This window comes from Ornithorhynchus anatinus, chromosome 5 (assembly GCF_004115215.2).
Source record: "Ornithorhynchus anatinus isolate Pmale09 chromosome 5, mOrnAna1.pri.v4, whole genome shotgun sequence".
In the NCBI taxonomy this organism is placed as follows: Eukaryota; Metazoa; Chordata; class Mammalia; order Monotremata; family Ornithorhynchidae; genus Ornithorhynchus; species Ornithorhynchus anatinus.
Window position 1 is genome coordinate 86,541,248 of NC_041732.1, and position 288,358 is coordinate 86,829,605.

General features: G+C 42.0%; 3 long non-coding RNA genes and 2 other non-coding genes across 5 annotated transcripts in view; 3 read left to right on the forward strand and 2 right to left on the reverse strand.

Annotated features, from left to right (window-relative positions):
- Positions 1 to 10,659, forward strand: part of LOC103170634 — a 158,441-nt gene extending 147,782 nt beyond the window's left edge. The window contains exon 3 of the long non-coding RNA XR_003759847.1: positions 10,177 to 10,659. This is a non-coding gene — a long non-coding RNA (uncharacterized LOC103170634). The remainder of the gene's footprint in view (positions 1 to 10,176) is intronic.
- Positions 10,660 to 34,955: 24,296 nt separating this feature from the next.
- LOC114812561 lies at positions 34,956 to 35,093 on the reverse strand. The gene has a single exon (XR_003760212.1). It is a non-coding gene; the product is annotated as a small nucleolar RNA SNORA7 (small nucleolar RNA).
- A 3,386-nt stretch (positions 35,094 to 38,479) lies between these two features.
- LOC103170633 lies at positions 38,480 to 127,538 on the forward strand. The gene is made up of 4 exons (XR_003759925.2): positions 38,480 to 38,646; positions 112,164 to 112,292; positions 112,398 to 112,496; positions 126,991 to 127,538. It is a non-coding gene; the product is annotated as an uncharacterized LOC103170633 (long non-coding RNA).
- A 23,809-nt stretch (positions 127,539 to 151,347) lies between these two features.
- LOC114812730 lies at positions 151,348 to 151,485 on the reverse strand. The gene has a single exon (XR_003760381.1). It is a non-coding gene; the product is annotated as a small nucleolar RNA SNORA7 (small nucleolar RNA).
- A 30,886-nt stretch (positions 151,486 to 182,371) lies between these two features.
- On the forward strand, positions 182,372 to 187,111 carry LOC114812230. Its single transcript, XR_003759879.2, has 3 exons — positions 182,372 to 182,466; positions 184,570 to 184,693; positions 186,723 to 187,111. It is a non-coding gene; the product is annotated as an uncharacterized LOC114812230 (long non-coding RNA).
- Positions 187,112 to 288,358: the final 101,247 nt, after the last annotated feature.

Consider the following 288,358-nt stretch of genomic DNA (forward strand, 5'->3'; position numbering starts at 1 on the left):
GGAACCTAGAGACGAATTAGACAAGATGAGGGACAAGATATTGGCAATTCAGTGGATTCTAATCTTGTCTCCACCTTTGTTTTATTGTGTGAATTTGGAAAAGTTACTAACTTCTCTTGGCCTCTAGAATATGGGGGTACTGGAATGATGAGTTCAGCCATATTTGTTCCTTTCCAAATCCAAAGACTTCCTTGCTTATCCACTTTAAAAGTTGATTATGTTTTCTTTTGTGAGATAAAACCTTCATCCTCAGCTTTGTTCAGACCTTTATGTATTGCGGGGAATTCTACTCCTTTGCATCAAAGACAGGTAAGGACAGTTTCACAGGGAAGCCACAATACACATTCCAGTGTTGGAAACTAGGACCTATATATCCTACTCAATCCTCTATCTATAGAAGCAGCGTGGCTCAGTGGAAAGAGCACGGGTTTTGGAGTCAGAGGTCATGGGTTCAAATTCCAGCTCTGCCACTTGTCAGCTGTGTGACTGTGAGCAAGTCACTTAACTTCTCTGTGCCTCAGTTCCCTCATCTGTAAAATGGGGATTAAGACTGTGAGCCCCACGTGGGACAACCTGATTCCCCTGTGTCTACCCCAGCGCTTAGAACAGTGCTCTGCACATAGTAAGCGCTGAACAAATACCAACATTATTATTATTATTATTCTAATTTTCTACCTCGCAGCTGCTTTTGACACTGTGGACCATCCCCTTCTCCTCAACATGTTGTCCCACCTTGGCTCCACTGACTCCATCCTCTCCTGGTTCTCCTCTTATCAATCTGGCTATTCATTCTCAAGTCTCCTTTGTGGGTTCCTCCTCTCCCTCCCAACCCCTAACTGTAGGGGTCCCTCAAGGGTCAGTTCTTGGGCTGTTTCTATTCTCCATCTACACTCACTCCCTTGGTGAACTCATTCGCTCCCACTTCTTCAACTATCATCTCTATGCAGATGACACCCAAATCTACATCTCCTCCCTGTTCTCTCTTCCTCCAGGCTTGCATTTCCTCCTGCCTTCAGGACATCTTTACTTGAATATCCTCCCACCACCCCAAACTCAACATGTCCAAGACAGAGCTCCTTATCGTCCCTCCCATACCCTGTCCACTCCCTGACTTTCTGGTCACTGTGGACAGCACCACCATCCTTCCCGTCTCACAAGGTCACAACCTTGGTGTTATCCTTGACTCTCTCTCTCATTCACCCCGCATATACAATCTGTCACCAAATCTTGCTGGTCTCACCTTCACAACATTGCCAAGATCTGTCCTCTCCTCTCCATCCTATCCTCTCCATCCACACTAGTACAACCACTAATCCTATCCCAATTGGATTACTGTATCAGCCTCCTTTCTGACCTCCCAAACTCCTTTCTCTCCCCACTTCAGTCCATACTTCACTCTGCTTCCAGAATATCTTTCTACAGAAACTTTCTGGGCATATCAACCCCCTCCTCAAAAATCTCCAGTGGTTGCCTATCCACCTCCATAACAAACAAAATCTCCTTACTATTGGCTTCAAAGTTCTCCATCACCTCACCCCTTCCTACCTCATCTCCCTTCTCTCCATCTCCAACCAGCCCGCACACTCGACTTTTCTGGTGCTAACCTTCTCACTGTGCCTCATTCTCACCCATCCTGCAATTGACTTCTGGCCTACATCTTACCTTTGGCCTGGAATGCCCTCCCTCCTCAGTTCCACCAAATCATCACATTTCTGCCCTTCAAAGCCCTAATGAAGGCTCATCTTCTCCAGATATCTTCATCTTCTGACATACCCAGACTAAGCTCCCCTTTACCTCAGCTCTCCATTCCATCCATGTAGTCCCAAATCTCTCCCTTTGCTTTACCACCTCTTCCCAACCCATAACACTTGTATATATATATATATGTCTTTTGCTGTCGAGTTGTCTCCAACCCATAGTGACGCCAAGTTCACATCTCTCCCAGAACACCCCACATCCATCTCAAGTCATTCTGGTAGTGGATCCATAGAGTATTCTTGGTAAAAATATGGAAGTGGTTTACCACTGCCTTCTTCCACACAGTAAACTGAGTCTCCACCCTTGACTCTCTCCCATACCACTGCTGCCCAGCAGAGGTGAGTTTTGACTTGTGGTAGATTGCTTTCCACTCACCAGCCACTGCCCAAGCTAGGAATGGAATGTGTATGCGTCTGCTTGATTCTTCCTCCTGAAATTGAGACTGGTAGAGTACTGAAAAATCTCCAGGTGTGACCCTGAGAGAGGGTGTATATATGTACATATCTATAATTTTATTTATTTATATGGATGTCAGTTTACTTGTTTTGATGTGTATATATCTATAATTATATTCATTTATATTGATGCCTGTTTATTTGTTTTAATGTCTGTCTCCCCCCTTTTAGACTGTAAGCCCAGTGTGGACAAGGATTGTCTCTTTCTATTGCTGAATTGTGCTTTCCAAAAACTTAGTACAGTGCTCTGCACACAGTAAGTGCTCAATATATATGATTGAATGAATGAATGAGACAATTTAAAAATGGAAGGAGCATGACCTAGTGGAAAGAGCCCAGGCCTGTGACTGAGAGAACCGGTGTTCTAATAATAATGCTGGTATTTGTTAAGCGCTTACTGTGTGTCAGGCACTGTTCTAAGCACTGGGGAAGATACAAGGTAATTAGGTTGTCCCACATGGGGCTCATAGTCTTAATTCCCATTTTACATACATCAGAGGTAACTGATGCACAGAGAAGTTAAGTGACTTGCCCAAAGTCATACAGCTGACAAGTGGCGGAGCTGGGATTAGAACCCATGACCTCTGACTCTCAAGGCAGCTCTGCTGATTTCTTGCTGTGTGCCTTTGGGCAAGTCACTAAAATTCTCTGTGACTCAGTTTCCTCAACTGTAAAATGAGGATTAAATACTTGTTCTCCTTCCTAGTTAGACCATGAGCCCCATGTGGATCAGGGACTGTGTCCGACCTGATTAACCTGTACCTACTCCGGTGCTTAGAACAGTGCTTGGCACATAGTAAGCACTTAAGCAGTACCATAAAAAAAATGGGGATCCTTTAACAGGAGAAATAAAGGATCAAGGGATGTTTCTGAGTTGACCTTGAGCAAGTAAATAGGTTGTATGTTGAGGTTGATAACAGTTTGGTCCTTTTTACAATAAAGACAGAATGAAGAGAATCGGTCTTAAATTCAGCTATTTAATTTCAAGATGAGAAAGATTTTCCTCTGTCCCAACTTTTATATGTTGGAGCAGAATAAAGGGCTACAGAATCATCTCTGTGCTCCTTATCTTCCCTCCCAAGGTCTGTCCTCTTCCTGACTTCCCTATCACTGTGGATGGTACAACCATCCTTCCCGTCTCTCAAGCCTGCGACCTCAGTGTCATCTTTGACTCGGCTCTCTCATTTACCCCACACGTCCAATCCGTCACGAAGACCAGCCGGTCTCACCTTTACAATATCGCCAAGATCCGCCCTTTCCTTTCCACCCAAATGGCTATCTTACTCTTACAGGCTCTCATAATATCCCAGCTGGATTATTGTGTCAGCCTTCTCTCTGATCTCCCTTCCTCCTGTCTCTCCCTGCTCCAGTCTATTCTTCATTCCGCTGCCCGGCTCATCATCCTGCAGAAACGCTCTGGACATGTCACTCCCCTCCCTAAAAACCTCCAGTAGTTGCCTATCAACCACCGCACGAAACAAAAACTTTTCACTCTAGGCTTCGAGGCTGTCCATCACCTTGTCCCCTCCTACCTCTCCTCCCTTCTCTCTTTCTTCGCCCAACCCCGCACACTCTGCTCCTCTGCCACCCACCTCCTCACCGTACCCCGTTCTCGCCTATCCCGCCGTCGACCCCTGGGCCACATCCTCCCGCTGTCCTGGAATGCCCTCCCTTCTCACCTCCGCCAAACTAATTCTCTTCTCCTCTTCAAAGCCCTACTGAGAGCTCACCTCCTCCACGAGGCCTTCCCAGACTGAGCTTCTCCTTTTCCCTCTGCTCCCTCTGCTGACCCTCTAGCCCCCCTTCACCTCCCCTCAGCTAAGCCCTCTTTTCCCCTCCCCTTTTCCCTCTGCTCCTCCCCCTCTCCCTTCCCCTCCTCTCAGCACTGTGCTCGTCCGCTCAATTGTATATATTTTTTATTACTCTATTCTGTTAATGAGATGTACATCACCTTGATTCTATTTATTGCTATTGTTTTAATGAGATGTACATCCCCTTGATTCTATTTATTGCTATTGTTTTTGTTCACCTGTCTCCCCCGATTAGACTGTAAGCGCATCAGTGGGCAGGGACTGTCTCTATCTGTTGCTGATTTGTACATTCCAAACACTTAGTACAGTGCTCTGCACACAGTAAGCACTCAATAAATACTATTGAATGAATTAATGAATGAATCAATCAGGTTGTTCCATGTGGGGAATCACAGTCTTAATTCCCATTTTACAGATGAGGGAACTGAGGCACCCAAAAGTTAAGTGACTTGCCCAAAGTCACACAGCTATAGATATGAATGGAAGTGCTGAGGGGCAGAGCATGGGGTGAATACCAAATAGTCATTGGAACAATTGTTTAACAAGGCATGATAATAATAATAACGATAATGGTATTTTTTAAGCACTTACTACATGCTGTGCACTCTACTGAGTGCTGGGGTAGATACAAGAAAATAGGGTTGGACACATTCCCTGTCCCATGTGGGGCTCATAGTTCCAATCTCCATTTTACAGATGAGGTAACTGAGGCACAGAGAAGAAAAATGACTTGCCCAAGGTCATATAGCAGACAAGTGGCAGATCCGGGTTTAGAACCTAAGACCTTCTGACTCCCAGGCCCTTGCTCTATCCACTATGACATGCTGCTTCTCAACACAATGATAAGCAGTGTGGCCTAATAGATAAAGCACGAGCCTGGGAGACAGAGGACCCAGGACCTAATCCCGTCTTCACCATTTACCTGCTGCGTAATCTTGTGCAAGTCACAACTCCCCTGGTCCTCAGTTTCCTCAACTGCAAATGGGAATTCAATACTTGTTCTCCCTCCTATTTAGACTGTAAGTTCCATGTGGGACAGAGACTGTGTCTGATCTGATTAAGTTATATCTACCACAACACTTAAAACAGTACTTGACACATAATAAGTGCTTAACAAACGCCATAAAAAAAACCAAGCAAACAAAAGAACACCACCATGTCTGTATTGTACTTCCTAATTAGGAAGAACATTTTAGAAAGGTGTCCTCTTCCATTAAACTTTTATTTTGCTTGCAGCTGCTGATGCACAAGCATGCACACACATTAAAAAAGAGATGGAACGTTAGTCTCAAATTGCCATCATTTCTAATTACTAGAAGAGTTCAATTCCGAATGGTATTGACAACTGGAGCAAACAGTTGTTCTCTTCTATCTGGACAGAGAGAAACATTCAATTTGCCACCCTTTCTATCATTTATTCTCATCTGTGTTGTCCCAGAGAGTCAGCTCCACACTGTTTAGAATTGTCTCTGCTTTTATTCTACAGATCTCTATTATTTTTACCCCAAACCTATCAGTCAATGACAGTCTCAATCCCAGTACATAAGACTCCCCCATAGCTCGCCAACTCAAAACTTCATTTATTCCACTGGTACATTTATAAATGTCAAGCAGATGTGATGTATTTCCTGTTGATCCTGATTCTCTATAGCAGATGGGGGAAAATGTCACTGATTATTTCTTAATTAGTATTTATTCTTCTCAGCAAGCTGTAAAACCATCAAAGGTTGCTAAATTTATTTAAAACACAAAGTGTGTATTTACTTTCGATACACAGACAGAGGCCCTTTAAATATTTTTAAATATGGGGGAAGATTGCTTTGGAAGGCTTACTCACATGTAAGATAAGATTTGATTAAAACTATAATACAATTGTTTATCAAAGATAATTAAAGTGGTCAAGTTTATAGAGAAATCTAATGGACTGGAAAATGAAAAATAGGTCTGAACTCCAGCAAAGACTCTTTTAAATGCACAATGCCTTCTTGTGATTATGTAAATTAAGTCAGGGTTTTGGTGCATAGCTGGGCTGATGGATCGGCAGTAAAACCGAGGAACCCCAGTCTGTGCTATATGAAGAATCCACACATACAATTTGATCTGTAGCATTTTACATATGATGCACAGCACAGGGTTTTGTGCTCAAGAAATAGTTTTTGGTTGGTGATTTTCTATTCTTCCCAGGTAATCTAGTCATGGAAACTAATGGGTATCTTACTTACAGGGTTACAGAGGAATTGAGTCGTTTCTGGTCAATTTCAGACCAGAATATTAACAGTTGGTGATCTGGGACCCAGTAAAACTCTGCATCATGAATGCAACTGAATGACTGATATCATGCTCAGGGGACTGTTGCTGCCTGTGTCCAGAAGCAGTATGGTGTGGTGAATAGATCATGGGCTCGAAAGTCCACAGGTCCTGGGTTCTAATTCTCTCTCTGCCACTTGTCTGCTATGTGACCTTGGGCTAGTCACTTCACATCTCTGGGCCTCAGTTTTCTCATTTGTAAAATAGGGATTGAGACTGTGAGCCCCATGTGGGACAGGAAATGAGTCCAACCTGATAAACTTGTATCTACCCTTGTGCTTAGAACAGTACCTGGCACATAGTAAGTGCTTAACAAATACCACTGTTATTATTATTATTGTTATTATTATTATGCTATGTCATAGATTGATTCTTGATTCTATTTATTGCCATTGTTCTTGTCTGTCTCCCCCGATTAGACTGTAAGCCCGTCAAAGGGCAGGAACTGTCTCTATCTGTTACCGATTTTACATTCCAAGCGCTTAATACAGTGCTCTGCACATAGTAAGCGCTCAATAAATACTATTGAATGAATGAATGAATTGAAGGGGACATAAGATCAGAAATATTTGTGGGTGATGGATTCTGGGAGCAAATGTCCCATCAAACCCATTGGGACCTCATTTTATGTATACACTTTGATTAGATTGCAAGTTCCTTGGAGACAGAAAGTGTAATTTAATATATTCGGCCCTTTGCCCATTTTTCTTCCCATAATGACTCTGACTTTCACTTAGGAGTCTCCAAGAGCTGTCTCAGGAGTACCAGAAGAGAAAACAAGATGTGTCCTCACCCTTCCCTTTTCTCCATTTGAGGCCAGGAGGGGCCAGGGGAAAATAAGGCAGGGGAAGACAAAGGGGTGTATGAGGGTGAGAAATTCTCATTCAGCTGCCCAGGCAAGATGGGGACACCAGTGTGAGATGGCATGCCATCCTAGATTAGACTCTAAAGTTCACCATCCAGCTTGGAATGGTGGCATGCCCATTGCTGATTCATGAGAGAAGGAAAGGAGCATCAGAGGAAGAAAATGGGTTGAACCGAGAGGTGCAGTAGGGTAGAGGATAAATAATAATAATAATAATAATGTTGGTATTTGTTAAGCGCTTACTATGTGCCGAGCACTGTTCTAAGCGCTGGGGTAGACACAGGGGAATCAGGTTGTCCCACGTGGGGCTCACAGTCTTAATCCCCATTTTACAGATGAGGTAACTGAGGCACCGAGAAGTTAAGTGACTTGCCCAAAGTCACACAGCTGACAAGTGGTAGAGCCGGGGTTCGAACCCATGACCTCTGACTCCAAAGCCCGTGCTCTTTCCAGTGAGCCACTCTGCTTCCCTAAATAAATATCCTCAGGTCTCTTAACTGTAAATCTTCAAGGGTAATAAAACTTTCCATACCAGATTCTCCTGTAAGCTCCTTGTAAACAGCATATATATCTGCCAAAGCTATTATATTGTTCTCTTCCAAGTGCTCAGTACAGTGTTCTGCACACAGTAACCACTCAATAAATATGATTCATTGATAAAAGCTTGGTTGGTAAAATATGTAAGTATCTTTAAAATATTCCTTCTAAGCTTGAGTAGCTGCACATTCCACGTCCTTGGTATTCACTTATAAAATATTTCAAATATTTACTTAATTGACAATACAGGCTGCGACTTCATCTTAGTATAATCAATCAATCATATTTATTGAGCACTTACTCTGCGCAGAGCACTATACTAAGTGCTTGGGGCAGTACAGCATAATAACAGATATGTTTCCTGCTCACAAGCAGCTTAAATTATAGAGGGGGAGATTGACAATATAAATAAATTATTGATACATACATAAGTTCTGTGGAGCTGCCAGGAGGGGTGAATAAAGGGACCAAGTCAGGGTGATGCAGAAGGGTTTGGATAACAGCAAAAGAGGGGTTAGTCAGGAAAAGCCTCTTGGATGAGAAGTGCCTTCAATAAGCCTTTGCATGCGTTGAGAGTAATTGTTTGTTGGATAGGAAGTGGGAGGGCATTCCAGGCCAGAGGCAGGACCTGGGCAAGAGGTCAGCAGCGAGCTAGAGGAGACGGAGGTACTGTGAGAAGGTTTGTGTTAGACGAGTACAGTGCATGGACTGAGTTGTAGTAGGACAGTAGTGAGGTGAGGTAGGAGAGGGCAAGGTGATAGAGTACTTTAAAGCCGACGATAAAGAGTTTCGGTTTGATGTGGAGGTGGATGGGCAACCACTGGAGGTTCTTGAGGACTGGGGAAACATGGACTGAACATATATCAACATCTGTAGCATATCATTGCTGCAGTGATGAGTGGCACATGTAAATATATGTGATATCCATGAAGCACCGTTTTCTATTTGTCAGTATTTTTCATTACTCCCCATAACATAGATACCCTGGTATTCCATGAGTACTCAAGTATTCCCCAACCCATTCTCCAGACCAGCTTCTCCCTTCAAATCCCACAAGATCCTAAAGAACTATATGAGTGCATTTGCTTGAAGGAAATTGATGTTGCTTCTAATTTATAGAGTTCTCTTTCTACTCTCCCTAATGGTCAAAGATACCTTCAGTAAAGACAAGTTGCAAACCTGAAAGGAAGAAATAGAGGGAGACAGAGAGAACCAGTGGTATTTATTGAGTGCTTACTGTGATCAGAGCACTGAACTAAGTACTTGAGAGAAAGTTCAAAGCAGAAAAGTTGGTAGACACTACCCAACTCACAAAAAGTTTACAGTATACAGAAGGAGACAGACAGGTATTTGCTGTTAATCTCCTGAAAGAATCAACCACCTTGGACCCTGGGAAACACAGAAACCTTACTTCCAAACCAAAGGAAAGGCTCCTTTCTATAACTACCTGTTGCCAGGGGACAAAAAACAAATTCTCAATCTTAGTATAGAAGAAAGAGCTTGAGGAAGCTCCAGTTAGAACAAGCTACTGATTTCTGCTGGGAAATCATTTCAAAGTAATAGGCTACAAACATCTTCAAACATTTCTGAGCCTGTCATTCAGAATTGCTTTAGATCGATGACCAAACTCTTGAGGAACACACACAAGGAGATCTGCCACTGTTCTTGAATCCCTTCACCAAGTCAGCACAAAACTGTGGATGGATGATAAACCTGAGAGTACTGATGTTTTGTGCTATCCTACACCCAGGTAGGCTTAAAGATAACCAAGGACGTTCATCAGCAGCACGGAACTTCAAGTTTCATACCAAGTTGGAGTAATATGAGGTTGTAGTTCTTTTTTAATGGTATTTGTAATGGTAGTAATAATCATCATAATAGTACTTGTTGAGCACTTACTATGTACCTAGCACTGGGGCAGATACAAGGTAATCAGGCCCCTCATGGGGATCAGAGACTTAGTAGGAAGAAGAACAGGTATTAAATCCCCATTTTACAGAAAAAGCAACTGAGGCACAGAGAAGTGAAGTGATTTGCCCAAGGTCACACAGCAGGGAAGTGGCAGAGGCAGGATAGGAAGGCAGGTCCTCTGACTCCAAGGTCTGCACAGTTTTCACTAAGCCACCCTGCTTCTGAGAAGCAGCATGGCATAGTGGATAGAGTATGGGCCTGGGAGTAGGAAGGTCATGGGTTCTAATCCTGCCTTTACCACTTGTCTGTTGTGTGATCTTGGGCAAATCATTTCACTTCTCTGTGCCTCAGTTACTTCATCTGTAAAATGGGGATTGAGACTGTGAGCCCCACGTGAGACAGGGACTGAGTCCAGCCAGATCTGCTGGTGTCCACCCCAGCACTTAGTAAATGCCTGGCACATAGTAAGCACTTAGCAAATGCCACAGTTGTTATAGTTCTGATATTGTGTCCTACCTTTTCTTTATGGCAGAGACCTGGACCTATCACAGAAGACACCTCCAACTTCTCTATCAAATTCATCAGCACACCTACAAGTTCTACTTAAGCATCCAATAGGAGGACAAGATTACCACATTGAGGTCCTGGATGTACCTGCTTGAAAACAATCATGCCAAGACATAGAAGAAAACTGGACACCAACAGGAATCCAGAGCAGCTGCTGAATGTGGAAATAAAAGAGGACCTATGCAAACAGGGAGAGAAGAATAAGTACACATGCCAAGACACTGTGAAGAACAGTTGTGAAAAATAGGACAATAGACATTTGAAAAATCTGTGTTTAAGACAGCCAGCCTGGGTGCAGTGTATGTACAGGAGGTAAGATTACTTTTGTTGAATGGAGGCTTCTCGAAGATGAAGATTCCACAGGACGGCATCAAAACCCAACTGAAGAACTGCAAGTGTCAAATGCATCTGTGCAATAAAGAGCCAACTCACTTTCTCACCGTGTGGAGATCATGACTCCCTCAGTCAATTCATCCACTTCCACACATTGTTAGTATTGTAATTATCACTTTTATTATTATTATGATTTTTGTTAAGTGCTTAATTATATTAAGCACTGGGTTAGATATGAGATAAGACATAGTCTCTGCCACACACTGGGCTCATTGTCTAAGTGTTAACTAGTAGACTTTAAATCCCATTTAACTGCTGTTCAAACCGAGGCACAGAGAAGTGAAGTGACTTGCACAAGGTCACACAGTGGACAAGTGATAGAGCCAGAATTAGGACCCAGATTCTCTGACTCCTAGCCTGTGTTCTTTCGACTAGGCCACACTGCTTTCCTCGTGGATCAGAGGCTCCCAGCAGCAACAACAGCAGCGTGACTAGTGTATAGAGCCTGGACCAGGAAGTCAGAGCCACCTGGGTTCTAATTCTAGCTCTGCCACTTGTCTGCCATGTGACCTGGATCAAGTCACTTCCCTTCTCTGTGCTGCAGTTGTTTCTTCTGCAAAACATGGACTAAACATGAGATGTGGACTGTGTCTAACCTGATTAGCTTGTATCTAACCCAGAACACAGTGCCTTACACATAGTAAGAGCTTAACAAATACCATAAAAAAACCAAAACAAAATTAAAACAAATGAATGACAGCTGTGTCCTCAGTAGGAGGATTACTTTCTGACTCCTGTTTGCCTTATTCCTGTAGCTCTATTCCAAATTTCAGTTAAACCTCAAAATAATGACTTTGCAATGCTGAAATATACCCTATTTACTTGCATAAATGCCCAATTTTTGGAGCGATTTTTGCCCAACAAAAACAGGGGAGGGGATATTAGGTAGGGTTAGATAAGAATTAAATTCAGCAAAAAGGGAGCAAGACAGGCACTTGAGACTACACATCTCATGTGCAGCATACAATAGGTTCACAATGAATGAACATCTGTGGCTCCTCTTCCAGTTTTGGAGTTCCCTGGCTCAGTGAAGAAGCTACCCTCCCCCAGCTCTATGGCATTATCCTATTCTGACCCTTCTCCTCTTCCTACCCTGGTCCAATGCCCTTTCACTGCTTACATTTATCAGGCATAAAACCTAATATGTTATTACCTCCTCAAAATTTGGGTTGGAAAAATTAAATGAGAGGGAAGCAGCATGTCCTAGTGGAATGATCATGTGCTGAGAGTCAGAGGACGTGGGTTCTAATCCCAGCTCCACTATTTGTATGCTGCATGACCTTGAGCAAGTCACTTAACTTCTCTCTGCCTCAGTTTCCTCATCTGCAAAATGTGGACTAAATTCCTGTTCTCCATCCCCATTAGAGTGTGAGGTCCATGAGACAGGAGCTATATCTAATGTGACGATGATGATGATGAAGTTAATTTGGGGCATAAATACAGTAGTCAGCTTGTGGTACATTCTGACTCCAGACCTTATTCTATTCTACATGTGCCTATTTGTTCACTCCCCATTTACTGTATTGCTGTGGTTTGATAGATTCATCCTAGCTGATCTCCAGACATTGGTGAATACTGATTTTTATTTTTATTTTATGTATTTGTCTTTGTCTTTTATGTTGTTTTATTCTCTTATTGCTTCATTTCTCCTTATAAATCTGTCTCCAGTTCCCTCTCCTATTTTATATTCTTAGATTATGAGCCTCCTGAGTGCCAGGGACCATATCTAATTTTCACTTTTATTATTTCCCAGGGCTTAGTAAGGTGCTTTGCATTAAGTGCATATGGTATACCATTACTGCTGATTCCCTTTTAATTAATTCATTCATTCAATAGTATTTATTGAGCGCTTACTATGTGCAGAGCACTGTACAATTCGGCAACAGACAGAGACAATCCCTGCCCACTGATGGGCTTACAGTCCAATTGGGGGAGTCAGAAAAACAAAAACAATAGCAATAAATAGAATCAAGGCAATGTACATCTCATTAACAAAATAAATAGGGTAATAAAAATATACACAAATGAGCAAATGAGCACAGTACTGAGGGGAGGGGAAAGGGGAGGGAGGAGCAGAGGGAAAAGGGGGAAAGAGGGCTTAGTTGCAGGAAGGTGAAGCAGGGGGCTGAGGGGCAGCAGAGGGAGCAGAGGGAAAAGGAGAAGCTCAGTCTGGAAAGGCCTCTTGGAGGAGGTGAGCTCTAAGTAGGGCTTTGAAGAGGAGAAGAGAGTTAGTTTGGTGGTGAGGAGGGAGGGCATTCCAGGTCAGTGGGAGGACGTGGGCCGGGGGTCGACGGCGGGATAGGCGAGAACAGGAGACGGTGAAGAGGTGGGAGGCAGAGGAGTGGAACCTATGGGGTGGGCAGTAGAAAGAGAGAAGGGAGGAGAGGTAGGAGGGGACAGGGTGATGGAGATCCTTGAAGCCTAGAGTGAGATGTTTCTGTCTCGTGCGGAGGTTGATAGGCAACCACTGGAGGTTTTTAAGGAGGGGAGTGACATGTCCAGAGCGTTTCTGCAGGAAGATGATCCAGGCAGCAGAATGAAGAATAGACTGGAGCAGGGAGAGACAGGAGGAAGGGAGATCAGAGAGAAGGTTGACACAATAATCCATCCAGGATATTATGAGAGCAAGTGTGGCCTTTTTAGTTGTACAGCCACCTATCATAAATAATAATAATAATGATAAATAATAACTGTGGTATTTTTAAGCATCGGCTATGTGCCATGCATTGTCCTAAGTGCTGGCGTTGCTACAAGATAATCAGGTTGGACACAGTCCCTGTCCCACATAGGTCTCACAGTCTTAATCTTTTTTTATAAGTGAGGGAACTGAGGCCCAGAGAAGTGAGGTGAATTGTCCAAGGTCACACAGCAGACAAGTGGTGGAGTCAGGATTAGAACCCAGGTCCTTCTGACTCCCAGGCCTGTGCTCTACCCACTAGCCCATGCTGTTTTTTTCCCCAGATTGTTCGTAAAGAGGCCAGATGTGACAGATTAAAGTATTTTACCTTTGAGCAGATGGAGTATATCGACTGCCACTCCCTTGACTAATACGCTTCACCTGCTCAGGTTACAGGGCTACCATGCTAAGTAAAAAAATACCAACAGAACTACACACACCTGGGTTGTGGTTTACAAAGGATCCTCTTTATTAAGGCTGCCCACTGGCCCTATATGCAAGGGGCATCACCTCAGCAACATCTGGTGAGGCAGGGAATGGCTCTTTTATGCTGTTATCTTATAATGTCCCAAGCTATTAGTGCAGTACTCTGCACTCAGTAAGGGTCCAATGAATATGATTAACTGATGCACACTTTTGCTGCAAATTCCTGTGCTTTTCATAGCCAAAGATTTCCAAACTCCCACATACTTCCCAGAGTCTTCCCTCAGTTCCCAGTCTATCAAAGGTCCTGCACAATGAGCACACAGACCTGGCAGTAAGGAGGTCAAGGGTTCATTCATTCAATAGTATTTATTGAGCATTTACTATGTGCAGAGCACTATACTAAGTGCTTTGAATGTATGGTTCAGCAACAGATAGAGACAATCCCTGCCCAATAATGGGCTCACACTCTAAACGGGGGAAACAAACAGTAAAGCAAAACAGAACCAAACAAAACAAGTAGTCTGGCGCAGACATCATCAAGATAAATAGAATCATAGATATATACACATGATTAATAGAATAGAGTGATAAATAATATGTACAAATATGTACAGTGTTGAGGGGAGGGGAAGGGAGAAGAGCAGAGGGCGGGAGAAGGGGAATGGGGAAGGGTGGAGGAGCAGAGGGGAAGAGAGGGCTCAGTCTGGGAAGGCCTCCTGGAGGAGGTGAGTTCTCAGTAGGGTTTTGAAGAGGGGAAGAGAGTTGGTTTGGTGGATGTGAGGAGGGAGAGCATTCCAGGACAGCAGTAGGACGTGCGCCGGGGTCAACGGCAAGATAGGCACTAACGGGCGACCGTGAGGAGGTGAGCGGCAGAGGAGAGGAGTGTATGGTGTGGGCAGTAGAAAAAGAGAAGAGAGGTGATGTAGGAGGGGGCAAGGTGATGGTTCTAATCCTAGCTTCACCACTTGTCTGCTGTGTGACCTTGGGCAAATCATTTCACTTCTCTAGGCCTCAATTACCTCATCCATAATATGGGGATCAAGTCTGTGAGTCCCATACAGGACAGGGACTGTGTCCAACCCAACTTTCTTGTGTCTACTCCAGTGCTTAGTACAGTGCCTGGCACATAGTAAGCACTTAACAAATACCACAATTATTTTTTCTTTTTACTTTCTGATAATATACAGGAACACACATTCACTTCTGATTCCTCCCATTTTATTGATAGCATGTGGGAACAATTTTCTGGAAAGAACTTTGTTTTGATGCTAGTGTGCAGTTGAGCAGCTTCAGAGGTGATAAGCTTATCTGCCCTAGACTGAGGTAGGTTCAATTTGGGTATCTTGCTGTTATTCTTCAACGAGAATATCATGTACCCTGTGGCACACTGGAACACTGTTTGACAGTCTCTCCCTGCCATGCTCTTTCTCACAGCTTTCCTCTGTCTGGATCTCCCTTCCCCACACCATATAAGAAGCAGAGTGGCTTAGTGGCAAGAGAATGAGCTTGGAAGTCAGAGGTTGTGGGTTCTAATCCCAACTCTGCCACTTGTCAGCTGTGTGACTTTGGGTAAGTCACTTAACCTCTCTGTGCCTCAGTTGCCTCATCTGTAAAATGGGGATTAAGACTGTGAGCCCCATGTAAAACAGCCTGATTATCTTGTATTTATCCCAGTGCTTAGAACATTGCTTGGCACATAATAAGCACATAACAAATACCATCATTACTATTAATTTTATTATCTGACAGAGCATGGCTCTCTCCATCCTCAACCCCCCCATACCTTTTAATGGTATTCATTAAGCACTTACTATGTGCCAGGCTCTGTACTAGACTGCAGTAGACTGTACTAAACTAAACTCTAGACTGTGAGCTCATTGTGGGCAGGGATTGGCTCTCTTTATTATTTTACTGTACTTTCCCAAGTGCACACAGTAAGCGCTCAATAAATATGATTGAATGAATAAATGAATGAAGTACTGAGTGCTGGGGTAGTTACAAGTTAATTGGGTTGGACACAGCCCATCTCCCTCATGGGGCTCACAGTCTTAATCCCCATTTTACCAATGAGGGAACTGAGGCATAAAGAAATGAAGTGACTGGCCCAAGGTCACTCAACAGACAGGTGGCGGAGCCGGGATTAGAACCCAGGTTCTTCTGACTCCCAGGCCCGTGCTCTATCCACTAGGCCATGCTACTTTTGATATCAAATTTTCTCCAAGAGGCCATCCCCCAGGTAATCATTAATCTCCCTACTTTATACTCCTAAGTAGCCAATTCAGCCCTTCTCAGCCAACTAAGCACTTAGGCACTTACCATCTGTCTGCTGTAGCCTTTAGGGATATATCTTATGTACTCTATTCCTTTCTTCTATCTGTAATTTATTTGTCTGACTTCCCCTCCAGAATGTAAGCTCCTATAGGACAGGGATAATGTACACTAATACTATTATACTCTCTCAATTGCTGGGTCTGTCATTCTAACTTAGAAATACATTAAACTTTTCTGGTAAGCTTTACTTATAAAACCATAAACTCTAAACTACTCCTATTTCTATTCCCTGGAAAGACATTTCCCCTCGGTATGCAACTTACACAATGTTTGATTTCAATTTGTCCTTTGGTCAATGCTATTCAATGTAATCAATGTACTCGTAATACTCAGAACAGTTGGCAGCTATTCTGCATAGCTTTTACTTGAAATCTGATGTTCCCAGAACTGTTTCTAACAATGCTCTTAACTGGGAAAATCTGTGTTTTTGAAATAGAGTGACTTGGTGCTGACTTTTATAACTGTTTTTATTAGGAACCTTAATGTCATTAGGGCATAGTATCCATTGAAACATTTGCTTTTCACTGTGCCGTCATGTCTTCTCAGCTAATTCTCCCATGCTGGTAGGAGCAGATGGGCAAAAGCCTACTCTCCATTTAATGTTCAGAAGACTTGACACACATGGAAATTCTTCCATGACTTAGTGGCGGAAAATTCGGGAGTCAGGTTTTCTGTGAAAAAGTGATATCTTACACAATGCTAGATTTGGAAGACAATGAGAAGGTGTGGGTGGGTAGTCAAGTGGCCCTTTATGAGGGACCTGGATCAAGTTCCCTGCCTCAGTGGAAAAGTCCCAGAATGTTGGCAAGATGCAGTCTGAAGACCATTTGACTATAAAGATATCTCTGTCTACCGTCCTCTGTGTTCACCTGTTCAGATCCTTGGTGAGTTTCATCAGAAGCAGCATGGCTTAGTGGACAGAACATGGGCCTGGGGGTCATAAAGTCATAGGCTCTAATCCCAGATTCACTACTTGTTTGCTGTGTGGTCTTGGGCAAGTCACTTCATTTCTCAGTGACTAAGTTACCTCATCTGTAAAATAGGGATTGAGACTGGGAGCCCCATGGGAAGCTGGGACTTTGTCCGGCCTGACTTGAATGTATCCACCCCAGTGGCTTAGTATAGTGCCTGACACATAGAAAGAACTTAGCAAATACCATTATTATTATTATATGGGTCTTTCTGTTCTGTCTCACTTGTCTTCTGTTCTGAACTCTGTGGTTGATGATCCTCCTTTGCCTACAGCTCGACAGGTTTTATGTTGGAGTTGGTTGCATATTTGCCCCCAAGGAATGAACTACATCAATTTTTCTATCCCTGGGTATGCCATGATTCTGCCAGTGGGATAATTTCCCCAGGCTCCCATTGATTTGCCCAAAATATGAGTTGACACTATTCAGGATCTCTCCGTTCTCCATATCCTTATAAGAGTGGGAGGGGAGAGCCTCTCCTCTGTGTGGAACTGTTTTCTTTAGGATAAACTACCACAAGTGCCTCTTGTTGATTATTCTGCCAGTTCAAGTTACACAGATGAGAGAGGTTGCTCTCTCCTTAAGCTATTACCTGAGGTAAAAAAAAAGGCTGGGGTGAGCTCACCTGGGGTGATTTCAGTCAGTCTAAAACCATTTTGATCCCCTTGATCTCCTTCTCCATCTGAGTGAAAACATTAGGGCATCCATAGGGCCAAACACATGGTGTTTAAAAAAAAAAGGCATGTATAGTTTTAAGCCTCAGTGACTTTTAATATAATTCTGTAAAACTTATATACTTCTTATATTCTTCTCTTTCCCACTTGAAATACTGATTAAATCTTGACTTCAGCAGTTCTCTGTGAACATGTTTCCGCCATGATTTGGGTTTTTTTGCAAAGTTAAGTGTTGGATTTTGGTCAACATCTATGCTTGTCTTCCTCTGTAATGGTCTTATTATAGAGCAGTCATTCCTAAATGATGGAACTTAGCCCGTGTATGTCACACAGATAAATTTAAAGCACTAGGGTAGATACAAGATAAAAAGATCAGACATAGTCTTCCCAGCAGAGAGAACAGTCTAAAAGGAAGAGAAAGCAGATATTTTATTTCAGTTTTTATAGGTGGGACACCTGAGGCATAGATGTTAAGGGACTTGCCCTAGGTCAAGCAGAAGAACTGTGATGGAGTTGGCAGTAGAATCTAATTCTCCTGACTCTTGAGACTTCTGCTCTTCATACTAGGACAATAGTCTGTGATGCATAACAAGTCAGTCACAGAATAAAATGAAAGAGGGACAAAGTATTGAAGAATGAATGGATACCAAGAATCAATGAACAGCCAATTGACAATGTTGCAATGTTCCCATTCTAGGACCTGAACCAGTCTGGAACATAACAACAATTTTCTATGTGAAACAGATGATGATGATTATGATACCTGTTAAGCACCTACTATGCGCCAAGCACTGTTCCAAGAGCTAAGGTAGATACAAGCTAATCAGGTTAGACAGTCCCTGTCCCACATGGGGCTCATGGTCTAAGTAGGAGGGAGTAAGATTTAATCCCCATTTGACAGGTGAGAAAGCTGAGGCCAGGAGAAGAGAAGTGACTTGCCCATTGTCATATAGCAGACATGCAGCAGAGCTGGGATTAGAACTGAAATCCTCTGGCTCTCAAGACCGTGTTCTTTCCACTAGGCCATCCTACTTCTCTGGTTTTGTGGTGGTCTGTAGTGGTTGCCCCATGCAGAAGACTGCACTATAAAGATTGTAGTTTATACTGAATCATTGTCCTTTACATTTACATTTTCTCTAAACTGAAAGGCCTCTCTAAACAAATCATATTAGCCTACGTACCTTTCCTTTAGTAATTAAATCTGGCCATCAGAAGAGACAGGTAGATGGATAATTCAGTATAACCATTCATCCTTCTGATGCCTTTATTTTTTGCACTCCAACTTTTGTTTTTGATAGAGGGTTCCCATTTATACTGCAAATCGACTTTGACAAATCCATCCCCGGAAGACAGTTGGAGAGACAGGAGAATGCAGTTTTTGGGACACGCCAGTTGAGCTTGAAATGAAGCATGTTGCTATGTTACAAGCCTGGTTCCTGTTCCTGTTCCTCTAAGTTTGGTCTTAGAGATTTACTGGGAGACCGTTGTTTCACCACACTGAGAATCTAGGAGGGAAATAAACTAGATCAACTATCATTTTGGGAATTAAAAAAATTGATTTGTGTATCCCTTTAAAAAGCATAACCAGGGTTTGTCTCTTGATAGATAGCAAATTTATATGTCACTGTCAGATATAGATTTTCAGAGACCTTTTCAAGAAGAGTCAGTGAAAATGAGGAGATGTATAACAAAGGCCTTGCATTTGCATTGTATTATTGTACTGAAACCATCAGATGTGAGCTCCCTAAAATCTTCCCTGCTCCTCTCCAATCCTGCTCCTTCTCTTCCACCCTATTCCACTCCCCTGATATTCCCAAGATTATCTGAATAAGAGATGTCTCATCTCTCTAAATCTACTCTTCCTCCTGTGATTCTGATTCCATCCCTTTGTACTTTATTAAAACACCTGTGCCCTCTCTTCTTCCCTCCTTGACTGTCATCTTCAACCCTTCACTTTCCAATGACTTCTTATCCACTTTTTTCAAACATGCTTATGTATCACCTATTATGCCCCCATAAAATCCATCCTTTGACCCCATGGTTCCCTCCAGTTACTGCCCCATCTCCCTCCACTATTCATTCATTCATTCACTCATTCATTCATTCATATTTTTTGAGCAACTTACTGTGTGTGGAGCACTGTACTAAGCACTTGGTAAGTACAATTCAAAACAGATAGAGACAATCCCTACCCAACAATGGGCTACTCCTCTGGTACCAGCTTATTTGCTGTGCCCAAATCTCAACTATCTCCCTGTCAACCCCTTTCCAACTTTCTCCCTCTAGCCTGGAACTCCCTCCCCTCTATATGTACCAGACCAACACTTTCCCCACTTTCAAAGCCTTATTAAAGACACATATTCTCAAAGACTCCTTCCCTGATTGTCCTCTTTCTTCTGGTTCCTTCTCCCTTTTGCATCATCATAATTTTGGTATTTGTTAAGCGCTTACTATGTGCCAAGCACTGTCCTAAGAGCTGGGTAGATACAAGGTAATTAGGTTGTCCCACGTGGGGCTCACAGTCTTAATCCCCATTTTACAGATGAGGTAACTGAGGCACAGAGAAGTTGTGACTTGCCTAAAGTCACACAACTGATAAGTGGTAGAGCCAGGATTAGAACCCATGACCTTTGACTCCCAAGTCCATGCTCTTTCCACTGAGCCACACTGCTTCTCATCATCTGTGCCCTTGGTTCCACTACCTTTGGGCATTTCATATTTTCCCTCCAATCAGTCCCTCAGCACTTATGGACATATTTATCAATTATACATGATAAATAATTTATATCAATGCTCATCTTCCCCTCTAGACTGTAAGCTAACTGTGGACAGAGAATATTTCTTCTATCTCTGTTGTACTCCTCCAAGTGCTTAGTAAAATATTCTGCACATAGCAAACAATAAATACCAATGATGATTATTTTTGTTCATATGTGACCTGAAAATATTTTCTTCATATTAATCATTGGGAACAAATGTAAATAGTGTGTAGACCCCATTTTAAGATTGCACTATTTGTACAGAACCTTTTTCTGAAGAACTCAAAGCACTATGCCAAGCAATTCAATTATGAACATCTAAGGTCATTCATTTGGAAACACGGGACAAAGTTCTGGGCAATTAGAGGATAACAACAGGTGAAGAGGGAAGGAGAGGAGAACAGGTAATGGAGAAAAACAGCTTTTTCCCCATAACACACCGGGCATGGCAAATTCAAGCAAGGGGAAAATGGAATCTCAAGGAGCTAAATCATTTTCAACCACCCTGATGGGAAAAATAGCAGAACACTCCACTCTGAGTAGGTCTCATTTTACTGAAAAGGATAGTGCTTTCTTCAATACATGAGGAATTCCTGATCAGATTCTTATACTAGTTTTCTAAATTGTCACAGGGACAGAGGGCTTTTGGGTCTCCTTGGATCTAAGCTTACCTGTGCCCACTGCTCCCACCACTCATCCTTGAATAGTTTCTTCTGCCTCTAAATTGTAATTCACCTGTAGATGCATGGTCAACAGTCAGCAATACCCATAGAGTATCTGACTGGAAATACTCACAGATTCTTAGACACAGGGACAAAGATGGCTCCACCCCCCAAAAAAAATTTCCAAATTGTTCTTGACACATTAGCTGGGCTATATAGAACATTCTGAAAATGTTTTACTGACTGAAGCAACAAGAAGAGTTTGAGTTGGCATGTATTGTTCTGGATCATCATTGAGCTGTTGCATTGAAATTAAAGATAAAATGTCTAATTAAAGATCATTTGAATTTTTAGGGCCTATAATTTAAATGGCAAACTAATCCAAATGAGCAATTTTACCATTAAGATGCTTCCGGAAGAAGTTGTTTCACTTTGCAGCTCTTTTTTTCTCTGTTTATTTTTAACCTAACTTGGGGACTATTTAAGTAAAACAGTTATATTGGAGTTGTTTGATAATAACAGATGGTTAAGTATTTAAACCCCCAAGAGCAAAATGCAAGATGATATAATTTTCCAATACAAAGGAAAAATTATGGAATTACAATTCAGCACTGAGAAAATGCAAAGTGTACTGTGTGAGGGTTCTTTATTGCTTTTATTTTTGGAGAAGATATTCCTTTATATTATGTTGTTTTCTTGTGCTCTTCAACCCATTAGGCTTCTTGAATGAAAAGACTGGATGTCTGTTCTGAGAGTTGATTCTTCTTATTGGATTTCTCCCATTCATCTGTGGGTACAGTGCCTCAACTATCAAATTGATAGCCACTGTACACGTGTGTGAGCCACTGCATTGGATCGGCATCCACGAAAAATTGATGATAATAAGAATAGTATTTGTTAAATGCTTACTATGTACCAGGAACTTTACTAAGCTCTGGAGTGGATACAATAAAATTGGGTTGCTCATAGTCTCTGTCCCACTTGGCTTACAGTCCTAATCCCTCTTTTACAGATGAGGCAACTGAGGCTCAGAGAAGTAAAGTGATTTGCCATGGGTCACAGCAGGAGACAAGTGACAGCTGGAAATAGAACTCAGGTCCTTCTGACTCCAGGACCCGTGGTCTATCAATTAGGCCATGCTGATTCCCATCAAGAATTCTAAAAGAAGATGTAGTCCCTGCCCCTGAGAGGTCATTGGATGGGTCAGTGGCACAGTCTGGTCTACTCAGCCCAGTCCACACAGCCCTAGAATTGTGTTGACCTAATTCTGTTGACTCTGGTATGTGCCCAGAGGTGGAGGAGTAGGCGGAGGGATGGAATATCTGGTGTCTGTCAATCAGCCAGTGAACTGTATTTATTGAGCACTTACTGAATGCAGAGAACCATACTAAGTGCTTGGGAGAGTACAATATAACAAGAAACAGACACACTCCCTGCCCACAATGATCTTACAGTTATCTAGCAGCCTGACACGACACTCTCCACTCCCCTTTAAGTCTGACAACAAAGACTGCAGTCTGTTGGGTTTGTACTTTCTCTCTTCCAGGGATAGAATTCCCTCCTGTAGCACAGAAGAGAGTAGAGAAATACAGTTTTCAAGCAAGACAATCGATTTGGTTTATTGAGTTCCTGCTCCAACTGCTTGGGAGAGTAGAAGTGTTACATGATCTTTGTACTCAAGGAGGTTATAATAAAGCAGATAACAGCAGCATGATATAACAGATAGAGTACAGGGCTGGGAGTCAGATGATCATGGGTTCTAATCCTGGCTCGGCCACTTGTCTGCTGTGTGAACCTGGACAAGGCATTTCATTTCTCTGGGCCTCAGCTCCCTCATCTGTAAAAAATGGGGAAGAGAGTGTGCCTGGTACATAGTAAGTGCATACAAATACCACAATTATTATCATCTGTATAATTAGAGAACCCAATACTCCCCTACCCCTTCTTCCCAGGGTTAAATAAATAGTAAAAGCAGAAGAGGCTGTCTGCCTCACTCTTTCCATTCTCTAGTGTAATACCCCATGAACATTAGCATCCATATCTACTATACATAATCAATCAATTAATCGTATTTATTGAGTGTTTACTGTGTGCAGAGTATTTGTACTAAGCAATTAGGAGTATACAAAATAACAGAGTTGGTAGACCCATTTCCTGCCCACAGTGAGTATGTACTGAGTTCTGGTGTGCTGTGTGACCTTGGGAAACATGCTAACTTTCTTTGTGCCTCAGTTTTTTCATCTGAAAAAATGGGCTTGTTTTCCTCCCCTCTTAGGACACCCTATATGGGACAGGGACTTGGTCTGATCTGCGTATGTTGAATCTAACCCAGGACTTCATACATTGCTCGGCACAAAGTTAAATGCTTATATGCCACAGATATTACTGTTATTATTGTTATCATTATTACTGTTTGGGTAAAATGCTGTTTTCTTTTACAGAACTAGAGGAAGAATGCATCATTGCTCTTATTACATCTAAAATGCTTACAAGAAGCATCCTTATAGTCAGGGTATGTTATTGTTACATAATGTAAAACAAACAGCCCTGTGGGGATGTAACTCCACCAGAAACACATTCAATTAAAATAAAATCTTTAGTTTTAATCTAATCTTGATAAAAACTTCTACTTAATTTCTGATCTATCATTTTTTCCATGGTTAACTTTATTTTTTCCTCTAAATTTTTACAAGCTTCTTTCCCTTGTGTATTTTGCTTTGCCTCATAAATGTTGCATTGCTGAAAAAATGTTCCAACTGGTATAATTAGCACCCAGCATAATGCAATAGAGTGTGACTCTCAATTAGTCATCAGGGTCACACACTGTCCTCCGGAGTGTTCGGAATACAAATTCAACACTTTAATCTCTTTATTAAAAGATTCTCTGGAGTGCAGGAGCAGATTAAAAATTATGCTATCATTGTTTTTAGTCCTGCAAATATACTCTGCCACCCTAAATGGATGGGACTACCTGAAATCTATTTGGGTGGAGTATAAAGGAATAAATTCCAGTGTTGCTACAAACTGAAATAATGGACAGTGGTCTTGTGGGAGGGTCTGTTTGTAAAACAGATCTACTTCCTGTGTTTCCTCACACTCCTGTAAGAACAGCTGTAGTGGATAGAGGAGGGGCCTGAGAGTCAGAAGGTCATGGCTTCTAATCCCAGCTCTGCCACTTGCCTGTTGTATGGTCTTGGACAAGTCACTTCACTTCTCCGGGTGGGCCTCAGTTACCTCATCTGTAAAATGGGGATTGAGACTGTGAGCCCCACATAGGACAACAGTGTCCAACACAATTTCTGTGTATATACCCCAGCGCTTAGTATAGTGCTTGGTACATAGTGAATGCTTAACAAATACTACAATTATTATTATTATTATTATTACCCACATATTGTAGCTGACACAGATATTCTTGAGAAGTTTTCTGAGTGAAGAGTAAAAGTACCAGGACTGAAACACGTGTGACCCAACACCAAAATTCAAGTCTACAGAAATAATAATTGTGGTATTTTTCAAGCACTTACAATGCAGCAGGTAGTAGCATTACCTAGTGGATAGAGCATGGGCCTGGGAGTCAGAAGGACCTGGGTTCTAATCCTGCCTTCACCACTTGTCTGCTGCGTGACCTCATGTAAGTCACTTCACTTCTCTGCCTCGATTACCTCATCTGTAAAATGGGCATCATGACAGTGAGCCCCATGTGGGGTAAGGACTGTGTCCAACTTGATGAGCTTGTACCTATGCCAGCTGTTAGAACAAGTCCCTGACACATAGTAAGCGCATAACAAATACCTTCATTATTACTGTACAAAGCACCGGTGTGAATTCAAGCAAACCATTACTAGTAATGTCTGTCTACTTGTTCTGTTTTGTTGTCTGTCTCCCCTTCTAGACTGTGAGCCCGTTGTTAGGTAGGGATTGTCCATATCTGTTGCCAAATTGTACTTTCCAAGCTCTTAGTACAGTGCTCTGCACACAGTAAGTGCTCAATAAATACAATTGATTGAATGAATGAATGAATGAATAAATGAATAGTAATAACAGTATTTGTTGAGAACCAACTGTACTACAAATAGTATTAGTAGTAATGTTTATTGAAAACCAATTCTTCATGTATTCATTCATTCAATTGTATTTATTGAGTGCTTACTGTGTGCAGGGCACTGTACTAAGCACTTGGAAAGTACAATTCAGCAATTGAGAGAGACAATCCCCACCCACACCAAGCTTACAGTCTTTGTACCAGTAGTAATAGTAGTGTCTGCTCTGTGACCTTGGACAAGTCACTTAACTTCTCTGTGCCTCAATTCCCGCATCTGTAAAAAGGAGATTAAGGCTCTGAACCCCATTTGGGATGGGGATTGTGTCCAATCTGATTATCTTGTATCTACTCCAGCACTTAGAACAGTGGCTGGCACAGAGTAAGTGCTTAACAAATACCATTATCATTGTTATTATTATTAATAGAAGTGGTAATTACATTTATAGAGTTCCCAATGGGTTCATTGCACTATACTAAGCATCTGGGAAGTATAAAACAAGCAAATGTCCCCTACTCTATCTACGAGGAGATGAGAAATTTAATTAAGAATACAGACATACAAGTATTTAAAAAGTAATCAAAATGAATAATTCAATTTACAATTGAATAAACACAAATGCATAAGTACTGAGATTGAATATAATAATAAAGAGTAATAACTGATGGGTTCATGAGACTGGGTGTACAACATAGTAATAATGCTTGGGAATTACAAAGCAGAAACATGTCTCACTCAGTGGTATTTACTGAGCACTTACTGAGTGCAAAACATTACTAAGCACTTGGGAAAGTACAATACAGTGGAGTTGGTAGAAACAAATTATTTGTCTATCTATCTATCTATCTATCTATATCTATCTATCTATCTATCTCTATCTATCATCTATCCATCCATCTATCTATATCTATCTATCATCTATCCATCCATCTATCTATATCTATCTATCTATCCATCTATCTATCATCTATCTATTTATTTATATTAATATCTGTCTCCCCCTCTAGAATGTTAGCTTGTTATGGGCAGGAGTGTGTCTGTTTGTTTTTACACTGTACTCTCCCAAGAGCTTAGTACAGTGTTTTGCACAGAGTAAATGCTCGATAAATACAATTGAATGAATGATCCCTGCCCACAAGGAGTTTACATTCCACATGAGGAGACAGACATTAAAATAGATTAGAGATAGGAGAAATAGTACGGGATAAGAATAGTAGAGTGCTCTGCACACAGTAAGTGTTCAATAAATACCATTGAATGAACGAATGCAGGAATGAATATCTATATAAATATTCTGGGAGCAGGGGTGAGTATCACATTATTTAAGGGTCACACTGCCAAGTACAGAGCTGAAAGGAATCAGTGGATAGGGTAAATCAAGAGCTTAATCATGGCTTAATCACTTTTATTGGAGGAGATGTGATTTTAGGACGGTTTTGAAGGATGGGGAGAGTGGTGGAGGGTGGGATATGAAGGAGGAGGAGTTTCCAGGTAGGAGGGAGGACATGAACAAGGGATTTGTGGCAAGATAGATGAGATCAGGAACAGAGAAAAGGTCGGAGTTAGAGAAATGGACTAGGCAAGTGGGGTTGTAGTAAGAGATCATCAAGGCTAGGTAGGAGGTTCCCTGCTCAAAATGGAGTTTATTAACTTCCATATTAACTGTCATATTAAGTTTGTAGCATCAAACTCAAAGAGCAAATAAACTACATGACAATCTCTGTTTCCTCAACAAATGAAGGTATTTTTCTATGGATTTCATGAGGAAGTGGTAGTTAATAGTGATACAAAATATCTGGTTTAGTGTGAAGGAAAAAAGAAATATTCCATGGCATTAATCATTGTTATCTTCCATGAAATTGTGTATTTCTAGTTTATTATGTTTGAGTCTGACTTCAGATTTAGCACCCTAATTGCAACTAAGATGGTTAGTAACATCATTGGGTTGTTTCCACCATTACTGTTTCAGGATCGTGTCTCTCAAGAATTTTGAAAAGAGTCGACTCAAAAAGATGAAAATTGCATGAAACAAAATTCAAACAGTACTCAGGAGCAATGGTGGCATTTGGGGAAAACAATGGCACTCTGAATCCCTTGGTATATGCCTCTCTATCAGTCAAAAACACTTATGGAGAACCTCGTGGGTCCAGAGCACTTTACAAGAGCTTGAGAGTAAAGCAAATTTAGGAAACTTGAACCCTCCCTTCAAGGCCTATGGGCTTATGAGCTCCCAGACATTTAGTGGTGCAGAGGGATGAAATGGCAATAAGTGGGATATAAAGTGAGAAGATTAAGATGGGTTCGAATCCCAGTTATGCTTCATGCCTACTGTGTAATCTTGGGCAGGTTACTTCACTTCTCTGTGTCTCAATTTCCTCTTTAGCAAAATGGAGATTAAGTATCTGTTCTCCCTCCTTCATAGTATGTGGGCTCCCTGTGGTGCAGAGACTCTTCCCGGCCTGATAATCTTATATCCATCCCAACACTGAGTACTGCTTAGCAAAAACACTTTGGTGATTATGATGATGATGGAAAATGGATTGAGTGCCCTAAAGTTGATGGTCAAGAGATTCTTCTTAGTATGTTGAGGACTGGAAAACACTAGACAGTTTTGAGGAGTGGGGGGGCAAGTGCAGTCCTCTTGAGACTTTGATGCCATTTATTTGATTAGGTCCTTTTTCTAGGGTGTCCATTATGGTAAAGAGCATTTGGACAAATCAGTTGTATTTATTGAGTACTTACTGTATGTCTCAGTTCCCTCATCTGTAAAATGGGGATTAAGACAGTGAGCCTTGTGTGGGACAGGGACTGCAGTCCACCCATTTTCCTTAGATCTACCCCAGTGATTAGTACAGTGCCTGGCACCTAGTTAGTGCTTAACAAATACTACAGACTGAGAAGGAGTGGCCAGAGAGATAGAGGATAAATAGGAGAGGATGATGTCAGTGAAGGTTGGATAATGTTTCAAGGAGAAGAGGGTGGTCACAGGGTAAAAGGCAGCTGAGACTGTATCCATCAACTCTGTCATATTGTACTCTCACAAGTGGTTAGTACAGTGCTCTGCACAGGAAGGGAGCGTGGCCTAATGGAAAGAGCATTGGCCTTAGTTCTAATTCTGACTCCACCGCTTATCTGCTGTGTGACTTTGGGCAAATCTTTTCACTTCTCTCACTTCAGTTACTTCATCTGTAAAATGGGAAATAAATCTTCCTCCCCCTAATTTATGCTATGAGCGCCATGTGGGATGAGGAGTCTGCCCAACATGATGATCATGTATCTACCCCACTGCTTAGTACAGTACTTGTCATGTAGTAAGCACCTAACAAGCATATTAATAATAATCAATGCCATTGATTGATTCTGTCTAGTAGACTGGGGTTAAGTAGAATTAGAGGATGATTTATTGTGAAGGGGTGAATGAAGAGTTGAAGGCAGAAGAAAGGAGCACAAGAAGCACACTAAATGGAGAATATCTATGTTTGGGGCTTTTCCTGCCTTTGCTTCTGAGATTGGGGGTGCCAGGTTGTCATTATGGGTTTGGGGGTGAACTTGTGGGCCAAGCCTTAATGGGGCAGGTCATTGGCATGGGAGAAAGGGAGAAGAGGAGGAATGCAATGGAAGATGGAGAAGCTGGAAGAAGAAGCAAAAGGGTGAAAGGAGATAAGCACCACCTCTTTCCCACTCCCTCCCACTCAGACTGGCACAAGTCGGGCCACTGCCTGAGTGGCTGGCCTTGTGGAGCGAAGCAGAATGGAGCGGAGCAGGCAGCTCCCTCACGCCATCCGGTCCAACGAGGCCACCCATGGGGGACAGATTGGGCAGCAGCGGAGGCATTATCAGAGCCATGTCAGGCGTGGTGGGGTTGGCATTGGTAGCAGCAGTCACCTCAAGGTGGGGTGGATCGGGCAGCAGCTGGCGCAGTATCAGAGCCACGTCGGAGGCAGTGGCAATGGTAGTGGGGACAGCAGTGGTGCCATCGGCAATTAACCACGGCACCTCATGAGCACCATCCCTGCCGAACGGGAGCTTCTGGCCTGGAACTCCCAACCAGGCCTGGGGCTGCTGCCTCCAGAGGACAAATAAATTCACTTTTGCTGCCAGCACTGCGGTTCCTGTTCCAGTTGTGGCAGCACTGGCATCGTACCCCCAACCTCCACGCCGAGGCCACTGTGTCTTTGAAACTTTAACCCAGTCCTCTATCCAGTGACCCCCCCAAGCCAGAGGAAGGCAACTACAGCATCCTCCTCCTCCTTCCTTTCTTCTTCTCCCCCTCCTCCTTTTCTTCCTCTCTGCTTCCTCCTCCTTCTTTCTTCTTCCTTCTCTTCTTCTTCACCCCTTCCTCTTCCTTTTCTTTTTCTTCTCTTCCTCCTCCTTTCTTCTCCTCCTCTCCTTTTTCTTCTCCTCCTTCTCCTTTTCTTCTTCTCCTTCTCCTCCTCCTCCAACTCCTCTTCCTTCTCTCCATCTTCCTCCACTAGTCAGCAGGGAACAGTAGGTTTAACCAGTCCCCTTTTGCCAATCTTCAAGGGGTGGTGCAGGCAAACTAAAAATGTCCACCATGCCAACAGGAGGGAAGAAGTTGTGAAGGTAATGGCTTCACATTTTGATGATAACCTCTTCACCCCCAGTGGAGTTGGCACCCATGTTTGATGCTCAGTGCCAACACAGAGAGCCTTTCAAAATGGAGTCAAATAAAAATGAAAGGAACCTTGATTGCCATCCCCTTGTGCAGCAGTTAAACCAAAGCAAAAACAAACCAGAACAGAAAAGCTAAGCAAAGCAATCTTCAAATGCTGTCCCAGTGCAGTTGGGAGACAAGCAACTGAAGAGAGGTCAGCTTGGTACATAGCAATCAGAAATGAAGTAACTTTTCTTAGAGCTGTGTGCCCTTGGTCAACTCACTTACCTTCTCTATCCCTCAGTTTTCTCATTTGTAAAATGGGGATTAAATATTTGTTCTCTTTTTCACTTAGACTGTGGGTCCCCTGTGAGACAGGGACTGTGCCTGACGGATTATGTTCTATATGCCTCAACACTTAGAACAGTGTTTGGCACACAGTCACACTTCACAAATCTTATTATTTTGTTGTCATTATTATTATTATTAATTATTATTATAACAAAGATTTCGGGAAGACTGAGGGGGGGATACTGGGCCGGGGAAATGAAAACAGCACAGGCACAGTGATTTATAAGTGCAACAAGGTCGATCTTCTCATGCATTGTGGAAGAGTTTATTAGTCATGCATTGCTCTTATCAGTCACACTCACACAAATTGAAAGTCTCAGCATCTCTGTAGTGACATTTGTTTTCCAAGTGGACTCTTCTGTGAGGTAATTTATTTTCCAAATGTGCAGATAGGGTTTAATAGTTATGCTCAATCAACCCCTTTCATACCTGCACATGGGAAGTTCTTTCTTTGCTGTCTTGGGCTTTTTCACAATTTGCACTTACCAAGCCTGATTGTGATTAATAACAAATGATAATCATGGTATTTGTTATGTACTTACTATGATAATGTAATAAGCACTGGGGTAAAAAAAAAAAATCAGGTCAGACAAATTATTTGTCCCACAGGGGACCCACAGTTTAATTAAGAGGGAGAAGAAATATTGAATCCCCATTTTACAGAAGAGGAAACTGAGGCACAGATAAGTGAAATGACTGGTCCAAGGTCATGCATCAGGTAAGTGGCGGAGCTGGGATTAGAACCCAGTATTGCTGATTGGCAGGCCCAAGCTCTTTCCACTGACTACACTGCTCCTCATGACTCTTGCTCTCATGATGTCCCCTAAAGAAACCTCTAAGCCTAACTGCTGTAGGCTCTCTTTGCCACAGCTGTGCTGGGACATTAGGGTTTATGTTGCTCTGAGATCAAGAAATTTTCTCAATGTACCACTTTGATTTAATCAATTGTATTTGCTGGGTGCTTACTGTGTTCAGAGCACTCTACTAAGCAACCCATAATAATGTCATGGACACATCTCTCCCAGAACACCCCACCTCCACCTGCAATCATCCTGGTAGTGGATCCTTAGAGTTTTCTTGGTAAAAATAAGGAAGAGGTTTACCGTTGCCTCCTTCCATGCAGTAAACCTGGGTCTCCGCCCTCTACTCTCTCCCATGCCGCTGCTGCCCATCACAGGTGAGTTTTGACTTGTAGCAGATTGCTTTCTATTTGCTAGCCACTGCTCAAGCTAGGAATGAAATGGATATGTCTCTACTTGACACTCCCTCTCATAGTCGGGAGGGGCCCTAGAGTACAGGAAACTCACCAGGTGCAACCCTGAGAGGTAATAATAATGTTGGTATTTGTTAAGCGCTTACTATGTGCCGAGCACTGTTCTAAGCGCTGAGGTAGACATAGGGGAATCAGGTTGTCCCACGTGGGGCTCACAGTCTTAATCCCCATTTTATAGATGAGGGAACTGAGGCACAGAGAAGTTAAGTGACTTGCCCACAGTCACACAGCCGACAAGTGGCAGAGCTGGGATTCGAACTCATGATCCCTGACTCCAAAGCCCATGCTCCTTCCACTGAGCCACGCTCTGGAGAGTACAACACAGTAATGTGACAGACACTTTCCCTGCCCGCAACAAGTTTACGTCTCCTCACCTCTGTTATAATGTAGTATGTACTGGAGGATATGATCCCATGGATATTTTTCCCTAAGGGAATAACTTCATTATAGATCTCAGGCGGCAAGTTCATAGGGAAATAATAATCTTTTAAAGATACCCATGAATGTCAAGTAATTGTTAGTTTCCATTCAAGAAATAAGCAGAGTCAAGTGGCTTACTCAAGCAGTAAAACCATATTTTGATACCATTTTGCTTGCTCGTTCTAGCTTATCAAAGCTTAATTCTCTATCAGTCATTCAGACTTAGGGCATGTTTAAGCAAAATTGTTTCTCAGTGTTAAGGTAAATGTCTCTGTTATTTATCTTTCTTGAAGTTTTTTGGGCTCATCTGACACTTCACCCAAGAAAATACCTTTCAGGTGGTAACCTTGGAAGGCTCTGAACTTTGTCCCTCTGATTCTCCTGTCTTTTGTTCTTAATGACATTTTTATCTGTATTATCAATTCAAATTAAAACCATCAGACATGATCTCTTTAAACTCTACCCTCTCACCCTCCTTCTTCCTCTTCTTCAATTTTTCAAACTTTTCCATGATTATCTCCTGAGGAGATCTCTGGCCTTCTTTCAAAATTTACCCCCTCCATTTTTGAGTCCCACCCCATCATTTACACCTTATCAAACTCTTCTCCTTTCCTTTCCTCCCTCCCTGGAATCTTGAACTTTCCACTGCCTTTTTCCTCACTGCTTTCAGGTATGCTCAGGTAACCCCTAACCCACATGACTCTCTCTCATAGCCTATATAAGGTGGAGGAAGGGGATATATTGAATTCCCACTTTACAGGTGAGAAAATTGGGGACAGAGTTGTGACTTGCCCTAGCTCTCATAGCAGACTCTAGACTCATAGCTCACTTCTAGAAAGTGAGCTCATTATGGGCAAGGAATGTGTCTGTTTAGTGTAATACAGTACTATCTCCAGCACTTAGTAGAATGATTTGCACATAGTAAGCACTCAATAAATACAACTGAATGAATGAATTAACTTGTGGTCTTTTCACTGGACCATGCTACTCCCATTTGTGTCCCTCTATTTACACTGTGGCACTAAGAGAACCCAAGAGGCTAGATGAGGAGACAAGAGGGGGAAGAGTCAGGAAAATATGTGGAGGAACATAAAGAAGGAAAGACAGGGAATGGGGAAAGGAAATAAGAAGACTAGTAAGAGACAGAGAAATAAAGGGAAAAATGGGATCTAGGAGGAAGAGGAGAGGCAGTATGAGAGAAGAGAACAAAAAAGAGGTGGAGAGGAAGAGAGGGAGAAGGAGGGACAAGATAGCAGTTGGAGGGAGGAAAAAATAGAGAAACTGGGCAAAGTTGTTTTGTTTTTCTAATTCTTTGGGATGAATTGCAATGAAGATAAATGCAGGCTAGTTTATCTGGCAGCAAAAGATGTAGTGCTCCTAGAGGGCCAAACAAAACCAGAAATCTTTCATTTAGTTTGGTTGTCAAAATTACAGCTATTCAGAACACTAGGAAGAGTTGGCCCAGCCATAGCTAAGGCTGTCTAAGCAGAGTGGACTGGAGTTTCTTACAAAGTGGGGAAACACGGTCTGAACGTTTTTATCAAAAAAACGATCCGGGCAGCAGAGTGAAGTATGGACTGAAGTGGGGAGAGACAGGAGGCAGGGAGGTCAGCAAGGCTGTTGATTCAAGAGTCAAGGTGGGATAGGATAAGTGCTTGGTTCAACATAGTAGCAGTTTGGTTGGAGAGGAAAGGATGATTTGAGTGATGTTATGAAGGTTGAACCAACGGTATCTGGTTACAGATTAAATATGTCGTTGAATGAGAAGGATGAATTAGGGATAGTGCCAAGACGACATGCTTGTGCCAAGGTTACAGAGAGAATGGTGGTGCTGTCTACATTGATGGGGCAGTCATGGGGAGGATAGGGTTTGGATGGGAAGATGAGGAGTTCAGTTTTGGACAAGTAAGGTTTCTGGTGTTGGCAGAACATCCAAGTAGAAATATCCTGAAGGCAGGAGGAAATATGAGACTGCAGAGGAGAAAGATGAGGACTGCAGGTGTAGATATACATCATCCACTCAGAGATGGTAGTTGCCCCTCTGCCTCACACTTCCCTCCTCTAACATCAATCTACTATTGTGCCTCAGTCTCCTCTACTTCACCATGGACCCCTTTCTCATTCTCTCCCTCCTGCCTCAAACTCCTTCCAGCTTCTTATACCGCAGACTGCCACTTCCTCACCTGTGAAGACCTACCAAAATCTTATTGGCCTCCAGGAAGCCTTCCATGAGTAACCTCTCACATCCTCACCTTATATTGTGTCAACTATGCTTTTAAGTGCATATTGCATAAGCCCTTTGATACTCATCCCATCCTTGTCCTCAGAGTATTTATGTATATATCCTTGCACTCTACCCTTCCCTTCCCTGTCAATGATTTTAATGTCTGCCTCTCCCTGCAGATTGCAATCAACTGGAGGGTAGGGTTTGGGTGAGCCTACCTTATTATATGCTTCCAAGAATTAATTTAGTGCTCTATATACAGTAAGAGCTCAATATATACACCAGTGAGGAAAGCCTAGAGAAACAAGAAGGCATTAGCTTAGTGAAAAAGGATAAGAGACTAGTAAATTTTCCATCCAAGTTGTTTAATTTGGACCCGATAGGACCTGTCTGTCAAGTTATAGTTATAAAGACTATGGCTACAGAAGGAAGTAGGTTTGAGCTAATGGATAATGCACAGGTCTGGGAGTCAGAAGGACCTCGGTTCTAATTCCAGCTCCGTTACTTGACTGCTGTGTGACCTTGGACATTCACTTCACTTCTCTGTGCCTCAGTTACCTCATCCGTAAAATTGGGATTAAGAGTGGGAGTCCCATGTGGAACAGGGGCTGTATCCAATATGATTAACATGTGTCTACCCCAGCACTTAGAATAGTGCTTCCCACATATGAAGCACTTAACAAGTACCATAATTATAATAATAATTACCTGTCTTATGCTGTCGAGCCATCTCCGACCCATAGTGACGCCGTGAACACATCTCTCCCAGAACGCCCCACCTCCAATCATTCTTTTAGTGGATCCATAGAGTTTTCTTGGTCAAAATACCAAAGTGGCTGACCATTTTCTCCTTCCGTACAGTAAACTGGAGTCTCTGCCCTCGACTCTCTCCCATGCCGCTGCTGCCCAGCACAAGTGAGTTTTGACTTATAGCAGATTGTCTTCCACTCGCTAGCCACTGCCCAAGCTAGGAATGGAATGGATATGCCTCTAATTGAATCTCCTTCCTATAGCAGAGACTGGTAGAGTACTGGAAACTCTCCAGGTGCAACCCTGAGAGGGAAATAATTACTGTTAATATTGTTATTATCATCATCATCATTTTCCAGATAAGGAAATTGAGACATAAGCATAACTCAGCAACTCTGTCAGAATTAGAATCTTTGCATTCATCCATTTAACTCTTCTGAGCCAGCTGTATCCCCATAGAGAAGCAGCATGGCTTAGTGGAAACGACACTGGCTTGGGAGTCAGAGGTCATGGGTTCTAATCCCGGCTCTGCCACTTGTCAGCTGTGTGATTTTGGGCAAGTTACTTAACTTCTCAGTTACCTCATCTGTAAAATGGGGATGCAGACTGTGAGCCCCATGTGGGACAATCTGATTACTTCGTGTCTACCCCAGTGCTTAGAACAGTGCTTGGCACATAGTAAGCACTAAACAAATATCGTTATTATTATTATTATTATTATATGGGGTTTCAGGGAAATTATCCTTTTCTGAGCTAAAACCTTGTTTGAGTGACTCACATTACAATCAGACTGCACCTCCTGGCCTCTAAGAATTTTCCAGTAGGTTGTACAAATATCCAGGAATACAGGATAGAAATCCATCATGAGGCACTTAACTCCATAGATTTTTCTTGAGTCTAGACACTGATGTGAAAATGGAAATAGAAATACACAAATAGAGGATCTGTCTGTCTGCTGCAACCTCAGATCTAATTTTAATTGACATCAGACCCATTACTTACCCAACTATTGCATAATGTCTACGTTGGAAGGAAAGTTACTGTTCATTTAATTTTTTCAACTGGAAATTCCATGACTTTTCTTCCTGCTACTGATAAGAGAGAACTAAGCCCTACAGTTACGCCATCAGTCTGTACCCACAGTAATAGTTTCCTGTAATTTTGATATTATGCTACAGAGTCATTCCCTTCAAGATTTGAAGGAAACATTCCATCTGTAATTGGCATATTTTCAGAGATTTAAAATTCAACACGTTTCCTTCAACGACATTTTTTTTTCCCTTCATCAGAAAATATAACTGCAGAAAATGATAGCAAAGCCATACTTTTTGTCATCTTCAATGATATCAAAAGAGCTAGCATTATTATCTTTCAAGTGCATTGTTTGTAGTCAAATCTGTCTCTACAAAGCTAAGCCTTGGAACAGAAAAATATAGGTCATACTCACTTGCATCACTGTAGTCATAATCAGCGTTACCTGGAAAAGGAAAAGGCTTTTAGAAGGACATTTTGAGGAGTTCAGTACCTGTAAAGGTTACAGACTAAACTTTTGTCATAACCTGGAACTTTTTTCCACCCGTTTCCCAGTGGAAAAGCTGGAAAGTAAACCTTCCTTTCCTTTTCTCCCACTCCCTCTGCATCACCCTGTCTCCCTTTATTCATCCCGCCACACCCCCATCCCCACAGAACCTATATAAATATATATATATATATACGTATATATATATATTATATAGACTCTGTAATTTATTCATTTATATATGTTCATTTCTGTCTTCCCCTTTAGACTGTTTTCTTGTAGGGAGGGAATGTGTCTGTTAATTGTTGTATTGTGCTCTCTCAAGTGCTTTGTACAGTGCTCTGCACACAGTAAGTGTTCAACTCCACCCCACCCCCACCCCCCTTAGACTATAACCTCTGTGTGGTCAGGGAATGTCTCTGTTTATTGAATGAATACAATATAATTGAATAAATGAAATATGACTGACTGATGGACTGAATACTTTTGAATTATGAATGTTGGGGAAGTGTTGCAGTGAGAGAGATAGGAAGAGAATATCTGTCAAATATTCCTAGTGAGGAGACAATGCTTTTCCAAAGTTCTTGGGGAAAAAAAAAGCCTAGGAAACTATTATCAATCACTCAATCAATGATATCTGTTGAGAGTTTTCTGTTGCAGAGCACTGTATTAAACAGTTGGCAACATACAATGCAATAGAGTTGGTAGACACATTTCCTGGTCATAAGGAGTTTAGAGAACAGGGGTACATGCAGTCCCAAGTCATCCCCTAAGCAATTTGATTTCACCTCCTATTCACTCTAACCACCCTTCTTGTGCACATAGTCTTACACTAGGTTGCTTCCTCAACTGTAATTTATTTTAATGTTTGCCTTCCCTATTAGACTATAAACTCCTCAAGGGCAGGAGTTATGTCTGCCCACTGTATTTTTTCTCGCAGTGTTCTGCACACAATAAGCACTCACTTGATACCATTAATTAATTGATTGATTGACCAATATAGAACAGAGTCTTGTTCCTCATTGTATCATGGCAGGACAGAAATCATTGGGTGACTGGTGAACCACATGCATACTCATTTACAGAACATTTATACCAGGGCTTTTGGTGCATAAACTTAATGAAAATGCATAGTCCCCATCTTGGAGGAACTTAGAGTCAAACAGAAGTAGCTTACTCTTCTCCATAGTATGTTGCCAGGAAATGTTTATAGTTTGCTTACTGAGAAGTAGTGTAGCCTTACGGATTGAGCAGGGGCCTGGGAGTTGGCAAGATCTGGGTTCTAATCCTGACTCCCCCACTTGTCTGTTGGGTGACCATGGAAAGTCACTTAAATTTTCTGTGCCTCAGCTGTAAAATGGGGAATAAGACTATGAACCCATGTGGGACATGGACTGTGTCTGATCTGATTAGCTCATACCTACACCAGTGCTTGGTACCTGGTATATAGTAAGTGTTTAATAAACATCATTTAAAAAATGATGTCCTGGGAAGTAATGCAGGCCATAAGTGTCAGTAATAATAATAATAGTATTTAAGTGCTATGTGCCAATCACTGTTCTAAACATAGGGGTAGATACAAGGTAATCAGGTTGTCCTATATAGGGCTCACAGTCTTAATCCCCATTTAACAGATGAGGTAACTGAGGCTCAGAGAAGTTGTGACTTGCCCAAGGTCACACCAGAGACAAGGCAGAGCCGAGATTAGAACCCAAGTCCTCTGACTCCCAAGCCTGTGCTCTTGCCACTTGGCCATGCTGCTTCAGTAGATTCCAAAGAGTTTAGCTGAAACAGAATTCAGCAGTGCCATACTGAGATTTCCTGATAGGTCTACAGTTCTTTTTATTAAGGCAAAACAGGCTACCAAGTGATGGGAATGAGGGGAGTGAAGAACTTGTGGAAAGCCCACAATAAGCTGCCTTTCCAGTGACTGTTTGTGATCCCACTCATAACTACAATGAGGAATAGGCTTTGTGAAGGCCCTGATGGCCTCTACTTGAGGTAGATGATTGCTGGCCTGTGGGGGTGGAGCATGGAGTAAAGTGGGGTTTTCTCTCCCTGTTCTACCCGGTAATGGGCCTGGACCAATCAGTGACTGCAACATGGAGCCACAGCTGTAACACCTTAAGGCAGATAGAAGGCCAGTTGAGGCACATAGAGGGCACCTGGAAGCAGCATGGGCGTATGCAGACAGACTTATGCAGAGAAGCAGCACAGAGGCTGCTGAGATACAGAGACAAGTAAGCAGTGGAGCAGCAGGGGAATAGCACTCAAAAGCAGCAGAAGGGAGCAGCACTTGGAAGTAGAAAGAAGAAGTACTGGCAGAATGGGACCCTTTGATGGTGGAGTAAGTTAGGGTGTAACTCCCTTGCACATTGATTGGTAAAGCTACGTAAAAATATTTTCACTGTAACCTTGGTGATCAGAGGTGTGGTTTGACTTCTACTATGTGTAATTGAGGTTCTCCAAGTCCAGGAAGGTCCTGGTTGGTATGAACCAGGGGTTTGTGACAGAACTGTCATTGGGGATTCAGAACTATGATGACTTTTTAGGGTGCAACTACTTGGGAGGTTATTGTGCTAGCTCTGACTTTGTCTGCCCTCACTGTTCTGAGCCACCCACCAGAATTTCCATCTGTGAGAAGCACTGTATTTACCCTTTCCTCCTCTTCCTTCTCCTTTTATCTTTCCTCTCCTCCTCCTTTAGCTCTTGCTCCTCCTCTCCAGCCACTGACAAATAACTTCTTCCCCTTACCCCATAGCCATTCCTCCCATCTCTCTCTACCTCTCTTCCTTATCTCTGTATCTCCATTTCTCTGTCTCTCTCTTTTATGTTAGATATCTCTTTCTTGCCATCACAGAGAAGGGATTGAGGAGGGTCTTGCTGAGCTGGAAAGGATACTTGTGCTTCAGTAAGACTGTTCAGCAGCAATGTGATCTAATGGCTATGAGCATGGGCCTGGGAGTCAGAGGACCTGGGTTCTAATTCCAGCTCTCCCACAGGTCTGCTATGTGATCTTAGGCAAGTCACTTAACTTCTCTGTGCCTCAGTTATTTAATCTGGAAAATGGGGATTGAGTGGGAACCCCATATGTGACAGGGACTGTGTCCAACCTGATTAGCTTCTATCTACCCCAGTGCTTAGAACAGTGCTTGGCATATAGTAAACACTTAAGTTCCATAATCATTATCATTATTTTTATTATTATTAAAAATAAATTTCAGAGAAGACAGCTCCATACTGTTGTTTAGATTTCTGTTTGCCTCAGGAATTCATTCATTCAATCCCGTCATTTATTGAGCACTTACTGTGTGCAGAGCACTGTACTAAGCACTTAGTACAATTCAGCAACATATTTATTCATAGCATTATCCCAGTGAAAATTGGTGTGCTTCAGCATGATTCCCCCTTCTACATAGGAATACTCCCCCATTCATTCACGTTCTTTTCCCTTCACACGTCAGCTCAAACACTTCATTTTTCGCAAGCTTGCCTACTCACTCTGCCTCATTCTCATTTTGTCTTCTGCCGATCTCTTTCTCAATACTTCCTTCTGCTAACTCTCTTGTATTGTACTCTCCTAAGTGCTCAGTGTGGTATTCTGCACATAGTAAACACTCAAATACCATTGATTGTTTCTGTTTTTAACTCCCTCCCCCTTCATATCTGGGTAACCACTGCTCTCCTGATCATCAAAATCCTTCTGAAATGACATCTCATCCCAGGAGATCTTCCCTAATTAATCTCCCATCTCCCTACCCAATCTCTAAAGAGAAGCAGCATGGCCTAGTAGAGCACAGGCCTGTAAGTCATAAGGACCTGGGTTCTAATCTTGGCTCTTCCACTTATCTGCTGTATGACCTTGGACAAGTCCCTTCAGTGCTAAGTGCTTCAGTGACCTCATCTGTGAAATGGGGATTTAAAGCTTTAAGTCCCATGTGGGATAGGGACTGCATCCAATATGATTAGCTTGTATCTACACCAGCACTTAACACAGTGCCTGGAACATGGTAAGCACCTAATACCAAAGAAAAAAAACAAAAAAACTTCAGTGTTAGAATTTATGCTATCATAATATTTCATTGCTTTTTCTTACCTATTAGTAGTTATAGAGTCTGTTTCACCCTCTGATTGTGGTACTATAGTATTGTTAACTACTTACAATTTGTCAAACACCCATACAGATTCCTAGGGCAGATATAAGATAGATCAAACACAGTCCCTGACCCCCATGAGGCTCACAGTAGGAGGGAGAATAGGAAAAGCAGTATTGCCTAGTGAAAAGAGCACGATCTTGAGAGCCAGAGGGCCTGGGTTCTAATCTCAGCTTTGCCTTTGGCTTGCTATGTGATCTTGGGCAAGCCACTTAACTTCTCTGCACCTCAGTTTCCTCAACTGTAAAATGGAGTTTCAATACCTGTTCTCCCTCCTACTTAGACTGTTAGCCTCCTGTGGCACAGGAACTGTGTCCAACCTAATTAACTTGTACCTACTCAAGAGTTTAGAACAGTTTGACACACAGTAAGTGCTTAATAAATGCTAATGACTACCCATTTTACAGATGAAGAAACTGAGGCACGGGGAATTTAAGTGACTTTTTAAAGGTATTTGTTAAACTCTTACTATGTGTAGAGTCGAGGGAGATACCAGATAATCGGGTGGGACACAATCCCTGTCCCAAATAGGGCTTACGGTCTTAAACCCCATTTAAACAGATGGGGTGACTGAGGCACAGACAAGTGAAGTCACTTGCCTAAGAGCTCAGTGGAGACAGCACAGGTCTGGGAGTCAGAAGGTCCTGGGTTGTAATGTCACCTCTGCCACTTGTCTGCTGTGTGATCTTGGGCAAGTCACTTCACTTCTCTGGGCCTCAGTTACTTCATCAGTAAAATGGGGATTAAGACTGTGAGCCTCATGTGGGACAGGAACTGTGTCCAAACGGATTGCTTGAATCTACCCCAGCACTTAGTACAGTTCCTAACACATAGAGTAAGCACTTCACAACTACCACAAATATCGTTATTATTAAACTGCAACCCAGGGTGTCAGAGAGCAAAGACATAACTGCATCGCAGGAGAATCAGATTCATTCTTCATTTAATAAAGTGTTTTCTCTTTGAAAACCTTTAAATGAGCAGAAATAGCTGATTGAACTCTGACAACACCTGTGCCATTTAAAGACTTATTTTGTGAGAGAGAAACAGACTTTCACCATCTTTAGAGGAACAAGACTTGGAGCCAATGACTTGCCTCTGACAAGGCAGTGCACTGCCTTTGCTCTCTTCTGTGTATTTTGTAAGTTCTCCTTCTTCTGTTTGAGAAGCTTTAGAGCAAAGCCTCTAGTAGCCTGATGTGACACAGAGACTGCTTGGCCTAAACAGAAAACACCGTGAAATTCTGCCTTCTGGATCGCCTTCTGCACTCAGGTCTGAAATGCTGATGCAGAAATTGAAGCAGATCTAATGCACACCTCTGATCATGGAGGACTGAAAGGCGGCCATATTTCATACACACATTGTTTATGAGCCATTTCATGATACCCAGCCTGTATGTCACGGCAAAACTCAAACTAATTTACAGATGGATCAGGGGTCTGGCTTAACTATACAAACCTTTGGAATTGGAATTATCTGCTTTTCCTTCATAATGGGTTTCTCTTTTCTCATGTGATTAACATGGACAGGTAGTTCATAAGTAACCCAGTGAGGAAACAAACCGTTTGTCTTCTGCCATATGATTGTGTTTGTGTGAGGTGATTAGATCTAGAAGATAGCAGCAAAGAAGCATCCAACATAAGGAAGCGAGGGCAGCTTGAACTATACAAACAACATCAAAAATTGGAATGGCTTTTCCTTAGAATGTGTTCTTAGATCTACTTCCAATGTTGTGAAAAATAAAGCTTGCAATGTTCCCCAGTGAGCTATGTTAGTACATGGGAGATGTGACTGTAAGCATTTTATTGCATTTTACTGGTTGTCTGTAGTGTAAATATGCTTTCAGTTTTTGAGCTGGCAATCAACACAGTTTGATTAAACTTGTTTGAGTAGGTTCATATCCAGGAGCTAGAAAGGAGGCTGACTATATTTCGATTGTGTAAGTGCTCCCCAAAACTTAATTATGGTATTTGTTAAGCGATTACTATGTGCCAAGCACTGTTCTAAAAGTGCTTAAGTCCCAAAGCACTTTCTCCTAGCAGAAATGGAACCACAGTGACGATACCAAGAACCATATGAGGAAGACAAAGGAATAGACATGGGGCTCATTTTACAAATTTATTTGTATATATATTCATGTCTGTTTCCCCCTCTAGACTGTGAACTTGTTGTGGGCTGGGGATGTGTCTGTTTATGGTTCTATTGTACTCTCCCAAGCGCTTAATACAATGCTCTGCACACGTGAAATGCTGAATAAATACAATTGAATGAATGAGAGACAGGTGTAGTTGGGGCCTACTGAACATGACCAATCCAAATAATAGAATTTGAGAGGCTACTCTGAGCAGAGCACAGTGCTGAGAGTTGGCAGGAGTACAATCCAATCTGAACTAAAATCATTCAAATCATGCCATGTACTAAGCCCTTATTATACACTAAGCCCTGACACAATCTCTGGCATTAAGGAGCTTTCAGTTTAGCAAAGAAGGCAGACATTAAAATAAACTATTATTCGAAGTAATAGGGAATAAGACTGTGAGCCCATCACTGGGCAAGGATTGTCTCTATCCTTTGCTGAATTATACATTCCAAGATCTTAGTACAGTGCTCTGCACATAGTAAGCACTCAATAAATACTACTGAATGAATGACTGTGCTTAGGAGCAACTGAGTTTGAGGGTATTTAAGTACTTAGGTGTCAGAGAAGAGCTGAAAAAATAGAGGTAGCAGTAAAGAAGTGACCTTTCTTGCATGGAGATGTGCCCAAGCCCACGGGAGTAAATGGCATCACCACTGATTTTCTCATGTCATTGTCCTTTTCTATCCACAATAATAACTGTGGTATTTGTGTTTGCTATGTACCAGGCACTGTACTAAGCACTGGGGTAGATACAAGATAATGGGGTTGGACAGAGTCCCTGTCCTACACAGGGCTCATAGTCTTTATTCCTATTATATAGCTGAGGAACTGAGGCACAGAGAAGTGAAGTGACTTACCCAAGGTGAAACAGCAATCAAGTGGCAGAGCTGGAATTAGAATCCAAGTCCCTCTGACTCTCATGCCTATCCTCTAACCACCAGGCTATGCTGCCCTCTCAAATGTAAGCTTGTTGTAAACAGGAAATGTCTGTTTTTGTACTCTCCCAAGCACTTAGTACAGTGCTCTATACAAAGTAGGTGCTCAATAAATACAATTGACAGACTGAATGGAAATGGTGGCAGAATTACATGTTGGAAGCAATGTCAGAGCCCAGTCTCCTATTCTGTTTAAAAGAGGACTGCCTCCAAACTCATTCTAGAAATAGTTGCCACAACTCAACAATAATTAATAATTGTGATATTTAAGTGTTTAATGTGTGCCAAGCCCTCTACTAAATGCTGCAGTAAATACAAGATAATTAAATCAGATCAAATCTCTGTCCCAAAAGGAGCTAACAGTCTAACGTGGAGGGAGAACATAATTTAATCTCTATTCTACAGATGAGGAAACTGAGGGACAGTGAAAGTGATTTATCACAGGTTACATAGGCACGTGGTAGAGCCAGAATTAGAACCCAGGTCCTCTTACTCCCAGCCAGTGCTCTTTCTACTAGATCACGCTGCTATGGCTGATTTCTACCTCACCCACTACCACTCCCACTGTTCTCTTCTCTCTATCTGCTTCTACACCTTTCCCCATGACTAAGGAAAGAGGACAAATGCACACTGAATTCAGTGCCACTCCTTTCTTCCGCACAATGCAGAACAAATGAAAACAAAAGGAAAATGGAATAGAAAGAAGAGGGGGGAGTTTGGCAAAGCTTCTTATTAAAGTCCCAACTGGCTTCTCTTTATCCAGGTGTGCATGTGCTGAGATCATGAGGGACAGGGCAGGGATCTTTTCTTGGCTGGCCTAAATTAGATTCCTGACTAATGAGAACACTTCCCGAAAGGAAGGAAGCCTGAAACTTTCCTTGTGAACTTCTCTTTCCTTGTGAACCTCTCTCAATCCCTAATCATCCTATCAATCCATTCTTCCTTTGGCTTACCCTGAATCCTTCAGGCTGCTGTTGAAAACACTACCTTATTCAGGGGCCTAGCATGGGCTAGTGAAAACAGAACACGCCTGGGAATCAGGAGACCTGGATTCCAATCCTGGTTCTATCTCTTACCTGCTCTGAGACCTAGGGCAAATCACTTCACCACTCTGTGCTACAGTTTCCTTATTTATAAAATCAATCAAACATATTTATTGAGCACTTACTATGTGCAGAGCACATAGGAGATTAGATGTCCATTCTCCCTCCTTAGATTATGAGCTCAGTGTGGGACAAGGACTGTGTCTATTTGATTATATGGCACTTGGTAAAGTGCTTACCACATAGTAAGTGCTTAATAAACACTACCGTTATCATTTATAATTATGATTATCATCATCACAATCATCAGTGGGAATGGAGAAGTGTTGGTCTGACTATGAGAATAAACAAGGTTATCTTTTCAAGCCCCACAGTTCTAGGAAAAGCTTGGTGAATAGTCTTCTATGAGAGAATATATTGATTCCATTGTCCGTGGGTCTGAGAATGCTTTTCATTGCACAGGCATCGAGACAAATTTTTAGGATATATGATGCTCATTCCTCAAAGATCTTCAAATCATTTACAATTTATGTAAATGTGCCCGGAGATGTCTGTGTTAAGACAAAGGGAAGATGACTTCACCCTTTTTACAAAAATAGGATTTTATTTAAATCTTGCTTTGAAGAATAATGAAATAAGTGACTTAGCAATTAGTCACTTTGGGACTGAACAAGTTTTACTTGCAAGAGTATTCTTATTGTTTAAAAAAAAATGAATGCAAAAAAAAGGACAGACTTTTGTGAGTGTATTTTGGTTTCCTGTGTCCTCCAAGCTATTCAACTGATAATAGATCCTGAGGCTCCTTCTCTTTTTCCCTTCATAATAATCAATCATACTGATTGAACTACTGCATGCAGAGCACTGTACTAAGCATTTAGGAACATACAATATAACCGTGTTGGTTGAAATGTTCCCTGCCCACAGAAAGATTACAATCTAGAAGGGGATACAACTATTAATATAAAGAAAATTATAGACATGTACATACGTGCTGTGGGGCTGAGGGAGGGGTGACTAAAGCATGCAAATCCAAATGCAAGAGTGATGCAGAAGGAAGTGGGACAAGAGGAAACGAGGGCTTAGTTAGAGAGGGCCTTTTGATGGAGATGTGTTTTTAATAAGGCACTGAGGGTGAGGAGAGTGATCGTCTGTCTGACGTGAAGAGGGAGGGCATTCCAGGCCAAAGGCAAGATGTGGGCAAGAGGTCTGTGGGAGAGAGAGAGGAGATTAAAGTATAGAGAGTAGGTTGAAATTAGAGGAGCAAAGTGTTTGAGCTGGGTTGTAGTAAGGAAGCAGCAGAGTAAAGTAAGTACTTTAAAGCTGATGGTAAAGAGTTTCAGCTTGATACAGAGATGGATAAGCAACCACTGGAGTTTCTTTAAGAGTGGGGATATATGGATTGAATGCCCTTGAAGAAAAATGATGCAGGCAGCAGTGTAAAGTATGGACTGAAGTGGGGAGAGACAGGAGGCAGGGAAACAGAGCACAGGCCTTGGAAGTAAGAAGTTCATGGGCTCTAATCCCTGCTCTTCCACATGTCTGCTGTGTGACCTTGGGCAAGTTACTTCATTTTTCTGGCCTCAGTTACCTCATCTGTAATGGGGATTGAAACTATGAGCCCTATGTGGGACAGGGACTGTTTCCAAACCAATTTGCTTGTATCCATCCCAGTGCTTAGTACAGTGTGTGACATATAGCAAGTGCTTAACAAATACTATTATTGAGAAGCAGCATGACATAATGAATAGAGCACAGGTCTGGGAGTAAGAAGGTCATGGGATCTAATCCCACCTCTGCTACTTGTCTGTTGAATGACCTTGGGCAAGTAACTTCTCTTCTCTGTACCTGTTACCTCATCTGTATAATGGAGATTGAGACTGTGAGTTCCATGTGGAATAGGGACTGTGTCCCACCTGATTTGCTTGTAGTTCTCCTCCCCATCTTCACCTCATACCCCAGCACTTAGTACAGTGCCTGGCACTCAGTGAGTTCTTAATAAATACCACAATTATAGTAATAATTATTATTACCATTTTTAGATCAGCAAGGAGACTTATATGGTAATCAAAGTGAGATAGGATGCGTGCTTGGATTAAGCAGTTTGGAAGAAGAAAAAAGGGCGGATTTTAGCAAAATTGAGAAGATTGAACCAACACGATTTGGTGACAGATTGAATAGTTGGGTTGAAATGAGAGTGATGAGTTGAGGGTAACATCAGGGTTTTGGGCTTGAGAGACAGGGAAGATGATGGTTCTGTCTACAGTGATGGAAAAGTCAGGGGAAGATAGGGTTTGAATGGGAAAATAAAGAGTTCTGTTTTATGACTAATAATAATAATAATACAACCATGGTACCCATTAAGTGATGATAAGCAACAGAGGCTTCCCCTAAGCACTTACTGTGTGCCAAACACTGCCCTGAGCACTGAGGTAGATATAAGATAACCAGGTCAAAAATCAATTCCTGTTCCACTTGGGGCTCACATTCTAAAGCAAAGGCATAGCAGGTATTTAATCCCCATTATATAGAAGAGGAAACTGAGGCACAGGGAAGTTCCATGACTCATCCAAGGTCACATAGCAGGCAAGTAGCAGAGGAAGAATTAATATCCTGATGTTTTGACTCCCAGGCTCATGCCCTTTCTACTAGGCTTACCCCGTTCTACTTTCTTCCTCTGTTACAATTAACTGGGGCTTGTCTTTCAGATATCGTGACCCTGCAGCTGCGGAGGGTTCCATGTAATATATTGGCATTTGCTCTGCCCTGCGAGACAGTAAAGAACCAGTAGAATGTACTGCCCATAGCTAAATGGTTTTCATTTCGCTGTTTCTAGATGTCCAGAAAGGAATTTAAAGAGCGGGTCTGGCTTGAGGTACTGAAATGTTGAGTTAATGGAAAATGGTGTTTGAAACCACATCTGCCACAAGCCAACTGTGAAGCAATAACGTCATTTTTATTGCAAGATAATGAAGTGCTTTCTCTTACATTGAGTGTCTCACCCCAGCTCCTGGGAATTTACTGCAGAAGGGCAGCACCATGCTAAAACACTGCATGGGGAAACAGTCTCTGTCTCCTCTGTCTTCTCTCCCACCCATTACCTACCTTCCCCAAGGGGACAGAATATGTGTGCAGATTTGATTTGCTTCTTTAGGATGAGGGGAGACATCGAGGTCTGGAGGGCCCTTCTTGCTGAAATCCTCTTTTTTATGGTATTTGAGTGCTTAGAAAATGCTAAGGACTAGGGTAGAGCCAATCTAATCAGGTTGGACACAGTCTGTGTCCCACATGGGGCTCACAGTCTTAATCCTCATTTTGCAGATGAGGTAACTGAGGCACAGAGAAGTTGATCGATCAATTAATAGTATTTCTTGAGGAGGAATGTGTCTACCACCTCTGTTGCACTGTACTCTCCAAAGGTCTGGCTACTATAGTAAGCACTAGGGAGAGTACTACAGGGTTAGCAGACATGATCTGTGACTTTGCGGAGATAACAATCTAGCAGGGGAGACAGCGAAAGAAATTATACCTAGGAGTTTGTAACAAAATTTAAAAATAGAATGATACTTGTAATGTGTCTAGTGCTTACTCTGCACCAAGCACTATGCTGAGTGTTGAATATATCCAATGTTTTCAGGTTGGACACAGTCCTGTCCCTCATGGGGCTCACAATCTAAGTAATTAATCAAACAGTGGTATTTATTGAGCGCTTGATATGTGTAGAGCACTGTACGAAGATTTTGGGAGAGTAAAATTCAACAAAATTAGCAGACATGTACACTGCCCATAATGGGCTTACAGTTCAGAAGGGGAGACAGATATAAATATGAATGAGTAAAGTATAATATAGAATTTAAAGACATGTACATAAGTGCTGTAGGGTTGAGGGTGTGGTGAATATCAAAAATCCAAAGATCACAGATCCAAGTGCATAGATGATGCAAGAGGGAGAGCCAGTTGGGGGAAAAGAGGGCTTAATCGAGGAAGGCTTCTTGGAGGAGATGGACCTTAATAATGCTTTGAGGTGGAGAGAGAGTTGTGGTCTGGCATGTGGAGAGGGAGGGAATTCCAGGCTAGGGGGAGGATGTGGGAAAGGCGTCGAGGGTGAGATAGATGAGATCAGGGAATAGTGATTAAGCTGGCGCTAGAGGAGGAGAGAGTGTGGGCTGGGCTGCAGTAGGAGATCGGTGAGATGAGGTAGGATGGGGTGAGTTGACTGAGTGCTTTAAAGCTGATGGTAGAGATGCAGAGATGCAGAGGTGGACAGGAAGCCATTGGAGGTTCTTGAGGAGTGGGGAAACAGGGACTGAATATTTTGGTTAAAAGATGATCCAGGGAGCAGAGTGGATTATGGATTGGAGTGTGGAGAGCAAGAGGCAAGGAGGCCGGGAGGTCAGCGGTTAGAAGGAAGGAGAAAAGGTGTTTAATCCCCATTTTTCAGATGAAGGAAGCTGAGACTAAGAGAAGTTGTTGCCCAAGGTCACCCAGCAGGCAAATGGCAGAGCCAGGATTAGAACCCATGTCCTCTGGCTCCCAGGCTCATGCTGTTCCCATTAGTCACACTGCTTTTCTATGCACGTATATGCTACCAAGGGGAATACCTAGGTGCTGAGCAGGTAAGCACCCTAATGTGTAGATGATGAAAAAATGCTGAAGTGCCAGTAGAGGGTGGAGTAATAAAAGTTGATCAGGGAAGGCCTCTTAGAGGAGATGCAATTTCAAAAGTGGTGATATTTTTTTCCTGGCCCTTTCTCTGCATACCATGCTTATTTACAATTTTAAAGCTGAACATTTTCAGCCATTAAGTTTTTCAGTTTTTGAAATCTATTTTACATCACTTAGTTCTTTGGAATCGGTGTAAAAACATGGAAATTGGGATGTTTTGCGAACTATAAACACGGTAGGATCTCAGCATAAGCAGTCCAACATAAAAGACAATAAAACAAATCAAATAAAATGCTTTATTAGCTTTCTGTAAAGTGAAGATAAAAATGATTTTGTTCAGTCAACAAAGGGATGAGGTAAGTGCCCCTGCCATACTCCTAATTCTCAGAAACAATCTGTCACATTAAAGATGGCTTCACAATTGGGATTTTTTTCATCTTTGATATAAAATTGCAAAAAATTTCCCTAGCTGAAAAATTACACATTATCACCTCAGAAAACAGATCACCTGCACAGTTTTGTTTTCATTACACATACACAAACTTGTTTTTCACTCCCACACACACATACAAACATACTCTCTCACACACACATATACATAAACAAATGCGTCCAAATTATTCGGACTCCAATAAGTGGAGTACTAGGAATTATTGTAAATTAAATGCAGTTAGATTTGATAACTTCATGTAAAATTGGAGATATGCTTAATACAATATCATAATAAAGATCACTTTAAAAGTAACAATACTGAAGAGAAAATGAATGTGGGTATAAAACAGGTGCAAGGATTAATAGTCTCATTCATCAAGATGTCTGTTGGTTTCATTCAATCTTTGGTCCAATAACCTGGGAAACCCTTCATATTTCAAACTAAACAAGTATTCAAAGGAATAGAGGGTAATATTAAAAATCCTTATTTCATAACAAATTTATTGATTCATTCTCTTTCACATCATTCACCTTCAAAATACTCTAATGTTGGTCATGACATTTGTTCAATGTCCAGTTGCGTTGAACTAATAGCTATCCTCAATATAGATAATATATTGAATATAGGAATAAGTGTGGTTTGGTTGAAAGGCCACAGACCAGGGAGTCAGAGGACCTGGGTTCTAATTCCGGCTCTGCCATGCACCTACTATGTGACCTTACATAAGTCACTTAACTTCTCCATGTTTCAGTTTTCTCAAGTGTACAATGGGGATTAAATACCTGTTCTCCCTCCCACTTAAACTGCGAGCCCCATGTGTGAAACAAGGACTGTGTCCAACGTGATTATCCTGAATTTACTCCAGTGCTTAGAACAGTGCTTGACACATAGTAAGCACATAATAAACACCATAAAAAATGGATAGGTGGGCCGGGGATGAGAAGCAGCATGGCCTAGTGAAGAGTGCCCAGGTCTTGGAGTCATGAGGACTTGGTTTTCATCTTGGCTCTGCCATTCTGCTGCTGTCTGACTTTGGGTAAGTCTCTCCACTTCTTTGCGGTCTCACTTTCCTCCTCTGTTAAATAGGTGATTATCTCTACTCCCTTAGAGAGCTCCATGGGGGGTGTGGATGGTAGTTACCCCAGCACTGACTATGGTACTTGGCACATAGTGCTTGACAGATATAACAAGAATGACAGTGATTGTGATGGTGAGCTTATTATGAGCAGGGAATGAGTCTACCAACTCTGTTATATTGCATAGTTCAGTGCTCTGCACACAGTAAGCTCTCAATAAATGCAATTGGTTGAATCATCACTATGTGCACAAATCATTCCGAAGGATTGATCAGGACTATGTTCTGATGGAAATTTGCTTGTGATGCAAAATGCCATACAATGTAAATATAAAAATCAGTATAGCTTGGACTCTTAAGCAATTCCAGAAATGGCTGAAAGCAGTTATTTATAAAGAAGGAAAGCAGAGTTACTTATGAACAGGCTAAATTCAGTCATAACCCAGAGGAAAAGGAAGCAGCTCAAGGACAGAGTGTTTGGGCAAACTTTCTTCTGGAGAATGGGCTCCTCTTAGAGAAATGACCTATGGTTATTAGTTGCAAGCTAACAAAGTTAGGTTTTAGGACTCTGCAATTTGTCTGGAAACATAAGCAAATAACTAATTGCTTTGGAGAAAAATTACTTTCCCATCTTGATCCTGTCTATATGCTACTGAATTCTAACCCTCATCTTCCCTCTGGCCCACAACTCTTTTTTTGTCCTTCCCCTTTCCCCAGCAGATCACCTCTCTCCCTACTTTCAAAGCTTTATGAAGATCACATCTCCTCCAAGAGGCCTTCCCAGATTAAACCCCCTTTTCCCCAACTCCCTCTCTCTACATATATATCATCAGCACACTTGCTAGTTGTAAAGTCTTGACATACACTAAGTACTTAATAAATACCATTAATTGACTGATAGATCCCTATGGCTTCATATGGCATGAAGTGATATACTCCACACTCTGGCTCAACATTTTGGAAAGACAATTCTACAAAATCACAAAACCTAGAAAGGGAATCCAATATGGTGACATGCCTAAAAAGATCTCCAAGCACTACCATGTGGGATTATCCTCATTGATTCAGTTTTGCTAGAAACTGGCTTACATGTTTACCACTAACCGTAGTAAAGTATTTCTTGCATGCCCATTGGGTATATGCACTTTATTAAGTTCTCCCTCTCTCCTGCATCACCTCTGCATTTGTGTCCATAACCTCTGAGCACTTTACATGAGAAGCAGCGTGGCTCAGTGGAAAGAGCACGGGCTTTGGAGTCAAGGCTCATGAGTTCGAATCCCAGCTCTGCCACTTGTCGGCTGTGTGACTGTGGGCAGGTCACTTAACTTCTCTGTGCCTCAGTTCCCTCATCTGTAAAATGGGGATTAAGACTGTGAGCCCCACGTGGGACAACCTGATTCCCCTATGTCTACCCCAGCGCTTAGAACAGTGCTCAGCACATAGTAAGCGCTTAACAAATACCAACATTATTATTATTATTATTACTATTCTCCACATCACAGCACTTAGGGTGACATCCTTATATTCGGTTACTTCCACCAGCTGTAATTACAATGTCTAGACTGACAACTCTTTGAGGATAGGGATCATCTAATGTACAGCTAATGTGCTGTACCATTCTAAACGAGTGCTCAATAAATGCTACTACTACCTCACCTCAAAAATAAGTGCTTAGTACAGTGCTCTGCACCCAGTAAGTGCTCAATAAATACTATTGAATGAATCTCCTCCTAAAGCCCAGCTCACACACACCACTCTAGCTCCAGCTAACTCCCTGGTCCCCAATCTCATCCATCTCGCCGCCGACCCCTTTCCCACTTCTTCCCCCTAGCCTGGAATTCCCTCCCACTCCATATACTCTAGGCCACTAACCTCTCCACCTTCAAAGCATTATTAAGGTCACATCTCCAAGAGGTCTTCCCTGATTACACTTTTTTTTCCTGGTACTCTCTCCCTTCTGTGTTGTCTATGTACCTCAGTGTGTGACCTCTGAATGCTTGTTATTCTCCCCACCCCCAACTACACAGCAATTATTTACATATATTTAAATTATATATTATAATGACTCATTTATTCTTATTAATATCTGTCCCCTGATTCAGACTGTAAGCTCATTATGGGCAGGAAACGTGTCTGCCTTATTATACTTTCCCAAATGCTTAGTATAGTGCTCTGCTCATTCATTCTATCATTTACTGAGCACTTATTGTGTGCAGAGCACTGTACTAAATGCCTGGGGAGTAGAATTCAGCAACAAATAGAGACAATCTCTGACCACAATGGCTCACAGTCTAGAAGGAGGGAGAAAGACATCAAAACAAGTAAACTGACATCAGTAGCATTATTATACATAAAAGAATTATAGATATAGATATATATAGATAGATATATATATATACATCATTAATAAAAATAAATATAATTATAAATATGTACATATATACACAAGTGCTTTGGGGCAGGGAGGGGGGTAGACCAAAGGGAGCGAGTTGGGGTGATGAGGAGGGGGAGCAGAGGAAAAGGGGGGCTTAGTCTGGGAAGGCCTCCTGGAGGAGGTGAGCTTTCAGTAGGTCATAGTATTCTTTCAGTTGCTCATAGTAAACTATCTATAATTGCAACTGATTGATATACTTATTAGTACTATTCCATAAAGGGTTGGGTTTCACCAAGTCTAGGGTGGGTGTTAGAGTAGAGCAGAGAGATTTTTGTCTCCAGCAGCAGAGCATCAAACCCAGATGTAACAAGGTCAGTCCAAATGAAATGAACTTCCCTGTGCATTTTTAATTTAAAATAAAAAAAATAGGTTGGAAAGCATTGAGGTGCTTTATGTGTAGGCATGTTTTAGAAATAAAGATTTTTTTCTTTATTAATGCCCTCAATTAAATATATTTAGGATTAGCAATTTGTCACTCATGCAAGGATTTAATCGTTTTACGTGGAACGATTTAGGGAACTGCTAGTTTTCCCATTTTTTTAAAAGCATGAGGCAACTAATGTTCGTGTAATTGTTGCCAATTAAAAAGATAATATAGCATACACTGAAGCTAGTCAATCTGCTTATTGTTCCGCTAAAAATAAATGTACCTTCTTCAAACCCAGCCAGCCCACATATGGAAAGATCAATGGCAGAACAAACCACCCATAAGAGAAGGAAAGTAATGGAGGAAGAGGGAGAGAGAGAACACACTAGAGAGAGAGAAATAGAGGGAGAGAGAGAGAGAAAGCCACAGAGACAGACTCCCATCAATGCAGGGAGAACAAGGTCATTCATTGGACTACAACTGTTCCCCTAAGAGAGGTCTTTAATATGATATAGTGTCTTGGGTTTGCCACAGAATGTCCATGTCTGCATAGGACCAAACACATTTTCCAAATGTATTTTTCCAGTAAAATAGTCCTGATGTAGCTTGAATCTGCCACATACTAGAACAGGGTTGGAGAGTGTTGGCATCTTTGAGAGCCCCACCAGCCTCTTCCCTGTCACCTGGAAGACCTTGAAGAGCAAGGGTGGTGGTCAATGGGGTGTACTGAAAAGCCCAGTAACCCCCTTCACTGTCCAACTGCCCCACATCAGCCCAGATGGAGCGACATTGGAGCAGAACCCAGGCCAGTTTGGAGGCCCCCTCCAGAGGGCAATTGCAGAAAAATTCCATGTCTCCTTGCACTGACCAGTGGATTTCAGGTTTTCTCTTCAACCACAGGAGAAAAATCAGGTGGGGAAATTTTCCCATTTCAGCTCCTGCCCTTGGATCTGTGATCTTTGTCAGTCAGCCGGATAGTCAGTCATATTTATTGGGTGCTTACTCTGGGATGAGCACTGTTCTAAGTGCTTGAGAGACTACCATGTAATCATAGAACAGACACATTCCCTGTCCACAGTGAGATTACTCTTTGGACTTTTAATATTTCACCCCACCCCAACCCAGGAGCTCTTATGTACATATCTGTAAATTCTTCATTATAAATTATTTCATTCAATCAATCATATTTAAAGAGAATTTACTGTATGCAGAGCACTCTAAGAGCTTCAGAGAGTACATCATCAAAATAAACAGTCATATTCCCTACCCACAATGAGCTTACAGTCTAGAGGCAGGGAGACAGACATCAATAAAAATAAAAAAAATAAAATTACAGATATGTTCATGACTGTTGTGGGGCTGGGAGGGGAGAAGGGAAAAGGGAGCAAGTCAGGGCAATGCTGACACGAGTGGGAGATGAGGAAAAGTAGGGCTTAGCCTGGGAAGGCCTTTTGGAAGAGATGTGCTTTCAATAAGTTATTGAAAAGGGGGAGAGTAATTGTCAGTTTTGAAGAGGGAGGACATTCCAGTCCAGAGGCAGGAAGTGGTGTAGGGGTCAGCAGCAAGACAGGTGAGAATGAGGCACATCACACTGAGAAGGTTAGCACTACAGGCGTGAAGGGTAAGGGCTGGGTTGTAGAAAGAGAGAAGTGGGGTGAAGTAGGAGGGGCAAGGTGGTAGAGTGCTTTAAAGACAAGGGTGAGGAGTTTTTGTTTGATAAGGAGGTACATAGGCAATCACTGGAGGGTTTTTTTTTTTTTGAGCGGAGGGGTGATATGTCCTGAAAGTTTTTGTAGAAGAATGATCCACTCAACAGAGTGAAGATTAGACTGGATTGGGGAGAGACAGGATGCTGGGAGGACAGCAAGGAAACTGATGCAGTAATCCAAGTGGGATAGGATAAGTGATTGTATTAACGTGGTAGCAGTTTGGATAGAGAGGAAAGGGTGGATTTTAGAGATGTTTAATGCCTGTCTCCCCCTATAGACAGCAAATTCTTTATGAGCAGGTATCATGTCTCCCAATTCTGTTGTATTGTTCTGTCCCAAGAGTTTAGTACAGGGCTCTGCATATAGTAAGTGCTCAAGTCTGGCAACTTGCTCATTTTTTCAATTTCCATCCAGCATACTTTTTAGTGTAGTGTAGTAGAGTGGATGTAGTGTAATGGATCCTCCAAGTTCTCTTAAAGACACCACTGCCTAGGCACTGGGCCCTAATCCTCTACCTCCTTCTCCTTGCTCAGGTTAAACTGGAAGAGACTATAAAATCCTTGAGGACTGGGATCATGTCAGTTGTCAATGCCATTGATTGATTGATGGATTAACTAACCTGAATAGATCAATGGGAACAGGGTTCAGGGAATGAGAGGAAATATCTGACGATGTCAGTCCAGAGGGAACTGGGCTATCAGAGCTAACAAGCTCTATATATTTGAATAACAACTCATAATGAATAAGTATGACACCTGACTTCTCTGTTCCCTCTGAGCACTTGATATTCAACCCATCTGCAGCCCCACAGTACGTATGTACATATCCTTGCACTCCAACATTTCCCCTGTAATTTTTTAAAAATGTATGCCTCCCCTCTAGGCTGTAAACTCCTCGTGGGTTTGTGTCTACCCACTCAATCGGATTGTATTTGCCTAAGTCCTTCATACAGTGTTCAGTATGAGATAAACAACTTAATGAATCATTAATTTTTAATCAGTTCTCCATGGAGAAATGCTTGTTTTCAAAATTTCTATTCATTTTCAATGACCACCACTGTGTTTCATTCAAATGCCAGGTTAAATGAACTGCCCCAATGTAGACCAAAACTCGTTTACCTCCATCATTTATCTGGAAATAGTTGATTGGATTAACTAATATTAAACTATTTGCTTTTCAAATGAACAAACCGTATGAGAAAATTGAATATCATTATAGCACAATTTTTCCGCTGTCTGCACAACTGAGTAGTAAAAGCATATGCAATATTGAACACATTTCAATATTTTTGATTTCAGATTTGTATAGGACCAACTAATTGTTATTTAGATTTTGAATTTAGATACTTTAGCTGGATAGCTGGGAAATTTAAGAACATTACTTTCTTTCCAAGTTGGACATGCTTTTCACTTGAATTAGGTCTCAACCAACTATATTTTCCACAGCTACCTAAAATGCAGTTTATTCTGTCAACCTTAGCTAGTCCTGATTCAGTGGCACGTGGCACATGATTAAACCGCTATCTGGGAAACAAAATTTGGGTTGAGAATTGCTGTCTGAAGTTTACTAAAATACCATTACTGAATGCTATTCCACTTTCGTCTGTCAACACAGAATATTACTCTCAGTCCTCTCCTTTTGTTCATATCACATTAATTTTGCTCCTCTTAAACTCATTCAACAGATTAAAAATGATGAACAAAAACAGTTTTAGTCACTTGCCTGTTGTGTAACCTTTGGCAAGTCAGTTAATTTCCACGTGACTCATTTTCCTCATCTGAAAAACTGAGATTAAATATCTGTTCTCCCTCCTCCTAAGATTCTAGACCCAATTGTAGACAGGGACTCTTTCTACTCTGATCAGGACTCCTCTTCTTCCCACCTGAATCCTGTCCTCCCCCAACCTTCCTATTACTGTAGACATCACCATTCTCCCTGTATCACAAGCCCATCACCTTGGAATTAACTCTGACTCATCTTTCTCATTCAACCTGTACATTCAGTCTCTCACAAACTCCTGTTGGTTCTACCTTTACAACATCTCTAGATTCTACCTTTTCCTCTCCATCTAAATTGCTACCATGTTGATCCAAGCACTCTTTTCCCATCCTTGACTACTGCATCAACCTCCTAGCTGATGACTCTGCCTCCTATCTCTTGTCTCTCCAATCCATAATTCACTCTGTAAATCATGTTTCTGGAAAAAAAGTCACATCCATGTCTCTCCACTGCTCAAAAAACCTCCAAAGGTTGCCCATCCATTTCTTAGCTGATGACTCTGCCTCCTATCTCTTCTCTCTCCAATCCATAATTCACTCTGTAAATGATGTTTCTGGAAAACAAAAAGTTACATCCCTGTCTCCCCACTCCTCAAAAAACCTCCAATGGTTGCCCATCCATTTCTTAAAGAAGCAGAAACTCCTTACCATCAGCTTTCTCCCTCCTCTTCAACCGCCCTTATCTCCTATTACAACCCAAACTGAACACTCCTCTTGTCAAACACCATCCTACTTTCTGCTTCGTCTCTGTCATCTATCCCACTGCCTCAACCTTTGTCCAAGAGCTCCTTTGATTCTGGAGCTCCCTTCCACTTCAAAGCTGAGAGTCCACCCTTCTCACCACCTTCAAAACCCTTCTAAAGTCAGATCTCCCCAAAGAGGTCTTCCCAGACTAAGCCCTTTATGTCCTCTCCCCACCCTCCCCTCTGGATTGACTATGTCCTTGGCTGTGTAACCCTTAAGCAAATTGGTATTCACCCCAACTCCACAGTACGTGTGTAAATCTTCTCGTACTCTACTATTTCTCCTCTGCCTAATCTTGAGACTATTCCTAATCTAGATTAATGTTTGCTTCCCCCTGTAGACTGTAAACTCTTTAGGAGCTGGGATTGTGCCTATTGATTCTGTGCTATTGTGCCTTCCAAAAATCTTTGTACAATGCTCTGCAGACAGTAAGCACTCAAATACCATTTACTGATTGACAGAACATTTTCTATCTACTGCAGAACATGCAGCAATATTTGTCACATATTGAGCATTTAATAAAACAGAATTTAACAAATACAGCATTTACCAAATGCATTTAACAAAGCAGCTTGACTTTGTAAGAAGAGCAAGACTTAGTGGATAGGGCATGGGCCTGGGAGTCAGAAGGATCTAGTTTCTAAACCTGGCTTTGCCACTTGTTTGCTGTGTGACCTTAGGCAAGTCATTTCACTTCTATGGGTCTCAGTTACCTCATCTGGAAAATGTGGATTAAGACTGTGAGCCTTATGTGGGACAGGGACTGTGTGCAACCTCGTATCTACCCCAGCACTTTATACAGCACCCGACTCATAGTAAGTGCTTAACAAATACCACAGTTATTATTATTGAATACCTCTATCACTATTATTATTATGACTATTCATTTTATAAGAATTTCTTCAAATATCTATAATCTACTTCAGTTACAATTTCTTATTCCTTGCAAGAAATAGTCATCTAGATCTTTATGCACGATTAGGTTTGGATGCCTTTGTTTAACCCTTAGGTTATACTCCAAGAGCCTATTTATAAGGTCATTGTAAGGAAACCAAAGGATGTTCAGAGATGGGAGATAGAGAAATAAATCTGCTATTGATCCAGTGTCAGAGTTGTGCTTCAGCCCATCATCCTTAAAGCCTGCTGCCTCTCAGTAATTCCAGCTCATTATTTACAGCATTTGTTTTTTCAAGGGCTTTTCTCAGCTGGACATGCTGATAAATACAAATATTAATGCCATGTCATTCACAGCAATGGAGTCACCAGATGTGAAACTTGGATTTGGACATTTCTAATCCTCTTTGATGTGGTTTACTGAGTTTTATTGACATGCTGTTACATCTAGATGTTAAATTTTTAAGGCCCATTCACAGGGTTAGTCATTTTTGTTGCTGTAGCAAATGGAGAGGAGAGCGTCACTAGTGCCTTGGGGAATTTGTCATGCCTTTTATTATCATTTTACTGTAATCAACATTTACCTTATTCTAAGAATCTAACAGAAAATTATATAATCAATTCTCTCTAGTTGTTTCAAGGGCAAAAATTGAACTTAAAAACATTCTGAACTTTCAAGTGTTCTTTACAGGGAGCTTTAAGCAATCAACTGTGAACTTATAGCTCATATTTTCCAAAATGTCTTACACTTCACCCATTCATACAGTCTGGAAGTAATGACAGATATTAAGTGTAGACTGAGAAGATATCTAGAAATTACATATTATAAATGATTTATATTAATGTCTGTCTCCTGCTTTAGAGTGTAAGCTCACTGTGGGCAGGGAGTGTATCTACCAATCTGTTGTATTGTACTGTCTGAAGCACTTAGTACAGCACTCTGGACATGGTAAGTGCTTAATAAGCACCTTTAATTGATTGATAGAAAAATACCTTTCTAGTCAACATTAAGTAAAATAAGCAATAGTCATTGATCATTTTTGCTGGTCCTTTACTCTGACCATCACAGGTATCAAATTTCTAAAGACTTGTCCTTCATTATATGTTTGATTGAGAACCTTGCTTTGTTTGAAATATTTGGTCAGTTTCCAATACTGATTTTTTTTCCTCATGTTAACCTCATTTTCTCCATGGTGGGAGACTTTCAGGAGCTCAGATCTTCATTGATTCTCTATTTAATACCCAGTTGATTGGTGTAACTGCTCTTTTTTGGTGATTTGATTATTCCTTGGATTCCTGTCTTTATCTAATCTTTAGTTAGGGTTGAGGATAAATATGTCCCTGAATGAACACCCTTTATGAACATTCTAGGGGAGGTGTTGTTTTGGAAAAACACTCACTTTTAAGGTACCCAAATTGGTTTCACAACAGAATTAATAGAGCTGATCTTGGAAATCAGCATGGCCTAGTGGATAGAGCCCTGGCCTGAGAGTCAGAAGGACCTAGGTTCTAATCCTGGCTCTGCCACTTGCCTGCTGTGTGGCCTTGAGCAAGTCACTTAACTTCTCTGTGTGTCAGTTGCCTCACCTGTCAAATGGGGATTAAGACAGAGTCCTATATGGGATAGGGACTGTGTTCAACCTAATTAGCTTGTATCTAGCCCAGGGCTTAGAATAGTGACTGGCACAAAGTAAGTGCTAACAAATACCATAAAAAAAAGGAACTGTGTCTCCTCCTCCTCCTTCTTTCAGCTAAACTGGCATGATATTCCTCCTACTCCTTCTTCTCCATTTGCCCTAGTTTACAAGAGGACTGAACTTTCTGCCTTTCTCCCTGACTAGACTGTAAGCCCCTTGTAGGCAGGGATTGTGTCTACTAACCCTAGTGTATTGTTCTTTCCCAAGGGCTTAGTACAGTGCTCTGAACACAGTAAGCACTCAACAAATACCATGGATAGATTGATTAATTTACTGGGCCATCCAGACCTAAGGGGAGTAGAGTGGGAGACAGCAGTTTGCTTTAAGTTTTGGCATTGAAGTTGCCAAAGACAATTTTCAGTGAAGGTTTGGTCTCCCTGCCTGCCTACCTGCCCTCCTGCAATAGTAAGTGTAAGTAGCCTAGGTGAACCCCTGCAACTCATTGTAGGCAGGGAATGTGTCTGTTTATTGTTATATTGTATTCTCCCAAGCACTTAATACAATGCTCTGCACACAGTAAGCACTCAGTAAATGTGATTGAATGAATGAACATGCAGGCTAGGAGACAGAGAGACCCTGAGAAGAAACAGCATGGCCTAGTGGATAAAGCATGGGCCTGGGAGTCAGAAAGACCTGGGTTCTAATCCCTGCTCCTCGCTCAGCCTCTCTTCTTCTGTGTGGCCTTGGGCAACTCACTTCACTTCTCCGTGACTCAGTTCTATAAAATGGGATGAAGATTATGAGCCCCATGTGGAACAGGGATGTGTCCAAGCTGATTTGCTTGTATCCGCCCCAGTGCTTAGTACAGTACCTGGAACATTAGTGCTTAACAAAGACCACAGTGGTTATTATTATGAAGAGGGTCAGAAGTCTTGAATGAGAGGAAGTAGCAACAGCATATGTACTTAGTGCACAGAGCATCTCTTTGAGATGTTTTCTTCTTCCCTAGATTGTAAGTTCCTTGATGGGAGAGAGCTTGTCGACTAACTCTACTGCACTCTTCCAAGTGCCTAGTACAAATGGTCTGTCTTCAGTAAACACTCAACAAATGCCACTGATTCATATCACAACCTTCCTGTCTACCTGGATAGCAGCAGCATGGTAGGGTTATCACTAACATGTTTATTAAATCATTCAATCATATTTATTGAGTACTTACTGCGCAAAAAGCATTGTACTAAGCGCTTGGGAGAAGACACATTCCCTGCCCATTTGAATATGAACACATATTAATAATAATGTTGGTATTTGTTAAGCGCTTACTATGTGCCGAGCACTGTTCTAAGCGCTGGGGTAGACATAGGGGAATCAGGTTGTCCCACGTGGGGCTCACAGTCTTAATCCCCATTTTACAGATGAGGGAACTGAGGCACGGAGAAGTTAAGTGACTTGCCCACAGTCACACAGCCGACAAGTGGCAGAGCTGGGATTCGAACTCATGAGCCCTGACTCCAAAGCCCGTGCTCTTTCCACTGAGCCACGCTGCTTCTCCATATATTCAACAAATGTGAATTCAACATTCAATATTCAATATTTTCAACAAATATTCAACAAATATGTGTTCAACAAACACATATTGTTTGCAAGGAGATTACTGAGGACAAAGGTGGCAGGTATGCTGCCTTGAAGAATGAAAATCCTGGGTAAAACAATCTTTTGGGCAGTCCAATTAACTTTATATATAAGAGGGTAGTTCTCTATTTGATTAGGAAAATGTTCCCATGAGGCATTTTCAGATTTTTCTCCAGCTTGCTCAAAGTGGCGACCCCACAGGGCAGTGTGAAATTTCAAATGAAACTGCATTGCCTTCAATTAGTTGCAATCTTAGACAAAAATGCAATAGGAAAACAGTGTCTGCTTCTACCCCCTAAGAGGAAGAGGATATTTCTCTCCACGGGTCATGGCCACTGGCATTCACATCTATTCTAATTATATTTTGGACATTGATATGTTTAGTGAGTCGTTATATATGATTAAATCAGCATTTTCTTCATTGAGTCATGTGAATCGTCAGCTAACCGCACTACTAAAGAATATAAAAGCACATTCGATTAAGGGAAATGTTTTTATAGATTTTTGCTGATAAATCTTTCTACATTTAAAATGTAAAATCCTAATCTATTCTCCATACAGAAACAAGAGTTTTCTGTTCATGGGAGTACAATGTCTTGGGGACAAGAAAAGAAAAGATGGCTTTATAAATGAATTTGCTGTCCTGGTCCGTCTACCCGAGATTAGATTAAGTGGCTCCAGCAGAAACAGTAGTGATGGAAAAATGGCCATAAATAGGCCTTGGGGTGGGTGGTAAATGGGGATGCTTTGAAGAGCTCAGAGACACAGTTATTTTCACCAAATTATTAATGTTTGTTTAACTACTGTTATCAGATTATAAAAATGATATCAAGGCAGAGAGCATCAGACTGGATCATACCAAGAAGTGGAAAAAAAAATTCAAAGCGAGAGGGAAAGAATGAAACACCTGGGCCTAGTGATCAGTGCTGAGCCTGGAGCACTGGACTCCTGCAATTGGCGCCTGTGATCTGCAACGGGGTTTCTGTGAGTGACCAAGATGGTTACTGCCTGATCTGAGAATGGTTGACACATAGTGTACCCCGGAGACAAAAGTGCTCATACACCGTTCCATCGGGTTTTTGGGAAGTGAAGGGGGTTCTTTAGCTGCAAATCTACCTTTCCTGCTCCAGTCTGCAAGCTGTTTGTGAGAAAACAGTGTGACTACCAACTCGACTGTATTTTTCTCTCCTAAGTGCTTAGTACTAACTCTATTGTATTATTCTCTCTCAAGCACTTAGTACAGGAGCGTGAACTAGGGGGAAGAGCATGGACTTGGGAGTCAGAGGCAGTGGGTTCTAATCCCGGCTCTTCCACTTGTCTTCTGTGTGACCTGGGGCAAGTCACTTCACTACTCTGTGCCTCAGTTACCTCATTAAGAGAATCAGCATGGCATAGTGGAGAGAGTATGGACCTGGGAGTTAGAAACTCATTCATTTATTCATTCATTCATTCAACCAATCATATTTATTGAGAGCTTACTGTGTGCAGAGCACTGTACTAAGCACTTGGCAAGTCAATAACAGTAAATATCTAGTATAAGTTTCTGGGGCCACAGTAGCACCTATTGGCCTCTGAGCCTGAGGAACATGAAATTCTGCTCCTATAATTGATACATTCTACATGTCTTTGCTTTTTGCCTTTATGTTTTGTTTCATGTTTTGATTCATGTCTCCTTATGTGTCTGTCACCGGTCTCCTCTCCTCCATACTATTTTCAAATATATATAATCAAATTATTATTTTTTTGGATATTATATTGTGTTACATTATTATAACAGGAGTAATAATAATCAGTAGAGTAAGAAAGCTCAAAATGTTTCACCTTCACTTACAGGGACATGGGGGTGGAATACACAACTCAACAACACCTAAATATCTGCTCCATGATGAGGTGAAATAGGGTAACTTCAAACTGGTTGGACACTTCAAAGATAAAATTCCAATTTAATGCCTTTTCTCCCTCCCTCTAAGACTGTAAACCCCATGGGGAAAAGGGACTATATCTGCCCTAATCATCTCAGTACAATACTTAGTACACTGCTTGCCACATAGCAAGCCCTTTAAAGCCCTACTGAAGACTCACCTCCTCCAAGAGTCCTTCTGAGACTAAGCCCCTCTTTTCCTCAGCTCCCCTGCTCCCCATCACCCCAATTCACTCCCCTTGGTCTACGCCCCTCCCTGCCCCACAGCACTTGTATAGATATGTACATATCTATAATTCTATTTATTTTTGTTAATGCTAGTTTACTTGTTTTGTTATGTATATATATCTATAATTCTATTTATATTGATGCCTGTTTACTTGTTTTGATGTCTAGATGTGGGGAGAAAGACATCAAAACAAGTAAAGAGGCATCAATATAAATAGAGCTATAGAATTATAGATATATAATAGATATATATATAGAATAATTTATATTATATATAAATTATATATAGAATTAAATATATAATTCTTTTTCCCCACATCTAGACTGTAAGACTGGTGTGGGCAGAGATTGTCTCTTAGTTGCTGAAGTATACTTTCCAAGTGCTTTGTACAGTGCTCTGCACACAGTAAGCGCTCAATAAAAATGAATGAATGAATGAATGAAGCCCTTTACCAAATATTATTATCGTTATTATTTTTTGTCATCATTACTCTTATAAATTGGAGCAATCTTTGAATGCTGGGTCATTCAAGTGGTCAACTGGGAGGCATTCAGAGAAAACAGATTATTCTGGTTAATGGAGATAATCTATGAATGATTTTCTAAAATAGACACTTTGGAAAATTGGAATTCCAAGAATGAAATGATAAGACAAATGCAATTAGACTTTAAGTTCGTTGTGGGCAGGGAATATGTCTGTTATATTGTACCCTCCCAAGTGCTTAGTACAGTGCTCTGTAGCTTGATAAATGTGACTGATAGCCAGGGTAATGTTTACTTGGGCATGATGATGAAGGTATTGTTGGCCTATTGTCTTTATCAGCCAGACCAACTTTGACATTGAGCTGTCGGGTGAGATGGAAATGTGACATAGGCTTCCCTGTGAGAGTTAGGGGTTGTTCTTCTCATCTCTCTTCCTGTCTCTTCTAATCGACAGGCAGAGTCTTGTAGGCTAACAAGTTGTACTAGGGGGAGATGATGTGCAGATTTTCCAAGAGAAAAGCTTGGTCTACTGCTTTCCCCAAACTGTTTCAGCTGCATTGGCTGAATGTCCACTGATACTTTGTGCTGGACACAGCAAGAGGTAACAAAGGAGAAAATGAGGCAAAGTTCTTGGCCTAAAGGAGTTTACAAGGGAGAAAGAATCACACAAATGTTCACTGAAAACAGACGTGAAAATTGCAAGTGCCTGAGATCCAGAAAAGTCCAACTTTCCAGACACTTGGAGAACTAATGCCCAAGGCAAGCCATACTGGAGGGAAACTGGAGTGATCATAGTCCTTACGGGCATTTGGGGTGAATCTGGTTAGGGTGGGAGAGGGCTTCATTGGGGAGGTGGATCTTTTCTAGAGATTGGAAAGTGAGGTGAGGTCTGCTTTGATGAAGAGAAAGTAGAAGAACATTCCAGGCTGAGGAAACAGTTTGAGCATCTCTGGAGGCAAAGATGAGTTCATGGAAGAATGACTAAGGGAGGGGAGGGAAGATGATTATCATCATAAGCAGAGGCAGCAGGAGCATTAAATGAGCTCCTACTAAGTGCAGAGCACTCAAGAACATGAGTGCAGAACTGTTCTGAGTGCTTAGTGTGCAAAGAGGTACATGCTCAAAGTCCACACTAAGGTCAGTTTGATTGGAAGATGGCCCCCCTTGGTGCCCATAACTGATCACCCTCCACAATTAAAGGAGTTGATTTACAGCACTCTCAAGAACCACATCATCTGATTGTTACTCTAGACAGGTTCTGTTTGATTGGAATGCCTGCCAATTTTATTCAGTGAAACCATAGTGGGTCACAGACACTGAGAGAGACAGAATGTTTCCAAAATATCAAAATCAGTACCCCACCCAGTCCCTAGCCCCTTTGCTCTGCTGCCCTAGGAGTGGGAGAAGATCTTCTGGAATGTGCTAGCTGAAGGGAATGAATGGAATGCTGGGACTTGCTTGGATTCTGCAGTCTTCACTTGCTACTGTCCTCACAGGGGCTTAAGGGATTCTATTTTCTTCTATTCTCCCTCTAGACTGGAAGTTTACTGTGGGCAGAGAACGTGTTTGCCAACTCCATTCTACTGTACTCTCCAAAGCACTTAGTACCATGCTCTACCACAGTAAGCACTCAGTAAATATGATTGATGATTGGTTTCAAAATCTCTGGCACCTGTATAGGGAGCTTTTCATCTGACTGGATTTTTTTTCCATGGTGTCTTTTAATAATAATAATAATAATAATAATAATGTTGGTATTTGTTAAGCACTTACTATGTACCAAGCACTATTCTAGGTTCTGGTGTAGACACAGGGGAATCAGGTTGTCCCACGTGGGGCTCACAGTCTTAATCCCCATTTTACAGATGAGGTAACTGAGGCACCGAGAAGTTAAGTGACTTGCCCAAAGTCACACAGCTGACAAGTGGCCAAGCCGGGATTCGAACCCATGACCTCTGACTCCAAAGCCCATGCTCTTTCCACTGAGCCACGCTGCTTCTCTTTTAAACACTTATTGTGTGCCAAGCACTGTTCTAAGCACTGAAATAGATATGAAGTAATCAGGTTGAACACAGTCCACATCCCACATGGTGCTCACCATCTTACTCTGCACTTGCTAAGAATGCCATTGTCTTATTAGACTGTAAGCCCATCAAATGGCAGGGACTGTCTCTATCTGTTGCCGACTTGTTCATCCCAAGCGCTTAGTACAGTGCTCAGCACATAGTAAGCACTCAATAAATACTATTCATTCAATAGTATTCATTCAATTCAATTATTGAATGAATAATCCCCATTTTCCAGATGAGGTAACTGAGGCACAGAGAAGTGAAGTGACTTGCTCGGAGTCACAGAGCAGGGATTAGAATACAGGTCCTACTGGTTCCCAGGTCCATGCTCTATCCATTAAGCCAAGGTGCTTCTCTGTTTGCTCCGAGTAGCCAGGCTTTGCCTTCCTCACACAAAAAGGGCAGGATATGACCCCGACTGTGGACCTGTAGTGATGATGCTGTCTGCCTTCCATTTCCATCACCTGCATTCTCCTTCCCGAACCCACAGCTTCTTTCCTCTAGTGGACAAGCAAGTAGAGGGCATCTTGCTACACAGCCAGGGGCGTTTAACCCCACTGGTCAGTTTGACTCAGAGACATGTCAGCATTAATTGCACCATCACCCCTGCCTTGGGACTCTGATTAGAAAGCCTTTCCCTTCATAGGCATGGCAGCAGTCATTTGAATATTGCACTCATCACCCTTTTCTGTCAGAAATAATTATCCATGAGGGTCTCACAATTGGGAAAAAGGCTATCAAAACCATTGAAACCAATTTTTACATCAAGAATTTCCTAGTTTCTTTTTTTGTCATCAAAGTAACAGTCAAGGTCATAGTTCCTGCAATTTAAATGAGTCCCACAGGTGGGTTTCAAAGATGTTGGATTAAGTGCTGAGGGTAGATAAAAGAGAATCAGGTTGGATATAGTCTCTGTCTCATTGAAGGTTCACAGCTAAGGGCTAAAGATAGCATGTATTGAATCCTCATTTGACAGATGAGGAAACCGTGCCCTAAAGAAGTTAAGTGATTTGCCCAAGGTCACATTGCAGGCATGTGGCAGAATCAGGAATACAACCCAGGTCCTCTGGACTCCCAGGACCGTGCTCTTTCTACTAGGCTGCACTACTTCTAGGACACCCTCTCCCTGCATCCTCAAATTGAGGAGAGGCAAGTCTCAGCTTGCATCAAGTGCCTTGTGCACTTTCCTACAAATATAAATGATCATGGAAATAATTGGGTGGGGAGGAGTGATGAAATAGGAAAGAAGAAAAGTAGATTAATTTTCTATTAGGCTGTTCACTTACTCTTCCTGAGACTCATTATGTGATATCTTTTAGACACTGAAAATGGTCTGCTAATTTCTAGTCCCAATTTTAGTGAATAGATAACTTTTAGCACTAGGTCGCTGTTTGAATTCACCGAGTTAAAAATTGAGGTTTTTTTCTTTTCTTCAGTATTCACAGACCTATAATGATTGCCATCTGAGAGAAGAATTAATCGGCAAATTATGCATAATTTATAGAGAGATGGTGTTTGAGAGGATGAAAAGCCACATTGTGCAGGCAGCAGAGATTCTGGAAGGGGACAGATGCACTTTTGGTTCATATCCTAAAGGGTGTTGATGAATCACATTTTTCTTCTTAGATTTCAATCTGGGCTAAATTATCAACAATAGCCTTACCAGCACTTGTGAAGGAGGCTTCACCTGAGTGGTGACCAGTGCTGGCAAAAGGACAAAACCTGAGACCCAAGATGTTGAGAAGAGACCCAATACCTTTGAGCCAGAAAGAATGAACATCGTAATTCCAATTTCAAGTGTAACTGAAACAAGTGTAAGGCATATTCTGGTGCAACTGTAACTAAGGTCAGAGGTGATTGCACCTTTCTTTACCATCTGGAAGGAAGAGCCTGAGGATCTTGGTGTGAAACTCAAGAAAGTCAGTCAGTGTGTCAATCATATTTATTGAGCACTTACTGTGTGCAGGGCACTGTACTAAGCACTTGGGAGAGTACAGTTTAACGGATGCATTCCCTCCCCACAACAAGTTTACAGTCTAGAGTCTAATAATAATAACTGTGGTACTCAAGTGCTCACTATGTGTCAGTCCGTGCACTAAACCCTGGGGTGGTTAAAAGCAAACCTGGTTGGACACAGCCCCTATCCCACAGTCTCAGTCCCCATTTTACAGGTGAGGTCACTGAGGCCCAGAAAAGTGAAGTGACTTGCCCAAGATCACACTGCAGGCAAGTAGCAGAGAGGGATGAGAACCTGTGACCTTCTGACTCCCAGGCTCATTCTCTGTCCACTAGGCCGTGCTTCTTCACTTGTAATAACTCAAACTAAAGTCTAATACTAACTGTGTTAGAGGATCACAGAGCCAGGAGCATTAAAATCTGAAATGGAAATTGCAGTATGGGTTGTGGCTGGTCGGTCATGCACACCATTTCATAAGCAAATGTTTGTTCACAAAGCAGCATACTTTGTTCTTATCTCCATTTTCAGGGCTTGATGTCATTACTGGAACCAGGATAGTTTTCAGTGAGTTTTCAGGTATTCTACAGGCTTGAACTATTATGCTCTATCTTGATGGCAGTGTATCGACAGCTAATAGTTGGTAAAAAATTTTTAACTTTTATCTCAGTGTTATAGTTCAAGAATGGACATGTACTATTTCTTTCAGAATAAAATAAAAATCTTAGCAAAAAAGCTCTGTGTCAGCAGACTTCTTCATCCTTACTCCCAACATACTTGGTCTTTAATTCTGCAGTTTATTTCTCATTGAATTTTGGATAAACTTTGCATTTATAAAATCCATCATGAGGTCAGTCATGTAGCAACTCCAAAATGAACTTCAAAACTTTCCACCAAATCTTCCCTTCTTCCATATGTGGTGAGCAGCACGAGCAGATAGAGCATAGACCTAGGCGACAGAAGGCCATTCATTCATTCATTCATTCGTTAGTATTCATTGAGTGCTTACTATGTGTAGAGTACTGTACTAAGCGCTTGGAATGTACAATTCAGCAACAGATAGAGACAATCTCTGCTCAATAATGGACTCATAGTCAAAATTGGGGAGACAGAGACCAAAGCAAAACAGAACAAAACAAAAACAAGATAACATCATGATAAATAGAATCAAGGGGATGTACACCTCATTAACAAAATAAATAGGGCAATAATATATACAAATGAGCACAGTGCTGAAGGGAGGGGAAGGAGGAGGAGAAGAGGGTGGGCGGGAGGAGTTCTAATCCCAGCTCTGCCACTTGTCTGCTGTGTGGCCTTGGGCAAGTTACTTCACTTCTCTAGGCCTCAGTCCCCTCATCTGTAAAACAAGCAGCATGGCTCAGTGGAAAGAGCATGGGCTTGGGAGTCAGAGGTCAGGAGTTTGATTCCCGGCTCTGCCACTTGTCAGCTGTATGACTGTTGGCAAGTCACTTAACTTCCCTGTGCCTCAGTTACCTCATCTGTAAAATGGGGATTAAGCCTGTGCATCTCATGTGGGACAACCTGATTACCCTGTAACTACCCCAGCACTTAGAACAGTGTTCTGCACATAGTAAGTGCTCAACAAATACCAACATTATTATTAAAAAGGGGATTAAGACTGTGAGCCCCAAATGGGACAAGGACTGTGTCCAACCCGATTTTCTTGGATCCACCCCAACGCTTAGTACAGTGCCAGGCACATAGTAAGCACTTAACAAAAACCACAGTTATTATTATTATCACATTTATTAGTGACTGTGATCCCGTGAACAACCACAAGGAAGACACTGGTGAAAGCAGTGATGGGCTCTACTTGAGACAAGTGGTTACTGGCCTGTGGGGTCGGAGCATGGAGGGATGGATACAGGCTTAATAATAATAATTATGGTATTTGTTAAGCATTTACTATGTGCCAAGCATTGTTTTAAGTCCTGGGATAGACACAGGGTAATCAGGTTTTCCCACTTGGCGGGGGGCACTCAGTCTTCATCCCCATTTTACCGATGAGGTAACTGAGGCTCAGAGAAGTTAAGTGACTTGCTTAAGGTCACACAGCAGACAAGTGACAGAGCTAGGATTAGAACCCATGCCCTTTGACTCCCAAGCCCATGCTCTTTCCACTAAATCACGCTGCTTCTCTAAATTACTTGGCACATAGTAAGTGCTTAACAAATGCCAAAATTATTAGTATTATTAGTCAACCCTCATATTCAATCAGACACATAATCCTGTCGGTTCAACCTTCACATTGCTAAAATCCAGCCTTTCCTCTTCATCCAAACTGACACCACATTAATCTAAGAATTTGTCCTATTGTAACTTGATTAATGTGTCAGCCTCCTTGCTGATCTCTGCCTCCTGTCTCTCCCAACCCTAGTCCATACTTCACTAAGGTGCCTGGATCATTTTTCTTCAAAAATATTCATGCTTCCCCACTCCTCAAGTCCCTCTAGTCATTGCCCATCCACCTCCACAACCAACAGAAACTCCTCATCATGGGCTTTTAGGCACCTCACCTTGCCCGCTCCTACCTTACCTTCTCACTTTCCTACTACAACCCAGGACTCACACTTTGCTCCTCTAATGTCAACCTACTCCGTGTATCTTCATCTTGTCTATCTCACTGCTGATCTCTCCCCCACATCCTGCCCCTAGGCTGGAACTCTTTCCCTCTTCATATCCTACAGATGATCACTGGCCTCACCTTTGAAGGCTTATTAAATTCATATCTCCTGCAAGACTCCTTCCCCAAGTCCTCATTTCCTCTTCTCCCACTCTCTTTTGTGTCACTTTTGAACTTGGATTTTCACACTTTATTCAACCCTCTCTCTACCCCACAACACTTATATGCATCCATAATTCATTAAAATATATTAATGTCTGTCTATCCTCTAGACTGTAAGCTTATTGTTGGCAGGGAATGTGTCTACCAACTCTGTTATATTGTACTCTCTGCCAAGAACTTAGTTCAATGCTCTGCACATAGTAAGTAGTCAATAAATATGATTGATTAGATTGATTGCAGAACTCTGGCATTTGATATCCTGAATCAGACCACCTGCAGATGACTGAGTGTCACTGCAGAACCTAGCGATGATACAGGCCCTCTCCCACCTACAAAAAGCTGCTCCCAAGTCATGGTCATGGTTCAGCCAGTTAAGTTGTCAGCTGCCACAGGATGATCCACTGTCTTGGGCAGAAACCTGTGGCAATCACCAGTAATAATTATGGTACTTGTTAAGCACTTACTGTGTGCCAAACACTCTTATAAGAGCTGGAGTAGATACAAATTAATCAGGTTAGACGCAGTCCCTGTCCCACGTGGGGCTTACACTCTTAATCCCCCTTTTACAGATGAGGTAACTGAGGCCTAGTGAAGTGATTTGTCCAAGGTCACAAAGCAGACATATGGCAGACCTGGGATTAGAACCCATGTCCTTCTCAGATCTGTGCTGGATCCACTAAGCCAAGCTGCTTCTCTATTTGAGACATTTGGTAGTCCATGAGTCACATTTATTGAGTGCTTACTGTGTGTAGGGCATAGTACTAAGCACTTGGAAGAGTACAGTATAACAATAAAGAGACACATTCCCTGCCCACAATCAGCTTACAGTATAAGGGATGAGCTTATAGCAGTGTGGCCTAGTGAAAAGAGCAAGAGCCTGAGACACCTCAGAGTCAGCCACTTCTTGGCTGTGGGACCTAGGACAACTCACTTCATTTTTCTGTGCCTCAGTTATCTCATCTGTAAAATGGTGATTCAACACCTCTTCTCCCTCCAACTTAGACTCTGAGCTCTATATGGAACAGGGACTGTGTACAGGTGAACAAGCCTACTAGGATACAGCATACTATCTTTATTTCCCATTTGAGTGTGGACCTGTCCATTTAGGACTTTGAGGGTCGATAAATGCCCCAGGCTTCTGAGTGGGGACTCAAGCCACGTGTAAGGAGGCTTCCTATGGGAATGACAAGGGTCTTCCCAAGACATTGATGAAGTCACCTCAGTTATTGTGTATGGTTTAGAGACACGACCTCCCTACAAGGATAAACATTCTTGAAACAATTCCTTGGCATTGATTTATCTGGTATATCTGTGACCCCATAAGGCTTCCAAAAGTACCTAATCATTATTACTTTCAACATTGTTCTCATCCTCGTTATTTTCATCATTCTCTTCATGAGTATCACTTTTTAAAACAAACACTCCAGTGTTCCAAGCAGGCTAACAAGGCCAGATCTTAAAAGAGATGTAAAATTCTGCCACACAGCTAAGGAAAGTGTGAACAAACTGTAATCTAATACTTGGCGATAAACCTTCCTTTATCAGTTTTTGGTCAAGTGTGAAAACTGTGTGGAATTAAAGACAAGTAAATAAATGCGAGATGATTTCTATCCGGTTTTCAGTTAAACGGTTGCCAGTCTTCCTTCTTGCTTGGCCCTTGCAAAGCATTTTGGATCCTCAAAAGGATAATCTAATTTAGTAGGATCCAAGGGCCACTGAATTGGCTAAATTTAGTTTGGTTCTTCTTCTTGTACTCTCATTTATTGTAGCATGTCACTGTGTGTGTTGGAAGGGGAATAAGATTATATTTCCTAAATAGGCTTTCACCCTCAGAGAAGGCCATTCATTGGGCTGTAGTTGTCATTATTATGATCTCCAGTTGCTGTAACAAGAGCTGAAACATTTTTACGGGAATATTTTCTTTACTGCTAGACAAGGGTTACAGAAGACTTTCCTCTGATAAAATATTAACCAAAAACAAAAGATGATAGTCACTGTGGTATCTAAGAAGCATGTACTATGTGCCAAGTACTGTCAAGCACTTAGTACAGTGCTCTGCATACAGTAAGCACTCAATAAATAGGATTGAATGAATGAACACAATTCAAACTAAGGTGGCTGCCTGGAAAAGGTACTAATTAGGTGGTACTACTTGAACAAGAAGTCTGTAAGTTTTCAACAGAGGAAAATATTATGTCAAGATAAGGTGAGGATGGATGCTTAGGAAGACACTCATCACGTAATTCTTTCAAATGATCTGTTGTCACTGTTGAAACCAAAATATTGGGCTGGAGAAAACACGGATTTGATCCCGGAAAATGGTGTTGCTAATAGTCTTATATTTTAAAGAATCTGAGGTACCTTGGGTAGAAATATTCCCACACATCATATGTGTATGTTGTTGTGTGTATAATCTGATAGAAAATATGACATTTAAAAGAACCAATTAACATCATTTCTCATCTGCACACTTAACCATAATAGCACAAGTGTATTTACATGCATTTAAGTTAGCATTATTAAAACATACTTAGACAATGAAGACGTTAGAAAACCATTTTAAGATCCTTCCTAACAATATGTCTCTAGGACACCATCATCAATCATCAGTGGTGTTTATTGATCACTTACTATGTGCAGAGCACTGTCTAAGTATGTGAGGGAGTACACAATAACAGAGTTGAAATATTAAAGCCAGTTATTTCATTAAGAAAAATGTCCCATTAGACCGACAAGACAGGGCAGCTGTCATTAGCCACCCCTCGATTTGGAGGTAACTCTGCTATCCTTTGGGAGGGAACATTAACCTCAAACACTGATTCTGTTAAGGAAAGCCCAAATGTTTCATGTTCATTCATTCAATAGTATTTATTGAGTGCTTACTATGTGCAGAGCACTGTACTAAATGCTTGGAATGTACAATCCAGGAACAGACAATCCCTGCCCAGTAACGGGCTCACAGTCTAAACGGGGGAGACAAACAGCAAAGCAGAACAGAACAAAACAAAAACAAGACATCAAGATAAATAGAATCAAGGAAATATATACCTTATTAACAAAATAAATAAGGTAATAAATGATATATACAAATGAGCACATTGCTGAAGGGAGGAGAAGGGGAAAGAGCAGAGGGTAGGGGGAGAGGGGAGAGGGAGTAGAGGGAAAGGGGGGTTCAGTCTGGGAAGACCTCCTGGAGGAGGTGAGCTCTCAGTAGGGCTTTGAAGAGGGGAAGAGAGTTTGGCGGATGTGAGAGGGAGGGCATTCCAGGACAGTGGTAGGACATGGGCTAGGGGTTGACGTCAGGACAGGCACGAAAGGGGGACTGTGAGGAGGTGAGCAGCAGAGGAGTGGAATGTATGGGGAGGGCAGTAGAAAGAGAGAAGGGAGGTGAGGTAGGAGGGGGCAAGGTGATGGAGAGCTTTGAAGCCAAGGTTGAGGAGTTTTTGTTTCATGTGAAGGTTGATAGGCAACCACTGGAGGTCTTTGAGTAGGGGAGTGACGTGCCCAGAACATTTCTGTAGGAAGATGATCCGGGCAATGGAATGAAGAATAGACTGGAATGGGAAGAGAGAGACAGGAGGAAGGGAGATCAGAGAGGTGGCTGACACAGTAATGCAGTCGGGATATTATGAGAGCTTGTACCAGCATGATAGCAGTTTGGATGGAGAGGAAAGGGTGGATCTTGATATTGTGAAGGTGAGGCCAGCAGGTGTTGGTGACGGATTGGATGTGTGGGTTGAATGAGAAAGCTGAGTCAAGGATGACACCAAAGTTGCGGGCCTGTGAGACTGGAAGGTTGGTAGTGCTGTCCACAGTGATGGGGAAGTCAGATAGAGGATAGGGTTTGGGGGGAAGAAATGGAGCTCAGTTTTAGGCATGTGGAGTTTTAGGTGGTGGGCAGACATCCAGGTGGAGATGTCCTGGAGGCAGGAGGAGATATGAGCCTGGAGGGAGGAGGAGAGAACAGGGGAGTAGATGTAGATTTGGGTGTCATGTGAAATCTGTGAAGAGTCTGAGATTCGAAAGTGGGTTCGTATCTGGTTCCCGTGGATGTTTTAAATATGCACATGGAAATAATTTCAAAATAGTTCTTACATTTCACATTTTAATTTTATGATGTTTTCATTAAATTGTAAGCACCTTGAGGGCTTAGGCACTCTCTAGTACAGTCTTCTGTGCCCAATAGAAATTCAGCAAAGATCAATGGATGAATGAATGAATCAAGCAACTAAACAAATCCTTAACGTTTATTGACTAATTCATTTTTCAATGAAAAAAATAATTTCCAATTGTTTTCTGTTACCATTTTGGTTTCAGTTTTCAGACAGTCTAAAGTGATACTATTTGATGCCATTGGTGCCTGTCTACTTGTCTGTCTCCCCCTTCTAGAATGTGAGCCCGTTGTTGGGAAGGGATTGTCTATATCTGTTGCTGAATTGTACTTTCCAATCACTTAGTTCAGTGCTCTGCACACAGTAAGCGCTCAATAAATATGATTGAATGAATGAATGAATGAATGAATGAATGACACTGTCCTCTCCTGGTACTTCCCCCATCTCTCTGGCTGCTCATTCTCAATCTCTTTTGTGGACTCCTCTTCTTCCTCCCACCCTCTAACTATGGAAGTATCTAAATGCTCATTTCTAAGTCCCCTTCTGTTCTCCACCAACACCAACACCCACTCCCTTGGAGAAGCATTCACTCCCATAGTTTCAACTACCACCTCTATGTGGATGATTCCCAAATCTACATCTCCAACCCAGACCTCTCTCCTTCTCTGCACTTTCTCATTTCCTTCTGCCTTCAGGATATCTCTACTTGGATGAAGCAGCGTGGCTCAGTGGAAAGAGGCCAGGCTTGGGAGCCAGAGGTCATGGGTTCGAATTCCGCCTCTGCCACTTGTCAGCTGTGTGACTGTGGGCAAGTCACTTAACTTCTCTGTGCTTCAGTTCCCTCATCTGTAAAATGGGGATTAACTGTGAGCCTCACGTGGGACAACTTGATTACCCTGTATCTACCCCAGCGCTTAGAACAGTGCTCTGCACATAGTAAGGGCTTAACAAATAACAACATTATTATTACATTATTATGACCCTCTGACACCTCAAATTTAAATGTTCTAAACAGAACTCGTTACCTTCTCACCCAAACCCTCTCCTCCGGCTGACTTTCCCATCACTGTGGACAGCATCACCATCCTTCTTGTCTCACAAGCCTTAGCACTGTGTTCAACTCAATGAACCCACATATACAATGTCACCAAATCCTCTCAGTTCAATCTTCATAATGTCGCTAAAATCCTCTCATTCCTCTCCATTGAAACTGCTCCTAAGTGCATCCAAACACTTATCCTATCCTGCCCTGATTACTATGTCAACCTCCTTGCTGACTTCCCTGGTTCCTGTCTCTTCCCATACATTTTTTTAAATAGTGCTATGTGTTTAACACTTACTATGTGCCAGGCACTGTACTAAACTGAGTTTAGTAAAAGCTAATCAGATTGAATGCAGCCCAGGTCCCAAAGGAGGCTCACAGTCATTCATTCATTCATTCATGAGGTAATCGAGGTACCGAGAAGTGAAGCGACTTGCCAAAGGTCAGCAGACAAGTGGAAGAACCAGAATTAGAACCCAGGTACCCCTGACTCCCAGGCCCTTGATCTATCCATTTGTTCTACCCATTTGATCTATCCATCCCTGCTTCTCTGCTCTCTAGATCATTTTTTTTCTGCAAAACCATTCAGTCCACATTTCCTCCCTCCTCAAGAACCACCAGGGGTTGCCCGTATACTTCCACATCAAACAGAAACTCCTTGTCCCAGGCTTTAAAGTACTCTATCACCTCTTCCACTCCTACCTTACCTCCCTGATTTCCTAATACAACCCAGCCCCCACACATCACCCCTCTAATGCCATCCTACTCACTGTACCTTGATTTCCTCTATCTCACCACTGACATCTTGTCCACATCCTACTTCTGGAATGCCTTACCTCTTCAAAGATAGACAATCACTCTTACACACCTTCAAAGCCTTATTAAAAGCACATCTCCAAGAGGTCTTCCCCGACTAAGTGCTCATTTCCTCTTCCCCACACCTCCCACTTCTGAGTCACCCTTTCAATTGGATTTGCACTTTGTATTCATCCCTCCCTCAGCCCCACAGCTCTTATATCCATATCCATGATTTATCAATGTCTGTTTCCCCATCTAGACTGTAAGTTCAGTGAGGGCATGCAACAAGTCTACCAACTGTTATATTTTACTCTTCCAAGTACTTAAGGACAGTGATCTGCACACAGCAAGAACTCAGTAAATATGATTGATTGATTCGGGTGTTTCAGATGATCCTTCTTCTTACAGCATATTACCAGTAACCTGCCATGCTCAAGAGAAACACAAATGACCAACTTAAAATAGGAATTTTTGAAGTCAGTGCCTGCAGTTTAGATTATTGTGTCAGATCCTTCACTCACTGACATGTATCATGTATACTTGAAGCAATGAAAGCTACTTAAGGAGTCAAATTTGGCCTAATTGAGATATGAAAGATCCGTCAATCACATTTATTGAGTGTTTAATGTGTGCAGAGCACTTTACTAAGCACTTGGGAGAGTACAGTACAATACAACAGACACATTCCCTGCCCACAACAAGCTTGCAGTCTAAAGGAAAGAGATGAATAGATAGATTTTTTAAAATATATGAATCTCATCCTCTTCCCCACTTCCAAATATAAAGTTGTTTCTGGGAAATCCAGTGGGATTGCAGAAGAAAATTAGACTCCATAGCTTTATTATCTAGGAGACATCATTGCCTTAGAATACAGAATAATCACATAGAATAACGTTCATCTTGTGAAGCCAGTAATGGGAGTGCTATGAATGTACAAGCTTTCCCTAGACCCTTTAGACTAAGGAGGAAAAGAAGAGAACTTACGAAACTTCTTGGCTACATTTTTGAGAGCAGTCTGAGATTTCCGTTCATTCTTCAGCAATATTGGCACTGCTAACGAAATTACATTTTCCATTTTCTATCAGCAGGAATAGTTTGTTTCATAACCTACCAGAAGGTCTCTCAGTCATTTAAAAATCAATTTTGCACATTTTCCAATCTCAGTGGAACAGATATTTTTTTTTCCCTTCAGTAAAGCATTCAATTTTCAGATTGAGGCTTTAAACTTTAGCACTCAGCCGGTCACATGTGACTAGAACCAAAAGCTACTATCTGTTGGTCTGCAAACACTGCAGAGTTTTGTATACTCGCCTGTGCTGAAGTTGGCCCAAATGTCTAGAGAAGTGTTATGTATCAAATAGAAGCATTCTCTGATCATTTCCCAAGCAATATAGAGATGCTTTCCCATTAGACACATCCACATTCATGTATATGGGTATTTGATGATTTATTGTTCTTGATATAATCAGTTTGGAATATTGAATACATCCATTAAAACACTCCTAACTACAACTGCAACTTCTTTGTCAGTTGATGTCAGTTGATAACAGATAGTTATCAATCAATTATTTGTATTCATTGAGCGCTTACTATGTGCCGAGCACAGGATCTTCCTCAGATCTCCAGTACCTCTAGGGTAGAGATCATGAAAAGATAAAGCTACCCAGATTGATTCTGAGAGAAGTGTTACCAATAGACACTTTTTTAATGGTATTTCCTAAGGGCTTACTATGGGCCAGGTACTGTACTAAGTGCTTGTGTAGGTACAAGCTAATCAGGTTAGACACAGTCCATGTCTCACATGGGACTCACAATTTTAATCCCCATTTTAGATATGAGGTAACTGAAGCAGAGAGAAGTGAAGTGGCTTTTCCAAATGATGGATCTGGGATTAGAACCCAGATCCTCTGACTCCCAGGCCAGTGCTCTTTCAACTAGGTCACGCTGCTTCTCTGGATACTTTCCATGCAACCAAGACCCTCCAGATTGCCACAGCTAAAAAAGTAGTGGTTGGTTTCTGGTAATCAATCATTTTTAAGCTTTTAAGCTCTGTATCTTTGAGTATCAATTTATAAGCCTCCACTTTTGTATTTTTCTGTGCTCTTTTCAATTTACAATATTGATTAAATCTAGACTTTGATCATTACCTGGAATTCCTAATTAGGTACTATTCTTGGATATTCTCTATATAGGATGGCTCTCTGTGGTCCGGCTTGGTGTTATATAGTGAACCAACCCTAATCTCTACCTCACAAAGTAAAAGCTTTGGTGTCTAATGAAAGTTCTTCATAGCTGGAGCCCAGGCAATGAGACAAATTCAAAAGGACTGCTGTGAAGCACTTGATTCTGTACTGCTAGCCCTCATTCTCTCTCAGACTGTCAGCTTCAATCAGAAAAAATCCACTTTTTTCTTCATGGTTCCTTTCGCTGCTCTGATCTGTGATTGTTAACGGTGTCAGCAGTAACATGTATTAAGCTTGTACTTGGATTTATATCCTTGAGTTACCCCATCCTCAGCCCCACAGCCCTAAAAGTACTTATCCAAGTATGTTTTGATTTAGATTTACATCTATCTCCCCTTCTGGACTGTAAGTTTCTTGGGGCAGGGAACATGTCTACCAACACTGTTATATTGTACTCTTCCAAGCACTTAGTACAGTGCTCTGTACAAAGTAAGCAGTCAATAAATTCATAGATATACATTGTACACAGTGTTTATATTGTACATAATATGTAGCTCCTTGCCTGCAGGAATTTAGAGTCTAAGACAAGACAGCATTAACATGGACAGGTCTATAATGGAGACACAAACACCTAAACTGATATCAAATGATGGGTATTTTCAATCTGGTAGATGCCTGGGCCTGGGAAAGGAGGAAGCAATGGTAAGAAAGATCTAGAAGGTAGGAATTATTCCCATAGCCCAGTAGCCTCAGCAATTTGTGCATATTTTCTGAACCTAAATTGGCCAGTCTATGTGGGATAGTATGGCCCAAAGCTTTCAGAGAGTTTTCTCTCCCACCCTGAGGAGATATCTACATTTAACATCCCCAGTTTGCAAATGAAAGTCTAATCTAAACCCCTTGCCTTTTCATTACGACATTGAAATGAAAGCATTTCATCCCGACGGTTCAACAGAATTGTACAATGATACATGATGGTGGATCTTGATTTCTAACTAGCTGGCTCCTCTGAGGACATCAGCTACTCTCCAGGAGTAAATAACGTAACTTTGGAAGCAGCCCTAACTTTTTCAAAGCCGCCAGGCTGCTCTTTGGTACTCTGATGGATGGAATCATTGACTAAATAGTCCCTCGGACCTTATAGGATTTAAAGAGATAAAGAGAATCTCTTCTTGATGGTAACTAATTATATGCATAATGCAAGCCTGACATTTTTGCATTTTAGGTTTATATACAAATCATTTTGAATGTGAGCCTTCTGAGGCCTTGTGAGAAAGCACATTTTTTATTGGGGAGAGGCCTTACTGGCAGGAGAGGTAGGAGGGGAACGCCTCCTAAAAATGAGTGACTGAGCAGGCATGCGTGTTCTTCACTGAAGGACCTAGAAGGTTTATTATAGAAACTTCTCACCTCCGGGTTTTCAGATTGAAGAGTGCCTTCAACTGAATTAAGGGGAAAACTGTTTTTGCAGGAATTGAAATCCTATCAGAATCTGAAGAGCTATCACCTTCCCTGCATACACACAGATATTGAAATATAATAATAATAATAATAATGTTGGTATTTGTTAAGCACTTACTATGTGCAGAGCACTGTTCTAAGCGCTGGGGTAAACACAGGGGAATCAGGTTGTCCCACGTGGGGCTCACAGTCTTAATCCCCATTTTACAGATGAGGGAACTGAGGCACCGAGAAGTTAAGTGACTTGCCCACAGTCACACAGCTGACAAGTGGCAGAGCTGGGATTCGAACTCATGAGCCCTGACTCCAAAGCCCGTGCTCTTTCCACTGCGCCACGCTGCTTCTCCAAATATTCAAATATACATGCAATATAAATATAGATATTCACATAGACACATATATGTGTTCACATATGGATATGTATACATGTGCATGCATGCATACATACCTTCAAAGGAAGCAGCATGGTTTAGTGGAAAAAGCACGGGCTTGGGAGTCTGAGGTCATGGATCCTTCTCCAGGCTCTGCCACTTGCCTGCTGTGTGACCTTCGGCAAGCTACTTAACTTCTCTGTGCCTCAGTTACCTCATCTGTAAAATGGGTATAAAGACTGTGACCCCCCGATGTGGGGCAACCCGATTACCTTGTATCAACCCCAGTGCTTAGAACAGTGCTTGGCACACAGTAAGTGCTTAACAAATAACATAATTAATATTATTCTTATTATTACAAATTGCACACTGCCACCGCCTGCAAGGTCCTTGTCCCCAACCAGGACTCTTCAGTGATTTTGTCACTTAAATGAAGTATTGTAGGCATATTCCATTTCCATCAAACTAGTAATTAAATGCATTTTCTAAGCCTTAGTACCTCTCCTTTAGCTCTTGGCTATTTGTTGTAAATGGCACACATGTACAATTTAATTTCACCTTCCATATAGTTTTGCTTTTTACTCATCTTGAATTAATTTGCCCAGTGTGTTCAATTGTCAAATTATAGACTGCCAGCACCAGGCCCATTTGTTGGAGGATAGAATGTACTATCTCTGTCACCTTTAATATCCATTGGGCACAGCAGGGTTGTCAGTTGAAAAGTGGCCCTAGTGCAATGTTTATTACTATTATTAATTTTAATTCATGTATTGCAAAGGGAAGCAGATCCTAAAATCGGTATTATTAAATAATAACATCTTCAGCAGACAATAATCACTCCTTGGGTTTATTTTGTCCAAACCAGTAAATCAACCTGCTGACGGGAATGAACAGAAGCAACGGCAAACTAAATTTCAGACCTAATTTCCCAAAGAGTCTCTAAAGTATATATGCTTTTATTCAAAACTGAAAAGCTGATATTCCTGGGATGCATTGGCTGGGTCTGGACCACTTCACTCTCACTGCAGTGAATCTATTTGTGAAATTTTGTTTTTATTTTTCCCCTTCACTGCTTTACTGGGACATATACACTGATGAGTGCAACATTGTTTTGCTTTAGACATAGGAAAAGAGTACTTGGTTAATCATTTATACCTTTGGGCAGATTTTTGAGGCTAGAAACTTAAAAATCAATATGCCAATCTATCAGTGGTATTTTTTGAGTACTTACATTATTCAGAGAACCAAACTAAGTGCTTAGAAGAGTTCAGTAGAGTTGGTACTGAGATGGTCCCTGACCACAGAGAGCTTTCAGTTTACTCTCTGTTTGCCCAGCAGACACCTGAAAGATGTCATCTGGGAGAGAGGATGCTCCTCTAGAAGAAAATTAAGGGGCAAGGAAGCAGTGTGGCCTAATTTATTCATTCATTCACTCAGTCAATCATAATTATTGAGTGCTTCCGGTGTGCAGAGCAATGTGCTAAGCATTTGGGAGAGTACAATACGACAAAGTAACCCACACATTCCTTGCACGGGTCTGATCCCATCTCTGCCACTGCCCTATCATGTGACCTTGGGCAAGTCACTTGACACTTCTAGGCCTCAACTTCCAATCTGTAAAATGGGGCTATTGTTAGTCCAGTGTGGAACTAGGACTTTGTCCACTCTGATAATCTTGTATCTTCTTCAGCACATAGCATATATCAAGTAAGCACTTAATAAATTCCATAATTAAGGCATATTGATCACCTGTACCTAATAATAATACTAATTATGTTATTTGTTAAGCACTTTCTATGTGCCTAGCACTGTAATACGTTCTGGGATGGATACGAGCAAATCGTGTTGGACACAGTCCCTGTCCCACATGGTGCTCACAGTCTTTATCAAATAAGGTAACTGAGACCCAGAGAAGTGAAGTAACTTGCCCAAGGTCACAAAACAGACAAGTGGCAGAGCTGGGATTAGAACCCATGACCTCTTGACTCCCAGGCTCTTGCACTAAGTACTATGCCTTGCTGCTTCTCCTGGTTTACTAAGTAGTCTGGTTTCAGTGCTTCAGTATTCGTCCCATAATTAACAAGCAAGAGGGTTGTTGTTTTGGAGGCTGACCATTTCAATTATTACCATAGGTAGTAAGGCACCATCCCTACTCTAGGACACATGTTGGTTTGTTTTCTAATGCCACAGAACTGCTTGATTAAAGGATTTTAGTTAGACCCATAATCTGAGCAACATGTGTTGCTTCTGTTGCTGCTCCCCATCCCAAATTTCACCCCGGTTTTCCTCCTGCCAGAGACTGTGTCAACCAACTCCACTGTACTCTCTCAAGTGCTTAGAACAGTTCTCAGCTCACAGTGTGCACTCAATAAATATCATTAATGACTTGCTGCTCCATTCATTCATTCATTCATTCAATAGTATTTATTGAGCGCTTACTATGTGCAGAGCACTGTACTAAGCGCTTGGGATGAACAAGTCGGCAACAGATAGAGACAGTCCCTGCCGTTTGACGGGCTTACAGTCTAATCGGGGGAGACGGATAGACAAGAACAATGGCACTAAACAGCGTCAAGGGGAAGAACATCTCGTAAAAACAATGGCAACTAAATAGAATCAAGGCGATGTACAATTCATTAACAAAATAAATAGGGTAACGAAAATATATACAGTTGAGCGGACGGGTACAGTGCTGTGGGGATGGGAAGGGAGAGGTGGAGGAGCAGAGGGAAAAGGGGAAAATGAGGCTTTAGCTGCGGAGAGGTGAAGGGGGGATGGCAGAGGGAGTAGAGGGGGAAGAGGAGCTCAGTCTGGGAAGGCCTCTTGGAGGAGGTGATTTTTAAGTAAGGTTTTGAAGAGGGAAAGAGAATCAGTTTGGCGGAGGTGAGGAGGGAGGGCGTTCCAGGACCGCGGGAGGACGTGACCCAGGGGTCGACGGCGGGATAGGCGAGACCGAGGGACGGCGAGGAGGTGGGCGGCAGAGGAGCGGAGCGTGCGGGGTGGGCGGTAGAAAGAGAGAAGGGAGGAGAGGTAGGAAGGGGCAAGGTGATGGAGAGCCTTGAAGCCTAGAGTGAGGAGTTTTTGTTTGGAGCGGAGGTCGATAGGCAACCACTGGAGTTGTTTAAGAAGGGGAGTGACATGCCCAGATCGTTTCTGCAGGAAGATGAGCCGGGCAGCGGAGTGAAGAATAGACCGGAGCGGGGCGAGAGAGGAGGAAGGGAGGTCAGAGAGAAGGCTGACACAGTAGTCTAGCCAGGATATAATGAGAGCCCGTAATAGTAAGGTAGCCGTTTGGGTGGAGAGGAAAGGGCAGATCTTGGCGATATTGTAGAGGTGAAACCGGCAGGTCTTGGTAACGGATAGGATGTGTGGGGTGAACGAGAGGGACGAGTCAAGGATGACACCGAGATTGCGGGCCTGCGGGACGGGAAGGATGGTCGTGACATCCACGGTGATGGAGAAGTCTGGGAGCGGACCGGGCTTGGGAGGGAAGATGAGGAGCTCAGTCTTGCTCATGTTGAGTTTTAGGTGGCGGGCAGACATCCAGGTGGAGACGTCCCGGAGGCAGGAGGAGATGCGAGCCTGAAGGGAGGGGGAGAGGACAGGGGCGGAGATGTAGATCTGCGTGTCATCTGCGTAGAGATGGTAGTCAAAGCCGTGAGAGCGAATGAGTTCACCGAGGGAGTGAGTGTAAATGGAGAACAGAAGAGGGCCAAGAACTGACCCTTGAGGAACTCCAACAGTTAAAGGATGGGAGGGGGAGGAGGCTCCAGCGTAGGAGACCGAGAATGATCGGCCAGAGAGGTAAGAGGAGAACCAGGAGAGGACAGAGTCCGTGAAGCCAAGGTGAGATAAGGTACGGAGGAGGAGGGGATGGTCGACAGTGTCAAAGGCAGCAGAGAGGTCAAGGAGGATCAGAATGGAGTAGGAGCCATTGGATTTGGCAAGAAGGAGGTCATGGGTGACCTTAGAGAGAGCAGTCTCGGTAGAGTGGAGGGGACGGAAGCCAGATTGGAGGGGGTCTAGGAGAGAATGGGAGTTAAGGAATTCTAGGCATCGATTGTAGACGACTCGTTCTAGGATTTTGGAAAGGAAGGGTAGTAGGGAGATAGGCGATAACTGGAGGGGGAAGTGGGGTCAAGAGCGGGTTTTTTTAGGATGGGGGAGACATGGGCGTGTTTGAAGGCAGAGGGGAAGGAGCCCTTGGAGATTGAGTGGTTAAAAATAGAAGTTAAGGAAGGGAGGAGGGCAGGGGCGATGCTCCACCACCCAGTCCTGCCCAAAGCAGCAATCGATCAGTCCATGATATTTAGTGAGTACTTACTGAGTGCAGCATGCTGTCCTAAGTGCTTGGGAGAGTACAGTAGAGTTGTAGACATATTTCCCTGTCTTCAAATTGCCTGTATTTCTTTAGTTGATTGGATGATTGAATAATATGGGAATTGAATAACAAGGGACTAGCATACAGGAAATCCTTTGATGGATTTGCCATCAATCTCAACACTCTTCATAACCTTACCAGGTTCCTACATATATTCATTCAATCGTATTTATTGAGCGTTTACTGTGTGCAGAGCACTGGACTAAGCACTTGGAAAGTACAATTTGGCAATAGATAGACGCAATCCCTACCCAACAACAGTCCAGGTTGTTGTGTATTCAGAGAGTTGCCTAAGTCTGAGTAAGAAACTATGTTTATCTCAGTACATACAAATCTGTAGTGTTGAGTGTTATGGTTACCTTGATTTGTAGAGAGCTCTTGACATAATTCTGTTTAAGCTCCCAGTTCCTTCTTTGAGCATGGAATCTTGCTTAATTGCTGTAATCACGTGTTTTAGTCTGAGAATTTTGAATATGGTTGAAACATTAAATGTGTCATGAAGAGTCCTTTGAAAATGCAGGTCATAAAGATGCATAGATTCCTAAAACTCATTCTCGTTTCCTGCCACATATTGAACCTCTGAAAACCTTTTTTTTTTTTTTGAAAGCCAGGGTAGCGAAAGAGGTGAAAGAGGAAAGAGAAAACCTGCATCATTTTAAAAATAGGAAAGAGGTTAAAAATTCAAAGTCTTTCTCTAGCTCACTGCAGTACCATTAATCTGTATTGCTTATTCCATCAAACTCTGGGGCTAAGTGGCATAAGATTGCCATAGTTAGTGCCCAAGTGGCTGAGAGGAGGAAATCCTTTCAGTCGAATGGTTCATGGAACTGCAGAAGTCTTATTGCTTCCCTTGATTAGCTACATTATCTGGGGATATGTTTTTTGTCGAGGCTCTTTTTACAGGTCACCTCTGGCAATCTCAAGCAGATTTTCCTCTCCATACTGCTTTTTTTGAAAACTCAAATCTGGTTTTATAGATCTCTAATCAGAAGTTCAGAATAAATGATCAATCTCTGTTTATAAGCAAAGTTACCATATGGCTTTTCATTATCAATACACCTGCCAGGACTTCTTGTTGCTCAGTTAGTTAACTGCTAATGAATAGTCTTCTGCCTATCGAGACCCAATGAGCCAAAGTTTAATTACTAAAAAGTGACTACATCAAAATACTTCAGAACTGTTAGAAATTTCCCTATGATTCTCATCAGTTACTCTGGAATGTGTCTCCAGAGGTTCAGTATACGGCAGAAAGCAAGGACTAACTTCATGAATTTATGCATTTTTGAGACTCTTATTTCAAAAGGACGCTTTGTTCTACATTTAATGTTATAACCACACTCTTGGCAATACGCTGGTGTCATTTGCCTCCAGAAGCTAAGGGTAAAAGAAATCAGGACAATCCTTAACAATTACTATATTGCAGTGATGCCATTAGATGGAATGGCTATGACATCTATCCCTGGTTAGCAGATTAAAATTGACACAGACCTCCTCCCCAAACCCTTCTTTTCTGGGGGAAAAAACAAAACAAAACAAAAAAACTTCTGGGCACTGCAGACCTAAAATCTGATTAATGAATAGAAGTAGGGTAAAGTTACCTGTGAGGATTCTTGAGGACAGAGTTGAGGCCTACTAATTGAGACTGTGAGTCCCACACGGGACAGGGACAGCGTCCAATCCAGTTTGCTTATATCCACCTCAGCACTTAGTATAGTGCCTGGCACATAGTAAGCACTTAACAAATACCAGTTAACAAATAATAAATAACAAATAGTACAGTGCATGGTGCAAAATATGTGCTCCATGAGGATTCTAGGGTCTTTCTTCAATTGTCCCTAGTATTAATGGATCCCTCACCCCATCGATTCATCACATACGTACACACACGAACATACATAAACACGCACACATTCACGCACACATCTGTTGTTCAAGGGTAAAAAGGAGGTTTCTGACAGTGATACTTTGGCTGTGTGTGTTTAGGTATGTTGAAAAATGGCCAATCCCTGCAAAGTTAGACACTTGTAAATGGTTGAACAATATATGAGTAATAAGAACCCCTCTATCATATTCTTACCCACAGGAACAAAGAAGTATACGCAGTAACAGGAGAAGTGGAAGTAGGAATAGTATTAATTCTAGGGCAGTAATAATATTAACTACTGAGTACCTATTGGATGCTAGGAGCATACTTTGATCCTTTAACATCAACTTATTGTACCTCTATCTCATCTCTCTTGCCACCTACCCCTTGCCTGTCCATTAACTGTATTATATTGTACTCTCCTGAGCACTTAATACAATGTTCTGCACAAAGTACTAGATCAATACATATAATTGATCAATTAATCGTGGCAATGAGAAGAGACTGGACGATCAATCATTCCTTCAATTTACTTATTGCTTACTTATACTAACCACTTGCTAGAGTACCATAGAGTTACTAGGCATGATCCTTGTTCTCAAGAAGATTGCAGGCTAGAAGAGGAAAGAAATTAGAATAAATTACAGGTAGGGGGAAGTAACTAAATTTAAAGGTTTGTACATCAGTACTACAGGGGGGCACTTTTTTGCGGGGGAAGGAGAATGCTCCTCTGCCCATAAGGATTCATCCCTGTGTTCCTAAATTTTACAAGGGAGATTGATGATATTGATGATAATAGTATTATTAAGTATTTGTGAAGTATTTGTGAGTATGATGGTGTAAGTAGATACAAGCTAATGAGGCTGGACACAGTTTCTGTCCCACATGGGGCTCACGGTCTTAATCCCCATTTTACAGAGGAGGTAACTGAGTCAGAGAGAAGTTAAATGAGTTGCCCAGTGTCACAGAGCAGACGAGTGACAGAGATGAGCTCAGTACCCAGATTCTTCTGACTCCCAGGCCCATGCTCTATCAGCTAGGCCATGTTGCTTCTATGAAGTACTTATGTGCCAAGCATTGTGCTAAGCACTGGGGTAGATGCATTACTATTACATCGGATGCAACGCCTGTTCCACATGAAGAACTTACAGGGAGGGAGGGCATACATTTAAGCCCCATTTAATAGATGAGGACTCTGGGCACAGGGAGTTCAAATGACTTGCCTAAGGTCTCACAGCAGGTAAATAGCAGAGCCAAGACTAGAATCTAGGTCTCAGGCCTTCCAGTCCTGTGCTAAGTCATGCTGCTTCAGGTACGCAACTCTTGGGTAAAGAAAGAGATCATTTGAGCTGCTTTAATTTGTCTATAACGGAGGAAAAGTCTGGCTGATTTCCAAGGAAAGACATAAAGTATCATTATTTAGTGAGAAAAAAATTATTCAGAGAACATTTCCATTCTGTTGCAAGTGAATTGGGCCTTGGAAAACCCTTTTTATAGATTTTCCAAATACAATACCTAATCTTGTAGATCTATTTTTCTATCAGTGATGTAGCCCTGGAAAATGTAGAAACATTCAGGCCCTAAATACTATTGGAAGGACATAAACCAATTTATAGTAGGGTTTTATTTTGTCATATGGTAGAACAATCACAAAATGCAGGTTTTTGGTTAAAATTTTTGTTTGTGTTTTGTTTCATTTTTTTTAATCCAACAGAATAGGATTGAAAGCAAGTAAGTTACATTAACTAGGACTCTGACAAGTTGTATAATTTCTTAGTATTGGTTTTATCAGAATGTGAAGCCTGTGTTGAGCTTCATCAATGTGTAATACATTTTCTTTCTCAGTCCATACTGACAAGTTTGAATAAACTGTATATACAGTATCTCAACATCTGTACTATGGTATTAATAGAAATCATAAGTCTCACTTTCTTCCAAGTAGATTTCAGGTGGAAGAGAATAACAAAATAATCATTATTAACAGCAGCATTTCTTGAGCCTCTGCTGCATTCAGAGAACTGTATTGAAGTTCTACTGTGGACAGAGAGCTAAATTAGAGCTTATGTAGGAAACATACAAGAGAAGTTAAAGATTTGTGTCCTGCCCTTGAGGAGTTTACAATCCAAGGGGAGAGAGGTAGATAAAATTCTAACTCCTCAGTTAATCCGAAGTCCAGTTCTTTCCAAAGGGCAGGTCTCTGGCAGCTCATAATGGGACATCAGCCTGCACTGTCTTGGGTTTTTCCTTCTTCCCTTAGACTCCCTCCCTTTGATCCCCTCCAGAGTAGATATTTTGTTATCTGTGAGCAGCCTGGGGGCTGCTTAGTAGTTCAAGGAAATGTGGGTCAGCCTGGAGGACTAAAAAGATGCCGGGAGGCGAGAGAGAAAGAAGAAGGGGCTGTGAACATGGGAGAAGGACAAGTCTTCTGGGTCGCTTTGAGGTTGGGCAGAATGGGAGAGAGAATGGCACCTGTATGGATGCATATCATTTATAATAACAGACACATTTCCTGCAATCAAACATGGGGAAATAACTTCACCAACTGTGGTGAGAGAGCAGCAATCGGCAGTGTTAACCCAAGCACTTAATTAGCTGCTCTGCACACCAAAATTGTTCATTAATCATTATTGAATGAACCTCTGGGAAGCCACCACACAACATAGCATAGTGGAAAGAGCACGGGTTTGGGAATCCGAGCACCTGGATTTAAATCCCTGTTCTGCCACTTACCTGCAGTGTGACCTTGAGGAAGTCACTTCACTTGTCTGTGCCTCCCCAGTTCTCTCATCTGCAAAATGGGGATTCAATACTTATGATCACTCCTACTTAGGATATAAGGATTTCTCCCTTTCTCTCTTAGACCATAAGCCCCACATGGGACAGAGAGTGCTGCCAACATAATTGTCTTAACTCTATCTCAATGTTTAGTGCAGTGTTTGGCACATAGACGGTTTAACAAATAGCTCTCTTTGACAGTCATGGCAACTAGCAGTGGGATAGACACAATGATATGATAGGTAGGGTCTCAGACGAACCAGTTTAATAGCTGGGACAGAAGGTTAGCCAGTCTAGCCTAGGTGACCCAGTGTTTAGGGAAGGTCATGCCAAGCAAGGGTCTCAAGAGATCAGGCAGTTTCATCTCCATTGCTATTGCCATGCCTCAACCTTCCTAGGTTAAAAATACCTTCTCTGGTCTAGGAAAAATGGCACTGGAGTCATTTGTCAGCCTTTTCCCTGAGGTAAGTCACTGAACTCTCATTCCCTCAGGTCTCCCCTGCAATGACAAGATGATAAAGCATATAACCTTTACCTATTTCAAAAAATCCTAAGGAGATAATATATGGAAAATGTTGTAATCTTCTTTCAAATAACATAAATTCAATAGCAAACATTTTTAATAAAACAATACTGTCACTGAGGAAATCAAAATAATAATAAATTTGTGTTAGACTTGCAATCCCAATATCTCTTGGCAAACACCATATCATTATAAGATGACTTCTATCTTCCTTCACTGTCCCGTTTCCTTAGCTCCCAAAATTATCTTTGCTGCAATTCACCTAGAGGGTCAGTCAGTCAATTGTATTTATTGAGCACGTACTATATGCAGAACACTGTACTAAGTGCTTGGAAAAGTACAATACAACATCAAACTGACACATCCCCGGCCACAAGGATGCTTCAGGAGTTGCTGATTGCATGATTTTTTTCTTAGTTTATCCCTAGCAGGTCATCCCCTTTCGAAATAAGCTGAAACTTCAACCAAGCTTCCTCTGAAGCTTGGATGAAGAAGCAACGTGGTCTAGTGGAAAGAGCACAGATCTGCCAGTTGGAGGACCTGGGTTCTATTCCGCAAATCTGCCATGTAACCTTCGGTAAATAATTTAAGTCTTCTGTGCTTCTGTTACTTCCTCTGTAAAATGGTAATTAAGATCATGAGCTCCATGTGAGATGTGGATTTTATCTAAGCTGATTGTTGTTTCTCTAACCCATCAATTAATATAATGCCTGGAACATAGTAAATGGTTAACAGCACCACTTAAAAAAAACAACAACAAAGAAAAACAAAGAGGTTGTCTTTGGGATGAAATGATCAAATAAATGGAGAGCTGATCTAATCTTCTTGCTTCTGGAAAGGTAGATGGGTGTTTCTGTCACCTACTCTGACAAGACAGGCCTCAGAGATGTTTAACTTTCAATAGTGTTCATTATCAATATTATTTATTGATGACTCCTGTAGAATGTAAGAACCTTGTAGACAAGGAATGTGCCTACCTACTCTGTTGCAAAATACTATCCCAAGTGCTTTATACAGTGTTCTGTCCACAGTAAGTTCTCAGTAATTATTGTTGATTGATTTATTGAGAACCTATTGCAGGCAGTTTGGCTGATGAGAATGAGATGGGAAAGTTTTGATTCAAAACCCCCACACCCCGAAGTGAGAATGGCACTGAACCACTGCTGTAGAGATGGTGTTAGAACAACATTTTTGATGGCAAATTCCAAGTTGTATAAACAAAATCGACTAAGTCAATCAGTCATATTTACTGAGCTGCTTCCTGCGTGCAGAGCACTGTATTGTTTGGGGAAGTGAAAAATAATAGAGTTGGTACACCTGTTCCCTGCATGCAAGGACCTGGCAGTCTAGATTGGGAGACAGATATTAAAATAAGTTACAAATATGTCCATAAATGCTACAGGGCTTATGGTTGGATGAATAAAGGGTTCAAATCTAAGTGCAAGGGCAACACAGAAGGGAAAGAGAGTAGAGAAGTAGCATGGCGTAGTAGATAGAGCATGGGCCTGGAGTCAGAAGGTCATGGGTTCCAACCCCTGCTCCATCACTTGTCTGCTGCGTAACCTTGGGCAAGTCACTTCACTTCCCTAGGCCTCAATTCCCTCATCTGTAAAATGGGGATTAAGAATGTGAGCCCCATGTGGGACAGGGACTCTCTCCAAACCGATTTCCTTGTATATACCACAGTGCTTAGTATAGTGTCTGGCACATAGTAAGTGCTTAACAGATACCATAACTGTTATTATTATTATTATCATTATTATAGAGGAAATGAGGAAGGGGGGGTGGCTCTTGGAGGAGTTGTGATTTTAATAAGGCTTTGATGATGAGGAGAGTAATGGTCTGAAGGATATAAAGGGGAAGAGAGTTTTTCAGGCCAGAAACAGGATGTGGGGAAGAGGTGATTGGTGAGGTACACAAGATTGAGGTATGATTAGTAGGTTGGAGTCACAGGAGAAAAGTGAGTGTGCTGGGCTGTAATAGGAAAAGAGTGAAGTAAGATGGGAGGGGGCAAGGTGACTGAGTACTTTAAAGCCAATAATAAGGACACTCTGTTCAATGCAGAGGTGGATGGGCAATAACCGGAGGTCTCTGTGGAGTGGGGAAAGAGGTTCTGAACTTATTGTAGAAAAATGACTAGAGCAGCAGAGTTAAGTGTGGACTGAAGTGGAGACAGGAAGCCGGGAGGTCAACGAGGAGGGCGATGCAGCAATCAAGGAGTGCTAGGATTAGGGCTTGGAGAGGAAAGGGCAGACGGCGATGTTGCGAAGTTTGTACCAGCCTGATTTGGTGACAGATTGAACATGTGAGTTGAATGAGGGAGATGAGACGAGGATAATGCCAAGGCAACAGGCTTGTGAGGCAGGAAGGAATGGTGGGAAAGTGAGGGCAGGAGAACAATGGCTAATCATGTCTGATGCTCAATAAATGATCGGTTCAGGCAGACCCTCCTGCCTCCAGGAAGCAGAAAAGTAGCAGTGCAGACACTGCCACCTATTGACTCGAGCCCATAATTGTAGCCCAACCGCAGTCCAGAAAGTATATTATCCCATGCGGGGTGTGGAGGGGTGTTAAGAAAGTAGGAGAGGGAGCCTGGGATTGTACAAGGTTGCATCCTCTTGGTTACATCTAGGAGAACCCAGACAGCTGTTTATGCTCCTATAGATGATGGCTGGGTTGGTAAAAAGAGACCTGAGAACTTCATCTGTGCCACCATGCCTCTATCAAACCTCTCTTTGGGGGATACAGTGGTTGGAGAGAAGGTTGACAGGGGTCCAATTTCATTGGAACTAGGCTGCTTGTCCCAGGGATTCAGAAGTCTGATTGATACTCCAGGGGCCTGAGAACCTCTAGTGTTCCCAGAACAATTCTGGGTCCATGTGTCTAGGTGGGTTGGGGTAGTTTGCATGGGTATGCTCTCTATTTTATTTTGGTAGCCTTTCACTACAATCTCTAGAAGCTTCCAAGCCTCCCCAATCCACAGTGTTTCATGGAGAGATGTTGTACATCACAAAACACGATGCCAAACCTAGAATTCAACCCCAAGCCCAATAAATAAACATTTACTGGTCACTGACAGCATTCCATCCCAATCATCCTCAACTTCTCAGCTGCCTTTGACACTGTGGACTACCCCCTTCTCCTGGAAACGTCATCCAACCTTAACTTCACTGGCTCTGTCCTCTCCTGTTTCTCCTCTCATCTCTCTGGACATTCATTCTCAGTCACCCTCTTGGGGTCTTCTTCTGCCTCCCACCCTCGGACAGGGGGTGTCCCTCAAGACTCAGTTCTATTCTCCATCTGTATCCTCTCCCTTGGAGAACTCATTCACATCCATGGCTTCAACTACCATCTTTATGCACCTCTGATTGCTTTCCTCTTCTGCAGTCTCACATTTCCTCATACCTTCAGGATAACTCTACTTGGATGTCCTGCTGCCACTTCAAACCAATCGTGTCCGAAATTGAACCCCTTGTCTTCCCATGAGAAGCCTGTTCTCCTGTGTCTTTTCTATCACTATAAATAATACCACTACCTTCCCTAATTTACAGCCCCCTAAGCGTGGCATTGTCCTGGACTCATCTGTCTCATATATCCACATATTCAATCTGCCACCAAATCCTGTCATGTCTACCTTCATAAGATCACTAAAATCCACCCTTTCGTCTCCATCCATACTGCTACTATCCTGATCCAAGCACTTATACTATCCCACCTTAAGTACTGCATTTGCCCCCTTGCTGACCTCACTTCCTCTTGTTTCTCCCCCTTCCAGTCTATATTTCACTCTGCTGCCTAGATTATTTCCTCTTAAAAAATTCTGTTCACTCCTCAAGAACCACTGGTAGCCCATCCACCGCCACATGAAAAAGAAACTCCTTACTATCGGTTTTAAAGCACTCAATCAGCCAACCCCCTCCTATCTTACCTCACCAATCTTCTACTACAGCCCAGCCCTCAACACTTAGCTCTCCTAGTTCCAGCTTGTTCACTGTGTCCCAGTCTTCTCTATCTTACTACTAACCCTTTTCCACCTCCTCTCTTTGGCTTGAAACTCCCTTCCCCTCCATACCACTGACACTCTTTCATTCAATAGTATTTATTGAGTGCTTACTATGTGCAGAGCACTGTACTAAGTGCTTGGAATGAACAAGTTGGCAACAGATAGAGACAGTCCCTGCCCTTTGACGGGCCTACAGTCTAATCAGGGGAGACAGACAGACAAGAACAATGGCAATAAATAGAGTCAAGGGGAAGAACATCTCGTAAAAACAATGGCAACTAAATAGAATCAAGGTGATGTACATTTCATTAACAAAATCAATAGGGTAATGAAAATATATACAGTTGAGCAGACGAGTACAGTGCTGAGGGGATGGGAAGGGAGAGGGGGAGGAGCAGAGGGAAATGGGGGGAAAAGAGGGTTAAGCTGCGGAGAGGTGAAGGGGGGGCGGTAGAGGGAGTAGAGGGAGAAGAGAAGCCCAGTCTGGGAAGGCCTCTTGGAGGAGGTGAATTTTAAGTAGGGTTTTGAAGAGGGGAAGAGAATCAGTTTGGCGGAGGTGAGGAGGGAGGGCGTTCCAGGACCGCAGGAGGACGTGGCCCAGGGGTCGACGGTGGGATAGGCGAGACCGAGGGATGGTGAGGAGGTGGGCGGCAGAGGAGCGGAGCGTGTGGGGTGGGCAGTAGAAAGAGAGAAGGAAGGAGAGGTAGGAAGGGGCAAGGTGATGGAGAGCCTTGAATCCTAGAGCGAGGAGTTTTTGTTTGGAGCAGAGGTTGATAGGCAACCACTGGAGGTGTTTAAGAAGGGGAGTGACATGCCCAGATCATTTCTGCAGGAAGATGAGCCGGGCAGCGGAGTGAAGAATAGACTGGAGCGGGGCGAGAGAGGAGGAAGGGAGATCAGAGAGAAGGCTGACACAATAGTCTAGCCCGAGAGCCCATAGCAGTAAGGTAGCCATTTGGGTGGAGAGGAAAGGGCGGATCTTGGCGATATTGTAAAGGTGAAACCAGCAGGTCTTGGTAACAGATAGGATGTGTGGGGTGAACGAGAGAGACAAGTCAAGGATGACACCGAGATTGTGGGCCTGAGAGACGGGAAGGATGGTCGTGCCATCCACGGTGATAGGGAAGTCTGGGAGAGGACCAGGTTTGGGAGGGAAGATGAGGAGCTCAGTCTTGCTCATGTTGAGTTTTAGGTGGCGGGCCGACATCCAGGTGGAGACGTCCTGGAGGCAGGAGGAGATGCGAGCCTGAAGGGAGGGGGAGAGGACAGGGGCGGAGATGTAGATCTGCGTGTCATCTGCGTAGAGATGGTAGTCAAAGCCGTGAGAGCGAATGAGTTCACCGAGGGAGTGAGTGTAAATGGAGAACAGAAGAGGGCCAAGAACTGACCCTTGAGGAACTCCAACAGTTAAAGGATGGGAGGGGGAGGAGGCTCCAGCGAAGGAGACCGAGAATGACTGGCCAGGAGAGGTAAGAGGAGAACCGGGAGAGGACGGAGACCGTGAAGCCAAGGTGAGATAAGGTATGGAGGAGGAGGGGATGGTCGACAGTGTCAAAGGCAGCAGAGAGGTCAAGACGGATTAGAATGGAGTAGGAGCCATTGGATTTGGCAAGAAGGAGGTCATGGGTGACCTTAGAGAGAGCAGTCTTGGTAGAGTGGAGGGGACGGAAGCCAGATTGGAGGGGGTCCAGGAGAGAGTGGGAGTTAAGGAATTCTAAGCATCGATTGTAGACGACTCGTTCTAGGATTTTGGAAAGGAAGGGTAGTAGGGAGATAGGGCGATAACTGGAGGGGGAAGTGGGGTCAAGAGCGGGTTTTGACCTTTATAGCTTTAGGGTCACATTTCCTCCAAGAAGCCTTTCCTGATTAAGCTCTCTTTTTCCAGACTCTCTCTCTTTCTGCACATCCATTCACTTGAATCTCTTCCCTTTGGGTATTTAGCATTTGTCCCATCCTTATCCCCACGGCACTTATGTGCATATCTATAACATTTATTTATGAGCTTAGTAAAGTGCTCTGCACACAGTAAGTGCTCAATAAATATGATTGAATGAATGAATTTATGTATAGTAATGCTTGTCTCCCCTTCTAACAACTCTGTTTTAGTGTACATTCCTAATCTCCTAATGCAGTATTCTGCACACTATAAGTGCTCAAAAAGTAATAACTTTGCTTGATTGATTCAATGCCTTTTTGAATCTATCATCAGAATGGTGAATTTTGGTCACCACCAAGGGTCTGCTTTGTCGTAGGAAGGAGGAGAGGGAAAAAATTTCAAACAGCATCATCACGGATCCCTGTTAGTAGCCTCTCCCAAGGTTCCAGGAAAGAGCAAGAAAGCAATATCACCATCTTTTAGGACAGAATGACGACTGGTTATGTGGAATTTAGTTTGGGAAAATGTTGCTACTCTAAATTTTACCCAGGTAATTGAATTTTTTTTTCTTCTCATGCACACAATATATAACACCATAAAGAATCATTTCCATGGTGTCAATTATGAACTCCCTATGAAAATCTGGTATCACTTACTAGTAAAATATATTCTGTATTTTTAATCTTGACCTAGTTCGAGAAAGAGATATATTTGTTTGTGTTTTCTTTACACAAAGAGTGGAAAGGATGTCTTGGAAAAAAAAATTCTCCCCAGCTCTTAATATTCTTTTTGAATATCATCTTGGGATGTAAGCAACTGTAATTAATTTTCATGCTAAGTGTGTATCTAAAGAGATTGTAATTCAAACACCAAAACAAGGGTCTAAAAATCCCTTCTTTATATCTGCTGTGGTTAAATCTAAGAAATAATCTTCCCACAGGCACTGTTAGCCTGATTCTTCATTCTCTATTGCCCATCACAGGGAGCATGGTTAGCTATAAAGCCTAAGGACCATTTGGCTTCCCAAAATGGATTTCAGTGTTAAAGACTCACCTCCCCAACCTACACATATAGCTTGTGCTATTCTCTGATTGTGCTTAGCCTAAAATGTGTATCGCTAGTTCCTTTTTTAGGGGGGAAGGGGAGAAGGGGGGGCTATCAGGAGCATGGTTTAGAGGCTCTGAAAAATCTGGAATAGTGCTCTGCTACCCCAGTGAGAGTGTAGGTCCCCTTTGTTTCCCTTTCCCATTTCTGGAAGGAAGGCAGGTACTAGTACCTTCTCCAGCCTGGTGGTCTCTCAGTGAAAGTTTCTGTTTCACTACTTCAAAGCCAGCAAACCCCAGTGAGAGCAGCACAGGCCTCGACAAACTGTAGAATCTTGGGAAGACTGCAATTTGGGGCTGTTACTCTGACTATTCTAAGCCACAAGGAATCTGAATTCCTGCTCTTCTAGCCACAGCTCCCAATTCCTCTTTTTTTGCGTATACTTTAGATTTCTCTCTCCCCTTGCCTTTCATACGGTTTTTGCATTCTGTCTTTCATCTTTCCTTAGGTGTGTGTTACAAGTTCCCTCTCCCACCTTATTCTTAATTTATGAGTAATTTGAGGACAATGAACCATGTCTGATTCTCACCTTTGTGTTCTTTTCCAGTACTTAGTACAGTGCATTGCATAGAGTAGGTACTTAATAAATTATATTACTGTTATTATTATTACTATTACTACCATTTCACTACTCCTAGAAAATGAAATGGTCCACCTTGACCCTCCCCTTAAATTGCAGAAGGCAACTTTTTTGGGTTTGTTATATTCCTTGCCTCATTTTATTTGCACTAATTTTAATTAGCCTCCCCTCTGGGATCAAACTTGGAGAGTTCCCAGTACACTACCAGTCTTTATTACAGGTGGGAGAGTCAGGCAAGAGGCCTAGCCATTCAATTCCTAGCTTGGCCAGTGGTTAGTGAGTGGCAGGCAGACTGCTACAAGTCAAAATTCATCTGTGCTGGACAGCAGCAGCCTGGGAGAGAATCAAGGGTGAAAACTTGAGTTTACTACATTGAAGGAGGCAGTGGTAAATCACCTCTGTATTTTTACCAAGAAAATTCTATGGATTAACTATCAGAATGATTGCAGATGGGAGGTGGGGTGTTCTGGGAGCATTCTGTCCATCGCGTCACTATGGGTCAAAGACAACTCGATGGCATAAGACAAGACAAGGAAAGTAGTGAGCTTCTCATTTTTGTTCCAAATTCAGATTTGAACAAAGAGTCCACAAGGTGAGAATTGAACCATAAAGGAAGAGATGGGAAGCAATGGACCATTTAGCTCAGAAAGCAATGGGGGAGGTTTTCCAAATGGAAAAAAAAATAATAATAATGATTGTCTTTAGATTTATGGATATTTTTGGGTTTGGGTTTTTTTTTGCTGCACCTGCTACCCAGTAAATGACATAAAATCTATTTCCAGACCTAAAACTGTCCTAAAGGTGTTTAGATGTCTTAAACTCTCCTAAAGATGTTGAGATAAAACCGAGTCATTTGGGGAGACCCTTGTGATAACTATCTCTGGGAAGACAGTGTTTGGAGGAACATTACCCCTGAGTATTACCAAACCTCAAAAAAGGCAGCCCTTTTTTACAATGTTTCTTAAATGCTTATTAAGTGTTAGACACTTTACTAAGCACAGGGGTAGCAGACTCTACGCTGATGTGGAGAGGGATTGTTTCTCTTTATTGCCAGATTGTACTTTCCAAGTTCTCAGTACAGTTCTCTGCACACAGTAAGCTCTCAATAAATGTGATTGAATGAATGAGTGAAAGTTGATCAGGTTGGACACAGTCCATGCCTCACATGGACCTCACAGTCTTAATCCCCATTTTACAGATGGGGTAACTGAGGCACAGAGAAGTTAAGTGATTTACCCAAGGTCACACAACAGACAAGTGATGGAGTCGGGATTAGAACACAGGTCCTTCGGACTCCCAGGCCCATGGTCTATCCATTAGGCCACACCGATTGGCATTGACAACACAAATAACATTTTCTTATCTGTTTCTTCAACTTCCACTTACTGGCTGTTCTTTCATTTTCTTTCAAATTCAGGGGTAACGATTCTCAGTGGTTCCATTTCCCAAAGTATGTGCTCTTTTCATGGGGAAAAGCTACATTAGCCTCATCGTCAAAATTCACACCATCACTTGACGGGGAATATCATTTTTCTTGCCAAAAACAAATGATTCCAAACTCAAACTCTGTGAAGAGCTGCCGACCATTGATCCGGGGTATGGATGGTCGCTAATATTGGGAGTGGGATTGTGGTTCAGATAATGATTATTGATGATTATTTGAACAATGAAGTTGATACTCTTAATAAGTATAAAAAAAGAAACTTATCGCAGAAGTAATTCCAAGGCAATGGGTGTGTTTGCAATAGCAGTTTTAAAATATTCTTCTTGTATTGCAAAATTGCCCAGGGGAGATTTGCTGGTCTCATACATGACTTCAAATTGCTGATGATAAAACATTGCTTGCAGCATTTGAACACTGCAGTGGCCTTAAAGGAAGCCAGAAGAACAATAGATAGCCTTTACTTTTTATATTACTCCCACACTGAAAAATTGAGACTAATTATAGTAATTCAGATTTTAACCTGTGCAAATCAGTCATTAAAACTGAACAGAATTCACTTTACTGAAGTTAAGAATTTAAAAATACAGGCAACAGTATTAAAATTCAGACCAGTGATTCATCCAGTTCAGAATTCTGCAAGGGACAGGGGAGTTCGACTCCCGGCTCTGCCACTTGTCAGCTGTGTGACTGTGGGCAAGTCACTTAACTTCTCTGTGCCTCAGTTACCTTATCTGTAAAATGGGGATTAACTGTGAGCCTCACATGGGATGACCTGATTACCCTGTATCTCCCCCAGTGCTTAGAACAGTGCTCTGCACATAGTAAGCGCTTAACAAATACCAACATTATTAAAAATCTGCTTGTATGACTTAATTGTATGATAGGTATAAAGCACAATCAACAGCATCTACAAATGATTCCACCACAAATTTAAACTTGAAAAAAAACAGGATAAAGTAGAACTTAAAGACAACATTTTACCTGCAACTACATAAATGTAATAATTTCTGATTTTTGTCAGATGCAAATTTAACCAGTTGTTGTGGTTGAATAATTTGACCTACTGATTCAGGATGAGGTTTTAGCGGGTTCATGGAAGATTAGCGGCTTGTTAGCGGCTCCCTCAACAAAGGATAGTTTACAGGTGACCTTGGTCTTTCAGATTTTGTAAAAGCACTGTAAAATAAACTATATGTACAAACCCTGCTTTTACAGTTTGCTCTCCTCTAATTGGTTCTCATGAGGAAGGATCTGACTGGTGGGAAAACCTGCCTGTTAGGTGGTCTCCATGGTCTGATTAGTGGAAAAATCTGCCCTGTGCCAGTGAGGAGAAGGGACCAGTTTGGAAGCGTGACAGTTTTCAAAGATGCTAAGAGCTCTTCTCATAGCAAGATCAGGCTCATGCTCTTTGCACTTAGACTGTGCTGCTTCTCTATGCCTAAGGATCCTCATTCAGGGCTAAATACTGTTCTCTCTTGCCTTTAGACTGTGAGTCCCTCGTGGGATGGAGACTGTGTCTGATCTGGTTGTATTGCATCTATTGCATCTACCTTAGCACTTATTTAGCACAGCAATCGCCACATAGTATGTGCTTGACGCATCTATTATTAAAAAAAAATCATATACTTCAAAGTTAGTCTTCTCTTTTTCTTTGGTGAAGAGCAAACTGATTTTACTCTTCACATAAACACACAGAGATGTGGAAACCTTTTGGGGGGAAAACCTATCCCTATGCACAGTGAAACAGTATGCATAATTCAAAATCTTCATTAGCTCATAGAACTTCAAGCTATCTTTTATTTCTACTAATCATTCAATCAAACAGTGATATTTACTGAACACTTACCATATGCAAAGTGCTGAATTGTACTTCCCAAGTGCTTACTACAGTGGTCTGCACAAAGTAAGTGCTCAATAAATACAATTGAATGAGCGAATGTTGTACTAAGCAGTTGAGACAATATGCTACAATATGTTTGATAGAGATGATCCCTGCCCTCGTGGAATTTACAGGCTAGTGGGGAAGACAGACATTAGAATAAATTACAGAGAGAGGAAGGAGCAGAGTATAAGGTTATATGTATGAGTGCTAGGGGCTGGGATGAGTATAAAAGTACTTAAGAGGTACAGACTCAAATACATAGGTGATACAGAAAGGTTGGGGGATACAGTGGGGAAAGATATATTAGTGTAGGAAATATGATTTAAGTAGGGCTTTGAAGATGGGGAGATTGGTGATCTGAGAGACATGAAGGGTGAGGGAGTTCCATGATAGAAGGAGGATGTAAGCAAGAGACAAGATTGAGGTATGGTGAGTAGGTTGGTTTTAGAGTAGTTAAGTTTGCAGGCTGGGTTGTATTAGGATATTTATTAAGTGCTTACTATGTGCCAAGCACTGTACTAAGCACTGGGGTAGATAAAAGTTAATCACATTGGACACGTGAGACTAACAATCTTAGAAGGAGGGAGAACGGGTTTTTAACAGAGAAATGAAGTAACAGTAATAATAATTATATTTGCTAACTACTTACTGTGTGCCAGGCTCTGTACTAAGTGCTGGGGTGGATACAAGCAAATCGAGTTGGACACAGTCCCTATCCCATGTGGGGCTCACAGTCTCAATCCCCCTTCTACGGATGAGGTAACAGAGGCACAGAGAAGGAAAGTGACTTGCCCAAAGTCACACAGAAAACAAGTGAGGGAGCCAGGATTAGAACCCATGACCTTCAGACTCCCAGGCCTGTGCTCTACCCACTGCACCACGCTGCTTTGTCGAACTTCACAGCAGAAAAGTGGCAGAGCCATGATTAGATCCCAGGTCCTCTGACTCCCAGGCCCATAATCTTTCCACAAGTGGAAGCAGCATGTCATAGTAGATGAAGCCTGGGCCTGCGATTCAGAAGGAACTGGATTCTAATCCCAGTTTTGCCACTTGCCTGCTAGATGATCTTGGGCAGGTCACTTAACTTCTTTATGCTTCAGTTCCCTCTTCTGTAAAATGGGGATTAAGACCGTGTACCCTATGTGGGACGGCAACTCTGTCCAACCTGATTATCTTGTATCTACCCCAGCATTTAGAACAGTGCCTGGCACATAGTAAGTGATTAACAAGTATCACAATTATTATTAGTAGTAGGATATTAGCAAATTCTTAGCTATTTAGGCAGTACAATATTGAGTGACTTACAGTAGGTCAAAGACAGGATCAGAATGGCCTTTGACAGACAGCAAGTCAGAGTGTGACAACTTTAGTCTGTCAAGCTCCAAACCAAGATGAAAGTTGAAAAGGTTGCTGAAGTTTATAGTCTTCTAGGTGACTTTTGGGTCCTGCAGCTCTATGCAGAAGGCATACCCAAAATTTTGAGTTATTTTACCCTCACTACTGTAAGTCATTCCAACCTGACATACACAACTACCATTAATTAGATCCTGGAACTCAATCATCAACCCTGAAAGTATACCCCTAACATTATAGATCTGCTAGGTTCCAGTCATCAAGGGAATGGATGACATCACCTGGCCCACTCCTACCTCACCTCCCTTCTCTCCTTCTACAGAACCCCCAGTACACTCTGCTCCTCTGCCACTCACCTCCTTATAATCCCTTGTTTTCGCCTGTCCTGCCGTCGACCCCTGGCCCACGTCCTACCAGTGACCTGGAATGCCCTCCCTCCTCACATCTGCCAAACTAACTCTCTTCCCCTCTTCAAAGCCCTAATGAGAGCTCACCTCCTCCAGGAGGCCTTTCCAGCCTGAGCCCTCCCTTTCCCTCTGCTCCTCTTCCCCTCCCCATTCCCCGACTCCCTCCCTCTACTCTATCCCCTTCCCCTCTCCACAGCACTTAAATATATTTGTATATATTATTTATTACTCTATTTTATTAATGATGTGTATACATCTATGATTCTATTCATCTATTTTGATGGTATTGATGCCTATTTGTTTTGTTCTGCTGTCTTACTCCCCCTTTTAGATTGTGAGCCCACTGTTGGGCAGGGATTGTCTCTATCTGTTGCCTAATTGTACATTCCAATCGCTTAGTACAGTAAGTACTCAATAAATATGATTGAATGAATGAATGAATGAATCAAGATACTCAAGACACTGCTTTTTTTTACAAAATAAGATGGGGCGGGGGTGGCGTATGCGAGTCAGAATGATGTGTTAAATACTTTATAAATAGGAAAGCACAATCTCAAATAACTTGACATAATCAATGTACCAAGATATTTATTGAGAACTGTGTGCAGAGCACTGTATTAAGCACTTGGGAAAGTACCCTAGAACAGTTAGTAGACATGATGCCTGCCCAGAAGAATCTTACAGTCTACAGGGGGAGACAGACATTAAAGTGGATAGGGATGGGGAAATAGTAATAATAATGATAAGAATGATGGTATTGTTAAGTGCTTACTATGTGTCAAGCACTGTCCTAAGAACTGGGGCAGATACAAGCTAATTAGGTTGGACACAGTCCACATCCCACATGGGACACAAAGTCTTCATTTCCATTTTAAAGATGAGGTAATTGAGGCACAGAGAAGTTAAGTGACTTGCCTGAGGTCACACAGCAGACAAGTGGCAGAGTAGGATTAGAACCCAAGTCCTTCTGCCACCCAGATCCATGCTCTATCCACTAAGCAAAACTGCTTCCCCAGGCTGCACATAGGAGGGCTCAGTAGGGAGACCAGAAGGATTTAATGTAAAGATCTGTACTTCACAGATTATAGAAAGGAATGTCAATCAGGCTTCAGTCTTTTAGCCTTGTATCATTTGCCTGATAATAATAATGAAAACAACAGAGATATTGCTAACAGTAATGATGGTGCTTATTAAGTGCTTACTATGTGTCAAGCACTAGGTAGATATATACTGTGTATATAGGTAGATATAAAATCATCAGGTCCCACATGAAACTCACAGTCCAAGCAGGAAGGAGAACAGGTATCAAGTCCCCATTTTACAGTTGAGGAAACTGAGGCCCAGAGACATGAAGTGATTTGCCCAAGGTCACAGACTGGGCAAGTTGTGGAACTGGGATTAGAGCCCAGGTCCTCTGACTCTGAGGACAGAATTATTTCCAGTAGGCCACCCTGGTTCTCCCAAAAGTTACTCTCTGGTGAGGTGAAATGGGGTATTACTAGACAAGGTGGACAGGAGAAATGCTTTCATCAAACAGCGAGACAAAGTCTCAAGAGATTTGTCAATGAAAAGTAGCATGGCTTAGTGAAAAGGGCACGGGCTTTGGAATCAGAGGTCATGAGTTCTAATCCCGGTTCCACCACTTATCTGCTGTGTGACCTTGGGCAAGTCACTTTGCTTCTCTGGGTCTCAGTTACCTCATTTGTAAAATGGGGATTAAGACTGTGACATGGGACAGCCTGATTACCTTGTATCTCCCCCAGCACTTAGAACAGTACTTGGCACATAATAAGCACAAAACAAATACCATAATTATTATTATTATTATTATTATTATTATCTATAGTAGTCCATGGGAAGGTAACTGCAGAAGATCAGACATCATGAGGTACAGCAATCAGAAATGGTAAAATGGGGTTGAGACTGTGAGCCCCACGTGGGACAGGGATTTGCTTGTATCCACCCTAGCGCTTAGTACAGTCCTGGAACATAGTAAGCACTTAAATGCCTTGATGATGATGATGATGATGATGATGGTAATGATTATCAGTAATAAATTGGATGTCTTTTGTTGGGACACAGACTTTGGGAAGGCTGTGATTCAGTAGGTTGACACTGTGGGGATCAAATGCTGCCTCAAGAACTATTGCAGTCTTTGCCATCCACATCAGCCAGTTATTTCCAGGATTCTTGTTGAGCCTACACAAGTCCAAATAAAACTGTGGTATTTATTAAGTCCTTAACTCGTGCTTAGCAATGGGACAGATGAAATTAAATCAGATTAGATCCAGTCACCATCCCAGAAAGGGCTCGCAGTCAAAGGGGAAAAATAGGTATTTAATCCTCATTTCACAGGTGAAAAAACTGAGGCATAAAGGAGTCATACTTCCTACCATTCTTCTCCAAACTCCTTGAGCGAGTAGTCTACACCCACTGCCTCATGTTTCTCTCCCCCACTTCTCGCCTTGTCACCCTCCAATCTGTCTCTGATCCCCTTCACTCCACAGAATCCACCCTCTTAAAGGTCACCAATGATCTCCTTTTTGTCAAATCCAAAGGCCCCTTCTCCATCCTACTCCTCCTTGACCTCTCTGCTACCTTTGACACTGTCGACCACTCCCTTCTGCTGGAAAACTTATCCAACCTTAGTTTCACTGACACTGCCTTCTCCTGGTTCTCCTCTTATCTCTCTGGCCACTCATTCTCTGTCTCTTTCACAGGATCCTTCTCTGCCTCCCATCCCAGAAGCAGCATGCATAGTGGCTAGAGCACGGGCCTGGAAGTCAGAAGGTCATGGGTTCTGATCCCAGCTCTGCCACATGTCTGCTGTATGAGCTTGTGCAAGCCACTTAACTTCTCTGTGCTTAAATTCCCTCATCCGTAAAATGGGGATTAAGACTGTGAGTCCCATGTGGAACAGGGACTATGTCCAACCTTATCTGCTTGTATCCACCCCAGTGTTTAGTACAATGCCTGACATGTGGTAAGCGCTTAATGAATACCATTATTATTATTATTAGTGTCCCTCAAGGTTCAGTTCTGGCTCCCCTTTTTTTCTCCATCTTCACCCCCTCCCTTGCAAAACTCATTCACTCTCATGGCTTCAAATATCACTTTTATGCTGTTGATAACCAAATCTACAACTCCAGCCCTGAACTCTCTCCCTCCTGCAGTCTCACATTTCCTCCTGCCTTCAAGATATCTCTATTTGGATGTCCACCCTTCACCTCAAATGTAATATGGCTAAAACTGAACTTCTCATCTTCCCACCCAAGTCCCATCCTCCAGTTCACTTTCCCATTACTGTTAATGACACCACCATCCTTCGGGTATCACAATCCCATAACCTTGGCATTATCCCTGACTCCTCCCTCTCCTTCAACCCACCTATTCAAAACATCACTAAATCCTGTCAGTTCTACCTTCCCAGTATTGCTAAAATACTATGTGTGCTCGGGCCTTGCCACCCTTTCCCTTTCCCCCTCCTTCTAGACCCTGGCCTGCTTTCCTTCCCCGTCCCCATCCCCCTATTCCCTCTCTCCTATTTTACTTGTTTGCTCCCCCCACTCCAACCCCCCCTCTCCTGTAAGCCCGATGTGGGTAGGGATTGTCTCCCTTTATTTCTGTATTGTACTTTCTAAGTGCGTCATATAGTACTCTACACACAGGAAGTGCTCAATAAATATGATTGAATGATTGTATCTGCCCCTTCGTCTACATCCAAACTGCTACCACATTGATGAAATCACTTATCTTACCCAGCCTTGATTATTGTATCAGTTTCCTTGCTGACCTCCCTGCCTCCCGTCTCTCCCCAGTCCATATGCATTCTGCTGCCTGGACCATTTTCCTTCAAAAAAACATTCATACCATGTTTCCCCACTCCTCAAGAAACTCCAGTGGTTGCCCATCCACCTCTGCCTCAGATAAAATCTCCTCACCACTGGCTTTAAAGGACTTCATCACCTTGCCCTCTCCTACCTGACCTCGCTACTCTCCTACTCCAACCCAGCCCGCACACTTTGTTCCTTTTATCCAAACTTCTCACTGTACCTCGATCTCATCTATCTCACCTCCAACATCTTGCCCACATCCTATCTCTGGCCAGGAAAGGTTCATTCATTCATTCAATAGTATTTATTGAGTGCTTACTATGTGCAGAGCACTGTACTAAGCGCTTGGGATGAACAAGTCGGCAACAGATAAAGACAGTCCCTGCCGTTTGACGGGCTTACAGTCTAATCGGGGGAGACGGACAGACAAGAACAATGGCACTAAACAGCGTCAAGGGGAAGAACATCTCGTAAAAACAATGGCAAATAAATAGAATCAAGGCGATGTACAATTCATTAACAAAATAAATAGGGTAACGAAAATATATACAGTTGAGCGGACGAGTACAGTGCTGTGGGGATGGGAAGGGAGAGGTGGAGGAGCAGAGGGAAAAGGGGAAAATGAGGCTTTAGCTGCGGAGAGAGAATAAAGGGGGGATGGCAGAGGGAGTAGAGGGGGAAGAGGAGCTCAGTCTGGGAACGCCTCTTGGAGGAGGTGATTTTTAAGTAAGGTTTTGAAGAGGGAAAGAGAATCAGTTTGGCGGAGGTGAGGAGGGAGGGCGTTCCAGGACCGTGGGAGGGCGTGACCCAGGGGTCGACGGCGGGATAGGCGAGGCCGAGGGACGGTGAGGAGGTGGGCGGCAGAGGAGCGGAGCGTGCGGGGTGGGCGGTAGAAAGAGAGAAGGGAGGAGAGGTAGGAAGGGGCAAGGTGATGGAGAGCCTTGAAGCCTAGAGTGAGGAGTTTTTGTTTGGAGCGGAGGTCGATAGGCAACCACTGGAGTTGTTTAAGAAGGGGAGTGAGATGCCCAGATCGTTTCTGCAGGAAGATGAGCCGGGCAGCGGAGTGAAGAATAGACCGGAGCGGGGCGAGAGAGGAGGAAGGGAGGTCAGAGAGAAGGCTGACACAGTAGTCTAGCCGGGATATAAAGGTCTCCCTTCTCATATCAGACAGATAATTGCACTCCCCTACTTCAAAACCTTATTGAAGGCACATCTCCTCCAAAAAGTCTCTGACTAAGCCCTCCTCTTCTTCTCCCATCTGCATCACCCTGACTTGCTCCCTTCATTCATTCTCCCTCCCATCCCCACAGTATATACGTATATGTCTGTATATATCTGTAATTATTTATTTATTTTTAATGTGAGCTATAATGTCTGTCTTCCCCTCTAGATTATGAGCTCACTGTGGGCAGGGAATATGTCTGTTATTATATTGCACTCTTCCAAGCACTTAGTACAGTTCTTTACACACAGTAAGTGCTCAATAAATACGATTGAACCAATAAATGAGTCAGGTTTCTTGACTGACACACATAAGACAAGAGCATCTTTAGTCAGGAACCTTCATGGCTAATAGAATAGTCCTGACAGGCTCTTTCCTTCTTCTGGCAGTTTCCCATGCTACCACTGTGAGAGGTGGGTTGAACTTTGTGGGGGTGATGGGAGTGGTGGGGGAAGAATGGAAATTATACATATGCTACATATTATAAATGTATCCTGAACAAAAATATATTTAATAAACAGTGTGTTATGTGAGGCACCTAATGAATCAGTTGAATATGCAATTACTTCAAGGCTATAAAGATAATTTTTGCATTTTAAGTATTTACTTTGTGCTAAGCACTGTACTAAGTGCTTGAGTGAATAAAAGCTAACGAGGGCAGACACCATCCCTGTCTTTCATGGGTCTCACAATCTAATTAGGAGGAAGATATCTACTTTGGCTCCTATGGGTTATACGAAAAGCCACAATAATGTTGTTAAATCAGTGAGTGGATTAACCCAAAAATGTGTTGGCAAGCAGCTGTTACAAATTATGCTGAGATAAAGCCATAATAGATCAACAAATCCAGCCCAACAGACCAGATATTCTGCTGTTTGGTAATCTTAAAAAAAAAAAAGCGAAATTTATTGATACTGTTCTTCCCCGAAGCAGAAATCTCCCAAGAGCATATAGAGATGATAAATACATCTGTGAGTATGGTAGAGTCATTGAAACAGATGTGGAGATTGAAGCACAGCAAATTAAAGCCAATTATCATGTTGGTGACTGGGATAATTCTATAGGCTTTAGTTAAAAACCTTAAGGAAATGGGTATTTGTTTTATAGCACCCTCGATTCAAACAGTAGGACTGTTCTGGATAGCTGTTCCATAACCATATTTTTTCAAATCCAACCACAGATAATTACATGAAGATGGCTTATGCTCATTTAGTTATTGAGACAAAGAAATAGATTAATCTGAGACAAGAAACTGAGTAATGATGAAGGGTAATGATCACTGCTTTTGCTGGCAGTCCATCTAGCAAAATAACACTGGAGTCCTTGCATGATTAATGTAAGAGCTGTATCATTACAGCTGTATCACATCTGAGATTAGATGTGTGTATTTATGAGGATAAATAGGAGTACATGTCTTCAGATGCATTTATCTTAAATCTGTGTATTTAAAAGCCAAAAGCAAAATCCTTCATTCATCATTCCTACCATAATTTCAAATAATTCATTTCTATTTCTATTTTTGCTGTCAATTTAAAAATGGATTACATATAGATGCCCACCTAGAAGGACTCAATGAATCCCTGGCCTACACTAATTGATATCAATTGACATTGATTACTTATGGAGTTTATGGCAGGATTTCAAATTGACGAGTATTTTTCCATGAATTCTTTATTTGTAGAATCATTCATTGATAATTCGGATGCCATTTATTTGGTTAGAGAAAGTTAGTGCAGTTGGGTTTGCAGGTCCAAACTCCTCAGCTTCCAACCCAGACCCTCCATTTCCCCTGACTTCCCCATTGCAATTGAAATCATCACCTTCCTCCCTGTCTTAGCCTTACCTCTTACTCACCACTCTCATTCAACCTGATGTATTCAGTCAGTCATCACACCTTGTCAGTTCTATCAGGACCACATCCCTAGAATCTGCCCTTTCTTCCCCATCTAAACTACCACTATTCTGGTCCAAATACTTCTCATATCCCACCTCAAAAACTGCATCAGCCTCCTTACTGGCCTCCCTATCTCTAACCTCTCCCTTCTCCAATTCATACAACACTCTAATACCCATATATAATTTTTCTAAAAAAAATCTGTGCACACCTCATCATTCCTCAAATACCTTCCATGGTTGCCCACTCTCCACATCAAACAGAAACCCCTTAACAATGGCTTTAAGACATTCAATCAGCTCTATTCCTACAATTTTCACTACTCTCTCCTTCAACCCTGGAAGCACACTTCCCTCTAACACCAGATTCTGTTAGTATCTTTACTACTACTAGGATGTGCTCTCAGATGCTAACATGAATAGAATAAAGCAGTATGCTTGGTTTTCATTTGGGAGACACGGGTTGAATGGGTTCACACACAAGCACCATGGCCTCGTGGATAGAGTACGGGCATGGGAGTCAGAAGGACCTGGGTTCTAATCCCAGATCCACCACTTGTCTGCTGTATGACCTTGGGTAAATCACTTAACTTCAGCTGCTTTACGTGTAAAATGGGGATTAAGATTGTAAACCCCATGTGGTATAGGGACTGTGTCCAATATGATTAACTGGTATCTACTCCAGTGCTTAAAATAGTGCTTGGCACATAGTAAGAGCTTAACAAATGCCATTTTTATTATTACTATTACCCACCTCACCCAGAGAACTTCGGGCTGTGAATGCTTCAATCCTAATCCTACCTGGATCCATGTCCCTAACATTTTTAGTTGTCATTACCCGTTGGTAGATCTACACTAATAGAGAGTTACTTTGCAGATTTCAAAAAGAGGGATAATGTGCTTAACTTGTGTGACCTTGGGTAAATCACTTTATTTCTCTATGCTTCCATTACCTCATCTGTAAAATGGGGATTGAGACTGTGAGCCCCACACAGGACAGGGACTGTGTCCAACCTGATTTCCTTTTATCCATCCCAGCGTTTAGTAGAGTACCTGGCACATAGTAGCACTTAACAAATATAATGATAATAATAATAATAATAATTTTACTTAAAGGAAGGGGTGAGTTAATGTACTAGAATATTATATTTTAAGGATCAATATCTCATTGTTAAAAGCAAACAGCAATATATTCTAAAATACACATTTGTCACAAACTTCGCTTTCACAAATGGCGTAATTGATGTTGAGTTGATCAATAACATTCAGAACTTTTTCATATTGATTTTTTTTGAGCAAAAATTAATTGTGGAAAACATGTGCCAAATAATTAACTCACAGTTAAGTAGCATATAATTGCATTTTCACTAATGAGATGGAATTCAGTGGAATACTGTAGCATTTAAGAAAATAGCCCTCAGATGATTAAATAGGTATAAGCACACTGCTAATTATAAGTACATACAATAAAATCTTAATAATTTGATATGGTTATGTAGATTGTTGCATTAATTTAACATTAAGTCATTGTAAAAGTCAGAGTGCCTATTAAATGCTAAGCAATTTAGCACTAACTACATTAAGCATTTATCTTTCATTTAGGGTTAAAGTTTAGAGTTATTTTAATATAAACAAATTATGTTTTGTATTTTTCTTTAGAAGACCTAATGTGATTCTAAAAACACTATCACCATTTCACAAATGGGTAAACAGATATAATTAAAGGTGAAGCTGAAGAGAGAAAAGGAATCCAGTTTGAGTAAGGCCTTTATAACTTTCCCCAAACAGGTGAATATATATTCATCCACATGTATATGAGTTGTTTGAGATTATGATTCATTGAGTCTTCTTATCATCTATTTTGACGTTCTGTCTTGTTTGTGCCCCTTTCAGTTGACCATGAAGCAGCTGCTGGGATAGCCTGTTTTATCCATTCTTCTCCAATATTCCTCCTATTGGGGCTACACTTTTAGGAGCCTTGCTTCAAATCTGGTGAGTTCAATATGTTCCAGATCTTCATGGTTGTTTACCTTGTCCCGCCACATGATATTAAGCTGATTTTGCAATCAGTCACTCAATAAATCAATGATATTTGAGTGGGGAATGTGTCTTCCAACTCAGTTGTACTCTCCCTAGCACTTAGTGTAGTGTTCTGCATATAGTTAAGTGCTCTATAAATATTATAGATGATGATGGTGAAGAGCACTGTACTAAGCACTTGAAAGAAAACAATGAATAAACATGCTCTATTCCCTCAAAGAGCTTACAGTCTAGCTCAGTAGATTGAACAAGTGAAACTGCTCTAGAAGCTGGATATGTCTGTTTTTGTATGCCTAGGTCTTGCACCCTTATAGAAGAATTCATTGACCAGCTTGGTAAAAAATGTCCCACAGTTCTACTTTTTGTCACCACCCTGTACACTGAATTAGTCCAAGTTTAGTCCAAATTAAAGAAGGTTTACTGTAGTTGCACAGTGCACATGCATACAGAATTATCCACATGAAAATGTCCACCTTTTTATTTTACTTTAGTGTATGAGAACGTATTATAAAGAAGCATTTCTTTTCTACCAATTCACTTTAGACAAGATTAAAACTGAAACTTCTCTGATCATACTTGTTCATTCCAGCACCCTCTGTGGATGTTCATCTTTTAAAGTGGGTGGACTAAACTCCCAACTTTTTCAAATGAGCTCATTTAGAATTGGAAAACACAAAAACCCAGATGTTATATTTCAGAGCACTGCCCTTCCATTAGACACTGAGTTTCCCTAAGGGAAAGGTGGAGTGATCCAGTGGGCATTTCCATTTTTAATTTCTGGGATGTGAAAATAAAATTTTAAACACAAGGGTTTGGCTCTGTTTTTCAGAGCCAAGTTCTCAGGAGACAGGTTGACCTAGAGGAAAGAACAGTGAGACTGGAAGTCAGGGAAAGAGTGTGGCCTAATAGAAAAAGCACGGGCCTGAGAGTCAGAGGTCATGGTTTCTAATCCCATCTCTGCCACATGTCTGCTGTGTGACCATGGGCAAGCCACTTAACTTCTCTGTGCTTCAGTCACCTCATCTGTAAAATGAGGATTAAGACTGTGAGTCCCATGTGGGACAACCTGATATCCTTGTATCTACCCCAGTGCTTACAACAGTGCTTGGCACATAGTAAGCGCTTAACAAATACCATTATCATCATCATCATCATCATCATCATCATCATCATCATCATCACACTGGGCAAGTCACTTCACTTCTCTGGGCCTCAGTTACCTCAACTGTAAAATGGGGAATAAGACTGTGTGCTCCATGTGGGACAGGGACTCTGTCTGACACAACTACCTTGTATTTACTCCAGGGCTTAAAACAGTGCTTGGCACATAGTAAGTGTTTAACAAATACAACAATTATTATCATTTTTATTAATAATAATAATAATGTTGGTATTTGTTAAGCGTTTACTATGTGCCGAGCACTGTTCTAAGCACTGGGGTAGACACAGGGGAATCAGGTTGTCCCACGTGGGTCTCACAGTCTTAATCCCCATTTTACAGACGAGGGAACTGAGGCACAGAGAAGTTAAGTGGCTTGCCCACAGTCACACAGCTGACAAGTGGCAGAGCTGGGATTCGAACTCATGAGCCCTGACTCCAAAGCCCGTGCTCTTTCCACTGAACCACGCTGCTTCTCCTATTATTATTATTATTATTATTATTAATAAGAGACACTCCAGTTGCAGTACCAGGCTGACAATGGCTGGCCATGTGACATTGAACAACTCGTTTAAACTCTCTTTCTATGAGTCATTCTCCCTTCTTAGATTATGAGTTCTGTAAGGAACAGGGATTGGGTCCAATCTAGCAATCTTATATCTTTTCAGTAATTTAGCATATGAAAAAGGCTCAATAAACACCACAGTGATTATGTTCTTGAAGGGTATGTGTGTGGTGGCGTAACAGTATAGTTATATAATTCACAATGTCTCAAAATTTCATGTTTTTGACAAGAACAAAACTAAAGCCAGTGGTTAGACATTCATCCATATATCTTCTTACGCAAGTCTTACTTAATATTCCTCATACATTCACTTTTTCCAAAGTATAATATGGCACTTAGAGGAGAATCACCAAAAATGTGATGGAATTAAAAGTGTGTATATGTCACATATTCTCTGTCTCTCTATGGATCTCTGCTTTTTCTATGTCTCTCTCAATATACATATATATTTTTATATAAGATTTTTATTGTTAGGATACATCATACAATACGGAGATGTAGAGTTATATGCCTTAATGACATTCCTTTGTTTTGGGTCATGAAATTTTACTGCTAAAGAGTGAAACAAAAGCAGGATGGAGAAGGTGGAGAAAAATGCACACTCTGCTTATCTACTGAACCTGTCACTATTGGGTAATATACTTTATTTCCTCCAAAAGCAACCTGTCAAACCTATCAAAAACAAGAGAAGCAATATTTTTTCCAATACAGCACTAGACACAAAAGGCAAGCAAACATCAATCTTTTTCAAATATTGTGAGTTAACCATTATCTATTGGCTGTAGAGTCATTTTCTCAATTAACTTGGTAAAGTCAACTCAGCTAGAGAAAACCACTTCCAACACAAGAATTAAGTTATAGGATAATTAACAATGTCATGCTACTCACCATTATGTCATAGGCAACATAGAGTATGGTTAGCATGCATAAGTAACGCTGTTTTACTCCATAGAGCATCGTACTTTGAGAAATGTATTATATCAAGGAAGATCAAAGGACATATATGCTATATGTGTTGAAACTCAATAAATATTATTGATTGATTGTTAAGTCAAGCTAACTTGCTACTTTCATCATTTTCTTTTTCCACAATGATCTTTTGATGTGATGGGAAGCAGTGTGGCTCAGTGGAAAGAGCACGGACTTGGCAGTCAGCGGTTATGCGTTCGAATTCCGCTCTGCCACTTGGCAGCTGTGTGACTATGGACAAGTCACTTAACTTTTCGGTGCCTCAGTTACCTCATCTGTAAAATGGGGATTAAGACTGTGAACCTCATGTGGGACAATCTGATTACCCCAAATCTGCCCCAGAGCTTACAACAGAGCTCTGCACATAGTAAGTGCTTAACAAATACCATCATTATTATGTGAGTCCAGCAAGATAGTAGGTATAGTATTTAAGGCTTGCCACATGCAGAGTGCTGTACTGAATGCAGGGAGAGAATATATAGGTGGGAATTAGGCTTCCAGGGGTATTATGTCAGGATTGCCCTCTTTCATTCATTCATTCTATAGTACTTGGCCCAATCTCTCAGCAACGAGGAGAGCAGAGAGAGAGAGGAGAGAGGGGACATGTGAGCAGAGTGATGAGAATGTTGGATTAAAGTCACCACAATGTTCTGTGATGTCTGTTCTGGTGTTGGCAGGGATTGTCTCTCTTTATTTCTGAATTTTACTTCCAAGCACTTAATACAGTGCTCTGCACAGAGTAAGCCCTCAAGAAGGGAAGCAGCTTGGCTCAGTGGAAAGAGCCTGGGCTTGGGAGTCAGAGGTCATGGGTTCAAATCCCAGCTCAGCCACTTGTCAGCTGGGTGACTTTGGACAAGTCACTTAACTTCTCTGGGCCTCAGTTACCCCATCTGTAAAATGAGGATTAAGACTGTGAGCCCCATGTGGGACAACCTGATGACCTTGTATCTACCCCAGTGCTAAGAACAGTGCTTTGCACTTAGTAAGCGCTTAACAAATGCCATCATTATTATTATTAAATATGAATGAATGAATGAATAAAACTCCTGGATGAGATAGGACCTAAACCATGCATAAATTGAGCAGGCTTCTGTCCAGACATGGCCATTCCAGTAATTACAGTGAGCAAAAGCAGCTCAGGTTAATGTAAGACCTTCTAGGATGGCCCAAATGCTTGGACGTCTCAGTCCTTCTAAAATGGACTTGTTAGTCAACCTACTCTTGACCTCTAGTCAACCTACTCTTGACCTCTTCTGGATATCTAAAAGGAGGGTTTTATTCCTCACATACCTCAGTTCATTGAACTCCCAGTGTATAATCCCCTAAAGGTTTGTTCCTCTTAGTTCCCCTTCAGTCTTGTGATCATCTACCACCTCTTCTTCCTAGATTATAGATCGTGAGTTAGCTCCAGGTGAGATAGGGATATCTTTGATGAAATTGTCTTGTAGCTATCCAAACAGCACAGTGTATATAATGCATAGCTCATTCTCACTGTGACTTTACTGTGGGTTCTCAGCCCTAAATCCCTGTCAAAATAGCCTCTGGCAAGCAAACATCAATTTCTAAAATCCACAATTCTGTTCTACAAATCCAGGTTTGGGGATGTTCTGCTCAGTACTCCCCCAATCCCTGCATCCTTATGGCTGCCAGCACCCTTTGATTGAATCCCAGTCATCTCCCTGAAGGCAAAGGGGTCCTCAAAGTTGAGCCTACCACACTCCTTCAGGGACTGACTGCAGGATCCCACATAGCAAATGCTTCCTCTCCATCCCGTGGCTTCCCAGATCTCTACTTCCCCTTGCCTTCAAGAGCTTCACCTCCAGCTCCCACCACATGCAGACACTAAGGTCTGACATCACAACAGTGTTTGATGGTTTCTCGACAGTGAAAACAATTCTGGTTTCAACTGCCTTTCCTTAATTGGAAAACTTCTTCCCCAAGAACCCTCTTCTTTCTTGGTGTCCCAGGTCCTCGTCTCACCTTCACCAAGTTTCTTAGAGACTTTTGTGCCCATCAAAGACAGGTGCCTTGCTCCTCTGGAGTCTGAATTATGGACCCTGGCCCACCAGTGTATCCTAACCCTAACCCGGGTTCATCTCTGAACTCTCCTTATTGCCCTGTATCTGTCCAGAGTCACAGCACAAGCTTCCTCTGGGTCCTATTCTCCTTTGTCCACGGCTGACAACTTCCTGCCTCCAAATTGGCCAAGGATCTCCCTCTTCTCAATCTACCTGACCCCTCTACTTCCTGTCTATTTCTTCTCTCTGATTAGCTCAGCTTAATATTTACACCACTCCAGGAGGGATAGTGTAAATCATGGAGTGATTCTTCTGGCTTCACCCTCCTATTAAGTGTGGGGGCTAGTGGAACTGGTTACCTCAGTGATTAAATCCTAGAACTAATAACCAGATTCTACATCCAAGTTGCAGGAGAGTTTTGCTTAACCTAGGTTACGCCATACCCCTTAGGGGAAACTTCAACAAGTCCTGTACACTGCCTAGTGGATAGAGCATGGGCCTGGGAGTCAGAAGGATACGGGTTCTAATCCCAGCTTTGCCACTGGTCTGCTGGTGACCTTGGGCAAGTCACTAAATTTATCCATGCTTCAGTTACCTCATCTGTCAAATGGGGATTAAGACTGTGAGTCTTATGTGGGACAGGGACTGTGTCCAATCTGATTATTATTGCATAATAATAAGGATAATTAGTGCAAAGAGCCTGGGTGTGGGAGTCAAAGGTCGTGGGTTCTAATTCCGGCTCTGCCACTTTTCAACTATGTGACTTTGGGCAAATCACTTTACTTCTCTGAGTCTCAGTTATCTAATCTGTAAAATGGGGATTAAGACTGTGAGCCCCATGTGGGACAACCTGTTTATCTTATATCTACCCCAGTGCTTAGAAAAGTACTTGGCACATAGTAAGTGCTTAACACATACTATTATCATTATTATTTATCCCTCCCTTCTAGACTGTGAGCCCGTTGTTGGGTAGGGATTCTTTGTTGCCAAATTGAACTTTCCAACCACTTAGTACAGTGCTCTGCACATAGTAAGTGCTCAATAAATTCAATTGAATTAATGAATGAGTAATAATTTGTATCTATCCCAGCACTTAGAGCAGTGCTTGACACATGGTAAGCTCTTTACAAAAACCATTATTATTATTATTATTATTAGTATTATGCTTGTTGTGGGCGGGGGATGTGGCTGTTTCATTGTTATTGTGTACTCTCCCAAGCACTTAGTACAGTGCTCTGCACAGAGTAACTGCTAATTAGATGAGACTGACTGATTTTGACAGGAAATAACCCACCCCTGTGTTCAAAATGCAGGGGACGCCAGATCCACTGAGTTCCCTCATTCTGCCTGATGGCCTGATGAAATGATTTCTTAGGGGCCCTTGTGTCACTGGGAATTGGGGCTTAAAATTCCCCAAATCTCAACTTCCACCCAAACAATGGAACCTAACACCAAATATCTAGTTGTCACAATAAACCCTACTACATGAAGAGAAAAAAAGAAGACTTTTCTAGGAACATGATTCCAGGACAATGGGAAGTGTTGAAAGAAAGAATAAAAGTGGAAAAATGATAAAATCATTAAAGAATAAAATAGAGACCACTTTGGTTCTTAATATTCCATAACAGCAGGATATTCCACATAAAATCCTGACACAACTAGAACAATCTAAACAGAGTCAGCTAAACCCAGTCGCCAAACAGCCTTTGTTAGTCATTTTCAAAGCAATCTCTAAATGACAACAGATGTCCCATAATATTTTTCCTACAAAGTCCCTTTTAATGATACCCATAAGAGAAAGGGAGGGAGTTTATGAAGACTATTAATTCTAGCTATCGTAAAGGGAAGAAATAAGGCATTAAACATTTGGAATGACAATTTCCTCTGTCTTCTGCCTTCATTTCTCCTCGAATGTTTGATAACACAGTTTCATTGTAGTTCCTTCAAAATAATAAACAGAATTAGTATGAGAAAAATAACAAAAAGCACCTCACATTTTAGAGGGACAATATCTTATGAATTGAACTATGTTATATAAGAGCATAGAGTGTTTTGTACAATAAGAAAAGTTGAGATTGGATATGAAGATGAATCTCTTCACAGCAAAAGTTGTTTCAGCCCTTTTCAACCTATCCTTATTACCATGTTTGAGCATAACCCCAGAGATGTTCAAGACACCCTGGGCACATAACTGAACATCTGCTGGATGTAATGCACTATAGTAAGTAATTGGGAAGTACAGAACAAGCAAGTGACAGATTTCCTGCCCACAAGGAGTTTACTCTTTCACTAGGGAGAGAATAATCTGAGTTATTATCCTTACTATTATGCAATAATAATACTTCTTATAATTCTTACTATTATGCAGTAATACTACTTATTATCCTTACTATTATGCAAAAGTAATACTCATTATTATCATTGTGGTATTCATTCAATGACTACTATATGCCAAGCACTGTACAAAGTACTGGGCTAGATACAAGATAATCAAGTCAGTCAGAAGTCTGAATATTCTTTCAAATTCACTGAGCAAATCTTTCAGCTCATCAAACTGTGAGTATCATCATAAATCTTTGAGTGAGTCTTTCAGGAACTGCTATAAACAGATCAACTGATCAGTCAATCCATGATTTATTGAGTGCTTACTGTGTGCTGGGCACTATATTAAGCTCTTGCGAAAGTACAAGTACAGTACAGGAAAGTAAAGTTGGTAGATGTTTCCTCAACTGTGAAATGGAGATTCAAGATCTGCTTACTCTCTTACTTAGAGCAAGAGCCTGGGCGTCAGAAGGACCTGGGTGTGGCTATGCCACTTGTCTGCTGGGTGACTTTTAGCAAGTCACTTCACTTATCTGAGCCTTGGTTCCCTCATCTGTAAAATGGGGATTGAGACTGTGAGCCCCTTGTGGGACAGAGACTGTGTACGACCTGATTGGTGTGGATCTATCTCTAGCAAGTGCTTAACAAAAACCACTATTATTATTGTTATTATTATTATTATTATTATTATTATTATATGATCCCAGTCCACTAGGAGTTTATAGCTTGACTGTGCTCTCGAGATACAGTCAAAAGAAGACATGCAAATGACTAGGTTTTTTTTTTCAATGGAATTTAAGTTCATTCAATAGTATTTATTGTTGTATTTATTGTAGTATTTAAGTTAAGTGCTTACCATGTGTCAGGTACTGTACTAAGCGGTGGGATAGCTATGAGTTTATCAGGTTGGAAACAGTCCTTGTCCCACCTCTGGCTTATAGTCTTAATGCCCACTAGGGTATAAATTCTCTAAAGGTGGAGAAAGTCTGCTAATTCTGTTGTATTGTACTCTCCCACATGCTTATTACAGTGCTCTGAACATAGGAAGCACTCAATAAATATGATTGATTACAGATGAGGTAACAAAGGCACAGAGAAGTTAAGTGGCTTGCCCAAGGTCACACAGTGGACAAGTGGTGTAAGTGGAATTAGAACCCAGATCCTTTTTTGTAGAATCAGCACTACTGACTGGCAAGGAGGCTGAAAAAAAAAAACCCACTGAATTTTACATTCTAAGCTCAGGAAACACTATATGGAACCAAACATTTTTATATGAACATGGGATTACAGCTTTCTCAGAATTCTGATTCTTAAGTAGGGTGATATCAATCAATCAGTTATATTTGTTGAACATTTACTATGAGCAGAACACTATACTAAGTGCTTGGGAGAGTATAATTTAACTGAGTTGGTAGGTACATTCCCTGCTTACAGTCTGCAAGTGTTATCCAGTGAAAACAGATCATAATACAAAACAATGCAATCAGAAATTGCATCTCATCAAGGAGGCCTTTCCTTATTGCATTCCCAGATCACAGCCTTCTTCTTCCTCAATACACCTGCATTAATCACACACTTATAAACCCCTAGCCTTTTGGCATATATTAAGTGACATTCCCTACTTTTAAACCTCAGACTCATCTAAATCACCATTGTTTTTTCCTCTTCGTCTTTCTGTAAATCATTTCAGTCTTTTGAGGGCAGGATTGTGTCTTCTAACTCTGTTTTATGCTCCTAAGCAGTTAGTAGAGGGCTCTATGACCAGTAGGTATTCAATAAATTACTCTGATTGTTTATTGAGACCATTGCAGCAACCAATCACTTTGGTTGTTTCAGAAGCAGTATGGCCTAGTGGGAAGAGCAGTGTAGCTCAGTGGAAAGAGCATGGGCTTGGGAGTCAGAGGTCATGGGTTCAAATCCCAGCTCAGCCGCTTGTCAGCTGTGTGACTTTGGGCAAGTCACTTAACTTCTCTGGGCCTCAGTTACCTCATCTGTAAAATGGGGATTGAGACTGTGAGCCCCACATGGGACAACCTGATCACCTTGTATCCTCCCCAGTGCTTAAAACAGTGCTTGGCACATAGTAAGCGCTTAACAAATGCCAAGATTATTATTATTAAGAGCATGGATGTGGGAATCAGAGGACCTGGGTTGTATACTGGCTCTGCCCCTTGTCTGCTGTGTCTTTGGGAAAGTCACTAAATTACTCCATGCCTCGGTTCTCTCATCTGCAAAATGGGGATTTAATACCTGTTCTCCCTCCTGTTAAGAATGTGATCCCCATGTGGGACTTGATTGTCATGCATCTATCCCAGCACTTAGTACAGGGCTTGACACATAAGCACTTAACAAAAACCATTATTATTATTATTATGTAATTGGAAGAGGGGTTCTAGCAAAAACAAATATTGAAAACCATGATATTAAAAGGTAGATTTGAAAAGAGATGCAGGTGCTGCATCATTTGGAGTAATAAAAAATAATAATACAGATTTATTAGGTGTTTAAAATGCACCTTGGACATACCCATCACAAAGCAGCCAGCCACCCTGCCTTCCTGAGAATGAGGACCTGCTCTCCTCCTTACCACTGATGACATTCCATCCTATCCTGCCTTCTACCACCCCAGTAGGAAAGGGATATACCCACAGCAGAAGGCCTTCACAAAAGTCCAGGAAGCCTAGTGGCTCTCTGTTGTGGTTGCTACTGGTGTCAGGTTTGTCCAGAACTCTGAGCCTCATGAAACTTGAAATCCTGCTCAGTAAGCCACTGCACTCTACTGATTTTGTTTTTATATGTGTACTTGTCTGTGTTGGATTTGAATGTTTATTCATTCCTGATGTGTCTGTCTCGAGTCTCTTTTCCACACTTTGGCTCTTAGATTGTGAAATCCCTGAGGGACAGAGACCATGTCTAATTCCCATCTTTGTATTTTCTTCCAGCACTTAATACAGTGCTCTGAATCTAGTGGATGTTTAATAAATATTATTATTACTACTACTACTGATATTTAGAGAAGCAGCGTGGCTCAGTGGAAAGAGCACGGGCTTGGGAGTCAGAGGTCATGGGTTCAAATCCCAGCTCAGCCGCTTGTCAACTGTGTGACTTTGGACAGATCACTTCTCTTTGCCTCAGTTACCTCATCTGTAAAATGGGCATGAAGACTGTGAGCACCATGTGGAACAACCTGATCACCTTGTAACCTCCCCAGTGCTTAGAACAGTGCTTTGCACGTAGTAAGTGCTTAACAAATGCCAACATTATCATTATTATTAATATTTCCTCTATAACTACTATTACTACTACTAACTACTACTACTACCACTAACTAAGTGATGTACTGAGCATTGGAGTAGACACGTGATAATCAAATAGGACTCAGGTTTTGTCCTACATGCAGTTAAGAGTTTAACTCGGGGAGAGAACAGGTATTATATCTCCATTTTGCAGACAAGAACACGACGGCACTCAGTACCTGGGTTTTAATCCTGGCTCCACCACTTCTCTGCTGTGTGATCTTGGACAAGTCACTTAACTTCTTTGTGCATTAGTTTTCACAACCATAAAATGGGGATTAAGACTGGGAGCCTATGTGAGATAGGGACTATGTCCAACCTGATTATCATGTATCTACCCCAGAGCTTAGTACCCTGCCAGGCATCTAGTAATCACTTTAAAAATTACTACTATTAATATAATTATTTGTCAAGGTCACACAGAGGAAAGTGGTGAACTAGGTTTAGAACCCAGGAGTCCTGACTTCCAGTCAAATAATGGAGAAGAGAGTGATGATCTCTCATCAGCCTTTTCAGTCACACTTGCATATATAGATAACGTTGGTATTTGTTAAGCGCTTAATATGTGCAGAGCACTGTTCTAAGTGCTGGGGAGGATACAAGGTGGTCAGGTTGTCCCACATGGAGCTCACAGTCTTAATCCCCATGTTACAGATGAGGTAACTGAGGCACAGAGAAGTTAAGTGACTTGCCCACAGTCACCCAGCTGACAAGTGGCAGAGCCAGGATTCGAAACCATGACCTCTGACTTCCAAGCCCGGGCTCTTTCCACTGAGCCACGCTGCTTCTCTGATAGGGTCTCACCGTTAACAGCATCATTTTTGCTCACACACACACACACACACACACACTCTGTATTATCTTCAACCATTTGTTCCTCAAGAGAATTGCTTCCAGGAAGAATATTGTTCTGTGCTGGAAGCTGCTCCAAGCCTAGTACAATGCTTTTCTTTATATCAACTGTATTATTCACATGCATAATTTTTGAGGTCTTTCATTTGCATTTTCTGCTCAATGGTCTCAATTTCCAAGGCACAAGTAGTAGGAGCATCTATCTAAGCTATGGAGTCTCCTTGGAAATGATTACTAATGCTACTGCCTCCCCTCCCAATTTTGATTCATACAACAAAGGAGTTGAAGTGGAACTTTTATTAACTGAAACAAACTGTACCTTATTTCACTATCCCCAGAGGGCTTTCCTTCTGGAAGCCTTTTGGGTACCTGATTATATTTCAGTTTCCCTCCCCCTAAAAGGATGTCAGAGGCTCTTACATCAACTAAGTTATCTTTTCCTGGAAGAGGGTCATGGTGCTCCATCCTCTCTGACTCTGATTTGAAGATGGTGATGACAATAGAATCTTCCATCCAGCATGAAGAATGAGCTTCAGTCATGAGATTCTTGGAGCAAGAACCTGTGTGTTGGGATTTATTGTAGTGCTAGTGGTTAATATAGCATGACTCTTCCCCTGAGCTTGCTTCATGCCTTTTGAAATGCAACATGGCCTAGTTATTGAGCATAGGCCTGAGAGTCAGAAGGACCTGGGCAATAATAGCTGCTCTACCACTTGTCTGTTGTGTGACCATGGGCAAGCCACTTCACTTCTCTGTGCCTCAGTTTCCTCATCTGTAAAATTGGGAAGACTATAATAAGCCCTAGGTGGGACAAGGATTGTGTCTAACCCAATTAGCTTTTATCTACCCCAGAGTTTAGTACAGTACTTGCAACAGAGTAAGCAGAGCACCATACTAGGCAGTTGGGAGAGCACAGTATGACAGAATCAGTAGACATGTTCCATCCCCACACGGAGCTTACAGAAAGGCCATCCATGCCCTGTTTACCCACTGCTCACCCAAGTCAGTGTTGAGGCCCAGTTATTTTCCCTAAGTCCTAAGTCAGTCAATCAGTCAGTCATATTTATTGAGTGCTTACTTGTGTGCAGAGCACTGTCCTAAGTGCTTGGGAAAATACAATATTCTAACAATAGAACAGATGCATTCCCTGCCCACAGTGAATTTACAGCCTAGAAGGAGAGACATATCTGAAATTTATTTCAGATATGTTCATGAGTTCTGTGGGGCTGGGAGGGGGAATAAATAAAGGGAACAATCAAGGTGACAGAAAAGGAAGTGGCAGAAGAGGAAATGAGGGCTTAGTCAAGAAAGACCTCTTGTAGGACATGTGTCTTCAATAAGACTTTGAAGCAGGGGAGATTAATTGACTTTCGGTTATGAGAAGGGAGGGCATTCTAGGCCAGAAGCGGGGTGTGGGTGAGAGGTCAGCATCTTAAAACTTTTTAAACCTTGAGACTTTCTGCTTCCATGTGATCCTGGAGCCTTAAACTCTAGCATCGTGGACAATTTGGTCACTTTCCTAAGTCTACTCTTTGCTTAAGATTAAGACTTTTGGAAAGAGGATTGTCTGAAAATACCCTGAAGGCAGTTCAAAGGATACTTTTTTATCCAGGATTAGGAAATATGAACCTCATTTCTAGACTGTGAGCCCACTGTGGGCAGGGATTGTCTCTACTGGTTGCCAAATTCTACTTTCCAAGTGTTTACGACAGTTTTCTGCACAAAGTATGCGCTCAACAGATGTGATTGAATTGAATGAATGCATTTATATGCTATTTAACAATCAACCAATCATTCAATGGCATTTATTGAGTGATTACTGTGGGCAGATTCCTACATTAAGCACTTGGGAGAGAATAAGATGGTAGAGTTGGTAGACATGATCCTTGCCCTCAGGAAGCTTATAGTTTAGAGTGGAAGCATCAAATCTTTACTTGTCTTGAAATTTGTAAATCCTAATTGACTTAATTTGCCTTTATGTAAGTTAGATGTCAATGAGTTGGGCGATAGCAAAGGTATCTTAAGTGTGTGGTACAATGAATAAGATCACCTGTGAGTCTTTATCATTCAGAAGGAAGTTTGATTCCACGGAGGTTATCTCCTTGGCTCAGAAATCAGGATAAGAAAGGAAGAATCTGTCTCTTCATGAAGTGGTTATAATTAATTAATTAATGGTGGTATTTGTTAAGCACTTACTATGTGCAAAGCACTGTTCTAAGCGCTGGGGGGATACAAGGTGATCAAGTTGTCCCACGTGGGGCTCACAGTTTTAGTCCCCATTTTACAGATGAGGTACCTGAGGCACAGAGAAGTTAAGTGACTTGCCCAAAGTCACCCTGCTGGCAAGCGGCAGAGCTGGGATTCTAACTCATGACCTCTGACTCCCAAGTCTGGGTTCTTTCCACTGAGCTGTGCTGCTTCTTTAGGCCTTCTCTATAAGGCCTTGCGAGACAAATTAATATGGCTTATCAATTTATCTGCCATTAACCCAGCTCATGATTCAAGGGACAACTTGGTCCCATCATGCACGGAGATGTCCCGAAGGCACCATATCTCAGTTTCTCCAGTTTCTCTGTTGCCACTTTGGAATACTGGACTAGGTGGACCACTGGTCTAAGTGATGTTATTTCTTATGACCTTACATTCTTAGATGTGGTGTCTGAAACACTGCAGTATTATGTTACATCTTAAAAAATTTTAACATTCTGTCATCTATCACCTAGTTCTCTATCCACCTATTTATATAGTCACTACCTGTATTTGTTGCTAGGAAAATGTACTTGCCCTGTGGAGAGGCCCAGCCTGGTGGTCTCCCATAAAACCCCACCAGGTTTAGATGTTAGTGGTTTTAGTGGACTTGTGAGGGAGATGCACTTCCTATTCATCCCAGCCACAACCCCACAGCACTTATGTACACTATGTACACTTTACACTATCTATTACAAGTTACTTATTCATATTAATATCTGTCTCCCCCTCTAGACTGTAAACTCAAAATGGACAGGGAACATGACTCCTATTGTGAGCAAGAGTGACTCCATCTTGTAATGCAGAAGCCATTTCCTAAGAGACTATTCTTTGACCCCTTGAGCAACAAGATCCGACACAGTAATCAATCAATAAATATGATTGATTGACTGATTGACTGACTCAGGACTTAGAGAAAATAACTGGCCCTCAATATTGACTTGGGAGAGCAGTGGGTAAACAGAGCATGGATGACCTTTCTGTAATTATTTTGTCATTTGACTTACTGTCATTGGAGGAAAACATGAATTATCTCACTGAGAAGTTTGAGGAGAGCCTGAATTGCTGAGAAGAAACTGAATTTTCTAGCTAAGAAGTTTAAGAAGAACCTGAATTGCTGAGGAGAAACTGAATAATCTTTCTGAGAAGTCTGTGAAAAGCCTGAATTACTGGGGAGGAATGGAATTGTTTTGCAGTGGAATTTGAGGAGAAGTTAAATTGTCCTGCTGAGAAGAAGAAAGATGCCAGACTGGGGATAAACCTGTGGGGTAAGAGCTTCATCAAATAATGAGTGGAAGACAGCAGGACCCCCGCTGCACCTCTCTTTCTCTCCTCCCACTTCTCCCAAAACAAATGATAAAAGGGGGAAAGAACAGGTCCCGTGGGCCATGGCAAAACCATCTAAGACATGCACTGAGACCCTTACTGTGACTGTGAACAAACCACCTGAGTTGAATCAGGACATCATGCTGCAGGCAGCCGGACTTCTTGAACTCCTCCGACATGGGACTATCTGCATGACTTTGCGGTAAACCACTTATACTTGTCATAATTTATGCATGTAAGTGTGTGTGTGTCTATGCATCTATCCCCTGGTTTTAGGAGCTTAACTATGAAATAAAGCTTTCTGCTTTACACATTGGTGGCTTGGTTTCACTTTAAACTAGTCACTCAGCACCTGATACTAAGGGGAGTCAAATCTCTGGTGTTGGGCTCATAAACTGAGCACCAGCAATTAAAGCGGAGACAATTTTCCGGTGCTGGCAGCATGATGACTGCTAATTCTGTTGTACTGTAATCTCCCAAGGGCTTAGTAAGTGCTCAATAAATACCACTGATTGACTGATTGATTGGATGCTCTCAGGTGGCCTACAAGATGCCTGTCAACAAGGTGTGTATAATATTCCTTTGGGTCTGTGTTTCTTTTTGTTGTTTGTTTTTATTAGGTATTTGTTAACTGCTGGGGTAGATACAAGTTAATCATGTCAGACACAGTCCCTGCCCCAAATGGGGCTCACAGTCCGAGAAGGCGGGAGAATAGGTATTGAATCCATATTATAGTTGAGGAAACTGTGTAAGAGAAACATCCTACTCACATTCAAAGGCTTCAGCATACAGCAGATGTAAAAGGATGAAATCTCTCAGGGCCAGTTTTTGCCTTTTTAGGGTGTTAGATCTGTTGTAAATTCTTCTGTAGTGGCATGCCTCTGGGGTTCTGCTAAGGGATTACCAGAAGATAAAAGTCTCAACCAAGCTAAGGAGTCCCAGCTATTATTTTGCCTAATACAAAGGCATTTTTATTTTTTTGATCTCTCTCTATGGCAGTATCCTAGTGTGAAAGCTAGAACATGAAGAAGCATGGGAGGGTAAAAAGAAATTAGGTATTCTAAAGAGCAAAGAAATTAGCTATTCTAAAGAGCAGAAAGCCTTTGGAAGTCAAGTTTCACCTGTTTTAATTTATTTCAGAGGACAGCATCCTTATAAGATGTTCCTCACCAGCTCTGAAAATGGCTTCACATGCAGGTTCTGCCTCCTGCTTTCAGACTTGGATCCTAACACTGTAGATATGATGAACAGAGTGAAAATAATAATAACAATAATGATGGTGTTTGCGGAAGACCCTCTGAACAGTACATGGGGCATACACAGCAGTACCCTTTGATCCCCAAACTTTTCTTTTCATTCTCTCTTGCACTTCAAATGACCCTGCCTTGCAGAATCAAATTGTGTTGCTAGAATCCTGAATTTTGTTCAAGAATACAACATGCAGTATGCTTGCAAGGATATTATGTTTAAGTAGAGTGCAGAGTAGTCCAAAATTCATTTTTACCACAGCTGCTTTTGTTAAAGGAAACACTCTCATGCTGGCACCAAAGTGGTACCCAGTGGTAATGATTTTAGAAAAGAAAAAAATAGAGTTCCATAATTTGGGTCTTTAATTTATTCTAGGAATTAGCTCCTGGATAGAGAACCAGGTGATATTTGCCCCGTGGTGGTGATCTGATTATGCAGAAGCAGCCATTCAGATTTCATAGGATTTCCTTACCCATTTAGTTTTCATGGGAAAAAATGTAAATTGTCTGACATAGAAACTGAAGACTTTACAGGCAGCTATGTGGTTTAGAGAGTTGGAGGGGAGAATAAGGAGAAACCACAGTTTGGTGTATAAAAACACAAATGGGAATAAACAGATTCATGAAGGTGAGTGTGTGTATTTGAAGTCTTTTAAGGAATATTCAGATACACAGCAAACATTTGGTCCATATAACTATATTCTGGTTTTCTCTTCATTCATAAGCCTTCTATGGAGATTTAACTTGGATTTTTTTTTCTGCAAAGAATTTGATAGTTTTATTTTGTCAGACCAAAAATTCACACTGAACAGGCAGGGCTCAAAGATAGCTACTTACATTGGCTTCCTTGCTTTCTGTAAGCTGGGGAACTGTAAACTGAGTTTGTTCATGACATAAGCAATACAGGAAAAATCTGCTTCTAGTGAAGCCCCTGAGGGCTCATTTAACTGATCTGACTAGAGATAGACCCTTGAAATATGAAACCCCACCCACCTAGTCAGAGCCTACTTTAGATTCTGGCTGGGGGGGGGAAGCAAGTAAGAGAAATCCCCAGGTCAAAGTTCATTCATTCAACCATATTTACTAAGCACTTACTGTGTGCAGAGCACTGTACTAAGCTTTTGGAAAGTACAATACAGCAATAGAGACAATCCCTGCCCATAATGGGTTTTCAATGTACAGGGTAACCTTAACAGTCTAAGTTGAACTCTTCCCCATAGTTGCAAGTCCCTAGCTCACAAATCCCCCCATATCTTTGCACACAGTGGCTAGAGAAGAAGTAAGAGTGAGGAAGCAGGGAATGTGTTTCTTTTATTGCTGTACTGTACTTTCCCAAGCATTTAGAACAGTGCTCTGTATTCATTCAGTCAGTCAGTCATATTTATTGAGCGCTTAATGTGTGCAGAGCACTGTACTAAGCGCTTGGAAAGTACAATTCAGCAACAATGAGAGTCAATCCCTGCCCACACCGGGCTTACAGTCTAGAAGGCACAGTAAGTGCTCAATAAATATGCTTGACAGACAATCAACTGACAAAGATCATTCTCTTTAATTACCCTGTGGGAGGTTCCCGGGGTACAACTGAAGCCCAAGGAATTTCCATCGTTTCTTCAGTGATTTAAAGGACCATGGTCTCATCACCCAACATGACAGATGGAATAAGTCGGGAACCCACATACTTTATTAGTATAAAATAGTGTTCATAATACACTAAATGGAATTCATACAACTTTTTATCATATTTTCACCCTGGTTCAAAGTAAAGGGAATATGAATACTGCTTTGTGACACTGAAAATTTATTGCTGATTTAAATGTGTGCTGGTGGCCTCATCTACATTTTCTAAAATATCTCCAGCTGACTATGATATTAAAATTGGCACCTGACCACTATAGATATACTCTCTTCCCGCCAAATGGAAATTAAAAATACAAAAGCACAGATGAAGTCAATGTATTAAAAATGCTCATTTGGAGTTGCAAGGCATAACATATTTTTAGAATAATTTGGTGAATGAGTTAGATATAGCATGAAAATAGTTTGTGAAAACCTTAATATATTATTGTGCTTACATAAAGATATTGAGATTGGTATTATTGTTGTTATTATTAGTAGTAGTAGTTCCTGCAAAAGACTATTAAATTCTGGGATAGATACGATGCAGTCAAGTAGGACAAAGACCCTGTTCCCTGTTGGGCTCATAATCCATGAAAGAGGGAGAATGGATATTTTAATGACTTACAAATGTGGTAGCTGAAGTACAGAGAAGTTATGTTCATTCAATAGTATTTATTGAGTGCTTACTATGTGCAGAGCTCTGTACTAAGTCCTTGGAATATACAAATAGGTAACAGATAGAGACAGTCCCTGCCCTTTGATGGGCTTACAGTCTAACTGGGGGAGACAGACAAAAACAATAGCAATAAATAGAATCAGGGGGATGAACATCTCATTAAAACAATAGCAAATAAATAGAATCAAGGTGATGTACATCTCATTAACAAAATTAATAGGGTAATGAAAATATATGCAGTTGAGAGGATGAGCACAGTGCTGAGGGGAGGGTTAGGGAAAGGGGGAGGAGCAGAGGGAAAGGGGGGGGAAAGAGGGCTTAGCTGAGGAGAGGTGTGGGGAGGGGGAGCAGAGGGGGCAGAGGGAAAAGGGGAGCTCAGTCTGGGAAGGTCTCTTGGAGGAGGTGAGCTTTAAGTAGGGTTTTGAAGAGGGGAAGAGAATTAGTTTGGCGGAGGTGAAGAGAGAGGGCATTCCAGGACAACAGGACGATGAGGGCCAGGGGTCAACGGCGGGATAGGCAAGAACGGGGGACGGTGAGGAGGTGGGCGGCAGGGGAGCGGAGCATGCGGGGTGGGCAGTAGAAAGAGAGAAGGGAGGAGAGGTAGGAGGGGGCAAGGTGATGGAGAGCCTTGAAGACTAGAGTGAGAAGTTTTTGTTTCATGCGGAGGTTGATAGGCAGCCACTGGAGGCTTTTAGGAAGGGGAGTGACATGTCCAGAGCGTTTCTCCAGGAAGATGAGATGAGCAGCGGAGTGAAGAATAGACTGGAGCGGGAAGAGAGAGGAGGAAGGGAGATCAGAGAGAAGGCTGACACAATAATCCAGCCGGGATATTATGAGAGCCCGTAACAGTAAGATAGCCGTTTGGGTGGAGAGGAAAGGGCAGATCTTGGTGATATTATAAAGGTGATACCGGTAGGTTTTGGTGACGGATTGGATGTGTGGGGTGAATGAGAGAGCCGAGTCAATGATGACACTGAGGTTGCGGGCCTGAGAGATGGGAAGGATGGTCACACCATCCACAGTGATAGGGAAGTCAGGAAGAGGACAGGGCTCGGGAGGGAAGATGAGGAGCTCAGTTTTGGCCATGTTGAGTTTTAGGTGGCGGGCAGACATCCAGGTAGAGACGTCTTGGAGGCAGGAGGAGATACGAGCCTGAAGGGATGGGAAGAGGACAGGGGCAAGGTCACCCAGCTGGCAAGTGGAAGAGTCAGGATTAGAATTCAGGCCTTCTGATCCTTCTTGAAAACTAGTCTATCTCGCAAGGAGACTGGGAAGCCAAATTGAAAATTCTTTGGAAAAATTGAAGCGCTGCATAGAGGATTATTCTTCATAACCAAAGTTGTGGGCTGGGAATGTGTCTATTGTTAGAGAAGCAGCATGGCATAGTGGATAGAGCCCATGTCTAGGAGTCAGAAGGGCATGGGTTTTAATCCTGCTCCACGACTTGTCTGGGGTGTGACCATGGGCAAGTCACTTCACTTTTCTGGGCCTCAGTTACCTCATCCGTAAAAGGGGGATTGACATTGTGAACCCCACATGAGGACAGAGACTGTGTCCAACCAGATTTGCTTGTATCCACCCCATTACTTAGGACAGTGCCTGGCACATGGTAAATGCTTAACAAATACCATAATTAATATTAATTATTAATATACTCTTCAAAGCACTTAGTATTCAGTCAATATCACTGAAAGAATGAATGAAAGATGGCGGCATTCACTTAAAGCACAAGCCTGACAAAGTAAGCTTTCGGGACCCGCAGCCTCAGCCATAGTGGGTTCACTAAGAACTGTCCTATGGTGTGCTGTCATGTATGTGGTGTGCAGGGTCGAGCACTGCTTTCACTTCCTTCTCCTTGTCTTCCAGTTCTTCTGGACTTCTGCTGTCAGGGGGCAGCTCCTTTCTTGAGTGAGACTGACCGCTCTAGTCTATCCTAGACAGCTGGCTTGCAGCATTGTCTGAGCCTTGTTTTGACTGTAGCCTTCAAATATTCTTTCTATCCTCTTGGCTTTTGGTTTCCCAATTGCAGTTCATCATAGACACTAGTTTGGGAACCCAACTGTTACTCATTCTCCTCATCTGTTCCCACTCAGGATAGGAGCACTAAAATATACAGAGTCTCAAGATGGGGAGATCAGCTTCATCTTCAAATCTCATTGCTTGTCATGCTGCCTTGACATTTGATGTTGGGTTTAGCCCATTATACTGCTGATGGGACTGCTTTTAGGGAGTTGGTTGTGGGATCTTTGTAGTGACCATATCTCACAGCCTTAAAGCTTCACCCCTGTGGACCTTAAGTTTGCAGTGAAGCATAACCCCATACTGCCTCCTAACTCTGATAACCTCCTACAGGATGTGCTGGCCTTCTTGATTCATTTTACCATCCCTCCCCTCCCCTCCCCTCCCCTCCCCTCCCCTCCCCTCCCCTCCCCCTCCCTCCCTCCCTCCCTCCCTCCCTCCCTCCCTCCCTCCCTCCCTCCCTCCCTCCCTCCCTTCCTTCCTTCCTTCCTTCCTTCCTTCCTTCCTTCCTTCCTTCCTTCCTTCCTTCCTTCCTTCCTTCCTTCCTTCCTTCCTTCCTTCCTTCCTTCCTTCCTTCCTTCCTTCCTTCCTTCCTTCCTTCCTTCCTTCCTTCCTTTCCAATTTCTTTCCAATTTACCTACTTTGTAGCCCATAACACCTGCCTGAGTTGTTCAAGTGATTTACATCTATTTGGGAATCTTCTTGGGTGTGGTTCCCTAAGATAGATTCCTCTACATAAAGTGATTTCAGAATTACTGTTTCAAGACTTTAGACGCTACTTGAGGGGTGTTGAGTTGGAAAAGTTTCCCAGGTGTATGGAAGTATATTCTTAGCTATGCAAGCTATAGGAGGACTGTACAAAAGTAGTTTATTAGTATATAAAGAAAATTTCCTGGGTTACAAAACCCTGATCAGTCTTTGCAGCAATGCTAAATTATGGGGCTGCAGAGATATGGATGCAGAAATGTACTGAATCAGTTGACTGCTTCTCCCATGTGCACAGACTTCTGGTTGAGGCTTAATAAGTGCAGGTTTCAGTCTCTTTACGAGAGCTGAAATCTCAAGTTTTGGCTGAATTAAGCCAGGAAATGACCTGTCAGAGAGCCAGAAAGATGACCTTCCCAACTGTTGAGCAGACTGAGGAATTAACCTGTCCTCAGACTGAATTTGAATTATAATTTATTTGAGGATGTTAAAGCACTTTTATGTTCCTGCCAGTTTTTTTCAGTTTCCAGAATTGTCACTAATTTCAAGTCTTTGACCCACAAACTGCTCTCATTAGCAGCAGCAACAGGATTGCTCATGGTCGAGAGGAATTTTGTCTCTGAGCAGGCTGTGTATGCCTTCTCACGGAACCGTTCAGGTTGATCTGACATCAACAAAGTTTACTGAGATTTGAGCAACCATTTCCTGGGGGGAGGGAGAGCATGGTTCTTAGTTCAGTGACTCGAACATTCTCTTCTTTTTGTACCATTTGGTATTTTAAGGAATGAAAAAGAAGGGGTCCTTCTGTTATATGACTCCTCACTATCATCATCTAAATGCAATTGAGCACACTGACCAATGATTCAGTAATAAGCAAGAAACCAGAGAACCAAATCAACAAGACTAAGAAATCCTTTGGGTGACAACTGTCAGAGTGTGGAGGTTCATGGTGAAAACAGACTTTGGGATCCTCCTGTCTCAGCTAAAGTGTAAGATCATTATGGGCAGGGCATGTATCAGCTAATTTGTTGTATTGTACTCTCCCAAGCACTTAATACAGTGCTCTGCGCAAACTAAGCATTCGATAGATATCCTACATAGAAGAAAACTACTTCTCCCAAATAGCCACCATATCTTTTAACATTTAAATTAATTAATTAATCCATTCAATAGTATTTATTGAGCACTTACTATGTGCAGAGCACTGTACTAAGCGCTTGGAATGTACAAATCGGTAACAGATACAGTCCCTGCTCTTTGACGGGCTTACAGTCTAATCGGGGGAGACAGACAGACAAGAACAATAGCAATAAATAGAATCAAGATGGCATGTCTCAGCAGTTACTAGAACTGGAGATTCCTCAATCCTCTGAAAGCAGAGTGTCTCTGGCTTTAAATAAGGATCAAATTTTGTTGATACTTAGAAAATGTGGAAATCTTGCTCTGCAACATCCCTGTGGTATTTATTTTATTAATAATAATAATAATGTTGGTATTTGTTAAGTTCTTACTATGTGCAGAGCACTGTTCTAAGCGCTGAGGTAGATACAGGGTAATCAGGTTGACCCACATGAGGCTCACAGTTAATCCCCATTTTACAGATGAGGTAACTGAGGCACAGAGAAGTTATTTACCCACAATCACACAGCTGACAGGTGGCAGATTTGGGATTCGAACCCATGACCTCTGACTCCCAAGCCCGGGCTCTTTCCACTGAGCCACGCTGCTTCTTATAAGTGAGTAGAAATTAAAATCTAAAGTTTAGATCGTGTCAACCAAGTTCTGGTAGGTAACTGCTTCAGTTAAAGCTAAGGTTTATTACTGTTTATAACTAATTTGTCAGATCTGTTAAGAATGGTTAAACGTCAACAAACTTGTGAAGTATTTGGATAAATTCATAGAAATTAGATTGTATTGGAAGGGGAAAGTTCATTATAGTATTTCCATCACTCTAACCAACCACCTCCCAACCAAGTCTTTAATATCTGTCCCCCTACTGAACTGTAACCTCCGTGATGGCAGGGATTATGCCTAACTCCATTGGACTGTACTCTCCCAAACATTTAGTACAGAGCTCTGTAAGTGCTCATTAAATTCCATCGATTGACTGATTGATTGAAATAGTCAATTGACCTGAAGCAAAGGTAAGTGACTTTCCAGTCTTCTTTCTTTCTGTCTAAACTGTTGCCAACAACCTCCTCCCATCATCGACATATGGAGATTCCACAAAAAGGAAAGAACATACCTGTTGCCCCAGTTTGATTACCAATCCAAAAACAAGACGACGTGATGAGCGGTCTGCAATAATGCCATTTACTGTCTCACCTTTACTCTGGTGAAGAGACCAATGCTCCCAGGTCTGCAGAGCAAAGACAATTGAGTACCTGGACCTCTTTTTATCCTTTCAACATTCCTTGCCTCTTCCCAGTTCCCTCCTGAAGGGGGGCATCCTCACGTTTATAATGATGGTATTTGTTAAGCACTTACTATGTGCCAAACACTGTTCTAAGTGCTGGGAGAGATACAAAGTAATCAGGATGCCCCACATGGGGCTCATAGTCTTAATCCCCATTTTACAGATGAGGCAACTGAGGTATAGAGAAGTTAAGTGACTTGCGCAAAGTCACACAGCTGACAAGTGGTGGAGCTGGTATTGTGTAGCTCAGTGGAAAGAGCCTGGGCTTAGGAGTCAGAGGTCATGGGTTTAATCCCAGCTCTGCCACCTGTTAGCTGTGTGACTTTGGACAAGTCACTTAACTTCTCATTACCTCAGTAACCTCATCTGTAAAATGAAGAGTAAGACTGAGCCTCACGTGGGAAAACCTGATTACCCTGTATCTACCCCAGTGCTTAGAACAGTGCTCAGCACATAGTAAGCACTTAAAAATATACCAACATTATTATTATTAGAACACATGACCTCTGATTCCCAAGCCTGTGCTCTTTCCAATGAGCCACACTGCTTTAACATCTATCTGGATGGTTGGGGGCAGGAGTGTTCCTGAGGTGTATCTGCATATTTGAGGATGTCCCCTGGTTGGGAGTCTGCATAGTTCTTGAAAAACGGTCATGGTTGGGTCACCTAATGTGACCTTCTTGGGATGATCATCTGGGGAATGTTTCCCTGCTCTTTCAAAATTGCCTATATCAATTGCTACCCTGGTAGCAATGGGATGATCTTTTCTTTGTGGAAGCCTCATTGTCCTGTCTTACTGGTCTTATCCTATCCTCCTTCTGTGTTCTAATTACTATCATGTGGTTCCTGGTGCCTGCCTTTTTGTGTTACTGCCAGGAACTGCCTCCCCACCCCATTCTCCTACTCCTTCCCACATTCTCCCTACATAGAGTTTGACTAACCTAAAATCTGCCAATCTCAACCTCAATGCCTAGCCTCTGTAACATAAACAACACCAATTCTGTTAACCCAATTTTCCCTTTAATTATTTTTGTCACTCTTCCAGGCACCTCTCCAGACTCACCACACCTATTAAATAGTGCTGTGACCAGTCTCTGTTAAAATGTTTTTAATACACTGAACAGAACCTGGTAAAAACAGAAGAATGTTTCCAGATTATTACATACTATATTTCTATTAATGACATCATTAGATTGCCGTGTATAGTCAGCTTCTGGTCTCTCCCATCTTTACTTGGGCCAAAGTAGTATTTTTCCAACCTGGATTAATAAATCACTCAATCAAATTAATTGAATATTTACTGTGTCCAGACATTATTTCCTAGGTCTTGGGAGAGTTCAGTATAATAGAGTTGATAGAAATGTTCTCTTCCCACAAGGAGGTTATAGTCCAGGAGTGGAGGGAGACAGATATTAAAATATATTGTGGCTATAGTCATAAGGTCAGCAGGGGTGAGGTTGGGGTGAATAAAGGGAACAAATCCAAGGGCATTGGAAGTGCAGAAAGATAGAGGGGTAGAGGAAATTAGGGTTTAGTTGGGGAAGGCTAATTAGAGTAGATAAGATTTTAATGAGGCTTTGAAGTTGGGGAGAGAGATCATCTGTTGAATATGAAAAGGGAGAAGATTCTAGGCGAGAGGCAGGGTGTGGTGGAGGATTCCATGACAAGAAAGAAGAGCTAGAGGTACAGTGAGTAGGTTCGCATTAGAAGAGCAAAGTGAGTGTACTGGGTTTTCGAAGTAAATTTGTGAAGTAAGATAGGAGGCCGTGAGGTGATTCGATTAAACCAATAGTAAGGGTTTTCTCTTTGATGTAGAGATGGATGGGTAACCACTGGAAGTTCTTGACAGGTAGGTAAACATGGACTGAATGTTTTTGTAGAAAAAATGATCCAGGCAGCAGAGCGAAGTATGAACTGGAGCAGGAAAAGACAGGAGTCAGAGGTCAGCAAGGAGACCAACAAAGTAGTCAAGGCAGAATAGGATAAGTGCTTGGATCAACTAAGTGCTTAATAGAGTAGTCTGCACATTTAAGAACTAGATAAATACCGCTGATTGATTGACTGTTCAGCATGATAGTAGTTTGGCTGGAGAGCAAGAGTGGATTTATAGTTGCTCTTCATCTTTTAGGGTAACACCCTTACCCTTCTCTCTCTTGAATTGTGTAATGATTGGATTGGGCCAGCTTCCTAATTTGCCCAAGTCTCTTTGAATTTTATTTCTATATTCCAAAGTGTTAACCCCACTGCCAGTTATAGTCTCTTGAACACATTTCGTTGTCTGTTGTCTGTCCTCTTTATAGCAAGCTTGTGATCATAGCTGCCATATGTTTGGTTTTGGCGCTAATGTCTTGGTTCCTAATTTCTCCTTTATTTATGTGTCTGGAGATTATTGGACATTTGAAGCAATGATGAATTTCCCCGTCAGGTCCCCTGCTCCTTTAGAACGATTTTTCTCTGGGAGTCACAAACAAGGATTGCTGTCCTAGAAGCGGGTCCAGAAACAAACCAGGATGACTCCCAGAGATTCCCTTTCCTCTTTCAGTGACCTGAACACCAAATGATGTCATTTTGCTAATCAAATAATGCATTCTCTTGCTAACCCTCCCTGCAATCTGAAAATCAAGTTTTCCTCACTAATGTTCTTAAACAGCTCTTATCAACGAAGAATGGAAGGGAGAGTTGCCTAGTGGAAAGAGCAAGAGCCAGTGAGTCAGAGGACCTGGGTTCTAATCCTGACTTTGTAGAACCCTGCATCTAATCTTCTTTAGATAATGAACTACTTGTGGGCAGGGAGTGCAGCTACCAACTCTCGTGGCTCAGTGGAAAGATCATGGGTTTGGGAGTCAGAGGTCATGTGCTCTAATCCCGGCTCCACCACTAGTCAGCTATGTGACTTTGGGCAAGTCACTTCACTTCTCTGTGCCTCAGTTCCCTCATCCATAAAATGGGGATTAAGACTGAGATGTGGGACAACCTGATTATCTTGTATCCCCCCCGAGTGCTTAGAACAGTGTTTGACACATAGCGCTTAACAAATACCATCATTATTATTATTACTTTCCCAAATGCTTAATATAGTGCTCTGCACAAAGTAGGTGATCAGTAAAGACCATTGCTTGAGTAATTGATTCTTTGGTATTTGGTATTTGTTAAGCGCTTACTATGTGCCGAGCACTGTTCTAAGCGCTGGGGTAGAGACAGGGGAATCAGGTTGTCCCACGTGGGGCTCACAGTCTTAATCCCCATTTTACAGATGAGGTAACTGAGGCACAGATAAGTTAAGTGACTTGTCCAAAGTCACACAGCTGACAAGTGGCCGAGCCGGGATTCGAACCCATGAACTCTGACTCCAAAGCCCGTGCTCTTTCCACTGAGCCACGCTGCTTCTCTGCATTTGCTACTTGCCGGCTGTGTGGTAATGGGGCCCTCATTTAACTTGCCTGTTTCTCAATTCTGTCACTTTGCTCTCTTAATGCCAACCTACTTGTTGAACCTCAATCTCTTCTATCTTGTCACGGAACCATCCAATCCATCCTCTTCTGGCCTAGAACCTCTTTCCTTTTCATATTCAACAAATGAGCACTCTCCTCATCTTCAAAGGCTCATTAAAATCTTATATACTTCAATTAGCCTTCCCCAACTAAACCCTCATTTCCCCTACCCCTCTATCTTTCTGCACTTCCAATGTCCTTGGATTTGTACCCTTATTCACCCCACCCTCACCCCTGCTAAATCAGTCATTGGCATTTACTAAGCATTTACTGAGTGCAGAACACTTTACTAAGCGCTTGGGAGTGTACATTACACCAAGTTGATAGACGCGTTCTCTACCTATAAACAAGGAGCTTACCATTGTGAGGGAGAGACAGACAGAATAAATTATATACATGTACATAAATTCTGTATAAATTCTGGATATATACATAAATGCTGTGGGGCTTTGTGTGGGGTGAAGAGGGAAACAGAATGGCTTCAAGGAAAGAGTATAGCCTGGTAGTCACAGGACTTGGGTTTTAAGCCTGGTTCCATTTGTCTGCTGTGTGACCTTGGGCAAGTCACTTAATTTCTCTGTGCCTCAGTTTCCTCATCTGTAAAATTCATTCATTTCACTCAATTGTATTTATTAAGCACTTACTGTGTGCAGAGCCATTTGTCAGCTGTGTGACTGTGGGCAAGTCTCAACTTCTATGGGCCTCAGTTCCCTCATTTGTCAAATGGGGATTAACTGTGAGCCTCACGTGGGACAACTTGATGACCCTGTATCTCCCCTAGCGCTTAGAACAGTGCTCTGCACATAGTAAGTGCTTAACAAATATCAACATTATTATCATTATTATTACTAAGGGCTTGGAAAGTATAATTTGACAACAGATAGAGACAATCCCTATCCAACAATGGGCTCACAGTCTAGAAGGGGGAGACAGACAATAAAACAAAACAAGTAGACAGGCATCAACAGCATCAAAAAAGATAAATAGAATTATAGATATATATACATATCATTAATACCATAAATAGAATAATAAATAAGTACAAATATGCACAAGTGCTGTGTGGCAGGGAAGGTGATAGAGCAGAGGGAGGGAGTCGGGGTGATGGAGAGGGGAGGAGGAGCAGAGGAAAAGGGAGGCTCAGTCTGGGAAGGCTTCCTGGAGGAGGCAAGCTCTCAGTAAAGCTTTGAAGGGGAGAAGAGAGCTAGTTTGGTGGATGTGAGGAGGGAGAGCATTCCAGGCCAGAGGTAGGACGTGGGCTGGGGTAGACAGCGGGACAGGCGAGAACAAGGCACAGTGAGGAGGTTAGTGGCAGAGGAGTGGAGTGTGTGGGCTGGGCTGTAGGAGGAGAGAAGTGAGGTGAGGTGAGGAGAGCTTTGAAGCCACGAGTGAGGAGTTTCTGTTTCATGTGAAGGTTTATAGGCAACCACTGGAGACTTTTGAGGAGGGGAGTGACATGCCCAAAGTGTTTCTGTAACATGGAGATTAAGACTGTGAGCCCCACATGGGACAGGGTCTGTGTCAAACCTTATTACCTTGTTTCTAACTCAGAGTTTAATACAGTTCCTGGCACCAAGTAAACACTTAGCCAGTATTACAAATATCAAGTTCTTAAAGGGTAGAGAGACAAGTGCATAGATAACACAGAAGGTAGTGGAAGTAGGGGAAATGAGGGCTTAATCAGGGAAAGATTTGGGAGAACTTGTTATTTTAATAAATTTTTAAAGATGGGGAGAAGATGGGGAGATTGGTGGTTTGTCGTTTTAAAGATGGGAGGAAGTACCAGGCCAGAAAGAGGACATAGACAAGTGGTCGGGGGTGAGATACGTGAGATCAATGTTCACTAAGTAGGTTGGCATTAGAGAAGCAAAGTGTGCAAGCTGGGCTGTAGTAGGAAATCAGCAAGGTAAAATAGATGGGTGGGTGAGAGCTGATTAAACACTTTAAAGCCTTTGGTAAGGAGTTTCTGTTTGGTGTGAAAGTAGATGGACAGTAAGTGGAGCTTCTTGAAGAATGGGGAGACTTGGACTGAACAGTTAGAAACAAAATGTTCCAAGCAGCAGAGTGAAGGACTGAAGTGGGGAGATACAGAAGACAGGGAGGTCATGAGGAGGCTGATGCAGTAAGTTAAAGTGGAATATGATAAGGACTTAAATGAATTACTTGTTCTCCCTCCTACTTAGACAGTGAGCCCCATTTAGATGGGATAGGGATTGTTTCTGACCTGATTGCCTTGTATTACTTTGTATCTACCTCAGCATTTTATAAAGGAGGTGGCCTTCAAAGAAGCAGGGAGAATGTGGTGCAGCTGGGGAAGAAGACAAGTGTCCCCTATTCACTTAGGCCTGCACCCCCAAGAACATTGATATTCACCCCACCCCTAGCCCCAAATATTTTATACATATCCTTCGACTCTGCCATTTCCCTTATCTGCACTTCATTTTAATCTCTATCTTTTCCACTAAATTGTAAACTCCTTGTGGGTAGGGATTATGTCTACCAACTCTACTGTATTGTACTCTCCCAAGAGCTTAGTTGAATGCTCTACACATAGTAATCACTCAATAAATACCATTAATTTATGAATTGAGTGATTGTAAGTGTTTAATAAATACCATAAATGAGGGCAGCTCTCATGTTGATATATAATTTTAGTACTCCTGATTATTATTATTATTATGCTATTTGTTAAGTGCTTACTATGTGCCAAGCACTGTTCTAAGTGCTGGGATAGATACAAGGCAATCAGGTTGAGCCACGTGGGGCTCACAGACCTAATCCCCATTTTACAGATGAGATAACTGAGGCACAGAGAAGTTGAGTGACTTGCCCAAAGTCATACAGCTGACAAGCAGTGGAGCAGGAGTTAGAACCCTCGACCTCAGACTCTTAAGCCTGTGCTCTTTCCAGAGAGCCATGCTGCTTCTGATTAGCCACCAATGAACTCCTTTTTGGTAAATATTATTTTTCTATTGCAGAATAAACAAGTGTTCAGTAAATATGATCAACTGACTGATTGTAAAGTTGCTTTTCTCATCAACTACTGGAGGAATTTGGGTTGGTGGTGTCACTTCTCAGGCTGGGCTGGCTTCAACCTGTTTAATGTGGAAAAAAAAAGCCCATGTTTTAACGAACTTCAAAGGTGCTATGATCAGTCTTCATGACCCTCCTGGATGACAGAAATATGTTCCCAAATTACACTGAATGGAATCCCAGAAGTTAGTCACTTGGGGAGCAGAAGGAGGAGAAATGGAAGCAAAAACCAGCTTCCCATCACAAAACTCCTGCAGACCAGGTTGTAAATCTCAGCCAAATTAGTCAGTCTTAACTTGACTATCAAGATCCCGGACAGAGTTGCAAATGTCATGTTAGATGTGTTAGATTTCTGACAATCAAAAGACCTATGGAATCCTATATATCAGATAAAAAATATTTTCTTTCTTTTCAGACATTTGAATATCCAAGTAAACCAAGTCATGTTTTACCTTTGCTGTCAACTTTACAATCACTATATAATGAGGCAGTTGTGACTGAGAAGCTCTCTGTAGTAAAACAAAAAAAAAACAGAAAAACTCAGACAAAATGTTGCCACCATTACCATAAATGACAAGCTAGAAAGGTCTGTGTTTGTGGGGTTAGGGGCAAGATTTGGGGGTAGGGGCAAGAACAGATGGAACAATAGAGTTCTTCTCTAGGCTGAGCTGTCATCCGAGATCCCTGGGTCATTTTGGTTTTAAAGACTTCCCCTGGTGGATTATTAGTTTTGACAGGGCTTTCCTTCTATCTCATTAGAGACAGAGGCAGACCTGCTGAGAGGTAAGTTTTTTTTTTCTTCTTTAGATAATTCTTTCCCTCTGTGAGGAAAAAAGAATTTTATCAAAATAAAGAACCTGAAAACCAGTTCTGCAAAACCAGATTCCCTGCTGCTAACAGCTATTACAAGCAGTGAGACTAGGTATTGCATTAAATGAAAGGCTTATGGTATAGTCCAGCCAGGACAGGGCCCAGCTCATGGGGATTCTCACAGATTCACCGTTTTGGAGGCAACGGGCTCCAAGGGGTCAGGGACCACCTCTGTTTATTTGTTTCTCTGGGCTCCATGGGTAAAGACCTCCTGCTGGATCACCGCACCCTGTTTGCATCAGAGAAGTTCAATGTACCTCCTAAGCATTAAGGTCTGAGGTTTGGTAAGATTCTTCTAGAAAAATCGAGAAGGAGGAGTCCCAGCCCATTTGAGGAAAGCAAGATCAGGGATTAAATTCCTTGGGAATGGGACCAGTTGAGAAGTCTCTTCCTTTTCTTTGCAATCTCTCTCTTCAGGATGAGGGGTGACAAAAAAAATAAACATTAGAAAATGGTTGGTCCAAATTCTTAACTTTTTGTAATCAAATTCATCAATCTTGCTTGAGCATTAAACCCCAGGTGAAAACTTCCTGTACGTTTGGTGTGAAATGAAATTGGGGTCGCTGAGCAGAGCAGGTTGTTACCCCTGGGGTTTCCTGGGGACAAAAATGAGTTTGACCGAAGTCCCAGTTTTCCTTCTTCATGAGTATCAATGAAAGGACTTGCAGTGTCCAGAGTTGAATCCACCAGTGTTCAGTTATTCAGTCTAATAATTTAATGGGCCAATTTCCGCATAACCCTCACCCACTCTGCCTGAAATGCACAATGCTGTTTGCTTTGAAAAATTAGATGAGACATTTACACCTGGAATTTTATAATGGATGAAAATTGAGTTGCTAATTATCAGAAAAATTAAATGGACAGCCTGCTTTTCTCACCATTAATGAACATGGATTTGATGGACATTTAATATGTCCTAAGTCACTCATAAAATTGCAAACCATAATTAAACTGTTGCTTATAAAACATTAAGATTTTAAAGAAGAGACCTTTCCTCCCACATTGTAGGTTGCGCCCAGTAGTAGTAATGTAATACATTCTGGCACTTCACCTCTCACAGTATAGTGCCAAATCCCACCAGTTCTTCCCACATAATCTCTCTTCACTCAAACTGCCATTGCTCTGGTCATGACACCAATGGACTGGTATATCAGCCTCCTCACTAATCTCCTTGCCTCCATTTTCTGTATACAATACTACCTACTGCTGCCCAGATAACTTTCCTGAAACATACTCAACACATATCGCTCCTCTCCATAAAAACTTCCATTGAATCCCCATGTCCTTCCACAAAAAGCAAAAATTCTCACATCTAGCTTCAAGCCTTTTCACTGTCTTTCCTCACCTTACATAACTGCTTTCATAATTCAATATTCCCCTGATTTTCTGACTCCATTTCTCTCAACCTAACTTTCTAACTATGCCTCAATTCTTAATTCTCCTAATAATAACAAATAATGTAATCATCATCTTCATTTAATGTTAATCATCATTATTATTTTATTATTGTTTTACTAAAAGGTTGCTGTTTCAAGCACCGTTCAAAGTGTTGGGGTAGATACAAATTTATATGGTTGGTCACAGCCCTTGTCCCACATGGGACTCACAGTCTAAGTAGGAATTAAGAACAAGTATTTAATCTCCATTTTATAGATGAAGAAACTGAAGCACAGAGCACTTAAGTGACTTACCCACTGGTTACACAGCAGGCAAGTAACTAGCCAAGATTGGAGCCCAGGTCCTCTTACTCCCAGTTCCGTGCTCTTTCCACTCGGCCACACTGCTTCTCTCTCCTCTGTCCAATAACTAATGCTGTTTCACTGATTTGAAATTCCCCAATCCTCCTCATAGTTGAATCCCTTCTGGAATCCACATTCTCCAACAATCAATCAATTAATTGAGAACTTCCTGTGTGCAGAGCTCTGTAGTAAGCATTTGGGAAAGTACATTACAACAGGTAGAGCTATTCCTTACCAACAAGGATCTTACAGATTAGAGGACAACATCACACCTTCCCCAGTTAAGTCCTTTAGTGTATGTACTTACTTAAACCCATCCTCAAAATTTATGTTTGTACATTCAATTAATCATTTTTATTTTTATGTAAATTATTTTATTTCTGTCTCTCATATCAGTATGTGTGTTCCTTGTGAGTAGGGATTGTGTCACTTGTGTTGTACTTTGCAAGTTCTCTTAGTACACTGCCCTGCACCTAGTGGACACTCAAAAAGAGCTATTATGACCACTAACCACTACTCCTAGCTACTTCTAGTTGGTTACTCTATCAAATCCTGCCTTACAGATCACACAAGGAGGCCTGCCTAGTAATTGTGGTTGGGGCAGTTCAGTCCACAGAATGACACTGCTAATGAGATTTCACATTGTCATTTGTACTTTACTCTGGATAAAATGAAATCATGATTGCATAACTGAGTAGGCTGGATTGCACAGTAATATGGAGAGTTTGAGGTTGTACATGAATGTCATATTTGTAATTTTATTGGAGTCTTTGTACAAATGTGTCTGTGTGTGTATGCATGCATAGCCTGTACAAGTGTGCTTATGCACAGTGTAGAGGGCACTGTACTAAGCCCTTGATAAATGCAGAACAGTGCTCAGCAGTACAGAACAGTGCTCAGCACAGAGTAATCACTTAACCATTACCATAATAATAATAATTGTTATTAAGTATAATTTAAGTTCGTAGACACAGTCCTTGCCCACAGGAGCTCACAATCGAAAGGACTTCCTTATTAGCTGCTTGGCTTCCCTCATTCAATCAATCAATTACTGTGTGCAGAGTACTGTACCAGTTGTTTGAGAGAGTACAATATAATACAGCAGTACAATATAGCAGAATTCATGGACATATTTCCTGCTCCCAACAAGCTCTAAGACCAATTCCAGGAGGGAGAGGACAGACATGGCATGCCTGTCCTCCTAGGGGACTACTAACTTTGAGCCCCAGCTAGGCAGCTGAGAGAGAAGAAAGAGAACATGTAAGAAAGGATCATGGAGGAAACATCTCAGAAAACCTATTAGAAGGAGGAAGAGGAAAGAATGGAGGGAGTGTGGAAGAAAAAAGAGACAGAGCAAGATAAAGAGAATGGAGAAGAGAGCAGTTGCAACAGAAAAAGGGAAACAAAAAAGTACACCCTATATTGTTTGTTGCTGAATTGTGCTTACCAAGCGCTTAGTACAGTGCTCTGCACACAGTAAGCACTCAATAAATACTATTTAATGAATATCCCAGAAATGCCATTTTAGTAATTCATCAGTTTCTATCTTCCTCTTCTCCCACACCCTTCTGTGTTGCCCTGACTTGTTCCCTTTATTCATCCCCTGTCCTAGCACCAAAGCATGTATGGATATATAATAATAATAATAATTGTGGTATTTGTTAAGCACGTAACTATGTGGCAGGCACTGTATTAAGCACTGGGGTGGATACAACCAAATTGGGTTGGATACAGTTCCTGCCCCACGTGGGGCTCACAGTCTCCATCCCCATTTTACAGATGAGGTAACTGAGGCCCAGAGAAGTGAAGTGACTTGCCCAGGGTCACACAGCAAGCACACGGCTGAGCCGGGATTAGAACCCATGACCACCTGACTCCCAGGCCTGTGTTCTAGCCACTACGCCATGCTGCTTCTCAAAATGCACACAATCTATATAATACATCTGTAAATTTATTTATATTAATGTCTATCTCTCCATCTAGACTGTAAACTCGGTGTGGTCAGGGAATGTGTCTGTTTATTTTTATATTATACTTTCCCAAAGGCTTAGTACTGTGCTCTGTATGCATTAAGCACTTAATAAATGTGATTGATTGATTGATTGATTGATTGACTGCTAACTCACCCTACACCCACCTTCCCACAGTAGTGTGATACAGATATTTTTTACTTTTTTTTTCTTTCCTGCATATTCTTTTAGTGTCTGACTTCCCCTCTATAATGGAAGTTTCTTGACAGCAGGAATCAGTCTACTAACTCTTTTTGTACTCTCCAAAGGGCTTAGTACAATGCTCTGCATTCAGCTGGTGCTCAGTAAATATAATCAATCCTATTGACTGATTACTTGAAAGTGGGACTGGAAGAGGAGGAGAGGATGTTGGCAATGGGGAAAGAGAAATATTAAGTAGTCGAGACAATGACGAATGTGAAGATGAAAGGATAGCATTCAAAAATGGCTGAGATATAGGCATTCAGTAGAGAGGACTTGAGGGCAAGGAAAGGTAAATCAGTAGAGGAATAAATGAACAGAGTGAAGGAAAGGCAGGCAGATGGGCCTAATACAGGCAGACTAGTCTAAAATATGAGGCACCTTGAGAGGGAGAGTAGATAGGAGGGGGTTGGGAGAGAGAAAAGTGTCTATTCCAGGCAAAATCAGGGTCTTCACGATGGTAGGTTGAACAAATTCCTCAAAGGAGCTGTCTTGGGCATTATTTATCTTAGAGTTATGAATCTGAGACATTTCTCAGCTATTTTAAGTGTACTTCCATACAAAAAGCACAATGATGTAAATGCAAAAAATCATTGCCTGAGGACTAGCTCTCAGTCACAGATAAAGGCAAAGATAGTTTTTCAGGGAGCGGTGAGTCCCTTTCATATCTTGAGGCATTTCCTTTTCACTCCACAGAAACCTCCCTCTCAAAGGTCACCAAAGAGCTCCTTCTTGCCAAATCCAATGGCCTCTACTCCATCCTAATCCTCCTTGACCTCTCAGCTGCCTGTGACATAGTGGACCAACCCCTTCTGCTGGAAACTTTATCCAACCTTGGCTTCACGGACTCAGTTCTCTCCTGGTTCTCCTCTTATCTCTCTGGCCATTCATTCTCAGTGTCCTTCACGGGCTCCTCCTCTGCCTCCACCTCCTAAGTCTGGTGATCCCTCAAGGCTCAATTCTGGGTCCCTGCCATTTTCCATCTACACCCACTTCCTTGGAGAATTAATTTGATCCCATGGCTTCAACTATCAACTTTATGCAGATGATACCCACATCTACATCTCCTCCAGTCTCCAAGATGTCTCTAATTGGATGTCCTCCCATCACGACAAACTTAACATGTCCAAAACAGAACTCCTTATCTTCCCACCCAAACCCAGTCCTCCCCCTGAATTTCCCACCACTGTAGATGGCACCACCATCTTTTCTGTCTCATAAACCCGTAAACTTAGCATTATCCTTGATTCTTCTCTGTCATTCAACACACATATTAAATCCATCACTAAATCCTGTCAGTCCCACCTTCACAATATTGCTAAAATCCACCCTTTCCTCTCCATCCAAATTACTACCAATTAACGCTAGCACTTATCCTATTCTGCCTTAATTATTGCATCAGCCTCCTCACTGAACTTGCTGCCTCCTGTCTCTCCCCACTCTAGTTCATACTCCATTCTGCTGCCCAGATCATTTTCCTTCTTAAAATGTTCAGACCACATTTCCCCACTCCTCAAGAAACTCCAGAGATTGTCCATCCACCTCCACATCAAACAAATACTCCTCACCATTGGCATTAAAGCACTCCATCCCCTTGCTCCCTCCTACCCCACCTCGCTTCTCTCCTTCTACAACCCAGCCTACATACTTCTCTCCTCTAGTGGTAACCTTCTCTCTGTGCCTCGATCTTCCCTGTCTCACCTCTGAGCCCTCATCCACATCCTGCCTCTGGCCTGGAATGCCCTCCCTCCCCAGATCTGACAATTACTCTTCCCCCTTCAAAGCCTTATTGTCTCCAAGTCTCCAAGAGACTTTCCCAGACTAAGCCCCACTTTTCATCATATTCCACTCCCTTCTGCATCACCCTGACATGCTCTCTTTGCTCTTCGCTCATCCCAGCTCCCCAGTATTTATGTATATATCTGTAATTTTATTTCATTTATTTGTACTATCTGTCTCCCTTCCTCTAGACTGTAAGCTCATCGTGGGCAGGGAATGTGACTGTTTATTGTTGTATTGTACTCCCAAGCACTTAGTACAGTGCTCTGCACACAGCAAGTGCTCAATAAATACAACTGAATGAATGAATAAATTTTAAATCCTGCAGTCACTTCTGGCAGTGTGGGGAACATGATCATGCTGATTCTGATTTTTGCAAATACTGAAAGTGGATGAAAAATGATCTGAATTATATTTAAGTCCTTTTTGGGTAGATGATGTTTAATGAAGTGGCAATAGCCATGATTCTCAGTCACTTCCTACCTAGTGAGATCATTTTATATTTTCTTCTTCTCCTTATAATAATAATGTTGGTATTTGTTTCCTTCTATTCCTTCTTCTAGTATCCCTTCTCCTTCTATTTCCCTATCCTCAACCCTACCCTCCTTCTCCTCCTTAGCATCCTTACTATCATTATTAGCAGCCGCAACAACAATATTTTAAGTAACTATCTGTGACAGAACACTGTTTGAGGAGTGGAAGACCTTCACAGGAAGTAAAAGTTATATCCCCTTTCTTCAAGAAGCTTACAATTTCTGCCATCATCCAGGACCTACGTAATGAGACTAATGGGCAAGATAATTTTTTTTCATTTCACCACCTGCTGAGGCACTCACATGATTCTAAAGTCATTTTGTTTGCCATTGAGTTTACAAGGGGGAAGAAGGGACTAGAGAGGAATGGATATTGCAACTGGCATTTTTTTAAGCACAAATAAAAAACAAATCAGATTTATAGCCCTGACTCCTAGCAGAAATCTGGCAGTAGTGTGGAATCAAGAATGTCCCATGACACCAATTTCTGGATCTAACAGACAATCTTGGAGACTGGGGAAGGACCTTGTCCTGCAAGGGAACAATAGCCTGTCCTCTTTTAGGAAATCATCATGTAGAAGCAGAATACCAGTCTCAACCTGTATTTATGATCTCCTTACTGTTGTTGGTCTTTATATCTTCATAGAGCTATTGTATCTTCGCACTAGAATGAGGTGGACATGCACTGATAAGAGACATGTTCAACATTCATAGCTAATTCGAGAAGAATTGATTATATTATTATATTATTTGCTATTTCCACCATAGTCCCTGAATATGGGCAAACGGCATGATCCTTTTTGCATGGTTGAGGTCTAAACGCTGTTTTATTTATCAAAATTCATTAACATGCTTTGCAGATATGGAACATTTGGCAGGTTTAATATGATAGTTAAAGTGAGAACTAAGTTTGTGTGCACACTCAGTCGTCTGTTTTGTCAACATATTAGAAAACCTGACATAATGGCAAAACTGTATCCTTTCACAGTATCTATCTTTGTTTATACCACAGATCTATATCTTTGAAGCCAAGAAGCACGCACAAAAACAGAGACAGATCTTGTATGGGGCAAACACATCAAAGCAGCAGTGATCTATCCTTATGTGCCTGCAATATGGAAGAGTGCCACTCAAACATCAGGTTTTTTTTTTAATCATACCTACACACACGGAAAGGGTTTCATTGTCAAAAGCATCATCTCTGAAACTGGATAGTTAATAATACATACAGTCAGTTCTCTGATCATTCTGAGGTTGCTTTCTTGATAAACTGAGTTAGGGAAAACTCTAATTTACTGCTGACACTGACTGACACTGTGTCCATGTGCAAACTGTTTCTTCCAATATCTCATTAGCACATTCTGACAGATGCCCAACTGTTAAATGAAAGTGCCTTATTTCCCCAGGACCATTCTATTTAAAACATTTTGTGAAAACAAGTATTAGGGGAGGACTTACTCTGCGTGCACACTTCCTCCCCACCAACCTTGTCTTGTTTTATGCTGTAGAGTCATCTCCAACCCATACTGACACCATGGACGCAGCTTTCCCAGAACACCCCACTTCCATCTGCAATCATTCTGGTCGTGTATCCATACAGTTTTCTTGGTAAAAAACAAAAGTGGTTTACCATTGCCTCCTTCTGCACGGTAAGCTTGAATCTCCGCCCTCGACTCTCTCCCATGCCGCTGCTGCCCAGCACAGAGAAATTTTGACTTGTAGCAGATTGCCTTCCACCAGCTAGCCACTGCCCAAGCTAGGAATGGAATGGTTATGCCTCTGCTTGACTCTCCCTCCCATAGTTGAGACTGGTAGGCTACTGGAAACTCTCCAGGTGTGACCCTGAGAGGGCCCCTATACCCATATATATTTATATAATATAGAATAATATCACATATTTATAAAACTCACCTCCTCCAAGAGGCCTTCCCAGACTGAGCTCCCCTTCTCCCTTCCTCTCCCTCTACTGCCCCCCCTTCACCTCTCCACAGCTTAACCCTCTTTTCCCCCCATTTCCCTCTGCTCCTTCCCCTCTCCCTTCCCATCCCCTCAGCACTGTACTCGTCTGCTCAACTGTATGTTTTCATCACCCTATTTATTTTGCTAATGAAGTGTACATCGCCTTGATTCTATTTAGTTGCCATTGTTTTTACGAGATGTTCTTCCCCCTTGACTCTATTTATTACCATTGTTCTTGTCTGTCTGTCTCCCCCGAGTAGACTGTAAGCCTGTCAAAGGGCAGGGACTGTCTCTATCTGTTGCAGACTTGTTCATTCCAAGTGCTTAGTACAGTGTTCTGCACATAGTAAGCGCTCAATAAATACTGTTGAATAATATAATTATATATGTAATATAATACAATATATAATTAGATATAATAATATAATATATAGTAGTATAATGAGATAATACAATACTATGATTATATAGAACATATACCTATACACATAGGCTCTAGTTGATTATGTACAATGTGGGACATATGTCAATACTTATACACTGTACATAATCAACTAGATCCTCTAGACTGTAAGGTCCTTGTGGGCAGGGAAAATGTCTACTCCATTGTATTGTATTCCCCCTTATGCAAATATCCAGTAAGTACAAGTGATTAGCTGATTTGACCCTCTTGGGCCTGGATTTTCAATATAAAAGAGTCACCTGTGATAAATAATAGATCTGCTTCATTATTATTATTATTTCTGTTCTCAAAGAATCTGAACTTTGTATGCATCTTTAAGTCACTGAACCTTCCTTAAGTTATAATCTTCACTTACTCTTTAGTGAGTACAGTTTCTCTCATTGTTTTATTTCACCCGAATCTAACAAAATTAGGAGAAAAGAAATAAACGGGCAGGAAATTGGGAGCTCCCACATAAGGGCTAGATAGTTGGGTTGAAAATTTGCCCCATAAGTGAAATCTTCATTTTTTAAATGCATCCCCCAGAATCCTTTTCTACATTCCCTTATGCATAGTGTCTATTTGTTGAGGGGTTCCAAATTTAATGAGCAAATTATGATTAGGGAATCTCCCTTCACTGCACTCAAATACTATCCTGTGAATCATGCAAGTCACCTTCTAAGTGGAACGTTTAATAAAGAATTTATTCATGCTATTTCCAAATAGTTCTTGTGCATTAAGTATGGATGATATTTACAAAATGAAACCTCCATTATAAGTCCTGTAGTTGTTTTCAGTTGCTCATAAATATTCTTTACAGTCAAAACACTTTTATAAAATATTTAGTTGTAGATTGCAATTAGGAAGTCTGCCTGTGAGGAACTTTTTATTCCTCTGGCCAAGAATGGCTTCAGTTATGAAGGGAGCTCTGCATACCCCTAATATGTTGGGCCAATTTATGCAAAATGTGAAAAATAGTCTTGCTAAAACACCCTGGTTGGGCTATATCGATACAAAAACACTTTTTCTTAGACATACTATTTTAATAATAATTATGGTACTTGTTAAGCACTTACTTTATGCCAAGCACTATTTTAAGCATTGAGGTAGAACCAAGTTAATCAGGTTGAACACAGTCCCTGTCCCACATGAGGCTCACACTCTTAATCCTCAGTTTACAGATGAGATAATTGAGACCCAGAGAAGTGAAGTGACTTGCCCAAGGTCACACAGTATACAAATGACAGATTGGAGATTAGAACCCAGGTCCTTCTGACCCCCAGGCTCATGCTTTATTCACTAAGCCATGTTGCTTCTCTAGGTCCACTGCTTCTTTTAAAGAATTTGGACAGGGATTGTCTCTATCTGTTGCCGAATTGTACATTCCAAGCCCTTAGTACAGTGCTCTGCACATAGTAAGTGCTCAATAAATACTATTGAATGAATTTCTCCTACTTCTGATTATTAGTCACTTGGGTTTGGGTTGAACAAGAAAATAATTCTATTTTGCTCTGTTTTCCTAAAGTTATTATTATTATTAAATAACAGTAGCAATATTGCTATGTGCTATTAAAACAATAATCTTTCAATAGTATTTATTGAACAGCTCAAATGCATAGACCACTCTATAAAATAGTTGAGAGAGTACAATTGAATTAGTAGATGCGATCCCCACTCTAATGGAGTTAAAAGTCTAGAAAAGACTAACACTTTAAGTCAATTAAAGATAGAAGTTTTAATGTGCATGAGATAAATCTGTAAGTGCTACAGGGGTCATGAGAATATAAGTGTCAAGAAATGACTGAAGTGGCACTATAAGAATACAAAACGGAGATTTGAGAAACAAATCTTGGAAAGGCTTATGGAGGAAATATGAAGGGGTTTTTTTTTTTTTTTAGGACTTTAAAGATGAGGAGAGCTATGGTCCGACAAATATGACAGAGGGAGGGAGTTTCACGCAGGGAGGAGGGTAGGAGCAAGAGGTTAGCGAGGGAACGAATAGGATGAGCTGTATACTCCCTGAATTAAACAACTTTCTTGTGGGCAAGAAAATGTTCCTTGTACATCTGTTGTACTTTCCCAAGTGCTTAATTCAGTAAATTGAGCTCAGTAGGTGCTCAGTGATTATCATTACTTTATTCTACTTCTTTTTTTACTATTACTACTACAGTGTGGCTCAGTGGAACGAGCCCGGGCTTGGGTGTTCTAATCCCGGTGCCGCCACTTGTCAGCTGTGTGATCTTGGGCAAGTCACTTAACTTCTCTGCGCCTCAATTACCCTATCTGTAAAATCAGGGTGGAGACTGGGAGCCCTACTTGAGACAACCTGATTACCTTGTAACTACCTCAGTGCTTAAAATAGTGCTTGGCACATAGTAAGTGCTTAATAAATACCAACATTATTATTAATATTATTATTATTATCATGACTACTACTAATTCCCACATTGGGAATGCAAATGCATGGGTGATTAAAAATGCCAAAACAAGGAAAAATGTCATCAGATTTCAGACCTCATTCGATTGGGAAGCAGCATGGCTTAGTGGCAAGAGGCTGGGTTTGGGAGTCAGAGGTCATGGGTACTAATCCCGGCTCCACCACTTATCCGCTGTGTGACTTTGGGCAAGTTGCTTAACTTCTCTGTGCCTCAGTTACCCCATCTGGAAAAGGGGGATAAAGACTGTGAGCCCCATGAGGGACAACCTCATGACCTTGTATTCCCCCCAGTGCTTAGAGCAATGCTTGGCACATAGTAAGCGCTTACAAATACCATTATTGTTATCATTATTATTGAACATGATTGCCATTCCTTTGATCAGGAAACATACCCAATTTCTCACAATCACCAACACTAGCTCCTTTCTTCTGAATAAGAGGAAGGCACACTGGATGCATTGAAGGTCTAAACAGTGGTAAAGCATAGATTATTATCCTATTATTCAGATAATTTGAAATATATGAAAAGCAGTGTGGCTTAATGGAAAGAGCATGGGCTTGGGAGTCAGCGGTCATGGGTTCTAATCCTGACTCCGCCACTTATGAGCTCTATAACTTTGGGTATGTCACTTAATTTATCTGTGCCTAAATTACCTCATTTGTAAAATGGGGATTAAGGCTATGAGCCCCACTGCCACTTGTCAGCTGTGTGACTGTGGGCAAGTCACTTCACTTCTCTGGGCCTCAGTTACCTCATTTGTAAAATGGGGATTAAGACTGTGAGCCCCACGTGGGACAACCTGATTCCCCTGTGTCTCCCCCAGCGCTTAGAACAGTGCTCTGCACACAGTAAGTGCTTAACAAATACCAACATTATTATTATTATTACATGGGACAAGCTGATTACCTTGTATCTACCCCAGTGCTTAGAATAGTGTTTGGCACGTAATAGTAATAATCATAATAATGATGGTAATTACTAGTAAGCGCTTAACAAACACCATCATTATTATTACTGAAAGATTTACAGAACATTCAAGCCTTATGCTGGAATGATCAGTGACTCAGTCCAATCAAGAAAGGAAATCTCGTTATTTGCCTAAAATGTGAAATAAGTATTATAAGTCCATCAGTCTTTTCAGCATTCTAACAACGACAAAAAAGAAGCAAGATACCTTCACTGAGTCGGCATCAGTTTAGGGCGGACATTTGGGTCATCATTGAAACAATTAATCAATGGCTTTTTTTGAGTGCTTACTGTGTGCCTAGCACTGTACTAAGCACTTAATAGAGTACATCAGACTTAGTAGCCACAGTGTCTAAGTCAATCAATTGTATTTACTGAGTGCTTACTATGTGGAGAGCACTCTACTAAGTGTTTGTGAGAGTACAATGCAGAAGACCTGATAGACATATTCTCTGCTCACAGGAGCTTACAGTCTACAGGCAGAAGCAGATGTTAAGATAAACAAATAGATTACTTATTGTACATTAGAGCTGTGAGGCTGAGAGTGGGGTAATTACCAAATGCTTAAAGGGTACTGATTGAAGAGCATAAGAAATATAGAAGAAAGGGTGAAGGGAAAAGAGGGTTTAATGTGGAAGGCTTCTTGGAGGAGATGCAATTTTAATAAGGCTTTTGAAATGGGAGAGTGGTGGTCTGTGTATATGTAGAGAGAGTCCTAGGCAGAGGGAGGAAGTGTGTAAGGGGTCAGCAGTGAGATAGATGAGATCAAGGTTCAATAAGTAGGTGTGCATTAAAGGAGCGTATAATAATAACAATAATGCTGGTATTTGTTAAGTGCTTACAATTTGCCAAACACTGGAATCATGGGGACTGGGTTGTAGTAGCAAATCAGTGAGGAAAAGTACAAGGATGCAAGGTGATCAAGTGTTTTAAATGGGATGGTAAGGAGTTTCTGTTTGATGTGGAGGTGGAGGGGTGACCACTGGAAGTTCTTGAGAAGTGGGGCAATGTGAACTGAACTTTATTTTTTAAAAAATAGTCTGGGAAGCAGATTGAAGTATCGACTGGAGTGGGGCGAGACAGGAGACAGGATGTTAGTGAGGAGGCTGCTGCATTGATCAAGGCAGGACAGGGTGAGTGTTTGAATCAGCATAGTAGCAGTTAGGATGGAGAGGAGAGGGTAGATTTCAAGATTATTGTGAAGGTAGAACTGATGGGATATGGTGACTGATTGAATGTTTTTATTGAATGATTGAGGCAAGTCGAGGATATTGCCAAGGTCACGTGCTTGCGAGATAAGGAGGATAGTGTTGTCTACCATAAGGGAAAAGATAGGGAGAGGGCAGGCTTTTAGTGGGAAGATGAGAAGTTCCATGTTAGACATATTTGAGTTGTCAGCAGGACATCCAGGTAGAGATGTCCTGAAGGCAGGAGGAAACGCAGGACTGCAGAGAAGTCAGGACTGGAGAGATAGATTTGGTAATCCTAAACCTTCTCGACCTCTCAGCTGCCTTTGAAACTGTTGACTGTCCCCTTCTCCTCCACACCTTATCTCATCTTGGCTTCACGGACTCCTTCCTCTCCTGGTTCTCCTCTTATCTTTCTGGCCGTTCATTCTCTGTCTCCTTCACGGGCTCCTCCTCCCCCTCCCATCCACTAACTGTAGGGGTTCCTCAAGGGTCAATTCTTGGCCCTCTTCTGTTCTCCATCTATACTCACTACCTTGGTGAACTCATTCGCTCCCATGGCTTCAACTATCATCTCTATGCAGATGAAACCCAAATCTACATCTCCTCCCCTGTTCTCTTCCCCTCTCTTCAGGCTTGTATCTCCTCCTGCCTCCAGGACGTCTCCGCCTGGATGTCTGCCCGCCACCTAAAACTCAACATGTCCAAAACTGAGCTCCTTATCTTCCCTCCCAAACCCTTTCCTCTCCCTGATTTTCCTGTCACTGTGGACGGCACGACCAACCTTCCCGTCTCTCAAGCCGCAACCTCGGTGTCATCTTTGACTCGGCTCTCTCATTTACCCCACACATTCAATCCGTCACCAAGACCTGCCGGTCTCACCTTTATAATATCACCAAGATCCACCCTTTCCGCTCCACCCAAATGGCTACCTTACTGCTACAGGTTCTCATAATATCCCGGCTGGATTATTGTGTCAGCCTTCTCTCTGATCTCCTTTCCTCCTCTCTCTCCCCGCTCCAGTCTATTCTTCACTCTGCTGCCCGGCTCATCTTCCTGCAGAAATGCTCTGGGCATGTCACTCCCCTTCTTAAAAACCTCCAGTGGTTGCCTATCAACCTCCGCATGAAAAAAAATTTCTCACGCTTGGCTTCAAGGCTCTCCATCACCTTGCCCCCTCCTACCTCTCCTCCCTTCTCTCTTTCTATTCCCCACTCCAGAGGCTCCGCTCCTCTGCTGCCCACCTCCTCACTGTCCCCCGTTCTTGCCTATACCGCCGTCGACCCCTGGCCCACGTCCTCCCGCTGTCCTGGAATGTCCTCCCTCCCCACCTCCACCAAACTAATTCTCTTCCCCTCTTTGAAACCCTACTGAGAGCTCACCTCCTCCAAGAGGTCATCCCAGATTGAGCTTCCCCTTTTCCCTCTGCTCCCACTGCTGTCCCTCTACCCCCCCTTCACCTCCCCTCAGCTAAGCCCCCTTTTCCCTCCCTTTCCCTCTGCTCCTCCCCCCCTTTCCCTCTGCTCCTCCCCCTCTCCTTCCCCTCCCCTCAGCACTGTGCTCATCCACACATTTGTATATATTTTTATTACCCTATTTATTTTGTTAATGAGATGTTCATCCCCTTGATTCTATTTATTGCTATTGTTTTAATGAGATATACATCCCTTTGATTCTATTTATTGCTATTGTTTTTGTCTGTCTCCCCCGATTAGACTGTAAGCCCGTCAATGGGCAGAGATTGTCTCTATCTGTTGCTGATTTGTTCATTCCAAGCACTTAGTACAGTGCTCTGCACATAATAAACGCTCAATAAATACTATTGAATGAATGAATGAATGAATGTTGGTGTGGGTACAATGCTCTGTACATAGTAAATGTTCAATAAATATGATTGGCTCGATGTGGGCAGGGAATGCATCTGCTTATTGTTATACTGTACTCTCCCAAGCGCTTAGGACAGTGATCTGCATGCTGCAAAGTGCTCAATAAATACGATTGAATGAGTGAATGAATATACATAAGGAATATAGGAGACATATGGTATATCGATAGTAAGCACTGAACAAATATCACAATTGTTATTATTACTATTATTATTATAATTGAAGTAGCACTAGTGAACAGAGGTGAAATAGTGAATAAAATAGGAATATTCTAGTGACTAGAACACAGGCCTGGGAATCAGAAGGACTTGGGTTCTACTGCTGTTTGTCTGCTGTGTGACCTTGGGCAAATTACTTCACTTCTCTGAGCCTCAGTTACCTCATCTGTAAAGTGGGGATTAAGACTGTGAGTCCTTTGTGGGACAGAAATTGGGTCCAACCTGATGAATTTATATCTACCCCAGAGCTCAGAACAGTATTTGGCGTATAATAACCACTGAACAAATGGTTTTATTAATATAATTCTTTTTATCATTATTATATTTATTACTATTAGGACGGAGAAGGCAATATAGTGGACTCAATGTAGAGGCATGGGGTGCGGGAGGTTGTAAGAAGGGGTTGAGATTCAACCAACCCCACTGCCTAATTACTTTGAAGGGCTTGCAACATCTGAGGCCTAGGAACTGGCTTTCAATACCCCCCTGGGGTTCCCACAAAGCTCTGATAAACCTTACACTTTTTACAAAAATCCTAGTTTGACAAATTAGTAGGCCCTGGGACTGGTGAGAGCTCTTGATTAGAAGAATAGAGGTATTAAGGATCCTGGAAGAAATCAAATATGCTGGCAGATCTATGCAGGGGTGCTGTCACCTCACTACCTGCTTGTCTAATGTTTGATGCTAATCAACGATTAACCCTACACTTTGAAAAACACTAGAGACATCCGGAGCTCTTAAAAACAAGTATAGTAGTCTGGGGTGATGTTCCTAGGGGTAGGGTGTCACTTTTGTTATTAACAATTGTACCAATTTCAGCACTAATGCCTAATATCTTAGGCTCTCTTAAGCTCTAGTACATTTAAAGTTGTAAAATTGTCAGCCTGAAAATTACAGGTTATTTCCACTATTCTGATGATTTATTATTTTTCAGCACTTAACCAAAGAATGCTCTTGCTACTGGATGCTGAACAGTAGCATTCAGTTCTGCCTTCATGCAGCGTTTATTACCATAGCATCAGAACACAATAGTCATATATTTTCAGTCTGGTCATTATTATTTGCTAGTCCATGACAAGGTGACCAGGTGGTAGGCTGATCCTGCAGTCCATACCCAGATAGGCTCCAGCTGAGCATTTAGCCATTCCTCTTCCCCTCTTAATTGTCATTGTTGAGCTAAAAGCCTTAGTTGCTTTCCGCTCTCTAGGCTAGTCACTCTCAAAGAGGCATCAGTGGGAGAAGGGAGCAGCCAACACACTGAGAGTAGCCCTTTGTAATAATGTTGGTATTTGTTAAACACTTACTATATGCCAAGCACCGTTCTTAGCGCTGGGGTAGAGACAGGGTAATCAGATTGTCCCACGTGAGGCTTACAGTCTTAATCCCCATTTTACAGATGAGGTAACTGAGGCACCCAGAAGTGAAGTGACTTGCCCAAAGTCACACAGCTGATAGCTGGCGGAGCCAGGATTAGAACCCATGACCACTGACTCCTAAACCCATGCTTTTTCTACTGATCCATGCTGGCAGCTGATGGGCAACCATGTTTGACAGAATCTCAAACACTGAAATGATCTACAGCGTGACAAGCCACGTACCCCTCTTGAAGAAGGAGAAGTATCAGTCATCATATTCAGCGTCTAGGAAATTTGCTGTACCATGGAGAAGCAGAATGGCGTAGTGGATAATGATCATAATAATAATAATAGTAATAAGAGTATTTGTTAAGTGCTTACTATGTGGCAAACACTGTTCTAAGTGCTGAGGTAGATACAAGATTATCAGCTTGTCCCATGTGGGGCTCACAGTCACAGATTACCCCCAATTTACAGATGAGGTAACTGAGGCCCAGAGAAGTTCGTGCATGGCCAAGTGGCAAGATCATGGGCTTGGGAGTCAGAGGATGTGGATTCTGATCTTAGCTCTGCCACTTGTCTGCTGGGTGACCTTGGGCAAGTCACATCACTTCTCTGGGCCTCAGTTCCCTCATCTGTAAAATGGGGATGAAGGCTGTGAACCTCATGTGGGATAGTGACTGGGCCCATCCTATTTACCTTGTTTCTACCGCACTGCTTAGAACAATGCTTGGCACATAGTAAGCACCTAACAAATACCAGATTTATTATTATTAAGTGACTTGCCCAAAGTCACACAGTTGACAAGTGTCAGAGTCGGAATTCGAACACACAACCTCTGATACCCAAGCCCCTGTTCTTTCCACTAAGCCATTCTGCAAGGGCCTGGGAGTCAGAAGGCCATGGGTTCTCATCCTGGCTGTGCTACTTGTCTGCAGTATGGCCTTAGGCAAGTCTCTTCACTTCTCTGAGTTTCAGTTACCTCATCTGTAAAATGAGGATTAAGATTTTGAACCCCATGCAGGACATGTGTCCAAACCAATTTGCTTGTATCTACCCTAGCACTTAGTACACTGCCTGGAACATAGTAAGCACTTAATTCCACAATTACTATTATTATTGTTATTATTATTTCCCTGGGATATTCATCTTAGATGGCAATGACCCAAATCTAGATCTCCTTCTTGTCAAATCTAACAGCCTCTACTCCATTCCAATCTTCCTTGAACCCTCAGCTGCCAGTGAATCTCTGGACCACCCCCTTCTCCTGGAAATGTTATCCAACTTTGGCTTCACTGATTCTGTCCTCTCCTGGTTCTCCTCCTATCTCTCTGGCTGCTCCTTCTCAGTCCCGTTCATAGGCTCCTCTTCTGCCTCCTACTCGCTAAATATGGGAGTCCCTCAAGGTTCAATTCTGAGTCCTCTTCTATTCTCCATCTACCCATTCCCTTGGAGAACTCTTTCACTCCCATGGCTTCAACTACCACCTCTATGCAGATGATTCTCAAATCTACATCTCCAGCCCTGATCTTTCTATTTCCCTGCCATCTTGTATTTCCTCCTGTATTCAGGACATTTCTACTTGGTTATCCCACCAACATCGCAAACTTAACATATCTAAAATAGAACTCTTCATCTTCCCAACCAAATGTTGTCTTTCCTGTGACTTTTCCATCCCTGCAGATAGCACAACCATCCTCCTTGTCTCACAAGCCCATAAACCTGACATTATACTTGACTCATTTCATTCATTCAACCCTCACATTCAATCTGTCACCAAATTCTGTCAATTCAACCTTGAAAACATTACTATTTGCTGGCCTTTCTTCACCATCTGAACTGCTAACACATTAATCCAAGCATTCATCCTATCTCATTTATTCATTCAATCGTATTTATTGAGCATTTACTGTATGCAAAGCACTGTACTAAGCACTTAGAAGAGCACAATATGACAACAGACACATTCCTGCCCACAGTGAGCTCACAGTCTATCTCACCTCAATTACTGCATCAGTCACTTTGCTGATCTCCCTGTATCTTGTCCCTTCCCACTTCAGTCCATTTTTCACTCTGCCGTCTGGATCACTTTTTTACAGAAACGTTAAGGTCATGTTTCCCCACTGTGGTGAGCCCACAACAAGCTGCCTTGTTAGCAACTGTTTGTGATCCCACAAACAACAAGGGAGAGACTTTGCAAGCACTAATGGGTTCTATCTGAGAAGTGATTGTGAGCCTGTGTGGGGGCTGAGCATGGAGGGAGGCATGACTTTCTCTCCCTGTTCTACCCAGTAATGAGCCTGGACTAATCAATGATGGCTACATAAGCCACAGCTGCAATGCCTAAGGCAGATAAAAGGCTGTTGCTTTGAAGTACCTCCTCTCTCGCAGGAGACACAGAGGGAAGCACCTGCAGCAGGAGAACAGCACTTGGAAGCAGAAAGCAGCAGCATTGGCTGAATGGGCTCCTTTGTTCACAGATTGGTATTGGACCCTTAGTAGAGTGAGTGAGTGTGTGTATATGTATGTATGTGTGGGTCACTCCCTTGCATGTTGGTAAAACTAAGTAAAAAAACTTTCCACAGTAACTTTGGTGATCAGAGGTGTGGTTTGAACTCTACTATGTGTCACCAAAGCTCCACTCGTCCAGGAAGGTCCTGGTTGGTACCAACTGTGGAGGGCTTGAGACACCCACTCCTCAAGAGGCTCTAGGACTAGCCCATCCATTTCCATAGAAAATTCCATACCACTGGCTTTAAAACACTCAGTTGATCACTTAGCCCTCTTTGACTTTACCACTTTTTGATTTTTCCTACTGTGACTCAGGTCAGGTACTGCATTCTTCTAGTGCCAACGTACTCACTGCTCCTTGATTTTTTTGTCCACCTTGCCACCAACTGGATTAGGACCCCTTGCCTATGTTCTGACTCTTTCTGGAACTTTTTCCACTTCATATGCTACAGATGATCACTCTCTCCACCTTCAAAGCTTAATTAAAAACATATCTCTTAAGACTGTCAGTGGGCAGGGACTGTATCTGTTGCCGATTTGTACATTCCAAGCGCTTAGTACAGTGCTCTGCACATAGTAAGTGCTCAATAAATACTATTAAATGAATAATGGTATTCATTAAGCACTTATTATGCCTCCTGTTGCCGCCATTAACCACAGTGGTGGGTCCGTGTTCTGCATGGAGTTGAGTCCTGATCCTGTGCCAAGCACTGTTCTAGGCACTGGTGTAGATTCAAGTTAAGCAGTCCCTACCCCACATGGGGTTCACAGTCTAAGAAGGACTGAATCCCATTTTGCAAATGGGGTAGCTGAGGTGCAGAGAGGGTAAGTGACTTGCCCAAAACCACAGTGCAGACACTCTAGAGTGTGAGCTTGTTGTGGGCAGGGAATGTGTCTGTTTATTGTTGTATAGTACCCTCCCAAGTGCTTAGTACATTTCTTTGCACACAGTAAACAATAAATACGATTGAATGGATGAATGAGTGATTGGGCTCAGCCCACTGAGGGTCAGCTGATGGGCTGGTATATCTGGTACAGTGGGACAGATTTCCTCCCTTTCTTACCCATGGGTGGTCCCAGTGCCCTCATATCCAGAGCCATTCTGGTGTCACTAGGGGAGCAGATGCTGCTCCTACAAGCCAAAGTAGGGCTCCACTTCATGGTCACTCTTGCCCAACCTTAGGGATGCTTAGATATACAGCGAAACTCAGAGGATAGAGCAGTGAGTCAGAAGGACCTTGATCCTAATCCCTGTTCGGCCACATGTCTGTGTTACTTGGGGCAAGTCACTTCACTGAGCTTCAGTTACCTCACCTGTAAAATGGAGGTTAAGAATGTGAGCCCCATATGGGCCAGGGACTGCGTCCAAACTAATTTTAGTTAAATCTACCCCAGTGCTTAGAACAGTGCTTGGCACGTAGTAAGTTCTTAACAAGTACCATTATCATTATTATTATTAGCCAGAGCCAGACAACTGTATGATAGCGCCAGTGGCCAAGGACTGCTGTCCTTGAGCCTTCTCCACATTTTTGCAGTCCCCTCCTAGGGAAGTCTGGTACTAGAGCACAGCTAAGTGGCAAGAGTTATACGGAAATGAAGCTCAACCCTTCTAACAAATTCAGACTGAAACTCTAGACCAGTACATAGTAGGTGACCCACAGTTTTTTCCAGACTTGTTCCATCCGACTTTCATTTCTCAGACTTCAGTTGGTAGTTGCTGCCAGTTGATTTCTCAAACCTGGTCATGCGGACAGAAGGACAGCAATGTTTTTTTCTTGGAAAAGTGCTTTGGAAAATGTCTGCCCACCTATGAAAGGGTTAATAGTCATGGCCAGAAACTCTAGAATCTCTTCATTGACCTTGATCTGGCCCTTAAAGAAGGATTTGACCCAAGATTTGCCTGCTTCAAGTTGATGTCCTAATACTTTTTTTAAAAAAATGGCATTTGTTAAGCATTTACAATGTGCCAGGCAATGGTGCTGGTATAGATAAAACCTAATCACGTGGGACACAGGACACAATCTATCCATTAATCTCCATTTTACAGATGAGGTGAGTGAGGCACTGAGAAATTAAGTGACTTGACCAGATCATTCATTCAATCATATTTACTGAGAGCTTACTATGTGCAGAGCACTACTAAACACTTGGGGGAGTACATTACAACAATAAATGGACATATTACCTGCCCACACTGAGTTTACAGTCTAGAGGAGGGGAGACATTCATTAATATAAATAAAAAATTGCAGAAATATACATAAGTGCTGACAAGACAAATGGCAGAGCCTGGATTAGAACCCAGGTCCTCTGACTTCCCAGACCCATGGTCTTAACACTAGGCCATGCTGCTTCCCAATACTCCTTGCACAAAGAAGTTTCCGAGAGTTGCTCTTGGGCTCAAAGTGTTCTCCCCAGGGATCCTATCCAGTAGGGCTAAAACGCTTGAAGCTACAAGACCCCAATTTAGAAAAGCTTTCCCAGTGTCTTGGAAGCAATCAGAATCTCTCATCATTTTCTGGGAGTTCAGACTCATTATTTTCTGGGAGCTGTCCTTCACTTGATTTACAATCATCACACCAGCAGGGATGAATGTTGAGGAGTTAATACCGCCTGAAATCTTGCTATATTTTCAATTGGCAATGTGGCAAATCTTCAGTCCTTGTGTTGAGACAAGTCTTCCAACATCAAAGTTATCTCGGTCTTGCCTTAACTTGTTCTTCCTTTAGATATATATCATATGGCATGGAATAAGCCTATTCCCATATATCAGATGGCAATTTTGGCACTCAGCGGTAACTGGGCAAGTTTGGTACATTATGCTCATAGGGGCCCACTGCCCTTTTCCCCCATAAATTAATTTCAAATTGCAGTCCCAAAATTCCACAACACAGGTTGCTAATTGTGATCTCAGTATGTTTGATATGTTAGACATTTCCAAACCTCTCCCATAAAGCCATCTCAATATAAAATATTCAGTATAGAGGGACTGCATGAAGGGTCTTTGGATTTAGATGAAGGATACAGATGGTGGTGGTCAGAACCACAAGTAGCCTTAAAATGGTAATCCCGAAGAAGGGAAAAAGGGGAAGTCTTTAAAAAAAAAAAATGTAAGCAGTAACTGTGCTGGTTTTGAAGTTAAGACACGACTAGCTTCTGTAACTGTTCCCTCTTAAGAAATGGAGAGGCAGTGGTGGGTTCCAGAATCTCGTAGGAAGGTTGTATCCTGCCCTGGGTTGTAGCTTAATGGTGAAAACAAATATAAGAATGCAGTCCTCCTGGACCCACCCTCCCTGCACACTGGCTCCATCCCTGATCGAGGCAGATCAGGAGAAAATCAATTCCTGGATGCTCAGCCCAAAGCCTGGTAATTACAGGTCTGGCAGGAGTGGATTCAGATCTCAGTGCTTGAATCAACCAGGAAGGAACTCAGACTCTTACTGATGGCCTGGAATTAGGGTGATTTTTGGAGTCCCTGAGCTAAATCATTGCTCTCAAAACCAGCCTAGTCCAACTTCCTCTGCTAGAGGAAGCAGCTCGGCCTAGTGGAAAGAGCAAGGGTCTTAGATTCAGATAAGATGGGTTCTAATATCAGCTCTGCCACTTACCTGCTGTGTAACCTTGGATAAGTCATGTAACTTCCTCATCTTAGTTTCCTCATCTGTAAAATGGGGAATCAATACTTGATCTCCTTTCTATTTAGAGTGTAAGCCCTATGTGGGACAGACACTGTGTCCAACATGATCATATTGCATTTACTGTAATTCTAAGTACTTTGTTTCGTATGCTTTTTAGTATATGGGAAGCACTGAAAAAAATACCACTGGAGTATGGCCACAGCTGAATTCAGCTTGATGAGTTCACATTCGCACACTCACTCCCCAAGATCATTAACTTGGGCTGCTATAGAAGACAGAGTCTTCATTCCTTTCAGTCAGTATGTCAACTGTTCAGGTGGTTCAATCCTAAATAAATGTCATAAATATTGAAAATAACCAGGAGGGAAATTCCTTTCTGATCCCATCAGGAAATGAAGTGATGGCTTTCAATTTGATTAACCTTTCAGTTTACATTTGTGCAGATGCTACAAATGGCAAAGCAATTACTCACTCCAAAGTAAACAAATTTAGTGATGACCTATTTCAGTATTGCCTTTGGAGGTCCACCTTTCTCTAGATGAGATAGCATAATGTAATTTCTCACTGGGATTGCTATTTTGTGCCTTAGTATTAATGTCCACCTCAAAATATCTTTTTTTTCCTTGTGTTGTTGGTATCTTTAATATTGGTGTTTGTTAAGTGCTTACTATGTGCAGAGCACTGTTCTAAGCGCTGGGGTAGACACAGGGTAGTCAGGTTGTCCCACGTGAGGCTCACAGTCTTCATCCCCATTTTACAGATGAGGTAACTGAGGCACAGAGAAGTGAAATGACTTGCCCAAAGTCACACAGCTGCCAAGTGGCAGAGCTGGGATTCAAACCCATGATCTCTGACTCCCAAGCCCGGGCTCTTTCCACTGAGCCATGCTGCATCTGCTTCTTTGTCCTTTAAGGTTTTGTTGAGAGGGGGAATGAAAGAACAGAGCATAAAATGGCTTAAAATCCATTGTTCTAAACCTAGGAGAAAAAATTCCTGAGCTGATGAGAAACCTAAGACTCTCTGGGGATTAAAAACAGCATGGGCATGGGAGTCAGAGGACCTGGGCTCCAAGCTCAGCTGTGTCAGTTGCTTGCTGTGTGACCTTGGACAAGTCACTTAACTTCTCTGTGCCTCAGTTAACTCATCTACAAAATGGGGATTAAATCCTCCTTCCTCCAAATTAGATTGTGAGCCATTTATGAGACAGGGTCTGTGTCCAGCTTGATAAAACTGTTTCTATCTCATCATTCAGATGAGTGCTTGACAAATAATAGTGCTTAACAAATAACATGAAAAAAGAAAACTCCTTCGTTTAAACCCAGATTGGATTCTGCTAAAGGTACAACCTTGAGATTCCACTCCTGTAGTGAGAACTCTAGTGTGGTTGTGAAAAAAAAAATTCAAAACCCTTTGTGAGTCCCAGAAAGTGTCCGCTATCGGTTGTCACCATCAATCAATCAATGGTATTTATAGAGCACTTACTGGGTGCAGAGCACGGTAGGGTAAGCAATAGGGGAAGCAATGACGCACAATCATATATACATAAGTGCTTTGGGGGTAGGGTATGAACTAAAGTCCTTGGGGAATGCAGACTCAAATGTGTAGGCAAAGCAGAAGGGAGTGAGAATAGGGTGGGGGAATGAGAGGTTAGTCAGGGAAGACTTCCCAGAGGGGATAGGATTTTGCTACAGCTTTAAAGATGGGGAGAGTAGTGACTTGCTCGAAAAAGCCTGTCTTTTCCTAAGGAGAGTCATCAAAGTAGAGCTGGTCTGGTGGTAAGGGGTAGGGCAGGGGCTGTCCGCTCTTTTTATCTGTGGATGCCTGACTAAGCCCTCACTTCCCCTATCTGTACCTCTCTCATAGTAGGTAGGTAGTGCTTACTCTACACACAGTAAGTTTTCAATAAGTATGATTGACTGACTCTGCACTTGGCTGTGTTATCCTTACATTCTACTCTTTCCCCTCTCTGTAATTTAATTAAATATCTCTCTCCCTGTTGACTGTAAACTCTTTGTGGGTAGGGATTGTGTCTACCAGTTCTATAAATTTGTACTTCACCTAGCATTTATTACACTGCCCTGCATACAGTCCCAATGAATATCACTGATTGATTGGGAAGCAGCATGGCATAATGGATAGAGCACAGGTCTGGGAATCAGAAGGTCATAGTTTCTAATCCTAGCTCCTCCACTAGTCTGCTGTGCAGGCCATGGGCAAATCACTTCACTTCTCTGTGCCTCAGTTATATCATCTGTGAAATGGGGATTAACACTGTGAGCCCTATGTGGGACAGGGACCTTGCCCAACCTAAATTATTTGTATCCATCCCAGTGCTTAGTACAGTGCTTGGCACATAGTAAGAGCTTAACAAATACCATCATTATTATTATCATTACTAAACACCATGGATTGATACTTTCCTGTTACAGGTTTTCCTTTCTTTCTCAGTCTTCTTGGGTATCTCTGGCTGCCAGACCTTACCATTTGCCCATATTGGTAAAACAATTCAGGAAATGTTAAAGGAAACATAGAAAAATATATTAGGCAAGTTAAAGTACGGCGGATTAGGCACGATGTCAGCACTGGGACATATCAAATACTTCATTTAAAGCTGGGTTCCATCTCCAAGAATGGTACTTTGGGTACAGGATCAGGGTGCAAATTGCCCAAGACATGTTTAATTAGATTACCACCACTCTTTGGGACTCCCCTCTGAACATCCTCTGCTAGCTGAAGGTGTTGATTCACACTCATGAGCTGCATTCTCCAATTGGCTCCTGCAAGCAGGATCCGATTGGTCAGAAGACCTACCAGTCATCTGACACAGTGAAATAATAATAACAAATGTTGGTATTTGTTAAACGCTTCCTATGAGCCAAGCACTGTTCTAAGCGCTGGGGTAGATACAAGGGAATTAGGTTGGCCCATGTGGGGCGCACAATCTTCATCCCCATTTTACAGATGAGGTAACTGAGGATCAGAGAAGTTAAGTGACTTGCCCAAGGTCACACAGCTGACAAGTGGCAGAGCCAGGATTAGAACCCACCACCTCTGACTCCCTAGCCTGGGCTCTTTCCACTAAGCCACACTGCTTCACAATCATAATGGAAATGAAATCACAGTGGAACTCGGTGAATGAGAGAGAGAAAATGTTCCTGATAAAATCAATATCCTCCCCATCCCTGCCAATCTGACTCCCTGCCAATCAATTAATTGTATTTATGCAATGTTGGGTTTTTTTGGTATTTTTTTAAGTACTTATTATGTGCACAGCACTGTACTAAGCATTTGAGAGAGTACAATGCTACAGGGAACAGATTCCCTGCTCACAATGAGCTTACAGTCTGGGCAGGTGGGAGTGGGGTGGTTTCTCATCTGGGCTTTGCCATTTGTAAGCTGTGTGGCTTAGACAAAATTATTTATTCCCCATCTGTCAAATGGGAATTCAGTACTTCTTCTCCTTCCACCATAGATCATTAACTCCACGTGATTATTATTATATCTACCACAATGCTTAATACAGGGTTTGGGACACAAAAAGCACTTTGTACCACAACTGTAAGGCCTGGAAATTTCCTAATGTATTTTATCTCACTTGATGACTAAGTGCCTCTATTCCCCTCCCACCTTGACTGTACTTTTTAGTTGCTTCTCCAGCACTCTCCTATCCTGGTTTGATCCAGTGTTCCAAATGTGAATGCTCCTTAGGAAGCAGTGTGGCCTAGTGGAGAGAACCTGGACTCGAGAGTCAAAGGACCTGGGTTCTAATGCTGGCTCTGGCATTGCACTGCTGTGTGACCTTGGACAAGTACTTAACTCCTCTGTGCTTCAATTTCCTCATCTGTAAAACGAGGATTCAATATCGATTTTACCACCTCCTTAGATCATGAGCCCCATGTGGGACAGGGACTATGTCTGACCCGCTTATCTTGTGTCTACCCCACTGCTTAGTACAACATTTGGCCCATACTGAGCTCTTTAAAATGCTATAATCATTATTGTTGTTATTAATGATGGAAAAACTAGACTTTTAAAAAATATTACAAAACAGCCAATTAGTTGTTCATCCAGGAACCCTGCTCAAATATCCTTCCCAAACCAATTTATATTGTCAAGGTATTCCTAGAAATAGACTTTAATAATGATAATAATGCTAATAATAGTAGGGCCAAGCACTGTTCTAAGCACTGGAGTAGACAGAATTTAATCAGGTTGGACACGGTCCCTGCCCCACATAAGCCTCACACTCTTGGTGCCCATTTTACAAGATGAGGTAACTGAGGCCCAGTGAAGTGAATTGCCCAAGGTCACACAGCAGACACGTGTTGGACCGGGGATTAGAACCTAGGCCCTCCTGACTCCCAGGCCTGTGCTCTATTCACTAAGCTATGCTGCTTGCTATTTAAGCACTTACTATATTTCAAGCCATGTACCAAGTGCTGGGGTAGATACATTATAAACTTTCCGCAGTCTAAGCGGGGAGAAGAACAGTTGTCTAATTCCCTTATTTACAGATGAGGAAACAGAGGCCCAGAGCAGTGAAGTGAATTTCCCGAGGTCCCACAGCAGAGAAGTGGTGGGGCGGAAATTGCAGCCCAGCTCTCCTGCCAGGCCCAGGCTCTTTCCATTAGGCTACACTACTAGCCTGTGAACTCGCTGTGAGCAGGGAATGTCACTGTTTAATGTATTATACTTTCTCAAGTGCTTAGTACAGTGCCGTGCCCACAGTAAGTGCTTAATAAATATGATAGAATGAATGAATGCTTCCCCTGCTGGTTCTACCACATCCTTCTCTCCCTCAGTCTTAACACATACTAATCCACCTGGCTGCCTTAATAGTAATAATAATGTTGATATTTGTTAAGCACTTACTATGTGCAGAGCACTGTTCTAAGTGCTGGGGTAGATACAGGGGAATCAGGTTGTCCCACAGGAGGCTCACAGTCATAATCCCCATTTTACAGATGAGGTAACTGAGACACAGAGAAGTGAAGTGACTTGCCCACAGTCACCCAGCTGACAAGTGGCAGAGCCGGGATACGAACCCATGACCTCTGACTCCCAAGCCCGTGCTCTTTCCACTGAGCCACGCCGCTTCTCATTGCCTTAAATGAGAAGAGTGGGGAAAGACTCAGGGAAGAGGCCTTCCCAATAGGCCCATCTGCTTACACTGAATCTACCTGAGAGTTTAGTCCTTGTCACATACTAAGCACTTAATAATTACTCTAAATAGGGGCTCAGTGGATCTGGGTTCAAATTCTGGATTCACCACTTGTCTGCTGTGTGACCTGGAAAGTCATTTAACTTCTCTGGGAAGCAGCATGGCTCAGTGGGAAAAGCACGGGCTTAGGAGTCAGAAGTCATGGGTTCTAATCCCAGCTCTGCCACCTGTCAGCTGTGTGACTTTGGGCAAGTCACTTAACTTCTTGGTGCCTCAGTTACCTCAACTGTAAAATGGGGATTAAGACTGTGAACCCCATGTGGGACAACCTGATTCCCTTGTATTTACCCCACTGTTTAGAACAGTGCTCAGCACATAGTAAGTGCTTAACAAATACCAACATTACTATTATTATAATTATTAATAATTCCCTCATCTGCAAAATAGGCATTCAATACCTGTTCATCAGCCCCATGTGGGACCAGATCATCCTGTATCTACTCCTGTGCTTAGTATTGTACTTGGCACAAACTAAGCACTTACAAATATTATTGTTTTTATCATCATCATCATCTAGATGTCTTTCAGCTTTAAGAGTAAGAAACAACAAATTTCTTGCTCTGGCCCATCTTAGTTCATCTTGCATCTCTAGACTGTAAGCTCACTGTGGGCAGGGAAAGTGTCTATTCGTTGCTACACTGTACTCTCCCAGGAGCTTAGTACAGTGCTTTGCACACAGTAAGCACTCGATAAATACAATTAAATGAATTGAATGAATGAATGAATGAGGAGAAGGTAGAGGAGGAGGACGAAGTGGAGGAGAAGAACAAGGAGGAGGAGGAGGAGGAAGAAAAAGAGGAGGATGAGGAGAAGTAGAATTATTAATAGTGGAAGTCATAGTAGTAGTAGAAATAAAATAATAGTGGTTTAGGTCAGATAGGGGTGTCCAGGCCTATCTTTTAGCAGCATTTTATCTCTAGATTGAAAGCAGATTCCCCACTGCCCCCTCAGAATTCTGGTCCAACTCCTCTGAGCTAGGTCCAGAACAGAGCTTTGATTTGAAATAAGTGGGAAGCTAATACCGTTCACTCCTTTTATTGAAGAACACTGGGAATAAGCTTCTTACCCTGGGGGTGATGCTGAACAGTCAAAATGTGCAGGAAAAAAAAAATCCATTCCTATTTTCTCTTAAAGTGAAGTTTAAGATTGAATTAATGACAGAACATTCACACAAACATGTGATTCCTGATTTGGTGAAGTGATTTGTTATTTCTCTTGGTGTCTCTGGGTTCTTCTAACTAATTGCATCAGAGTTGTTGGGTGGCATTTATTTTTGGAATCTGTTTAGTCTTTGGTGATCCAATTTTTATCAGGCGTTTAAAGGTGGGTTTTTTTGTTGTTGTTGTTGGAGCTTCTCTGATGTAGTCGATTAATTTTCATTAGATTGTGTTAGCAGAGTCAGGTAAGTACTTTTTCCTTCCCTCTGAGTTGTCTTTCCGATTTGACACTGTCTACTCTCAAATATCTTATTGGCTGAGGTTTGATAAGCCAGATTGTACAAGAATTTGATTCGCTACTGATCCATTCTCTTAAGTGCCCTTTTAGTAGATTATATGGTAACTGCAGCGACCATTGTAGAAACTGTCAAAACATTGTAAAACAAATGAACAACACCCCAAAAGGATTAATATGGGATGAATAAATATGAAAAGAGAAGAGTTAAGAGGTTTCCTAGACAATGTGGAGGTAAATAAAATGTTTGCTATTCATGAGTCAGCTGAAGCAAGATAAGGAAAGAGGTCCAAGGGTTTATACATGATAGTTTTCAAAAATTACCCTGTTTGTGGATTCTGGAGAAAACAGTAACTCTAAAATCACCTTAAATACTTCTGTGGAGTAGATCTTTTGTTTCCTATGTACTTCTCCCTCTACTCCAAGGCAGAGTTGTTGCTACCCATTTTGCAGCCTGGGACTACACCAAATCTCACACACATACTGACCTCAGCTCATGGTATTTTTATCCTTAACCTGAAACAGAGCTGAATCTAGGGTGCTTTGGGGCTCAGTGTGGGTGGAAGAGGGGGTTAAGGAGAGCTTGTGGGCCTGTTTTTTTATTTTGTATTTGTTAAGCACTTACTATGGGTGCTTACCATATAGTACCATATACTACTAAGTATTGTTTTAAGTGCTGGGATATGGGTTAGAAAAATTTATCTGGTTGGGCACTGTCCCCATACCACATAGGACTCACAGCCTAAGTGCAAGGGAGAAGGATTTATTCCCCATTTTACAGATGAGATGGGCAAGGAATGTTTCTATTATATTGTTGTGTTTTATTCTCCCAAACACTTAGTACGGTGCTCTGCACACACTAAGTACTCAGTAAATATGATTGATAAACTGAGGCATACAGAATATAAGTGGCTTGCCTGAGGTCACACAGCAGATAGGGGGAAGAGGTAGGATTAGAATCTAGGTCCCCTGAGACCCCTGACCCATACTCTTTCCACTAAGCCGCAGAATCATCAATTCACTGTTTTACTTCATTCAATCATATTTATTAAGCACTTACTGTGTGCAGAGTACTGTACTAAGCACTTGGGAAAGTACAATATCACAGATAAGACAGTCCCTGATCACACTGAGCCTATTGTCTAGAAGGGATATGACTATTACTACTTATGCCCTTTAATAGTAGACCGACCTATTCAGGACTCTCCATTTAAGGGCTACAACCTTTCCCACACATGTGTTTCTCTTTTCGGGGTATCACATGGTGGTCCCAATTGTAAGAAGTTAATAGCCAAGGAGAAAACACCTCATCAGGGATCCCTAAAACAAGTGCTAAGTAAGTTCTTACTTTAGGCTGATGACTTACTAACTAAAAGTTCAACTGCATAATGTATATTTTGACCTAATGGAGTATTATGTTTCTGAAGGCAAAAGAGCAGAAGATACACTCTAATTTCAAGTCCCAGTGGATTTGAGTCGTGTAAACAGCCAATCTGAATATTTCTCTGAGATTCTGGCAGAGGCTTTATTTGCGATTGAATATGATGTGTCTGCTCTCTGGCCTGACGTTTTCTTTTGGAATGAGCATGCACGAGGGAGCAACAGCTATTTCTACTTCTGGTATATCATAATGCTAATGTTAATGCAATCCCTCTGCAATTGGTTGTTTACTGGGTTTTGGGTGTGTGCCTTTGATCAGATCTGGGTATTTAAGGAAGAACTCAGGAGTGGTCTGACTCTACACAGGAGCCTGGGAAGAAATCAATAGACCATACTATGACACAGGGGTTCCAAGAGTAAGTTGGCTCAGGAGTTTGTGATGCAGTTCTTGACATAGCTTTATAGTGAAGAGAGATGGACTTATCAGAGGAGCTTCTGCACTCAAAGACCCTTTGGAAAAATGCAATGCAAGAATCTTCTCCTTTGCAACCCTTGGAAATGTGCCCAGCCAGGAATATGTGAGTGGTGAGCAAATGAAATCCCAAACCCCTTTAGGCTTCCATGAATGCTACATCACGGGTAAGTGAAACTCACTGGTGTAAAAATGTACCCACTTTACATAAATGTTCCATTCACTATAAATTCTTCTATCTTGTGTGTTGAGAGGACATTACTTCCCCACTACTAAACCAGCCTTCCAAAACAGGGAAGTAATCTCCTGAAAAAAGACATTTGGCTCCTCTAATCATAAAATAGAACGGATAAAAATCTTGATGATGTTGATGCAGAGCAAACCCAGTGGCTCTCCTCATGACAAAGTTTACCCTAAACCACTCTCTCTAGTGGGGGATGGGATTGAATTTTGGTTATTGATGGACTGAGACTTGTTCAAAGCACTAGGCTGAGTCCTACTGAGCCCCAGCCTGAGTCCTACTGAGCCCCAGCAAATTCCTGGGTCTCTGCTGAATGTAGAGCAGTGTGCTGGGCATTTGTGGAAAAAAAACTGCATAGGTGATCCCTCCACCCAAGACCTATTTTGTACTCCATAGCAGCAATAACTAAAGGAGAGGTAACAGTTCAGATGGCTGTGGGGGCACTGACACATGACTTTGTGGTCCTCTAGACTGTGATCTCATTGTGGGCAGGGAATGTGTCTGTCATATTATACTGTATTCTCCCAAGTTCTTAGTACAATGCTCTGCACACAGTAAGCACTCAATAAATATGCATGCTTGACTGGATCCTGGGAGAACCATCGACAGAAGAGGTTAAAAAAAGGAGCTCTGTGAGAAGAGTGGGCAGAGACACCATTCCTCTTTTTCCTCAGCATTATGATACACCAGCTTGGGGGTGATTTTTGACTCACCAGTCCATTTAAACTAAAATAGAGATGGTTTTACTTTGAATGCAAACAGGAGAGAGAGAGTGTGTTAGAAGTAATCACACAAATATTGTAGTTATTAAGCAAATATGTCAAGAAGTAACTCACCTGCCAGAGGGCACATTTTCTCCAACTCCACAAATAGATCATATCTTGTAAAGAAATATTGATTTTTAATTGCTTAAATATTTTGTTGCTAAAACTCCCACCTGGGATAAAAATATTAGCTTCATGTATTGTTTCCTTCTCTCCATTCCTAAAATAATTATCACCTAGGGGGAATTCTCCCTGGCAATTGACCAAGCTATTTTAAATAATACTTTTAGAAAAGTATTCCATTTCAAAAGAACTGTGCTTTCGGTTTGTGATTCGTGCCTTTGAGCGTCTTTACCCTTGTTCAGTGTGTGTCTATCCTCTGCTGCTGCCAATCCTGTTCAAATTGAGGTCTCTGAGTTGAGTCTTTTTGCTACTACCTCTACGTGCATCTTCACCCATTTTCTCAGTTTCCTGGAACAACCATCTGTTTCTTTGCTATTTCCAAAACTGCTCCTCTGCCTTTGTTTAAAATCTTAATTGAGACTCAGCTCCAGACAAACTCTCTTACATTACTCTGGTGTTCTGGCTGCTCCTTGATCCCCTAAGCACTTATTCAGATGTTTCTCCCTCTAATCTGTAAGCTCCTTGTGGACAGGCATCATATCTACCTACTCTATTATATTGTACTCTCCCAAGTGATTAGTACAGTAAGCACACAGTGATTAGCACACAGTAAGCACTCAATAAATACCATTAATTGATGAATTCCCAGTGGTTCCTCTCTTAAGACTGATGGAGAACAGAAGTATGCCTAGTGGATAGAACCTGGGCCTGGGAGTCGGAAAGACCTAGGTTCTAATCCCAGGTCCATCACTTGTCTACTGTGTGATCTCGAACCTGTCACTTTAATAATAATGATGGCATTTGATAAGCACTTACTATGTGCAAAGCACTGTTCTAAGTGCTGGGAAGGATACAGGTTATCAGGCTGTCCCACGTGGGCTCAGAGTCTTCATCATCATTTTACAGATGAGGTAACTGAGGCACAGAGAAGTAAGTGACTTGCCCAAAGTCACACAGATGACAAGCGACTGAGCCAGGATTTGAACCCATGACCTCTGACTACCAAACACATGCTCTTTCCATTGAGCCATGCTGCTCCTTACTTCTCTGGGCCTCAATTACCTCACCTATCAAAGGGGATTAAGACTGTGAGCCCCATTTGGGACAGGGACTGTGTCCAACCTTATTTGTTTGTATCTACTCCAGGGCTTAGTACAGTGCCTGGCACATAGTAAGCACTTAACAAAATGCCACAGTTATTATTATCATTAGAAATTCTGTCTCCTTCCATTGGTGCATCCAAAGGAGACTCTTGGGAGATTGGGTGGCTAGAATGGTGAGATCATAGTAAATGACCATATTGAAATTTGGGATGAGGCTCCTGCTGTTTCTGACTGGGAGATAATAATAAGAATTGTGGTATCTTTAAGCACTGACTATGTGCCAGGCACTCTTCTAAGCGCTGGAGGCGATGCAAGCTAATCCAGTTGGATACAGTTTCTGTCTCACATGGGGTTCACAGTCTTGTCAGCTGTGTGACTTTGGGCAAGTCGCCTAACTTCTCTGTGCCTCAGTTACCTCCTCTGTAAAATGGGGATTCCCACATGGGACAACCTGTTGACCTTATATCTATCCCAGAGCTTAGAACAGGGCTTGGCACATAGTAAGTGATTAACAAATACCATCATCATTATTATTATTATTATTATTATTATTATTAACTTCCATTTTACAGATGAGGTAACTGAGGCACGGAGATGTAAAGTAACTTGCCCAGGGTCCCACAGCAGATAAGTGGCAAAGCCAGGATTAGGACCCAAAACCTTCTGAGGCATAGGCCTGTGCTCTCTCCACTAGGCAACACTGTGTCTAGATAATGAGGTGCATAGGCTTCAATAGGGGAGACACTGGGAGAAGCAGACTAGGTCACAGGACTGAGAGTGAGGAGTTCTGGGTTTTAATCCTGGTTCTACCACTTTCCTGGCTCCGGAAGTGTCATTCAATTAATCAAAGGTATTGACTTTGTGCAGGACACTTCACTAAGAGCTTCAGAGAGTATAATACAATGAAGTTGCTAGACATGATCCCTACCCACAAGAAGCTACAAAGTAGATGGGAAGACTGACACTGAAATAAATACATATGTGGGAAATGACAAAGTTAGGGTATGTACATGTTGTGTGGAGTTGAGGGTGGGGTGAAAATTGCTTAAAGAGAGCAGAACCAAGTTCTTAGGCAACACAAAGGAAAGAGTGACTAATGAGAGTAAGGTCTTGGTCAGTAAAGGTCTCTTGGAGGAGATGTGATTTTACAAAGGCTTTGAAGGTGAAGACAATGATGGGTTGTAGTACATGGGTGGGGCGGGGAGTTTGAGGAGTTCCAGGACAGAAGGAAGATATGGACAAGGGATTCTAGAGAGATAAATAAGATCAAGGTACAGTTAACAGGTTGGCATTAGAGGAGTAAACTGGGCAGGCTGGGTTGCGGTCAGACCTCAGTGAGGTTCAGTGCTCTGCACAGTGATCACTCAGTAATTGTTATTGATTGAATGACTGAGCAGAGCAGATTGAGTGCTTTAAAGGCAATGATAAGTTTAATGCAGAGGTGGATGGGCAACCATTGGATGTTTTGAGGAGTGGGGAGAGATGGGCTGAACATTTTTCTAAGAAAATGATCTGTACAATATTGTGAAATAGGAGATTGAGATAGGAGGCAGAGAGGTCCAAAAGGTTCTGTCCTTCAGGATGACCTCTCATCTTTTGAAGCTATTTGTTTCCTTCGTCTTCTCACAAAATTAGGAATGTCCTTGAATGTTAGGCCCCATTGGCTCTACACTCTGACTGTGTCCCTTCCTAACCCCTCTGAAACTGTCTTGCCAACAAGGCCCTCATGACTTCCTCACAACATTGGAAGAGCAGACTGCTTCTGGTGCTCTGATTATGTTGGGTGGGCCAGGTGTCCAGACTACCTGCAGGAGATTCTGTCCTTGCTCTTCAGGGTGATTCCTCCCACCAAAACAGCCCTCGACAAAGAAGGATGGCCAAGAGAGGATAATGTTGGTATCTGTTAAGTACTTACTGTATGCAGAGCACTAGAGAATTGGTTGGGAGAAATAGGACCGAGGATTTCCTATTTCTTGCCAAATCCAAAAACTCCATCCTAATCCTCCTTGACCTCTCAGATGCCTTGATCACTGTGGACCACTCCCTTCTCCCCACTCCCTTCTCCTGGCAACATTACCTAACTTTGACTTCAGTGACACTGTCCTCTTTTCTTTCTACCCCTATCTTCCTGGGTAGAAAACCTTGTCCAGCTTTTCCACAGGCTCCTCCTCTGCCTCCCACCCTCTCATCCTAGGGGTCCTTCAATGCTCAGTTCTGGGTCCCCTTTTATTTTCCAGTCCCTTGGAAAACTCATTTGATCCCATGGGTTCAACTACCATCGCCATGCTGGTGGTTCCCAAATCTACATCTCCAGCCCTGATCTCTCTCCTTTTCTGCAGTCACAAAATTTCTCCTGTGTTTCAGACATCTCTACTTAATGGTTTGCTGACACCTCTAATGTGACATGTCCAAAACAGAACTCATCTTCCTACTGAACCCCATCCTCCCCCTGACTTTCCCATCACTGTAGACAGCATCACCATCCTCTCTGTCTCACAAGCCCATAACCTTGGCATTAACGTCCACTCATCTCTCTCATCCAACCTAAATTTTCAAACTGTCACCAAATCCTACCAGTTCAATCTTTGGAAAATAGCTAAAACTTACCCTTTCCTTTCCCACTGCTACTACATTGATTCCCTCCTTCCTACTACATCAGCCTCCTTGCTGACCTCTCTGCCTACTATCTCGTTCCACTCCAATCCATATTTCACTCTGCTGCCCAGATCTTTTTTTAAAACTCAGTCCATGTTTCCCCTCTCCTTGAGAACCTCTAGTGGTTGCCCATCCACCTCCACTTCAAACAGAAACTTGCTTCCATTGGCTTTAAAACACTCAATCACCTCATCCTCTCCTATCTTACCTCACTGATTTCCTACTTCAACCAAGCTGGCTCATTTTGCTCCTCTACTGCCAACTTACCCAGTGTACCTCAATCTCACCACTGAGCCCTCACCCATGGTCTTCCTCCGGCCTGGCACTCCCACCCCCTCAATATCTGACAGACCATCACTGTCCCACCTTCAAGGCCTTATTAAAAATATATTTCCTCCAAGAGACCTGCCCTAAGGCCTCATTTCCCCTATGCCTTCTCCCTTCGGTACAGCTGAAGCACTTTTATATGTACGCTGTAAGGACTTGATATTCATCTAACCCTCAGCTCCACAGCACTTGTGTTCATCTCTGTAGTTTATGTAAATATGCATCTCTTCCTGTAAACTGTAAGCTCCTTGTGGGCATGGAATATAACCAACCCTGTTATATTGATCTCTCACTCATTCAATCATATTTCTTGAGCATCTACTATGTGCAGAACACAGTAGTAAGCACTTTGGAGAGTTCACTACAACAATAAACAGACATATTCCCTGTCCACACTGAATTTACAGTCTAGAATGGGGGAGACCGACATTAATACAAGTAATTGAGTAAACCCAAGCACTTAGTACATGACTCTGTACTGCACATAGTAAAAGCTCAGTAAACGTGATTGATTGATTCTAATCTTAGTTCCACCAGTTACCAGCTGCATGACCTTGGTCAAGTAACTTAACTCTTTTGTGTCTCTGTAAAATGGGGTGACAATATCTATTCTCCCTCCATTTTAGACTGTGAGCCTCACTTTGAACAGGGACTGTTTCTGGATCTCTTTATATTATACCTACCCTAATGCTTAGTTCAGTGCTTTGCATAGAGTAAACATTTAACTAATTCCACAATTATAATTATCATTATTATCATTAGTATTATTGTTGTGATTAGTTGATAGTTATCATCATCAGAAATTGGTCCTCATTTGGATTTGAATTTACCCACTGAAATAACCTCAATACATTTCCTCCATCTAATCTAAAATGGTTCAGAGGGGACTGGGTGGAGTCGTTTTAGTGAAAATATTCAACTCTTCTAAATAATGCTAAGAAAAAATAACATCTATAGATTTGTTTATCTTCTATAAAATAAATCAAGTGTCTTAGAGTTAAGAAAAGAGAATGCAGAAGGAACTTGGTTACATTAAAACAATCTAAAATTAGGAGCTCATACAAATTCCAGGAAAGATTTGTACTCAGTTTATTCAGATCTGGTCAAATAAACCTTATAATTGATTGTAATCAAGTTAATCAATATTCAGTACTTGCTTCATTTGTTTTTCTTCCTTGGTTCATTTTCCATCAGAGCATAATATATACTTCAAATCCTACCCCAAATGCAATATATTATGTCAGAATTCTTGCAAAAGGTTTGTATTTAACTTGCTATGTTTTACATTTGAGACATCAATAAACATGACGGTAGATGTCAAAACTGTTAAAATGGTATATAGTCCTGACCATTGCAGTGTCATCAGTCTTGCCTTAGGGTTTTCAGACTCTCAGAATTTCACCCAGCAAAGTGCAGAGGACATTTGAAATTCAAAATGTAATTGGTTTTCATAAAGTACCAAAGAGGAAGAAGAATCTGAAAAGTCTTAGCATACACACATGGTAATAGGCTGTTCATAGTGAACGCAGGTGCTGAAATCACAGAGGTTTTGGGATAGATCCCAACAGACCTGAATTAATGAGATAATAAATATTTATGGTTTTGCATATTTGACCAGACCATGAGATAAACATGCTGTATTCTGCTCGGTTTAGAGAAACAATATCTTAGCTAAAATGCAACCTCTCCCCCAACAACCAAAAAAAGAAAAATGAAATAAAGCATCTCAAAATTGTAAATAATTTGTGTTTCAGACAAGCTGTCAGATTGCTGAGTTATTGAAACCTGTGTTCATTTCTGACAAAACAGGAAAAGGAAATTTCCAATATCCAAGAGATGTCACTCATACAATTCCTCTAAGTGTAATAGTGCTACTGCCAGGGATGGATTCTCTGACTAGAGGAAGAGTGGGGCTGAACCCAGGCAGCTTAGCAGGTGATTGATCCATAAATCATCCACTGACAAATCGGTAAAAAACTATGTTTATATTAGAGAATCACATTTTTATATTTCTCTGTCGTGATTTCTCTCTCAGGGCTCCCCTGAAGTCATTAATTTTAAGCTTAATAGAGTTCTTTGTAGTGCGATTCAAATATGAAAATGAAAACTATTTTACCTTTCTATGGTTCAGTTGGAGAGATTTTTTAGTACAAAGCCACTGAGTTATATGAAGGATATGACTCTGGAAAGCAAGCCTTCCCAGGTTGTGCTTGTATATTTCAGCCTTGGCTGCCTCGTTAAACTATCGATGTGGGGCTTTGACACTAAAGAGAGACCAACTGTCTGTCACTGGTGACACTACTAAACGACACCATAGTAGAGACCCTGGTTAAACGTCTGCTTGTTTCGCTTCCTCAAAATAATTGATTTTTGCCTTGTAGAAAATGACAATGGTGAATTACAAGGAAAATGAACCCAGATTTCCTGCTTTGCACTTTTCACCTCGACAGTCATATGGAAGCTTTGATCCAACCTTGAAAATCATGCTTTGGACAGGTTTGCTGGTTAATTCGTTTTATAGGCCACCACTTGACTGAGCATTCTGGGCAACTAGATTGAGGCATCTGAGCACTGGGGTTCTCTTGGGAGCAGGAATCACTGTTAGAGGAGGCTGCTTCTCTATTCTTTGCCCGCATAAATACACTGACATTGAGGTCTTGGTCTCCTGGCTGAATTTAAAGAATTTTCCTTAGTCAGTATGGCAAAGATAGAATTGTGAGATAACTCTCTGTTTACTACCACAGCTGGTCAGGCAATCTCTCTAATGTGTTAGTCCTCCTCCTGATTCCAGACTTCAAGGAGACTGTGGGGAATCTGGAGGGAATTCCAAAGACTGCATTTTAGCTGATTTAAATGACTCAAAACAAGATCTATGAGGGAAATTTAAAATACATGAACGATGACTAATAAGGCAGGAGTGAAGAAAGCTGAGAGGTGACTTTAAATCTGAAAATGATTTTAAAGAGAATGGAGACCAGATGTTTTCACTTTCAAGGAAATGAGCACAAGAGGAAGGCTGGAAACTCTTGCATGATAGATTTAGGTGAGTCACAGAGAAAATATTCTGATTGTAAGAATCAATGAATCAATGGTATTTATTTAGTGCTTACTGCTTGCAGAACATGGTACTACGTGCTTGGGAGAGTACAACACAGTACTTGAAAATATCTCCTCTAGGATTCACTCTTACTAGTCTTCACCTCCATGGTCCTGGCTATATTATTAGCTTCCCTAAACACTTATGTATCCATAGGTTTTTGTATTCCACTTACTTTTTTGTTTGCTCACTTTTGAGCAGAGATATCTATATTTTCCCTCTTCTGTATAGTAATAGTAGTAGTAATACTATCTTTTGAACACATATCCTGTGCAAAGCACTGTACTAAGCCCTGGAAAAATTAATAGATGTGAGAATTTGACACAGCAGCTCATTCCCAAGAGGCTCAAAGTATTAGAATAAGGGAGTCAGGGAGAGTGGTACAATTACCAACAGCGATAACAAAATCCAATGAGAATGCCTGTGATAAATAAACTTTTTGATAGGTAAGGTAGGTGGGGTAACAACTCCGGTGGAGAAAAGGCTTTTGTAGGAGCTAGAGCGGGTCAAAACCACCACTCCAACTCCCTATCCCTCACTGTCCCAGAAGAATCATTCTGGAATTTTTTCCCTATACAGGGGCCAAGGTCCAACTAGTATAAACTTATTTCCAACACTTATTTAACTTCCAAGGGGAGGGGCTGTTAAGTGATACATAAGAAATGATAAAACAGTAACAACCAAAACATCATTATAATAATAATAATGGTATTTGTTAAGTGCTTACTATGTGCAAAGCACTGTTCTAGTGCTGGAGGGATACGAGGTGATCAGGTTGTCCCACGTGGGGCTCACAGTCTTGATCCCCATTTTACAGCTGAGGGAACTGAGGCCCAGAGAAGTTAAGGGACTTGCCCAAAGTCACACAGCTGACAAGTGGTGGAGCCAGGATTAAAACCCATGACCTCTGACTCCCAAGCCCGTGCTCTTTCCACTGAGCCACGCTGCTTTAAGGATAATGATTATGCAGTTATCCCTGGATATTTTTGGGACACTTGCTAGAAAATCCCCTGCAAACAAGGTGAAAGCATGAACTGCCCATCTGGGCTCAATGGGCTCACAGCACTGAACAGTTTAACCAATGTCTCACCAGGGCCTGAATTCCTGTGGGAGGGAGGGGCCAAGGTGGTCAGCCAGTCATTGAAGCAGTGGAGATGTAGCTACTGGCAAAGACACAGCAAGGACTTAGGAGAAAAGACTGGGGTTGTAAGTATGGCTATCATGAATAGGTGAAATCGTCGACATTAAGGACTACTGTATGCCTTAAGATCAATAGTTTATCATGACTAGAGGAGCAGAGTTTAGGTTTCTTAGAGCTCAGAGTCTAACAGTCTGAGTCCTATTTTTTTTAAGCTATGAGCCCCATGTGGGACAGAGATTATGCCTAACTTGATTATATTGTATTTACTCCAATGTTAAGTATAGGGCTTGGCACATAGTAAACACTTAATATGTATCATTCTATTTTATATGACTGATCTGTTTCTGCCTGTCTCCTTTAGACTGTAAGCTCCATGAGAGTAGACACCGGAATTTCTACTTCTTTGGCATGTTCCCCGAGCATTCAGAATAGGGGCAATAAATAACAATGACGATAATAGGATGGAAAATTCTCAAATCTCTTATGTAAGTATTAAAGTTTCCATGGTTTCCTTCATACTCTGGAATGAGTTATGTTCGACATTAAAATGGGAGAATAAACTAGGTGATGACTCAAATTTATTTCTAACATTGTGATTTCTGTGATCTGTATCTTACATAATCACTTAGCATTATCTGAAGTGAAGATTAACAGGTTCTGCATATCTGTCAAGACCTTGGAGACTATATTTACAGCTATTATTTTCAAAGATGGTACTGTTGATGGTGAGATCCTATCAATAGCTAAAGATATCAACATGGAACTGATATTCCTTTATGCATTTTGAGCATGTAAAGATAGTTTTCCTTGCTGCTCTGAAGTCATTTTTAAAGAGGACCTGTCTTCTTTCCAGTCAACTTCTTGTGTATCCTGTCCTTAATGATGCCTTTGCTCAAGAACAACCATCTCAAGAAGAACAACCATTGTTTTAATGGTTGCCTGCCAGAATGATCTGTCAACCCACTGGGGCAACATGACCTAGTGGATAGAGCATGGGCCTGGACACAGAAGGACCAGGGTTCCAATTCCGGATCTGCCACTTATCTGCTGGGTGACCCTGGGAAAGTCACTTAACTTATCTGTGCCTCAGTTATCTCATTGGTAAAATGGGGATTAAGAGTGTGAGCCCCACGTGGGACAGGGACTGTGTCCAACCTGATTAGCTTGTATCTACCTCAGCACTTAGAACAGTGCTTGACACATATTGATAGTTTTATTAGTACCATTACCATCATCATCATCCCCTGTGATGTCACAGTGTTTAGGGAAATTCTTGAAAACATCCTTAAACTTATTATTCTGCCTTCTCTACTTGAGGAGTACCTCTCTTTGATTTAGCTATAAAGTGCAAGCCACATATTAGATATTCAATTTTGGGAAAAAGCTATTTTATAGTTCCTATTTCTCCAAAGGAATGTGCTAACTCTGCATTCCTTCAACTTGGAAATAACCTAACAAAATAAAGGGCTGCAGCAGTTTTCAAAGTGACTCCTATTTCTGGTGGATGAGCCTCTTTTTCCTAAGAAAGTCAGTTATGATTTATGATAAAGGAGCATACAGTGGTTTCTGCTGAATGAAATTAAAAGAATCCTCATTTAATAATTACCTGTAAAAGACAGTGAATGAAGGCCCCTAGCCACTGTAACCTAAGCCCTCTGTAGCATAATCCCATTATAACCAAACCTTACCATAATTTGAATTTGTTACAAATGGAGACATTCATAGTCACGCTAGTGTCAATTTGAAATTCTTCAGTAAAGAAAATGTCACATTGCTCTTTGATGAAACAGTGAACTAACTGCTGAAGTTGATTTGTCCTTTAGAATTTAGACTATTTTCTGTTGGATTAGAAATAACTAAAATATGTATTTTTGAATAAGGGTTTAGATGAAAATCAAAAGACGGTAATAAAAATCCTCATAAATAACAAAAACACTAAATATTTCTGAAACCCAATAAATTCCTGAACACTGAAATGGAAAAGCAATATTTTTAAAGTATGTTTCTTGCCAAATATGAAGAAAATGTGTCATTAATATGGATAGGTTCTCCCACAGTCAAGCCCTTGCAGCCAGTGGATTTTAGCCATACAAGACACTCTGTTTGCAATAGAAATTGACATTGAGTCCCGTTCTTCTAATTGAATTTGACAAAAAGAAAGAGAATGTGTTTACAGTCTTTAATATAATGATTTTATTTTATTTTTATCCCCAAAGTCACAGTGGGGGAGTACTCTTTCGTTTGATCATATTTAGCAAATGATGCAGGTCACTGATGGTTGCCACATCTATTTTGTTTTGTTTTTAACTCTACATGGAAGAGATCTGTTAAGAGCCTTCCCATTTCTGTAAACTTTTTGTAACCTAATATGAGTCATAAACAGCTATTTTTGGACAGTTCTTTTCTAACGATTGAGTGAAAGTTTTTGTCATTCGCTACTTCATAGCCATGTTCATTAAGTTTGTGTCAGAAAAGTTCCTCTACTTATATGTTTCCACCCTGTTTTGGTTTCAGGCATTTTAATGACGTCGGCTTTTATATTAGAGATGGGGACTCTCTGGAAACGACTTTGGTGCCCTTTCATTTGATTGGTTCCCACAGAAATCATCCAAGAAGCTGCAGTGAATCATTCAGACTCATTACCTTCAAGAGGTAGGTTAGCCTTTCTTCAATTTCATCTGACTGCAAATGGGATCGGAAACTTTGATTTTTGTATTATCTTCTCAACTTGAGCCGACAAGGATATGAAATCACAATGGAAAAGTCTTTGTGATTTTGTGGCTAACATCTCCATCCACTCTCCTTCTTTCATTACGGTGTATCTTCTGAGGCTTCTACAAATGAACAAAAAAGGGAGGAAGAGAAAAAACAAATTAAAAATAAAGTGAACTACCCTGACTACATTTGAATACCAGTGTAATTGCTTAAAAATTGTTGAGAAACTGTTTTGCACCTTGGTTTTTAAGGTTCTCTAGTACAGATTGAGAGCATGGAACAAAGAGAAGAGAAGCTAGAATGATGAATTAGTGTTTGAGGTTTTCTTCTCCACAGAGAGAAAATAAATGTGCTCTTTTCTTTCTGTTTGGTCACATGTGAGCAAAGATATATTATATCTAAGTCCACCACACACTAATACAATTCAGACTAAAAATAAAAAGAGACATTTTTCTATGTTGTTTTCCTATAGTAACATAATCAATGTTTGTCAGCCATATTTTTATATTAGTATGGCTCCCATATTTCATATCATGAATTGGGTCTTAACTTTTGCTCTCTACTGCTATTTGTAGGAGTAAAAAGAAAATTTTAGGGGATGATGAACCTAAATAAGAAGTGGTAGAATTCCTAACTGGCAGTTGTGATAATAATAAATGAGGCATTTATTAAGAGCTTACTGTATACCAAGGACTGTTTGAAGTGCTGGGGTAGACACGAGATAAATCAAATCATAGCTTTAACTGAACTCCGGACAATAAATTAATCTATTTTGTCTCCCTTCCTCTAATAATAAAAAAGAAACCCAACTTTAAAAATAAAGACAATTCCCTAAATTAAATAGTTATAGTGTTTACTATTAATATAATAATTGATAAAATATCAATTAACAATGTAATAATGATGTCCAAAGCAGAACTCTTCATCTACACACCCAAACCCTGTCTTCCTCTGACTTCCCCATCACCATATACAACGCCACCACCTCAGTGTCTCACAAACCCATAACCTTAGCATTTTCTTTGCTTTGTCTCTGTCATTCAATCCATATATACAATCTGTTCCCAAATCCTGTTGGTTCTACTTTCTCAACATCTCTAAAACCTGCCCTTTCCTCTCCAACCAACCTGCTACATTAGTCCAAGCCCTTATCCTAGCTGCATGGTGTAATGGATAGAGCATGACTCTGGGAGTCAGAATGTCGCAGGTTCTAATACTGGTTCCACTACTTGCTACTGTGTGGCCTTGGGCAAGCCACATAAGAGAAGCAGTGTGGCTTAGTGGAAAGAGCAGTTTTGAGAGTCAGAGGTCGTGGGTTTTAATCCCGACTCCGCCACTTGTCTGCTGTGTGACCTTGGGCAAGTCACTTAACTTCTGTGGGCCTCAGTTACCTCATCTGTAAAAATGGGGATTAAAAAATGTGAGCCCCACATGGGACAATCTGATTACCCTGTATCTACCCCAGTGCTTAGAACAGTGCTCTGCACATAGTAAGTGCTTAACAAATACCATAATTATTATTATCATTATTATTGGGCACATCACTTCACTTATATGTTACCTAAGTTATCTCATCTATAAAGAGGGGATTAAAACTGTGAGCCCAATGTGGGACTGGGATTGTGGCCAACCTGATTTGTTTCTGTCCACCCCAGTGCTTTATACAGTGCCTGCAACATAATGAGCACTTAGAAATACTATTATTATTCTTATTAATGTTTTAGGGGCTAGAGAGTTCACCAGGCCTTTTACTTGCCAAAATAATCTCTAAAATCACCTGAAAAAGGGATCAAACTTTTCCCATGATCGATTCATGCGGAAGCGAAGGATGTCTTACCCTGATTAACTTTTCCTAATGGGGAAGGATATTCTCATGAGGGGCTTTCTTAGTGAAATTTTTCCTGGGAAGTTTAGTCAAGGTAAGGAGACCTCTTTGTGCCAAGTTTTAAAGGATAAGGCTATCTAAAGACTGTCACACTCTATTGACTTGTTTTTCCTGGAACCTTCTAGGAAGGTTTCTTTCCCTGCCTCCAAATATAGGCTTAGCTAGAATGGTTACCATAATAGCTTGACTCAAGCTACTTCAGGCATTTTTCCTGGACACAGAAGGCTGGAGATATGGATTGTTAGAGGCAGAAAGGACGACACTGCTTTCCTATAATCAAGGATGGAGTTTTTTTTAGAGTATTCACTGCATACGTCCATCAGACTTCACACATTAGGCCAGACATGAGTGTAATGTGATAAGGGGCTGAGTTTCAATGATAATTACTTTCCCTGCTTTCAAAAGCTTATTGAAACCACATCTCCTCGAAGAAGGCTTCCAAGACTAAGCCCCACTTTTCCTCATCTCCCACTCCCTTCTTCATTGCCCTGACTTGCTCTCTTGGCTCTTCCCCTTTCCCAGACCCACAGCACTTAAGTACACAGCAGTAATTATATTTATTTATATTGGGTCTCTCCCCACTATCTCATCCAAACTGTAAGCTCTTTGTGGGCAGGGCTTTTCACTGTTTATTGTTGTGTTGTACTTTCCCAAGTGCTTAGTACAGTGTTCTGTACATAGTAAGCACTCAACAAATACGATTGAATAAATGAACTCAAGCAAAAATAAAAAATGAGGAAAGGGATGATGGGTCTGGAGGCTGCTGCTCCAGTTCCATCTCGACCTCCCACCTGGCAGGCAGAGACAGAAATGCCTGGAGGAGGCCTCTATCTTGTCTACAGAGAAACAGTGTTGCTTAGTGGATGGAGTACAGTCTGGGGAGTCAAAAGGACCTGGGTTCTAATCCCAGTTCTGCCACTTGTCTTCTGTGTGACCTGGGACAAGTCACTTCACTTCTCTGGGCCTCAGTTACCTTGATAAAAATGGAAAAATGGAGATTAAGACTATGAGCCCCATGTGGGGCAGTGACTGTGTCCAACTGATTACCTTATATCTACCCCAGAGATTAGTACAGCTCCTGGCTGAAATGAGCAAGAGTGACTCCATCTTGTAATGCAGAAGCCATTATCTAGGAGACTATTCTTTGACTTCATGACCAACAAGGACGAAGGAGGAATTGGAGGAGAGACTGAATTATCTTGCTGAGAAGTTAAAGGAGGGAGGACTTGAATTGCTGAGGAGAAACCAAATTCTCCTGTTGAGAAGTTTGAGGAGGACTGGAATGATTGGGGAGAAATGGAGTGACCTTGCAGAGGGGTTTGAGGAAGAGCTAAATTGATCTTCTGGGCAGGAGAAAGACTTTCAGATGGGGTTATGCTCAGGGGGAGATATTGTCCCTCCTGGTTTATGTGGTAGCAAGCACAAGACAACAGGCAATCCTGAGTAGCCCCCACTGAACCCTCCCAAAACAACTGATAAAAGGGGGAAATGGTCCTGGAACCCCCCCCCCCCCCCGCACATGGCAAAACTACTTTAGCCAAGACACCTACAGCGCGACCACGGCCAAACCACCTAAAACCTGAACCAGGATGACATACTGTGGGCGGCTGGACTCCTTGAACCTCCTCCAACATGGGATAATCTTCAAGAAACTTGGGAAAAACCAGCTGGATTGGTAACTATCAGTGTTGTAATTTGTACGTGTGTGTGTGTGTGTGTGTGTGTGTGTGTGTATGAATCTACCTCCTGTGTTTAGTAAGCTAAATATGAAATAAAGCTTTCCGCTGAAGACAGTGGTGGTTTGGTTTCACTTTGAACTTGACAGCGAGTGCCTGACCCAGTAGAAGATCCAGGTTAGTTAGGGCTGCCCAGTGAGGGGAGGTGAATCTACAGATCTCATCCCAGGGGCCAGGAATCTGCTGAGAGGTGAATCTTTGGATCTTGTCCCAGAGGATCATGCATTGGGGTGAGAGGCATCCAAGGATCTCATACCAGTAATCTAGGTGAGGTCATCCGAGGATCTCATCCTCAAGGGTGAGGTGAATCTTTAGCAACCTGGGGGAGGTCAGGCACTGCCACAGAGTAAGTGCTTAACAAGTACCATTATTATCATTCTGCCTTTCCCCCTACCCACACCCAGAGCAACTCTCCTTTGTAGCCAGTGGGGACCAGAGGCAGCCTCTGGGTGACTAAGCCTGGAACTTCCCAATACCAGCATAATGGGAACCTCCTTCTCTCCCTGCTTCTCCCCTCTCCATAGAAAGCTCTGCTGCCTATTCCCCTAGAATCCATCAGTCCATCAATTGTTATTATTGAATGTTCACTGTGTGTACAATACTGTACTCAAGTCTTGGGAGTGATCTCCTTCTTGCTAAATCAGACAACCTTTACTTTATCCAAATCCTCCTTGACCTTTCAGCTGCCTTTGACACTGTCAACCATACCTTTCACCTAGTGAATGTAAGCTCATTGTGGGCAGGGAATGTGTCTGTTTATTGTTATATTGTACTCTCCCAAGCACATAGGACAGTGCTTTGCACACTGTAAGCCCTCAATAAATTTGATTTAATTGAATGAATGAAAGAAATATTTTCCAACATCAGCTTCACTGACAATGACCTCTCCTGGTTTCCCTCCTATCTCTCTGGCTGCTCATTCTCAATATCTTCCGTGGGCTCCTCCTCTGCCTCCCACGCTTTTCTATTCCCCTTCTCCACCCACTCCCCAGGAGAGTTCATTCATTCTTATGGCTTCAGCTACCTCCTGTAGGCAGATGATAACCAAATCTACATCTCCAGCCCTAATCTCTCTTCCTCTCTGCCGTCTCATATTTTCTCCTGCCTTCAAGCCATCCCTACTAGGATGTCTGCAGTATCCTCAAATTTAACATTTCCAAAACAGAATCTCTTATCTTCCCACCCAAACCCTGCCCTCCTACTCACTTTCTAATCATTGTGGGGCCATCCTTCCTACCTCACAAGCCCATAAACTTGGTATTATCCGTGACTCCTCTCTTTTATTCAACCCATATATTAACGCTATCACTGAATCCTGTTGGTTCAACCTTAATACTGCTAAAATCTGCCCTTTCTTCTCCATCCAAACTTCTACCAAGTTAATCCAAGCACTTATCCTATCCTACCTTGATTACTGTAGCAGCCTCCTTGTTGATCTGCCTGCCTCCTGTCTCTCTCAACTCCAGTCCATATTTCACCCAGTTGCCCACATCATTTTCTCCAAAAAATATTGTTCAGTCCTTGTTTCTCCACTACTCAAGAACTTACAGTGATTACCCATCCACATCAAACAGACACTCCTTACCACTGGCTATAAAGCATTCAATCACCTTGCTCCTTCCTACCACATCTTGCTACTCTCCTACAACAACCCAGCCCACACACTTTGCTCCTCTACTGCTAATCTTCTCACTGTATGTCAATTTCATATTATCTTGCCGCCAACCCCTTGCCCACATCCTGCCTATAGCCTGGAAGGCCTTTCCCCCTCATATCTTCCTAGCCTTCCCAGACTGAGCCCCCCTTTTCCTCTGCTCCTCCTCCCCCTCCTTCCCCCCCCACCTTCTGCTCTTTCCCCTTCCCCTCCCCTCTGCACTGTGCTTATTTGTATATATTATTTATTACCCTATTTATTTTGTTAAATTTATCTTGATGATGATGTCTTGTTTTGTTCTGTTTTTCTTTGCTCTTTCCCCCGTTTAGACTGTGAGTCCGTGATTGGGAAGGGATTGTCTCTCTTGTCAAATTGTAGATTCCAAGTGCTCAGCACAGTGCTTTGCACATAGTAAGCACTCAATAAATACTATTGAATGAATGAATGAATGAAGATCTGACAGACCCACTTCAAAGCCGAATTGCAGGCAAATCTCCACCAAGAGGCCTTCCCTAACTAAGGCCTTCTTTCCTCTTCTTCTCCTCATGTCTGTGTCACCTTGACTTGCTGCCTTTATTCATTCCCCCTCCAAGCCCCAGAGCATTTATGTACCTTTCTGTAATTTCGTTTATTTATATTGATGCCTGTTTCCCCCTCTAGACTGTAAGCTCGCTGCAGTTAGGGACTGTGTCTATTACATTGTTATATTCTACTTTCCCACACGCTTAGCGCAGTATTCTGCACATGGTAACTGCTCAGTAAATACAGTTGACTGACTGACTCCTCCCCAATGCAGCGCCCAGCCCGGAGCAGCCTAGATTTGCTGTGAGAACAGAGGGTGGCTGTTGGCATCCTATGGTTTCGGACTTGTTCTGGTGAGATCCGGTTTCTTTCCCCACTGCCTAAAATACACTATTTCCACACATTTATCATTGAAAAGTAATGAGGAATCTAGGATTTGTTTCTATCAACTTTGATTTTCTAAAGCTTATCCATGAGTTTGATAGACACACTGAGCATTTTCAAACAGGCTCTGAGCGATGAATTTTAGGGTAGCATGTTTTAATCTAATCCTTCAAAATATACTTTTATCAAGCGAGCTGATGGAATTAATGCTGACAGTTTGGGTAGATATCTCCCCAAAATAGTTGGGACATAAGCCAAATTTCTAATCACTCTATTTATGCCACTCATTACCTTGAATTTTGGTCCTTCTGCATGCCTGCAGGAAGGTATTGACATATCTTAGATTTTTATTTATTTATAGGAAATATCTGGTATAGTAAAATAACAAAAAGCACATACACCTTTTCCCATTTGGATGTTTCTTCATGAGCCATTAAGTTACCGTTGGGGAATTAAAGTTTGCAGACCGTGAGCAGTTCTAGCCATGATCACCATGCAGCTCAGGCACAGAATCAATGATGTGGTCTATGTGGGGTACAGACCAACATTCATGGCTATGAGATAGATGAGTTCAATCATGTAGAGTTAACATATGGGTTATGTGGGTGTGTGTGTTTGTGCTTAATGTGTATATATGTTCAGGTGTGTATGTTTGTATTTATGTGTGTATATGTTTTGGTGAATGTGGTCATGTGAGTTTGTGTTTATGTATGGATATGTTTGGATATATGTGGGCATGTATGTTTGTGTTTCTGTGTATATATGTTTGGGTGTATATAGGTAATAATAATGTTGGTATTTGTTAAACGCTTACTATGTGCCGAGCACTGTTCTAAGCGCTGGGGTAGACATAGGGGAATCAGGTTGTCCCACGTGGGGCTCACAATCTTAATCCCCATTTTACAGATGAGGGAACTGAGGCACAGAGAAGTTAAGTGACTTGCCCACAGTCACACAGCCGACAAGTGGCAGAGCTGGGATTCGAACTCATGAGCCCTGACTCCAAAGCCTGTGCTCTTTCCACTGAGCCACGCTGCTTCTCCGTGTGTGTGTGTAACTGTGTTCCAGTAGCTTTCTTGATGGCAGTGCCAGCTATCCCAACTCCAGCCCATTGATAAGCCATTTACCTTGTTGCTGGACACTTTTTATCACCCAGGACCCTCAATCTACTCCTGCTTTGCACCATCACAGCGGGAAGGATGAGATGCAGCAGCAGCATGCCCGCCCCCAACCAAAAAAGAAAAAAATTCAGGGCATTGGTATGCCATGAGAAGCAATGTGGCCTAGTGGAAATAACCTGGGTCTGGAAGTCAGAGAACCTGGGTTCTAATCCTGACTCGGTCAGTTGTTTACTGTGTGACCTTGGGCAAGTGACTGAACTGTGCCTCAGCTTCTTCATTTGTAAAGTAGGGATTAAATACCTATTTTCCTTCCCACTTAGATGGTAAACCCCATATGGGTCCAAGCTTGTGTCTGACATTATTTTGTATCTACTGCAGTGCTTGACATTGCGCTTATCAAATATTATCCATTATTATTACATTGGTTTCTGGGGCTGTGGTTGTGACTATCAGACATTAAGAGATGGGATGTAGCTCAGTGGAAGAGCACATGCTTTGCATGTATGAGGTCTCGGGTTCAATCCTTGACATTTCCAATTTTTTATTCTAGACTGTAATCCCAGTGTGGGCAGGGATTCTCTCTCTTTATTGATAAACTATACTTTACAAATGCTTAGTAAGGTGCTCTGCATAAAGAAAGCGCTCAATAAATACGATTGAATGAATTGAATGAATGAATGGATTGATCTATGAAGAGCACGAACCTCTACTTTTCAAGCTACATCATCCTGCTGCTTTAGTTGTATTGCGTTTCTTTTTATTGGCAATATTTGTTCTTGTTTTAGGTGGTTTTAATATTTTTATAGTTTCAACACTCCTTGTGTACCTATTACCCCCTGTTTACACTTAGACTGTGAGCCTCTTAAGAACTGGAGACCATGAATAATTACTACCCGAGTACTCTTTCTTAGGGCTTAGTTCAGTGAATTGTACATATTATTATTATCATTATTATTTATTAAGGGATTATATATATATTTATTTTATTAATAATAATGTTGGTGTTTGTTAAGCGCTTACTATGTTCAGAGCACTGTTCTAAGTGCTGGAGTAGATACAGGGTAATCAGATTGTCCCGCATGAGGCTCACAGTCAATTCCCATTTTACAGATGAGGTAACTGAGGCACAGAGAAGTTAAGTGACTTGCCCACAGTCACACAGCTGATGAGTGGCAGAGCCAGGATTCGAACCCATGACCTCTGACTCCCAAGCCCGGGCTCTTTCCACTAAGCCACGCTGCTTCTATTATTAGTATATGCATTAATATATAATAATAGTAGTATTTGTTAAGTGTTTGTTATGTGTCAAGCACTGTACTAAGTGCTGAGGTAGAACTAGATAATCGGGTCCCTCATAGGCTCACAGTTTAAGCAGGAGCAGCCCCATTTTGCAGATGAGGGAACTGAGGCCCAGAGAAGTAAAGTGACTTGCCCAAGACCACATAGGAAAAATAGGGCAGAGTCCAGATTAGAACCCACCCAAGTCCTTTTACTCCCAGGCCTCTGTCCTTTTCACTAGACTAGGATTCTTTTCAAGAGTAAGTGGATGCTAAATACTGTTATATTACTACTTGCCAAACTGAGGAGAGAAAACCAAACAACTATTTCCAGAGTACAGTCACTGCTGGAATACACAATTCCAGATTGAGATTGGTCTCATTCTGGCCAACACATAGTATCCAGTGAGTTCACACAACATCAGTGAGAATGGATTCTTGGATATAAATTTCCAACTTGCATAGGGATGCTGTTCTTAGAAGAAGAAGGAAGAAGAAGGAAGAAGATTTTTTTAGAGTTATGTGCCAAATTGGTGTAGATTCAAGATAATCAGGTTCAACATATCCCTGGCTCACACTGTGCTCACAGTCTAAGTCAGAGGGAGAACTGGTAGTGAGTCCTCATTTTACAGAGGAGAAAACTGAGGCATAAAGAATGTTAAGTGACTTGCCAAGGTCACACAGTTGACAAATGCTAGAACCAGGATTGCAACTCAGGTATTTGTTAAGCGCTTACTATGTCCCAAGCACTATTCTAAGCACTAGGATAGATACAGGGTAATCAGGTTGTCCTACATGGGGCTTACAGTTTTAATCCCCATTTTACAGATGAGGTAACTGAGGCACAGAGACATTAAGTGACTTGTCCAAAGTCACACAGCAGATAAATGACATAGTAGGGATTAGAACCCACGACCTCTGACTCCCAAGCTCATGCTCTTTCCATTAAGCCACACTGCTTCTCTACTAGACTAGGTACAGTGTAAAACAAAAATTAGAATCATTCCAGAAAGTGTAAAAGCTTCTCCAAAAGTCCCCAATGCTACTTTAGATAAAATTATAGCCTAATGATTGTGTTAATAGGACATTTCACTGGCTCATGGTAAAAACAGCTTTTCTTTCCTTGTGGATAAAAGTAAAAAAAAAAAAAAAAAGAGGATCCTTGATTCTAATTGTTGCTATTGTTTTTGTCTGTCTCCCCCGATTAGACTGTAAGTCCATCAGTGGGCAGGGACTGTCTCTGTTGCCAATTTGTACATTCCAAGCGCTTAGTACAGTGCTCTGCACATAGGAAGTGCTCAATAAATACTATTGAATGAATGGTCATAATTCTTTATAGCCTTTATTCCTGGGAGATGAGGAATCAATCAATTGTATTCATGGGGGAATTACTGTGTATAAAACTCCTTATTAATTATTTGGGAGAGTAAAAACAATAGTAATTGTGGTATTTGTTAAGCACTTACTATGTGGCAAGCACTATACTAAGTGCTGGGATTGATACAAAGTGATTGGGTTGGACAGGGTCCCCATCCCAAATGGGGCTCAGTCTTAATCCCCATCTTACAGATGAGGGAATTGAGGCATAGAGAAGTTAAGTGACTTCCCCAAGGTCACACAGTAGACAAATGAAGGAGTCAGGATTAGAACCCAGATCCTTCTTACTCTCAGGCCTGTGCTCTATCCACTGGGCTATGCTGCAGTTGGTAGACATGTTTCATGTTTCCTGCCCACAACGAGCTTACAGTCTAGAGACTGGAGAAGAAACAGGGACCTGAGGGAAGAAAGTTAGAAGTTTGAGGCAAGAAACTATTTCATTTATTCAGTCGTATTTATTGAGTGCTTACTGTGTGCAGAGCACTGTACTAAGTGCTTGGAAAGTACAATTCAGCAACAAATAATAATGTTGGTATTTGTTAAGCGCTTACTATGTGCCGAACACTGTTCTAAGTGCTGGGGTGGATACAGGGTAATCAGGTTGTCCCACGTGAGGCTCACAGTTAATCCCCATTTTACAGATGAGGTAACTGAGGCACAGAGAAGTGAAGTGACTTGCCCACTGTCACACAGCTGACAAGTGGCTGAACGGGAATTCGAACCTATGACCTCTGACTCCCAAGCCTGTGCTCTTTCCCCTGTGCCATGCTGCTTCTCCAAAATAGAGAAATAGAGAAAATCCCTACCCAACAGTGGGTTCACGGTCTAGAAGCAGGGAGACAGAAAACAAAACAAAACAAGTAGACAGGCATCAATAGCATCAATATAGATAAATGGAATTATGGATATATACACATATTAATAAAATAAATAGAATAATACATATGTATACAAGAGCTCTGGGGTGGGGAGGGGGTAGAGCAGACGGAGGGAGTAGGGCAATGGGGATGGGAGGAAGAGGAGAGGAAAATGGGGCTCAGTCTGGGAAGGATTTGTTTAATAGCTGTTCCTCACACCAATATAATTGTCAGCAATCTCACTTAGAAACACACTTAGAGGCAAGAGTATAGCTAGATAATTAAGAGAACAATCTTAAATCCATTTGATAAAAATACAGTAAATACAGGAAGATACCTGTTAACTTGGGTTACAGGTAAATCCCAGGAAAAATCTCATTAGCAGGGCAAGCTGGGCAGGAAGAAGCCTTTTCCTTAGACTAAAAGATAATTTACGTTGTCAATTAACCAACCAACCAATCAATCATTAACCTGAAACACCACTTGAACCATCAAGGGACTAGCCAATGATAGAGGTGTTTCAGGAGGAAGGGGTTTCCTTTCTAACAGGAAGAAGAAAGCCAGCCATGTTTAATGGGGAGAGAAGGTGTGACTGGTAAAGTCTACCTGGTTGCACCTCCAATGAGTCATTTGCTGATGTGGGGTGTATACCCAACCAAGTCAGAAGAAGGTGGCAGGTATTATGAAGTAAGTTTGGATTGTCAATTGGCAGCATTTAATGAGGATGAATTGTGTGGAGGGAATTGAACCGAGTCCCTGGTAAAGTACAGTACAGTAGAAAAGCAGCATGGTCCAGTGGATAGTCCATGGATCTGGGAGTCAAAAATGACCTGGTTTCTGATCCCGACTCCACTACTTGTCTCCTGTGTGACCTTTGGTAAGTCACTTCACTTCTCTGGGCCTCAATTACCTCATCTATAAAATGGGGATTAAGACTGGAAGCCCCATGTGGGACCGGGACTGTGTCCAACCTAGTTAGCTTGTATTTACCCCAGCGCTTAGAACAGTGCCTAGCACAGAGTAAGCGTTTAACATATACCATGAAAAAAAAAGGTACAGTCGAATCAGAGTTTACTATCTACTGGTGTCGTGGATTTCCTAAAACTACTCTTGTCTTGAGAAGAGACAACTGAGGGTTTTAGTACACTGGGGGAGCTTAACATCCAGGTATCTGAGAATTGTCAGTTCCAGTGATGCTGGGGTCCTTTTGGCTGGGAGAAGAGGACAATGAGAGATGCAAATTGTCACAGTGGTCCATCCCCAAACTAATTCATTTTTTCCCCAGCCTTTAGGCAGAACTGTGCCTGATCAGTTCCAGAAAGAGGAGTAGCTACTCTACTTCCAAAAGTCACCAGAGGTCATTTCATATTTTTCACTAATCAATTCTGGTGGTAACATTACTGATGGGAAACATTTCCTGATTTCTATTTCATTAATTCATTCACTGAGTGCTTATTGTGTGCAGAGGATTGTACCAAGTGCTTGGGAGAGTACAATAGGGAGACACAATCGCAATAGTATTCACTGAATTCTTACTGTGGGCAGAACACTGTACTAAGTGCTTGATAGAGGACATTATACAGAGTTGGTAGATATGTTCCTTGCCTAATAATAATAATGATGGTATTTGTTAAGCGCTTACCATGTGCCAAGCACTGTTCCAAGCTCTGGGATAGATATAAGATTGAGAAGCAGCGTGGCTCAGTGGAATGAGCCCGGGCTTGGGAGGCAGAAGTCATGGGTTCGAATCCCAGCTCCGCCACTTGTCAGCTGTGTGACTGTGGGCAAGTCACTTCACTTCTGTGGGCCTCAGTTACCTCATCTGTAAAATGGAGATTAACTGTGAGCCTCACGTGGGGCACCTGATTACCCTGTATCTACCCCAGTGCTTAGAACAGTGCTCTGCACATAATAAGCGCTTAACAAATACTAACATTATTATTATTATAAGGGCAACAGGTTGTCCCACATGGGGCTCACAGTCTTCATCCCCATTTTACAGATGAGGCCCAGAGAAGTTAAGTGGCCTGCCCAAAGTCAACAGCTGACAAGTGGCAGAGTCAGAATTAGAACCCATGACCTCCGTCTCCCAAGCCTGGGCTCTTTCCACGGAGCCACACTGCTTCTACAGCCTAGAGGGGGAAAAAGAAATTAAAATAAATTACAAATATGTGCTGTGGGATTTAGGACTAGTTGAATAAAGTGTACAAATCCAAGTGCAAGGGTAATACTGAAGGGAGAGGGAATAGGGGAAATGAGGACTTTTTAGGGAAAAGATATGAATGTGAAAAGTTTTTGAAGGTGAAGTGAGTAGTGCTAGATATTAAGGTGGAGGAAGCTTATCACCAGAAACACGACAACAGTGAGAGGTTGGCATCTTGATAGACAAGATTAGGGTACAATGACTAGGTTGGATTAGAAGAGTGAAGTGAGTGTGCTGAGTTGTAATAGGAAATAAGCAAGGTAGGTTTTCATTTGCAGAGGTAGATGGGCAACCACTGGAGGTTCTTGAGGTGTGGGGAAACATGGAGAAAGGTTTTTTGTTTTGTTTTGTTTTAAGAAAAATGATCTGGGCATATGTACTGGAGTGGGGCGAGACAGGAGGCCGGCAGGCCAGCAAGGAGGTTAATGCAGTAGTCAAGGTGGGATAGGAATTGTACTTACAAGTGCTTAGTACAGTGCTGTGCACATAGTAAGTGCTAAATAAATATGATTGAATGAATAAATGTTTGCTAAGAGCTCCTCTATTCTCGTGGGAGAAACAAGTATTAAATGAATTACAAATAGGCACTAGGCAACAGAGTATAAGGGTAGAAACATAAGTTCTTTGGTGGGTAGAGAGAGTCTCAAAGTGTATAGAGGGTACAGACCCAAGTGCATAAGTGCTGAACAGAAGGAGGGAGAACAGGATGGGAAGATGAAAGATTTTTCCAGGGAAAACCTCTAGGAGGAGATATGATTTTAGTAGGGCTGGGAAATGGGTAGAGGCTTGGTTTGTTAGATATGAAGGGAGAGGGAGCTCCAGGCAGGAGGGAGGGAGGGAGCAAGGGGTTGATGTTAAGAGAGCTAAGACTGACGTACAGTAAGGAGGATGGTGCTAGAAGAGCCAAGTGTGTGGGCTGGGCTGTGGTGGGAGAGGAGGAAGGATAGGGAGGACAAGACAGAGTTGATTGAGTACCTGAAAGCTGATGAGTCACGGTTTGATGTGGAGAAGGGTGGGAGACCACTGGATGCTTTTTTAGGAGTGGGGAGATGTGCACAGAATTTTTTTGTTTTTTAATGATATGGGTAAATAACATCATTCCTTCTTGCTGTAGTATAAAGCCTATTTCCACTCATTCTAACCAGTTGATCAGTTAATCTGTCATACTTGAAGCCTGCAATTACATCGGTCTTCATAATCAATGTTAAATTGAGCATCTTCGTGCAGAGCATTGACCTATTCCTCAGAGAGCATTACTCAGTACTGACCGCTTTGTGGTTCCCACAAGTGTCACCCAGTGGAAAGAGCATGAAACTAGGAGATTTTACTCCCAGTACTGCCATTTGCTCCCTTAACTTGCTCCTTCTGCTCTTCCCCCCTGCCCCGTTCTTCCAGCCCCAAAGCACTTATGTATCTGTAATTTTATTTATTTGTATTGATGTCTGTCTTCTCCACTGTAGACTGTGAGCTTGTTGTGGACAGGGAAATCACTGTTTATTGTTGTAGTGTACCTTCCCAAGCACTTAGGACAGTGCTCTGCACACAGTAAGAGCTCAATCAATGATTGAATGAATTTGCCTGCAGTATCATCTTCACTGCCTCAATCTCCTCAATTACAAAATAGGTATAATACTCCCCTTTAGATTGTGGGACATGGTCTATGTTCTGTCTGATTTTTTTTTTGTGTCTACCCCAGCAGTCAATCATATTTATTGAGTGCTTACTGGGTGAAGAGCACTGTGCTAAGCACCTGGGAGAGAACGATATAACGATATGACTGACACACTCCCTGTCCACATTAGGATGGTGTCTGTCCTAGTAAATCTATAATAAATACCACTGCAAGTCCTCTGTTAGATGAAAATATGATCTATGAGATGTCTTTGTGTAAATGCTGGGTCAATTAAATGACAGCATTCTCTTGTTTTGGAGGCAAAAGATGGTGTTGATTAACATGAACTGATGTTTTGCACACTTCTTGAGTAGAAGTGAACGGTTGCTATTCAGTTTCCCATCTCCTGTGTCTAGAATTATAAAGACTCTATACACAGAATCCTGACTTTGGCAATGATTATTTTTTTGAGTGAAGAGAATTGCTAGGAAGTCTTAAAGGAGCCTTCAGTTTAATATACTCATCTCAAGTTAGTTGCTGTTGGCCAGAAGCAGTGTTGTCTAATGGATAAGGCACCAATCTGGGAGTCAGAAGGTCCTGGACTCTAATCTCAGTTCTGCCGCTTGTCTGCTAAGTGATCTTGGGCAAGTCACATATTATTCATTCATTCAATCATATTTATTGAGCACTTACTGTGTGCAGAGCACTGTACTAAGCACTTGGAAAGTACAATTCGGCAACAAAAAGAGACAATCTCTACCCAACAACAGACTCAGTCTAAAGGGGAGAGGCAGACAACAAAACAAATCAAGTAGACAGGCATCAACAGCATCAATACAAATACATAGAATTATAGATGTATACTCATCTTTAATAAAATGGATAGAATAATATGTACATATAGAGGCAGGGACGGAGGGTAGAGCAAAGGGAGGGAATAGGGGAGAGAGGTGTTCTGTGACTCACCTCATCTGGAAAATGGGGATTAAGATTCTGAGCTTCATTTGGGACAGGGACTGTATCCAATATGATTAGTTTGAATCTACCCTAGTGCTTGCTTAGTATACTGCCTGGCACATAGTAAGCACATAACAAATACTATAAAAAAAATCCCATTCAGAGATGCATCTCTGTTTTATATTACTAGAGTTAAAGAAGGTGATTGCCCAACTTCTCTGGACAGCATGTATTATTTTCTTAACCTGATACTAAGGGGTTGTGTTTGCATCTCAGTAGAATACGCTCAGGTAAATTCATGCTCTTGCCACTGGTTCTCTCTCTGGAGGAAATCGAGAACCATAGGTATCCCCGATCTGTAAAAATAATCATTCCCCAACTTGGTAAACTATGACTGGACTAGCCATCATTTTTCCCCACTCCAAGTTTCACTCATCCTGGTTCCTATAACCTTCTATTGGTCTTTACATTCATTACAATTTTGGCTGAATCATACTCCAGATGTTTACTATTATTTTTACTGTTAGTGTGTTTCTGGAAAGTTTACAGTTAAAGGACGTTAACCAGCAATGGGAATAGCTAATTTCCAACAAAATTTAACTGAGCAAATGCCGAGATTGCTTTTGCTGTGGGTGCAGGAGCGAGTGATCAAAGCATGTGTCCAATTGATCTGCGTACAGTACTAGGACTGTGGCAATCTTTTAATTCACACTTCACTTTCATCTAATAGGAACCTTAGACAAATTTCCAGCCAAACTCTTTACTTTGCAGTGGACAACTGGTTTCTTGACTAAAAAGCTTACCAACATCTGCTTTCTGTAACATGGAATAAACATGATCAAGATGTTAAAAATATCACCCAGTGTCCAGGAAAATGAACTGTGGTAAAATTAACTTTTGCTGGACATTGCTTAATTTAAAGTCTTTTTTTTTGTTGTTGTTGGCTTTGTTTTAGAAAAGCCATTTGAAATTGGATTTAGAAAGTAAGAATGAAGCCAAACTTTTCCAGAATCCTGCAAGTGTAGCCAGATTCCCCCAAGGCCTGGGGTAGTACTTGCCTGGAAATTGGTTTTCAGACAACCCTCAGAATGAGGGAGCTTCACCCAAACTTGTATGGACCACTGAACATCCCCAGGGAAAGAGACCTGCCTGAAGACACTGGGATCTCTCTGCCAAGAGGCCTCAAACCAAAACAGACCATTGAACATCTCCAGGGACAGAGAACTGCCCTAGGACACTGAGACACCACTGCCGAGTGGCGCAAACCAGTGCAGACTGTCAGACATCACCTGGGACAGATGACCTGCCTGACGACACAGTGATTTCTCCCCAAAGCTGCCTCCCCAGGACTAGGTCATCAGACATCAGAACCACTGCCTATCATCTGCTCTCCGAGACTTTGACATTTTGGTCCCAAACTCCTGAGGCCATGAAGCGGCCTTTCCTTCATCTCCCTCTTTCCCTGCAGCCTGCCAGCATCCACAGTGGAGAACACAGAACAAGGGGCAACTGCCTAACACTCAGGTGACAGTGACTCAGATTTTGGGATTTTTACAAATTAACAGCTGCCTGCCTTCAGAGCAACCCAGCCTCAAGGTTTACTCCTAAACCCTCAGCTCTTAACTCTCAAGGATCAGGATTTACATATGGTTCAACAGTTTGTTCAGGAAACCACCTGATTAAGCAGTTATTGCTGATAACCTCCCCTACAACTCTTAAACTTCTTATGAGAAGCAGCATGGCTCAGTGGAAAGAGCACGGGCTTGGGAGTCAGAGGTCATGGTTCGAATCCTGACTCTGCCACTTGTCAGCTGTGTGACTCTGGGCAGGTCACTTAACTTCTCTGTGCCTCAGTTACCTCATCTATAAAATGGGGATTAAAACTGTGAGCCCCGCATGGGACAGCCTGATCAACCTGTATCTGCCCCAGTGCTTAGAACAGTGCTCTGCACATTGTAAGCTCTCAACAAATACCAACATTATTATTATTAAACCTCCATGACCCCTCAATTCTTGGCCTCCAGCCAGCCCTTCCCAGAACCCCCCCTCCCATTGTTGAGGAGTGTAAATGGGTAGACTATATTAATTTATATTTATGTTAATGTCTGTTTCCCCCTCAAGATTGTAAGCTCATTATGGGAATGTGTCTGTTTAGAGTTGTATTGTAGAGAAGCAGCATGGCCTAGTGGCAAGATCCCGGGCTTGGGAGTCAGAGGTCATGGGTTCTAATCCTGGCTCTGCCAATTGCCTGCTGTGTGACCTTGGGCAGGTCACTTATCTTGTGCCACGTGGGACAATCTGATTACCTTGTATCTGCCCCAGCGCTTAGGACAGTGCTTGGAACATAGTAAGCACATTACAAATGCTGTTATCATTATTACTCTCCCAAGTGCTTAGTACAACTCTCTGCCCACAATAAGCACCCAATCAATATGAATGCGACTGACTGAAGGACTGCCTAACTGATTGACTATATGGTGGGATAGGTTGTAAGCATGTAGTTTTGAGTGCCCCTAGGTACACAAGTTTTTGAATTGTGGAACCAGCTTGTGGTATGTTATAGAAACCTATACCCCTCCAAATATAAAGAACAATATTTTGAACTATTATTTCTATGGCAACCACCCTGGAAAAAAAATGTAGTGGCTAGAAAGAGTCCAAAATGTATCTAAACACATAAGAATGTGGACTCCATACAGTTGTAGCTGTCTACTCAACAGCTTTTTCCATTTTCTGCATTAAAAAAAAATTCAATAAAGTTCAGTTGGTGTTCTGAGTCCATTCCAGTACATTCTAATTTGCACGCTAGAAATGTTCAGCATCTGTGATGCAGACTTTTTTTTTTGAGGGGGTATATTGTACTTTATCATTCTCTGCAATATTAACCAGTGCAACATCTTTTCTCATGCTATTGTGAACCTATTTCATATATAAGTAGGAAGAATCCAAACCGCACCCATAATTCATGTTCTGCTTTGTGAGTTTCAGTCTCACTTGGTTTAAATAAACACACTTAACTGTAAACAAAATATAATCTGCACTTTTACATGCTTCAGGAATTGGCTGCCTCTGGTGTGACTTCCCCCTAATGCGTACTAATTGTATCAGTCGGCAGCCAGACGAGAAACGGTGAGCTGTCTTATAACTGTTTCAGTCCTTGGACTAAGATTTTTATCCCCTGGATCAGCGCCGAATCCACTGTGTAGCTGGAGGTATTTCTCAGGGGAGAATTTGCACTGAATCATTTGTTTTCACCTTAATATCCTGGCCCAGATCCAAATCATGCAAAAGTGTAAAGTAAGAAATACACATCTCCCTTGGCTTCGGCTTGCTACAGCATTATAATGTTAAAAAGCTGTGCAGGGAGGCTGAGTGGTATTAAATAGCATAGCAAAGATTCAAGGAGGTGATGCTCTCAGCATCTGGTGAAATAATTGCATATTTCTTTCCTCCCTTAGCTGTAATTTATATAAGGCACTTAAATATTCCTGGATGGGCTGAAAAGTTCTAGATCTGTCCAAATGGTCATTAATGTTCAGTTGTGTCTCTGAGAGGGTGAAGCCAAACAGGTAATTGGAGATAAAGAGCGAGTTAAAATGGGGGAGAAAATGGCTGCTATTCCAGGGCTCCCAGCTATGAAGTCCAGGTTGGGGCAGCTCCCCACATTGCTAAATTTTAGTTTTATCATGAAAAGTCCTTTCCTTGTTCATTATATGCACCTTGTGCATAGATGGAAATATTGTTATAGCAGAAAGAGCATGGGCCTGGAGTCAGTAAGACATGGGTTCTAATCCTGCCTCCACCACTCGCCTGCTGTGTGGCCTTGGTGAAGTCATTTCACTTCTCTGTGCTTCAGTTACCTCATCCATCTGCAAAATGGAGATTGACTGTGAGCCCCTTGTGGAACAGAGACTGTGTCCAAACCAATTTGTTTTTATCCACTCCAGTGCTTAGTACAGTGCCTGACACATAGTAAGTGCTAAAAAAATACTACTATTACATTGAATTGGTATTATTCATCGTGTAAACGGAAGCTTCCTTATTGTCTCCACTGAACTGACAATAATAATAATAATGGTATTTAAGTGCTTACTGTGTGCCAAGCACTATACTAAGCACTGGGGTGGAAAAAAACTAATCGGGTTGGACATGATCCCTGTCCCATGTGGGGCTCAGAGTCTCAATCCCCATTTTACAGATGAGGTACCTGAGGCACAGAAAAGCAAAGAGACTTGCACAAGGTCACACAGCAGACATGGGACAGAGCATTCATTCATTCAATCGTATTTATTGAGAGCTTACTGTGTGCAGAGCACTGTACTAAATGCTTGAAAAGTACAATTCAGCAACAAAGAGAGACAGTCCTTGCCCACACCGGGCTTCGAGTCTAGAGTGAGAGATTAGAACTCATAACCCTCTGACCCCTAGGCAGGCCAGTGCTCCTTCTACGCCGTGTTGCTTCTCATGAACTGAGAAAACACAATTAATCATGTTAGGGCAGAGTTGCACCTCAGCTACCCTAAGCTACTTGACAGAGGAAATGGGCTTTAATCAATGAAGCAGTGGTATTTTTTCTGTGATTATCGTGCGCTGAGCACTGTATTAAGAGTTTGGGAGAGTACAGTACAACAGAAACACATTCTCAGCCCACAAAGAGCTTAGAGTCTAAAGAGGGAGACAGGCATTAAGATGAATAAGCTACAGCTATGTACACAAGTGTTGAGGGTTAGGTGAATAGCAAGTACATAAAGGATACAGATCCAGGGGCAAAGGCAACACAGAAGGAGTAGGGGAAAGAGCATGTCATCCAGGTAACAGCTTTAAACAACTAAGATAAATACACTGGATCATGATAGGCTGCTTCCACGTGTGAACCTAACAAATCCAGAACTGACTCTTCCTTGGAAGATTTCTAGCACTTTAGTTTGAGACCACTCAATGGTATTAATCACTTACCATATACAAAGCACTGTCCTCAGCACTTGGGAGAGTAAAACAGAGTAGATAGGAAAAAAAATGCAAGCTTTCAAAGACCTTACAATCTAGTGGGAGAGAGAGAAATATTGAAATTATAGGCAAAGGGGAGCAACCAAGTGAGGATATATTCATATGGCATTCAGTCAACTCTCTCCATCCTACCTTACCTCACTGATCTCCTGTTAGCATCCAGCCCACTTTCTTGGCTTCTCTAATTCCAACCTACTCTGTACCTCGATCTTATCTATCCCACTGCGGATCCTTTGCTCATTTTTCTCTCTGATCTGAAACCCACTCTCTCTTCATATCCAACAGTCCACCACCCTTGGCATCTTCAAAGCACTCCTAACATCATATCTCCTTCTGCCAATCATCAAAGCCCTATTAAAATCATATCCCTCCATAAACCCTTCTCTAGCCTCTTCTCCTGTCTTGTGCTTAAGTCCATACCCACTGAGCATGCTGATACCTCATTTCCAAAGCACTAATCAGTGATATTAACTGAACGTTTACTGTGTGCAGGGCACTATAATATATGGGGAAGCAGCATTGCCTAGTGGGTAGAGCATGGGCTCGGGATGGGGGTGGGGGCAGTAGGACCTGGGCTCTAATCCTGGCTCTGCCACCTGTTTGCTGTGTGACCTAGGGTAAGTCACTTCATTTTTCTGAGCTTCAGTTGCCTCCTCTGTAAAATGGGAATGAAGACTGTGAACCCCAAGTGGGACAGGGACTGTCCAACCTGCTTAAATTTTATCTACACTAGAGCTTTGAATAATGCTTGGCATATAGTGCGTAACAAATACCATAACATAATAGAGTTGTTAGACACTTGCCCTACCCACAAAGTGCTTGCCGTCTATCTGGAGAGATAGACAGCAACATACATTTTGGGTAGGGGATATAGTGGACTATAAGATTGTGTACCTAAAAGTGCAGTGGAGCTGGGTTACACAGCCAAGTGCATAGGTGACACTGAGGGAAGAGCAAGTTGGGGCAATGAGTTCTTAGCCAGAGAAGAACCCTTCTATTTGTATTTGTTATGGCATTTGTTAAGTGGTTACTATGTGCCAGGCACTGTTCTAAGCGCTGGAGTGGATACTAGGAAACTGGATTGGTCGAAGTTCCTGTCCTACATGGTGCTCACAATCTTCATCCCCATTTTATAGATGAGACAACTGAGGCCCAGAGAAGTAAAGTGATTTGCCCAAGGTCACACAGAAGACTTGTGGCATAGCTGGGATTAGGACCTAGATCCTACTGAATCCCAGGCCCATGCTTTATCCACTAGACTAGGCAGCAGCATGGTTCAGTGGAAAGATCCTGGGCTTCGGAGTCATAGGTCATGGGTTCGACTCCTGGCTCTGCCACTTGTCAGCTGTGTGACTGTGGGCAAATCACTTAACTTCTATGTGCCTCAGTTACCTCATTGGTAAAATGGGGATTAACTGTGAGCCTCACGTGGGACAACCTGATTACCCTGTATCTACCCCAGCGCTTAGAACAGTGCTCTGCACATAGTAAGTGCTTAACAAATACCAACATTATTTGTCCCCATATATTATCATGCCTGCACACAGTCAACTCTCAGTAAATCTCAGTGATTCATTCAATATGATTGGAGATGGGGTATCAAAGTACTTGGAGGGTATAGACTTAAACACAAGAAAGGAGGGAGAAAAGGTGAGGGAAGGCTTCCTGGAGGGGATATGATTTTAGTTGGGCTTTGATGATTGGCAGAATGGTGGTCTGATTGCTATGAAGGGGAAGGAAGTTCCAGGAAGGAGGGAGGATGTGAACAAGTATTCAACAGTGAGACTGATGAAATTGAGGCATTGTAAGTAGGATGGTGTTAGTGGAATTGCTTTCAGAAAACACTCTTCTAACTTTAGCCCACAAGTTACTGCTCAGTGAGAAGAAGAAGAATAATTAAAAAATCAGTTTCAGGACTTTGGAAAATGTGAGTGTTGTCCATTTTTCTTGGGGCAGAGGTAGTAGGAGTCTGGCCACTGTGCCTTTAGTTAATTTGGCAGCATGCCATCTGGGACAATTGAGGATTGGAAGATGGGGACTGGACAGAGGGGTATTTTAGGGAAGGCCCATTCAGACAAAGTAAAGTGGAAGAGTAAGGAAATTTTGACTCCCGTGCTTGCCTGTGTCCCATTTCAGTTCACCCTAGAGCATTTGTTTGTATGTCTTCCACTTCTCCATTTTTCTCACACAGTAATATTCCCTCAAAGAAGCTGGGTGGCTGTAAGTATGGCCTCACTACAGGTGAGCTGACTGCATTCCAGTAATTCAGAGTCAATATGCCTAGTCTGTGCCAAATATATCAGCTTGTATGCCAACTCTCTTTGAGAGTGTGAGCTCCTCGAGAGCATGGGGCATGTAACCTGCTTCTGTTCTTGCTCAGTTTTGGGCTGAGCATGCAGTTGGCTCACTGTAAATACCACAGATTTATGTCAGCTTCTTGTCTGCCTTGAGGCCAGGTCATCTCCTCACTCAGGGAGTTAGCCATAGTCCATTCTGGCCACCTTAATTCAGCTTTCTACTCCTATCTGTGACCCCAATCTCTAATGGTATTTGAGTGTGTCATTGCAATGTAAACGGCTTCAAATTTATTGGCAAAGTGTTTGGCAAAGTCATTAGGGGCAATGGTGGGTTTGGGTTTGAGTACCTGGGGTTTGGGGAAGAAGTTAGAAGTCTTAAACACCAGTCATAGGCAATGATCATGAGATTCAATAAGAATGGAGAAGATGCAGCACGGAGGAGAGAGAAGAAATAAAGCAGTAGGGATGAGTTTGAGATAGACAAGGTTGACCTGATGTCTGGATTTCTGCTAGCAGCAGTCTGTGACTCAGGCATAAAGAGAGAGCTGTAGGGATGTCATTAGAGGGAGTAGATCGAGAGGATAGGGGGAGGTCAGGGTGTTCAAGAAATTCAGTTTGGAGTCAGTCAATCATATTTACTGAGTGCTTACTGTGTGCAGATCATAGTAATAATGATGGCATTTGTTAAGCACTTACTATGTGCAAAGCACTGTTCTAAGCGCTGAGGTGGAATCAAGGTGATCAGGTTGTCCCACCTGGGGCTCAGTCTTAATCCCCATTTTACAGATGAGGGAACTGAGGCACAGAGCAGTTAAGTGACTTGCCCAAAGTCACACAGCTGACAAGCAACGGAGCCAGGATTAGAACCCATGACCTCTGACTTCCAAGTCCGTGCTCTTTCCACTGAGCTAAGGGCTTGGGATGGTACAGTAGAGCACTAAACTATAGCGGCATAATCTGGTGAACCTGGTGATCAACAGAGGTTCTTCAGGCAGGTGAAAACCCAGCACTGCTCAGCAGGGGGATCTCTAGAATGAATGATGAATGCCAACATTCAATCTGTCACCCAAACTGCCAGTTCTACCCTCAAACAACTTTAGATTCTGCCCTTTCCTCCCCATCTAAACTGTCTCATTATGGATCCAAGTACTGATACTCTACCACCTTGGCTACTGCATCTGCCACCTCAGCGACCTTCCTGCCTCCTGTTTCTCCTTTCTCCACTCCATTCCTCGCTCTGCTGCCTGGATCTTTTTTCTAAAAAAAACACCATTCAGTCCATGTCTCCCTATTGCTCTGAAACCTTCAATGGTTGCCAATTCACCTCTGTATCAAGCAGGATCTCCTTACTATTGGCTTTAAGGCACTCAATCCTTCCACCCTTATCTCACTGATCTCCTACTACAACCAAATCTCATACTTCATTCCGCTAATGCCAACCTACTCACTGTACTTCAGTCTCATCTATCCCACCTCCAACCCCTTGCCCATATCCTCCTTCTGGCCTAGAACTCTCTCCTCCTTTATACCTGACAGACCACCAATCTCCCTACCTTCAAAATCCTCCTAAAATCAGAGGTCTTCCAAGAGGCCTTCCCTCACTAAGCCTTAATTTCCCCTATCTACCCTCCCCTCTGTGTCAACCGTGCACTCAGCTGTGTTCCCCTTAACACTATGATACCCACCTCAGCTCACAGTACTTCTGGGTTTATCCTTATTTTCTGCTATTTCCCCTATGTATAATTTATTTCAATGTCTGTCTCCCCCCGTAGACAATTAGCTCCTTGTAGACAGGGAATTTGTCTAACTGCCAATCTACTAATCATATTCATTGAGTGCTTACTGTGTCCAGTGTTCTGTACTAAATGCTTGGGAGAGTACAATATGACAATATAAAAGACCCTGCTCACAACAAGCTTGTATTCTCCTAAGTGCTAGTATGGTAGTCTAAATCCTGTAAGTATTAGATAAATACTATTAATTGATTGATTGAAGCAAAATCTCAAAACTGGTATTACACTGGGAAGACCAGCCGCAAGAGACAGATTAGCCTGGCTTGCAGTAATCACAAATGCAGTGACATTTTCAACAGAGGCTTGGTAAATTTGGGAGCCCATGAGGGAGAAATTAAAACAGCACCAAACATTCTTGGAAAAAGATGAAATGGCAGCTTAGTTCATTTTCTTTTCCCTAAGCAAAGTGTCAAGAATGAAATCAGCCATCATTCTGGCGAGCCACACCCATACAAACTCACCATCTTTCACATTTTCAAAGCTAAAGGATGGCTCAATTTATGTTTACACACCATACAAATCCATATAGATAAAGAGAACATACAGTTGAACAGGTCTGAATAGTGGAGCAGGAGCTTGGAATTTCTAACCACATTTCTATTGCAGAGATTGTATTAAATTATGCTAAGTGGTATTGGGAAATCACATTTTTATTCCGGGTGAGCAGAAGTAGTAATGGAATCTTGGCATGCCTGCCTTGAGTGCTACTTGGAAACTTCCTTTTCCCCTTCCTTGATCATCTCTTACAAAGGATGACAGACTTTTTATGTGAGTTGTAATGATAAAACAGTGTAAAGTATGCAATTAAAAACTTATACATAGCATTCTGATAACCTTAAATGGCCCACTGGTAATGAACATCAAGTGATAAATCATAATTTCCTGGCTTCTTCTGGGATGGAATTCACATAGTTGTTCCTCTTCCTCAGTTTTTCTTTATTATTTCCCATTAAAAATAAGAATTATTGTACTTTTTGTAAAGGAAATTATCCATAGAAAAAAATCCTAATAGGAGAAAGAATGGGTAATCTTATCAAAATCCTAGGCAGTGCTCACCCTGTCAATAACTTCATAATATAATAATACTATGAAATACTTTAATCACCAAGACATCTAGTCTTTTATGATCTGGCCCTAAGAATCAAACTCAGCTACAAATAGCACATTCTGGATGAAGAAACATATAAATGAATATCAATCATATATTCCTCTTACCATTTAGCGAATGTGTGGTATTTCCATTTAAATTTGATTGCTAACTCTTCCAAAGTCAGAAAGACATGTCACCTTGCTGTGATTATAAACTTACCTTTCTCAGTAATGCTGAAGTGCACTTCTCTCTGAATATGGAGTGCTTTAGAAAGAGAGAGTTGGAATGGTATATTGAGGGTGGCCAATCTTCTCACCTCCTCCCTACTGAAAGCTCACCTCCTCCAAGAGGCCTTCTCAGACTAAGCCCCCCTTTTCCTTTGCTCCCCCTTCCCGCCCCATTGCCCCGACCAGCTCCCTTTGCTCTACTTCCCCCTCCCTATCCCACAGCACCTGTGTATACATGTACATATTTATAATCATAATTCTATTTATTTTTATCAATGATGTGAATATATCTATAATTCTACTTATTTATCATGATGCTACTGATGCATGTTTACTTGTTTTGATGTCTGCCTCCCCCGTTCTGGACTGTGAGCCCACTGAGGGCAGGGATTGTCTCTATTTGTTGCTGAGTTGTACTTCCCAAGTGCTTAGTACTGTGCGCTGAGCACAGGAAGCACTCAATAAATATGATTGAATGAATGAATAGCAGAAAGGTGAATTCCAGCTAGTCTTTCCTCTGTCCTGTCCACTTCAGCTACAGCACTGGGCTCTATCGAGTCTACTTATTTTCAGCACCCAGTATCACTCTCCCCCCAGCCCAGATCCTGCCACTACATTGCACGACTTGGAAATGGATCATTACTCAAATAGAGCTAGGAAGGAAAAGCAGAAGCCCGAGGCAAATGGTGAGGGCACACCCAAGTGTCAGGTGACCACTGGTGTACCCCCCGATTAGACTGTAAGCCCGTCAAACGGCAGGGACTGTCTCTATCTGTTGCCGACTTGTTCATTCCAAGCACTTAGTACAGTGCTCTGCACATAGTAAGCGCTCAATAAATACTATTGAATGAATGAATGAATGAATACTACTGCAAGATGGTGCATGTGTCACGATCCTGTGGTACAGTAAAATTACTACTACTAATAATTCTTATATTTTTAAGTGCTTACTATGTGCCAGGCACTGTACTAAGAGCTGGAGTGGATGTAAGTCCCTTGTCCCACTTAGGGCCTATAGTCTCCATCCCTATTTTACAGATGAGATAACTAAGGCACAGAGAAGTGAAGTGATTTGCCCCAATCCAACTTTATGGATGGCTATTCTCCCTCATAGTGGACTGCTTCCTCAGAGATTGGCCATCTTTGACTGGCTTATCACAACAAATACTTCCTTTCTCAAGAGTACTAAACCCTAGTTCTGGAAGTGCTAGAGAAGAGGGGACAAGGGAGAAGGTACAAGGTAGGACTCCCTATGTGGTCAAATCAAGGATGGGTGGGAGTTCAGAGAAATGTGTCATACATTTTCAGGGTGATTTCCTTCTCCTCTCTTTCATAGCCCACTTTTCTTCCTTCCCCTTCTGCCCTCATCCCCCATTCCCACCATCTGAGGCTAGAGCCGAGCTCCTTTCTAGGACAGTGAGCAGCAAGCCTGACTTGGCTCAGACTACCTCCCTGTTGTTTCCAAACTGCCTCTCCCCCTGACCCCCCAACCGTCCCCATCACCCACTGTTCCCTGCTTTGGAAAGAGCTTGGGATTGGTAGTCAGAAGACCTGGAAATAATGCAAATAATAATAATGATGATGATATTTAAGTGCTCATTATGTATCAAGCACTGTTCTGAGAGCTGGGTAGATACAAGCTAATTACGTTGGACACTGTCCCTGTCCCACATAGGGCTCACAGTCTTCATCTCAATTTTACAGATGAGGTAACGAGCACAGAGAAGTTAAACAACTTGCCCAAGGTCACACAGCTGACAAGCGCCCTAACTCCCCCTAATTGCCATTTGACACTTCTCTGCTCACCGAGACACTGGGAAACTCACAGCCCTCAATCACGCAGGACTTAGGTTCATAGATTTATACTTTTACCTCTTCTCTGGAAGTTATTTTAGTACCATCTACCCCCTTTCCCTGTGCTCCCCCTGCCCTCCCCACCCATCCTCTGCTCCTCCCCTTCCCCCTTTCCCCTCCCCTCAGCACTGTGCTCGTTTGTATGGATTATTTATTACCCTATTTATTTTGTTAATGAGGTGTATGTATCCTTGATTCTGTTTATCGTGATAATGTCATCTTGTTTTTGTTTCGTTCTGTTTTGCTCTGCCGTCTGTCTCCCCCGATTAGACTGTGAGGCCGTCACTGGGCAAGGATTGTCTCTGTTGCCAAATTGTACATTCCAAGCGCTTAGTGCAGTGCTCTGCACAGAGTAAGCACTCAATAAATGCTATTGAATGAATGAAAGTGGCAAAGAAGATTGTCTGATAGCCTTTATCACACAGTTTATTTTTTTGCTATGGAAAGGTTTCCTAGGCTCCCCAGAAACTATCTCTTATAAACTATTCCCACCTCCTCACTGGTTTGGGGGCAGACTTTTCCACCAATTGCTTTGTGGAAAACAATCAACGGACAGGTTTGTCCACCATTCTGATGGGGGAACCAATAAGGGGAGCGAAACTCATAAATCAACCTTTTAACTGGTGGAATCCTACAGACAATGGTCACCCAGAAACTATCTTTTTTTTTTCTTAATGGGATACCCTAAGCACTTACTATGTGCCAGACACTGTAGTAAGCTTGTTGTGGGTGTCATAGATTAGGAACTCACTGAATTTTCTATTGTTTCTGTGATGCTGGGTGATGCCTGTCACATCATAGGCAACTTTTTGATCTTATATCTCTGAGATTATCAGTGAGTCCCCTAAGTATAGATATACCTCAGGTCCAAACAACCACTGTACATGGTATGAGGTTGTGCACTAATTGCTGCTGTAGTCCCAGATTGGAAAGTCCTGCCCGGTATTGTGCCCAATCACTGTAAGAAAATCAATTCCCCTCCTGTCGTCTTTTCCATGGAGACCACTCTCTCTTGTTCTGAACAGTTTCCTCTTCCTCCAAACTCTTAGCTGGGCATGGGGAGAACTTCGAGGTTGTATTTCTGCCTTGGGAAACAGTCATATTTTCCTCTGGAATTTCTCATTCAGAGTTTGTATAGGGTAGCAAGCCATTCTGCCGTGGATCATGAATGTTTTGGGTGAGTGAACTGAAAGCTTAAAAGCACTGTGGTCTGAAGAGCAGCAGTGACTCTTTGTCTGAAATTGGACAGAACTGAAACCAAATGACTGCTGAACCAGCCATTCCTCATGCCAGTGAGCCCTATGCTCCCACTTGGCCTGAAAGTTCCCAGGAGGATCAGCTCACTTACCCCCGAAGAGGTCAGCCTGTCAACTGAGACTGATCTCCAGCTCTGAGCCTTCCCCTTGCCCCTCATCCTGGCCTAGGCTCTATCACAGGGGCCTGGCGCTGCTGTGGTTTCACTTCTGATCCTAAATGGTGTCACAAAGCTCTCAGTGGTGTCAGGAGGACAAGGAGTACTCCTAATAACTGACTTTAAAGCACTCAATCATCTTTCCCCCTTCTACCTTACCCTGCTGCTATTCCAATGCAACCCAGCCACACACTTTGCTCCTCTATGCTAAGCTTCTCACTGCACCTCAATGTCATCTATCTCAATGCCAACTTCTCACCCATATCCTGCCACTATCCTGGAATCCCTCCCTCTTCATATCTGTTAGACAATTGCTCTCTCCACCTTCAAAGCCTTTTTGTAGGCACATCTTCTGGCAGGGACTGTCTCTATCTGTTGCCGACTTGTTCATTCCAAGCGCTTAGTACAGTGCTCTGCACATAGTAAGCGCTCAGTACATACTATTGAATCTTCAAGAGGCTTTCCCTAACTAAGCCCTCATTTCATCTTCTCCCACTCCCTCCTGCATCACCCTGATTTGCTCTCCTTATTCACCTCTCCCTTAGCTCCACAGAGCTTTATTTATTTATTTATATTAATGTATTTTTCTCCCCTTGGCTCCAAGCTCTCAATGGGCAGGGGAAGTGTCTACCACATCTGTTCCACTGTATTGTCCCTAACAGTACAGTGTTCTGCACACAATAAGCACAAATATGATTGACTGATTGAAGTAGTGACTCATCACTACTCCTTGAGGGGATAAAGTAGATACTTAGTGACCATCATTTGGGAAGAGATTTTTTGGACTGAAAGTCCCTTAGAGAAATTTGCACCTCAGCTTCTCTGCTCCTGGAAAAGCTAATTCTTAAGTGTGGTGAGGGAAACGCAGGCTCCCCAGATGCAATCTCCCCAGTAGAACTGAGGATCATAAATCCCTCCATAGAAGAAAGGCCAGATGCAACAATCTGGGTCCCAGGTTCTGCTGAAGGAACTTATAGGATTGTAAGCTCCTCTGTGGGACTGTAAGCTCCCTAAGGAGGTGGATCATATCTGCCAAATATAATAGCCCATTGTTGGGCAGGGATTGTCTCTATCTGTTGCCAAATTGTACATTCCAAATGCTTTGTACAGTGGTCTGCACTTAGTTGAATGAATCTTTCCCAAGTGCTTAATACTCTGCATAAAGTAAGTGCTCAGTAGGTAGCACTGATTGATCTCCACCCTTCCATCACATACACATTCATGAAGGAAGAAGGGAGAGGCTCTTTCATATCACCACAGGGCCCCATCAGCAGGGCTCCTAAACCCCTCCCTGGTGAGATCAGAGAAGGCATTACCAATCTCTCCCTCTGCTCTTCACAAGCAGGGTCATGGAGGCCCAAATAATAATCCGGCCCATAGGTCAAACTCTAGTGCAGGGACAAGGGGTCAGAGCTTCAACAATCCATTGGGTAGACCTTGGGTTATTCTTGGATCAGAATGCAGCTACTCTGATGTTAAGCTTTTTATTTTTGCGGTCCTCCTATATATTCATGGCAACCCCAAATTAGACAACCCCAAATTACTCCCTTTCCCAAACCAGGGCAGAAAGCTGAACCCCTCTCCTTGGTTTCAGTGTGGTGGAGCCGGTGACTGGATTGAGATGATGGTGGGAAGTGATTGAATGAGAAAAGTAAAGAGCAATCAGTGTCCCCTTAGCCAAACAAAAAATAGGAAGGATAGTCTAAATCTTGTTAAGGAGTGGAGCAGATACTTTTCCTATAGTGCTGCAGCCAACACTTAACTAACACCATTCTTGTTATCACATCATCATCATTACTGTTATTGTTATCATTACTGAAGTGACAATAGAATAGTGTGGTAATATGCTCTAGTGTTATAACCCTGGGGTGGTTGCCTTGGCAACCACTGCAGTCTTCACCACCCACTTCAATACCTGTTAGATTGGGAGGCCTGAGTGGGACGGGGAATGTGTTCAACTTAAATATCGTATATCTACTCCAGTGTTTAGTACAGTGCTTGGCTCACAGTATGCATTTTACAAAACCATCATCATCAAGTACAGAACAGAGTGAGCTTAACTTGGTCTCTTTTATTCATTGTATTGAGCCCTTGCTGTGTGCAGAGCACTGTACTGAGCACTTGGGAGAGTACAATATAACAATAAACAGAAACATCCCCTGCCCAGAAGGAGCTTAGAGCAGGGGAGAGAGACAGTAATATAAATAAATAAATTGCAGATAAGTACATGAGTGCTGTGGGGCTAGGAGGGGGAAAGAACAAAAGGAGCAAGTCAGGTCTTACTTTGGTGTCAGAGCTAAAGATTTAGGTGCAAGAATTGACCCAGAGAGAATCAGTACTTTCTGCACAGTTCTTAATAAACAATGACCTCCAAATTTGCTTCAGAGGTGTATCAAACCCAAGTTTACTTAGATGTTCTAGTATAAATGTATAAAGCAAATTTACGGAAAATCTCAACTGGCAAAAAAGAGCCTCTGTGAGAAATTATTTCACTGACAAAACTTTTTGCTGTGTACAAAAATGTTGGTTCTGGTCTGTAGTAGACAAGCTAATCCTGCCCTGGGCCTGAATTCTAAGGGTCACTACATTTTGTTCCCGGGTGTGGGATTTCTAGGGCTATAGGAACTAAATACAATTCTCTACAAAGTTCAATTCTCTTCTAGGAATCTCATTCTGAATCACATTTGGAGTCTTTCTTCTGCTAGGACAAAGCTCTATCAAATGTTGGGGACTTGATGGAGGTTGGGGAAGGAGTTGAAATGGGGATTAAGAGATTTTATATAAGCTTGAATGGGGGGCAGAGGTGAGTTAGTGCCAGAGACTTGAGAAGAACCAGTTTAGGAATTTGACAATACATTTTTAATTTAAAAGTGAGGTATTTCGTTCAAAATGCGGATAGCTGTTGAGTACCTAGTGGAAACCACAGTAGGACTGGGGAAGAGGAGCAAAATAATTCAGGTGACGGAAGGTTGTAGGGAAAGAATAGGAGAGTCTGGTAGACATCTAGTCATACCGTTCACTGATGTCTCCCGCAACACTCTGACCCCAATTCTCTCCCTGCCTTCCCATCACTTCTCTCATAAGCTACTCTGCACTTTTCTGGTTAGCTAATTTTAAAAGCTGAAGTCGAAAAGAGTCACAGCAGAGAAACTGGAAATGGATGGACTACAATAGACATGAGGCAAAAGTAAATATAAAGGTCAAACAGTATAATTTTAAGTGAACAAAGTAATCCTCCCCCTCCCAACCCCGATCCTGGCATGCTCCAGCTAGAACAAAATATGAAGAATTATTCCAATTTCTCCAAAGAAACATGTGTTGATGTACCATTTGCTTTTGGTGAGCTTCAGAATCTCATCACCATAATAATTATAGAATTTATTAGGCAAGTATTTTGCTAAGAACTGTGATAGATAATAGAAGATAATCCAGAGAGACACTGTTTCTGTCCCACTCAAGAATGCTCTGCAGGTAACCATGAATGCAAACACATTTTCAAAATTATTTGTCAACCTTCAGTGTCTGCTGCCCCTGTGAGTAAAAAAAATAAAAAAGTGAACAGGAAGGGCAACACTTGGTGGCATCTGAGGCCTTAAAACATAGAGGTTTAGCCCAGTACACAATCAGACTAAATAGTCTGCTGATGGGCAAATTAAATTGACTCATGTTATGGTACAGGTTAAGTGTTTGCTATGTGTCAGGCACTGTACTAAGAGATAAGGTGGATGCAACAAAATGGAATGGGCACTGTCCCTGTCCCATATGGAGCTCACAGTTTAATTCCCATTTTAAAGGTGAAGTAACTAAGGCATAGAGAAGTGAAGTGATTTGCCCAAGGTCACACAGCAGACAAGAGGAGGAGCTGGGATCGGAACCCAGGACCTCTGACTTCCAGGCCTGTGCTTTATCCACTAGGTCATACTGCTTCTCTAGTTATGGAAACTAGGGATCATTCTGTCTTGCATACAGTGATTTACATTTTCCTCCCTACCCCATCTGCCCCCATGTCCTCCTAACTATGCTTTGTGGAATTCTGGGAGAGGAGAGGAACACAAATTAATTTCCAGGTTTCCTAGAATTTTGCCATGCTGCATGTTTGCAGTTCATTCCTTTTCCTCTTCCAAATGTCACCAAATAATGTCCCCGCCCATCCAAACAGAAAGAAAACAAGGGGCTGGTTCCAGAAATCAGCACATGATAGAACAGCCCACATCCAAGCTGATGCCTGCTGTCATCTGGAGGATAAAATGGTTTGCATTTCATCCCAACATTTTCTCAGAAAAGCTGTTAACTGGAGTGCAGGAAACCGGTTTTCAAATGCAAAGAAGGAACACGAGTGATCAGGAGTGGCTCTTTGAGAACAGGTGTACTAGATCATTAATATTCATAGCTTTGGGTTAATTAGCCAACCTGTGTGACTATTCAAGTAGAGCTAAACAGAAATTGCATGTTTAATTAGTAAAAGATCATTTTAAGCGAGACATACATAAGTGTAATTAGGATAAATTCACAGATGAACCAAGAAACTTGAACACTGAATACTGAATTACCAATTTCAACCCTGAAGAAAAAGGCAGAACCAGGGAAGATTAGAACTGCAAACATCTTTTTTTTAAGTTCCCGTAATGTCTAGACTTCAGAGCTCCTCTGGCTAAGGTCACATTGAATTCTCAAAAGTTCTCAAAGGCCTTCTCAAAGGTCATCAACGATCTTCTTCTTGTCCAATCCAATGTTCCTAATTCTCCTGGTCCTCTCAGCTGCCTTCTACTCATTCGAACACCCCCTTCTGGAAACATTGTCCAACCTCAGCTTCACTGATACTGTCCTATCTTTGTTGTTTTCCTCTGGTCGCTCATTCTCAGGCTCATTCTTTTGCAGGCTTCTCCTCCGCCCCTCACCCACTAATTGTGGGTCTCCCTCAAGGTTCAGCTCTGGGTCCCCTTCTAATACTTTTCTGAGCACTTAGTACATTCATTCATTCATTAAATCATATTTATTGAGCACTTATTGTGTGCAGAGCACTGTACTAAGTGCTTGAAATGTACAATTTGGCAACAGACAGAGACAATCCCTGCTCAACAATGGGCTCACAGTCTAAAAGGGGAAGACAGACAGCAAAACAAAACAAGTAGTCAGGCATCAATACCATCAAAACAGATAAATAGAATCAGAGATATATACACATCATTAATAAAATAGAGTAGTACATAATATATGCAAACATACACAAGTGCTGTGGGGAGGGGAAGGAGATAGAGCAGAGGGAGGGAGTAGAGTGAATGGGGAGGGGAAGAGGGGCAGAGGGAAAGGGAGGGTTTAGTCTGGGAAGATCTACTGCCCAGAGGAGGAGGTGAGCTCTCAGTAGGGCTTTGAAGAGGGGAAGAAAGTTAGTTTGGTGGATGTGAGGAGGAAGGGCATTCCAGGACAGCGGTAGGACGTGGGCCAAAGGTGAACTGCGGGACAGGTGAGAACATGGCACAGTGAGGAGATTAGCAGCAGAGGAGCGGAGTGAATGGGGTGGGCTGTAGAAGGAGAGAAGGGAGGTGAGGTAGGAGGGGGCAAGGTGATAGAGAGCTTTGAAGCCAAGAGTGAGGACTTTTTGCTTCATGCAAAGGTTGACAGGCAACCACTGGAGGTTTCTGAAGAGGGGAGTGACATGCCCAGAGCGTTTCTGTAGAAAGATAATCCGGGCAGCGGAGAGAATCATAGACTGAAGCAGGGAGAGACAGAAGGATGGGAGATCAGAGAGGAGGTTGATGCAATAATCCAGTTGGGATATTATGAGAGATTGTACCAGCATGGTAGCAGTTTGGATGGAGAGGAAAGGGTGGATCTTGGTGATGTTTCAAATGCAAAGGAGAAGCACGAATGAGTGATCAGGAGTGGCTCAGGAGCGATTACGGTGTTCTGCTCACTAAGCGCTCATTAAATGCAACTGAATGAATTGATTCTCTGTCTACACCTACTTCCTTGCAGAACTCATTCACTCCTATCGCTTCAGCTACTCTCTATATGCAGATGATTCCCACAAATCTACATCTACATTTACATCTCAAACCCTGATCTTTCTCCTTCTCTGCAGTCTCACATTTCCTCCTACTTTCAAGCCATCTGTACTTGGATGTCCTACCAACACCTGAAACTTAAAATGTCCAAAACAGAAGTCCTCCTCTTCCCATTCAAACCCGCTCCTTCCCGTGACTTCCTGGTCACTAAAGACCACACCACCATTCTTACTGTCTCACAAGTCCATTGTCTTGGCATTATCCTTGACTCCTCTCTCTCTCTTTCAATGCACATATTTAATACATCACTAAATCCTGCAGTTCAACCTTCATATCATCTCTAATATCTGCCTTTTCCTCTCCATTCAAATTACCACAATAATTCAAACATTTAACCTATCCTGATTTGGTTACCGTGTTATCTTCCATGATGACAGAACTGTCTCCTGTCTCTCCACACTCCAGTCCATACTTCACTCCGCTGAATGGATCATTTTTCTAAAAAAAAATTCAGCTCATATTTTCCCACTCCTCAAGTGACCCCAGTGGTTGCCCATCCACCTCCATATCAAACAGAAACTCCTTAACATTAACTTTACTTTGCCTCTTCCTACCTGACCTTGCTACTTTCCTACTGCAACCCAGCCAACACACTTCACTACTGTAATGCCAACCTATTCACTGTACCTCAATCTCATCTATCTTGCAACTGATGTCTCACCTATGTCCTGCATCTGGTCTGGAATGCTCTACCTTTTATTATCTCACAGTTCCCTCCCGAGCTACAAAGCCTTATTAAAGGCACATAGGCCTTCCCCAACTAAGCCCTAATTCCCTTTTCTCCCTCTCCCTACTGCATCACCCTGCATCACCCTGACTTGCTCCCTTTATTCACCTCCCACTTATGTATATATCCATAATGTAATTATTTATATTAATGTCTTTGAAGGAGCCAAAAAGAGTGAGTATAAGTGGCCAGAGAGATGAGGAAAACCAGGAGAGGACAGTGTCAGTGAAGTCTAGTTGGATAATGTTTTCAGTAGAAGGGGTTGGTCTACAGCATCAAAGGTAACTGAGAAGTTGAGGAGGATTAGGATGGAGTAGAGGCCATTGGATTTGGCAGAAAGGAGATCATTCATGGCCTTTGAGAGGGATGCTTCTGCAGAGTGAAGTGTACAGAGGCCAGATTGGAGGGGGTCAGGGAGAGAAATAGACTAGTGGAACTTGACTGGGTAGAGACAACTCCTTCAAGGAGTTTGGAGAGAAATGGTAGGCGGCAGATGAGGCAATAACTAGAGGGAGTTGTGGGGTGAAGCGAGAGTTTTTAGGATAGGGGAGACATGGCCATGTTTGAAAGTAGTGGAGAAGAAGACATTGGAGAGTGAACAGCTGAAGACGATGATCAGGGAGGGAAGACAGTAGTGGGCAAGTGTTTTTATAGAGTGCAAAGGGATGGGGTCAGATAGGTGGAGGGAGTGGATTTTGAGCAAAGGCACTCCTCATACTGCTCAGAAGGATGGGAGAGCTGAAGAAAGGGCAGGAGGAGGGAGGGACTTGTGAGAAGTAGAGGAAATTTTAGAGAGAGCCTGATGGTTTCAATTTTCTCAATAAAGTACGGTGCCAGATCACTAGGGGCGAGAAATGGGGGAGGTGGGGAGAGAGGGGATTTGAGGAGGGAGCTAAACATTTGGAACACCTGGCAAGGGCAATAGGCATGGGTGTAATTAATGATGGAGAAATATTTTTGCCATGCCGAGGAGAGGGCAGAGATAAAAGTACTCGAGGAAGAAGGTGAGGATGAGGTCGGCCTGATATCTAGATTTCCAACCACAGCACTCGGTGGATCATGCACAGGAGTGGATATAGGGCTGTGGGTTAGTGGTACAAAGAAGCACAAAGTGATAGGGGAGAGTGAGTTGAGTTCAGTAGAGAAGGTGGTGATAAGGGTATGAGTTTTTTCACCCAGGGAAAGTAGTTTGAGTAAGGAAGCTAAATGGACCACGATGACTTGAAAAAATTAGATGGGTTCAAAAAAATCAGATGTCACTGTGGAGGAACAGCACAGATTTACAGGAGGAAGTGTGTGTGAGAGAAGGCAGGTGAGGTTATGGTCAGATAGAGGGTAAGCCTGGTATGGGCAGGGATTGTCCCTCTTTATTGCTGAATTGTATTTTCCAAGCACTTAGTACAGTGTTCTGCACATAGTAATCACTCAATTCATATGACTGAATGAATAGAGGGATGTTAGAGTTGATGAGGCCAGAATTTGTACAGTGATTAGAGATAATGAGATAGTGTGTTCCACGTTGGTGAGTGGGGGTACTTTGAGTTTTTTTCAGTGACATAGGTAAGTGACTTTTTCATCATCACTTAGAGAACATTTTCAAGAAAAAAAATATTCCCAATATCACTTAGTCTCCTCGCTCTGTAGTTCCTCTGGGAAAGGTACATTGTACTATAATAGGCCTGCTATAAAACAAAAACATGAATTAGAAGTTAATAGATAAAATATGTTCCTTCTCTGTTCCATAACTGCACAGATGAGTTACAAAACATCTTTTCTTTGCAAAGCTCTTGACAAGGTACAACAGGGAGATGAAACAGCTTGGAAAACAGATTGTCTTGACTTTATCTATAATATCTGATAATCAAGAATCCCAGCAATGCATCCACTTGGTGAAACTTGTAACCTCAGAGACTTTAATCTTTCTTACCTAATTTGCATGGGTGATCCTCATGGACCATAAGAGGCATACAGCCTCTCATCTGTGATTGTTTTTCTAACAGATAACTTCCTTTAAGCATAACTTGAAGCTTCCCAGGAGTTCTATAGAATCCGTTATGAAGTCTGAATGGAAAGAGATCCATTGTGCCACATTAGATTTTAATGACTTTATTTTTTGGGATTTAATTTTATAGAATTATGATGAGAAATCATTTTAGCTAAGTGTTCTTTTCTTATAATGAGCATGCTAAAACAAATATTCCTTACTGGCACTTTTTTACAAGAGTTCCTCTTTCAACAGCCACTTCCTGACTCGTGTTAATAGCTTACTGATTCCATGGTGGCCCTAAAGGTAAAAAAAAATCAACCCAAGGATGCCTCTGGCTTATCCAGGTAGGGAATTCCCTCATAATTTTGGATTTTATTCTACATGAGGTACGTAGGAAGGCATGGATGGAGAGGTAATTATTTAATAGGATTAAACTTGCTATTGTAACAAATATTTTTCTTCCTCAAAAATAGACTTTGGAGCTTACACTGAGAAGCTCATCTTGAAAGATTTTGTGACTCACCAAGGGATAAAGGATCCTGGAGAAGAGCCGTCAGGGGCTTGAATTTAAAATCCCTCAATATTTCTATGGATTTGGGGAGCAGGACCTGGAAGATGTGATTTGAGATTTTATTTATGGAACTGGGGAGGCCAGAGAGCCTTTCTAGGCCCAACTGCAATGAAATTGGCATTGTCTTGGGGCCAGATTGTTATCATGGATAACATGATGGGTTAAGCTTCCCCACAAATCTCATGCACTTGGGGAGCAGGACACTGCTAACACCTAGGAAGTCCTTCCAGGTGTCTACCCTTGGGACCCCTTTAAACGCAAGACTCTCCATCCCTCCCCTCTCCACTTCTAAAATGTTCACTATTCATATTCTAGCTAATATTTATGGGTATGTGTCTCTGTGTCATTCTTCTCTTTTTTTTTTCTTTCTCTCTAAATAGAAGTACTCTCCAATCTTTCCCCGCCAAAAAAAGCTCCTGGAAATTACACTAAACTACTGCAGTTTATAGAGATTTCTAATTGGTCTATTAATAAAAAGCCTGAATTAGAGCTAATATAATCACCAATAATTACTATGCTGATTCCATGCAACTAGAGCTTCTTTGGATGTTCACTGAGAGCCATCTTCTTACAGTGCACAACCTTTGAAAGAGGAGAGGTTATTCAAAAGAACTCACTTCTAGAGCTAGAGCACAAAAGAAATCAGGTTGGTACTAGAAGAAATTGGGCTGAGGACAAGTGAAAATAGAATTGGAGTTTGACATGGGGGAAGCAGCATGGCTCAGTGGAAAGAGCCTGGGCTTCGGAGTCAGAGGTCATGGGTTTGACTCCCAGCTCTGCCACTTGTCAGCTGTGTGACTGTGGGCAAGTCACTTAACTTCTCTGTGCCTCAGTTACCTCATCTGTAAAATGGGGATTAACTGTGAGCCTCACGTGGGACAACCTGATTACCCTGTATCTACCCCAGCGCTTAGAACAGTGCTCTGCACATAGTAAGCGCTTAACAAATACCAATATTATTATTATTATTATAACATTCCACTCCTTTCCAGGGGATCACTTCTTGAAACTTGGCTTGAAACTCTCATAGCTCCTTCCAGGACCTTAGGATTATGTCACCTAATACACTGCTATTCTACTCTCGGATTGATTGCTTCACCATGCCTCTTGTCCAGAGCCTTATTCACCTGTCAAATTCATTATTTCTTATTTCTTTAGCTGGAAAGACATACAAACCAGTTCATTCCCTCCTTTTCCTCTCACTTTCAAGCTTTACCTAAGCTAAAGGGCATCTCAAAGGTTGAATGATCTCCTTCTTGACAAATTCCACAGACTCTACTCCATTCTAATTCCTCCTCCACCTCTGAGCTTCCTTAAACAGTTTCGATACTCCCCGCCCCCCGCAACTTCTCCTGGAAAAATGATCCAACCTTGGCTTCACTGACACTGTCCTCTCCTGGTTCTCTTCCTCTCTCCAGTTGCTTATTCTCAGTCTCTTTCATGGACTTCCCTTCTGCTTCACACCCTTTAAACTTGGGAGACCCTCAAGGCTCATTTCTGGATCTCCTTCTGTCCTCCTACTACACCCACTCCCGTGGAGAACTCATTCCCTCCCATGGCTTCAACTATCATCTCTATGCAGATGATTCCCAAATCTATATCTCCAGCTTTGATTGCTCTCCTCTTCTACAATTTCATATCTCCTCTGGCTTTCAGGACACTTCTCCTTGAATGTTTTACTGACACCTCAAATTTCAAATGTTCAAAACAGAGCTCCTCATTTCCCACCCAAACCCTATCCTTCTGTGACTTTCCCATCACTGTAGACAGACCACCATTCTCCCTGCCTCACAAGCCCATAATCTTAGCATTATCCTCAACTCATCTCTCTCATTCAACCAATCTGCTAACAAATTCTGTCACTTCATCCTTCACAACATTGCTAAATCCACACTTTCCTCTCCATCCAAATTGCTACCACATAAATCCAAGCACTTAACCTATCCCGCCTTGATGACTGCACCAGCCTCCTTGCTGACCTCCCCGCCTTCTGTCTCTCCCTACTTCAGTCCATACTTCACTCTGCTGCCTGGATCATTTTTCTACAAAAACACTGAATCCATATTCCCCTACTCCTTAAGAGAGTCCAGAGGTTCCCCATCCACCTCCATATCAAACAGAAACATCATACTTAGGCTTTAAAGCATACAATCCCCTTGCTCTATCCTACTCTAACTCCCTCATTTCCTGCTACAACCCAGGCCTCACACTGTGCTCCTCTAATGCCAAGCTACTCACTATACCCTGATCTCGGCTATCTAGCCACTGATTCATTGCCCACATCCTGTCTCTGTCCCAGAATGCCCTCCCTCTTCATATCTGACACACAATCACTTTCTCCACCTTCACAGCCTTATCGAAGGGGCATCTCCTCTAAGAGGCCTTCTCTGACTAATCCCTCATTTCTTCAAATCCCAGGATCTTTCTGGGAAATTACTCCATATGCAGTTTACAATGGAAATTGGAGGGTAGATGTTCCAGTCCCATTTTCACAACTTCCAATATCCAAAACAGTATCAGAGCATAATGGTTAATTAATTCATTCAACTGTAATTATTGAACACTTACTGTATGCAAAACACTGTACTAAGTGCTTGGGAGAGTACAATATGACAATAAATAGACACATTCCCTGCCCACACAAGCTTACAGTCCAGAGGGAGATACAGCTATTAATATGAATAAATGAATTATAGACATGGACATGAGCGCTGTGGGGCTGGGAGGGAAGGATGAATAAAGGGAGCAAGTCAGGGCAATGCAGAAGGGAGTGGGAGAAGAGGAAAGCAAGCTTAATCAGGGAAGGCCTCTTGGAGGAGCTGTGCCTCTTCTCCAAGGTGTTGAAGAGTGGGAGATTAAAACCATAAACCCATGAGTAGTGCCATCCCAGGCCACACTAGGGGTCCATCCAGTTCAGTAATCTATAGCACCAAAACAGGTTTGGGGTTGCTGTGATGGAAGAAAGTATGGTATGGTATGGTCTTCCCCTTCACCCATGCTCCTAAGCTATGATAGATCTTCCATATGTTCTCCCCAAAACAACATTATATGCCTATTTTCCATGGCTTGATCTAAAACATTATTTGACCTACTGACATACTTTGCTTACCCAGGGAAACAAGGTGCAGCACCTCTCTTAAACTCTTTAGAGGACCTCACTTCTGGTAATTGATCATTATTCAGAGATACCTGCATTTGACCACTGTAAGGTGCTCGAGAGCAGGAATCACTCCTACAACTTATACTGTGCATTTCTCAGCTACTTAGTACAGTGTTCTTCACAAAGTAGGTACTTAGAACACTGCTGTTGTTGAAAATTGTGATAATACTACAGAGTTTCAATTGGTTTAAAATAAGGGCAAGCAAAATAACTATGGATTTTCATGTAGGTTGAGAAAATTGAATATAATTTGTGGGAATTAATTCACGCAGGATTCTCCGTTTCGGGTTAGTGTTTTTGCGGAATCACTCTCTTTGGAAGGAAGTACCTGGGAGTAGATTGGGTCATTTGTCTTCATTGTTTCCATGGCATTAGTATTGTCAATATGCAGTCAAGAAATGTACATGGGGCATCTCAACATTGGTTCCCCAGGGCAGATTAGTGCAGAATGGTTGATGTTCAACCAAAACTAAAATCTTTCTGTGTACCTAAGGTGATCGATGGCTGCTGCATCTCCAGGGATAAAGAAACTGCTATTTCATGCTGTAAATCCCAAGCACCAAGTAGGTGTTCAAGAACTACTGTTCTGACTACTACTTCTACCACTTCTTATAACTACTACTTTGGGGATGAAACTTGAACCTAGTGCTCTGCGATATCTTAACTGACCTTTGCGACAGAATGGGATAAAATATAATTTTTATATACCCCACATCCTACAGACACAAGTCACTGTTTCTCTGTGGTAACAAATTGTTTTAGGCATTGAATGTCTTTTTTCCTTTCACGAGCTTTCACATTTCATGATTCCTTCAGGTTGCCTCATTCCAGTTCCCTAATAGAAAAGATTTCATCTGGTATCATTAAGAGGCCACGTGAAAAGGGAAATGACCTAATGGAAAAAGTATGGGCTTGGGAGACAGAGGCCCTGGGTTCTAATCCCCGATCCAGCATTTATCAGTTATGTGACCTTGGGCAAATCATTTAAAATATCTCTGTGTGTCTGTTCCCTCATCTGCAAAATAGGGATTCAATACCTGTTCTCCCTCTGACTTAGATTGTGAGCTCCATGTGGGACCTGATTATCTTGTTCCTACCCCTTCAATTAGTACAGTGTTTTGTGTATAGTAAATGCCTAACAAATATTATTATTGTTATTATTATTAAAGCCACACATTCAAAATCTTTCTTGAGTAGAAATGTAAAACCTCTCAAGTGGATCACATTTTCGTTCTCCTCACAACCAAGTTCTAATTGCTGTATGGCCCATCTTTCTATTGGGAAAAAAAAACACAAACACACACACACACACACGAAAAAAAAATTTCACATTATGGGATCTTTCTTCTACTCCATAGTGTCTATGGGAACACACAAATGAAAACAGTGCCACAGTGAATCAAACCATCAGTCCATCAAATCAGCAGGAAGGGTTCCAAACACGTCTTTCAATGGCCACTCGGGTTGCTCTGGTTATATTCCTTCCAGATGCTAAGGGGGGCAGCTTTTCCTTAGAGATCTGCACATTCTCGCATAGCAAAAACAGCTCCATCTTGGACAGGCTGCTCCAAGTGACTTAGTGACGAAGAAAAGAAATGACATTGTTTAGGGTCCCAAACGACGCTCAGTGCAAAGAGATGCATTGAGGAAAGTTCAGCATTTTTCTGGAGCTCATTCTGCATTGCAAAGACAGGGGCTAAGTTCTACCAACTAATTATTTCAGCTCAATTATTTCCTTGAAAAAAAATGAAGAGTAAGACATAACTGGTTATACAGCTGTGTAGATTGTGAAATATTTTTAAAATGTGTGCAAAAATAAATCAATGATGTTTATTTATAAATACATTATAATTTGAGTAAATGTTTATTAAATAAATGAATACCTTCAATCTTCACAACTGTAGAGTAACACATGTTTACATTTTCCATTATGGATGTATTATTTCTCTATACATTCTGCATCTCTCTTGCACTTGAATTTGCACCCTTTATTCACCCCACCCTCAATTCCATACCAAGTGTGTGCTGTAGCCTGGAAAAGCAGCATAGCTTAGTTGAAATAGCATGAACCTGGGAGTCAGAGGACCTGGATTCTAATCCCAGCTCTGCCGCTTCTTTGCTCTGTGATCTTGGCCAAGTCACTATACTTCTCTGTGCCTCAGTTACCTCATCTGCTAAATGGGAGTTAAGACTGTGAACCCTATATAGGACAGGAACTCTTTCCAACATGAATATCTTGTATCTACCCAAGAACGTAAAATACTATCACTGAGGAGGCTACAAAATCAGGGAGGAGCCCAGAATATTCTCAGTAGCTCTAGTTTTATTTCCAGTGCTATTGAGAGTAAAAATAGAATAAAGTAACCAGTCAATCAGCCGTAATTATGAAGTATTCACTATGTGCCATACACTAGGAGAGAATAATGGCAGAATTGGTAGACAGCTTTACTGGTCACAAAGAGATCACTAACTAGAAGAAGAGGCAGATATTAAAATCAATTAAAGATATGGGAAATGGCAAAGTGCAGAGATATGTGTGTAAGTGCTGTAGGGTGGGCTGGGTTTTGTGTGACTATCAAGTGATTAAGGGTCACAAATCCAACTGTGTAGTCGATGCAGAGGGGAGGGCATATGGGGAAATAGGGGCTCAGTCAGGGAAGGCCTCTTAGAGGAGATGTGATTTTAGGAGGGCTTTGAAGGTGGGGAGAGTGGTGGTCTGTCAGATATGAGTGGGGAGAGAGTTGCAGGCCTCATATGAGCCACTCTGACATTCATTTATTCATTCATTCAATAGTATTTATTGAGCGCTTACTATGTGCAGAGCACTGTACTAAGTGCTTGGACTGCACAATTTGGCAACAGATAGAGTCAATCCCTGCCCAGGAATGGGCTCACAGACTAAACGGGGCAGACAGACAGCAAAGCAAAACATAACAAAACAAAACAACAAGATAAATCGAATCTTAGAGATATACATATCTTTAACAAAATAAATAGGGTAATAAATAATATATACAAGTATGCACAGTGCTAAGGGGAGGGGAAGTGGGAAGAGCAGAGGGCAGGAGGGGGGAATGGGGAAGGGAGGAGGAGCAGAGGGAAAGGGGAGGGTCACTCTGGGAAGGCCTCCTGGAGGAGGTGAGCTCTCAGTAGGGCTTTGAAGAGGGGAAGAGAGTTAGTTTGGCAGATGTGAGGAGGGAGGGCATTCCAGGACAGTGGTAGGTCATAGGCCAGGGGTGGACGGCAGGATAAGTGTGAACGGGGGATGGTGGTGGTGGTGAGTGGCAGAGGAGTGGAGCGTATAGGGTGGGCAGTAGAAAGAGAGAAGGGAGGTGAGGTAGGAGGGGGCAAGGTGATGGAGAGCTTTGAAGCCAAGACTGAGGAGTTTTTGTTTCATGTGAAGGTTGATAGGCAACCACTGGAGGTTTTTGAGGAGGGGGGTAACATGCCCAGAGCGTTTTTGTAGGAAGATGATCCGAGCAGCGGAAGGAAGAAGAGCCTGGAGTGGGGAGAGACAGGAGGAAGGGAGATCAGAGAGGAGGCTGACACAGTAATCCAGTCAGGATATTATGAGAGCTTGTACCAGCATGGTAGCAGTTTGGATGGAGAGGAAAGGGCAGATCTTGGCGATATTGTAAAGGTGACACCAGACATGGATACTTGGACACAATTCATTTGGGCAGTACAGTTAATTGAAACAGATCTATCAAGCCCAGAAATCAAATGAGAACCAAATGATTCAAAATGATCATGATTCTGTACAAAAGTAATTGCAAAATTGCCAAATCTTCTGAGCTTTTATAAGATGTCAATTTTTCTAGCAAGACACAAACTAGTCTCTCCCACAGTGAATTGATTCACACTGACACATGCTGCAATGATCTTTAGGGTTTACACAAATATTCTCCATGTCATCTTAGAACACACCTTATTCCGTTGATAATTTGAAAATAAAATATTTGGAAACAGTTACAGAAATACCATATTCATTGTCCCAACTTCTTAATCATTTGAGCAAAATACAAGAAAATCTATTCAGACTGGCAGGTGCTGCTGATCTCATGTGATTTCAATTATTTTTATAGACTACATGATTCCTTTTAGATATGCACCGTTTGCTGAAACCCTGGAGCATTGAATGCAGTCCAAGGTAGTTTGAAAATAAATAAGGTGATTTAAAAATTAGGAAATTAAAAAACAAATTTAAAATGAAGTTAAAATCACAATTAGCTCATGTCAAAAGTTACCTTTTTATCTGAGCTAATGATAGCTCTGATTCCAGGACCGCTAGGTTATAAAGTATTTTCTCAAGCGAAATCCTACATGTGGAATCCCTGGGCTAGCTGTAAATCTAGACAAATGATCAGATGACTGTATACCAGAGCCTGTTTTCTGGCTGCAGACCCAGGATTAGAAATTAACTTAATTAATTCTCCATCTTAAAGACCCTATCTGGCCTGGGACAGTAGAAGGTTTCTTGGGCAGAGCCACTCAACTTCAATGATTCTGTGGAATTCTAAAAGTATCCCATGTGCCCAGAGATGCCTGTAGTAAGGAAGCATCATTATTTTGTATTTATTAGTTTGCTGAGCTATCCAACAATACAAATCCTAATGGGCCAGTGGGTGTTTTATAGGACAGCCTCTTTGGAGTTTCCAAGGGACTGTGATAGTTAAAGGCTAAACAGGGAACACCACCACCATTCTCCCTGTCTCACAAGCCCCAAGGCTTGGCATTGTCCTTTTCCTTTCTCTCTTTCAACCCTCTTACTCAGTCCAATCCTGTCAGTTCTTTCTTCACAACAGCTCCAGTCTCCATACTTACATTCCATCCAAACAGCCAGAAGTCCTAGTCATGTCCCATCTCAACCATTGCATCAGCCTCCTTGTTGACCTCCCAGTCTTCTGCCTCTCCTCCTTTCAGTTCATACTTCACTCTTCAACCCATATCTTCAACCCCCCCAAAAAATAAAATCATCCTGCTCACATCAAAAGCCCCATTCCTCAAAAGGTCCAATGTGGCTGCTCATTTATCTCCCCATCAGGCAGAAACTCATTACCATAGACCTTAAGGTATTCAGTCAGCTCGCTCCCTCTTACCTCTCCCCTCTCTTCTCCCACTACAATCCCACCACACACATCACTCCCTATAATAAGCCTACTCATTGTGCTTTACTCATCTTAAACCCTTGACCCCTTGTTTATTCCCTCCCTCTTGCCTGAAACTCCCTCTCTTTATATCAGGCAAACCATCAATCTCCCCATCCTCAAAACCCTACTAAAATCATATCTCCCACTGTAAGTCTTCCCTGACTAACCACACTTCCACCCTTTATTCTCCCTTCCTTCTGCATCACTTAAGTACTTAAGTCCATACCCCTAAGCACTTAAGTAATAATCTTACTGCCACAGCACTTATACTCTAACACTCAGTTACTTCCCCTGCTTGTAATTTATTTTAATATGTCTCACCTGCTGAGAGAAGGGATCATATCTACTTTTTAAAATTCACCCAAGCACTTAAAACAGTGCTCTATAGACAGTAAATGTTCAGATATCATTGAATGATTGGGAAGGTCTACTAGGGATTCTTAACCATACTTCCAGAAACCCCCCAAGTACAGGAAGCATTCATCCTTCCACCTCTAGACAGCATTCTTGTTATGGGCAGGGGTTGTCTCTTTCTTGCTGTATTGTATTTTCCCAAGCACTTAGTTCAGTGTTCTGCACACAGCAAACACTCAATAAATATGACTGAATGAAATATGAGTGAATGAATTCTTAACCTATCTGTAAAAGAAAGGGGTTTCCAATTTGGATCCATTTGACATTATTGCTGGATTTTTTTTTTCAATCGAAGTGAAATTATTTCCCAGCGTCCTCTGTATTGGTGTGAGTGAGGTCAAAGAACAGTTGCTTCAACTTCTCTTGATTGGTTTTTTCAAAGCTTGTCCTTCTCATTTGTGGAAAAATGTAGTGCTTGGAAAGAAATAGCTGGCTCCTAAGGTCTGTCTTCAAGTTGTGAAGAAGTGGATGTAACTAACTTATAATATATGACTTTTTTCTGCTATGTTTCCCCACTGCAATAATATATGTCATCATTCCCCATGAATGTGAGTTTATGTTTGGGTCAGCCATAGGAAATCAAAAACTGCTAACACAACAGAAAGAAGGTTGTTCCAGAGTTCCATTTCATTGGTAAGCAAGTTTTGTTTTGGTTCTGTAGTTTGCAATATGTAGCTGACAAATGCCTTCTTGGCTTTTAAGTGCCTTAGAAAACAAATAACCCTTTTCCTGATATATATTGGCCACCTAGCAGCTGTGTACTAATGAATTACTTGAAAAAAAAGCCTTTAATCAAAAGAGATGGACTTCATATAACCTATCAGTTGAGTGTTAAATTAATGGAATATTTCATTGCAATTGCCCTGCCAAAATTCATGTGCACCATGATTTCATGATTCTTAAAACCCAGTGGTAGCAAAACAGCTCTAACAAGGAACTATACTACAACATTAATTGGTGATAGATAGTCTTTGTTGTATTGATAAACTTCAGGCTTCATGTGGCGTTTTCAAGTAAAGTTACTACCAGTAGAGTGATGGAAGTTCACAATTGCTTAGTCTTTCCGAATAATGAAGTATGGATTTCTTATGCAGGATTAGCAGTGTTTTTTTATGTTGTTGTTATTTTTGTTTTTTACAGTCCTTATGCAGAAGTTTTATTCTTGGGAGCTAGTGTCCAGAATCCTATAGGAAAAAGACCTAAAGGTTTAGTAGGGATGCCTTGCAAGTCCTTCTTTGAACTTACTTGATTTTGTGCCCTTGGCTAACCTGAGTACCAGACTCTTAAGGGAGGTCTCTTTGACTACCTAGTTCTGTAACCCAGGCTTATGGGAGGCATGAGAACCTAGAATATGTAGCCATACACAGAGATGCAATGGAAAACTCTCGAAGTTGGTGCTAGAATATGATCCTGATCTTCTGAGAACAGTTGAACCCCTGTGGTCCTATGTTAAATGATGTCAAACCCTTTGAGCTCCGGATTTGAGGTGGTGGTGATTATAACATAGCTTCACTTTTTGTAATCAGAGTTTATTTTCCATCAGCACTGGGTCTCCTGCAGTGGGGACTTGGATGATATCTCATAAAGGGACTCCTAGGTATTAAAGAACTACATCACATAATCAACAGAGTATTAGGGACAGAAAATCAGGCCCAAAGAAAAAAATGTTAATGATTATAACTGTGGAATTTGATAAGCACTTGCTATGGGCCAAATTCTGTATTTATTCATTCATTTAATCAATCTTATTTATTAATAATACTAATTATGGTATTTGTTAAGCGCTTACCATGTGCTGATCACTGTTCTAAGTGCTGGGGTGGATACAAAGAAATCAGGTTGTCCCACATGGGACAGAGCCGGGATTAGAACCCATGTCCTCTGATTCCCAATCATGTGCTCTTTCCACTAAGCCATGCTGTTTCAGGCCCTTACTGTGTGCAGAGCACTGTACTAAGTGTTTGGGACAGTGCAATGCAACAATAAACAGATATGTTCCCTGCCCACAATGAGTTTACAGTCTAAGGGGTGGAAGACAGACATTACTATAAATAAATTACAGATATGTACCTAAGTGCTGTGGGGCTGGGCAGGGCGATGGACAAAGGGAGCAAGTCAGAGGGATGTAGAAGGGAATGGGAGAAGTGGAAAGGGGACTTAGTCATGGAAGACCTCTTGGAAGAGATGTGCTCTTATGTGGCTTTGAATGGGGGCTTTGAATGTGTGGCTTTGAATATGGGGGAGGATAATTATCTACCAGATTTGAGGAGGGAGGACGTTCCAGGCCAAAGGCAGGATGTGGGCAAGGGATCGGTGGCAAGATAGATGAGATCGAGGCACAGTAAGAAGAATAGCAGTAGAGGAGCTAAATGTGCAGGCTGGGTTGTAATAGGAGAGTAGCAAAGTGAGTGCTGGAGTAGACACCAGATTATCAGGCCCCATACGGGGCTCACAGTCCAAGTGGGAGAAAGAACACTTATTAAATCCCCAGTTTGCAGATGAGGGAATTGAGGCTCAAAGAAATTAAGTCCCAAGGTCACACAGTAGGCAAGTAGCAGAGTCAGGATTAGAACTCAGTTCCTCTGAGGTTCATGCTCTTTCCATTAGGCCATGCTGCTTTCCCAGGTAATGATCCCCACCCAGGATGAAGCCTTGAGGATAACAATGACTAAAACTTAAAAATATTAGACTGAGGGCTAACCCTTTTTTTTTTCCCCACTAAATCACTTCAGAACTATTCAGTCTAGAAAGACACAGTCTTGAAGGGAACATGATCAAAGTTTACAAAATCATGAAGAAATGAAGAGTATGGACAAAGTGAACAAGGACTTATTTAATAATTCCTAACCACCAGTATGAAGAGGAATCCACTAATACTTGAAGATAACATGAGAGGATAAACTTTCACCAATATCTGGTAAGCGTGGCATAGTGGAAAGAACATGGGTTTGGGAGTCAGAGCTCATGGATTCTAATCTCGGTTCTGGCACTGATCAGCTGTGTGACTTTGGACAAGTCACTTGACTTCTCTGTGCTTCAGTTACCTCATCTGTAAAATGGGGATTAAAACTGTGGACAACCTGATTACTTATATCTACCCCAGTGCTTAGAACAGTGCTTGGCACATAGTAAGTGCTTGGCAAATGCCATCATCATATTATATATATATATATACACACACAGGTTTTACCACAGCCAGTGGACTCAGTGATTCCAAAGGGATATAGATTTATTCACAAGAGAGTAGTCCATAATGACTTAGAGAAGGTTAGGATGTGGAAGGGAAAATTTAGAAGTGTTAGAAGATCCAAGCATACTCACGAGGTTGAATGACCTAAATAGCTACCATCACTGTTCCTCTGAGCAACCTGGAAGCAGAATATTGAAAAGGCAGTGGTAAAGCTGTGAATACCATACCCATCCAATCTAAATTGACTTGTACCTACCCCAGTGCTTAGAACAGTGTTTGACACATAGTAAGCACTCAACAAGTACCTTAAAATAAAACATACAAAGCACAGACCCAGAGTATGATTGTTAATGGTCTTAGAGTAACTATCTGTGGGATTTTGGGTCAATATATTTCTCTTCCACATCAGGTAAAAAGACTAGTTTACTAAATGTACTTTTACCACTTGAGATTTTTTTTCCCTGTGAAAGTTTCCCAGTTTCATTTCTGCTCATATGGTTTCCACTTATGTCTTTGCAGCAATGTGTGAACTCTCTAAGGTTCACAATTTGATTCTTAACATAAGTTTTTCCCTTTCTCCCTTTATTCAGGGCACATTTTCCTGGCACAACCCTTACTTTAATGTTCGCTATACTCAGAGATACCTGACATTTTGAAACGTAACTTCCTTCATTCCTTGTGGATTACAAAAGTCACAGTAGTGCCCTTAGACACTCATGACTTCAAATATACCAGCACTCAATAAGAATCAAGGTGCAATGGGAATTATATTTCTGGGCAATGAGAGCACGTCTCAGCTGGTAGTGTGCACGCTTAGAGCCAGAGACCAAGAGCTAGACTGTAGAGGTGGGCTCAGAACCAGAAAAGATCTGGAAAGATTTAGTTGTGTCCTAAATTCCAACTTTGTCTCAAATCTGTTGTGGAAATCAGGTTCTACAATGGCCGTTCCTCTATGACTAGGAGTAAGAAAGAATATCATGATAATTTTCCACCTCCAAACCACTATCATTTGGCTCCAAATCTGTATGTACAGGAGGAACAGGAAACATGAGAAAGAGAAAAATAACATTTCAGTAAGATAGCATTGATGACTTGCCAGGAGAGCTATAATTTTCTAATCATTGATTGTCTGACAATCCCTTGCACTGGGAAAGAAGCTTTTGAAGAGATAGTCAGACAGGAAGCTAAGTTTAGTTTAACCAGGATTTGCACTAAGTTGATTAATCGGGGAAGTAACATGGCCTAGTGGAAAGAATGCATGCCTGGGAGTCAGAGGACCTGGGTTCTAGTTCCAGCTCTGCCAATTGTTTATTAGATGACTTTAGGCAAGTCTTCTTTATATCTCAGTTTTCTCATCTATAGAATGGGTAGTAAATACCTGATCCCTTTCCTACTTAGTCTGTAAGCCCCTTGTGGGACAGGGATTGTATCTGACCTGTTTATATTGTATCTATCCTAGTGCTTGATTCTATTTATTGCCATTGTTCTTGTCTGTCTGTCTCCCCCGATTAGACTGTAAGCCCGTCAAAGGGCAGGGACTGTCTCTATCTGTTACTGATTTGTACATTCCAAGCGCTTAGTACAGTGCTCTGCATGTAGTAAGCACTCAATAAATACTATTGAATGAATGAATGAACATAGCAAGCATGAATACCACAATTATTACTAATGGTGAAGATGCTTTTACCTCTGGTTTCATTGAGCTCCACAAAGCATTAGCATCATTTTGTACTACAACACGTTTATTAGTCAAAGTCCATCAAGGTGACCAGTTAAGAGGCTGCCTTATCTTGCTACCTTCTCCAGTGCCTAAGTGGTTTAAACTGCATAGTTGCAGGCCTACAACAAGGGGGTGAAGCCGGGAAAGAGGTACCATGATCCCCACTCCTACTCTTCCAAAGAGGCTCAGTGTCCCCTCCCACCACACTGATTTTTCCCTGTCCGCCACAGGGAAAGAGGCTGTGAGGGCTGGGGGTTATGATGCAGACATGACCACCCTCAAAAAAGCTGGGACCCCACCCCACCCCACTCTGAGGATTCAGGGCAGAGTTGTGAGACTTGGGGAGGGTGTGAGGCTCATGAGAACAAAACCCTTGACTCCTCACCTGAGGAGCAGGCACTCAGTGGTGTAAGGCTTGAAGGAGGTTGGGGAGGAGGGATGTTGAGGCTCCTAGGGGGTTTTGCGGTAAGACTCACTGGGAAATTGCCCATATCTTCCTGACCCCAATCTGCATGAGATTGTGTCATATGATTAAGAGATGTTCTAAATAATTAAGATCCTATCTGCAGAGGATTTGCCTCATTGGCAGGTAATAAATCAACCAGTTTAAGTGGATAGAAGATGATCAAATAAGGGTGCCCAGACATGCCTGTAATCCAATCAAATGCACCTTAAGCACTTTGTATCCCTGTTATATACCCAGTCTCATTGATGGCACATCCTGCATTTTTACCTGACCTTTCCTACCCTCCATCAAGCCCACCAATTACACGATTTAAGGCCAGGGATACATAACGTCCAAGTGCTGTTCCTTGGGGCTGCTGGAGGTGGAAATATGCAGTCTTCTCCTCAACTCTAATACAAGACAGTGAATGCAACTCTACTCAGAATTAGGTCCAGAAAATCTCTCCTGTGAGGGAAGCAGAATCAAACTTCTTTTCCTTTCAGTTTGGGCCATCATTCAGAATGACCCCACTCAGAATCCTGCATCTCCTTCTTTGGAGGTCAAGATTTGATCAGGACAACCAGCATGGGGAGGGTGACAGGGATAAGAGGAGAAAAAGCCCTTTCACCATTTGATGGAGGTTGGACTCTCCGGCTGGTGAACCTCAGAAGATTTGGTCTGGCTGTGTTACCAAGAATGTTAGTCCAGTGTACTCTTTGAAGTTAGCGGTAATAGTCTCTCTCTGCCCTTCCTCCCAACTATCTCAAGCAAGAGCAAATATCACAGCTATCCTGCAATGGTTTGCCTTAATCTAGCTCTCTGACCTATTCGGGTGACTGAAATGTCCATTTCAAGGAGAAAGATAAAGAAGAATAAGCATTCTGTCACTGGGACTCATTAGGATACTTTGTCCACCTGGATCAAGCTCTATAAGGAAGAAAGGATAAGAATAAATTACCTAATGTCTAGACTCTAGATTCCCTCCTTTTATCTGTTACTTGACTTTCTCGAAATTGTCAGGCAAAGCATGATAGTCTCAACATGCTTTCTGTTGAGGCAAGCACCACAGTTCCAACTCAGAGGAAGCCCAAGGCAAATAATTTCAACAGGTGATTTCTGCCAGGCTGCTGAGAAACTATTTTATCTATGCTTGTGTGCATCGAGGGACAGAGATGTGGTGAACATGGGATCAAATCCATAGTCATTTGTTTTAGCCATTTAAGAGTAATTAAAATTATTCCCCAGCCAGTCATCAGCCATCATTCATAATGCTGTTAGTCCTTTCTCTCATCATGCTTTACCTGATTTAGAAATTCTCCACAAAATATTTTTGATGGAAATTTCTAATGTCTGAACATCAGGAACAGATAATTTCTTTGAAGAAAATTGAAACTTGAAACATCAATATAAGTAAAGTTCATCGGTAGTCATGTCCTATCTCCCAAGATCATTTCTCGTTGGCCTCAAGATAAGAGGGTATAACAGGATCCAGGGTGGAAACAATTATCACCCAACAACCGAGGAGACATTGGCCATCCCACCCAGTTATCTCCTATTATGCATCTTGTCTTCCTGAGATATCAAATGAAGTAGCCTATCGTCAATCTTTGCTCTGCCAACCATTTCCTAATTCTTAAATGAAATGTCTCCAATCCTTGGATGTGCACTGTGGCACATGTCCCAGATCCAAACTGGGAGTAATTATGATTTGGAACCTAATTAAATATTCCCAGTACACAGGTTTTTCAGTTCTGTTCTCTAAATGTCACTTAAAAAATATTATTTGCCCAGTCAACCTGTTAGCTGCATAGGAGTGCTTAGAATGTCCCCTAAACAATTTTCTGTCATTTTAAGATTGTGAATTGTTTTGTTTTGTTTTGTTTTGGCTTTTCAAGGGATAAAATAAGTTCATTATATATCTTGGATTCGGTTTCATGAATTTTATCATACATGCATACAGAACTTTTCCTTGCTTCAAGAACATTCAGAATAGGGAAGAAAATCAGTCCTGAAAGAACTAGCAACCTAACAGGGCATATGTGTAGAATACTTTAATTCATCCTACTCTAGCATGGCTGGGATGAATCCCTCCAAATGCTAATTCCTTAAGGCCAACAGCTCAATGATTATGGCAGCGGAGGAATAGCATAACATAGAAAAATGGGAAAAGAGGGTCTTTGAAGTGACCAAAGGTTACACTCCCTATCTTCTTAGAGGACTTCTAATTGCAACTGAGTTTGCAAGCCCAACTTGGAAAATATAATAATAATAATAATTATGGTATTTGTTAAGCAGTTATTATGTGCCAAGCACTGTTCTAAGTGCTGGAGTAGATACAAGGTAATCAGGTTGTCCCACATGGGGCTCACAGCTTAATCCCCATTTTACAGGTGAGGTAACTGAGGCCCTTAGAAGTTAAGTGGCTTGCCCAAGGTCACACAGCAGACAAGTGGCAGAGCCTGGATTAGAACCCATGTCCTCTGACTCCCAAGCCCAGGCTCTTTCCTCTGATCCATGCTGCTTCTCTAATATATCTATTATAATATCTATCATAATATATAATTGTATAATATATATCATATATTATAATCTATAATATATATATTACATTTAATAAATATAAATTATATTTATAGTATATATATATATATAATAGATTCACATTCCTACTCTTGCCTTCTCGTAGTCCAACTAGAATGCTGCCCCCTCCCCCTTTTAAGTTTTAAATTGAATTGCTTTTCTCACTTAACAAAGTATCTTAGAATGAAGGTCAGCAGGATGGTAAAAGAAATTGAAAAACATTTTGGTTACCAAATTACCAGCATCATCAGATAAATGTTGCCAGCCCTCTTCATTTAAAATGAATAAAGAATGCATGGATAGCTAATAATAGGGAAATGCATTTTGTCTATAAAACTTAGGTTGTGCTTCGTTTATGATCATTTAAATGTCGAATGGTAGAGACCAGAGTGGGGAAGTCCCAGTGAGGGAAAAGGGATAGGAGTGAGAGCACTTCCTCTTCTATGATTTATTTAGAAGGGATCGAAGGAGGAGCTGGTTCATTTGCCTATCACAGGAGTGAATTGTGCTGTTCTAGGATGCTCCCGATTATGCCACTGCCCCCTCTCCTGTCAACAGGGTTATCTTCAATTGGTTGGGTACCCTGAGGTGGGAGTTCAAAGTGACGCCCTTCATGTGATGTTTAATGCACAGGATGCAGTGTGATGATGCCATTCATTAATTCATTCATTCAATCGTACTTATTAAGTGCTTACTGTGTGCAGAGCACTGTACTAATTGCTTGGGTAGTACAATTCAGCAACAAATAGAGACAATCCCTTCCCACAAAGGGCTCACAGTCAATGTATTGTGATGGATTGTATGAAATCACTGAAATGTTACGTTTCACCATGAGGCAGACAGCGTGATAATAACTGGTATTTGTTAAGGGCTTACTATGTGCCAGGGACTGTACTAAGCACTGGGTAGATACAAGCAAATAGTCCCTGTCCCATGTGGGGCTCCTACTCTCAATCCTCATTTTATAGATGAGGGCATTGAGGCCCAAGGAAGGGAAATGATTTGCCCAAGGTCAAACAGCAGACAGGTGGCAGAACTGGGATTAGAACCCATGACCTTCTGACTCCTAGGCCTGTGCTCTAACCACTAAGTCATGCTGCTTCTCTACAAGCAGGTAGCAGGAGGTTGGGTTGTGTCAGGCTCAGTGATGCTACCTGAATATCCTGGGGACTCCCCAGAAGGAACAGGCAAATGTCAAAATGATCAGCCTAGTCTGAGTGTCCCCACTACTTTCCCTAAAAATGGAGAGCCACCTCTGCCCCATTGGTCAATCAATCAGTCATATTTATCAAACATTTCCTATGTCAGAGCACCATACTAAGTGCTTGAGAGAGTACAATATGACAGAATTAGTAGACAACTTACCTGCCCACAACAAGCTTACAATCTAGAACGGAAGACAGACATTAATATGAGTAAATAAGTAATTTATAATATACAATTTAAAGATATGTACACAATGATGTTGGTATTTGTTAAGCACTTACTATGTGCAGAGCACTGTTCTAAGTGCTGGGGTAGATACAGGGTAATCAGGTTGTCCCATGTGAGGCTCACAGTTAATCGCCATTTTACAGATGAGGTAACTGAGGCACAGAGAAGTTAAATGACTTGCCCACTGTCACACAGCTGACACGTGGCAGAATCGGAATTCGAACCCACGACCTCTGACTCCCAAGCCCGGGCTCTTTCCACTGAGCCATGCTGCTTCTATAACACTGGTGGTCTCACTACCTCCTAGGCTTCAGTGCTCCAGGTCCCAGCAGACTAAAATGCGATCTCAGCCAACCATCTGCCACTCCAGCCCCATTTTCTCAGTGTCCCCATTCTCTGACCTTGAGCAGCGAATGTGATGCCCAAGGACCTCTTATTTGGGTATAGCCTCCCTCAGGCTCTCCAACAGTCCAGGTCCACATAAGAAGAAGCTTTTGCCCCCAGTCAGCCTTTTTTGAGTGATTCTCGGTGCTGAGGCAGGAGGGTGAATGAGGTTGGAGTGGCCAGATGTTTTCATACATTTCTTCCTCTCTACCCCCACCTGCCTTACCTCGTTGGTCTTCTCCATTACAATTCAGTCTGCACCCATTACTCCTCTAATGCCAACCTACTCATTGTACTTCAATCTCATCTATCTCACCATCGAACTCTCACCCACACCCTACCTCTGACTTGAAATGCCTATCCTCTTCATATCTGACAGACAATTACTCTCCCACCTCAAAACCTTAAAACCTTATTGAAGGCACATCTCCTCCAAGAGTCCTTCCCTGATTAAGCCTTCATTTCCTTTTTTTCACACTCCCTAATGCGTCACCCTGGCTTGCTCCCTAAATAATAATATTAATAATAATAATGGTATTTGTTAAGCACTTATTATTTGCCAAGCACTGTTCTAGGTACTAGGGTAGGTGTAAAGTAATCAGGTTGTCCAACATGGGGCTCACAGTCTTAATCCTCATTTTAGAGATGAGGTAACTGAGACATAGAGAAGTTAAGTGGCTTGCCCAAGGTCACACAGAAGACAAATGGTGGAGCCAGGATTAGAACTCATGTCCTTTGACTCCCAAACCCATTCGCTTTCCACTAAGCCACGCTGCTTCCCTTTATTCACTGCTCCCTACTGCACTCAGCTCCACAGCACTCATGTACATGTCCGTAATTTATTTATTTATATTCATGTCTGTCTCTCCCTCTAGACTATAAGCTTGTCATAGGCAGGGATTTCATCTGCTATATTATCATGTTGTACTCTCCTGTGCATTTACCAAAGTGCTCTGCACACAGTAAGACCTCAAAAATTGCAATTGATTGATTAAGTACAAAGATGATACAAAAGGGAGGGCCTTTAGTCCATTTTGAAGATGCAGAGACTTGTGATCTGTCAGATATGAAGAAGAAAGGAGGAGGTAACCAAGGTGTTGATGTTTAGAGAGACAAAAATCAAGGCACAGATAGTAGGCTGGTTTTAGAGGAGTGAAGTGTGTGGGTTGTAGTGGGAGAGGTATGATGATAAGTTGGAGGGAGAGAGGTGACTTGAAGCCTAAGGTGAAGAGTTTCTGGAGGTTTTTAGGAAGTAGAGAGATGTGTGCAGAATGATTTTTTAGAAAAATGATCCAGGCAGCAGAGCGAAGTGTGGAATGGAGACAGAAGAGGCTGGAAGCCAGGAGGATAGAGAGGAGGCTAATGCAAATGTCGAAACAAAATATGATGAGTGCTTTGACTAGTGTGGTAACAGTTTGGATGGAGAGGAAAGAGCAGAGTCTAGAGATTTAGTGAAGACAAAACTGTCAGGATTTTGAGACTCACTGAGTAAGTTTTGTTGTTTCTCATATTTGTTAAGCACTTATTACTATATGCCAGGCACTGTTCTAAGCACTGGGGTAGATACAGAGCAGTCAGGTTGGACACACAGTCCATGTCCCACATGGGAGTCATACTCTTAATCCCTATTTTACAGATATGGTGATTGAGGCGCAGAGACATTAAGTGACTTGCCCAGGGTGTCACAGCAGAGAAGTGATGGAGTCTAAATTAGAAGCCAGGTCCTTCCAACTCACTTGAGACATACGAAGGAAAGATAATGCCAAGGTTAGGGCTTGTGAAATAGAATATGTGGGTCGAAGGAGTCCTTTTATATCCTCTTCAGCAAAAAAGAACTTAATGCTGGCAGATCTGTGATTATTTATAGTAAATATCTAATGTTAATTTTAAATGGGCATTCATCACTCTGTCAAGTCAGTGAACATGCTTTAACCAAGGTGAATCTCCCAGGTCATCTCCAAGTGAGAGAGCTCTGAAAGTAAACTCAGCACTACCCACAGATTGCATAGCCTTGTATTAATCCTCTCTGTACATGTTATAAAACAACTCCCTGCCTTCATCTCTTCCAATCCAATCCGACTATACCATTATACCATTTACCAAATATCATTAAAATTATACCGTATCATCTTTTTAAAGATATTTGGAAATTTTACAAATATTTGGCAGCCATGTATTCTCTCCCATCTGTCCTACTGCAGCTGCCTACTTGAACTCTACTCAAATTTTCAGCTCTCAAAATTCAAAATACAAAAGTATTGTTCAAACAAAAAAATTCCATGCTTAAAATTCTAATAATCTTTTTTTATCCCATCTGCCTCCTCCTCACCAGCTTCCCAATCTCGACAATCGTTATTTCTTTATTTTCTGATTTATTTTCTAAAGAACTTAAAAATGTTGGATTTTTTATTCTAGCTGATTGAGTTTTATCTAATTTTAAATGTAATACCTTGTTGCCCACACTCAAGAATTTTTTTCCTAATTCTTAAATTGGAAATACATGTTCTATACAAAATTTAAATATTCATCTTGAGATGCTGGATAGTTCAACTAAAATTGTCATGAAAGGAAAACAACTCCAAAAATTCAAGAAAGAAGCTGTAACATGATTGATATGTAATTACATATAATTGATTTTATACTAGCTTACAAAATTGACTCATTATCTTTCAAAGTGAAAAAAATAATAATTGTGGTATTTGTTAAGTGCTTATTATGTGCCAAGATCTTTTCTAAGCACTGAAGTAGATACAAGATAATTGAGTTGGATAAAGGTCTTGTACCACAGAGGGCTCACGGTCCTGATTCCCATTTTACAGATGAGAGAACTGAGGTATAGAGAAGTGAAGTGACTTGCCCAAAGTCACAGCAGAAAAGTGGCAGAGCCGGGATTAGAAGCCAGGCCCTTTTGACTTCCAGGCCCATCTCAGTGAGTTTTATCTCATTTTAAATGAAATTCCCTGTTGCCCACACTGAAGTAAAAATATTTTTTTTCTAATTCTTCAACTGAAAATACATGTTCTGAACAAAATTTAAATATTCATCTTGAGATGCTGGATAGTTCAACTAAAATTGTCATAAAAGCAAAGCAACTCCAAAAATTCAAGAAACAAGCTGTACATGATTGATAGACAGTTACATATAATTGATTTTATACTGGCTTACAAAAGGGACTAATTATCTTTCAAAGTGAAAAATAAAATGGGTTTTAAATAATTTTATGGAATTAAAAAGTACTGTTAGATATTTCAAAGAAGTCCCCAAAAAGGGAAGATGTCTTGTTTTACGCTGTTGAGTCATCTGTTAGCCCACTAATAATAATGATAATAATAATCTCGGTATTTGTTTAGCACAGTGCCTGGCAAAAGTAAGTGCTTAGCGCTAGGGTGGATACAAGCAAATTGGGTTGGACACAGTCCCTGTCCCAAGAGGGACTCAATCAAGTACTGAGGTCATTTTCCTTGCAACACTGCTTAACTGAACATGGACATATGAGGATAGTGGATGATCCCAGGAATTATAAGCTACTGAATGGTGAACTGAAAGGAGACAAACCATGTAGGCAAAAGGAAAGATTTAAAGACTCAGTGAAGTCTCAAAAAATATAACAGAGCAATAGACTGTTGTCAAGATCACTGCAACAGAGAAATCAGCAAGCCTCTTTGCATTTCTTATGAACAAAGGGTACTATCTGTTCACATTGTCTTGCCCTGAACATCATTAGTCAGCATCACATAGTAGCTGCAGAAGAATCTCTTACCAAGTCACTTGCCTTGAGAGGTGCAGCTGAAGATAAAACACTTCTTCCCCACCCAGGATCTGTTATTCTGTTACTACATGACATGTCATTAGAAGGAAAGACCCATTTAGAGATTATAAATATTTCTATTTGAGCCAAAATAGAATCTCCGGCCCCTCTTGGGATCACACCTGGAGAGTTTCCAGCACTTTACCAGTCTTGGCTATTCATTCTTTCACTAGTATTTATGGAGTGCTTACTATGTGCAGAGCACTGTACTAAGCGCTTGGAATGTACAATTCGGCAACAGATGAGACAATCCCTGCCCAAAGACAGGCTTACAGTCTAATGGGACGGAGAGTCAAGAGAGGGATACCCATTCCATTTCTAGCTTGGGCCATGGCTAGCGAATGGAAGGCAATCCACTACAAGTCACAACTCACCTGTGCTGTGCAGCAGTGACATGGGAAAGTGTCAAGGGCAGAGACTCAAATTCACTGTGTACAAGAAGGCAAGAGTGAACCACTTCCACATTTTTACTAAGAAATACACTACCATAATGATTGCAGCTGGAGGTGGGGCATTCTGGGAGAGATGTGTCCTTGGAGTTGCTCTGGGTTAGAGACAACTTGACAGCATAAGGCAAGACAACACAAGAATCTCTGGATGTATGCTTAGCTCATTTGGGGGGAACTGATGAGTTACACTGGCTTTACTTGCAGGAAGCTGTTCTGGATGCAGATGCACACGTATTAGAGTTCATTCTGGGATAATGACATTTCCTGAAAAGATTTTCCCTGCAGTAAGAGAATATACCCAGTGGAGAAGAGTTGGGGAATCTCTGTTACTTGTATTATGAGACCCCCTGGGTACAAACACAAATAAACTTTCATCAGTGGTTATTTATGTTAATATGTGGATGCTGGATTTATTTCCAGCTAGGCTTTTTCATTGTAGATAGATGTCTACTAGAGTTTTTGTTTTTATCTCAACCATCCTAAAATGCTAATCCATCCTATTTGGTGCCAATGCTGAAGGTCTTTTTTGCATTTTATAAACAAACCAGATTCATTGTCATCAGAGAAATGATGCTAGCAATTTTCTCATTGATGAAGGGCAGTTAATATTGATACAATCAAGGCAGCAGTGGAAAACAGTGCTCAATTTACTGCAAGCAAAAACCTTTAAGTTCACACTTTACATACCTCGCTCAGAGACTGAGTAACACAAATGAAACTGTCAAACTTTTCCATCCCTTTGTTGAAGGTGACTTGAAAATATATGAGTGGCTCTTCTGAAATCCAAGGTTGTTCTGAGACTGGTCTTTTGTAACTGATTACCATGAATAATTGATGATCCTTATTTTAACATCAGTAAACAAGAAGTGTGTCAAAATTAATTCAAAGGTTTGGCTTGGTACTTGTTTTCTCTTTCTTCTCATTGTCTCCGTCTCTCTCTGTTTCTCTGGGCCTCCCTCAGTTTCTGTCTGTTTCTCTGTCCCACTCCAGATTTCAGGCTCAATGCCAAATGTTCTGGGCATAGCCCAGAAGAGCATTAGTGCTGGGTTACTTACAAAGTCCAACTTGCCAACAAATTCCCATGATAGCAATAGAGGTCATGCTGCTAATGCAGTGCTGCTGTTTGGGCTGACAGAAAGTGTTAGGACAAATGTCTTTGGAAGATAGAAATACAGTGTAAAAAGAAACCCTGCCCTTTAGTGTCAGAAAAAATGTTGAAGTGGCTACCTGGACTCTTTAAATGAACAAGGAAGGAGCCCTTTATCAACACCCATTTTTCTCCCTGGGAATTGCTCATTGGGTCCAGTGGGAAAATAGGCCAAGACTCAAGGTGGATTTGACATTGTTCTTAGGGTATTGTCTGTAAGGATGGCATTGTCTAACATTTCAATGCCTGGCCCCAATTTCACCAATCAACATCAGTTGTTTGAGTGATGGAGCCCCTGCCTCTAGGCAGGTGATCCAGATCTTTAAAAGTGAAACGTCGCTATCTTAAACCCAGTTCTTCCATTTTTTAAGGCTATTTGTTAAGCACTTCCTATGTTCCAGGTACAGTAATAAACGATGGGATAGATACAAGTTAATCAGGTTGGACAAAGTCCCTGTCCCACATGGGACTCCAGACTTAATCCCCATTTTACAGATGAAGTAGTGGAAACTGAGACACAAAGAAGTGAAGTGATTTGCCCAAGGTGATACAGCAGACAAGTGGGGGAACCGGGATTAGAACGCAAGTCCTTCTGACTCCTAGGCCCATGCTCCATCCGCTAGGCTGTGCTGCTCCTCCATTGCTTTTCCAGTGCCTGAAATTACTCTTGAGTGAATTAATCATTTGGGGAGGGCTCTAACTCTTTCAGACCACTTGGGATTGGCAAGTATATTGAGTCGGTGTTTGAACCACATAGGCAGAGATGATTAAATCACCCACCATTGATCTGAGAGAGTTACAGGACCCCTCAAAGACTTTACCTTACCACCAGAAAGTGATTTCAGTCCATGGAAGAACTCAGATCTTGTCTAATATTTACTGTATCTTTTCCCACAAAAAGAAGCATTGCTTCAGAGCAACTATTAAATAAGTCTCAGTGTAATCTGTGAATTCCACAAAGAGCATACATTGCTAGAACAGAGATGATGTGTTCATTTCTACTGGAGAAGAGGGAGTTGAAAGCTGTGAGGGGCTGAGTGGACTAGCTCTGACACTGGCCTGCTTTGCGATCTTGGTCTGATTATTTGCCTATTCTGGGCATCAGTTTCTGAACCAGTAAAATGGGGATAAGATGTTCTGCTGGATAAAGCACTGGCCTGAGAGTCAGAAGGAACTGGGTTCTATTCCTGGCTACGCTACTTGTCTGTTGTATGACCTTGGGCAAGCCATTTAACTTCTCTGTGTTTCATCTACCTCACCTGGAAAATGGGGATTAACACTATGAGCCCCTTGTGGGACAGGACTCTGTCCAACCTGATTACCTTGTATCTACCCTAGCACTTAAAATAGTCCTGGACACACAGTAAGCTCTTAACCAATGCCATCATTGTTATGTTATTGTTGTTATTATTATAATTAATATTATCAGTTTGGTTTGTGAGCCCTGACTCCATTAATACCACAATGATTAAAAAAAAAATAAGACCCTAACCCTGACTTTGTTTTCTGATCAAATCAACTTCCGCACTTAGCACTCCATTTACAAATATAAAGGAATATATATTACTTTGACAGAGGAAGGAGAGCTGAAGAGTTTTATAAAGTGTTTAGAATTCTTAGAAAACAAAGGTTCAAAATTGTTTGTTGAGGTAAATTTTGCCCCAGCTGGGTTTTTTTCTTATTTGTTTGTTTTGTGTTTGAAATTTCATTTAGTCACTAGGATGGTATGAGAGTTTATTCATTCAATCATTAGTATTTATTGAGCACTTACTATGTGCAGACCACTGTACTAAGTGCTTGGAATGAACTAGTCGGCAACAGATAGAGACAGTCCCTGCCATTTGACGGGCTTACAGTCTAATCGGAGGAGACAGACAGACAAGAACAATGGCAATAAATAGAGTCAAGGGGAAGAAGATCTCATAAAAACAATGGCAACTAAATAGAATCAAGGCAATGTACATTTCATTAACAAAATAAATAGGGTAATGAAAATATATACAGTTCAGCAGACGAGTACAGTGCTGAGGGGATGGGAAGGGAGAGGGGGAGGAGCAGAGGGAAAGGAGGGAAAAGAGGGTTTAGCTGCGAAGAGGTGAAGGGGGGTGGTAGAGGGAGTAAAGGGAGAAGGGGAGCTCAGTCTGGGAAGGCCTCTTGGAGGAGGTGAGTTTTAATAGGGTTTTGAAGAGGGGAAGAGAATTAGTTTGGCAGAGGTGAGGAGGGAGGGCATTCCAGGACCACGGGAGGACGTGGCCCGGGGTCAACAGCAGGATAGGCGAGACAGAGGGACGGTGAAGAGGTGGGCGGCAGAGGAGCGGAGCGGTGGGGGGGGGCAGTAGGAAGAGAGAAGGGAGGAGAGGTAGGAAGGGGCAAGGTGATGGAGAGCCTTGAAGCCTAGAGTGAGGAGTTTTTGTTTGGAGCAGAGGTTGATAGGCAACCACTGGAGGTGTTTAAGAAGGGGAGTGACATGCCCAGAGTCTTTCTGCAGGAAGATGAGCCGGGCAGCGGAGTGAAGAATAGACTGGAGTGGGGCGAGAGAGGAGGAAGGGAGATCAAAGAGAAGGCTGACACAGTAATCTAGCCGGGATATAACAAGAGCCTGTAGCAGTAAGGTAGCCATTTCAGTGGAGAGTAAAGGGCGGATCTTGGCGATATTGTAAAGGTGAAACCGGCAGGTCTTGGTAATGGATAGGATGTGTGGGGTGAACGAGAGAGACAAGTCAAAGATGATACCGAGATTGTGAGCCTGAGAGACAGGAAGGATGGTCGTGCCATCCACGGTGATAGGGAAGTCTGGGAGAGGACTGGGCTTCGGAAGGAAGATGAGGAGCTCAGTCTTGCTCATGTTGAGTTTTAGGTGGCGGGCGGACATCCAGGTGGAGACGTCCCGGTGGCAGGAGGAGATGAGAGCCTGAAGGGAGGGGGAGAGGACAAGGGTGGAGATGTAGATCTGCGTGTCATCTGCGTAGAGATGGTAGTCAAAGCCGTGAGAGCGAATGAGTTCACCAAGGGAGTGAGTGCAAATGGAGAACAGAAGAGGGCCAAGAACTGACCCTTGAGGAACTCCAACAGTTAAAGGATGGGAGGGGGAGAAGGCGCCTGCGAAGGAGACCGAGAATGACCGACCAGAGAGATAAGAGGAGAACCAGGAGAGGACGGAGTCCGTGAAGCCAAGGTGAGATAAGGTGTGGAGGAGGAGGGGATGGTTGACAGTGTTAAAGGCAGCAGAGAGGTCAAGGAGGATTAGAATGGAGTAGGAGCCATTGGATTTTGCAAGAAGGAGGTCATGGGTGACCTCAGAGAGAGCAGTCTCAATAGAGTGGAGGGGACGGAAGCCAGATTGGAGGGGGTCCAGGAGAGAATGGGAGTTAAGGAATTCTAAACAGCGAGTGTAGACGACTCGTTCTAGGATTTTGGAAAGGAAGGGTAATAGGGAGATAGGGTGATAACTGGAAGGGGAATTCGGGTCGAGAGCAGGTTTTTTTAGGATGGGGGAGACGTGGGCATGTTTGAAGGTAGAGGGGAAGGAGTCATTGGAGATTGAGTGGTTAAAGATAGAAGTTAAGGAAGGGAGGAGGGCAGGGGCGATGGTTTTAATAGGGTGAGAGGGAATGGGGTCCGAGGCGCAGGTGGAGGGGGTGGCACTTGTGAGGAGGGAGGAGATCTCCTCTGAGGATACTGCAGGGAAGGATGGGAAAGTAGGGGAGAGGGTTGGTGGGGGGGAGGGGGAGGGGGAGGGGTGACTTTGAGGAGCTCAGACCTGATTGTGTTGATTTTTGTGATGAAGTAGGTGGCCAGATCACTGGTGGGGAGGGATGGCGAAGGGGGAGGAACAGGGGGTCTAAGGAGAGAGTTAAAGGTCCGGAACAATTGGTGGGGGTGATGGGCATGGGTGTCGATGAGGGAGGAGAAGAAGTTTTGTCTGGCGGAAGAGAGGGCAGAGTTAAGGCAGGAAAGGATAAATTTGAAGTGTGTGAGGTCGGCTTGGTGCTTGGACTTTCGCCAGCAGCGCTCAGTAGCTCGAGCATAGGAGCATAGGAGGCGGAGGTGTTTTTGTTTGGAGCGGAGGTTGATAGGCAACCACTGAAGGTGTTTAATAAGGGGAATGACATGCCCAGATCATTTCTGCAGAAAGATGAGCCGGGCAGCGGAGTGAAGAATATTGAGGAGCGGGGCAAGAGAGTATGAGAGTTTAATAAAGTTTCTATAAAAAATTAAAATAATGTTCAAAGTCTTGCAAATGGTTTGTAACTTAAATAGATCATTGGTTGTTGTACAGAATATACGTGTCATTGTTCTTGCCTTAAATATGCAATATACCAGTCTGTAGATGTGGTTAAACTGAGAATAACCTGGTCTCTGGATGGAGTAGTCTAGCTTCACATAAATTAAATTATATTGTATTGGTCTGCATTACGAGGTGTGAGTAGCTTGCTGAATGAGATTCCAAAAACCTTCATTATTCATGCATTCATTCAATGGTATTTATTGAGTGCTTTTTGTGTGCAGAGCACTGTACTAAGTGCTTGGAAAGCACATTTCCACAATAAAGAGAGACAATCCCTGTCCAAACCGGCTTTACAGTCTAGAATGGGGGAGACAAACCGCAAAACATGTACACAGGCATTAATATAAATAAGTAGAATAATAATAATAATAATGGCATTTGTTAAATGCTTACTATGTGCAAAGCACTGTTCTAAGCGCTGGGGAGGATATACGGTGATCAGGTTGTCCCATGTGGGGCTCACAGTCTTCACCCCCATTTTACAGATGAGGTAACTGAGGCACAGAGAAGTTAAGTGACTTGCCCAAAGTCACACAGCTGACAAGCAACAGAGCCAGGATTTTAACCCATGACCCCTGACTTCCCAGCCAGGGCTCTTCCCACTGAGCCACGCCGCTTTTCCAGCAGCATAATTATAGATGTATGCCCTTCAAAACAGGTAAACAGGCATTAACACAAATAAACAGAATTATAGATATATACTTACATACATCAGTGTTGTGGGGCCGGGGTGGGGAGGAAGGTAAAGCAAAGGGAGAGAGTCGGGGCGATGAGGAAGGGGGGAGCTGAGAAAAGGTGGGAAATAGTCTGGGAAGGCGTCTTGGATGAGGTGAGCCTTCAGTAGGGCTTTGAAGGGGGGAAATGCGATTGTTTGGTGGATGTGAGGAGGGAGGGCATTCCAGGCCAGAGGTAGGACGTGGGCCAGGGTCGATGGTGGGACAGGCAAGAACGAGGCACAGTGAGAAGGTTAGCAATGGAACCATCAAGTGAATGGAGTTTTGATACAAAACTCTCAGAATGATGAAGTAGCGAATAGGTGAACGTAGACCCTGTGAGTGATTATAAAGTATTTTTATCAAACATGAGAGTACCTATTTCAAAGAGAAATATGGAAAGTCTCCTCTAGCAAGCCTTCGTTGATTATTGTAATTCCCAACACCCTAGGTTTTATCAACTCAACAGTTACCCATAATACTTATGTATTCATATTCATCCCCAGCACTTATGTATATATGGATATTCAATGATACATTCAATTATTATTTAATAACATTTATTGTGATCATTTACTCTGGCATATTCATTTTATTCTGCTACTTCCACTAATTGTAACTATGCAGTACGTTCCCCATTAGAGCAGAAGCTCCTTTATGGAGAGGAAACATGTATTCCACCTCTGTATCCACCCCAGCACTTAGAAGACGACCTGGACCATAGTAAGAGCTCAAGAAGCAGCATGGCTTAATGGAAAGAGCTCGGGCTTGGGAGTCAGAGGTCGTGGGTTCTAATCTGTCCTCTGCCACTTCTCTGCTGTGTGGTCTTGGGCTAGCCACTTAACTTCTTTGGGCCTCAGTTACTTCCTTTGTAAAATGTGGATTAAGACTGTGAGGCCCAAGTGGGACAACCTGATTACCTTGTAATAATAATGATAATGACATTTGTTAAGCGCTTACTATGTGCAAAGCACTGTTCTAAGCACTGGAGGGGATACAAGGTGATCAGGTTGTCCCACGTGGGGCTCACAATCTTAATCCCCATTTTACAGATGAGGTAACTGAGGCACAGGGAAGTTAAGTGGCTTGCCCAAGGTCACACAGCTAAGCAGTGGACCTGGGATTAGAACCCACGACCTCTGACTCCCACGCCCATGCTCTTTTCACTGAGCCATGCTATATCTACCCCCGGGCTTAGAACAGTGTGTGGCACCTAGTAGGCCCTTAACAGATACCATAATAATAATTATTATTAATAATAAAAAACACAATTATTATTATCATTCCTGTGTACATAGTACATTGAACTGTATTTAGTTGGAACTTAGTAGATAATCAATCAACCAATCAATCAATAAATGGTGTCTACTGAGCTGTGACTATGTGCAGAACACTGTGCTGTTTGGGAGAGTGCCTTATAGTTGGTAGACATATTCCCTCCCCACTAGGAGCTTCCAGTCTATTGGAGGAGGAGTTAACAGTTCACTATTACTCCCACTACTGGTACTATTATGGATTCAAAGGCAAGGTCCTCAGGTGGGTTGCTGGGGCATTAAAGCTACTCTACCAAAGGCCCATGACCAAACCAATTTGACTGAGGGGTGGCACTCCAGACCGGAAGTTACCAGTTGGTGCAAGATCCAGGCTCCGCCACTTGTCTGCTGCGTGACCTTGGGCAAGTCACTTTATTTATCTGTGCTTCAGTTACCTCATCTATAAAATGAGGATTGAGGCGGTGAGCCCCATATGGCACAGGGACTGTGTCCAACTCGATTTGATTGCATCCACCCCTGTGCTTAGTACAGTGCCTGGCACATAGTAAGCGCTTAACAAATACCATCATCATCATCACCATTCCTTCAAGGTGTCAAATATTTTCTGTTTCTGTTGACATAAGAAGTGGGAACCTCTTTATTCAAGGCTTGCTGTTGTGGTAGGAATAGTGAAAAATAGTGAGGAAACTGCAAATAGGCAAGTCAAGCATAGTCAGTGATATACAACTTCTCTATCCATCTTAAAAGGCCTACTAAGTTCCAATAAGCCTTCCCCAACTAAACTCTGACTTCTCTAAGCCCTCCCTTATATGTTGCTTTTGCACTTCTGTCTGTTCCTTTTAAACATTTTGATATTCACCTTCCCCGCTCCCCCCAGCCTTACAGCATGTATATATGCATACATTTTTCTCTGTGCCTTAATTTTCTCGTCAGTAAAATGGGGATTTAATGGCATTGAGCCCCAGGTTGGACAGGGACCGGTTCCAATCTGAATAACCTATACCTACCAGTTCTTAGAATAGTGCATAGCACAGAGTAAGTGCTTAACAAATACCTTAATTATTGACAGTTATCGTCCCTAGCTTCAAAACATTTCCTGAAGGCGCATCTCCTCCAAAAGGCCTTCTCTGTTGGTATTTGATAAGCGCTTACTATGTGCAGAGCACTGTTCTAGGTGCTGGGGTAAATACAGGGTAATCAGGTTGTCCCACGTGAGGCTCACAGTCTTAATTCCCATTTTACAGATGAGGTAACTGAGGCACAGAGAAGTTAAGTGACTTGCCCACATTCACACAGCTGACAAGTGGCGGAGCGGGATTTGAATCCATGACCTCTGACTCCCAATCCCGTGCTCTTTCCACTGAGCCATGCTGCTTCTCAAGCCCTCCTTTCCTCTTCTCACACTCTCTTCTTCGTCACCCTGACTTGCTCCCTTTATTCACCAACTGTCCAGCCCCACAGCACTATCTGTAATTTATTTATTTATATTAATGTCTGTCTCCCTTTCTAGACTGTAAGCTCATTGTGGGCAAGGAATGTGTCTTTAACTTTTATATTATAGTCTCCCAAGCATTTAGTACAGCGCTCTGCACATAGTTAGTGCTCAATAAATATGATTCAATGAATATTAAATTCTGCAAGCTCCTTGTGGTCAGTGATCTTGTCTACATTCTTTGTGTATTGCACTCCCCAAGGTACCTAATACAGTGTTCTGCACACAGTAGGCAGCATGGGAAGCAATATGGAGTAATGGGTATAGCCCAGACCTGGAGTCAGAAGGTCAGTGGTTTTAATCCCAGCTCCACCACTTACCTGCTGTGTGACCTTGAGCAGGTTACTCTACTTCTCTCTGCCTCAGTTACCTGATCTGTAAAATTGGGATTGAGACTGTGAGCCCCACAGGGGACAGAGACTTTGTCCAAACTGATTTGCTTGTATCCACCCCAGTGCTTAGTACAGATCCTGGCACATAGTAAGCACTTTACAAATACTATGATTATTGTTTTATTATTAAGAAGCTATCAAATACCATTGATTGATTTATCAAGTGAGCTTACAGAAGGTTAGGCAGAGGGCAGTCCATCCAATGCATAAAAATCAGTGCTATCCAAGAATCCACTTTACTAGACACTGTACCTGGAAGACCTTTGCAGGTTTGTATTCTGTTCAACAAATAAAGGTGAAATGAAGCTGGGGAGAGGGTGTGCGAGAAGGGCCTATAAAATATTGAAAGGACAAAGTGGGACTGTCCGGAGCTTCTCTCTCTTCATATGCTACTGAAGACAAGTGTAAGAGAGCCTCATGGAGCAGACTGTGCTGAAAATAAAGGGAATCTTGAATAATAATGATGGAATTTGTTAAGTGCTTACTATGTTGTAAGCGCTGGGGTAGATACAAAGTGATCAGGTTGTCCTACGTGGGTTGCAGTCTTAATCCCCATTTTACAGATGAGGTAACTGAGGCACAGAGAAATTAAGTGATTTGCCCAAAGTCACAGAGTTGATAAGTGGCAGAGCCGGGATTAGAACCCATGAGCTCTGATTCCCAAGCCTGGGCTCTTTCTACTAAGCCATGCTGCTTCTCTCCCTATTTCCCTTGATGGTATTCCTCATCATGTGAAATCATATTCAGTAAAGATCCAAAAGGCAACTGGGTAAGCAAGAAAGTTTAAGTATTCAGGAAAATCTCAGGTGATTTCTTTTCTAAATAAGTCTTTTGGAGAGTACCTTGAAATTAACAGAAAAAAACAAACAAGGACACTAAAATGGAATGAGACGATACAGGACAACATTCATCTGGTTTCCTGGCTGCCCGTCTTAAAACGTCCCCCTCTATAATCTATCAGATCTGGGGAAGGGAAGGTTTTACATCTCTGAGAAGGGTTACTTTCATCAGTCTCATCACAAGAGCCAAGGCTGAGCTAATGGCAATGTTGACCTGTGTGGAAACATAAACAGTTTTAGAAATACGATTAGAGCCAGTGCTCATAAAAGTGATGGAGCTGTGGTTAGGTATTGGAAGATGTGACTCAGCAAAGGTGGCACGTCTCAATCAACAGCAGTTTTTGAGCACTTGCTAGACTAAAAGACCCTCACTGGATTGTAGTAAAGTCCTCACTAGACTCTAAACTCATTAGTCAGTAAGCTTCTTGAGGTCAGGGGCCATATCTACCAACTTGACTGTATTGCAGTCTCCCAGGTACTTAGAGTACAGTATCCTGTAAGCAGAAAGCACTTAATAAATACTATTGACGGATGGATTGTTTGTCAATCAATGCCTGGAGTGCTTCGGGAAATACAGGAGATTCTGGGACTTCTGCTCAGCAATTTACCAAAAACTTCCTGGAGGGAGGTAAGGTCCTCAGTAAATAAAAATGTCACTGGTCAGTTTTATTTCTGGTCAGTTTTATTTATTTATTTATTTATTTTTAAGTGAGTTGTTGCTCTTTGTAAAGGTTGGCAATGCCCCCAAATAGTTCTGTTGGTAGAACCCAAGAATTTCCAGTCCAAAATGCCCCAGCTTCCTAAAAAGTCAGCTAAATCTAGCCAAGATATATATGTATATCTATATATATATATATATATGTATGGTTTACAGATATATAGATAGATAAGTTTATATATGTAGATATATAAATATTTATATATACACCTGTATTTATCTGTAAATACTTGTATATCTATATATATAAATTTATCTATCTAAATATCTGTAAACCAGCATGGCTTAGTGGCAAGACTTTGGGAGTCAGAGGAAGTGGGTTCTAATCTCTGCTCTGCCACTTGTCTGCTGTGTGACCTAAGGCAAGCCACTTGACTTCTCTGTGCCTCAGTTACCTCATCTGTAAATTGGGTGTTAAGAGGGTGAGCCCCACATGGGACAACCTAATTACCTTGCATCTATTCCAGCTCTTAGAATAGTGCTTGGCACATAGTAAATGCTTAACAAATACCACAATTTTATTCATATATATATATATATACATTATTACAGGCTTGATTATTTATCTTATGTGTCTACTGATATATATTTCTGTTCTTTGTAACTGTACTTCCACTAGCACTTAATATAGTGCTCTGCATGGTGAAAGCACTAAAAAAAATTATTGATTGATAGATTGCACTATTGGTGCTGGGATTCTATCCATATGTGCACTTTATTTTGGCTGGGTCTTTCCTTACTATAGTAGTTGTCAGGAAGTGTTACTTTCCCAGATAATTAATTCCTGAAATCAGTCCTTCCAAATCTTCCAAGAAGTCGGACCGACTGTGTAGACACTGCCTGGTCCCCTGAAACAGTCAGTCATATTTATTGAATGCTTATGGTGTACAGAGCACTGTCCTAAATACTTGGGAGAGTACAGTATAACATAAACAGACACATTACCCACCCACAATGAGCTTACAGTCTAGAGGAGGACACAGAAATCAATATTACCTTGCCATCCTTGGCTGGATATGTCCTGTCCTCAAGCTTCTGTCATTTTCCCTCTCAGGTCTATCTTGTCTTGCAAAGAAAAGCTATTTTTTTCCTTTGTTCTGTTCTTCATTTCTTTTACTTTTTTTTTTTTTGCTTGCTCTCCGTTCTTTCCAAGAATATGGTAATGTCTATCCCCGCACCAATCCTCATTAAGGTGCTCTGAATGTCTGTCATGCATATATGTATATATCTATAATTCTATTTATTTATATTGATGCCTGTTTACTTGTTTTGATGTTGGTCTTTCCCCTTCTAGACTATAAGCTCAGTGTGGGTAGGGATTATCTCTTTACTGCTGTATTGTACTTTCCAAATGCTTAATACAGTGCTCTGAACATTGTAAAAGCTCTATAAATACAATTGAATGAATGAATGAATACAGAACAATGACTCATGGTAGCGAGAAAGGGAAGTGGGATCTGTAGATGTCGAGATCACAGAGATTGTCTACACCATCACCCTGGACTCAACCCCTGCTGCTTGTCTTGAGGTTTGAGGAATAAGCAAGAGCATATAATGTTGGTATTTGTTAAGTGCTTACTATGTGCCGAGCACTGTTCTAAGCACTGGGGTAGATACAGGGGAATCAGGTTGTCCCACGTGAGGCTCACAGTTAATCCCCATTTTACAGATGAGGTAACTGAGGCACAGAGAAGTTAAGTGACTTGCCCACAGTCACACAGCTGACAAGTGGCAGAGCCAGGAGTCAAACCCATGACCCCTGACTCCGAAGCCCAGGCTCTTTCCACTGAGCCACGCTGCTTCCCATATATGAGGAAACTGGTACATGGTTGAACAAGCAACTAACTAATCCATCAATGGTATTATTTATTGAGTGCTTACTGTATGCAGAGCACTGTGCTAAGTGCTTGGGAGAATACAACACAAGAATTGGTATACACGCTCCCTTCCCATAGTGAGTTTACAATCTAGTGGGGGAAACAGACATCAATATAAATAAATATTGGGGGTCTGTGTGTCCAAAATGTCCAAATCTCCAAAAATCACAGATCCAAGTAGATGGCTTGGCACAAACTATCCTCAGTACTGAAAAAACCAACTGCATGTCCTGCTGCTGACAAGACATACTTTCCCATCCTAACTATTGATGCCTGAGTGATGTTCAAATGGCAAATGGCGGAAAAGGTGCACTACTTTATTTTCATGGGTACAGTGGGCAAGTAAGGAAGAGATGGGTAAAGCCTTACCACCAGCAGCAGTGACTTCAAACGGTAGAACTGTAAAGTATCTGTCTTGGACAACTTCTGTCACTGTTTTCCACTTATTTCTTGGTGTCTCCTTAACTTCTTAAAGTACCTGTGACAGTGAGGGAGGCACCTGTCTCTATCTGTTGCCGATTTGTACATTCCAAAGCATAGTACAGTGCTCTGCACATAGTAAGCACTCAATAAATACTATTGAATGAATGAATCCCAGTCAGGTTCTGGGTCATTTTTTTCCATATTTTCTCATTCCCTCTTCAGACAATAAGGAGGGAGGGGAAATAGGGAACACCCTCCCCAACTCAAACAGCATTGTAATGATTGCTAAAGCTTTCCCAGTATAGATCCAGCCTAAGTCGTTGTTAGTAATTTTCTAAACAATAGAGACCTCACTGCATTGATATTTTCAACCAAAATTACATCTAAATGGCCTACCAATCTATTCATGCCAGCTTTAAGGAACATGACTTCAGAGATCATTTTTATAGATCCTTTCTGTCTTAGAGAATGCACAGCCCCATTCAGTATCCAGTTCAGTTAAACAGATGACCATTTATTAAGTAACAATAAATCAACTAGTAGATGGATAAACAAATGTGGACATAGGCTGTCAGCATATGACTAATTATGGCATGATTTTACAATGGAACATTTCCAATAAAGATTTAAAGTCTGCTGTTGCTATGATTTGCTTGGGACTGTATTCATCTTTCATATAATGTAACTATTCCTGAAAGCCTACTTATGACTAAAATCATCCAGAGTTTTAAAATAAAAGTCTCTTTGAATGAAGTCAACTCAAAGGGTAACAAGCATGGCTCCTCGAATTACTGGAAGGTGAGTCAGAAAAGAGGGCATTTGTTCATCTTTCAACACAAAGAAGGAATGGAAAGGGATAGCACCCTAAATGAGAACACGTTAGATAAAATCCACATGGACAATGGAGGAATGTCAAACCCAAGTGGGAAACATGGGTGATGATAGGGGTGAAGCCATTATCTTTGGCTAATGGCTATCCAATATGAATTATCTTCAGCAAGGAATCCAATCGCATACTCATTAAAAGGTGAATCCCAGGCCACATTAGTTCATCCTGCAAGTCATTAAAATAATTTGACTTCCTAAATGATTGGGTAAAGACTCTTCTGGGAAATGCAACTGCATGTGGAAATGAGTGGAGAATCAAATTAGTGTGGGTAAGGCCATAGTCAAAAATTATTTAAAAGATCTTAATATAGTCATTTTAATGTGGTCCCTTATCAAGTGCCCAAGCTACTAAATGTATTGTCTATTTTATTTCATTGTCACTGGATATTATTTTGGGCATTCATGAAGAATAGGAATAATGACCAAAAAATGGATAATCTCTCTTGGAAAACAATGGATGATATATTCCAAATATCTAGAGATTAAGAACCTTTACAAATTGAACTAACATTCTAATAGTTGGTGCAGCTCCACTCAACTCTTGAAGGTGGGAAGAGGGGCAGCACATTGCAAAGTCTGTACAGATTCTGTTTTGTTTTTTACATCCACCATCCGTTTTTAGGTGAGGTGACCACAGCTTAATGTTAATGATGTAATAATGCCAGAAGACAATTGCTTTGGAGCCACTACAAGAGAGCTGGATTAACTGCTGAAGGGCCAGAGCCTTCAGACTTAGGGCGGACCCGTCTCCTCCCCAGGAATCATGGCTCCTCTTGGCCAAACTAGCATAGTTACTTCTCATGTCCTCCATCCTAGGGGATGGTGGAGTTGGCATTTACCTTAAGTCTCTGCTGACTGATCCCTACCTCCACTCACCCCAACACTGCACAAGCAGTCATTTCAGCCTCACCCTGTAATAATAATAATAATTTTGGTATTTGTTAAGTGCTGACTATGTGCCAGACACTGTACTAAGCACTGGGGTGGATACAAGCGAAGTGGGTTGGACACAGGCTTTGTCCCACATAGGGCTCACAGTCTTAATCCCATATTTTACAGATGAGGTAACAGGCACAGAGAATAATAATAATAATGATGGCATTTGTTAAGTGCTTATTATGTGCAAAGCTCTGTTCTAAGTGCTGGGGAGGATACAAGGTGATTAGGTTGTCCCACGTGGGGCTCACAGTCTTAATCCCCATTTTACAGATGTGCTAACTGAGACTAACAGAAATGAAGTCACTTGCCCAAGATCACATAGCAGACAAGTGGAAGAGCTGGAATTAGGACCCGTGATCTTCTGACTCCTAGGCCCATGTTCTAGCCACTGCATAATGCTGCTTCCCATAAAGACAGTAAGCTCCTTATGTCTACCTAGTCTATTGCAGCACCACTGATTGACTGTTTTATTTGAGTTTATCCACTTTGGTGATCCTAGGACAGTTGACGGGGGTGGGCGGGTGGTGGGCGGGGGAGATCCAGTGAGGCTGCAAATTTAGAGTTCAGCTTTGGACAAGGCACAGGCTGTGCCTGCCAAAATATCTCCATGTCCCCCCAGCCAAACAGAACACTGGCTGTGAGAAAGCCCATGCCAGTGTGACTCTCTCTGAAAGGACAAGTGCGGTAGATCATACTTATTCTATGCTTACCAAGTGCACAGCATTGTATGAAGCTCTTGGGAGAGCACACTGTAACAGTAAACAGATATATTCCCTGCCCACAACGAGCTAACAGTCCAGAAGGTTGATGGTAGTGTGACTGGTTCTTAAAGGACAGATATGGTTTGAGGCAGCTGAAATCACAGTGACTGGCTCTTAAAGGACAGATATGTTGGAAGCACAAAGGATGAGCCTACATGTGCTGGGGGGTCAGGGAAGCAGTGGCTTCTGGGAAACATCTCAGCAAAAGGGCTCCCCTTTTTGTGGAACATATTGCTACAGACCCCAGGCACCCCCACAGCGTCACTCAGGCCGGGTCTGGAGAGAAACACGAGGCAGTGAAGTCAGCAAGGAAACTGATATAGTAATCAAGTTGGTATAGGATAAGTGCTTGAATTAACCTGGTAGCAGTTTGGATAGAGAGGAAAAGATAGATTTAGCAGTGTTGCAAACCGTTAAAAAGGTTGCGGATTAGGGCGGAGGACAGAATGTTTTGGAGAAAGTATATCCATGGAGGCACTATGAATGGGGAACAACTCAACGGCGCTTAATAATAATAATAATAATGATGTGAAGGTTGAATCCATAAGTTTTGATGACAGATTTAATAGGTGAATATTTTCTTCCTCTTCCTTCTTTTTCTCCTTTAGGGCAATTATGTATAGTTATGAACACAAATAGGTGTCAATTGCCACCCCATCTCCCTAGCTATTCACCCCAGGGGAGGAATGTTGTTGATTTCTTGGTTGAGAGAAGTTAATTAAGCAGAGAGTGAATAGAAAAAAGGAACAGAGGATGTTAAGGGGGCACTGGAGGATTAAGTGGAATGGAAGGTGAAGTCAGGAGTCTCTCACTGCAATATCTCCTTGGCTGGGTCACTGGACATCAGCTATTTACTGGCCTTTGGAGGAGGCTCCTAGACCATGCCAGTAGATATGTTATACATAAGTTCTTTGGGGTTGTGGGGGAAGAGAAAAATGATAAATAAAATTACAGAAATGTAAATAAGTACTTTGGGGCTGGGAGGTGGAAGGGCAAAAGGATAAATTACATGACAGATACGTACATAAGTACTTTGAGGCTGGGAAGGGGGAAGAGCAAAAGCAGCAAGTCAGGGTGATGCAGAAGGGAGTGGGAGATGAGGAAAAGTGGGGCTTAGTTTGGGAAGGCATCTTGGAGGAGATGTGCCTTCAATAGGTCTTTGAAGCCAGGGACAGTGGCTGTCTGTCAGATTAGAGGAGGGAGGGCAATCCAGATCAGAGGCAGGACAGGGGCTGGGGTAGGCTGAGATCAGGTGAGATTGAGGCACTAGAGGAGCAAAATGTGTAAACTGGCTAGGCATATTGCTATGTCCCAGTAAGACCAATTAGGGACAAGGGGGTTCGTGACTCAGCTTTACTGACAGAACTTTTAGACTGTTAGCCAGTTGTTGGGCAGGGATTGTCTCTATCTGTTGATGAAGTGCACATTCCAAGTGCTTAGTTCAGTGCCCTGCACACAGTAAGCGCTCAGAAATATGATTGAATGAATGAATGAACAAACCACAATATTCAGTATTAAAGTAAGAAAAACATTTATTAGCATTCACAAAGCATTAATCATAAAGGATCCTGCTTCCATTAAGCCTTCAACCCAGGGGCGATGAGATTTCTTCTACTGTGAAATGATTGGTCTGAGTACGGGCTGAGACCAGCGTGACCATCCCTGACTAAAAGGTCTCCTCCAGCCCAGGCTGTCTCTGCCATCTTTTCAGATAACAGTGAACACCAGCGACAAGAGATTTCCCCCAGTCCTTATACCATACTTGTTGACCATCACGTCGAGCTTCTTCCACATCCTTGCCCTAATCTACCAACCATAGTTCCTTTACGTTTTGTTCTCAGAAGATGTCTATCCTGGGGCCCTGGTAACTGTGTCAGTAGTTATTCAGAATGGCCTTCGGTGTCAATATTTATTCAGCGGGTCTTCTCCCAGGCTGGTTGATAACAGAAAGCGACATATTCTGAAGGGCATCCTTTAACAAGTTAACAAAGTGCAAACTGTACCCCTCACTTGGCAAGCTGTTTAGCAAATTACAAACTGCACCCTTCACATATGCAGAAAACAGAAGTTGTCTTCAACTACCTTCTCACTCTGCTGCCACACTGGCAAGAGATGTGACGCTGTGATGATATCATCCCGCTGTACTGCACATAACATCATCTGCTCAGCAGATCACATGAGGGGCTGAGAAAGGATGATCCAGTCCCAGGCCCTGGGTTTGCTTAATCTGACCTTACTCTTGATTTTTGCTGTCCCTGTAAACCAGATATTTTTCAGTATTCCTCCTGGGTTTGTGTGCCTCAGAGAATTCTCTTAGTGGTTCTTTCACTAAGAAATCTTCACCACTCATAGTTTAGTCCCTACAGTTAGAGTCAGGACCCAGTCTCCTGATCCTCATTGGATCAACAGCAGAGCTGACCAAAAGTTAAAGCAGGACTCACAAAAGCTGGGATAAAAATGTCTGCCATAATTGGAGATTAGTCAGGTCTTTAAAAGATAGCTGTGTACAGTAGGAAACCTCTACATTTTAGAGAAGCATGTGCCAAAGGATTGGAGAGAGAGAAAAAGAGAGAGAGAGAGAGAGAGAAAGAAAGAGAAAGGAAAAGAAAAATAATGTCACCAAGAGAAGAAACTCCAAGGAAATGAAGAATGCTAAGAGTAAATTTCTCAGCCATGAATATGTAAGGATACATATACATGAAATAATGTCCATGCCCCTGCCTTCTCTTCCTTCCCCTGAACTCCTCTGCTGATTTTCTCATTGCCTCTGGACAATCAAGTCTAATCCTCTATTTCAGAGGTGATAGGCTGTGGTGGCCCCATTATAAAGTAAACCAACCCTTTTCATTAAACTGGACGGTGTTAACTGGAACATTTATTGCTGCAACAGGCTCATAATTGATTGCTGGAGAAGAAGATTTAAAGGAAGATGAATAGATACATTATACCCATACATTCAAGATTATAAATCTTTAGCCACTTCTGACATTTTTCTGTACCCAATTATCCAAAACCTAATTTTAACTTGTTCCTCAGATAAGAACAGACACTCCATTAGGAACCCATCTTTTCAAGCCTTGGTACTAATGCGATTAATGAGGAGCTACAGCTGTACATAGGTCAGCCAGATAGGCAGCAGGTTGCATGACTGGAGTGGGTGATAGGTGGGTAAATTTGAAAGCGGTCAGACAGGAGCTCTCCTCATAGATCCTCTGGGCAAGAAGTTGCCAGCTCTGTGTACAGGTTGTGTGATCATATTCCCTGCACCCAGGACTGCCTAATGGGGGGGAAATAATGTTTTCCTCGTTAAAGAGGACACAGCTGGCTCAAAGTCCCTTTCCTGGGCATGGTAATGGAGAAACAGCGGGACTGAGTGTTAAGAGCAGAGTCCTCCAAAACAGAAGACCTGGGTTCTATTCCTGACTCTGTCACTGGCTCGCTGTATGACCCTTGGTAAGTCCCTTCACTTCTCTTTGCCTCAGTTTTCTCATCTGTAAAATGGTGATTCAATACCTGTTCTCCTTTGGTCTTAGACTGTGAGCCCTAAAGGGGTCAGTGACTGTGTCCAAACTGATTATATTGTATCTATCCCGGTGTTGTCCCTCTCAGGATTGCACCTGGAGAGTGTCCAGTCTGCTACCAGTCTCAGCTATGGGAGGAAGAGTCAAGCATACCCGTTCCATTCCTAGCTTGGGCAGTGGCTTGTGAGTGGAAGGCAATCTGTTACATGTCAAAACACCTGTGCTGGGCAGCAGGAACAGGGGAGAGAGTCGAGGGTGAAGACTCAGGTTGACTGTAAAGAAGGCAGTGATGCACCACTTCTGTATTTTTACCAAGAAATCTCTATAGATACCCTTCCAGAACAATTGCCAGAACAGATGGAGATTGGGGCATTTGGGGAGAGATGCATTTATGGAGTCAGAGATGACTTGACAGCCTAAGTCAAGACCCCAATGCTTAGTACAGTGCTTTCAATATAGCATTATCTACATTGGTGAAGAAATTATATTGAGTTGGAAAAAAGAATAGAAAATTCATGTGTTTTTGTTGAGTAGTTTTCATTTTCCCTCATCCCTTTTCTCATGCTAGACATGTAAGGGGTTTTCACAAGTAAGAAACAATGTCATCTTTTTATTTGAAGAATTCAACATAGGCAGTGTGGTCCTAACCCCTTGGGCAACTGGGACCAAAAAGACTGACATGTGTCCATTACTTCATTCCACAGTGAGTTTCAGGAAAGATTGTCCTTTGCTATGCAAATGCATTTCCCAAATCCAGAGCCTGTTGCTTTTTTTTTTTTCTTTACCAAACAACTACCTCTCAGACTGTTGATCTTCCCCAAATCTCTGCTCTTGGAGTGCAGCAATTTTCCTGACTGTTGCCTGCCAAGCTGGTTTCTCTGTGGTTGTTGTTGTCTCTGCTCAGTATGTTGATAAACACTTTGTTTGACCCAAATGAACTAAATTGTATTTATAGTCACACTGGGCCCATTTCTCAACACAGCACACACTGGCCAAGTAGAAAGAGCATAGGCCTGGGAACCAGAAGACTGGTTTTGAAACCTGGTTCTGCTAACTGAGCAAACTCATCAGGACCACCAAAACCAAACTATACTTCTGTGATACAATATGAAATCAAGTGTTGGGAACACATTGGTATTTTTACATGGATAGGGAAGTCATAGGTGTCATATATAATACACACACACATTTTTTCCACAATTTTGATGCATATATATGAAAATTGTGGAAAAAGTAGAAAATATGATCATTGAAAATGAGATTCACCTGATTAATCAATTGAAAAGTAGTTTTGAAATTAGTTTGTGAAATACAGTTCCAGTCAAATATTTTTAAAGAAGAAATATAGAAATCTCTCATTATAACATCTAATTTTTATAAAAACATTTCAGAATAGCCCGACTGAATTCTAAACATATCATTACTTATAGCAGTGTTTCATAGAGATATGGCTGTAGATATTTCCTTAGCTTAAACATTTCCCTTTACCAAACTTTAAGTATTATTACAGAGTAATTATTGCCCATTTCAATTTGTCATTGGTATGAGATCTAGTTAGCTTAAAAATGACGTGTCTAATCACTTAGCACAAAGTGCCTTTTTGCTGAAAGTGAAAAATAACATTGAAAATAAAGTCATATATTTATATATAAAACATGAAAAGATTTTTTTTTGTGGCATTTAAGTACTTACTTTGTGTCAGGCACTGTTCTATAAGCACTGGGGGTGATACAAGATAAACAGGTTGGACAGAGTCCATGCCCCATGTGGGGTTCACAGTATCAATCTCCAGTTTACAGATGGGGAAACTGAGGCAAAGAAAGTGAAGTGACTTGCCCAAGTTCACAAAGCAAACGAGTGGTGGAACTGGGATTAGAACCCGAGTCATTTTGACACCTGTGCCCACACTTTATCCCCTACCCTAGGCTGTGCTGCTTCTCAAAATTCTTCTCAAATTAATTCACAAACTTTCTTTACCCATTCCTATTCATATTTTTATTCCATAACAAATATTGTTCTGGTCATTCTATTGGTTCTTTGGGACACACCAATGCACTTGACATTATTTCTCATGGGAAACAATCATTTGTTTATCTCTGGCTTAACACTCCATTTTCAGAGAACCAATTAAGAAATAAAACTAGGGTAGAACAGTAGAATTATTGCTATTGCTTTTGATGCAAATTTCCACTGAATTGTTCGTTGTCTCACTCATTATGCCCTTTAAACAACTCAGATTTAGACCTAAATTCCTATGTAATTTATTAGTAAAAGATTATCTTTTTGTCATTAATGACAGTAAACTTTCTGGTTCATAATATGTAGACTTTTTTCTGGAATACATTTTGGGAAAATTAAGATGTAATATGAGTAAGGACATAAGTAGACACATATCATTATAGAAGCAGCATGACATAGTGGATAGGGCACAGTCCTGGGAGTCAGAAGGTCATGGGTTCTAATCCCTGCACCACTTGCCTGCTGTGTAATCTTGGGCCAGTCACTTCACTTCACTTCCCTGTGCCTCAGTTCTGTCAAATGGGGACTGAGGCTGTGAGCCCCACGTGGGATAGGGACTGTACCCAACCTGATTTGCTCGTATCCATCCCAGCACTTAGTACAATGCCTGGCACATAATAAGCTCTTAACAAATACCATAATTATTATAGAGAAGCAGCATGGCCTAGAGGCAAGAGCATGGGCTTGGGTGTCAGAGCACATGGGTTTTAATCCGACTCCGCCACTTGTCTGCTCTGTGACCTTGACGAAGTCATTTAACTTTACTGTGCCATAGTTACCTCATCTGTAAAATGGGGATTAAGACTGTGAGCCCTATGTGGGACAACCTAATCACCTTGTATCTACCTCAGGGCTTGGCACGTAGTAAGTCCTTAACAAATACCATAAGTATGATTATTATTAATTATTATCATTAATATCAAGTTGGAATGCTCCTCAATAGAGGAAAATTTGGTTGCTGAATGAAAAGTAAATACTCGTGCAATAAGACAAGTTCATGTTCATCCTCATAAATTTTGGGAGATTTTCCTTTGAACAAGGTGACCTTGTACAGATAATAAATGCAGTTTAACAGTGCAAGGACAAAGGAAGTATACAGAAGAGGATCTGGGTGTCAACGTAAAAATGTGAGCCCCACGTGGGACAGAGACTGTGTCTGACCAATTAACTTGTATCTACCCTAGCACTTAGAACAGTGTTTGGCACAGAAGTGTTTAAAAAGTACCATAATTATTATTATTAATTATTAGCATAATTTATAAATGTAGTTCCCTAAATATTACAGTAAGTGTGTAATGATAACCCAGTGAAATAAGTCCAGTTAGCACATTAGAACAAACTGTGGCATTGTCCAGCTTTTAGCTTAATTGGAAATTTAATCAAATGGGATATTGCAAGTCAGAGGAATTAGTCAGTGGTCACATCTTAATCCAGTACCTTATACTATTTACTCTAAAGAAAAATGGGTTTTCAGCCCTCATATATTCCACCCACAGTCAACTGTCCCACAGTGATTAATGATAAGACTACTGGGAATTGTCTATTGCAGTACCCAGAATGGTGTAGTGGATAGAGCACGGGCTTGGTAGTCAGAAGGTCGTGGGTGTTAATCCAGGCTCTATAGTTGAACTGCTGTATGACATTGGGCAAATCATTTCACTTCTCTGTGCCTTGGTTACCTCATCTGTAAAATCTCTCACACTCCCTCCCCCTGCAAATCTTTGCTAGTCCCCCACAGAGACCTCCGCTCTCTTGATCCCATCCATCTTTCCAAAAGCATCTCTCCTCACCTTGCTGCCCTGTCCTCACTTCCCACTCTCGATGATCAGGTCTCCGCTCTCAACTCCACCCTCTCTACTCATCTCGACTCTCTTGCCCCCCTTTCCCTCCGCCGCTCTCGCTCCACTAACCCACAGCCCTGGATCACCTCCTCTGTCCGCCTCCTACGCTCCTATGCTCGAGCTACTGAGCGCTGCTGGCGAAGGTCCAAGCACCGAGCCGACCTCACACACTTCAAATTTATCCTTTCCTGCCTTAACTCTGCCCTCTCCTCCACCAGGCAAAGCTTCTTCTCCTCCCTCATCGACACCCATGCCCATCACTCCCACCAATTGTTCCAGACCTTAATTCTCTCCTTAGACCCCCTGTTCCTCCCCCTTCGCCATCCCTCCCCACCAGTGATCTGGCCACCTACTTCATCACAAAAATCAACACAATCAGGTCTGAGCTCCTCAAAGTCACCCCTCCCCCTCTCCCCTCCCCCCCACCAACCCTCTCCCCTACTTTCCCATCCTTCCCTGCAGTATCCTCAGAGGAGATATACTCCCTCTTCGCAAGTGCCACCCCCTCCACCTGTGCCTTGGACCCCATTCCCACTCACCTTATAAAAAAACATCGCCCCTGCCCTTCTCCCTTCCTTAATTTCTATTTTTAACCACTCAATCTCCAATGGCTCCTTCCCCTCTACCTTCAAACATGCCCACGTCTCCCCCATCCTAAAAAAAACCCGTTCTCCACCCCACTTCCCCTTCCAGTTATCACCCTATCTCCCTATTACCCTTCCTTTCCAAAATCCTAGAACGAGTCATCTACACTCGCTGCTTAGAATTCCTTAACTCCCATTCTCTCCTGGACCCCCTCCAATCTGGCTTCCATCCCCTCCACTCTACTGAGACTGCTCTCTCTGAGGTCACCCATGACCTCCTACTTGCCAAATCCAATGGCTCCTACTCCATTCTAATCCTCCTTGACCTCTCTGCTGCCTTTAACACTGTCGACCATCCCCTCCTCCTCCACACCTTATCTCACCTTGGCTTCACGGACTCTGTCCTCTCCTGGTTCTCCTCTTATCTCTCTGGCCGGTCATTTTCGGTCTCCTTCGCTGGCGCCTCCTCCCCCTCCCATCCTTTAACTGTTGGAGTTCCTCAAGAGTCAGTTCTTGGCCCTCTTCTGTTCTCCATTTACACTCACTCCCTCGGTGAACTCATTCGCTTTCACGGCTTTGACTACCATCTCTATGCAGATGACACGCAGATCTACATCTCCGCCCCGTCCTCTCCCCCTCCCTTTAGGCTCTCATCTCCTCCTGCCTCCGGGACGTCTCCTCCTGGATGTCGGCCCGCCACCTAAAACTCAACATGAGCAAGACTGAGCTCCTCATCTTCCCTCCCAAGCCCAGTCCTCTCCCAGACTTCCCTATCACCGTGGATGGCACGACCATCCTTCCCGTCTCTCAGGCTCGCAATCTCGGTGTCATCTTTGACTCGTCTCTCGTTCACCGCACACATCCTATCCGTTACCAAGACCTGCAGGTTTCACCTCTACAATATCGCTAAGATCCACCCTTTCCTCTCCACCGAAATGGCTACCTTTCTGCTACAGGCTCTTGTCATATCCCGGCTAGACTACTGTGTCAGCCTTCTCTCTGATCTCCCTTCCTCCTCTCTCACCCCACTCCAGTCTATTCTTCACTCCGATGCCCCGCTCATCTTCCTGCAGAAACACTCTGGGCATGTCACTCCCCTTCTTAAAACACCTCGAGTGGTTGCCTATCAACCTCCTCTCCAAACAAAAACTCTTCACTCTAGGCTTCAAGGCTCTCCATCACCTTGCCCCTTCCTACCTTTCCTCCCTTCTCTCTTTCTACTGCCCACTCCACATGCTCCGCTCCTCCACCGCCCACCTCCTCACCGTCCCTCAGTCTCACCTATCCCCCTGTCGACCCCTGGGCCATATCCTCCTGCGGTCCTGGAATGCCCTCCCTCCTCACCTCCGCCAAACTGATTCTCTTCCCCTCTTCAAATCCCTACTTAAAACTCACCTCCTCCAAGAGGCCTTCCCAGACTGAGCTCCCCTCTCCCTCTACTCCCTCTACCACCCCCCCATTCATCTCTCTGCAGCTTAACCCTCTTTTCCCCCTATTTCCCTCTGCTCCTCCCCCTCTCCCTTCTCATCCCCTCAGCACTGTACTCATCTGCTCAACTGTATATATTTTCATTACCTTATTTATTTTGTTAATAAATGCTCATCGCCTTAATTCTATTTAGTTGCCATTGTTTTTACGAGATGTTCTTCCCCTTGACTCTATTTATTGCCATTGTTCTTGTCTGTCTGTCTCCCCCGATTAGACTGTAAGCCCGTCAAACGGCAGGGACTGTCTCTATCTGTTGCCGACTTGTTCTTTCCAAGCACTTAGTACAGTGCTCTGCACATAGTAAGTGCTCAATAAATACTATTGAATGAATGAATACAGGCTCTTGTTATATCCCAGCTAGACTACTGTGTCAGCCTTCTCTCTGATCTCCCCTCCTCCTCTCTCGCCCCGGTCCAGTCTATTCTTCACTCTGCTGCCTGGCTCATCTTCCTGCAGAAACGCTCTGGGCATGTCACTCCCCTTCTTAAACACCTCCATTGGTTGCCTATCAACCTCCGCTCCAAACAAAAACTCCTCACTCTAGGCTTCAAGGCTCTCCATCACCTTGCCCCTTCCTACCTCTCCTCCCTTCTCTCTTTCTACTGCCCACTCCGCACGCTCCGCTCCTCTGCCGCCCACCTCCTCACGGTCCCGCCGTCTCGCCTATCCCACCGTCGACCCCTGGGCCATGTCCTCCCGTGGTCATGGAATGCCCTTCCTCCTCACCTCAGACAATCTAATTCTCTTCCCCTCTTCAAATCCCTACTTAAAGCTCACCTCCTCCAAGAGCCCTTCCCAGGCTGAGCTCCCCCCTTTTTCCCTCTGCTCCCTCTACCCCCCCTTCACCTCTCCCCAGCTAAACCCTCTTCTCCCCCTTTCCCTCTCCTCCTCCCCTTCTCCCATCCCACCCCCTCCCCCTCAGCACTGTACTCTCTGCTCGACTGTATATATCTTTACCACCCTATTTATTTTGTTTATTTTGTTTAATGAGATGTACATTACCCTGATTCTATCTAGTTGCCATTGTTTTTTATGAGATGTTCTTCCCCTTGACTCTATTTATTGCCATTGTTCTTGTCTGTCTCCCCTGATTAGACTTAAGCCCATCAAATGGCAGAGACTGTCTCTATCTGTTGCCGACTTGTTCATTCCAAGTGCTTAGTACAGTGCTCTGCACATAGTAAGCGCTCAATAAATACTATTGAATGAATGAATGATTAGGAGCCCCATGTGGAACAGGGACTGTGTCCAACCCAATTACCTGGTATCCACCCCAGCGCATAGTACAGTGCCTGGCATGCAGTAAGCACTTGACAAATACCACAATTATCATTATTATGTTAGTCCACAATTATCATTATTATGTTAGTCCAGTAGAAAGAATATTGTCTGGAAATTGGGGAACCTGGGTTCTAGTCCTGAGTATCTCTTTAGTTTACTAATGTAGGTGAAGACTGCAGACTGCCTGCCTGCTCATTCATTGCAGTTCGTGCCCCAGTAGAAATCTAACTGGCATGTACAGTGTTCTGCTTTGAGCAGGCACTCAATGCATTTCATTGAATGAATGAATGAATGAATGAATGATTGCGTCCAAGTCAATCAGGCAATCCTATTTATTAAGTGGTTATTGTGTGCAGAACACTGCACTAAACGCTTGGGAGAGTTGTAAGCCTCAAATGAGCTTAAAGTCTAGATGGGGAGACAGACATTTAATATAAACAAATGAATTACAAATATGTATATAAGTGCCTTGGGGCTGGGAGGGGGGATGAATAAAGGGAGCAAGTCAGGGACACGCAGAAGGGAGCTAAAGCAAAGGAAAAAGCGGCATAGTCATGGAATGCCTCTTGGAGGAGATGTGCCTCCAATAAGACTTTGAAGTGGGGGAGAGTAATTTCCTGTCAGATATTCATTCATTCTATCAGTCATATTTATTGAGTGCTTACTGTGTGCAGAGCACTGTACTCAGTGCTTGGAAGAGAACAATATGATCATAAACAGACACATTCCCTGCCCACAGTGAGCTTACAGTCTAGAAGGGAGGGTGTTCCAGGCCAAAGGCAGGATGTTCATGAGAGAACAATGGTGAGATAGAGGAAACTGAGGTATAGCGAGAAGGTTAGCATTAAATGAGCATAGTATCTGGGCTGAGTTGTAGTAGGAAAGTAGTGAGGTGAGGTAGGAGGGGCCCAGATCACTGAGTGCTTTAAAGTCAAGGGTAAAGAGTTTTTGTTTGAAGTGCTTAGTACAATGCTTTGCACACAGTAAGTGCTCAATAAATACGATTGAATGAATGAATGAATGATGTGGAGGTGGATGAGCAACCACTGGAGGTTCTTGATGAGTAGGGAAACATATCCTGAATGTTTCTGTGGAAAAATGATCTGGGCAGCAGAGTGAAGTATGGACTGGAGTAGGGAGAAACAGGAGGCAGGGAGGTCAGCAAGGAGGCTAATCAAGGTGGGAGAGGATAATCGCTTGGATTAACATGGTAGCAGTTTAGATGGGTAGAGTCTTGGATTATCTTGGGTCTGATGATGCTGGTGATTGTCCTTGAAGTAACTGTGGCCATTACTGGAAATACCCCAGCCCAGTAAAAGGGAAATGTCCCATAACATTTCTGAAAGTATCCCACCCACTGGATACATTTTCTAAGAATGAGGAAATGGTGAAAGTAGTAGACACCCTGGAGGCCAGGATTCCCCATCATCAATCAATCTATCATATTTATTGAGTAGATACTGAATAGAGTTGGTAGACATGCTCCCAAGGAGCTTACAGTCTAGGGGGGGAGACAGGCAGATATGTCCGTAAGTGCTGAGGGGCTGAGGAAAGGGTGAATAAAAGCTGCAAATCGAAGCTCAAGGTGATGCAGTAGAGCATGGGAGAAGAGGAAATGATGGTTTAGTCAGGAAAGGTCTTTTGAAGGAGATATGGGTTTAATAAGGTAAGACTTAGAAGATACCCCTAAAATGCCAAAAGCTAAACTGGACACTGATCTTTTTCAAGAATAGGTTTTATTCTGTCTGAACAGAAATGTTGAAGGATAAGGTGAGTTTCCAGGCTTTATGTTTTGTTTGTAAGGAAAAATAGGGAGAGGAGAAAAAAAGCAAAATTAACCACCAGGATTATTCCAAACTGTTCTCATTGCAGGTTCTTTGGATCTATCATGTTGCACAGATAAGAAGCTATAGCTATTTGATCAAATGCATTTGCAAGATATTTTATCAACTGAGGTACTGTAGTATCAGTTCTTCTAAGAACAGGGGTTGGGTAACTTCATATCAAGGAAAGCCGAGGCTACAGTATTCATACGTTCCCCAGTGTCTTGTGAGTGTACAAAAATATTTTCCAGTACTGCACCACATGGTATCTAGATAGACTAGGGTGTCCTTTCACAAGTGTATAATAAAAACCTACTTTACAAAAGAATTGATTGTAAGTGTATCATCTGATTGGAAATCACACAGTAAGAGCTCAATAAATATGATTCATTACATGAATGGATAAGAAAATGCATCTTCACCATGAACTAAAATCCTTTGACCTTTTTGATAAAAAGAAAAAACAAACCTTGGCAATACAGCACTTTCACAGTTTATTTTCAAAACCCTGTGGAGAACACAACTGAGGGACAAAAATGAAAACAGTAAAAGAGAATTGCCATAAAGAAATATGTATGATAAGTTTTGACAATGATATGAACTATCACTCTTCTAACTTGTTTTTATGCAGAGAGTACTAAGAAGAATGTGCCTACAGACTTTCAAATGGAAGACTATTTCATAGAGTAGAAATGGTGGAAAATATCAGTGAGTAGCATTTGTGTGTTTGCACAATTTTAGATAGCCAGAGGACAAAATGAAATATTGTAATAAATAAGAGGGAGAAAATGAAATAACTCTTTCTTTCAAAAAGGTAACGTGTGCATGCTATATAGTATAGGAGAATGATTTGAGGAAGGTAGCTTTTAAGCCCCAATGCAGTCTTCTGATATTCTAAGTTTTCCATAGTGCATCACTTGTGCTTCTCAATAAGAAAAATTTTAAATGATGATTTTGTTCTCATGGCTTTATCTCATTCTAGAAAACTTGACTTTTTTTACATTATCCTGTGTGGTGGACAGAAAGGAAAATGGGAACCAGAAAGCCATTATTAAAAGATGTTATAGTTTACTGCCAAGATTAGTATTTTACTTATCCAAGTTACTTGGAAAGGAAGATAAATGTCTCCTTTTTCCCCTTTTCCTCCTGAAAACATGTTCTCTAAATATTTATCCCCTAACTCACAATGACACTATATGAGAGTCAAAAGGGGCTGGTACAGTTCATCTTGGCTAAGTCTGCATTCTAGACACCTAGGTATTTCAAACCACAAGCTGACTGAAATTCCTTTTCCTCATTAGGGTGTCTCATTTTCTTGTTAATTAACTTACTGAATCAGGCAGAGTTAATAGACCAAACTGTTGCTCACAGCCTTCAGCTGCTTTTTCAGTCACTGTTCTCCAAGTCTGACTAAAGTCCAGTTAGCTTTATGATCTACTGTTTCTCCGTGTTTCAGACATGAGAGGAGCACTAGTGGTATAAAAGGCCTCCATTCTACTCCTAAATACCAGTGTTCCTTAGTCTCCTATCTTAAAAGGTAGTATAAAGAGTATGGGCCTAGGAATCAGGAAACATAGACCCTATCCAGTCTCTGCCACTAGATCGCTTTGTGTCTTTAGACAAATGAGTTAATGTTTCTGTGCTTCAGTTTGCTTATTTGTAAAATGAGAATTTCATATCTGTTCTCCCTATCCCTCTGACTGGGAGACCCTTGAAGGGCAAGGTCTATGTCTGTTCTAAGTATCTTGTATCTATCCCAGTGCTTAGTACAGTGCTTGGCATATATCAATTGATCAATCATATTTATGGTGCATAGGGCTCTGTACTAAGCACTTAGGAGCGTATACTACAAGAGTCCATAGACACATTCCCTGCTCACAATGAAGTTACTTTATAGAGTGGGAAAGAGACACCAATATAAATAATTTATGGGTATGTACATAAGTGTCATGAGGCTAAAGATGAGATAAATGAGGGGCATGAATCCAAGTTCAAGGGCGATGCAGAAGGGAACGGGAGAAGAAGAGAAGGCTTAGTCAGGGAAGATCTGTTGGAGGAGATGCTTAGTGTCAAGACCAAGGGCTTGGGAATTAGAAATTGTGGGTTCTAATCCTGGCTCCGCCACTTAGCTGTGTGACTTTGGGTAAGTTACTTAACTTCTCTGTGCCTCAGTTACCTCATCTATAAAATGTGGATTAAGACTGTGAGCCCCATGTGGGTCAACCTGATTATCTTGTTTCTAACCCAGTGCTTAGAACGATGTTTGGCACACAGTAAGTGCTTAACAAATGCCATCATTATTATTATTAATAAGGCTTTGAAGATGGGGAAAGTGATCGCCTCTCAGAAATGAAGGGGGAGGGAATTCCAGGCCAGGAATAGGATGTGGGGAAGGGGTCAGTGGGAAGGCAAATGATATTGAGGTATCATGAGTAGGTTGGCATTAGAAAAGCAAGCTATGCACAATGGGTCATAGTAGGAAATCAGGGAGTTAGGGAGGAGAGGACAAGGTGATGGAGAGCTTTAAAGCCAATGGTAAGACTTTTCTGTTTGACGGGGAGGTGGATGAGCAACTACTGGAGTTTCTTGAGGAGTGGGGATACATGGATTGAATGGTTTTGTAGAAAAATTATCCAGGCAACAGCATGAAGTATGGGCTGAATTGGAGAGACAGAGGAGAGAAGGAGGCTGATGCAGTATTCAAGGAGGAATAGGTGAGTGCTTTGGATTAACATGATAGCAGTTTGGATAAAGAGGAGAGCATGGATTCTAGTGATCTGGTGCAGTTTAAATTGACAAGATTTAGTGACAAATTGAACATGTGGGTTAAACAAGAGATAAGTCAAGGATAATGCCAAGGTTATGGGCTTATGAGGCAGGGAGGATGGTGGTGCTGTCTACAGTGATGGGAACATCAGGAGGAAGATGGAATTTGGTTGGGAAGATGAGGATCTCTGTTTTGGACATAAGAAGTTTAAGGCGTTGATGGGACATCCAACATACATTCACAAGAAGTGAAGATGTACTGAAGGCAGGAAGGAATGTAAGGCTGCAGAGAAGGAGAAAAATTGGGCTTGGCGATGTAGATTTGGAAATCATCTGCATAGAGATGATAATTGAAACCATGGGAGCAAATGTAGTTCTCCAAGGAAGTGGAGGTAGATGGAGAATAGAAGGGTATCCAGAACTGAGCATTTAAAGACTATCACAGTTAAAGGGTGGGAGGCAGAGGATGAGTCCTCAAAAGAGACTGAGAAGGAGCATCCAGAGAGATAGGAGTCAGTATAACTGAAGCCAAGGTTGGATAATGTTTCTGGGAGAAGAAAGTGGGCCACAGAGTAAATCCTTAATAAATATAAATTATTGTAATGATGATAAAGAGGATGGTGAGAGTTTTCAGCTAGTCCCACCTGAGGATTTACCAAGCCCTGTTTATTGCAGTTTTGTACTAGGGCATGGGTAATAACTGAAATGAGATAAGACAAGAGTTCCCAGGCTCTTCAGGATATTACACTCTAAGGGAACAATGGCAGAGCTAGGAAAATTATATTTCTTAAAGTAAAAATAGTTAAAAGCAGCATGGCCTAGTGGATAAAGCAAAGGCCTGGCAGTCAGAAGAACCTGGGTTCTAATCCCAGCTTCACCACTTGTCACCTTGGATAAGTCACTTCACTTCTCTGTGTCTCAGTTCCCTTATCTGTAAAATGTAGATTGACTGTGAGCTCCACATGGGACAGAGACTCTGTCCAACCCAATTAACTTGTATCTACTCCAGTGCCTAGTACAGTGTGTGGCACATAGTAAACATTTAACAAATACCTACATTATCATTATTTATATGATTTTTATTAACAGCTTTCAATTTAAAAAGCAACACTATATAAAGTTACATACCAACCTTGATGGTTCAATGAGAGGATGAAAGTGAAAGTGAATCACCATCTTTATGCTTGTACCTCAGTTTCCCTGTAGTCTCTCTTCTAAATGATTTTTTCTTATTAATGATAATAACTATGGTATTTGTTAAGTGCTTGCTATGTGCCAGGCACTGTACAAAGTGCTAGGGTGGATACAAGCAAATCAGTTTGGACATAGTCCCTGTTCCGTGGAGAGCTCACAATCTCAATCCCCATTTTACAGATGAGGGAACTGAGGCCCCGAGAAGTGAAGTGACTTGCCCAAGGTCACCCAGCAGGCAAGTGGTGGAGTTGGCATTAGAAGCCATGACCTTCTGAACTTCCAGTGCTCTATCCACTAGGCTACAATGCCTCTCTTCTATTCTTCTATTCTCTTTTCCCTCTCCCACTTTTGTTGAAGCTCTTGATTCTATTCCGTGAGTGTTCAACACCTCAGAATGAGAATTTATAATAGTAGTAATAGCATTCATTGAATGCCCATGAGATGCATTGCATTGTGGCAAGCACTTGGTAAGTACCAAACCAAAAAAGATGTATTTCCTGCCCAAAAGGAGTTTACGCTCTGATGCTGTCCTGTGTGCTGTACTTAGAATTTGGGAAAGTACAATAGATGAAAGAGACACAATACCTGCCCACAAGGTACTTACACTTCAATGGAAGAAATGAACATATAAAACTTTTCAAGTAGAAAAATCCCTAGACATAAGTGAATATGCAATTGAATAAATATTTCTAGACTGTGAGACATTGTTGGGAAGGGATTATCTCTATCTGTTGCCTAATTGTACTTTCCAAGTGCTTAGTACAGTGCTCTGTACACAGTAAGTACTCAATAAATATGATTGAATGAATCAGTGGGTATGAATAAGAGCTAGGATATAACTTGTTATCAGAAGCCATTATCAATGGGTCAGGAGTTTCTAATCAATGTCCTCCTCCCATCTGCTATCCATAGAAAACAGGGAGTGAACCAACCTTGGGGAAACCTTGTAGAGGAGCAGAAGTAGGTGGGAAAGAGACACCATTGGGAGTGTCAACCTCCTCTTGGCTCCAAATTGAGTGTTTCACTGAGCTCTCCTGTTTGTCTTATAATAATTATGGTATTTGTTTAGTGCTTACTATGTACCAATCACTATACTAAGCACAGGGGTAGATACAAGGTAATCAGGTTGTCCCACGTGGGGCTCACAGTCTTAACCCACATTTTTACATATGAGGTAACAGAAGCACAGAGAGGTTAAGTGGCTTGCTCAAGGTCACATAGCAGACAAGTGGCAGAGAGGGATTAGGACCCACGACCTCTGACTCCCAAGCCTGTGCTCTTAGCACTAAGCTACGCTGATTCTCTTGGCCCAAGCTTCTTTGGGCTAGTTCCTTCCATTCACCCTTCCTGCCACAACTGCCATCAATAGCAAAAGCATCTGTCTCATTTACAGGGTCCTCCATCTAGTACATTACTGTGCTCTTTTTGAGGTAAAAGAAGTAACAATGGATTTTTTTTAACCAACACTATATTAGAAGAATCTTCTTGGAGGAAGAAGAGGAGAATCGGAATGACCTAAATGACGTAGATCTCATAGATACATGAAGAAAAACTGTCAAAATTCAGTTCATCAAGAGCAGAAAATCAGCATGGTAAAAGTCCATGCTTCCTCTGGACACAGGGCCTGGGGCTAGAACTAAAGATAAAGTTTGAGATGTGGTTAGTTTGACATTTTGTGTGATGATTATTCAACACTGGATGATAGGATGTGTCTCTCCCGATTAATATTTAGATTTTAACGATTGGTGGTGAGACCATCACACATTCCCTTGGAGGTTGGCTTTTGCTGAACTTCGATTTCATGCAGATGTCAACTAAAGAGAAGAAATAAAACCGTTTTTAAGAGCACAAAATACCCCAAACTCATTTCCACCCCTTCAGTATTCATGTCCATATCCTCATACCCTATTGCTTCCCCCAACTGTAATTTATTTTAAAGTCTGCCTTCCACAGTAGACTGCAAGCTTGTTGAGAGCCTGGATAATTTCATATTGTACTCTATAAGTGCTCAGGTCAGTGCAGTGCAAATAGTGAGCACTCAATAAATTTAATTGATTGATAGGAACAGATTGAAAGGTAAAACTCACAGATCAGTGCTAGTAATTAAATGACTGTACCACTAACTTTAATTGTCTTCTCTGATGAATTGCATCTTATATCTGTAATTCGAATGTTTACTCAATGCAAAATAATGTAGTTAACATTTAAAGCAATATTATTTTAGAGAAGGTTTGGGGTTTGACATTTTTAAATATCTGAAACTTCCTAGTGCATTGATGAAAAAGTCCATTACTTTGGATATAAACAGCCTCATACATAGAGCCTATCATAGACCCAAGGTAGCAGCTGGCATGCTAAATAAAATTTGTTCCCAAATGGATATAAAAAATTCAACAAAAGCTAAATCTATGCTGACATTGCTTTTGTTTTTGTTCAATATCATTATTGTTCATCTATTTTATATGTTGTATATTCAAATAGCCACGAGTATTGTGTAAAGTTGAAGCTGAATAATATATATTAATATGCATTTTTTCTTCTATAGATCCCCAACCCATTTTCTTGAAAAAACTGTTTTAATAAAACCGAAATAATCATGCTTGCATTACATTACATATAGTAACTTCACAATTGGGTAATGATTTACAACTCATCTTGAAAAGATTAGGATAGATGCTGTTGAAAATACTGGCTTCTTCAATTTAAATGTGCTTATAAAATGTCAGTGACTAAAGTCCATTTGATTCCTCTTTTTATGCTATTTGATTCAACTTCTAAACTAACAGCCATATGACTATATGAGATCATTTTGCATTGTGCCCTTCCTCTAATTGGTTCCCCCAGACAAGATCTGCTTGGTTGAGAAAATTTGCCTGTTGAATCCTCCACATCGTGGATGAAGTCACTGTAACTGAACTCTGGGCTGTTTAGATGCAATCTCTGGAATTTGGGGTAAAAGGGTGAGAGGTGTTTTTTTCCCTTTTACAAGCCTGGTGGAGTTTCAGTACCTTTTGAAATCTGATAAGAAACTGAAAACATTTGGGAGGGAAAACAGAATATAATATTTTCTCCTGCATCTTTTCTCCTCCTTCCCCAAGAAAAACCCACAGCTTTTTTTTTTCTTTTCCTTTTTGCTTCTGATCAGGGCAGGGGAAGGGCTGGCAGAAAGGAAGTGAAACAAGAATAAATGGCAAATAAGTGGGAAGGAAAGCAGGTAATATCATTTTCTCCTGATTTTCCATGAATTTCCTTGGAAGACCCAGTCAGGACCCTGGTCCTCCCTCCCTCCTCCCCCATCCCACCCCTTGTTCACTATCAGTGACAAAATTGAGCCTTAGTAGACTTGAAAAAGAAAATAGTCACTTTAACGACACTGTGAAAATTATCAGTCTCTGGGGAATTCACCAGCCTGAGAATATTTGCCATGAAGTGGGAATTGCTTCAAGGAACAGACAATGACAATAACAATGATCTTTGATTTTTAGATGTGGGTAGACTGTACACCCGTCAATGGGCAGGGATTGTCTCTATCTGTTGTTGAACTGTACATTCCAAGAGCTTAGCACAGTGCTCTGCACATAGTAAGTGCTCAGTAAATACTATTGAATGAAAATACTATGAATGCATAGTGCTCACACAAAATGGGAGTTGTCAGGGCAGACAAGGTCAACCTATGTTCCTCTTTATTCCTAAATAGTCATTGGTGGAAAATTTATTTTTTTGAAAAAGTTTCCCAACTTATTATGTAACTTGTGCCATTGCTTAGGGAAGCAGTGTGGCTTAGTGGAAGGAGCCCGGGCTTGAGAGTCAGAGGACACGGGTTCTAATCCTGGCTCTGCCACTTGCCTGCTGTGTTACTTTAAGCAAGTCACTTAAGTTCTCAGTGCCTCAGTTACCTCATCTGTCCAATGAGGATTAAGATTGTGAGCCCTACGTGGGACAACCTTATTGCCTTGTATCTACCCCAGTGCTTAGAACAGTGCTTGACACATGGTAAGTGCTTAACCAATACCATAATTGTTATTAACTATTATTATTGGGAGTCTCTCAAGGCTCAGTTCTAGGCCCCTTTCTATTCCCCATCTACACCCACTCCCTCAGAGAACTCATTCACTCCCATGGCTTCAACTACCATTTCTAAGCAAATGAATCCCAAATCTGCATCTCCATCCTGATCCTTCTCTTTTTCTACAGTCTCTGTTTCCTTCAAGACATCTCTACTTGAATGTTCCACCCATACCTCAAATTTAAAATATTCAAAACAGAACTCCTCCACATCTTTCCTGTCCTCCTCCTGAGTTCCCCATCAGTGAAGGCAGCAGTCTTGACTGCTGTAACAGTCACCACACTGACTTTCCTCCCTCTTGTCTTTCTCCAGTCCAGTCCATAATTTACTCTGCTGTACAAATCATTGTTCCTAAAAAAAATTGTCTATATTTTCCCCCCTCCAAGAACCTCCAGTGGTTCCATTCACCTCTGAATCAAACAGAATCACTTTACCACTGGCTTTGAAGTACTCAACCTCCTTGAATCCTTGTATCTTATTACCTCACCAACTTCCTTCTACAACCCAACATGCTCACTTTAGTCTTCGAATGCCAACCTACTCAATGAACCTCGATATCATCTTTTGTGCCACCAACCCCTTGCCTACATCCTCCCTCTAGGCTGGATCTCTTTCCCCCTTTATACCCAACAGATGATTACTCTTCCCACCTTCAAAGCCTTATTACGATCCCATCTCCTCCATAAGATCTTCCCTGACTAAGCCCTCATTTACCCTATTCTCTCTCACTTCTGCAACACCCTTGAACATGGATTTGTACCCTTTGGTCACTCCACCCGAAGCACTTATGCACGTATCCATAATTCATTTTAATGTCTGTCTCTCTCTAGATTGTAAGATCCTTGAGAACATGGAACATGCCTTACCAAATCTATTATATTGTACTCTCCCAAGCACTTGTAGAGTGCTCTAAACACAGTAAGGGCTCGATAATGGTTCAACCATAGAGTTTTATCAGTACCCCTTTGGCTAATTTATATTGTGCAGGGTTTTTCTCTAAGCTAATGAAGAATCAATATGGTTATTTGAGCTATTTAACTTGGCTCAGCTGGGAATTTGACATAGAATTGGTACATCCAAATATACATGTTTTATTACATTACCTATTAGCAGAAACCACGCTGCTCAAGAACATTTTGTTCTTGGAGCACTCAGTTAATACTGACTGGTGATTTGTATGTCTTTTCACTTTGGGGTACACAAGTGAGATGGAATTGTCTCTATCTGTTGCTGAATTGTACTTTCCAAGCATTTAGTACAGTGCTCTGCACACAGTAAGCACTCAGTAAATACGATTGGAAGGATGAATGAATGGGCACCGTACTTTAATCGTGAACACCCTGCATACAACTAGATGAAAGCTGCATTTCCTCTAAAAATCATATATCTTCCTTTCCTCTCCAAGAACTGAAACAGAGTAAGTCAGAACAATGAGTCATGGTATATATGCTGGGCTTTTGTATGTCCAGAGAAGGAGAATTAATTTCAATGCCTGAAAAACAGACGCTTGGCTAAACTGCAGATGTTCAAGAATGCGCTCCTGAATAGCCTCAGTGTTCTGGGTGTCATCTGCGATTTATTGGGAAGGACTCACATAATGAATGGTTGGTGAATTCTGTAAAATTTACTTATTTAGCTAGCAACAAGACAGCATGCATGGTTGATGATCAGTAGCTACAAATGTTCATTCATTCATTTGTATTTATTGAATGCTCACTGTGTGCACTGTACTAAGTGCTTGTCAGAGTACAATATAACAACAAACACATTCCTGCCCCTAGTGAGCTCACAGTCTACAGAATGCATATGAAGTTGAAGTGTTTACCTGCACTGGAACCAGACAGAGAGTATGCACTCCCACCCATCTCTCACATTTCTTTATATTTTGACATATATACCTTTACTCATCTGCATATTCATTTCCTTTTCTCCTCTTCCATCTGTAAATATAGTTGTGTCTGTCTGCTCCACTTGATTGTAAGATCCTTGAGGGCAGGGACCATGTCCTCTAACTCTATTGCCCTTTTTTCCAAGTTCCTAGTAAAGTGGTCTGAACATAATAGACATGTGATAGATGCCACTATTGCAGCATGATAGAATGGAAAGAATTCTGGACATGTTCTCCCTCCTACTAAGGCTGTGAGTCCCAATGGGATAGAGACTGTTCAGTCTGATTCGCTTAGATTTACCCCAGCAATTAGAACAGTGCTTGGTCACATATGCAAATGCTTAATAATAATTAATAGTAATTATTATGATATGTGTTAAACACTTACTATGTGCCAGGCACTGTACTAAATGCTGAGGAGGATACAAGCTAATCGGATTGGACATAATCTCTGTCCTACATAGGGTTTACAATCTCAATTCCCATTTTGCAGACGAGGGAACTGAGACTCAGAGAAGTGAGGTGACTTGCCCAGGGTCACCCAGCGGACAAATGGTGGAGTTGGGATTGGAACCCATGACCTTCTGACTCTAGACTGTGAGCCCATTGTTAGGCAGGGACTTATCTCTGTTGACGAATTGTACTTTCCAAGCACCTACTACAGTGATCTGCACACAGTAAGCGCTCAATAAATACGAATGAATGAATGAATGAATGAATGAGTGAATGACCCCCAGGCTTGTGCTCTATCTACTATGCCATGCAGCTTCTTTAACAAACTTAATAATTATTCATGGGATCAGTCATAAGACAAATAAAAAAAAAAATAAAATCAGGTATGTCCAGTTACATGTGTAGGAAGCCAGAGGGGAGGAATGCAGGACAAGGGGTGTATCATGAGAAGCAGCATGGCTTAATGGATAGAGCAGAGCTTAGGGTCAGAGGACGTAAGTGCTAATCCCAGCTCTGTCACTTGTCTGGAGTGTGACCTTGGGCAAGTCACTTATCTTCTCCATGCCTCAGTTACCTCATCTGTAAAATGAGGATTAAAAGTGTGAACCCTACGTGGAACAACCCGATAACCTTGTATGTATCCTAGTGCTTAGAACAGTGCTTGGCACATAGTAAGCACTTAACAAACACCATGATCATTATTATTATTATTATGAGAGCTGGGGAAAATAGAAGCTTTAAAGAGCAATAATCAAGGCAGGGCAGAGAGGATGAGCGCAGCTGGAGAAAAGGGTAGCGTGGAGCTTATCATGCCTTTGGGCAGGAAAAGAGGCAGATGTCAGCGGGGATGGAGAATCCCGTCAACCTTGTTTCTCCTGGAAGTGCAATTCATCATTCTTTCACATACCCCCTAGAAACTCCAAACGTAAACAATTCCATTACTGGGTCAGGTCAATGATGCATTAAAATCATTATTCTGCTAGAACATATATAATTCTCAGTTAGGAAATGAAAATGGATTTTGAGAGCTGAGATAGGACCCTGAGCCACTCTTCCCTACAAATGACCTGAAATAAAAGCTTTCTCTTTGAGCATAATAGACAGAACCTACATCACCTTGCCCCTTCCTACCTCTCCTCCCTTCTCTCTTTCTACTGCCCACTCCGCACGCTCCACTCCTCTGCCGTCCACCTCCTCACCGTCCTTCGGTCTCGCCTATCCCGCTGTCGACCCCTGGGCCACGTCCTGCCGTGGTCCTGGAATGCCCTCCCTCCTCACCTCCGCCAAACTGATTCTCTTCCCCTCTTCAAATCCCTACTTAAAACTCACCTCCTCCAAGAGGCCTTCCCAGACTGAGCTCCCCTTCTCCCTCTACTCCCTCTACCACCCCCCCCTTCACCTCTCCGCAGCTT